Here is a 288,358-nt window from a genome sequence, read left to right on the forward strand (position 1 = left end):
AACAATGCCGATCAATTAAAAAGACTTTAAAATCCTGAAAACGTGTGTTAATCTCTAACATTTAGCAAGAAAATGTCTAATATGTCAATATTTAAGGAGTCTAGTGTATTTAGTTCAGTGGCTGTGTCAGACATACCGGTCATGCAGGAAGTACTGAACCATTCTCTGAACAAATCTTTTTAATCACCTAATTCTAATGATTCAGTTACACCGAAAACAACTGCTTTACAAGTCACTAGTTTGTGTCGCAGTTTAAAACGAAGTCATATATATATATATATATATACACATATGACTTTACACATATTTGCATGTGTGCTTTAATGTTTTTCTTTTTTACATTTAAAGTGATTTTGTTTAAATGTAGGAGCCCCTCTAGTTCCCTTTTGCCCGCGAGCCCCAAACATCCTTGAAACACCCCTGTCTGTTCCCTGCAGGTATGGTATCGACCTAAACGCACGTCCACACTCGAGCATACATGTTGCACGTGTGTGCGCGCGCGCGCGCTACAGGTGCATGATTGAAGCGTGATGCACGGATCATACGTGTTTATCGTTTTCAGGCGATGACGTCATGTCTGTCAGACACGCAGCCGCCGGGCTCACAGAAGGAGGAGCGCCTTTGTCAGAAGGAGACATCATGAATACATTACGGCGGCTCGTTGTGCAATGACGGAGGAGGTGCCAGGTTATTACAGACCTGCAACAATTAACCTGCTGCACGTTCGTGCTTCATGTCAGAGTTAGCCGTACGTAGTGATGTTTGTGATACATTTAAGTCCCTAAAAGTACGTACGGGCTGCACTCGCTGATATAACATGTGAGAAGAACATGTCATGTTAAAATGACAGCCCGGACTCGGCTCCACAAACATCCATAAACTCGTCTTCCCATTAGCCAAACTGCGACACTAGCTTTAGCTGATGTCGCCTCGCTAGCTCACCGAACCGTCTAGAATCAGAACCGAGCGGCTTCTCGGCGTTTGGCAGCAGCTGTAGCACCGGGCTAAGGTAAGCGTGACAAGCAGCTTTTTAGTTCAGCTGTCTTCAGTTAGCGTTTTCCGTTCACGCCGCGACGAGCCGCGACGAGCCGCTACTCGGCTAATGTCATGTAACGCGAGCTAATATTGCTCAAAGTTAACGGGAGCTAGTAGCTGTGTGTGGCTAACGGTGCCAGCAGCAGCAGCGCGCGCGCGCGCACACACACACACACACACACACACACACACACAGAGAGCCCTGTTTCCAGTTACAGCTCCAGTGAGACAGTGATAGATAATACAAACTTAGCGCTGTCAGTGCTACGACAGATCCACACCAGAGCCTTTTTTTCTCTCTCATTTTACTACTTTGTTTTTTTATTCTCGCTTTTTAACCGGGGACTCGAACCTTTATTGCATTTCTGCGCTTATCAACCAGCTGACTCAGGTAGGTAAAACAAAACAGCCGCTATTTGATTTTTTTCTCGCTCACGCACGCACGCACGCACGCACGCACTCACTCACTCACATGTTAGTACAGCTATTCTCTTTAGGACATTCTTCTTATTCTTTTTCTATTCATTTGCCCTGACCCAAATTATATCCCTAGCCTCCTTAGCAGCAATTCTCAAATAATTCTTTAAAGGTCCAAAGGTCACGTGGTGTTTTGTGTTTTATGTAGGAGTAGCTGCTATCTTTGCGTCAGTTAATGGGGATCCAAACACAAACAATTAACAAAGTCTAACCTTAAGCTGACCACAATTCACATTTTACTCAGTTCCTCAGCCACATTATGACCAGGTTTTGTCTCCATTAGTTCACTCTGCTGGTTCTGACAAGGACAGTGTTTATGCCAGAAAACGTCCTAAAGAGGCAACAAAAACATATACACACACACACTCATACCAGGAGATAGAGAAAGAGAGACTGGCAGTCCAGTGTGCTCTAATGCTTTGTTCTGCTGCAAATGTGAGCAGTGTGTTGTATTGCTCTGTTGTTGCAGGAGGAGGTGCAGGTTCAGCTGAGCTCTCTCTCTCCCCCTCTCTGGCCATTTACATTGATCTGACTGTCTGATCAATAATCACATACTGTGGGGGGGAAAAACCCCCACACATTTATCACATTTAGCACACTGCATGCTTCATAACGGTTCATTCTCCATGCATGCGGAGGTGTTGTTGTTATTGTTTAGGTGGCCCGTTCCTGTCCCAGTGGACCCTGACTTCCTGAATATATCACGGGTACAGCAGCAGCAGCATGTTGTCCTGGCCTGGAGCCAGACTCGGTCAGTCTGGGTCAGTGTTGACATGAGCAGACACATCGGTTTGGGATATTGAGCGTGTGTGTTGATAAGTGCAGAGTGAAGTGAGGGGTTTATGTTCCTGCTGCTGCTGCCGCTGCTGCTGCTGCTACTGCTGCTGCTACTGCTGCTGCTGCTGTTGGAAGCCTCCAGATGTTTTCACTGGTTTTGTGGTGTTTGTTTGGGCCGGAACATGTGTTCTGTTCTGTGTGCTTATGCAATACTTCAGTATCAGTGGTTGAGGTCTTGGCATTATATGGATATTTTGTCAAAATTGTGACATGAGACAAGATATGGTGTTATATTTTGGATATCATCACATCGTGATAAGGCATCTGTGAGGACTTTTCCTTGTTTTAAAGGTTGTTGCATTGATAATCATCATGTTTATTGTATTGAGTAAATATGTGATCGTATCACTTTGGGACTATATTTAGAGGTCATTTTCAATGTTTCTACACGTTTATTACAATTAATATCATTTGCTTAACATTAGAAAGCCAAATAAATAAACCAGGCATTATCTGAAATGAAAGGTAATAATTAAGATCCTAATTAAGATAATTAAGATGTAATACAGTTCATAAACAGGAGATACTTCATTTTATTTTAGTGTGTATTTACAGTGTGTTGTCACTCTCCTTTGAGAAGCGCAAATATTTCAAAAGCAAACTTTTCTTTCTCTATCTATCCATCCATCTTCTACCACTTCCATATATATGTTATATTGAGATAAGATGTAAAAAGTATATTGTGATAATATTTGTTTCTAATATTACCCAGCCCTAAGTGTAATAGATATATTTATGCATTGAACAAACTGGGGTCTGACCAATATTGTTATTTCAGGACTTATATTAATGCCGATCATGCCTACTTATTGAGGTCGATAATATTTGGAACATTACAGTTCAAGTGAAAATCTACGTCAGAGTTTTGAATTTGACAAACTCCAACACAAAACCTTATTTTAATGACTTTAATGTTTAACTTTTTACATGAATTTTAAATGATAGAAAAAATAATGAACAAACTCTACTCCAATCCAACTTTGAATCCCTTTATAAACCACTCACTCTCCCATACCAAAGTCCATAGAAAGTTAGAGTTGTTGATCATTATCATTATTATCATCACTTAACGACTGATGATGATATTTGTAACATATGCATTTACAGTGAAAATCTTTAAATGTAACAGTTGGACACAGACTTCCAGCAAACATGCCAGAAACTGGGCCTTGTCTAAGAACCCATAAAACCATAATGGAATTTGAGTTGCTGTTACTTAAAAGTTGAACTTTGCTTGACTTGTGACATGAGCAAGAGCAAGCAAAGAGCAACAGATCAATAATACAGGTCATTAACACGTGATGTTACCCCTTTCAAAGAAGGAGAGCATTGAGGTCTTCACTCCATACACAATGAGTTATTTTCATTGACAGTCTGTGTAGTTTGGGAATGTCACTCGGCAACACAAAATCTAAACACTACTATACTGAGAAGTACGGACAGAGTCGTGTGGAGCTGATAGACTTAGGGGCTGTCCACATGAAAACGAGTCTTAGTGAATTGCAGATGAGCTGCGATACTCGATAATCTATAGCAGTGGTTGGTGCACTGCTACTAAATGAATGGCGGGGAAAGCACTGTATGTGAGATGTCATTTATCCATCAGTGGCCCTCATTTATCAAACTTGCCTAGAAACTGGTCCAGATTCAGATATCACCGCACACTAAGTCTCACGTGTGATTCATGAGACGTGTGTATGCCACCCATTCTGTGATTCTGTGTCAATGCCCTTACACTCTGGCTACAAGCAACAGTTATTTTCATTTGTTGTTTTTCTTCAAAAACGTAATTACTGCCTTGTTTTGCCCAGGAAAATGTTGAAAATGGTGATTTGGTTTTTTGCAAACCTGGAAATGTTGATGTTCTCAAATGTCTTGCTTTGACCACAACCCAAAATTATTAAGTTTTAATTATTTATTATTTATATGGAGCAAAGAAACCGGTATTTTCACTTTTAGGAAGCTGAAAAATCTGAAAACTTGTTTTGATAATTGAAAGAAAACACTCAAACTGATTGAGTAACAAAATAGTTGATAATTAATTTAGTAATCAATCGATTAATCGAATAATCATCAAACAAGAGCATATTCATATATAAGTTTATTTCATTTAAATTTGTGATTAATGGCGTAGTTAATTACCCTTGACCTCGTTTCAGTAATGTGTGGTGTGATATTTAATAGTAAATATTAAGGCTGTAACTGTTTATTATTTTCACTTTCATTTCATGTGTCACTTATAACTTAATTGTTTTGTCCTATGAAGTAGTATAAACATTTATTTGTTTGGAATTACGACTTCAATGACACTTTAATGTCCAAATTAATATCACAGAGGATTTAGAAAAGCAGCTGAAAAGCAGATTTCAAAAATAGTGGCTCAATTGTGCTTCTAAATGAGAGCCTTTGCTTGTAAGTGATGTGGTTAGCATTTGTTGCTATTTCCTGACACTTGAGATACAATCAGTTATGATAAAAAAATATATATAATCATTTAGAATGGAAATAATCAAATCAATAATTAAATCATGTTCAGTTTTATGTCATTGTAAACAGAATATTTCCAGTGTGGATTCACACTTATTTGTGCTTTTGCTTGGTATTTTATTAAAGGTTGACTGTTTGACAGGCAGTCTAGTGTTCATGAATGAAAATAATCATTAGCTCTGCTTCACATTGACTTTGAATTTCAGCTTGGCTCCATAGTTGACGTATGGCAGAGTTGTCAAAAGCTTTCCTTGAGGTTTGTTTTATAATATACAAAGACACATTTCTGTTGATCATTATTGTGTTGTATTGTACACTAGCTCATGGTCCTGTTTGTGATGAGACAGGCTGAGCATCCATAGGTGTCTAAATTAATCCACACTACACTTGGCTCAAATCTCGCTCTTGTCTTGACTTACGTTTTGTTATAACCTATGCTAATATCTATTAGCATTCTATATATGCTAATAATAGATTAACAATGAATTGATTATTATTAATTTATCAAATTAATCATGAACTAATTTTCTAAACAATGAATGGGTTTGTTTTGGGTTTTTTTTATAATTAAAAGTTAAAACAAGGTTTCAGATTTTTTTTCAGCTTTGTAAGAGTGAACATATTCTGGTTTCTTTACTTCATACTACCAAAGAAATCATTAAGACATTTTTGTTTTTGGACTAAACAAGACATTTGAAAAATCTTCATTTTGAGGTTTGAAAAACATTTTTCAACATTTCCTGGACCATTATGAAAATAATCCTTAGTTGGAACTGTATTGTGTATGCTAGTAGAATATGTAAGCAAATATTTGTTGGCTACATAATTCAAAATGGCATCATTTATTTGCAGTTTAATAATTTGGCCTAAAGGAAAAAAGTCACAAATTTTACCAATGAAAACATTTTTCATTCTCCAAACCTAAACAGTCGAGCTGTCAGTGAGGGTTTGTCTTTTTTCCCCTTGACACAAAACAGTGTTTGCTGATTCATTTTCTGTCTGATGATTTCCTTTCATCACTTCATTACTTCATTATTAATCATGCCACAAATGAGATGTGGAGTATTGATTAGAGGCTGTCGGAGCAAAAGAGGCACTCGGGTATAAAAACGTTGACGGCTTTTGTGACGGCTCATGTCGGGAAACAAAGAACCAACATTTAATAAATCATTTAAAAGGGTGTTTGCTTATTATTGGACGCAGTAAGTGGCAGAGGGAGTGTTTAATCATGTTGATCACTGATAGCTGTTACCCTGGGTTTAATTGTAGCTTTTGTGGCTCCAGATTTAATAGCTTTTTTTAAGTAAATATGTTTGGATTAGTATGAATAGGGGATTTTTTAATTTTTCTATTTTTATTTCAAATAGCTTTGTCTTTTATTTTTAATTTTTTTTAAATAAATTAAATATCTACATCTGTTTTTAAAACTGAATAATCGATGATCAGACAAGTTGACAATTCATTTAGTATCAGTAATCGATAAATGGAATAATCGCTGCAGCTGTAGACTTCAACCACTTCACTGTGCACAAATTCAAAAGCATTTCACCCGGTTTTGTGACAGTGAGGGAACAAGTGGCACATTAGTGTAAAGAATTGTTCTTTGCATGATCACTCCATCTTGATAAATAACTCAAAGTCTTGTTTTCCGTTCAGGCCGCTGTTTTACATGAGACTGGAGTGAGTTGTAACAAAACAAGGCAGTCACTGTGGGAGCAGAGGGTCAGTGGAGGGCTGATTGAACGCCTGCAGTGTTTTGGCTGTCACCTCAATGGCGGTGGAAAAGAGAGGAAAAGGGAAAAAGAGGGAAAAATGAAGAACGTGCAGCACAAGGAGTCGTGGTCCTGAAAACTGAGGTCAAGACACAGAGAGAAAGAACAGAGTGTCTCAGTGTTTTTGCTCTGCAGGTACAAACTGTGCTGCAGCATCTGATAAAAACAGACAAATTACACTCCACCCACCCGGGCTGCTGTGTGGTTAAAGCTGTATTGCGTAACTTTTAAATATGAACAAATGCATTCAAATATCTGACAAATGAGTTCATTTGTTTTATTTTATTCAATGGAGAGGGGAGAAAAGAACATGGGCCAAACATGTGTCCCCTCAAAAAAAATTTTTTTTATTTTTTTTTAAATTGGCCATTGGTTGTCCATCTGAGCAGTTTTATGTCATTCTGGATCTTGAGAATTTTTACTGTTCTGAACCACAGATCTAGGGAGAACTGTGTAATTGTATCTACTATATTGTGTTGGATTTGGATTTGTGTGTATATATGTATGTGTATATATATATATATATATATACATATATACGTATATAGTATATAAGTATATATGTACATATGTGTATGTATGTGTATATATATATACATATATACATTTATGTATATATGTGTATATATATATCCATATATAATAATTCTACATATATCTTAATTCTGGGCCTCTTCAGAGTCAAAATAAATCTTGATATCGTCCTGTACCGTGTGGTAAACTGTGTGTGTGGAGGAAGTGACTCATTTCATGTCGGTACAGATGAGGCAGCATTAGCGGCAACATTGTGCTACTAAAGTGATAGTTTGACTGAGAACTTCTACTGCTCAAAAGAAACCGTGTGGTTCAGCAGTATGACGGGATACATGCTTGTTGCTGCTGCTGCTGTTGCTGCTGCTGCTGCTGCTGTATGAACTGCCCATAGATGTGTGTGTGAGTGAACGGGTGAATGGCAGACATTGTAGTGTGAAGCAGGTTTGAGTGGTCATTGAGACTTGTAAAGTGTGATACAAATACAGACCATTTACCATTGAGCCAGAATAATACAACAAGCTATAATGTACTCCACTGTGATGTCACAAGGTGCTGTTTGGAGACAATGCCTCTTGACAGGTGGTTTGATAGGTGATCTGAATGGCAACCCCCCCATACCTCCTCCTCTCCACCTCCTGCACAAGATGTGGGGTGTCTGACCCAAATCTCCCAAGTGAGAAAAGGGAAATCTGAGAGAAGAAGAACTGAGGGGGAGGGGAAGGCTGTGATGTTGGATAATTAGCATGTCAGTTGGTAGCCGTCATATAAAATCATTAGTGGGAGGTAGGAGGAGGGAAGCAGTGGCAGCTGTGGAGTGGCGATGAGAAATGTGAAGGAAATAAAGACAACATCTCGTATTAAAGGAAGGGTAAAGTGGCGGATAAACACAAAAAGGGCTGTTCATAAAGGAACCAAATCGACGAGCGAGAAGAACAAGAGTGATGAATTGTACATCGGTGTTGGCGGGCGGGGGCGGAGTGTCTCTTGCCTCCTCACATCTCTGTTCTCCTGAATTCCTTTTGAAATCAGCACGCTAAATTTAGCACTCAGCATCCCTCCCCCTTTCCTCTGAGAGGTATCAGAGCTACAGCAGTCAGTGATAGGCTAATGTTTTTTGTTTTTTTTGATGTGCACCGTCCCCACACACACACACTGAGACAGATTCAAGTTAGTGGGAGGGCTCCGTGTCTCTGTGCACACACGCACGTACCGTGGGCCGCTGCCATGATGAATTGTTGCCGTGCAGCGAACAAGCTTTGAGTAACTGTTCTTCTCATGTGTGTTTGTGTCTTTCTCTTTTGCTCTCAGGGGCTGCCACTTGAGGACAGTGGGGGCTCTCTGATGATCCCCCGGTACATCCAATGAACCCCCACAACTCCATGAAACCCTTCCTACCTCCCACTCCACAGAGGTACACACACGTCAAGCACACGGTGGTGACATTAAAGTTTATCGATTAATCGCTTGGTCCATAGAATATCAGAAAACCTTTAAAAATGTGGATCGGTGTTCGTCAAACCCGGAAAGGATGATGTTCTCAAATGTCTTGTTTTTTCCAAAAAAACAAAATGATTAACTGTTAATTATTTCTTTGTTATCCAGAACAAAGAAATGAAGAAAATACTCACATTTAAGAAGCTTAAACAATCGGAAATCTTGTTTTAATCATGAAAAAAGCTTCAAACCGATTAATTGATTATCAAAATAGTTTAGTAATCGATTAATAATTGATTAATCGATTAAATGTTTCAGCTGTAGTTTATAATACTTTTTTTTTGGTTGGTGATCCTTTAAAAATGGCATTTAGCTGAGTAATCGTTTGTCAATCAGCCGCCGTAATGCATATTGTAGTTGTGGGTCGTGAAAATCGATTTATCCCCGCCTCTGCAGTCCTTTGCTCAGTTTTAGAGAGCATTACTCATGGATTGTTGACCGACATTGAGCTGAAACTGAAAGTTGCATGTTAAAGGTCACAAGCGGCTGTCTGTGTTTCTCTAAAACACTGGGGTAGTGTTGATTGACGGGCGTATTAAGACCGGCTTTTAAGCGTTTTCAAAAGATGGGTCCAGTGGCGTGGAAGGGGGTGTTCCCCCCGGCATAGTGTGCAGCATTTGAAAATTTGTATTTGCCTTAAAAGTGAGAGAGTAAGTTTTAAAAGCAAAGAACCCAACGTTTAAGTTTCTTTGATGAAATAATGCATATCTGCAGATCATGTAACATTTATGCGCAGTAGAACAATTATGAACAGTTTAGGCCTGTTATTTCTTAAACACATGTTTACCATCGTATCTTGCTGTTTGACGGCCTTTTCTGATTGGAAACCAACATTTGTAAACTGCTCACTGTCCTGCACCTCAGTCCATAGAGGAAACTGACATTTTAAACTTACGAGGACACACAGTTTCTTGTCTACTGCTTCAACGTTGACTAAAATGACTAAAATGTGTCATCTCGAATGACCACATTTGATCAGATCTGGATTTCCCCGCTTTTTAAAAAAAAATCCAGCCTGATGTCACGACTGTTTTCATGAACACAATTATATTTGAAATGAGTCTGATTGAACAGTTGTGAATAAATATTATCAGTATGAGGCAGAATAAGGTGGACACATACAGTATAATTCAGTGTTTTTCCCTCCATGTCTCTGCGCTGTCATTACCTCATACAATCACACCTGAAAAAACCCAAGTATCCCATTGAGCTGAGTGTCCTCAGGTGAACCATGTGATACCTCACCTGCCCTGCTCAGTACTGGATTTGTTCTGTTGTGGACTCCAGGGGCCCCATGTGTTGAAGCCAAGCTCAGCTCAGACCCCCGCTCTCTCTCTTTGTGTTACATGCTTTTCACTGTGTCTAAGTGGTAATGCAGAGCAATGCAGGTGGCGGCACTGGTGTGTGTGTGTGTGTGTGTGTGTGACCTGACGCTTTAGGTATCAATCAGCAACACCTGAAACATGATCCAGGAAGTCCAGTTCGAGTGGCAGGTTCTCTGTTCAAATCAGTCTTCATGTCATGTGAGGTTAAAAAAACATGTCGCAATGATTTGCAACTCTAGAACATGGCAGCTATTTTCCCTTTTGTTGCAAATGATGGGAAATTGAACAGTAGTAACATGTGAGGAATGTGTGTTTGCAGGTTGATCAACATACCATCTGATAAATGATGTCAGATTCTCTCTTAAGCTATTTTAAATACTGTACACCCAAGCAAGCAGAAAGTTAAAGCGAGGTTTACACTCACCGCAGAACATCCGGTGTGAGGGTGGGCACGTGAGAAATGACGTCGGTTCTGCCGCGGCTGTTCGATGGGTCAAAACATATTGTCTCCATGTCACAGGGAGAGGCCAGCACCACCAAATAGTCCGATTAATTTTCAATTCAGTCGATATTAACTATTGATTATCGATTAATCATTAATATTTTTATATTGTAAATCACTATTTATAGGCTAAAAAAAATCAGTTTATAGCTCTATTAGAAATGCAATGAAAACCCGCCCCCCACTTGATCATCATTCATTGTAGTCGCAGTCTGGAATGTATCAGTTGCATTTTGTCCACACATATAAACCTGAGCTTTCAATGCAAGTGGCAAACGTAATCATCATTGATTAAAAGGATAATATGAAATTTCCTTTTACGTCACTTCTCATTTAACCTGTGAATGAATGCACACTGACTTCATGAACAAAGCCTTTGTCAATGAACAGTGCTGTGAACTCAGTAGTGCAGGCATGGCTGCCCCTGCTGACTGATCTACACACAAATGAGGATAAATGAAAATCATTGACTTTAGATCTTTATTCACACTCTGTGAAGACAAATCTGTTGCCGGCAATTTTTTTTTACTCAGCCTATTTGAAAGAATACTGATTTGTTAGGTTTCCTCAAACCAAAGCAGCATCAAAAAGCAGCCAAATAAGCAAAATCTTTTGTAAAATCGTTAAAAGTCAGTTATGATTGTGGTAAAGCTCTTAACATCTGTAACCTGATTTTTACAGTAAGGCTAGCTTCCTGTTGAGGAAGTGGTTTGTTACCTCAACTGTTGGATGAAGAAACCATGCTCAAGTTCTGTTTAACACAGCAGAGTAAATGATGAATTGACAACCTTGTGCTCAACACTGTTTTCTGCTGTGAGCCCGAAGAAGAGGAATTCATTTTTAACATGTGAATAATAACATAACATACAGTGATATTGAATGTTTGTATCTGTGAATGAACACTGGCTCCTTCACCTTGGCTTTGTGTCCTTCCACAGCAGTGACAGCCCCTTCCTAAATGACCCAGTCTCCTGGCAACCAGGCACCAATCAGCACGCAGGATCTCTCTCTGTAGTAACCACAGTGTTGGGCGTCACCAATCCCACACACAGCCAGGTAACACGTGACTCAGTACTCTGGGATATTTTCTTTGGTGTATTTCAGATAATAAACAAACTCAGAAACAACAGAAGGAGATGAAACGCTAAAGTAAGCCCTGACTCTTGTTTGAAATTAAAATAAATATGGATTTTGATCTAATACAGCTAAGATATTGTTAATTTAAGAGTTTTGCAGAGTCAATATCAACAGATACTGCAGCAGAATATTAATAACAATGTGGATAGTAACATTAATAAGAAACAACAAATAAGGGACCAAAATTACCAGAAAATTCAATCATTTTTTTCATATATGGGTTAATAATCATAGTAGAAACTAAACCAAAACCACAAAACTAAATTATAATTACATTAAAAAGCCTCTTTAGATACATCAAAGCATCCCCTCCCCAAATACCACTGGGATTTTTTAGGGTCCATCCACATGGAAACAAGTTTAGGTGAATATGCATACTTTTCTGTCCGTGAGGCGTTTTAGGTCCTAAACCGCCGTCTCCGTGTGGACGAAATCGTCATCTTTTGAAAACGCCTCCCAGAGTGGGAAAATCTCAAAACGCTGGCCTCACAATTCTGTGTAGACGGTGAATACGCTACTACCCCAGCTCCCTCTTGCGCTGTCATTCATTGTTTTGTGTTTGGAGATTGTTTGACACTTTTACCTTTTAACTACTGTCAATGAAACGTTGCTAAAGTCAGCCTCAAAAGACACAGGATTTCATACACGAGGTGAAAAAAGTGTTGAATCGTAAAATAAAGAAAGGAGAAAAGAAAAGAAAACAACAAAATAGATGAGTGATTGTTCCACACACAGTCTGCTGCTCCTGCACTCACACAGCACAAAATCATTAAGTAGCTTCATGTTACAGTGTTGTAACGTCTCTCCCTCCCTCTGTATATAGGGCTTCGGTGCACCCATGGGTCCAGGTGAGAGCTCTGGAAGTCACATGATGCCCGGTGGCAGCCCTGGAATGGCCTCTGGCATGGCCTCCCAGTTTATGGGACAACAGTCCTATGGAGAAGCTGTATCTAAAGGCTACGGCCATCCTGTCATGTACGGACGTCCCAGCAATGCTTACAACCCTTCCTCAGCCTATGGTGGAAGGTACGTTTATTTATACAGTTGCTACAGTGAGATGAATAAGTGCTTGAATTTTGGGCTGAAGTTGATATTTAGGTAAATGTCTGATGCACTTTCAATTCAGTTTTATTTGTATAGTGCCAAATTATAACATACATTATCTCAAGGCTCTGTACATAGACAACATCATGGAGCAGAGCAGAGAAACCAAACAGTTCAAACAATGAACAAACACTAGGCATCAGTGGAGAGAAAACTCTATTCCAACAGAAGAAGAAATCTGACAGAACCAGACTCAGATGTGCAGCATCTGCCTCGACCGGTTGGGGTGAAAGGAAAAATGGGGCACAGAGGAGAGGTGGGGTAGAGAAAGGGAGGAGAGAAAGGACAAGAGGGAGATGAGGTAGAGACAGAAGAAAGAGACCAGGACCAATTGTATCAAGTTATAAGTTTATACAGGACTGTTAGAGTCAGTGATGACATGTTTATAGAACTATGATGTCATTTATATAAGCAGCAGCAGAGATTGTTGATAAAAATGATACCGATATCGACTTTAATTTTAATTATAGCATAATAATAATGGTGATGATATGTATGATAATAATAATAATAATAGTAATAATAGTAGTAACCTTGAAACTGGATCCTGCAACCTGCAAGATGAGGACACGGAGAGAGAGAGGGAAGGAAGGAAAGACACAAACTAGGGAGAGCGAGAACAAGGTTAGTGACATAATAATAAAGTCATATTCATACCCTGAGTGTGAGAGAGTGAGTGTGCGTGCACCACAGGAAATTCCCCCAGCAGTCTGGGTCTAAAGCAGCATAACTAAGAGATGGTCCAGGTTTCCCTGAGCCAGCTCTAACTATAAGCTTTATCAAAAAGCTACAGAGAGAGGCTCCGCCTCCTGAACTGTCACTGGGAGCTGGTTCCACAGGAGAGGAGGAGCCTGGTAACTTTCTTGCTTGATGTACATAGACTAGGCCTATGCAGAACAAACATCAAGTGGTGTTGTGGACACTGTAACCTGCATTCATAAACACCTCATTAGATGTGATAATTGAATCGTCTTGTATTTTTCAGTGCAACACTGTGACATTTATGATCACCGTGGGATTCTTTCATTAACATAAGTCCGTGTGTCTGACTCACTGCCTACTCATCAAGTCCTCGTTCGTCTTCTCCCTTCTTCCCTGCAGTTACTCCAGTAACAGTGGGGGCGCTGGTCTGGGCGCTCGGCCTCCCTCAGACTTCACCCAGGCCGCCGCCGCTGCTGTTGCCGCTGCCGCCGCCACGGCAACTGCCACTGCCACGGCAACTGTCGCAGCAATACAGGAGAAACAGAACCAGGAGTTGAGCTACGCACAGGTAAATACATTTGTTTTAGTGAGTTTAGGCTAAATTATAATATTATATAGCAAGTATTGATTTCTATGCTGGATTTAAACATCTAATGTGTAGTTTATGTTCACGTGTGTGCTTGCTGTGTCTCAGATACAGTATGACTGCACTCTGTTTCTGCTTCTTTCAAGGAAAAAGTGCCTGATTTGAAACAGGCAGAATAAATTCAGTAAATGTCACGTACACTGCAGAAGGCATTCTGCCAAAACACTGACGAGTTGAAATAAATGATTTGCTCCGGAGACATGAACATGAAGCTTTCCCAGCTCAGGTTTAAGTATAGACTCAGATGACGTTAAGCCTGGGTCACTTGTCCACTCATTTTAAAGTTTCTTTCTTGCAGATACACTTTTTACAGCACAATGAGTTATTAGAAAACACATTTGGGCTGTTGGAACACATTTTTGGGAGTGGATTATAATTTGAATATTAAAAAAATCTGATGAATCGATAACATCCTTGATGGATGTGTGTCTGCTCTGAGCAGCAGCAGAGTCACAACAGTGGAGGATTATCTTATGGTAAAAAAGGAGACAGCGAGGCGATTTTAAGGGACTGTAAAACCTTTATGTATATCCAACAACATGTATGAGAGATAAAGAGTGGCTTAGCTAACCTTGACAGAAATTCAAACCTGCCCCACACCAGAGGATGATTGTAGGCTGATTTAAACAGATTTTAGGCTGATTTAAACAGATTCCATTCCAAATGTGTGGTCCTGTGTCTTTACTGGATCATCTAGTTTGTGCTTTCTCAGGTTTAAAACATTGAAAATTGTGTTTTTTTGTTGTGTGTTTTTTTTGTGGTCTCCCATGTTTTTAAAATCAAGTCAGATTTGAAAATCCTCTCACTGTAGCTCCTTGTGTTTGACAAGCAACCGGGGAGTCAAAGTGCTGCAGGCAGTGTTACTGGGTGTGTGGTGCAACAGACCAAAACAGATAAATATTGTTTGTGAATAAACTGGCTCGTACCATTGTTTTCAGTGAAGCCATTATTTCTTCTTCATCTATGATGACACATCATGGTCATTTTAGGACTTCATCCAAAACACCTTTTTCCATCTTGTCATTGTTTTGTTTAAATGTGAACAGTCTGCATCATTTACTCAAATCCATGTATTAATCGTATCATTATAACAGGAAATCTGAGCTGGTCCTCATGCACTGCAACACTGAGGAGTCGCTTGCTTGTAGTGTTTTGCACACAGCGGCCCTGGTTTGGAGTACTGATGTTGGGTTGGGTTGGGGCGGCTGCGCTGCTTGCACACATTCACTCACGACACATGTTTCTCATTAAGAGCAGAGACATCTCATAACTTGACACTGCTCTGCCGTTCCAGACTATTTACTCTGTAGACTTTGTATTTACAGAGTGGGAGTGAGCGCAGCAGCTCAGCATACAGTGTCATCGTTTCTGTTTGTTCTTATGAAAAGTGGATATGGGCTGAGCAACATCACACCTCTCGATGTGCATTTGTTCTACATGCAATGATTCATTGATTACTACATTTTCACAAGTCTGTTAGAACCCTTCAGTTCATTCAAAATGCTGCAGCACGACTTCTGACAGGAGCTAGAAAGAGAGACTATATCACTCCACTACACTGGCTCCCCGTACAGTTTAGAATTCTATTTAAAATCAAAGCACTTAATGATCAGGTCCCTTCATACCTGAAACAACTAGTTTTACCTTATCATCCTAACGGATCACTTAGGTCCCAAAACACAGGCTTACTTGTGGTTCCCAGAGTCTGTAAGAACTCTGGGAACAGAGCCTTTAGTTACCAGACTCCTCTCCTGTGTCAGAACTGTCCTGTGGTTCTTCTGTCTCTACCTCACCTCCCTCTTGTTCTTTCTCTCCCCCCTCTCTGCCCCACACCTCTCCTCTGTCCCCCATTGTTCCTTTCCTTTAGTTACTTCTTCAGCTAAGCCCTTGGCTTGTGTGCTGTGCCACATTCTTTTTTCCATATACTCTCTCTGTGATGTAGTCGAGGAACAAGATTGTTTTTAACCATGGCTAATCATAAACTAACACCATTTCAAAAGCCATGTAAAGTATACTTTATTAAGTTTCCCTCTCGGTATGAACCACCACAGAACTACAGGTGAACGGCTATTTGTCCTCTCACTGTTGAAGTGTCTGTTGTCGAAAACACTAATAACCTCACACTATGTTTCCCTGTTCCCTCTCAGATGGGTGGAGCACCCACGTACAGCACCCAGTTCCTGTCACATTCAGGCCCCCGTGGCCCTGTAGGGATGAACCCCAGTGGGATGGTGCCTTCCAGGCCGGGACCTCCGCCCTCCGCAGTGGGCATGTATCCCTCTCACCCCTCACAGGCTCAGAAGATGGCCCAGCACGGAGGCTATCTCAGCGGACAGCAGGGGCTCAAACGGCATTTCCACTCAGAGGTCAGTGAGGAGAGTGTTTGCAGTTTGCAGTTGGATTATACAGTTTTACATATTACTGGAGGATTATCACACTATGCAAGGGTTTCCTTAAGCCAACAGCAAAGACACTGCTCATATTTATGTTATTAAAGCTCAGTTTGTAAGATGTACTTAAAACAACGCAGTCCTTTCACACCAGTATTAGCGTTAGTTTACTCTGGATTATGAATCGATTACGAAATGAATCGACAACTATTTTGATAATCTGAAATCTGAAAGCTTTTTTCATGATTAAAAAATTCATCGTCATCATCATTTCCAGGTTTGATGAACACCGCTCAACACTTTTTAAGGTTTTCTCATATTTTATGGACCAAATGATTAATCGATTAATTGAGAAAATAATCCACAGATTCATAGATTATGAAAATAATCGTTAGCAGCAGCTCTACAATTAACATCATTTTCTTTGCCAGTGGTTTGCGGCCTTTTTTTCATCACTGCCACCGGTATGTGACATGTGATGTCACAAATGTGGTAGAAACAAAATGAGTCAGAGGAAGAAGAAAACAAACAACAGCAACACCACAGCCCAGTAGCACTTGACACTTGAAACAAGCAAACAACTCTGTAAAAGAAAGTAAACCTTGTGTCCCTGGCACATGATGCAGAGTCTTTGTGATACAGAGCTGAGACATAATGTCTGGTCAAATCACAGTGTATCAGAAACTGCTCCTGTCTGTGTTTTTCTAGGGTTTTCCAGTACAGCACTATGGTTCCGGTGGGATGTCGGGTTACCCTAACCAGCCTCTGCAGTACCCTACTGGCCCTCAGCAGAGATGTGCCCCCTCTCCCTCTTACCCCTCCAGCCGGATGCCGTTAATGGGACAGTACACATCTGGATCACACAACCCCGCACAGTTCCCCCCCGGAGCAGGCCAGCCCAACCCTCCACAGTATTACAAAGTAATCCTTTCCAAACAGTCCTCAGTTTTTGCTGAAGCATTTTGAAGTTTTGAAGGCACACAGATCTCATTTCTGCATCACTGTATTATTTGAGGTCCAGATAAACGGATCATTGGTTTGAGTGTCGTGTTTCTGTTTTTGTGTTCTCCAGTCAGAGCCTTTCAATGGTCAGGGCAGCCTGCCAGCAGGAGGAGCAGGGGGATACAATGCCTTCACACAGGCTGCAGTAAACGGGGTAAGTCTTGTCTGAACTTACCACAAACCCTTTCTATTGCAGTTTGGAAAGACGGCGAGATTTGTCGTTCTAAACACTCGTCCTTATCATATCTCAGCCAGGTCGAGGTGGAGTAATGCCAGGGTATCCCACCTCACCCATGGGAGGGAACCCCACCCCTCCAATCACACCCGGCACCACCATACCTCCTTACCTCTCCCCAGGCCAGGACACAAAACCTCCCTACCTTTCACCCGAAATCAAACCCAACATCAGCGCTCAGCAGCCCTCTTCAGGTGAGACCCAACACACACACATTCACACATTCACATACTTTCACATATTCACACACATAAACTGAAACTGCAGTGACAGCCTCTGCTTCCCACTCAAGGAAACCCTAGTGACAACCTGCGGCTGACTTTCCCAGTACGGGACGGTGTCGTGTTAGAGCCGTTCAGGCTGGAGCACAACCTGGCCGTCAGTAACCACGCCTTCCAACTCAGAGACTCTGTCTTCAAAACACTCATGCTGAGGTAGGACGACACTCACATTAGACTCAGTACATTATCTGTCTGTCTGTCTGATAAACTAAATCCTTCCTCTAATTATTATTCACTGAAATGATTTTTATTTTAGCTGACTTCCATTTACAATTTTTATAATTATTGTTATAAAAAACATATAATACAACCTTGAAAATCTGTCATTATTGTAAATTGAATATTGATTGAAAGTAAAGGTCAACAATAACAAGAAAGGTGGAATCGAGGATTTAACCACGCCCCCAGTTTGACGTCCTGCAGGCGTGTCAGAGGGGAAAAAACAGTGTTTTGGTTGTAGCCATTGTAGCAAGACTAAACATTACCTCCTCCTGCTAACCTGAAGCTGCTGCCAACTAATAGTAACCACGGGTTAGGGTTAGATTTGGGTGACACTGACCAAACTCGAACCCCCTCAGTGTCTCTGAAATCACCGGTGTTGAAAGATGTTTGCGTTGCACGAGTCGCCAAAACTTGTTGAAGAAAAGTGTGTAAGCTACGTTTTGCACGTGTAGCATAGCACAGGACATCGCTGCATGTATCATAAAGACGTAGACACAACATGCAAAAACACCTCCGTGAACACAGGCAGCTCTTCTGTCCTCTGGGGTGAAACTTCCTCAAAATTCAACTTGAATGAAGCAATAACCATTGTAGCATCAGACATGTGACATTATTTAGTGGTGGAAAACTCTTGATTTAAGCATTTAGTTAGTGTACTGGAAACAATGTCAGGGAAAAAGCTATTGGAGGTCAGTGCAGATTTAGTGGCCTTAACAGAGCATCACGGAGCGACATGACTCTATGACTTCTCTTCTTTTTACACTTCGTTTACAGTTGACTGGTTAATGTTACATTCATATTGTTAATAAATGATTTACATTTGACAATGAGGCCATTGCAAACAAATGATGGCCATTATATCACTTATGACTTATCACCATGTAGACGAGTAAAATTGGACTAAAATAATGACTTAAAACCAATGATCCTAGATGAAGTCTAAAAATGGCAGACTCATCTGCGCTAAAAGACGGGGAAAAAGTACCAAAAAATAATCTAATTGAATCGAGGTTTTGGAGAATCATGACACCCCCAGTCATTGTACAACATGAAAACTATGACTTGCGACTCCCTGTGCTGGGAACCAGCTTCCATGGCTTCCAGCAGGGACACAATATGTTCACCTAATACAATATTTATCTTATATGAGCCTATTCCAACATTTCTATCCATAAGATCCAGCAGTATATCTGTAGCCCCTGTGTCCATGCAGGCTAAAAATACTGATTTTCTTTATGGTGTGGGACAGTAAGATATTGTATAATATAACTTATATTATATAATATAACAATAATCTAGTGGTTGTAAATAGGAATTTACATTCATATTATATAAATATGAAGGCCAGGCTTTAGCTGTGAGCTTCTGTAACACAGTGTATTCTCGTAGCTGTTCACCTCTATCTTGTTTCTCCTCCTGAGTAATGTAAAAAAACACCAGAGGAGGAAAAAACAGATGAGGAATGTTTGATAACCCCACCCAGTCTCTTCCTGATTAGCTGCGCTGTGTCTCCCCCTGCAGACCAGACCTGGAACTGCAGTTTAAGTGTTACCACCACGAGGACAGGCAAATGAACACGAACTGGCCGGCCTCTGTGCAAGTAAGTACCAGCACCTTTTCTCTGGTTGGGACTGTGTGGGCCATGTGATGCACTGGAGAACTTATGTCAGCTGACATTGGCACAACCTTCATGTGTCAAACCTGATTTCCATCATAAACAACCTTTTTAATCTACAAATGAGAATTAATCTATGAAACCGTTTTTTTCTATCACTCAGCCCTAATAGTTTACATCATTATTGGTCTGATTAAGAAGAGCTGAGTTTTTGTTTGTAGCACAAATGGTCACATGACATAGTGCATTTTCAGGTGTGTGAGTGTGGATGCAGATGCCTTCTGAGAAAAAGCTGAAACATTTGAAAAATGAAAACAGTCGTGTGGATGTTGGCTGAGTTCAGTGCTCAAATTATTATTATATTTTTCCTTCTGTATCAGGTTAGTGTCAACGCAACCCCTCTGTCCATTGAAAGAGGGGACAATAAAACCTCCCACAAGCCTCTGTACCTGAAGCAAGTGTGTCAGCCTGAACGTAACACTGTGCAGATCACTGTAACAGCCTGCTGTTGTGTAAGTAGCCTTCCTGTCTCACACTTGCGCTACAGCGCTACAACAGTGCTATATTTAATTGATTAAAAAAACACCCCCTCCTTTTGCCCCAGTCCCACCTGTTTGTGTTACAGCTGGTGCACCGGCCGTCTGTCAGGTCTGTCCTTCAGGGTTTGATGAAGAAGAGACTGCTGCCTGCTGAACACTGCATCACAAAGAGTGAGTCCTAATCCAACAAAAGCAACAGATCCCTCACAAGAGCTTTCAGTGCTTCTGTGAAGGGTCGACATGATCTGAGCAACACGTTTACAACATCACAGAAACACACCAGGGACACGATGGTTCTGCTTCTACATCAGCACAGCAGAGACGGTGAAGTTAGCCAAGCACATCACAACATGGACAGACAGGAGACAAATGTGTCCTTAGAGGAACTCTGACGTCACCACCATCACTGTTAGAGGATGACAGATTTCTCACACACAGTCTGGTTTCCATGATTTCAGAGGACAGCACACTGACTCTTACCTTAACCATAACTACTATTAGGGATGGTTGACATTGGCATAAAATAATATCGCCATTTTTTTTATTCATTTTTTGACGATATCGATATTTAGCCGATATCCTTTAATAATTAGATTTTAATTGTAATTCTAACCCCATTACCCTGAAACCAAGTATTAAAGTTGTGAGGACCTCTCTGTAGAGAACTACACATGTACACACAAAAACCCAAACAATTATTGTGTTATAGTTGTGTTATAATGAGAATATACATCCATCATGATTTGTAAATGATCCCATCACATGTGGATGATTCAAGTCTTTAATGCATCTTCAGACTCTCACATGGTTTGGGAAAGTGGTCAAGTTCCAGTTTTCTCCTGAAGCCAACCAGGTCCAAACAATGTGTTGAATAGCCACTAGGGGGAGACTCTGCTGGTTGCAAAAAAACCCCTCTGTTTGAATCTTAGTGTAAGGGAAAAAATGTACTTTCATCTCACTTGATTTATAGCACCAGCAAACCTTTTCTTGAGGAGTTAATGGTCTCGTTCACTAGTTTCATCTCTTCCTCAATAGAACATGATGTCAGTTTTTTTAGTTCTGTTCCCATTTTGAGAAAAATGTATGGTATATAATAAAGTATGGCACGTATGAGTGGACACCAGCTGGTATTTGCCTCTGAAACTCTTCAACATGGCGCTGGGCAAATTGCAATTCTGGAGGCTTCAAATGTTTAGATTCTCATGGGTGACATCATGAAAAGTTCCCACTCGCTTTAAACTGTCAAAGTATCCTTTTTTCCACATTATACAGACGCATCTTCATGTAAAGATGTCAAAGGAAGACCAAATATATAAAGTCTGGGAGGCACTACTTTGAAAAGACTGGTCATTTAAGTAAAACTTTATCTAAAGTGATATTAATATGAAGTCAGTACTGCTCATCGGCTCTGACGTAGATCAGTGTTATCAGTGTTATCATGGCATCGCTGTCTTGTTGTCTTGTTGTTTCAGTTAAGAGAAATTTCAGTAGTGGTACGATTCCCGGGACCCCGGGGCTCAATGGTGAGGACGGCGTGGAACAGACAGCGATCAAAGTTTCTCTGAAGTGCCCGATCACGTTCAGACGGATCCAGCTGCCAGCCAGAGGTCATGACTGCCGACACATACAGGTGAGGTCACACACACACACACACACACACACATTATGTCTGGACATAAATCAACAACAAAGTCTACAGTGTATTAGGAACATGTTTACTTCTTTCTCCCTCCATTAGACAGCGTTGTGAACTGCGCACAAAACCCTATTAGACAATCTCCATAGTATATTTAAACACTAGCAGCTTTTTTGATAAACCTCTGCTCTGCGCACCTTCAGTTGTTTCATGTGTCATTTTTTTTATTTCATAGTGCTTTGACCTGGAGTCCTATTTGCAACTTAACTGTGAAAGAGGGACCTGGAGATGTCCTGTGTGCAAGTATGTACTGAAAATAGACCAGTTAGAATCAGATCTAATCGTCTGAGCTTAAACTTAACCACCCGTCTGTTCTTGTCATCCACAGTAAAACAGCTTTGCTAGAGGGACTCGAGGTGGACCAGTATATGCTCGGTATACTCGTATATATCCAGAAGTAAGTGTTTGTATGATTTTCATGTGAATGAAACGAGTAGGATATTTATATTTTTCTCTTTGTGATATTTCATACCCATTAGCATTGTTATCAAACTAACTCTCTTCCTTTGTCAGCTCTGACTACGAGGAGATCACCATAGACCCGGTGTGCGGTTGGAGGCCAGTGCCAGTCAAACCAGACCTACACATAAAGGAGGAACCTGACGGTCCGGTCCTGAAACGCTGTCGCACTGTGAGCCCCAGTCACATGGTTCTGCCCAATGTAATGGAAATGATAGCATCTCTGGGCCCGGCGTCCTCTCCTTACCAGAGTCTAGCAGCAGGAGGCAGGAACACGCCGGACTACAACAGACCAGGTGAGATTAGAAACTGTGAGTGGTCTATGGACTCAAAAAATAAAGACTCAGCTGATTAAATGAACCCTGATAAATGATATAACATTGTTTGCATGCTGCGTCCTTCATCTTTTCAAATTTAATTTAAAACTTAAAACCGCACCAATTGCATCTAATCTCTTTTGTTTACAGTCAGTGAGGCAAATAATGGTGTTATTACAGGAAATACTCACACGGTAACTCACTATATGATACAGTACAAGGTCCACAGCACCAATAATATCATGATACAACAATTCTGTGATCATCAGTATATTGAACATTCATATAGCCATACATCACAACATTACATTACATGTCATAAAGCGACTTACAAAGGAATTGAATACAACCTGCCAGGGGTGGAGTTGAACTTGCAACCATGAAGTCTTTGCACACAGTCTTAACCACTGAGCCACTCCACAACATCTGTTTCACTGAAGTAAACAGAACTCCATCATCTCACTGTGAACCCCCTCTTTCTTCAGCCAAGTTTCCCTCATTCATTTCAGAGGAGACGCCAAGTAGCGACGCCCAGCGAGTGAAACTGACTGTTTACGTTAGATCACTTTCATTTGTTAATTAAAATATCAATATTTACACTGGTGTCTGGATTATTGCATTGCAGGAGGAAGGACAACAATATATTACCAAATTGCTGTTTTGACCCACCAGAAAATGGTGTTATCGGTGCATCGGTACAGTACACGTTGGGAGTTTGACTGAAAACACACAGAAGCCCCAACAAGTGAACTGTCGTTGAGCAGTTTGATGAGTTTGATAAGGTCAATGCTTCCAATCAGCTATCCTGATGGAAATATGAAGCAGCCTTGGTTTTAAGTTTGAGTCTTCTCTCTAGTTCAGGGTAAACGCAGGAATCCAGAAATACATTTCAATACCTTTTAAGACTTTTTCCAAGACCTTCTCAAAATATTTTAAGACTGCAACACATACTTTACTCACAAAACTCTTTTAGTTTGCAATTAAATCTATAGAGCACAATACAAAGGAACTCATTAGCTAGAGAGGAACAAACGCAGGGAGGAAAATAAACACATTGATGCAGACGTTTTGCAGTCAACTATATGGACAAAATGTAATACCTCATGATTAAGACTTTTTAATCATTTTTATGGGCCTTCATTTTCCCAAAATTAATTTATTAACTTTTAATATATTTTAAGAGCCCGCAGACACCCTGTAGCTTAATATAATGCTGTAGATTTGACCATATTTCTGGTGGCTTTAACATGTAGGAGCTCAAGCTTCTCTGAGTCTGTGATCCACACATGTACATGTTGTACACGGTCATGCTTTTAGATGTGAAATGACACAGAATGGTATTGAGCGACATCTCACACACTGTTTATCCTCCTCTACTCAACAGCTGGAGGCACTTCATTCTTTGTGTCTTTTTCTCCCAAGATGCACCACTCACACAGACAAAACTGTGTGTGTGTGTGTGCACTGACCTGTGTTGTGTTGTTTTTGCTTCTCCAGGGAGTCAGGGATTCTCCAGCCAATCAGGCTTTCAAGATTTCCCCAACACTCCCAGCACACCGACACTAGGAGAGTACACCTCTGCCTCTGGACCACCACCTCCACTCCCCTACCAGTCTGAGCAGGTTACACACACACACACACTACATTACATTACATAACACATGTTTGAGTCAATGCACAGAGACAGATTTTTATTCTTGTCGTGTCGTAGCCTCTGGCCGCTGTGACGAGAATCACGCTCTGTGTCTTTTCTGCTCATTCCACTCAGGACCTTTTCCTTAACAGATGAGTTGTTCATGTGAATAGACGACGACCTCTATGCGCTCACTTTACAAACTGCCTGTTATGTCATTCAAACTGACTGAGATAGTAAGGATCAGTAAATCCTCTGAAGAAGAGCAACATTCTGTCAGTGGTTCTCGACTCATTTCTCAGTCTGTGGATTAATCCAGTGCTGAAAAATGAATGAATTTCATTTTGTTGGATTTCACAGGGAGAACGACTCAAAAAAGACTTTAAAAGCTCACATATGATCCCAATGATCACTGTGGCCCTGTTCCGACCTGCTATTAATCTGAGCAGGTCTAACAACTAACAATTATTTTCATAATTGATTCATCTGATTAGTTGTTTGCTCCACAACATTTCAGAAAATGTTGATCAGTGTTTCCCAAACCTCAATATGATGATGTTTGAAACATGTAGAATAATCAGTTTGAATGATTTCTTTGTTCTATGGAGCAATGGCAATAAATAACCATCAAACACTCTATTCTCCGTTCTATTCATGCATTCATAACTACATCAGAATTAAAGCAAACAGCCAACAACTGATATGTCGAACTTTTACATAGTTCATAGTTCTTTACATAGAACTTTTGTTTTTGTGAATTTCTCTGTGAGATGAATAAAGTATCTATCTATCTATCTATCTATCTATCTATCTATACTTCCCAGTTCCAGTTGTATTTGAAAGTTTGGACATATTTCTTCATGTTTGAAGTGAAAAACAACCGCTGCAGTTAAATGTATAAAAACAGCAACCATCTCGAGCTGCAGCTCAGGATTTTTTCATTATTATTGAATGAATCTGTTGATTCTTTTCTTTGCAAACATGTTTATCTACTGAATGTTTCTAAAACAAATGTAACAACACTCAAACCAATGAATTGATTAAATGCCAACCAAAATAGTTGCAGACTAAGTTCGTAATCGATCAGTCGTTGCAGCCCTAGACGTAGAACCAGGACATTTTACAATGAATAAGCTGAAATAATTCAGATGCACAAACTGATGAGTTTTTTTATCAAAACAGGTGGTGATTTATTTTAAAGTCATTTTTTGATGGATTCATGTTTTAAGCCCTACTAATATCCACCTGTAACTTGCTGTTGTGTCGAGCAGCACTGACTGTCTGTTCCTGCTGGTTGTGTGACTTGTGTTGAGAGTCTTTAACTAACGCTGAAGTGGAAAACACTGACAGAGAACGTGTTTGCTCACACACAAGGTTTGGAGCCACTAAACCACGTTAGCACCTGTCGCACACAGCTGCTCGGCCGCATCCTCCGCTGTCACACACTTCTGGTGCTCGGCCTCGAGGAGTCCTGCACAGTGTTCCCTGTGGTCAACGCACCGTTATCTTCAAATAAACATTCCTTTAGAAAAAGAGCCAAAAAAAGCCTTTTTAACTTATTTTAAAACAGAGTTGAGCCTGTGTACAATTCCATGTTGTCTTGTCTCCTCTTCTTTGTGTCTCATGCTCCTCCATCACCTTCCAGGCGCCTCATTCTGGACGAATCGAACATCCCCAGAACATCCTGCAGCAGCAGCAGCAGCAGCAGCAGCAGCACAGCTCGGGTGGCCATGGCAACCAGGGCCTCAGTGACGCCGGTAGTCCACTGCCACAGCGGAACACTAACACTCAGAACTCCTTCGGTCTGGGAGGCCCAGGGGCACCTGGAGGAGAGGGAGCTGATCATGCACTAGATGTGAGTGAAAACCTGAAGTGAAAAGATTGAACAGAACATTTCACACATTTCACCTTTACTCACAAGAATTAAAGTCGCTTAATGGAACAATTCTTCTGCTTCTTTCGGCTTCTCCCTTCAGTGGATGGCCTGCCTCCATCTAAGTTAATAGAACAATGAACAACTTTTAAATGAGTTACTGACACAAAGTCACAGCATGAAACTCAGAGTCTCACTCTCAGTATTTTAACCACCTGACACCTCCTGAAGTCTAAAGCCTTCTTTTGTCTTTGGTGTCACTTGCTCATAAAAATTCCTGGCTCAGTGGCAGGTCGAGGAGAAATCCTTGCTTTACATTTATCATGTGATTGTTGAGAGCTTCTTTCTGTGTTTTTTTATATATATTTATATAGATTTACACCAGCACAGCATTTTGACACCGGTCACAGGTGTGAATAATCAAACTAAAACAAAACTTTGCAAGTCTTTTCTCAACGCAGCTCCCCCTACAGTTTTGGAGTACGTAAACATCCGTCCATCAATCGTCGATCTATTTATCGTCACTGTTGTTAAAAAGTCACCACTGATGCTCCTCCCTTCTCCATTGTTGTTAATGGAGCTGGTGAACGTGAGCCGTGGAGCCACGTCCATGTCAGTCAGCGTCCGTTTTTCATGCTTGGTGCGACGTTTACTCGTGTGTGTGTTCCCTCGCTCGGGTCAGACAGTCGTTTCCTCTTCTTCGCGTTCTCCGACAATGTTTTTCTCTGCTTGTTTTTCGACGGCTTTACCGTGATGAACGTCTAAAAAAATAACGCTATCACTGCCTTGATCTTATAGCCGGTACCTGGCTATGGGGTGTCTGTGTTTCTCGTGAGATGCGAGACTTTGTGAGACCTCCTGATTCTGAGGACTGTTGAGGATCTTGTGGAGACAGTGCCCCAATCTCCCTGAGTTCCATTTAGCTCCCTCAGTTCTTGGGCACAAGCTGGTTAATTGTCCTGAATGACGTGAACTGGAAAGAGCTATCATGACTGCTTTTTCTGCTCAAACATGGGCCCATGGAAATGAAACAGTTTGAATGTAAGAGATGTTTGTTCATATTTCAAAGTTCTGCTGTTTATTTATTTACTTTATGGTTGTTGTTGTTTTTTCTTTTGTTGTTGTCCTGAAGCTTCTTCCTGAGCTGACCAACCCGGACGAGCTGCTGTCGTACCTCGGTCCGCCCGACCTGCCGAGCAACAGCAGCGACGACCTGCTGTCTCTGTTTGAGAACAACTGATGAGACCTTCATCGCCACATCACGTCCAGACTGCGCCGTCTCTGTTGGGACACAGTTGTCGTGTCCTGCTGTACGTAGATGTCCACACAGGTGTAGAGGTATGGGAAGGACAACGACCAGCATGTTCAACTATAGCACAAATCCCAGGCTGAAGGATCTGCGTGTGTTACACTGAAAAAAGGGTGGCATGTGTTCATAAGCAGTGATAACATGGCGTCGGTCCCTCGTCTAGAACCTTTTCATTTTTCCACGTAAACACATCTGCATCCTCAGAACTGCTGTGCCAAACATAGGAACCACTGAAGCTGACGATCATCAGAGGAGCTGCCACGAGAAAGGTCTGAGATCTTAAAAGACAATTATCAGAAATAAACAACAAACAAATCAGTTGCACTGAGTCTGCAGAGATTAACCAAACGTCCTCTACATTCACCTTCTTCCTCTTCATCTGTTGGGGTCTGTTGGTGGTTGAGGATTTATTGACTGTATATTATTTCATGTTTGTTTCCACAGTCAATGCTGATGCCACGCTTTATAAATCAGCACAACCAATTCTTTTTTTTTTACTTATATGTTTGGCAGATTTGCATTTATTCTCCTCCAGCTGATAAAATAGTAATAAATAATATAGGAAAAGAACTGACATAAAACAAATGTATTGACCAGCACTTTCCTCTCCAGTCTTGTGTACGCATCATTATATTTTAGATAAAAATGATTTATGAACTAAATATTGCAGACATGAAACGAGTCATTTTGATAAATGCTGGTAGTCTGTCCCACACGAGACGCTTTTCTAATCTGACTGGACTTTAAAAACGTGGTCGACCACAGACACATTAAACTTTGTAATCCTGAGAAAGCACAGACGAGAGAAGCAGCACACACTGGGCGTCTAATCAAACCATTTCAGGGAGGAGGTTCCAGGAGATTTCACAGAAACTCATGTAGATTAATGGGATTTCAGGATATAAACAGACATGTTTGTGTGTGGATAAAGTCACGGCCGAGAAGACGGAATCAACGGCTTGTTCAAGTTACCGCTCTAAACAAAAGTATGCAACATCTGTTTCCCGGTCAACTCACTCTCATTGGCTGTCATTTAATACTTACTATATTAATACTGATGACGTTAAAAACGTGTCTGTTAATCCCTCACACTGCAGATAATCTGTTCAAATCTGACTCAAATCTGAAGACACCCACAATTGTCAGAAGGACCAGATCGATACTGAAATCTGGGCCCGTTATTTTACACTTTCTGAGGGAAAAAATATGTGTAAATTTCTAATACACACACACACACACACACACACACATAGAGTTTACGTGACAAAACACAACAGAATGTGTTCTCTGAACTGCCCCTTTAACTGGATCTGCACTTGCACTGAACGAGCTCCTCTCTGCCTCCTCCTCAGTTCCTGGCATACAAATAAACAAGTAAACATGAGTGAATTTAAAGAGGATATATGCAAAACAGTGACCTCTAGTGTTTAAAACAGTTACTGCAATCCAAAAATAAAGGTCACGTCGCACGGAAACATGTTTAATTTTTATAAACACTGAACCTAAGAGAGTAAGTAGTAGAAAGTAAGAGTAAGAATGATCGTATAATCTGAGGAAACGACGAGGTGAAAACTGAAAGCATGTTAGCTAACATTTTGTCCCCGCTAGTCGAGACGTTTGTTGTTTCTTAGAGAGGGTGCTGAGGTTTTCTTGTTTGCGTAACTAAGACGTGCGTCATCGACCAAAACAATAAACCAAACTATTTATTTCAATTGTGAATAAAGTGACTGCACAATTGCTATCAGTGAAACCGCTAATTTAATTTCACATTTCCCTAATCTCTGGTGATGCATCATGGTTATTTAATGAGCTAATAAAATACATGTTACATAAAGCTCCTTTTAAAGGTCCGACTTTTATGTACAATAGACTCTTTTATGTTGAAGTTGGGACAACACTGAGATTTATTTGATCTCTGAAATCCTTCAGCACTGTGAGCTAAACCTTCCTTCTTTCCCTCAACTTATTTCTACGTCGCCCAGGAGGTGACGTACTGAAGAAATATGACGTGGCCGTGCATTTAACCCTCCTGTGACCGTCCTGTCGTTGCAGACAGGATTTGGCACGCGTGCTTCTCATTACTGTAAGAGAGCGTTTGTGATATCTAGAACCTTCTGCCCCGTGTCTTTGGCACAGCACCGCACGACCCTCATGTGGAGGATGGATGGATGGTTGGATACCCGGAGAGCAGAGAAATAGAGCTTTGCACTCCTATACTTGTCATTACGGTAGCCCCGACCGTCCGATCACAGACGAGATTCACCAGCGCGTCACACGTTTAATTAACGGTGAACGGTTGAATAACTGCCGGATATGGAAAGTGAGAGTTATCTTGGAAAAAGACGGCAGAACATTTTTGACAATTCTACAGCAAATAAAATCAAAATAAATCCAGGGCGGCCTGATTATCATGATGTCATAAAAGGGTTAATAACATGTGTTATTGTTATTCAGGGTTCCTATGGGTCCCTGAAATCCTTGAACGTTTGTGAATTTGACAAAAGAAACGTTTTCATCTAAACGAGTCGCCCCATGATACGAATGTGCAGGGACCGTCTCCAAAATACAAACACTTACATCTATAGTGATTTGATAGACACTACATTGTATTATGGCCCTGATATTACCTTTTATTCTGCATAAAAATGTATGTTTTCTCCAAGTGTTGAAGTATAATCTACAGTAGACATTTTAGAGACAACACACTGTGTTATGGTGAATTTATTGAACATACATTTGTTTTGTCGGTGTTGTAATTTGTAGACGGTCCCTGCGTCAGCTGTTCATAGGGGGCGGCTGGTTTAGATGAAAACCAGGTTGTAGCTTAAAAACTTACATATTTATTTTCATAGGGACGGATACGAAAACACAGACAGTGACACCAATGAATGCGTCTTCGTGTTTGTAGCAGATGCTCATTTTCAACACTTAGTAAACCGGACATTTTCAAATTTGAAGTTTGGGAACTTAAATGTATTTGGTAAATAATATATTGTAGCATTTAGCTCTCGGCTAAAACAGTGAGATTTCATGCAAATACTGTTGAATGTCAACAAGGGCAGAGGTTTGCACGTGGACGCTCCCCAACGATATTTGGAGATCACTACCAGATTTAACGAGCGTCCGTGAAGGCATCGCAGCTGAGCAGAAATATCAGAGCTGTCAGTCCAGACAAATCTCTGTGGCCACGCCTTCTTTTTTTCAGTTTGTACGTCGTGGGTTTTTTTTAAACCACCCAGACCATAAGTGATCAAATCATCGTTTCAATCAGCAAACTAAACGAAACCTGTTACTACTTAAAGCACGGCTATTCAGGCCACGCCCCCTACTCTGTCACATGACCTCTCACATGATTTCTAGAACCCTGAACTATTGAAGCGACACATTTGAGGTCAAGGACTAAATAAAGTGAAGTACGTTTCGTTTAGATGATATTATGGGATGGATATTGATCTATGGTGTTGCGCTGCCTGTTTACCACGCACTGTCCACACACACACACACACACACGTCATTATCCTGAGAATCTCCTTATCGACTGTTCATCGAACAATTCTTTTTCTTTCCCCTGTTAATTCTCATTAATTCCCATGGAAAGTTTCCAATTTGGAATATTTCCAAAATCCCCAAGCTATAGTTCCCATGGAAAGTTTCTGGAAGTTAACAGAGAATTGTCCACCCATTAAAAAAATAACATAACGAAAAATAATAACATAAATGCGTAGTCACCCCCCCCCCCCCCCACACACACACACACACACACACTTCCGGGCCTCGGTAGATTTCCGCTGGTGTTCGGGTGTGAGACGTCGTCAGTGTGAGTGTCGGTGGTTGTATGAAGCATGAATGCTCTGTGTCGTGGCATTTTCTGCTCTTTGAAAGCTCGTTTTTAAAATAGTTTCCACTGTATAAGAAGTTGATGTACTGTGTATAATCGGCTGTTTTCATTCGAGAACGTGTGTGTGTGTGTTTATCAAATGAATTGTTCCTCATCACTGTTGGCTCTGTACACATGCTGTAAAATTCTATTTAAAACCACCACAACAACACAAGGTCGTATATTCATATACTGTATATATATATATATACACATACATGATGCATGTATGACATGAAGTAATGCAGTTTAAAAAAAACACCACTTTTTTCTATAAATGTAACATTAACTCAACAACAACAGCAGCAGCAGCAGCAGAGACGACGTTACCTGCTACACAATAATGTTATTTTGGAAATGACGGACTATTTAACTGCAAATTTCTAAAGGGAAAAAAAAAACATTTTTTAATTTGTAAAGTATTACATATTTTTTGTAATTATTGCCATCATTTTCTATTTATTTTCTAATCATAATTGATGTTGTGCCTACAGTTCTGTTGTCATTTCTCTCCTGAAAGTCAAAATCACAATAAAAAGAATGACTTTATTTGACATGAGTTTGTTTTTAAGGCTCTGATGTCAAGTATTGTTGGTATTTTAACCAGATGTGTTGTGTTGTCTTGTCAGCTCATTGTGTGTTATGCTGCAGGTGCTCAGTGTTGCCAGGCAACCAGTAGTCATTTATCAATGTGTAATGTTATCATTGTAAACGTAAGTTATTTTTATTGATATTTACAATGTGTGAACGTGTTATTTATGAATATTTATAATATAGTGTGCTGTGCAGTAAATATATAAATATGAGGTTTTTAAACAAGACTTTTATAAATATTTGAGCAAAAACATTGTTCAATATTTTAGTAAAGATGATAATAATGATAAAGTATTATCATTATTAGGCCCCGAGCTCTCACACAGTGGTGCGAGGATTTATTGTTATTCTAGGAATTATTGTTTTTCTCTCCACAGAATCTCTAATTTGACCCCGAAACATGCGTAAAAACGTCAACGGAGACTGCAGAGAAATTAGATACATAATGGAAATAATGGAAATGTGAAAAACCAATGCAAAATGGCTCAGTAGCGCCCCCTCAGGTCAAAGCCTATGGAGTGGCTGAAATTTAGTTGCGCCGAATTTGACAAAATTTGGCGGGAACATCGTTCGGCCCAAGACGAACAAAAAATCCCATTGGGACCACGACCTCAACGCAACAGGAAGTCGGCCATTTCGATTCATAACTGAACGAAAAACGCGTCATATTGTACTAGCCACATCCAAGTTCAGAAGTTATTGAAAAGTTTCACAGATTCAAAAAGGCGTGGCCACGGCAGCCGTCTGAATTTTGGCGAATTTCGACGACTCGCAGCGAAACAGGAAGTGCGCTATAACTTTGTCATACATTGGCTTAAAAGCATGAAACTTCGTACGTGACTTGAGACACCGCCCCTGAACACGTCTACGAATATAACTCACCGATATATTGATCGATTGGCTCGAAACTTGATATGTGAGATTAATTATTGTTATTGTTATCAAGTAATTGAATTCTGATTCTAAAGCAACAGTTTCACTGTTGTTCAAAGTTGTCACATTTGGAGCTAAAATAAGCTCAGACTCAGAACTCTTGACAAAAGCCACTGCCTTTCTTCTTGGTCCTTTATTGATCCTTCAAAGCCGTCGGGGGCTGTGATTGGCTGTGATGGCTGTGATGGGCTGTGATTGGCTGAGCGCGTCCTCTACGTCACAGTGTCCTCACAGTCTTGTGTATATGTGTGTGTGCGCAGTGATGCACAGACGCAGTGAGAGTGACGCAGTGACCGTGAAGTAGCAGCGGCTTTTCTCTCCAGCACAAACAGCGCGGAGGTGCGTTTGTGACCATGGGAAACCCCAGAGTTTTCTTCGACATCACTGTTGACGGCGCCAGCATCGGCAGGATTATCATGGAGGTGAGAAGGAAACAAACGCACACACTTTATTTTGATATTTTATTTACGAAATGCGCCAATTTAAAGCGGAACTTCAGACTGAACCTCTCTGTTGTCAGCTGCGGCTTCTGTGCTTCCACATCTACACGCTACGTGTTTGTCTACATGTTTTCTGTAAATGTGGAAAAAAACAAAAACCTGGTCCTGGTTCACGGAAACGCCCATCTGCATCAGCAGCATCATTTCTTTTTATCCATGACAGACAGACAGACAGACAGACTGTCTGTCTGTCTGTGCAGTCACATCTGTGCTCACATGAAACCATGAAGTGAATGAAAGGATTAGTCCACCAACAAATAAGTGCTTATAATAAGTGACTAATAATAATAATAACAATAATAGTAATAATCAATCAAAACATTGAATATATTCTTTTTATTTGTGGATGGTGTTAAAAATTAAATCCTTTCCTTTTTCTTTTTTTAAACATCATTTTTTCTGTTTGATGCTTAGAATATTCAATTTGCTCGTTTTTTTTTAGATATTTAAAAATGTGACTTCTTATAACATCTCTCGTATTCGCTGTCTAAAAAAGTGGTTACATTTGTTGCCTTAAGGACAAAAATGTCTTGAATCCCATTAAGAACTCATTCTTCACCTCCATTTGTCATTAGAACAGACAAATCATGCTGAGGGGGGAGTTCTTTTTTAAAAAAGGGAGACATGACACAACATAACATAGAAAAAAGTGTAATTGCAATATAAGGGTTCAAATACTAAGGCTCTGGCATCTTTGGCTGATTGAGCCCATGATTGTTTATGATGATATTTCCTTATATTATATATACTTTATATATATATATATATATATATAAATATACTAGTGTACATCATAATTAATGCAGACTTCATAAAACATGTGAGTTTGTTCCCTGGGATTTGTTGGTATAAAATGAAAATGTCCAATTTAGAAATAGAACATACAATAACAACTATAGTAAAACTATAGTATATGGAAACATATAAATGGGAAGGAGCATTCATAAGTGGTATATACTGTATTATATATATTTGAGCATCATGATTAATGTTGTGCTGTGTTCATTCACTCATTTGTCTTGTTTCCTTGTTTTGTTTCTCAGCTGCGGGCTGATGTTGTCCCAAAGACGGCAGGTGGGTACGCGACGTCAGCAGTAACACACAGAGACACACATGTTTAATTCATGTAGGTCGACACAGCTGAAGATTTGGTCCTTGAGTTGAAAGTGAGGCTGAAACAAGGACAGAAGGAAACAGAGGAAGATAGAATCAGCCTCTGCTTTAGTGATTCTGACCCACATAGACCATTGTTACAGTCACTCGGCCTCATTTATACGCAGTGTGCACAGAAAACAAGGAGAGTCCAAAGTAATAAGGTTGCCTGCGTCAGTCTCATTTTCACCAGATTAGACTTTCATTTATTTTAGGTTTCTGGAACTAACTGTTCTGTTTCAGGTGTAAACCAGTGTATGTGTATGTGGTTGTTATTTGTTGATCCAGGTGCAAATGTTCACAGTTTAGTATTGAAATGATACATGAATCTACTGCCCTCTCTGGTCAAATATCAGCTACTACATCCAAACACTTTGCCGTCTCTGACTGTTTTTAAAGTCTTTGAAACTTTATTTCATGAAAGGATCTAAAAACTTTTACTCATGAACAAATGTTAAGTGCTGTCAATTGAGTTTACACAATGCTGCATCTCTTAGTATTGCAGTGTTTAGATCTCGTGTCTTCAAACTAAAATAATTCACAATAAAAATTATAAATAAAAACAAGAATCATTTTCTAGCTTTCCGATCGTATTATCATATATACATCAACTGTTCAAAGAAATCAGGAAATAAATACAAGATTTAAAGAGAACTGATCCACACACTGTTTTTGAACGTATTGATAGAGAATGTTCTACACTTTGAATACTGTGACTGTTTTACACTAATTACTCATTTTTGATCAATAAAGCCAAAAATGGAGCAACTGAGAACTGGTATTTACTGCAGGGTTACTGACGCCGGACTGCTTCACCAGAAATATGAATTTAATAATGAAAGAAAATCAATTATTCACGATGAACGTCACAGACTGAGCAGCTGCAGCTGCTGAAGCTATAAATAAATAATGCTTATCGTCGAAGCTGTGAAACCTTTATTTGTCCTCGTCGGTCCGAGTTCACTTGACGAGTAACGCTTGGTCTTCTCTGACAGAAAACTTCCGTGCTCTGTGCACCGGAGAGAAAGGCTTTGGCTACAAGGGCTCCACGTTTCACCGCATCATCCCCAAGTTCATGTGCCAGGTACAGACACACGGACTGAACGTCATGCCTGTGTTAGCACTTTGACACGTGTGCTCAGTCCTCTTTGTTCCTCAGGGCGGAGACTTTACCAACCATAACGGCACCGGGGGCAAATCCATCTACGGGGAGAAGTTTGCCGACGAGAACTTCCAGCTGAAACACGTGGGCTCCGGGATTCTGTCCATGGCTAACGCTGGGCCCAACACCAACGGCTCACAGTTCTTCATCTGCACAGATACCACTGACTGGTGAGCAGTGTTTTTGTCAGAGGGCACCGTCCACACCAAAATGACACGACTGAACCATAAAGACAAAGAGAACACAGATAAGATGCCACCAAAAAGAAAAAGCTATACTGCAGAATTATAAAGTAAGCAGCCGAAAACGGTAATCGAGCAGCAGAAAGAAAGTTTGGAGTGAGTGAAAAACTCGTCAGGAACTGGTGAAAAACAAAGGTAACGGGCTGAACGCGCGATGGCCAGAGCTGGAGGAACGAGCGGCTCATCAGCGCTGCAGTTACATCTCCATGCACATGTAGATGCCAACGAGATGAAAGTTAATGCTTTTGCTGGCGGGCCTTCTTGGAGCTATCGCTTCATGCAACGCAACCACCTGTCAATCACAGCACGCAGCACAATGTGTCAGAAACCGCCGCTGGACTTTCAAGCCAAGGTCGACAGTTTCCCTGCATTCATTGAAAAACAGGCAACATGTCATTAATATGGACGATCACAAAAATACATGCCACTTATAGACCGATGCCACTTATATATGTTTCTTTCCTCTTCATGACGCGACTTATACTCCGGAAAATACTCCTAATTCTCCTATTCTCATATGATTAAGATTAATAGCACCAGAGTAAAGATTTGGGTTGTCATGTGTCATGTTCACAGCAAAATGTAGGTGGGGGTCAAACAGACACAGCACTTCCTGTTCCTGTTTCAAAATAAAAGCTCTCCGGCATTTCAGTTCCCTAATTCCAATCTTTGTTTTTCAAACAGACACAGCACTTCCTGTTCCTGTTTCAAAATAAAAGCTCTCCGGCATTTCAGTTCCCTAATTCCAATCTTTGTTTTTCAAACAGACACAGCACTTCCTGTTCCTGTTTCAAAATAAAAGCTCTCCGGCATTTCAGTTCCCTAATTCCAATCTTTGTTTTTCAAACAGACACAGCACTTCCTGTTCCTGTTTCAAGATAAAAGCTCTCAGGATTTGCGGCTTCATACTGAAGAGTTCTACGTATTGCATTTACCACACTAGAGTTCAGTCCCTGAATGACAGTTTAAAGAATCTGACTCAGAGTTACAAGGACATGTGTGGTGTTGAGCTCCACTTTTCTGCATTCATGTGAAAGGCGGCAGCTTGTCCTTGTTTTCCTCGGTAGTTTGCATGTGTGGGTCCTGCATACTAATCATCTCCTGTCTGTCCTCAGGCTAAACGGGAAGCATGTGGTGTTTGGCAGCGTGGTGGAGGGCAGTGATGTTGTCAAGGCGATGGAGAAGCAAGGCACAAAGAACGGAACTCCTAAAGTCAAGGTTGTCATTGCAGACAGCGGTGAACTCAAATAGATGAATCCTTACATCTTCCCACTTTATCTCTGACTCAGTCCATATCTGTGTTATCAGTAGAAAACAAAGTCTTACTCCTCGGATTTTTGCCTACAGTTCATTCAGTGTCATATTTTGTATAAACAGAATTTAACTTAACTTAATAATAAAGAAGATTCATCTCTGTTCTCTTGTTCTCTTGTTTGTATTTACACTATGTATTTATTCAGCAACTTTAGCAACAACAACATTTATTTTGGAGGTTTTTTTTTAAAATACACTTACCACTGGAGGTCAATATAGGCACCCAAAAGCTATGTGTGTGTGTGTGTGTGTGTGTAATTTAGATTAATTCATCTTTCAAACCATCGCTGTTAGGATATTTTGTTTATTCTCACTAATTCTAAAGACTGATGTCTGAGGGCCTGATTGAATGATTAGCACATGTTTTAGCACTGTAATAATCATACAGCCTACAACATTATTAAAAACATAAACATCCACTAAACAGTATCTCAGCAATTTTACAAAAACTATGACACCAAGACATAAATAGCCTATTAAAATAACTCTGACTACAAGTAAGGAAGCCACAGGAAAACTATTACATGCTGTAATAAGCAATTATTTAACTGGTAATGTTTTAACTCAACGTGTAAAAATGTCATTATTACTTCACTTCAACAGCAGCAACAGATGAAAATCATGATGAGAGTCACAGACAGATGGTAAATTGGCGCTTTATATACTGTGCTACCAATTAACTATGATTGGACTCTTCCACTAATGAGGTCAACTTCAAATATTATCAAATGGTTATTTTGATTTAAGTGACAATTTTTCCCTTTTACCTTTAACACCTAATCTTCATCACTCTTCTGTTACTGATATGCCGCTGTGTATGTGTAGTGGAAAAGTTAAATAAAGCTTTATTAAAAAACAAAACATAAACTCTGCACACTGTTATCATTTCAATCACACATGCGGTCACATGGTCTAATCAATAACTCAATAAGTATTCAATAAATAGAGTAATGTAAATATCTGTACGAACTATGGCAAATAAAGTGCTGTTATTAATGTACTTTCCAGTTATTGTGCAAAAGAACATGATTACCCACATAAACAAAACACACATTAAAAGTTTTCTTTTGATTTATTTGTGACGAAGTTATCAAAAACAAAGTATCAGTGCTCAGTGTTGGTCACAGTAAAAACATAAAAACACAAGTCTACAAAGCAACTTGCAGTATTACACAGATTAAGGCATCGACATCTCCCTTCAAAGAGAGAATCGTAGTAAATAAATAAATGAATACACATTTAAAAAAGTCAAGTTTCCCTACAGGCAGGTCACTGTAAGAAAAACAAAGCTGTCATCAGGATGTAACAATAGAAACGCTGAGGGACTCACAACCAATCACAGCACAGTAAAACCACAAATACAAAACACACACACATCCAGTACAGCAAAGGTCCACAGTTACATCATGTGACCATTTAGAAAGTGATCTGATGGAAACACACAGATTCAATTTAGAGAGGGTCCAATAACCTCTGTGGACAAAACCCACTCACACACGGGGACAACATGCTAACTCACAGGCCGGGAATCCAAGATCTAATCGGAATTCAAATTGGTTACCTTCTGGCTGTGAGGCAACAGTGCTAGCCACCTATCCACCGTGAGGACCCCAGGAAAGCACAGACTAATAAAAAATGTCAAACTGCACCTTTAAAGCTCCTGCAGCACATTCAGGACAAATCCACACGTCGTTTCCCGGCATGTTGAAACATGTGTGTTTCAGACGGACACTTGAGGTAATCGCTAAAAACACGCCGTGTACATTTTAGCATTGGTGCATCTGGGGTTTTTTTTTGGGGGGGGGGGGGCATGAGAACACGAGCAGCCTCACTAACATTGGGGGTGTTTGTCCAAGTCAAGGATCCTTCCTTGAATCCTTGACTTGGACACTGCGCTCTCCTGTCGTCCAGGCAGTTGGTAGCTTTTACAATGTCTCCAACTGTCTCAGTGTTCTAAATACTTACACCAGCATCAATTCATAAAGTTGACAATTATCCAACTACCACTTCTACTCTGGACAGCTGACAATCACTGTACGGTTGAAGCTTTGTCCACAATCTAATGTTGGCTTTAATGCTCCATTTGGACTCAATTTAAAGGACCAGTGCGTAAGATTTAGTGGTAACTAGAGATTGTGAATAACGCTAAACTCAGCTGTTCACACCTAGCATTAAAATATGTCCTGGATGTGTCGCCTGTGACCACATGACCTGTCTTTCCCCGCCCCTTTGTTCAAATACACACTCAGTATGTTTCAATGCAAAGTTAAGTCAAGCTACAGTGTAACTACTGCAGACAGTAGCTTGAACTGTAGCTTCAGTTATAGCTACAGTTGTAACTACTAAAGACAGTAGCTACAATTTTAGCTTCAGTTATAGCCACTACAGACAGTAGCTACAACTGTAGCTTCAGTTATAGCTACAGTTGTAGCTATAACTTAGAGCCTTCCCTTAAAATGTCATATATGTTAAGCTGAAAAAATGAAATGGCGAGTGAACGTTAGTAAACAAATGAAGAACAAATCCTTTGTGGTATGTGAAGGCCACCGTAGTTTCTGACGTGCTTGGGAAATTCCATGTCACTGAGTCTTACACACTGGACCTTTAAATCACAGATGAGCGCGTTTATCTTTTATTATATAGATTATTTCAGTCTAATGAAAAAAAACCAGAGTGACTGTACTGGATTGAAAAAATACACTGGGCTTACGTGACACCTTATTGAATAGTGTAGACGTTATGTTACTATGCACAGAGTGTACAGATTGTGACAATACTGCGAGAATAAGACCGATAGGCTACTTAGCTGCACTGGTTTGAGATCTGGGCTACAACTAGAGAGTGAGCAGATCAGGGCACTTCATGACAACACTCTGAATCTACCACGGTCGAGTGGAAGGAAGATTTCCAGAGACTGAAAGTGTCGTTTGCCCTCTGCGCTGATTACAAAACACAGCAGAGGTGACTGTGTCCAGGGCTGCATGTGGATATTTCAGGGCCCTACATAAACAAAAGCATAGGGCCCTCTGAATCCCAACTCCTTGTAACAAAGCTGTTGTTTAATTGATTAAAAGAAAGTAAATGTCAAATTTGATATATTTATTGATCATAAAAATGTCTAATGTTCAGTGGCTCCAACTTTTAAATGGTGTTTTGCATTTTCTGATGCTACAGAAGTGTAGCACTGGCACAGGAAAGAAAAATATGATATAAATATACGAGTTTCTTGTTGAAAGAGACAGTTTTCTTGTTATAATGACATCTAATAATGGGATAGTTTCTCATCATAACAACATAGTTTCTCGTTTTACCAAGATCATATGATAGATATGTTATAACAACATAGTTTCTTGTTTAATAAGGTTGTTTATGATGAGATACTTTTTCCATTATTCTTATTTTAGCGAGAAAGTTCAGTTTTCTCCTTATTAAGTGATAGTTTCTTGTTTTAACCATTAACTTTCTATGCTTCCATATGATACAATTAACGTAAGCTAATTTAAGTTTGTGTTGCCTTCTCTGAATAATCATGAACCCAGAACCTAGAACCCAGATGACCCAGATTACAATTTCAAAGTGCCCAACTCTAAACACTAAATATATGTAATAGAAAGTGAATTTTCCCACTGGACTTTGAACCTCTAAGGCTGTCTCATGTAAGATAAAGCAGCAGAATACGTCTTGTACTTCAACAGCCTGAGCCTTTAGTTCAGTGGGTAAATATGCTTCCATTATCCCCCCCCCCCACTACCCATGAATTGGCATTTTATTTTTTTTAATACCATTTTTTTTAGATTTTGAGGCTAAACAATGAATCAAAGAATCAAAGAAATCACCAGCCATAATATTCAAATGGCCAGTCTTGAATACATGACGGCCTTATGTAACACTGACAAGACTTTATGGCGACACCAGGTGGCAGTGTTTGTACTGTTCTTCATACTAGAGCAGTGACAGTGTAGACTGTAAATTCCTGAAACAACAACTGAGATGACATCACCTTTTAACAGTGCATCATCATCATCATCATCAATTACTGATTATGTTAAAAGTTGTGAAGAAAAATGTCTACACTTGTTAAAATGAGACTTCACATCTTAATAAGTTTCAGTGGAATGGTCTGAAGTTTGATTAACAAGAAATCCGGGATTGTTGATCATCAAGAGTCTTCTTGTGAACCAGTGGTCAGGGCTTTGGGTCCCATGACGTACCACATTTATTTCAACGGCTTTTTAAATTGAAATAAATTGAACGTTATTTTTCATAGCAAAAATATACTTATTCTGGTTTCCTCACTAAATGAATAATTTTGTGACCTTTTCAGATTCAACTTTTCTCTACTGTTAATAAACAATGTTAAACATACTGTAATACATTCATTTATATCTTTTACATTTAGCAGCCCCCTCTGGCTTCTAAATGTGATTATGACACGCAGCTAAGTACGGAGACCATCCTCCAATTTGGGTTCTGTCAAATGTTACGTTGCCTTCAAATGAGGTCTTATTTATGAGATGAATCCATTTGAACCCCTTATTTCATATTCATGACGTGAATTGTGATATTTTTGCTCACCTTTTCTGGTGGAGTCAAGTGAAGTTCACTTTTCAGTGGATAAAAAGTTCAAACGAGTCATTTTAGTCATATTTTGGTTATTTTTGTTAAACCTGTGCACCAAACATATAGATTTCTATTTGTTTAAACCGATAAGTTGAGTGTTAGTTTGAAATGACTTAGTTCATTCCAGGAAAAATGTCCTTATTTTTTCCAGTGTCTATTTTTTTGCCATGTCGTGAACATGAGTTCACACAGGTGTGTCACACCTGTGTGAACTCATGTCGTGAAGATGAGTTCACACAGGTGTGTGTCACACCTTGAACACACCTTGAGCTACATCAACATGGCTCGTTCGAAATTGTACAGTGGGCTACGGTTTACTGTTTGGTATTTAAATGTACATATGCTACTCTCCTGGTGATTTACTACCAAGTGCTACTGTTGTTTTAGTGACTCAAGGTAATAAGTATGAAGATAGTGATATGAGTCCTATGAATCCTTCCATCACCTGCTGCTCGTGACTTGGTCCCATTGTTTCCCTGGTTTAAAGCAGATGAGCTCCGACTTGAGCCTGCACGGCGGCTCACGCTGTCTTCAGCTCTGCGGCGATGTCTTGCGGCTCTCTCTCAGGATGCCGTCCAGGCCGTTGAGCTGGCGGAGGAAGCCTCTGTTCGGGGTGACGCCTCTGTGGTCTTTCACCGTCTTGATGGCCTCCACCAGGGTCAGGTTTTGGCGGATCATCAGGTAGGCCAACACCAGTGTGGCTGAGCGGCTCACACCCACGGTGCAGTGGACCAGCACCTTACCTACACATGAATAATGACATGAACTGAACTATGTTCGGTTCCACATGTTTGACACATGTGTGCAATTCTGTTATGTCTTGTTTCCTTCTCTTGCTCTACTAGTGGTGTTCAAAATAAGGAGTTCACAATGCAGACGTGGACAATTCTGTGCAAATAACATGCAGATTAGTTTTTTCAGTTTCAGTCTCAAGATCATATTTGTCTGACTGTTTATCTCGATTGATGAAAAAGTTAAATGTTTTTAAAAATGATTCCATCAAAAGACATCGATCACACTAAAACTCTGTCATATCACAACTTTTGCAGGTCCTGATGTGTGAAGTTTGGTGAATGCATGACAAGACCCTCAAAATAAACCCAAAGAGTAAGAGCTCTGGCCCTTATAATGATAAGGCTGTATTTTTAACCACCTGATTATTAGCTTGGTTAAAGTGGTTAATTACAACTATTTTTTCAAAGTCTCTTTATCGATTAAAATCTTCATCATTAAGCAACAATGTTCCAAACTCATCAGTAAAAACAGAGTTGTGATGCTTTGATAAACGTCTACAAACAGTTTGTAGCCAGAAAGGTGAGATGAAGCAGCATGTTTTTAAGATTTCATAGACTTAAAGGTGCAGTGTGTAAAATGAAGGTGAGAAAACCTTCATTGATAAAATAATCATACTTAATTTTTTTCTAAGTGTACAATTCCCTGATTGTATGAATTGTTTTGAATTAATGTTATTATTCATTAATGAGGCCTTTATATTTATGATTTTACAATTGCCCACAACTGATGAATCAAACATCTTTTTACTTTTGATGCTAACTGAATAGATTCACTAACACATTTGTAAAGGAATGATAAGGTGAGGGTTATTCAGCTGCAGCATTCAACATTTCACACACTGTACCTTTTAAGTAAGTGTAGATTTTATTTTGTAAAACTTTTGTTTAGTGGGTTAAATCACATTTTCAGCACCGTAAAATCAGCACTGACTACATATTAGTACTTCCCACAAGCACACTTTAAAAAACCCTGAACAAACAATTGAAGTGCTGTCCACGTTCACAGACTAACCTCCGCTCGTCAGAGCTTTGTGAATGAACTCTGCTGCCGGATAGAAGTTAACACTCATGTCAAAGGTGGGGGAGTCGTGGGCCTCGATGCCATGGTAGGTGATGTTCATCCCAGCGTAATACTCCGCCCCTCCGCGCCACTTACTCTGCGCACAGTTGAGGATGTGTGTGATGCCCAGTTTGGCCAGTTCACGCCGATCTGATGCGATGTCTCTGCAGGGAGAGGAGAGGAGAGGAGAGGAGAGGTGAGGTGAGGAGAGGAGAGGAGAGGAGAGGAGAGGAGAGGAGAGGTGAGGAGAGGAGAGGAGAGGTGAGGTGAGGAGAGGAGAGGAGAGGAGAGGTGAGGTGAGGAGAGGAGAGGTGAGGTGAGGTGAGGAGAGGAGAGGAGAGGAGAGGTGAGGTGAGGAGAGGAGAGGAGAGGAGAGGAGAGGAGAGGAGAGGAGAGGTGAGGTGAGGAGAGGAGAGGAGAGGAGAGGTGAGGTGAGGAGAGGAGAGGAGAGGAGAGGAGAGGTGAGGTGAGGAGAGGTGAGGTGAGGAGAGGAGAGGAGAGGAGAGGAGAGGAGAGGAGAGGTGAGGTGAGGAGAGGAGAGGAGAGGAGAGGTGAGGTGAGGAGAGGAGAGGTGAGGTGAGGTGAGGAGAGGAGAGGTGAGGTGAGGTGAGGTGAGGAGAGGAGAGGAGAGGAGAGGTGAGGTGAGGAGAGGAGAGGTGAGGTGAGGTGAGGAGAGGAGAGGAGAGGAGAGGAGAGGAGAGGAGAGGAGAGGAGAGGAGAGGAGAGGAGAGGAGAGGAGAGGAGAGGAGAGGAGAGGTGAGGAGAGGAGAGGAGAGGAGAGGAGAGGAGAGGTGAGGAGAGGAGAGGAGAGGAGAGGAGAGGTGAGGAGAGGAGAGGTGAGGAGAGGTGAGGAGAGGAGAGGAGAGGTGAGGAGAGGTGAGGAGAGGAGAGGAGAGGAGAGGAGAGGAGAGGAGAGGAGAGGAGAGGAGAGGAGAGGTGAGGAGAGGAGAGGAGAGGAGAGGAGAGGAGAGGAGAGGTGAGGAGAGGAGAGGAGAGGAGAGGAGAGGTGAGGAGAGGAGAGGTGAGGAGAGGTGAGGAGAGGAGAGGAGAGGTGAGGAGAGGTGAGGAGAGGAGAGGAGAGGAGAGGAGAGGAGAGGAGAGGAGAGGAGAGGAGAGGAGAGGAGAGGAGAGGAGAGTTTTTTACACTTCAGCAAAAGTCAGACAAACTAGTTCTCACTTGTATCACTAGGTTTCATTATTATATACACAGTATATTATATATATTCTTATACCTATAGAAGGTGTAGAATGTAAAGGTGTAAGGATGTAAAGATATAAGGTATAAGGATGAGAGTGAATGGTGTGAATGGACTTGCACCTTTGGTCCTAGCCAGTGAATGAATGTATGAATAAATGTGTTGTCATGTCCTAAACTCACTGGTCTCCTATGTAAAGTCTGGGCCACACTTGGTCGGCATGGTTACAGGCAGTCTTGCCCGTGCAGAGCAGCCTCTCCAGCTCGGACACACTCAGGATCGGGGAGACGCGCTCCGAGTCTTTCCGGTTGGGAGACCTGGAGCTGCTCCGAGAGCGAGAGAACCGTGACATGAACGCCATCGAGTCTGAGTGAGGAGGAAAATAACCAGGATTAAATAATGTTGATTTTCACACCATCAACCCCCAATTCACCCACCGTGTCTGCACAGTTAGCATACATATTTTTTTAATTTTAATAGGATCATAATAAATCTTGAGCTTCATGATGATTGTAAGAGATGATTCATTAACTTATTGTAAATATGATCCCATCACTAGTTAGAAGATGGTGAAAAATATTATATACACCTTTTTTTAAAAGCACGTTTATATTAGCAGTGGCTGATTATTACCTTTGTGCATTCAATCTTTATAATTTTATCCCAAAGTTGAATAAGTTTAGTTTTTTTAACATTGGCTTTAAACATTATTCCTCATTAAATATAAAAGTAACAAAATGCAGATTGCAGAGACAAGTGTTGTTTTTCATCATTTATTCATCAATCTGTTGTTTGGTCCATGAAACCTCAAACTGATGCTGTTCTCAGACTCCACAAACCAACATTAGTCAGTTTGGTTTTTTATATGTTAAAAAAACACTCAAACTGATTCATTGGTTATCAAAACAGATGCTGATTAATGAAGTATCAATTGATAGTCAATTACCTGTTGTAGCCTCAGTGTATTTATTTATTTTGTTATTAATCTGTTACATTTAATCAGATAAAGGGAAGAAAAGGTCAAATCAGCCACACACACACACACACACATATGTATATATAATATAAATGTATGTATAAATACCCATATATAAGAACATTAGATTACATAAGAAACATTTTACCTGTAGCTTTGTTGCGGGGAACACTGCGGGCTCATCCAGAACAATGTAAATAACATCAGACTGAAGGACCTCTGTTTGTTTATTTGTTTCCGTGTGTGAGCAGCGCTACAGGGTGATGTGCTCCGCCGCCATGTTGACTCATGTATTAGCTGTGAGAAGATGAGGAGGAGGAGGATGAATGGATGAGCTGCCGCCGCTCCTCCTGCTGCTGCTGCTCCTGCTGCTGCTGCTTCAGCTTCACCACCTGCTCCACAGCTCCAGTGCAGGAGTCATATTATGCAGAATGTCCCTTTAAAAGGCTCCACAGGTTCACTGTTTGTCCAGCTCACAAGATGCTGCTTGTTTTCAGATGTGCGAACGCGCACGAGCGCGCTCTGGCCGGGGTTTTGTCGCCATCTGCTGGTCAAACGCAGCATTATAAATAAATATCGCAGGGTGGACCGTGGAGGTATTTTTAATATTTGCAGTTTTCTAACTTTCAAACTAAATCTTTGAAAAATAATGTTTCATTTAGTTTCATTCTCATTCTCTATGTTTATTGTGTGATTTAAGGTTTCATTGATGAGAAATTTGAAATAGTTTGTTTCTGACGGAGAATATCTGTTTGATTGTTTGTTTTTTGGCGGTTAGCATAATCAGATTTTAGATGAAGAGGAGGATGAAGATGAAGATGAAGAGGAGGATGTGGGGTTTGGTGGCTGGACCAGTTCCTAGCAGGAAGACGCGCGGGCACAGGGGCAAAACAAACGGGAGGAGGTAAATCAAGGCAACACCATTTTCTGGTAACATACTTGTACTAAGTTACTTACTTAACTACTCACTCAATCCCTTATCCCTTTAAGGTACTTTATACAAGGCGGTAAAGGGTAATATTGCTGACATTGCACTTGTTTTTCCTCAGGATATTTGAGGTTTGTTCATCATTTGTTTTGTAAACAGAAACTTCATTACAGTTATCATGCTATTATTTTACCGATCCGGTAACTTGAGATCAAAGTGTGCCGTTTGTGGCCCCCGGATTAACAAGAGTTTGACGCCCCCGAGTTAGATTAACAATCCATACCAGATGGTGGCGGTAATGCACCAAACCGTTGTTTGCCAACCGCCCGTAACCTCAAAAAAAAAAAAAAACAAAGAAGAAGAAGGAGAAGAAGAAGGAAATGACGTAGAAAGCCTGCGACGCACGTGTGTGTGTGTGTGTGTGGTGCTCAGAGGAACCATGGCTGCTGAGAGGCTACAGTTTGATGAAATGGGTTTAGACGACCGTCTGTTAAAGGTAATAAAACTCTGGGACTGTGGGACAAAGTCTGTGTTTAACTAAACTAACGGAGGGAATAAATGTTGATGTTGAAGAGCGTCAGTGGTAAGAGCTGCGGAAACACGTCACAGGTGTTTGCTAAACTACGACACGCGTTACAACACAATGGTTTTAGTTTGTGTTCCAGTCCTTAGTTCACAGAACAGTGTCTGCATGTTCAACGACTAACTCACAATAGAAATGACACACAGACAATAAATAAAACACAGAAACTGTGTTAGCAAATAGTTAAAAGGATCAGAGATGTAAACATGACAATTAATACATACAAAAATACAAACCAGAGCAAAATAAATGTGTAAAGTATGTATATCTGATATTAAACAGTTGGAATTGAACTGCTAAAACAGTTATTTGTAAATGCAATTGTTGTTTTCACGAATACTTTGAGTATATTAATGGTTATAAACTGGCAGCTATGTTGATTCATTATCAATCAGTTTTTTCCAGTTGTTTGAAAGCAGCTGTGTCACATTTTTTCTGGTTATGTTGACCTAATTGTCAAGTACCACAAATATATCACAATGGCATACAAGCAAATTTAGCTGTGTCACTATTTTCTTTACACATTTATAGACATGCAGAAGTCCATTTTTAATTGATCCACCATTACTCAGTGTGTCTCTGCAACAGACAATCAAATATGACATTTACCAAATCTAAGTGTTTTGCTTGCTTTACAAGGCTGTCTTCTGCTACTACACCAAATATCACTTTTGTATGATGTGACCCTGATTTGCCTTAATTAAGTTTATGACATATTAGGAACAATGGCCACAAAGTAATGATCTCAGAGAAAAAATTTGCTTTGTGCTGTGACTTTGTTGAGTGTTTTTAATAATTAAAGCAAGCTCTCAGATGTTTCAGCTTCTTAAATGTTGTTTCCTGTTGTTGTCACGATTCAGGCGGTTGCAGACCTGGGTTGGTCCCAACCCACACTGATCCAGGAGAAGGCCATTCCCTTGGCTCTGGAGGGGAAAGACCTTCTGGCCAGAGCTCGAACGGGATCTGGAAAAACTGCTGCTTATGCCGTACCTGTCATTCAACGCATCCTGAACTCCAAACAGGTGAGTGCATCTCAAGTTAGTGTTTCATGGCATGGCACGGCACGGTGCGACTCTATACGGTTTGGTATGGTTTTCCATCACTATAGTACCTCCTCAAATTGAGTGGTGTCATCATAGCCTGGCTCTATGAAACTGTTGTCTTTGTTTTACATGTACTAGTTTGTACACACACACACAAACTGGTGACTTGTAGAGCAGTTGTTTTCAGTGCACTGAATCATTAGACTCAGATAATTAAAAAGATTTGTTCACAGAATCGTTTGGTACTTCTGCATGACTGGAGAACAGATGTCTGTCTGACAGTCACTGAACTGAACTGAGTGATGACAGCTCTGAAAGTGTTTTGCATCTTGTGCATCTGTGCAATATCATAGCGCATGATTTCCGAAAATATACTATGCTACGTTGATATCAGCGCGATATCAACTGTTGAGGAATATTTAGATGATTTGTCTCTGTGCACAGCAAAAAGTCGACTTATCAGAATTTGAGTTGAACCAGAACGTATCAACTGATTAATCGACTAGTCGCCCGGGACTTTACAGCCCTAGTCTCTGCTGCAATTCACTTTGGCTTTATTTGAACAAAGAACAAAGTGTTATGCTGAGAAATAATCTTTAAAAGCTTTTAGTATATGACCTGTTGAGGCATCTCTTTTGCACTTTTTGCTTACAAAGGTCGTAACTGACAGCTTTGCCTGTTAATGAATGCAATTTTGTTTACATCCATTTTATTTATTGTTTTGATTGTGTTTGGTTTTTATTCAAGTGCATTTTATGTTAACAGAGACTGAGAGTCCATTTTATTAATTGTTTTTGGTTGTTTTGTTCATTTATTGTGGATCTGTAAAATGTCTTCCACATCCAGTGTTAAATATTCTTAGAAATAAAGGTTTATTGATCTTGGAAATGGTGTACCTGCATTATTATGCCGTTGTCATTGTAGATGAAAGATGTCGGGCTGTCTCATGGAAAAGCGAAAAAGTTGTTGAAGTTGTTGATAGTGACGGTTTTCAGAGTGTGTCTCTGTGCTGTTCATTCTTCATCCTTGTGTTGTTGTTGTTGTTGTCATGTTCAGAGTGTCCGTGAGCAGGACGTCAGGGCTCTGATCCTGGTTCCAACCAAAGAGCTGGGTCGCCAGGTCCAGACCATGATAAAGCAGCTGACGGCGTACTGCTCAAGGGACGTGCGAGTGACTGACATTTCAGGAAAGGCCGATCTGTCAGCACAGAGGTCAGTCTGCTCAAACACTTCTTATCTTTAATATGTAAATATGTCATTATGTCACAGTCACACACAGTCTGGAGCCCTGTTGATTGTTATTTATGTATGAGGGCTGTCACTTTTTCTAAAAACCTCACCACCATGTTTGTGTTCACCCCTAATTTTGGTGCTAATCAATTTGACATTTGTCAAATCAAAAATGAACCTGTACTATTCTGTAGAAATATAAAGGAGGTTTCATGTTGCCTCTCTTGACAGACCTATCTTAATGGAGAAGCCTGATGTCGTTGTGGGAACACCATCGCGCGTGTTGGCTCACCTCACCGCCCAGAACCTGGTCCTGCATTCATCGCTGGAGACACTGGTGGTGGATGAGGCTGACCTGCTTTTCTCTTTTGGGTTTGAGGCGGACCTGAAGAACCTGTTGTGGTGAGAGTTGCATTAATATTGGTATTTAATCGACTCTCGATGTTGTTCCCATACCTCGTCTTGGTGTTTTAAGCTATAATGCTGCTGTGTGAAATGTTTTTCGCTTTACTTTCTTTGTCTCCACCTGTCGCCTGTACTGAGACATAAATGCACACAATCACATTGACAAAAGTAACTTTGTCTAGAAGTTGAACTGTTTATATTTTATATTTTCTCCTCTATTATCTATTATTATCTTTTTTAATAAAAAAAATGGGTGTTTCTTTTCAAATCAACATGCTGTGTTTGTTTTGTCATAGTCATCTGCCTAAGATCTACCAGTCGTTCCTGATGTCGGCCACTTTCACTGAAGATGTTCAGGCCTTGAAGGAGCTGCTGCTTCACAACCCAGTAATGTCATTGCTACAGCCTCAGAGAGGTTTCCTGTACATTGCCATATAGTGTGTTCTTGGTCCATGACGTTGGTCTGAATCCCTGTGATGTGTGCTTGTTCTCAGGTGATTCTGAAACTGCAGGGCTCTCAGCTTCCAGACAGCAGCCAGCTCCAGCAGTACAGCATCAAGTGCGAGGAGGAGGACAAGTTTCTGCTCATCTACACGCTGCTGAAGCTGCGACTGGTGCAGGGAAAGACGCTGGTTTTTGTGGGGACCGTGGAGAGATGCTACAGACTGAAGCTGTTCCTGGAACAGTTTGCCATTCCTGCCTGCGTGCTCAACTCTGAGCTGCCTGTTCAGTCCAGGTAAGAGGAGAGTGCAGGTGATGCTGGTGTCGAAATGTTTATGTGAATCAATCACACACACACACACACACACACACTGAATTTTCAGCTTCTTAAAAGTTAGTTTTTTCTTCTTTCTTTACTCCGTAAAACAAAGAAATTATTAAAACTGAATAATTTTGATTTGTGGACAAAACAAGTTGTTTGAGAAGATGATCGCTAGCAATAAGCACTTGCTAGGGAGCTAATGCCTACATAAGCTGTTATCTCTGGCAAATATGACTGGATTTAAGTGTAGTCAGTGTTAGTGCTTATTATGTAGTGCAAACATTAGCTAGCGATGCATAGGGCATTGAACCTTACATGGGTAAGAAGACTGACAGTGTCTATATAACATAGTTTACATCTTTATCTGATGATAATGGAAATTGTGTTTGCAATAACTCATAGAAGGTAAGAAAGATAAATGCTTCCTTCTCCCTATTTTTTCCAAGACACACAAACACACACACACACACACACACACACACAGAGGACACAAAGACATGAAAGGCATTAAAGGACGTGTGGGAGGGGCCTTCATGACATCGCATGATGTCATTTTTTCCAACACACACACATGCATCAAAGACATTAAAGGCATTAAAGGACGTGTGGGAGGGTCATAAAGGACTCTTGGAGCATTCTAAACATTTCAATGTTCTTCAACGTTGGACCACAGTTGCACCTTCAGAACTGGCAGATCTTCTCAGCACCATGCCTGTTTTGAGCTCTCAGCAGCAGCAGCAGGAGGAGGCCCAGCTTGACACAGCCTTCAACTTTAACTCAACTGTCCACGGTGGAGGTTTGCTCGTCTCTGAATCCTGCAGCTACCGGGTGCAGTCTTTCCTGGGGCAGGGCACCTTTGGTACTGTTGCAAAGTATGTGAGGATCAATGACATGAAGTCTGTGGCCATCAAGATGATGATGAACACTGATCACAACTATATGCAGGCTAAGCTGGAGGTGGCTGCCTTGAAGAGACTGCAATCACTCAACCCAGACCGGTGCAACATTGTTCGTTGGTACGAGGATTTTGTCGACCAAGGACACATTTGTCTCGTGTTTGAGCACCTGGACAGAAGTCTCTTTGACTATATGAAGGAGAGACAATTCCATCCTCTGCCTTTGAAGCATATCAGACCAATTGTCCATCAGCTTGCCAATGCTCTTCACCACTTGAAGGCTGCTAAAATAATACACGCAGACCTCAAGTTGGAGAATGTGATGTTGGTGAACCAACAACAAGAGCCCTTTAGAGTCAAGGTTATTGACTTTGGCCTTTCGGCTCCTGAGTCTGGTCATGCCGTTGGCTCATACGTCCAGAGCCGTCCTTACCGCTCTCCAGAGGTCATTTTGGGACTAACTCTCTCATGGACCATAGACATGTGGTCTCTTGGATGCATAGCAGCTTTCCTGTATCTCGGTCACTTGCTTTACTTCGGTAACAGTGAGTATGACGTGATCAGGAACATAACGCAGGTTCAAGGTCAGCCTCCTGACAGACTGCTCTCCGCTGGCTGCAAAACTGACTGCTTTTTCCAAAGAAACGGCAACTATCTTTGGAAACTCAAGACACCAGAGCAGTTCCAACGAGAAACGGGGATGACGGCGACAAAGCAGATGTCATACTTGTCCTCACTGAATGACCTCCTTCACATCAGACCCCTCAGCAGCTACAGAGGAACAGATCGCTACACAGAGAAGAAAGATGTGTGCATGTTTGTAGACGTGCTAAAAGAAATGTTGCAGCTGGACGTAGCAAAAAGGATCACACCTCTACAGCTGATGCAGCATCAGTTCACCAGCTTGGGCCACATTACCCACCTGTATCCCTACAGTCACTATGTCAGGTCTAGTGTTCAAGTGATGAACGCCTGCCAGATGCGTGGAAAAGCTGTGCGTGCATCACGACGGCAGGGCACGGCCCTCAAGAGCCAACAACACTTGTAAGCTCCACTGTGTCAACCAGATTTATGAAGGGTCACATCACAGATCCTGCCACAGCTGCAAAAATGCATTCTATTGTAAATAAATATGTAAAAATGTAACATTCACTATGAAAATAAATGTCTTTTTTTTTATATTATTTGTATTCTTGAAAAAAGTGCAGAAATCCTGTCAAACATCTCAAAATGCATCCAGATTATTTACACGTTTACAGATGTGATTATACACACACACACGTAGAGATATTTAACGCGTCTGAATTAAAGCTCAAGGAATGTTTTCTTGGTGACAGAGGCCGGCTGATACGGCCCAAAAACCTTTCCCTGGTACTACTTGAAACTTTTCTAAATGTTATTACCCAGATATAAATATAATTACACAGATGCAGGTGGAACTGCTATAATATTGGCTCCATACTAACGTACTTTATGTGGATAAACTGACCACTTATTACTTTCTTATCAAAACAAAACTGTATATGTAATATGGAGCAAAATTACATCAGCATTCCTGTCAAATGTCTCCATTTTGCCAAATTAGGAAGATGACCTACTCAATTAAAATGTGATTGACAGCTGGTTCACGTGGTGTATTGGTCAAGTTACTTTTTATTGTCTTACTCTGTGATTAGAATCCTCTTATAGGCTAATTTGCTACTTGGCTCAAGAGTAAAGTCAGGGTCAGGATTTATACTCAAGTTTGGTAGCAGTAACTACAACTATGTATTTCTACAGCTACATATATACAAAAATATTTGAGATCTTTCTCTTTACGTGCACACAAACTGTTGGTTTGGCTGAGTTTGTCTACAGGTTGAAGCAGAGCGGTGATTTCTGTCTGGTCCATCTCCCTCGTCTTCTCATTGATGGACCAGTGGAAATGTGTCTTTGATTATTTCACACTTAGTGAGTGTATTATTAGCAGTGACTGTGGATCAAGAGGCAGTTATGGATGATTGGCTGTGACTTTCAAATCTCAGCAACCAAATGATCAGCCTGATAATCTTGTAGGCTGAACTGAAATCAGAATCTGGTCGTACTGCTTAGAGTCTTCTCTCATTGAACTAACATTCCAAATTAAGCAGCAGAAAATCTTCCCCTGTACTCTAAAGTAAACACTCATTAGCTTTTTATTTTTTTTCTCCCTGCAGGTGTCACATCATCACCCAGTTTAACCAGGGATTTTACAACTACATCATTGCCACAGATGAACAGAGTCTGGCTGATCCCACTGCAGCTCCACAGACGACCGCAGGCAAAGGGAAGAAGAAGAAGAACACAGAGAAAGGAGGAAAGTGAGTCTCCCGAGTTCAACTTATTATATTATTATTATTCAGCACTATTGTCATCAATGTTTGTTGTATAATGTGTGAATAGGCCTAGTCATTGTTATTAAGTAATTATGCAGCCATAAACATAGAGTAATAAAGCAGCAAAGTAAAATAAAATCAAAGTATCTCCACGTGTTGCTGCACTTTTACACAAGTGATTTAAAGTCTCCTGTTGACGTGACTGTGTTTTTGTTATGTTGTTGTTTTTAAGAGCTAAGGACAATGAGTATGGAGTCTCCAGAGGTGTCGATTTCCAAAATGTTGCCAGTGTCATCAACTTTGATTTCCCCACCACTGTGGAGTCGTACATTCACAGAGTTGGAAGGTGAGCGGTGTTTGCACTTCAGTCGCACTTGCTGCAGCTTCTGGTTCCTCGTCGCTCATGGTCAGTATTTGTTTGATGTTGCAGAACGGCGAGAGCAGACAACCCAGGCACTGCTCTATCGTTCATCTCCCACACTGAGCTGGCTTTACTGTCTGAAGTGGATGAGGCTCTCACAGGAGGTAACGGAGGAGGATTCTATTTTTGTTTTTACTTTAAACATATAATGGGCAACATTTCTGTCTGTATTACGTCTTTATTTCTGCTCAAGGTAATTCCTGTTGTCATCCACTTTACTCATCTCTGCTTTAACCACACAAGTCACAGTCATAGATTTTCTTCAGCAGTGCTGGTAACAATTCCCTCGATCCTAAGCTGCTTCTGATGTCGTCATGTCAGGTTGTTTGTCATTGTTTTGATTAAGAGAAGCAGAATTTACATACTGTGCTTTTAAGTGATGCGAGTTATCACACATGAGTGAACACTGGAGGAAACAAACCCCAGGGTGGGCGTGACGACTGACCTGAGAATGCTTGGTGTGTTTACTTCATTCCCCACTGCCTTATTTTTAAAGAAGCATTGACAGGTGAATATCACGTCTGTCCCACAGGTCAGTTTTTAAAACACACACCTGCTCATACTCGGGATTCTCCGTAACTGAACCGAAAACACAAAATTCAATTAGCCGACAATAAAAAGAAAAATATTTACTCCATGTGTGCTCACAAAATATATCAAAGCCTCTAAGAGATCAAAAGATATATAATGAAAATGAAGGCTTTTTTCTTTGATTAGTAATGCTGACATGGCTCTGACCAAAGGTTTTAAAAGAGAAAAAGCTTCACCAGTGACTTTCCTGCTGCTCTGTAAGCAAACAGTGATAATCAGGAGATGTTTCTGTTCATCTGTTTTTTATTTAGATAATGCTGATTCTGTCCTGAAACCTTACGAGTTTAAAATGGAGGAGATCGAAGGCTTCAGGTACAGGTGCAGGGTAAGTGTCCTCACACACACACACACACACACGTCATCATTTCATTATTAGTCGTATGTTATGATCAAAGTTTAATTTGAGCTTTTCGGGACTGTTAACTTTGTTTTACTTTGTTTTACTTTGTTTTGTCGTAGGACGCCATGCGTTCAGTGACGAAGCAGGCGGTGAGGGAGGCCAGGCTGAAGGAGATTAAACAGGAGCTGCTTAATTCTGAAAAACTCAAGGTGAGTGGCGGTGACTAATCTGACTTTATGCAGTATAATCTGTGTAGGGATGCACGATAAATCGTTCCAAAATCACAATCTCGATTCACAACTACACGTGACCTCATTTCTAAATGACAACGATTCTTGTGCATTTAATTCAGTAATGGAGTAACTGTTTCAGTGCAGTATGAGTTTGTAACTGATGGCATGTTTCTGCTCAGACATATTTCGAGGATAATCCCAGAGATCTGCAGCTGCTCAGACACGACAAAGACCTCCATCCTGCTGTCGTCAAACCTCACCTGAGGAACGTCCCCGAGTACCTCAGTGAGACACACACACACACACACACACACTACACTGCACAGTATCATTGCTGCAAAGTTGTCTGAGTGACTTATCATCACTTACTCCTCCAGTTCCTGAGTCGCTGAGGGGCGTGGTCAATCCAATGTCCAGCAGGAGGAGGAGGAAGAGGAAGGAAACGCCAAAACCTGAAGGGGTCGTTAAGACCAGTTTTAAGGTGAGACTCAAATTGACATGTGTGTCATAGACTGAGGGTTGTACTTTTTGCAATGAGCTTTAATTTATTTCACAACACTATGAATGTGTAAAATCATTAATTGTTAAATCAAGTAATCGTGACATCTGTTGTTGCTCTAGTACTTAAAATGTCATCATTTGTGTTTTAAAATAAAATGTGATGTACTGTGTAGGGCTGAAAAAAGTACAAACAAACACAAACACAAACCACAAACAAACAAAGTTTTTCACAAATGCTGCATTAGTAGTTTGACTGAAGCAATCCAATAATCGATTTTCTCTCTGTAGAAGAACATCAAGGGGGCAAACCCACTGAAGAGCTTCAGATACAGCGGAGGCAGAGGCAGGAAAGGCAACACCAGCAAGTCATAGCTGCTGCAGCACTGTCTCTCTCAGCTGTGCAGAGGACAGAGCGTGGTCTCCGTGTTGTCCCCCAGGTGAGACGAATATCAGCTGTGTGGACTTTGCTCCACATGCTCAACAGGACACTGACTAAATGGACTTATACTGACTTGTGTGGACGGAGTAGGAAATATAAGGAATATCAAGTTTGAACAAGGATTTCTGTCAAATCCTTACGTGTTGATGTGAAACGTGAGCGGAGACTGAGAATTACAGTAATAATACCTACTGTCTCACCAGCAGTACAATTTATGTCTGTGTAATATTTGTATTAAAACAAAGTAAAGAAAATGAAGAGAGTCTTGAGTGTTTGGATCAGAGTTGCAGGCTGTCATTCATCTCTGAATGACCGTAATATAATCCGATTATCAGGCAGAATTTAATCCTTCATCAGGAACATTAAATCACATAAAAGGACAGATATTTTAGAAAATAACTATTTTAATAAAATGCATTCAACACTACATTGATTCAGTTTAACTGTGACCAGCCATCACATCATGAAGCTATTAAAGAAAGATGCCATGTACATGGATTTCTTATGGAAGAGTGTCATGTTTGTATTGTTGTCATATTTAGTTTGTTTGACTGAACAGAAACCCAAATAAACATGAGCCTTCTAGTCTCTGCTCAACAGAGGCTTTCTGCTCCACATCTGTTCTAAAAATCAAAAATGTCTTCTAGACTTTTGAGGTGGTTCTAAGTGAGGCACTGACACACAGAAGGTTATCTGATGAAGACACAAAGCAGCAGACACGTCCGTTAGATTAGGGATTAACTGATACTGGTCATATTGGAATACTGGAAAAATGAAAAGTCCTAAACAATCTATAAACCCTACATTTTACAATTAATGATGTGAAGAGAGACCACCACCATGTGACCAGGATGATAGAGAGGGTTGCATGTGTCTGCTCTCATTGAGTTTTTATAACTAGGTGGTTAATGCATCACTACAAATGTGTTATTAACAACTAGATTGATGTAAATCACTGTATCTGACTGTAATATATCGCTAGTGTCGCTTTTATATGGTGAGTCTTTTGTTACTGACGTCTGTGCTCGTGCTGCTGCTCTGTGCGTAACTGTCAGTTCCACAGACTGTGTATAAAATGTCAACGTAGTCGATCGCGTGCAAAGCTGACGCCGCTTTGAAAGGGAAGGGTGTACCGTACTGTACCAAACCAAACTGAACCGTTCCAATTGGTGGAAACATGGCTGTAGACTTTCCCTCAGACTTCCTTTCAAGCATTATATTTGCAACAATAAGCTGCTTCATCCTTTCTAACCTCACACTGCAAAACAGAAGACTACGTGCACTTTTTATATCCGGTCTGCGGTCAGTATCGTGTTTCTACTCTGCTCAAATGTGAACCCAAAGCGTTATAAAGCTGTGATGTTGTTGCAGCATCACATAGTGGCGAGTAAGGTCTTTGTGTGTCACATGACTCGTACAGTGCAGCGATCAATCGATGGTGAATTCAAAGGGATAGTCCTGCGTGGGCACGGAGTCAAAGATGATGCTGTCAAACGGGTTCTCGGTCGACCAGTCGTCCACGGGAAACCACGAGTCGTACCAGGACGTTGTTTTCTCTGTTTCTGGTGGCAGAGTTGTGGTGGTGGTTGTCGTCGTAGTGGTGGTGGTGGTGGTCGTAGTAGGAGTAGTAGTCGTACTCGAGCGGCCTCTTAATCTCTGCTGACGCAGTCTGCGGAGACGCATGAGCTTGAGCCGCCTCAGTCGCTCTGCATTCTGGGAGCTGGCGTGACTCTCTGTCCCGGGATCAGTGGTGCCCACTCCCACGGCGCTGGCCACGGTTGTTTTCACGACATTCGCTTTGGGGACCAGTCGAATGGGCCTGTTGCCATTCAGCGCCATGATCTGTTTGATGCGGTCCCAGTTGGATCTGGCCAAAGCGAATCCACATGGAGTCGCTCCGGCGTCATAACCCACCATGCAGAGTCTGGTCTGAGGCGTGTAGCCCTCAGCTTTGGCCGTCACCTTGTACTCCCCTGGATTCAGGAGTCGCCAATAATCACCACCTGCAGCTAAAATGACATTTGTAGGGAGCTCACGGGCGAGGATCTGGATTTTCATTCAAATACAAAAACCTTTTAAATGAAGCATTTCTGGACATACCAGTTGTGACATCATGGCGTATTCCCTCCACAGATATTGTGACGTTGGGCAGCGGATTTCCCTCCACGTCTCTCACTACTCCCTTTATCCCTCGATGTACCTGCAAAGTCATGTAAAAGAATTCCTCAGGTGGTGACAGACAGATGTTATGCACTGGATCTTTAATGTTTGAATTTATGTTTGAGTGTCACTTTTTGATTCATACACGTCTTGTAATGCAACTTGGTGAATTTGTCGCTAAATCTGGCAACTTTCCAACTCCTAACGACTTTTTTTGTCAAAAGCGACTAGCGACAAATCTAGCGACTTTTTTTGTCAAAAGCAACTAGCGACAAATCTAGCGACTTTTTTTGTCAAAAGCGACTAGCGACAAATCTAGCGACTTTTTTTTGTCAAAAGCGACTAGCGACAAATTTAGCGACTTTTTTTGTCAAAAGCAACTAGTGACAAATCTAGCGACTTTTTTTGTCAAAAGCGACTAGCGACAAATCTAGCGACTTTTTTTGTCAAAAGCAACTAGTGACAAATCTAGTGACTTTTTGTCAAAAGCGACTAGCGACAAATCTAGCGTCTTTTTTTGTCAAAAGCAACAAATCCAGCGACTTTTTTTGTCAAAAGCGACTGGCGACAAATTTAGCGACTTTTTTTGTCAAAAGCGACTAGCGACTTTTTTTGTCAAAAGCGACTAGTGACAAATCTAGCGACTTTTTTTGTCAAAAGCAACAAATCCAGCGACTTTTTTTGTCAAAAGCGACTAGCGACAAATCTAGCGTCTTTTTTTGTCAAAAGCGACTGGCGACAAATTTAGCGACTTTTTTTGTCAAAAGCGACTAGCGACTTTTTTTGTCAAAAGCGACTAGTGACAAATCTAGCGACTTTTTTTGTCAAAAGCAACAAATCCAGCGACTTTTTTTGTCAAAAGCGACTAGCGACAAATCTAGCGTCTTTTTTTGTCAAAAGCGACTGGCGACAAATTTAGCGACTTTTTTTGTCAAAAGCGACTAGCGACAAATCTAGCGACTTTTTTTGTCAAAAGCGACTAGCGACAAATCTAGCGACTTTTTCTGGTGTTATATTGGAGACTTTTGTCGTGTTTGGAGACTCTTGCACAATATTTGCAATCCTAAATATTAGGTCATAAGTTTCAGTTGCCTCACTTTCTTCATCACAGTACTAAAATCAAGACTAAATATTTGGCGATGATATTACAGAGTAACGTATGTAAATCAACATTAAATGTATTCTGACCACAGTAACGTGAACCTGCTGGAAGGGAAACATTCAATTATCTCCTCCCATTCTCACTTGTTCAATAAAGGACAGCAGAGCCTCGCGGTTGTTCTCCCACTCCAGGGGAAGTTCACTCTCATGGGGAAACTTGTCACAGCCCAAAAATACGGAAAGCTCAAAGCAGTTGGTGTGCAGGTAGCTGAAATCATTCATACCTGAGAGACAGTGGGACACAGAGTTTAACAAAAGGATTGAAGTGACACAAACGGGTTCGGAGTCGATTGCTCACTAACGAGAAACATCAATGTGGAAAATTGCTCATTTACAGATCCAGTCCTTTCATATGGCTCAGCTGTTAAGAACCTTATGAATGTAGCCTGTGTTTCAACACTTACTGCCGACCATCGGCTTCCAGGAGGCTCTGTTGACGATTCCCTGCCCCCCCGTGACATCATCGCCGTGGCAGGAGCCTCGGTAGGTCTCAGTCATGGTCAGGTGGCTGTGGGCGTACGACATGGCCAACCATCGGAACATGGTGTCGTCCGGCGTCTCCCTCGGCGCTCCCTCATTCTGCCGCTGAATGCGAGCCCACGTCTCCTCGTTCATGTCGCCGTTGCTCCTCCATCGCCTGTTGTCGTTTAACTTAATCAGGGCAATGCGGCGTTATTATACACGTGCTCGGTTCCTGGTACATTTAAAGATTATGATGACATGGTCTTACTGAAACTGGCGGGCGCTGCATGTCGAAAGGGTATGCGACCAGTTTTTCTCCTCCTTGTAAATTAGCTCCAAGCACAAATGGGTTGCGCTGCATCCAAGAAATGATGGCTTTGGTCTCAGTGGCCATCTGTGAGACCAGACCAGACCAGAACAGAACAGAACAGAACTGAATGAATACATGAATGTTAAAACATTGCTGGGGATTCTTTGACAACAAACTCACAGAGGAGTTAAGATGGTTTTCTGGGAGGGGAATGTGATGGTTGGGCACGATACGAGGAACCCAGCCTCTGTCCTCCGCGCCCCACAGGATGCTGTTGAGGTCTGGGAAATTCTGGAAAATGTCGTAACCCTCTTCGGTCCAGTGGCCCAGTGCCCAGTTCCCCATCTCTGAGCCCTGATTGGACAGAAACGGGGACTTGAATCAGGTCTATCCTGACATTTTAGGCCAGTAACTCATTTACTGAATATGTATTCTAAAACTCAAACTCTCAGACTTTCAACGTTTCCTCTACAGAGCTGCTCTTAGAGTTGCATATTTTTAGGACACCACCGTAAACATCCGTACATTCTCTACCACTTTTACCTCACTGTTGTAAAAAAAAAAAGCTTCTGTTTGAAAACTGAACTCCAGAGGTCGTGGAACCCAACGTGACCATTACACTGAATAAGTGACGTCAATTTTCATATAATAATTCATATTTTTAAACATTGATGTCATGTAAATGTAAAAGCCGTTGGTCACATGTAACCATGCGGCGGCACCAGGCTCATCTCACCATTTCAAAGGCCAGCTCGTAAGCGTCGGGGTTGAGTGAGGGCACCAGGTGTATTCTCACGCCGTCCACCAGGCGGCGCACTCTGGGGTTGTCGTCGTTGTACTCTTTGCACAGAAACTGCATCAGCAGGAGGAGAAGCTCTCGGCCCAGTGCCTCGTTACCATGGAGACCAGCGGTGTATCGGAACTCCGGTTCACCTGGTGACGACGCAACGGGACAGAAACCTTTACTGGCACTAAAAAGGACGATGTATTGTATTCAGTTATAAGATAATGTTTTACTTTAAGGAAAGATGATGAATTGAAAAATTTACTTTACTGAACAATATTACAGTTTATTCATACACTTCAGTATGAATAAACTGTAAATTCAGGTCCTACAACGGCTGAGACGGTGACTGGGAACATTATTAGAAAGCACAACATACACTTTCATTGTTATGCAGATGACACACAGCTATATTTATCAATGAATATTATTAGAGTCCGAGCGCACAAGGTGCGGAGGACTGAAATGTAAGGAGTTATTAGTATTATTATTATTATAATAGAACATCAGCTGTCTGTCACTCACCTGTCTCATGTTCTCCTGGGTTGTCAGAGATCTCCATAGCATACATCTTCAGGCCCTGAGAGCTTTTGCCGATGTTGTAAATCCTGGTGATGTTGGGACACTCTTCATTTATCGTCTTCATCATCTGGAGGAGACGAAGGAGACGAGAACAGATGGGTCACATTGTTGTTCAGGACAATAACTGGTGTATTTATCACCTGTATACCGACCTGTCTCATCTCCTTATAATTGTGGTGTCTGAAGTCCAGGTCGTCTGTTGAGTTCACTTCATTTTCACTTTGATAAATGGCTGAAAGAAGCAACACACTCACTCAAGTTATTATGATGACATCAATACAGAGTTTGATGAGAAATGACTGTGGATGCTAAAATATGATTGAATTTTAGTCATTAAATATCAATAAATGTAGAGAATATTGAGAGTTATGTATTTTAACCTTTAACCGTAGTGCAACTCCTTATATGGACGTCCTGGTGTGTGTGTGTTTAAAGGTCATATTAACATATTCAGGCTTTAAACAATGCAGTTTTTTTTTGTTGGTGAGTCAAACTCATCACTACATTTTTAGTAGTGATGTAAAGTAGCAATAATTCACAAAATGGAGCGTTTTTCTTTCCTTTTTGAACTGTGACGTGTTCACAAATCTCACAAATTCAATCTGATTTGAAACATTTTGAGGACTTTTTGCTCATGTGTGTTTCTATAGTTATTATAAAGTAAAAATTATGATTTTTTTTCATCAGATTGCCTATAGGCTGTGCTGAAATAAAGGATCTAAGACACTCTATGTTGCACATTTGAAAGAAACCTGTGTTGGAGTGTGCTGTGATACTCACTGGGGAACTGACAGGCCAGGATCTCAGCTCTGAGACACAGGCTGCCGTTCCAGCTCTGAGGCAGGATGCGGATGTAACGCGCCACCACAGGGATGGTAAACAGGTTCATCACCGGCGTGTCCTTGTCCACGTTTCCATAGAAAAGCTGTGGGAGTCGTTCACAGTCGTTAAACAGCAGAATCTTTATTTTCCTCTTTTCCTCAAACGTCCACTCACCCATTCAGCGTAACCGTCGTGAAGTACAGTCCAGTCATGGCTGTCGTTACTGAAGGACACGTAGTACGACGACACAAAATCCTCACTGGGAAGAAAATGACACAACTTTTCAAAGTTTTTATTGACTTGTATAAAAGCTCACTCTACAAATAACTGCACACTTTTCTTTATTCAATTGTAGACTTGAAATAATAAATAAAACTCTTTATCTATTTGTTAGACGGCCTGAAAACTAATGTTCTGCAGCAGAGTCCACAGAGGAGGACAGCACTCGTTGAGCCACTGCTACTCCCATCAATCATTTTAAATGTGTTCATTTTGTGACTTTGGTGCGGGAGAGTGAGTGGTTTACTAACTGAACAGTTTCCAGTCAGAAAAGTCTAAACATGAGATGAAGCAGTGAACATATTCTTAAGCTGGCATAGATTTTCTTAGGTGAGCTTTAGTGTTGGTGAAGTTACAGAGCGACTCACTGTTGCTCTGAGTTTCTTCCCTGACTGATGACCCCGGTGAACTCCACCTCTCGCCGCGCATCCACCTCAAACCAATGGTTACGCTCCTCCGTTTCTGCACACCACGCGCCGCCGAACAGATCGTCGTCATCGTCCGTACCCTGCGTGTGAGCGCACACACACACACACACACACACACGGCCTTTAACTCACACACACAAAACCTGTTGGATGGGCGTAGTAGAGCTTTAATGCCCAGAGCTTTTACCTGCATGTTGAGTCGTCCTCTCTGAGCTGTGAAGCCATAGTGAGACTGAGAGGAGGCTCGCAGCTGGTCGTCCTCCACGCGGTGAGATTCCAAACCCAGTGGGGGACACTCTGAGGAGTCACATGAACACACTGCGTCACACAGAGTTTTGAAAACACTTGATCATAGCGCTGACAACCACATTCTTTCCTCAGGTGAAATGATTCATTTCTTAAACACACGACACGTATTGTCTATTTCTCAGTTTTCATGTGGACGTGGCAAAAATCTTATCCTTTAAAAATACATCCCCGACTTGCTTTGGTATTTAATATTGGGAATTAAAAACACGTCTTACTCTTTGGTTCCACAGGCACAGACATGAGCCTCAGCCTCTCCTCCTCCTCTTCCTCCCACTGCTTCCTCAGTCGCTCGGCTTTCGGTGAATGGATGGAAAAACAACGTGCGTCAGTTAGTGTTTTTACGTTATCCTTGTTCTCCACACGGACACCACGACCATCGCCACACAAAACATTTCCATACTGTGCACCTCGCGTCTACAGCCTGTCTGAGAGGATTTTTCCTGCTGTTGTGTTTGATTTGAACTGAAAATACAAGATAATGAAAGCAGAATGTTGCACAACAGTGAATTCTTCTGTCTTCTGATATCATTATGACATCGCACAGCTGCTGTCCCAAACTTTATACAACAACTGCAGCAGGACGTTGAAGAGACATGTTTTTACCTCCTATAACATCCGTCTATTTCATTTCTATCCTACTTATTAATGACGACATTAAATAAACACATTCCAGTGTAGATCTGCATTTCCTAATTTTAAATAAATGTATCCAAAAGACCAAAACCAAGTAAAACTAAACTTTAGGAAGTCACAATCACTTTTCAAAAAACTGACTGGGGACAAATATAGAGCCTTTTTCTGGTGTCATGAGAGACACTGACGTGAAAGCATGTGTTGTTCTGAAGGTCTTTGCACACTGGACCAAACCCAAGTGCAAATAATGTGGATGCAAAACCCTCCCATGCTTATCAAGCGCAATGCAAAGAAACTAATGAGGGGAAACAGTCAAAACATTTCACACGGCAGCACCATTTCATTTTAATAAACAAGAAAAGTCAACAACACTCTGAATGTGTGACATTAAAAAAGGCCCAGAACTTTAAAGTGAGCAGGAATTCTTCTGTCCAGGTAAATAAGTACGAGTGCACATGAGTAAAGTGAGGCGTTAAGTGAGTAGACCTTCAATGACAACACCTGAGGCTAACTCCAAACAGGAGGTTCCTGAAGTGAAACACAGCTTTAGAAGACTGTTGGTGTTGGTCTCCTTGTGGCTGTTCCATGAACACCCAAACAAACCTTTTTCTGCCTTTTCCTTTCGAGCTCTCTCCTCCTCTTCTTCTTGTTTCTTGGCGGCCACTGTGGAGAGACAATCAGACACGTGTCATATCTCTGCATATACTGGACTATGGAAAATAAATACAACAGTAGATATAAAGCTTATCCAATAAGAGCGGATCACAGTGGCACACTTACAGTCATTGTAATCATACTCTTCATACCAGGGGTATTGATATGGAACAGTGGCGGTCTCCTCTGAAACAGAAGAAGCATATGCACTTTTAAACGTTTGATTATGCTCTCATTGATGTAAAGAAACCTTATTTCTCTTAAATGTGGTCGACTCATTTCTTAAATGATTGATTGGTGAGCACGACATGGTTACTAAAGTTACTAAAGTTACTAAAGTTACTAAAGTAATCCACCAATGCTGAACAAGGACCATGTCCATGGCACCATTAGAAATGCCCCTCTATCATGTGCAGTTTTACCTGCATACAGAGAACAACCATCCACTAAACCACCACACAAACATGCCCTCAATCAAATCTGGATTCAAACTGGTTCTTGCAGTGAGGCAGAATGTCTAGCCACTGCACCTCTCTACCCAATCATATCTGAAAGGTGCCTAAAAAGGACTTTTTTCAAGCAGCCACCACCCAACCCCCCCCCCCCCCCCCCCCCCCAAAAATAACCATGTACACAATCTTAAATAGCTTACTTTTAGCTTCCTAGCTTGTCAAATAAAATCATGGACTGCCACAGTTTTGTATAACAGGGTGTACCTGGTATGTACATGATGACCTCGGTGGTTGTGGTGTGTTTCCTGTCAGGGTGACGACCAGGGAGAACTGTGAGAATGAAAGCGTATGACCATGAGTTCGTTGTGAGGGAAAAACACTCACGACAAGAAAGAAAGAAAGAAAGAAAAATCTCCATATTCTTCTGTTTATTGTCATATTTGAGTCTTTATTCATCCAGTAATCTCTTCATCTGCTTGTTGAAACATTACAATGATTAATCTAATGAAGAACGGCAATTGCTCTGATTGTTGGAGATTTCAACTGCATCAAAGAGACAAGAGGGACCAATTTAGCAGAACAGCAGTGGTGAAGGTCAATGTTAAACTCTAGTACTTGTGGTACTTTGAGCATTTGAAGGCAGCAAGACAAGGTGTAGTAAATAAAAAGTTGGTATTTAAGCAAAAACAACTCAAAAGAAGTAGCTCACAGGCTTTGATCACTAAGTATTCTCAAAGGTCAGTGTTCAGTGTTCCAACGTAAGGGTCGTCGGTCTCCTTTTTGCTCCTTTTTGCTAGTTTTGGTCTCCACCCCCTCCTGTAGGATATAATCTGACTCTTTATTTTGCAAACGTTAACCTAGTTAATAATAACCACCAAAATGAGTGTTTAATGAATGACTTGCTTATAAATGATTGATCATATATGCAAGAAGAAAGTGAAATATCCCACTTTATATAAAACGTCAGTTTCCAGGAACAAAATGGTGACTAATGCTGAGTGGAAAATGATATTCATGAGATATCTTAAACTTAAGCAGGTATAGGTTTTTGTCACTTTAAGAGCGTAGTCATGGAAACCAGTTCACTCTTACCCAAGTCTGGTTCAACAGGCTCTTCCCATCCGGGCCCCACTGGGGTCACAGGTCGAAAGACTGTGGGGATGAAGTGACACAGTTAATGTGCAGGAATTCATCTCTCAAACCAACATGGACAGAGACTGTGTAAGATCAACATTTATATTCTTGTGATTTATGAATCTTTATCATGTCATTAAAGTAAAACTATATTATTTCCCTCTGAAGAAACATTTAACCTTTCTCCAGTGTTCAGTCAGATTTGACCCATTTTACACATTTCCTAAAACAGAAATATTATGTTTTTTAATTGCATCAAGATCTCGTGATATCCTCTATAATCTTCATCCAACATCCAACATCAAGGTTTCATGAAATGCAGTCTTTTTACTTTAAGTCACTTATAAAATAATGATCTCTTTGCTAAACCAGTGAATGGAGAGTGTACATACGAGTGTCCCAGTCCAGTTCAAGCGGCAGTTTCTCCTCTTCCTTCTCCAGAGGAGGAGATTTGGTCTGTGGCAGCACTGTCGTCGTTGGATTTGGTTTCTTGGTAGGTTTGGGCACCTTTGGCTTCTTGCTGGGTTTTGGTGGTTTGGGTTTCTTAGTGGGTTTGGGGGGCTTGGGCTTTTTGGTAGGCTTTGGAGCTTTCTGCTTCTTAGCTTTGGCCTCCTTCTCTGCGACTTTCTTTGCTCTGGCTGGAGGTGAAAAGAGGAAAACATGGCAGTTATTTGAAAGCAGTATAGTGCCGTCATACATCTTTGAAAGAGTTAGTGTGCACATTAAAGCGACTTAAAGGCTTTTATCCTAAACATTTTATCATTTAGAGTTCTATGCTCTTTTATTGTGAAATGTTTATCTGCAGTTTTTTACGTTAAAACTTGCCAGTGAAAACTGAAACTCATGTAAGGTCAACAGGACCTGATGCAGGACTATAACGGTCTGACTAAGTTCTGGGTGCCATTGAAGCCAGAGCCTAACAATATGTTAGAGTGATCCAACATGTAACTTTAATCTCCCGCCACGATGCCACACACAATAAGGACCAACCAAAAAAGCAAATATGTACTCGGTAAACAATCAATGCAGCAATCCAAACAAATACATAGAAAAAGAACAAGGCAACTCAAAATATCACAATCATCAGCCGGATGTTCCTCCCACAACACTCTGCAGCGAACATGACAGAATGATTATATAAGAAATAAGAGTGTATATGCCCTTCCAGACTATATAATGTTTTCTTGAGTTTAAAGGGACGAAACAAACAAGCAAACAGGCCGTTAAGTGTTTCCAGACGTGCAGAGATGCAGAGGCGTTTGCCATTACACCTTCTTATGAACTTGAAAGTAGGAGGTAGGTGGGTTCACATTAAAACTATGCAGAATATTACAGACAGTTGACAGTTTGTTTGGTGTTTTTGATCTTTCCTTGTTCCAGAACCATCATCAGACTCCAACACAGTCACAGAGGGCGGCTTGTTTGCCTCTGCTGGACATACTTCCTGATGTTCCACTGGTGCTTAAACACAACAATCCATTACTCATCCAGGGTGTACTGTGTGGCTATGATTCACTGGCCTCAGTCACCTTTTCTTGGCATAACACACAAGTATTTGACATGTTTAATGCCCCACATCCAAAACTCTCACTTTCAATGACTTTCAGTTTTTTCCTCCGTCACAGTTATGGTTCCAACACAATTGTTTTATTTTTTGGCCAAATAGAGTGTGATGTTAACATGCAGTCATAGTTGGACACAGCCTGTCCCCAAGGACTCAAATGTTCTCAAAGTCTCATTACTCTGCAAAATAAGGGTTTTCAAGAAAGTTAAAAAGCCTTGTTCCTGGGACATTGTTCAAGCTTTTTTTGCCTAAAAAGAAAAGTTTTGCACGGGAAAAATAATCTAATTCCGTAAAAAATATGAGTAACTTTGTCTCGTTAAGATATAACACAAAACAAAAACTTCAAACAAGCTAAAACAATCTTGTTCAAGGAAGGCAAATCTGAGCGTGACTTTTTCCCCCTCACTAATTATTATCCTTAGATTTAAGGTATAAATTGTTAAAGTCATCTTACCTCATCGTTCCTTTTTTAAATTTAGCTGACTTGAACAATTTACACCGTAACTAAGAATGATAAGAAAGAATGATTTGTGACAGGAAAAAATTAATGCTAAGAATTAATTTGCCGTTGTTTTACCTTGTTACTAGAAACTAAACATAGCTCATATATCTTAATGAGACAGAGTTAGATTTTTTTCTTTCATAAAGTTTGATCACTTTTCTAGTGCAAAACTTGCTAGCTAAGATTTGTATTTTATTTTTCTGAATCAAATATGAACAATTTTCAACAACTCAGAAAATCAGCTTTTGCAGTGCAAGTCCCTTTGGTGGAAAATGCGCAACTCCAGCATCACCAGGACTGCCTATGCTGCAAAGAAACCTAAACAAATATTAACAATATTAATTAATATATAGAGAGAATATATATATATATATATATATATAAAAGAGTTGTATGGCAATGCAACTAGTCACATATCAATATTAACATGAGAGTTTTAGAGATTGGAGAGAGTCAACTGTTGCATTTGAAATACATGTGGTTGCATTCATACTCTAACAAGGGTCCACACATGTGTACTTGGTCTTCTTAGAGACTTTCCACTCTTCTGTATTACACAGTATTCCTTGAGCGCTGAATTGTCCATGTGTGCGTACCAGCGGGATTCCTCACATAATCTAAAGTTTCCAGGGTGACAATCTTATTATTTGTCGCTCAACCAAAATAAAAGTGCACCACCAACTCCATCCACACGTACCACCACGGTTCTTGGTGGATAATATAATTTACATGACAAAAACTCAACAAATGTTCTCTTTAAGACCAGAGAAGGTAAAAATATGACAGTACAAAAAAGATGCACACTCAGCAAAGCCTTCCTTGACTAAACAAAGAGATGAAAAATTGTTTCTGGTTTCAAGTTTACCTAATTATGGCCTTTTATGTAACACAAATCCGCCACACATGAAAACCTCTGGCTACTAAGCTTGTGGTTTTGCTTCATGCAGTGGAAAGTTAACATTGAGAACATCACTATGACTGAGAGTGGGCCTCTCGTAAATCCCGTGTGCTTACTTATGGGAAATTGTAGTGGAAATATTTCTGCTGTTGCTCAGACTTTTCTTCACAGAAATAATTGAGGCACAGACGCCACTCTCACATTAAAAGTTTATTTATTTGATCACTTTTTCCAGAGAATGTTTAACAGGTTGTGAGTACAACTTCTCGTGCAAAGTATCGGCATCTGCCAAGAAAATGTCAGCCCACTGACTGAATCATCTGTCCCGTAGATATGAATCACTGAGGTATTTTTAAAAAAAAACCAGAGCCCAGACCCAGCTGCTCTTCTGCTTCTTCAAATACAGAGACTTTATGCAGCTAAAGAGACTTCTGAGAGGGAAGGAAATCTCTGCACGACTGAGTAAAGACTGATTGTAGCCTTTCCTGTCTGTGTATACTCAGCGTCCTGGCTTCAGCGCAGATGAGCTGAAGCCAGCAAAGGTCAAGAGAAATCACATTCATACTTGTTCAGTCATAGCCATAAATAGTTCAAATTAAAGACAGAGCAGCATTGTTCAAACTGAAGACTGAGGATTCATCACACCTGACAGCGTTTCTTGAAGCTCCTTCTTACCTGCTTCTATCTCCTCGGGGGTTTTCTTCTTCTTTGGCTTTGTCTTGTCTGCTTCTGCCACTTCAGCAGGCTCATCTGACATCCGAACATCACCTCCATCCTCCTCTGGTCTCCGGTGTTTGACCCGTCCTCTGGTTTCTCTCACCTGAACCTGATCACTGGAGAGTCTGTGTCCATCGAGCTCTTCTCCTGCACAGACCAGTGTGCAGCACAGGGTCAAACTGACCCAGATGATCAGCACATCAGCCCTCATCTGATCCACGCCAACACTAGACTGAGACTCCAGGAAGAGCTTTGATTCTCAAACTGTCGTCGTAAAAGTAACTGTGGACTCCAACATCTGACCTGCACATGCACAGCGTCAACTGTCCCACGTCTCAGAGGACATGAGAGGGATGTGTTGTGGAAGAGAACAAAAGGATGAGTTTGTGCTGAGGAGGTCTGGAAAGCTTCTTCCTCTCAGATGGAGGCTGGAAGTTTTTAAAGTGGAGTCCTGGCAGAGCCGCAGCAGAGGAAATGCATCTGTCTGGTGTGGATTTTCAACAACAGCAGACACACCTCCCTGCTCCCTGCTCCCTCCTCCTCCCCTTGAAGAGAAACTCTCCTTCATGGCCCTTCACCCCCTTTTCCCCTCACCCGTCTCTGAGTGAAGGGGAGGAGCATCTGCCACATGTGACATTCCTACTTGTGAAGGAGGAGAGACATGAAGAAAGGAAGGAGGAACATTTTAGGACGTTTCACTGTCGTTAGTAGTTGTTTGCACGAGGACTAGAGCAGAGAGGAGCTGAGTGATTGTTCAGCCACAGAGAGGTTTGTGTTCAGACACATTTGGAAAGATAAAGACATGAGAAACAATTTCTCCTTCACAACAAAAACATGAGGACTGCTGCATGCCTTTGGACATAAGTGAGAATAACAAACGATTGTTATAAATAGCCCCCTTTCCACTGCAGGAACTTTTCTTTTTTTGAAAAACCTCAGCACGTTTCCACCAAAATGATGTGGGGAAAAACTTCCCCCGACCCCAAAATTTCCCCAAAAGATAGAAGACATTTTGCAGCTGTTAAATACTCACTATATTTAGAGAGATTACCAGGAATTCTTTCTCCCAGGTAAATAAGTTCCTGGTAATAAAAATTCTTGCAAATGGACTAATAAAGGGGGGGAAAAATCAGTGGATAAAAGCTACTGCTTACTACCCTTGATCTGCTTTGCAAAGATTTAGTTGTGTAAAAGTCCAGTGTGTAACATTTAGAAAAATGATTGTATGAGTGTAAAATTAAATATAAAAAGCCTTCGAATAAACCTTTTATATACACTTCATGCAGGGGTCTTGCTTTATGGAGGCCACCACTCCAACAGTTCCTGTCCACTGATATTAGCACTTTTCCACTACACAGTCCCAGCACAGTGCGACTCAGCACAGTTTTTTTGCTTTTTTCATTATAAGTACTTTTTTTGTACCTGCGTCAGACTGCCGGCCTCTGATTGGTCTGAGTGTCGTCACTGGAAGACGCAAGAATCAAACCAAACAGTGCACAACTGTAGGTCAGTTAAAAAGACTTAAAAATCCTGGAAACGTGTGTTAATCTCCAAGGAAATGTCTAAAATCTTAATATTTAACAGAGGGTGCACATAAGTGATCCTTTTGTGGGAACTCCCCTTTAAATAAAATGCTAAATAAACAGCTAGTTTGTCAATAGGCTAACTTCTCTGTAAGCTATAAATACATGAACAACAAGTTTATGGACTATTCTGCGCTAATTTTTGGGATGACATGAGGGTTTGGCCCACGTGGATTTCGGGCCCCTATCCTACCCATTTGTTTGGGGCCCCCAAAATTTCCTTGACCTGCTTCTGTGTTTCTTTAAGATGGTCTCACTCTTAGAACTCTGGTATTCCTGCAGATACATGTTTGCATGTTTCTCCCGGGTAGATCATCAAGTGCTTTATCAAGCACCATTGAAACAAAGCTCTTTGTTTCTAGTAGATTATGACTCATTCCTCAGTTTTGGCCTAAGCGTGTGTGTGTGTGTGTGTGTGTGTGTGTGTGTGTGTGTGAGAGTGTCCTCTATCTTCCATTTTGTCCAATCATTTCCTGTGTTTTCTTTTTGCCACCATCTGTTTCCAGTACCTCTCTAATGAACTGTCCACCTGGTTATTCATTAGTGTTTTAATGTGGCTGCTACATTTCTATTTTTACAAATCTTAGTACAAAAACTCAATATTATTCCTTTCAGTGACGCTTGGATATTTAGCAAGAATTTAAACCCCCCTGACATCTGAGGATAAGACTGAGGATGGACTAAATTACATACAGATGTGCTCTGGAGTGTGTGTGTGTGTGTGTGTGTGTGTGTGTGTGTGTGTAACACTGACCTTGTTAGGACCAGTAGTCTGAGGAACTGGTTAATGCAGAGAGTATTGACCCTAAGGCTTCATTTATAAAAGTTACACACTAGACCTTTAATAAAAGGCTCATCTAATCTACATCTACCTAAAACTGAATTATCTTAAAAATATTTGTGCTGCTTTATTTTGCCATTGGACATGTGGGTTCGATACCCAGCTGCACTAGTACCAATGTGTCCTTGGGCAAGACCCAGTGTTTGATGCTCCAGATGACTTATAGCTGTGTGCATGGATTTGGTGGAATTTCATTGCAGCATTTTAGCTCGAGTTCTGAGAAATTGAACCACGGTGTCTGGAAATGTTGGAAAAACTCGAATCATTATCACTTAAATATTTAAATATTTTTACTATTAGAGTTTTATTAATCTTTTACCCTGTTTTCTCTTGTAAGGGTCAAACTTGAGCCACAGAAAGAACCAGGGAGACGAGCATCAATATAAAAATGTTTAGCAAAATAAGTTATAGTTTAATTACAGTAGAAAATATTTGACTTTTCTTAATTATTGTCATTTTACAAACGCAGTCACCACACAGTTTTCCAAACACTGTGGAGATGCTTGTGCACTCAGTCCAGAATTACGCGCCATGATGACGCGTCACTGCATGTAATAAAGGCGACGCGGCAGCAGCTGCAGCGGCGTGGAGAGCTGGAGCAGCGCACCCTGGTGGCAGAGCAGCGGACTGCAGCTGGGACATGGACAGAGAGCTGGATGTGAGGAGGTGAAGGGAGCCATGTAGCCATGCTCTTCCTCCGTGTCAGTGCCAGTGTGCACACGCTCCTTCTTCCACTTGGTACGGCGGTTCTGAAACCAGATCTTCACCTGGGTCTCCGAGAGGTGAAGGGCGGCGGCGATGGTGTGTCGCTCCAGCACTGACAGGTAGTGGCACCTGTGGAAGCTGCACTCCAGGATGTGCAGCTGCCCCACGGTGAAGGCGGTGCGCACGCGTCGACTCTTTTTCGCCTCCGGAGACGGAAGTGCCTCCTCCTCCGGGCTGCAGCATTCTCCTGCCGGGGGAAGCTGCTTCTCTCTGGGTTCATCACGTCTGATAGAAGAATCTAAAATCACACACATGCATGATAAAGAAAATGAATTTAAAACAGTCTTGTAAGTTATTTGTTCTCTCTGTCTAAGTGTAATCACATGCTTCAGTAAGTTTGATGCTGTGTTCAATTTGTAGTCATAATGTTTATCAAATGCTGTTGCTAACAATAGCTTCCGACTTCCAAGTTCCGATGTAAATGGAACACAGCAAGATTGTAGGATAAAGAAAGCTTTACACATGAAGAAAGTTTTCCTGCACGGTCAAAATTAAGAATATAGCCTTATAAGTAACCTTAAGTAGGTATGCACGTATAAATTAAGTTTATTTCAAATATGTTAAAGAATAAAAAACTAAAACTAAAAACAAAGCAATTGTTATAATTATTATTAATTATAATAATTATTATAATAATAATAACAATAAAGAAAATTGTCATCTCTTTCCATCAAATCAGTGTTATAAATCTTGTCATGCTATACACAACACATGTGCACCCTCATAATCCATGTTAATGCAAGTTTACAATAACTATTTACAGAACTATTTACGTTCCATCAGAAGACCCTAAATTAAGTACACGCTGTAAACATCTGTACTGCAGCAGAATATTACTGTTGGACTATGTTTTGACTAAATGGCAAATTAATCAGTATTTTCTGGACAAGACAAAAATGCCTGACACAGGAAACACTTCCTCTTTCTTAACAAGTGTCGAATGTTTTTTTATTCACCCTATTTTCCTTTTACATTCATTTTTGTTATTAGTAATTGATTTAATTATGATTTATCTTCATTTATGCAAAGCACCTGCCTTTTTGCCATCTGACTATTAATTCATTCATTTTTCAAACACTCATATTTAATTTTTTATTTTCATTTATAAGTACATAATAAGGCTGTAAAACTGGATTTAAGTTAGGCCTATGGTTATTAGAATGAATAATTACTAATGATTATGGGGGTGACCTGTTCCCCCCCCCAATTTGAGCCTCTTAATTATCTGCGCACGGCCCTGGGTGCTGCAGCTGTTTGTAAATTGTGAGTAAAGAAATGTTTGAAACATGTGATAAAGTTTCATCCTCACCGTTTGCTGCTGCATCTTCCTCACTCAGTGTTCGCCTTGTGAATTTTGTGGGGTCTAAAATGTCCTCCACAGAAAACGGCGTCCTGTGGATGTGTTGCAGTTTGGCGGTGGAGTGTCTCTGACTGTCCATGTCTGTCTCTGTCTCTGTCTCTGTGACTCTGACTCTCTGGTTTTTATATATCCACACACGCCGCGTGCCAAATTTACATTTCACTTGAAAACTATTACCCACAATGAAACTGTGCTGCGTGGTCCGCGGGACACGCTCGGGGCCCCCGGGGCTGCTGCAGCACTTCCAAATGTAAATGTGTGCGCTCAGCGGGAGCGAGCAGAGGGAGACAGTGAGCAGGTTATTTATTGCTGTGCATCTGGTTAAAATGTGCCCCTCCGTGTTCTTCATTGTGCTTCAGCTTGTCATGATTTGTGAATGGGCGATGTCACGGTGGTGGGACACGTGAACGCGGCTTGTAGATGCAAATTGATGGACTCATCAAAGGGAAAAGTTGCTGTGTTTCCTTCCTTCAGTCCTGGTGAGCGGCGACACCACAAAGCACTTAGGTTTAATTAAAAGCCCACTTACAACTTTACCAGAACCACTGAGCATGTGATCTCTGCAGCCACTCCACACACAGTAAAGACATTTATCCTTCAGCTTAATGTTTCACTTACAGAATATAGATGTTGGATGTTAGCGCTGTCTTTGCATGTAAAGTAAAAAAAAAAAAAAGAATTTGAATTATTCAAAGTTTTATTGATTCGTTGTCACTGTTTTCCCAGTTTTGTATAAAGTACCTAAAAGTGATACTTGAAGTATGTTACCAGAAAATCACTTGGGTAGAAGTTGAAGTCACTTTATTACAATATTGCTTAAATTATATGACATTTACTGTACTTTACTGTAAGCATCAAACGTATTTTTATTGTACTTAAGATTTTAGAAGTAAAAGTATTAAATAAGTGTGGAGTAATGTAGAGCCATGTGGTCGGGCGAGTACACAATTTATTTAGGAAATGTAGTGGAGTAAAAGTACAAGTTGCTAGAAATATAAATAACAAAGTAAAGCACAGATAATTTGAATTTTGTACTTAAGTACCATAATAAAGTATCGTTAAATTAGAACACTGCTGTTTTCTCCAAAGACAGGATTTACTGCCTGTTTGTGTTCATGTACATGTTATCTCTGCAACGCAATTCTTCTTACTGTGATCACTAACAGTTAAAAAAAAAGAAATGGTCTCACAAATGAAAAAAGATAAAGAGAATATGAATAAGATAAAGAAAAGCAGAATAAAAAGAATTATGAATATACACAACTAACAGAAGGAAATGAAATACTATACGACATGTACAGTAGTACAGCAGTAATCGCTTGGTCCCTAAAATATTAGAAAACATCGTACTGTTTGATTTTTATCAGTGCACATGTTGCTGTGCTGTTTTTCTGTGTCAAATAAAACACAGAGGTTGTTTTCGACTGCTATTGCCATGTTTTTCTCTGACTTCTGGCGACCTACCTCTCCGCCATCGTCATTTCTGCTGAAGGACAAACACATGCAGAATAATAACATCGACAACAACAAACATTACATACTACTGCAATTTTGAAGTATTTCTTTTTTTAAAAGCATGTCCCCATACCTCAACACAGTATTACATATATGGTAATATATATGGTAATATGGTATAAACTACACGGTGAGTGTTTACTCTTCAAATGGTTTATGCTCCACAGTCGTTTCTGTTTCTCCAGTGGCTTCATTATCCCCGTAATACAGAAAACAGTCCCATCTTTAAATCCACATCATGGATATAGTTTGCCAATACACACAATCAGTGTTCCTTGTTGAGTAAAGGGTGATCCACGGGGGGTGGAGTTGGGGGGTTAATGGTCTTATGGAGGTGAGTTCTAAAGGTGGCATCTGCCCGTGTGCCTCCAGCTCCAGACACCTACAGAGAAACCGGCATTGAAAGGATGAGGGAGGCCGGCCCATCAGGACAATTAGCAGATGTCACCAGTGAGCCTGACCCTCTCTGACCCCACGCTTTGTTCAGCAGGACATGGGGAGATGGACAGAATGGAGGATGAGTGGAGGGGGAAAGTAAGACACTGATGAAGAAACAATATAGTGTGAACATGTCCTGTGGCCTCATTTCATGCCACTGGAATCAAACAGAGTGTTCAAATCCACTGGCCTATATATGGAGGAATGTATGTGTGAATGTATGTATCTTACTGTCAAAAATGAAATGATCAGCGTCAAAGTTTATTTTTTCCACACTTTACTATGTGTTTGAATGTGACAGGCTGAAGAAAAAGAAACTTGTTGTATTATCAGACATTTATTTATTGGGCTGTCAGTTCCCCATATTATGTAATATGCTCACAAAATAAAGCACATGGCTACACTGCCTTCTATCATTGTTGTACAGTAATGGCTGGCTCTTCTATGCTCATGGTAATGTTGTAAAACTGACACTGACACGCCCCCTATAGGTCATTCATACACCAAAGACTCGCAGTAAAATATCGTAACAAATAATGTTAGTAACGAAAGTATCAGGAGACACATTTGAAACTCAAATATTTTGTTTGATATATAAATGTAAACAGTTTTCTATGGTTTGCAGGAAAGTGAAATAACAATTCTTTTTCTGGTAGACCAGAATGACACTATAGCATCAAAGAGCTTTAAATGTGTTCCATTGTGACATAAGACAAACAATGTGACAGGAGAACCGTACAAGCCCTCACAACAGTCATATCAAACACACCAAGGAAGATAAAGGCTGTGGGATCGGTTGATTTTGTGTTATCGTCAACAGATTGTAAAGACAAAGTGAGTTCCGTGAAGCCACACACACTCACACAGGCTCCCACTATCACAGATGTGTCTCCATTGCAAGAGGGAAAGGGGAGGAGAAAACACAGCTATTATCTCCCTAACAATGTCCTGGAGGCTTTTACTGCAGTACCCAGTGGTGTTTTTAACATTCCCTGTGCTCTTTTGTGAGAAGTGCTCTGGCACACTTGTCTTTATGTTCAACTCATCTTTACCGGGGCTGGAACGCCCCCCACAAACAACTAAATAACGTTTGGCTTTCACAAAGTACGTGGGGTGGTCTCCCGTCCTCGCAAAGCTTTTCTTTTTTTCTTTTTTTCTTTTCTTATTTTACGGTGCATTGGCCCTTTAACTGTTTGAAAAGGAGAGAAGACGTCAGGTGCTGGATGCAAATGTCAGGACAACAGTGCACACACACTGGATCTGTTATTCAAAAAGACTACAGTTCAATTAATAAGATATTTATATACTATAGTAGATTTAGGCTGACGAATATTATTGTGTTAGAAAGAAGTTTTTGATGTTGAAAAATAGCTTTGATGTAGTTAAGCTACTTTGGTCATTTAATTCTAGCTTGGCTACACAGTGGCTACACAGTGGCTCACACACTCTGGTCCAACATTATTAGCTGGACACAATATTCCCCAACATCAGCTGTCATTATTTTTGTATTATTATTTTTACTGCACATACAATGACAATAAAGTCTATTCTATTGAAAACCTGTTAGCATTTAAACATTTGCTGTAAATAAGCAATGTTTTTATTTGCTAAATGAAAATGGTCAGTGAATGCATTGTGCAGTCTTGTTTCACTATGTTAAGAGTTTTGGGAATGACTTCAGTTTTGACCAATGCATGTTAGCACTGAAAGGCAGCAAACAGTCACATTAGAAAGTGGGAAAAAAAAGAAAATGTTAGCTAACGATAATTGATATTCAGAATCAGAATCAGAATCAGAATGCTTTATTGATCCCCGAGGGGAAATTCTTGTGTTATATATTGAGCAGTGATTTATGATAAGAAGAATATCTTTAACTCTTTACTAGTTCAACTTGTATAAACTACCAGCTTGCACATACTGCTATGTTTTTACTGAATTGTCTTTTAGACTTAGACTTAGACTTAGACTTCCTTTTATTGTCATTGCACAGAAAACACAGCAGTGAAAACTGGCAACGAAATTTCCTGGCTTGGCAGCAGATAAGAAACCAACACATAGCATTGAATTTTGTCACTTATGAGTTTTGATGAGAAATGTCTTTTATCTTACTGTAAATGTCTATACATGTATCCAACTCTTCATCCTTACTATGATTAACAAAAAATAAATAAGTAAGTAAGTGTTTTTATGTAATAAATATATATAAAAGTAGTGCAAAAGAAAAACAGGAATGAATACTGTAGCAGCAATATGAAAAGAAAAAAACTGTTAAATATTGCACAGATAGTGTGTGTGGGGGGGGGGGGGGGACTGCTAAATTGTTATTTGGAATTTGTCTCGTTTGTTATATTTTTCTATCTGTGTTAGCATAAAAAGTACTAGTATTACTACACAGTATTAGGGCCAAACTGAGGACATTTTCTTTCTTTTCTTTTTTTTTAAATCTTCCAAGAATAAAGTTGTAATATTAGGAGAATAGAATTATTATTCTATTATTATTATTATTATTATTATTATTATGTATATGTTATATTTTTGTCACATGGCCACCACATTATCTTTAGCACCAGGACTTTGAAAAGATTGTGCAAGAAACTGAGTCTGTTTGGAAGAAAGAATCACACAGACTTGGAGAAAATCATCTCTTTTATGGACTGGAGGAGGAAATGGCTGATTGTGGTGCAGGCTATCACTGGTTACATCTGCATTCTGTTGCTATTTAATAATAATACTACATTAGATAATGATGAAAAATATTATCAACAAATTCATTTATTCTCGTATTCACGACTTTATTCTTGTAATATTATGACTTTTTAATATTATGACATTATTCTCGTAAAATAACAACTTTATTCTCTTAAATTATGACTTTTTTAAAATTACGATTTTATTCTCATAATGTTAAGACTTTATTCTCCAAAGAATACATTTGTTATCTCTTCAGTTTGGCCCTCATACTGCGTATTAAAAAAACATTCTCCACTACAGCACTGTTATTAATGAATAACTCCAGTTTATCATTCAGCCTGTGGTGTCGCTGCTGAGCCGAACCGCGACCGGAAGCCGTTGTCTCAGCACCTCTCGCACGGTATCGCGATGTTTCTTTGTTTTCATTGATTTGAAACATGGCGTCTGAGACGGAGGCGGGTAACCCGACTGCAACTGAACCGGAGGCCGGAGAGGGGTATGTGTGGTTCAGGCTAAAGTGTTTTGTTTTCAGAAATGTGTTGTGGCGTTATTCTTATTATATGTGAAGATAACAACTACAGACTCGCTGTTTTTGAAGCTATACGAGCTGATAAACGCAGACGTACAAGCTAGCCAGCTAGCGTTAACGATGCACAGATGGCCCGTTGAAGCTCTGCAGCGCATCATTATTATCATTAATATCATTAATATCATTATTATCATTAATATCATTAACAGAAAACGTCTCTTCATCGACTAATCGAGCCTGTCAGCAAACTTAACAAGTCACCGTATAGTGTCACACTCATGCCCAGCCGACAATTAAAGTCCCTCACACCACTTTGCTCCTCTTGAATAACGTCAGCGTTAGTCAACGTTATATTAAAATGACCAAGTGAAACGATAACGGAAAGACGTTGACATTTGATACCGGGTTAAAGTTGGGCCTTTTAAGTTTATATAAAAAAAAAGACAAACAATAGTCTTCATAAAAATCAAGTCATAGTCACAGCTGTACATTTTATGTTTCACATTTTCTGTTAAAGAGTGCATATTACTTTATAAGTGAATTTCCAATGGGATATGACATTGGATGCTTGTTATTCAATCACTACTGTGTTGTTGAATTTACACTTTGTAAGAAAATGTTTTCACAATTTGTTTTGAACTTACTGTCTGTATGTAGTTGTTTCATAATTTAGTTTATGACTAGTCACTCTACTGTCTTTCAGGGATGCTTCATTTGGGGAACTGCCCATCAGCATGGACACTGAATCTTCAAATGGCAAAGAGACAATGGTAATATTATTGAATGTTATTGTAATGATTTACATGCATCATATACTCTTTATTTGTTGCTTTATTTCTAGACAGTGGGTACAACTTATTTGTCTGCAACATGTGCAAATCCCTTCATCCAGTTCTTCCCCACAGCCCCAACATTCAAGATTTATAACTATAAAGGAAAGAAACATTAGTGAACAAATCATTAAATCATCTAAATTAGGAATTTAGACACCTAGAGAAATAATCAATATTACTAATTATCAACCACAATTCTAAACAAAAATAGTGAAATTAATAAAAAAAAAAAGAGTAATTATTAAAAGAGTAATCAAAGCGATTACTACATTAGTGTTTTTTTCCTCAAGTATATTGAGATTGGGCTCAGGGAATATATAAGGTAGAACAATTATTATTTTAGAAATAGATGCTTTCAATGCTATTAGCAAATTGGCAAACCCATCTATTTTGTTTTGGCTATTCTATGTTTTGTGCCATTTAAAAATACATGTTGGAAACACTTCATTTCAAGGTTCTCATTATTCAGTGAGAACATAAGTTGACATTAGTTAGTTAACATTCATTGTCATTTGCTAATACTCATCACCTTTTTGATCTATTACAGACCACAGCTGAGCTACCACTCATATGCAGAGTGTTGTGTTTGTTTGTCATCAGGACGCAGCTGGTGAAGGTTCCGAGGCGGCTGATACTCTTACTGGATCAGGGGACGAAGACAGTGGGAGGCAGCTGGGAGAGGTGGAGCTGCAGTGTGCCTTGTGCATGAAGTGGTTCACTGCAGACACATTTGGCATTGACACTGCGTATGTATAATCCATTAATTTATGTGTTATTCAGATGATGGTCAGTGTTGCAGTGGTGTGTTCCAACCTTTCTCTTCTCCTCCACAGGACCTGTCTTCCATTTATGACCAATTATGTGTTTCACTGCAACGTGTGCCATCACAGTGGTAACACATACTTCCTCAGGAAACAAGCAAGTAGGTGTTTTTCAACTGTCTGAGTTATAACTCATTAATTGTTGCTTATAGATTATATGAATGGGCTCAACACATTTTCTTTTAACTTTAGCATTCAAGTAAAATTTCAAAGTTTTAACTGAACTGCAGTGTAGAAACATTGAACTCTGGGAAAACACCAAGATTCTCTACTGTAAGGTAAATTGTTCAGCAACAAGTACAAAGTAATAAAACGGTGCAAAACATGGTGTCTCCATGTTATCTCCCAATAAGCATAACCGTGTGGGCTTACCTGTTTGGCAGGGAGGATGGATGCTGATTTTCTATATTAATCGAGTACTTGTTTGGTCCACAAAATGTCAGAAAATGATGATGATGTTTCCCAAACCTCGAAGTGATGATGTTATACCAAGCAAATAAACTACATAATATTCACATTTAAGAAACTGAAAACATTTAGAGAACTAGTTTAAGTTTTATGTTAAAAATCAAAACAAAACTCAAAGCGATTGATTGAATATCAAAATAGTTGACGATTCATTTAGTAATTGATTGATATCGATTAATCAACTTGTTGCAGCCATATACTCGTATGCTGCATATTTGCACCAAATTAATTTCACATATCAATGGTCTACTTGTGACTGCAGCTTGTACAACTCTGCAAATGTGCACTTTTTGTATTGCTTTTATATTTATTAACTTACTTCTTAATCAGTGTAGTATCACCACATTCATTTCACACAACACTTCTGGTCGCACAGCAGCGATTCATTAAAATGTACGTTTGTTTAGTTTGACTATATCTTTTATTAACCCATTTTCATATTATTGGCTAGTACTGTATTCTACTTACATCTGTACTTACCTGATATACAGTGTAGGTCATGACATTTTACATTCATGGTCTGCCCTTGGTCACACTACAGCACCTAGATAACAAAGATTTGATTTTGTTTTTTATTTTTATTTTTTCAAGAATAATAAATAAGTCAAACATATTTTTAGTACTGAAATATTGAAACGTTGTTTTTGTTTGTTTTATATTAAAGAAGGCATGAAGAGGAGTTGAACAATATGAAGTGATGAAGGTTGTGGTGGTAGTGCTGGCAAATTCTTTGACTCATTCACAAACAGATGTTGCTTTTTTTGTGTTCAGACCTGAAGGAGATGTGTCTCACAGCTTTGGCAAACCTCACATGGAGGTCCAGAACACAAGAGGAGCACCCAAAGACCATGTTCTCCAAAGACAAGGTGGGTGTGCCTAAAAAGTCTGCTCAGTTAAACTACACACTGCTGCTCCAACACAAAGGATATCAGTCTTCCAGTAGCATTTGCAATCACTACAGAATACTGAACACATGTATTTGTAATGTAATGTAATGTATTTTGTAATCTACCCAAGTCACTTATTCTGAGTCACTAAACTATTTTAAGTCTATCTTAAATTTAGACAAGTGTGATGGAGCACAGGTGTTTATCAGTGGTGTGGTGTAATCTACTGTAGTCAATATACTGCCCACCCAATTATATACAGCCAGTTGACACCCCGTGGCACGCACGTGCGAGAATGCTTTGCTGGTTTGATCATCAACAGATATTCTGCCTTTACATATTGATAAAGGCTGCATGCACCGTGCGTGTAGAAGAGTGATACAAAGGCCTTGATTCCAAGTGGCATCATGCCCTCAGCTGCTTCCCAGGAGGAGCTGTATGTTTTAACACCCTTGGGCAGATGTACCCATAACTTGGCTGGGTATGGAGTTTGAAACCAAATGTTTTTCCTCTCGTAAATGTTTTTTAATGTCTGCATACTGACGGGCGACGGTAGCTCAGTGGTAGAATGAGTCGTCTTTCAACTCGAAGGTTGTGGTTTGATGAGTGATAGAAAAATGTGCTGCACATAGATGCACTATATGAAAGTGTGAGTGAATTGGTGAATGGCAAAACTGTTGTGTACAGCAGCATGAGTGGTGATCAAGACATTACCATTTACCACACTTGCGTCTTTTATTTTGTAGTGCTGGTGAATCGTCATGATCCATGTAAATCCATACATTTCTTATGGTAATATTTCTCTTTTCTTTTTTTCCCCAATTTGTTGCAGGACATCATACCATTCATTGACAAGTACTGGGAGTGCATGACAACTCGTCAGAGACCGGGGAAGCTCACCTGGCCCAACAACATAGTGAAAACGATGGTAATGTTGTGGTGAACAGTGGATGAATCACAATCAAATCAAATCATTTTTTATTTGTGACTAATTTTTTTGTAATATATAGGTTTATGGTCGTCTTGTTTATTTTTCAGAGTAAAGAGCGAGATGTTTTTCTAGTTAAGGAACACCCAGACCCAGGCAGTAAAGATCCAGAGGAGGACTACCCCAAGTTTGGCTTGTTGGACCAGGTATATACACCAGTTTTACAAACAGCTCAATGAGCATCATGCTAGAAGATTTTCCTACTCTTTCTTACTAAATTTCTTTTAATACCTTTTTTCCCACACAATGGATTTGAATCATCATGATTTAAAAAAAAAAAAAAAAACACTTCTAACTTCAGGAAAGTGTGCAAGCACATAAACATGGTAAATGCCACTGTGTTCATCCATGTAAATGATGAAAACTAGAAAATGTTCTCATTTAAGATGCTGAGAAATCAGAGAATGTGTTTTCTTTATTTAAAAAAACCCTCAAAGCAATTCAATTCAATTCAATTCAATTATCAAAGTAGTTGGAAATTAATTTAGTAATCGATTAATCATTGCAGACCTAATGTGACTTCTACCAAATCATGAGTGACTTTTCTTTTTACCTTTTTTTGTAGGACCTGGGAACCATCGGACCCTCATATGACACACAGAAACAGACGACTGCTACTCCTACAGCTGGTGGGCTCAACGGTAAGAACATGACAATGAAAATAGTAAAGTAGGAAGAAATAGCCATTGTACGTGTAACTGTGATTGCAGTGTGCAGAGACCAACTGACACCAACTTTATTTCTTTATTTATGCAAGAAACTAGATCTGATTCTGTGAGAATTCCAACCAGAGACCATGATGAAGTGACAGTAGCTTAAACCTGACTAGGAAAACAACAATGGTTATTGAGAGAGAAGAAGAGGGAGAATTTAAAAGAGAAACACCATTTTACTGTAAAAAGAAATGTGACACATCACAGACAGCACTGCAACAATAAAGAGCTAGACACACTGCACACTGCTGATGGGTCGAGAGAGAATCGTGACTTCTGTGACAGCAGGAGAAAAACAGACGTGACACAGCCTTTTCTCAAACACAGCCCTTCTCTAGAATGCAAAATGCTTCATGTTATGTACCAGTTCACTCTGAAAGTCATGTGGTGTGAACCAAACAGATTATGTCTGAAAGTACTTTTCAGACATAAGTTTCTTCACAAGTATAAAGTCCCCAAACTGAGGCGACATTCATACTACTATATTTTCATTTAAAAAAGGTGACAGTCAGCTGATAGTCAAGTTGTAGCCAATAAGAACCATTAGGAAATGAAGTGCAGTTATCTGTGTCATTGTTTCTATAGTTCTGTCTTTTGTTTGTTTTCTCCAAAACCTCAACCGATAAAATGTGGACAGCAGGTGTATTTGGAGTAGGGATGGGCATGAGTCATCAATTATTATTTATTTTTTTGGATTATAAGAAGTCGATAAGTTACTGACTGATTCGATTAAATAAAATCTATTATCTCAAACTTCATGTGTGTTTACAGAAATAATGAAAGTTTTCTTGAATGCATCTTGAAGCTGCTCCTCTAAGCTCAACATGCTGCAGGTCCTGCTGAAGTGAAGGAATTTCCCAGGGTCTTAAATTCATCCTGCATTAGTTCCTCTAGCGTTCATGGGCTCAAATGGCCTTTTGGCTGTGAAGGCCCATCCCTAATTTGGAGCATCATTTTTGCACCTTTAAATGTAAATGGAGTGGTATGGATGTAGCCTGTGAGTCCGAGCTTGTTACATGTGATGACCGTGGTGATTCTGTGCATTGTGTTCCAGGTGGATCTTCTTTCTCAGGTGACTATGTGGTATTTTGACATCTGGAACTGACCAGTGCGTTTTTGTGTCTTGTAACCCTCTGGATAGAAGTTGGCCCTAAGGTTCCAATTATTTCTTCCTTTCAATTCCAAACCAAATTCGATCCTCAACAAGCATCTTGTGGGCAACTTCATCCATGTCCAGTTGTAACTCCTCCGTCTGCTCTCTGCATCTGTTTGGTGCCCGTCCCCCTTCCCTTCTAAAAGCTTTGTCCCCTGATTGGTGTATATTTATACTTTGTCTTTTCCAGCTTGCTGCTTCTGGGCGCTGATATCCCTATAAAACAAACAAAACAAAAACCTCCTCCTCACTGAAATGACACTCTGTCCTCCATAACACATATGAGAGCAGAGTGACATATTACATTGTCTTTCATCCAGTCAACCTCGCCCTCTTCCTCCAATTCAACGAATTGACGTAATTTAAAAAGAAATAGAGGAGAAAATGGCAATTAGCCAAGAAACAGAAGCCTCAACTTAAAAATGTTTTCCCTCTTAAGTCTAGGACATATTAAGTATATACGGTATCTGTTGCTTTATTTCACAGTTAGCGTTCCTTTTTATAAATGGAAACTGATGTTTTCGTTGCTTTGGGAACCAATCAATCCACCGCTCCAACGTCCTCAGAGAAAATGATTCTCCTGGTAGAACAGAGTGGCAGGGGTGTATTGAAGAGGGATAATGAGAGGCTGATAGTGTTTGAAAGATGCCCTGTAAACTAATTCCTGCCTTTTTGTGCCTGCTGTCTCCCCGTGTTAATAAAATGCCTAATAACCTGCTTTCACTGGGTGATTAAGGCTGCGTGTGTGTGCATGTGTGTGAGCTCATTGCTCTTTGTTTAGCCGTGTAATCTTTGGTGTTTGCAGGTGCTCTGGCTCCTGGTCCAGGAAAAGGAAGAGGAGCCAAGCGTAAACAGCAGCAGCAACAGGAGGGCACAGCTGCAGGCGCGACGAAGAGAACCCGCAGGTAAGAGCTAGGGCTGGGCACCATATGTTGACCCACAAGATATAGTCTTAGATTTTGGATTTTGGAAGGTATCTGTGATGACTGTTCCTGGCTTTTGCATTGATAATCATCAGATTTATTATGTTGTATATCTTTGTCACTAAATATTATAAATTAAATATTATGCTGTATATTTTGATTAAATAATACATCAAATCAACACAATTATATTCTTTAAAAAAGTCACTTCTTTAATTGTAAGCCTAATTATTTGTTTTATAGCAGAATATGACCATATTTAGAGTTAATTTAATTGTTTCTAACCCACGTAAATGTAATACAGATTATCAACAGAATATATTTTATTGTATGTATTTATATAATGTATTTTCCTTCTTTGAGAAGCACACACACATTTCAAAGGAAATCATTTCATGAGTCCAGGGAAACAACCTGTGTGCAGCTTTATATCCACGTATCTCTTGTATTGTCGTGTGTAGCCTAAAAAACATGATTGATATGAAATGATATAAAAATAGTTATCGTGATACGTTTTTCCCCAACATCGCTCAGCCTCGGTAAGAGTTGAAAATGTTTGGTAAGTTGTTCCTTATTTACACCAGGGTAGGCATTTAAGCAACAATGCTAATCTAATATTCAACAGAATTGTTTGTGAATATTTGAAAAATCTAAACTCCAGCGTATGAGATTCAGTGAAAGTAATATATAATCTGAACTGAACTGAAGAGGTTTTAGTGGACTCTGAAGCATTTTTCAAGCAAGTTTCTAAAATTCATTCTTCCTCGTGCAATGAGATAATTGATTAGCCAGGGCAGATATCGATATTTTAATTAAGGTGCTCTAAAGGCACTCTGCCAGTTTGACTTAACTACTTGATGAATGAGGGAAATGAATGAGGAAAACTTGGGTGGAAGTTACCTTCCCAAAGAAGAGGGCATCGCACCCCTCCGCCTGGTCTTCTGCGGGGTGGATGCATAGCTATCCCTTGGAGTGGTGGCTGCAGGTCCCAGGGCCCCCACTCACATCCCAACAGCTAATGACAATCCCTGCACATATACACACATACACACACATCCCACTACATTATAAGATACATTTAAACTCAGAAACCTTCTCTTAATGTAGTTGTTAACATTACTAAAGAAACTGTACCTAACATACTAATGAATGTCAGTCTAATGTTGTTTATGTTCTGTCTGTTTTATATCAGATTAAATGTTGCTAATCTATATTGTTGTCCACGCCTCTCTCTCTCTCGCACTCTCTCTCTCTCTCTCTCTCTCTCTCTCTCTCTCTCTCTCTCTCTCTCTCTTTCTCTCCTCCCCCCCTCCCTCATTGCAGTGACCCTCTGTTCTCGGCGCAGCGCCTGCCTCCTCATGGTTACCCCCTGGAGCATCCCTTCAATAAAGATGGCTACCGTTACATCCTGGCAGAACCGGACCCTCACGCCCCGGACCCAGAGAAGCTTGAGTTGGACTGTTGGGCCGGCAAACCCATCCCTGGTGATCTGTATAGAGCCTGTCTGTATGAGAGGGTACTGCTGGCATTACATGACCGAGGTATTCACAAGTCAACCACGCATTTCTAGTCTACACGCGTATAATAGTCAGCTGTAACCCTCAGGACCTCCTTCGGTCCTTGATCTCGGTGGATGCAGCAGTAGGACGCACGGTCTCACACGTTATCTGTAACAATGTTCATATAACTGCTGGCACAGATTTAATGTGTCAACACCTTCTTCCAATTATGATCATTGTTAAGAATTGTGGAATAAATGTTGGTATTTTAGTTACGGTTATACTGACTAGATAGTTGCAGAGGAAAATCGAAATGGCTACAGTCCATACGGCATGATTCAACTGGAAAACACAAAATTTTGTCAACTCCATCAGGCATCGACTCTGAGCTGACGGAGTTAAAAAGTGTTCTCAAATTCTGAAAATATATAAGCGTAAAATTAATTATCAGCTAAAACATGTACCGTAAATGCTGGTAGGGGGTTGAGACAGCCCCCGGTCTCCCCACAGATGTCTACCTCTTTTAAACTCTTGTGTGTTGGACGTTGCAGCGCCTCAGCTGAAGATCTCTGACGACCGCCTGACAGTGACCGGAGAGAAAGGCTACTCTATGGTGCGAGCGTCACACGGCGTACGGAAAGGCTCCTGGTACTTTGAGGTCACTGTGGATGAAATGCCCACAGAGACGGCAGCCAGGCTCGGCTGGTCTCAACCACTTGGTCAGTATTTCTTGGTGCTCTCATAAAACCTCTTTCCATTTGTGGATAATAAGACTGACTGTGGACGGAGTAGAAATCCATAAAATTGACATTTTCTAACTAAGTGAATTCAGTTTGTCTCTTCTGTGGTTTTTTCAGTAATTTAGAATTTAGACATTTTACCACTTTACCACTGTGTTAGGCTGCAACCATTATTCCATTCATCGATTATTCATCTACAAAATGTGTCAACTATTTTGATGATTCGAGTCTTTTTTTCAGTAATTCAGTAACAAACTTTCAGAATTTTCATCTCCTTAAATGTGAATATTGTCTGGTTTCTTTGCTCTGTATAAAAAAAGAAATCATTATAACTGAATCATTTGGTTTGAGGACAAAACAAGACACAAATAGGACTTATAACAAAGTGCAAAAACACACAAATGCATAGAAAACAGAGAGTTTATTTCAAAGATGCAAGTACAACAGCAAGAACGCCAGGTCAGCATCCTGTTTTCAATGCTTCTGTGTTTTCAAATTCTGCTTCTCTTTCACTCTGCCGTGGTGCACGTGCTGAGCATCATCTGAGCATGTTACTGTCACCGTGTTAATCCTCGTTATGTTTTTTTATCACAGGTAACCTGCAGGCTCCGCTGGGTTACGACAAGTTCAGCTACTCATGGCGCAGTAAAAAGGGCACACGCTTTCACCAGTCCATAGGCAAGCATTACTCCTCAGCCTACGGTCAGGGAGACACGCTGGGCTTCTTCATAGAGCTGCCAGACGGAACCGAGACGGCCAAGGCTCTGCCCGACACGTACAAGGACAAGGTAACAGCTGAGTGGCGTTGCCACCGCTCACATTGCACACGGTGCTGACATGTGACACCTTCTCTTCTGTCTGCAGGCGCTGATTAAGTTCAAGAGCTACCTGTACTTTGAGGAGAAGGACTATGTGGACAAAGCAGAGAAAAGCCTCAAAACTGTGACCCCCAGCAGGGTTAGAACTCTCCTCCAAATATAAATCCACCCAGACACACTGCCAGTGTTGGCTCCGGTTAACTTTTATACGCATTTTTCAGATGATATTCTATAAAAATGGAGTGAACCAAGGCGTCGCCTATGAAAACCTGTTTGAAGGCCTCTATTTTCCTGCGATCTCGCTGTACAAGGGCTGCACGGTCGGTACACATGATCTGCTGAACACTCATGTGCTCTCTGATTGTTTGACTTGTTTAAGTTTTATGTTTTTTATTTCACTTTATTTAAAATCCACCTCTGTCTCTTTGTATCAGGTTTCAGTGAATTTTGGACCACATTTCAAACACCCTCCGAAGGACATCAAGTACCAGCCAGTGAGTGCTTTCCCTCCTTCCTTTATCCTTGTTTTAACAAAAACAATAATATAACGCGTTACAAATCATTTACGATACGTGGCTATTATGGGCTACCGTAAATTCACGTCACCTCACATCCACCCGTCCAACTCAAATGGATTTTCTTGGTACTATTATTGTCAGAGAATTAATTACAATATTACTATTATTATGCGTTCATTGATTTTGAAAAACTATTAATGTGTAAAATCACATGAACACTGCTTATACGTCTTAAAGTTTCATTCATTTATTTATATCTTTTAAAGCCAACATAACAAAATAATTTAGCAAATACACTCAACTATTATATAGTAACAATTATTCATTGGGGGAAATGTTTAAATGATTTAAGTCAACAATTGTCATCTATACCAAATGTTTAAGTTTATTATAATCGTTTTATCTATATCTATTATCTATTTGTATGTGGCCAGATATAAAACCTGTCTATTATTGTGGTTTGTTTATTTCATGTTTAAATTACAATGACACAAATAAATGAAACGGACGTCACATGACGTATAACGTAACGTTAAGTGAGCACCGTCTAACGCGTCACGTTTCACTGAAAGCCGAACACGTGTCACACAATTCACCACAAACACAGCGCTTACATTTCATTAACTACAGATTGACGCGGTTACTGTGCGTTAACCTTTACTCTGGCTTATCCCACACGTGGTCAAACATATTAGTCATTTGTGTGTGGTCATTTTTTATAAGCCAAAAAACTCCCACACGACTGATTTGATGCGCTTTGTTGGGAGGAATAACTCTGCCATACTTTAACAATCGGGAACGGCTCTAATCTGCGACTCGGCACGAAACAAAAACAAAGCAACACAAGCGGAACACGCGGGTATTGTGTAACTTTGCTTTCGTTCCGTTTGAGTTGCGCTGAACTACCTTTATGGATGCTCCTGTTGTCGTCCCCCTCAGATGAGCGACATGGGCTGGGGAGCCGTGATCGAGCACACGCTGGCTGACATGCTCTACCACGTGGAGACTGACGTCGACGGACGCCGCAGCCCGCCGTGGGAGAGCTGAGCGCTGCGTGATTTCAGCACGCACAACACTGTTCCACCTTCAGGCAGGAACATGCCAGCTCCACACGCTCATGATTCCTGAAAGCAAGTGAACCGGATGATTTTAATTATAAAGTGAAGCAAAGTTTCTGATTGATGGCTGCATATCTTCACCTGTGTGTGTGTGTGTCATCAGCAGACATTCAACCATGAACATTTAACAAGTAAAAAATCTGTATATTTTGTAGTTTTTGATCATCTGCTCTAATCTGAGAGACTTATCTTAGTTATCACGTTAATATGTGGCCACACAGTCCCACAGTCCTTGTGTGGATGGGTTAATCCTGCAGTCTTTAGTGTGTTCTGTCTTATTATGTTTTTTTTCACTGTGTGTGTGTGTGTGTCAAATATTCACTCTTTTATATTCTGGGTTAAATAAAAAAAAAATTACACTGAAAAGTTGAACTCCATATTAATGATGTCTGCCAACAAACTTCAGAGGTCGGCTAGTTTCTTCTTCTGTGCTGAAATCAATATAATATTGTTGCTATAGATCGTCTTTATTGTGCAAAATGAATAAATAAAAGAATTATAGCTGTGATGATTAGTGGGGTGAGCTACCATTATCTTGTCTCTTATGCCTGTCACTACATCAAATGACTGGCTCTTACATTGTGACCATTGGAACAGACCAAAAAGATGGTGTAGTGCAGGGTTGGGCAGCATGTTTTGGCAGATGACCACACTGACATGAATCAAGCATGTAAAGGGCCACAAATAAAAGGTTTAAAGAAAGACAGAACAATAGAAAAAACATTTACATTTTAAAAGTAAAAATGCTGTAGAAATACAAGCGTTTTTAGCTGTGACATAACCTGACTGATACATTTCCTGTCCTGTGAATAATTCAAAATAAAAGTCTAGCTGTGTTTCACTAGTTAAATGTTGCAAAACTGAAATGTTTGGTCTGTATTTGCAGTAACTTTGTAAAGTGCTCCACAGATCCTGACAGAACCTTTGAATTGACAATTTTAGTTAAAAACATGACATTCTGAGACAACTTCTCTGTTTCTGAGGTTGTTTTTCATCTTTGTCATCACAACTTTGATCTGTCATTTGAGCTCAAGAGTCAACTGGAGCTAACCTGCGCTGGTTTGTGGACCAGCAGTAACAGCAGCAGCAGTAGCAGCAGCAGTAACAGCAGCAGCAGCAGCAGTAACAGCAGCAGTACTCGTGTGTGGTGTAGTGTGACCTCAGTGAGATGTTGCACAGTCTTCATCACCAGGTGGCGCTGCAGCCCTCACAGGAATAAGAATAGTACTCAAGGTTCTTACATTTACATTACACTTACATTTTGAAACGATGCAATCAGCGTATCGCAGTGGCTGCAATTAACATCTATTTGTTGATTGCCCTTATAAATAAATGTACTGCATAGATATAAGAAAAAAAAATATGGTAGAACTGAAGTCCCTCCAACCACTGTTGCTCATGGAAGGTGAAAAAGAAAAAGGAAATGGCATAATGTTTGCAGCCCTGTAAATTAAAGACCTTTCTTTTTTCCCCAAACCATATTGAGGGCCTGTCACATATTGGAAGTAATTCATATCCTTAAGTTTAAATTTAACTCTACAGCTATAATCTCATGAGAGGAGAGGACTGTCTCTTTGTGGAAATCTGGAAATCTATCTTCTACATATCAATATCACCACAGTCCTGACCCTCAAAAACCCAGTTCAGCTCAGTGTGAGCTGTCAAAATATGGAGACACATTAACACATTTGAACTAAAGGATTTCATTAACAGCAGCTTTACTGTTTTGTTTTTTTTATTATTTAAAAACAACAAACACTGGCAGTGACACTGGCTGGTTAACATGTTTATAATTATATGAAGTAGCTTCATATTATACAGTTATTTTCATATCACAATGTTCTTTACAAAAAAAAAGATTTGTCAAATGTATAGAAATAAAGTGTATGTAACAGACAGAACAGTGAAATATACATTAGATAAAAAAAACAAACCCAACAAGTGCTAATGTAGAGTAGCTGTAAAGAAATGATTCGTTACAAAGAGAGGAACAGGATTTGTGCTCCCTTTGTCTTCTGCTGCTACAGTGGAACGGTGATGGTGCTGATGCAGGTTTTTAGCGGCTGTGTCTCAATTCAGGGTCTGTATCCTTCATCAGCTGCATTGATGGCCAGAAGATGTTAAAATGGTCATCCCATGGTCAAGAGGAAGGGAAATTGGCTTTTAACTGGAAGGGTGCTGAGCAGTAAGGATGGATGTCATTTTGGCCAACTACAAAATCTCCCAAAAAAAATAGATAACCAATCACAAACCCTGGCACTCTAGAGGTGGGCTTAACACGATGATTACAACCACCAAAGAGCAGCTGTCTTTTGATTTGAGCTTCATTACGAGATCCTCGTCATCCTCCTGGACAACTACAACGAGCACGTTTTTTGGCACGTTCTTGTCACTCATTGGTGTGATTGGTTCTAGGTCTATCCGATTGCGTACAGAGGCATTTTCATCGACTATTTTCAGCAGACAACTTGGCATTTTCGTTACACGTGACACATTTTCCATAACATCAGTGAAGTTCCATGATGTTTGCACACGTAAAACTAATGAGCGTGGACAAATAAAATGACAACGTGGAAAAAAGGGATGTGTCTGCAGAGTGCAGAGGCGTAACTTTTAAGTAAGGCGGAGCTACAGGTGATTTAGGCAACTTGAAGTTACCCTGCTATAAGTTCCGCCACCCCTTACAGTTGCCTAACTGTGACCTAACCCTTATCATGTGATACTGATCACTGTTTTTATTTTATTTCGCTGCTTAGGCCCTGTGATGGACTGGCGACCTGTCCGGGGTAGACCCTGCCGAGTTTTCACTTGCCAGACTCTGTCTTGGCCAACTTCCTGGCGCACTAGAGGCGGGCTTAATGCAATGATGACAGAGAAGCGACGTCTAGCTGCTTTGGCAGTCACTGAAGGACAGCCATCTTTGGATTCCTGGCTTGTTGCTTCCATTTTAAGCGACTTTCTCTACGAAGCTCGCCCAGGCAAAAGTGGTTAAGTGCCATTACTAGATATCTAGATAACCATCACTCTTACAAAACTAAATGAAGCACGTTTTGTTGACACATTTTCCGACATGCTGCACGTGTCATCCGGATCATTGGTGTGCTTGGTTTCAGGTCTATCCAATTACGTACAGAGGCATTTGATCTCATGATCTATCTCCACTGGTGACGCCTCTTGGAAGCAGGAGGTGACTCTGGCATTAGCCAAGCTAGGTGTGTGTGTGTGTGTGAGGATAAGAAATTGTACTTCTAAAAGTTCCTTATTTGCTGGCTTCTTCCAAATGAGGCAAATGTGACCTAGGTCACACATATCCCACATATCCCACGGGTGTTTTCATGCCAGAAATGGAGCTTTGTGAGTTATAGCCCATTTTATAACATGACGTCTGGTTGGCTGTGGCCAGAGACGGCAGCCTCCTTATACCGCAAAGTGTGCAGACCTTGAATTGAGACACAGCTAGTGCCATTGATGACTCTGTCTGCTGTGACAGTCTTCAGAGGGTAGTACTGACGAGTCCTGACTTAATGTAGCTTTCACTGGGCAACAAGCTCTGTCTGCTCTCCTCTGATGAGTCTGAATTCTGCTGTTGGAGGAGAGGTGGAGGAGAAACATTCAGCTTTCACTCAACAGCCGTGTCTGTTCACACATTTTTGAGAAGAACTTCTTACATGTTTGCGGCGGAATCGGTCCAGCAGACTGCGTTTGGGGCTCTCGGGGGTCTGTGTCCAGTCCAGATCTGGAGTTCGAGACCCAGAAGGACCAAAAACATTCAGCTCCCGGAAACATCCTGTCTCTATCATCTACGGGGGAGATAGCAAGACCACTTAGCTCTTTTACTTCTGGTTAGACAGATAATATGATGTTTCCTTGGAGGTGAACCCACCTCATTCTGCCAGGTTATAGGGACACTGCCTGTGTTAAACTTGGAGTAGAAGCTGTTGTCCATTTGGTCCAGAGTGACTCCTTTCACTGAGGAAAACTCTTCAATGTCTTGTACATCACTGCAATACACCTGTCGGGGCTACAGGAGTAAAAACATACAGTCAACACACGTCTGTAATTAGTTTTTTCCAACTTCTCTTCTACAGTTCATCACCCAAATCTAAACATGTGTATATGTGTGTAATCACTGTAGCATACATAATTCACAATTATCTACAAGTTTGGTTCTACACATGCTGAGTATTAATGCAGGGTTTTGTTTAGTGTGGTTCTTTATATAGTCAGATTATCATCTCAGAGCGGTGTAGTCAATCTGCAGTACTATGACTGTACAGTCGTAACGTAGATATGGTTGCCTAGCAATCACGTCTCTTTAAATGCCTTTTTTGTTGTGATGGGCAGCACCATCTTGTTGTCTGCTGTGGTTTCTTACAATTTCCACTTAAAAAATCTTTGGAACAAACCAGTGGAGAGTTGTGAAATGTGAAAAGTTGTGTTTACTCCAGTCTGGTATGTAAAGGTGAATTTCACTGACATGCATGAGAGGGGGAGGAGTCATCCATTTGTTGCATTCTGCAGTCTTACCATTAGATGCCACTAATTCTCACACACTTGATTGGACAAACAGCCAGATTTGGTAGTTGTTTTTGCAACCAGCGTTGTGTGGGCCCTCGGAGCCGCAGCCCCACCAGCAGGCCGGGTACGCGCTGGGGTTCTGGCTGGGTCACTTATCTCGCATGTGAAGTTTAGTGCAGATTTAAATTTAATAGTTACAATGCACTTCCTGTTATGGGTGGCCGACTTCCTGTGTGCAGGTCATGCTTTACAGATGTGTTCAGGGAGGGTCTCACATCTGAAGTTTTGATCAGATTGGTGATTGGTCAGTGTATGCCAATGTTACGGGTTACTTCCTGTCTGGGAATAACTACTTCCTGTGTGCAGGTCATGGTCAAAACATTTCAACTTTTCATCTTGGATTTCATTCATTCATTAGTCTCAAGACATATTACGATGGGGGGGAATTGTCAGGGTACTTGCATCAGGTTTGAAGGGCGGATTGACAAGTCCCGCCTCCAGCATTCTGAAGTTGATTTTTTTGAAGAAAGGATGAAACTGTACATCTTTCCCCTTTGAACCATGGCAGCCCAACCTCTGCTTTGGATCCTTGGTCAGCAGCTACAACAGAAGGAGAAAGAAAAATTACATTTTATTTATTTGTTTATTTTTACAGGATGTATTTGTACAAGAGCTGGGTTTAGAGATTACAATTATTATTGTAGCCGATGGAAATTCATTCAGAAAATAAAATGATATAAATTGGAATGAATCATTGAATTGCCTGATATACATCATTTTAGGTTAGAAAGAGTTTAAGTTCATCATCAATACATGTTAAAAATGAAGTTAAAACAATTGTCCAGCAATGAAGTCATGATATTACTCTATTACTTAATATTGGGTAATGTTTATTGAAACGTTGCATTTGATATGTTAATTTATTGATTACGAATGTTTAACATGTTAAACTATGTGAGAAGAGGAAGAAATAGCCACATGAATGGGACGTGATTTGATTTTATTTTGAAAGGGAGAGAGAGAGACGCTGCCAGGTGAAACTAACTGTTTAATTAAAGTCTGTCACCAGTTTCTGTTCGAGTGTTCGACCAGGACTCTTTGCTTTGAGAGATTTGATGGTGACTTTTCTGTGAGTTTGTGTGGAATACTCAAGAGAGAAGAAGAACGAAGTTAAGCTAACTGCTAACTGCTAACCTAGTAGCGAGTGATGCTGCGCAAAACCTTGCTAACGAGCTAACGAGCTAACGACCAGTGACAGCAAAGTCTGTGTGGAGCCGAGATCGTCAGCTACGTGAGTCTCTTCCTCTGCGTAGATCGTCTCCTCCTCATCATCATCTTTCCTCCTGCTTCTGTGTACCGACATCCTGCGTGTTCATGGCGACCACACCTGGGATTAAGGTACCGTTTCTCTGTTTTGGCTCTTGTGGTAAAGCGGCCATTGTGTGTTTGGCTACAGCGCACCTGAGCTACACTTGAACTGGGTATTTAACTACATTTTCTTTTCTTTGGGCCCATAAAGTTGAATGTTCAGGTGAAAAACTCTGTGAAGAAGATGTGTAACTGCTGAACTGAATTTGTTGAGTAAATACTTCACTATTTTTCATATATATGACAACAGTTGTGGTTACTAAGAATTGGAGAAATAAAAACAAAAACAATTGAATAAAGCAATTTAGAAATAAAAATAAAAAGAATTGAACAAACAATTTAGAAATAAAAATAAAAACAATTGTATAAAACAAATATACTAATACTAGAGAAAATAGCACAGGTTAGCCACCTCTAATCATAGTAAAACACACTAGAGAGGCGCTCAAGGTGGCTCTTTCAATGTAGGCCTTTTGTTTAACCTTGTTAAAATCACAAGAACAAGAGCTCTTCCTCTGAAGGCCTCCATTTTGGACTAATGCTGTGTTCCATTTATATCAGAACTTGGAACTAAAAGTGACATCATCGCCAAGTTCATAGTGTTGGAAAAAAACATCTCTTGGGCTAGCCATTGTTAGCAACACCAGTCAATAATGACGCTTTACACAAACAGGCTTGTTTAAAGTTAAGCAGTACTATGTGTACGACTAATTTAATGTTCTTTAATCTATAGACGTGCTATTAACGGTGAAAGTAGCAGTGTTTTGTCTGGTGACAGCCGTCTTGTAATTCCATGTCAGGATTGGTGAGGTTGCTCTAAGTCAGAAATCCAAGTTCCTGTGTAAGGACGCCCCATGACCTCGGAAATTTGAGTTCTGACTACAAATGGAATGCAATTAAACGGCAAAGAAAGAATCCCATACACTGTTTTGGTCCTAGACCTTCATTAGGCAAATTTGCCTGATTAAAAAAAGAAAAAGTAAGTAAGACAGCAAACTCCCAATGTGAAGCCTTGAGACTGGCGATTTGTGCCAGGACTCAAACAGAAAACCAAAAATACCACAAACTCACTGTATTTTCTATTTTCTATTTTTTATCAAGCAAATTCCAAATCTTGAGGCTTCAAAACAGCAATTTGTTTTTCAACTGGAAGACTAAATCCACTCTCTATACGTTGTACGTGATTACATGGAACAGGTGTTTAGGAAAGCAGTAATCAGCTAACCTTACTTTATCATTATCATCAAGTCATTCTTGGATCCAAACTCTCACTTTATCTTACTTAAAAAGTATATGCACAGATGTACAATTTGACAAGGTACAAGCTGTCAATCACACCAGCGTCCACTCTCTCACACTCTGCTTTTTCTTGTATTTTCCTCAGAATGGGTGCGTCATTATTGAAGGAGACCCCATTGAGACCATTATACAGTAAGTGGAAGCTAAGTTTCTCATAGACCTTCATTCAAACTTCCTGCAGTGTATGTGTGATATGCAAAGTCAATTTTTGGAGGAGTTGAATCAAAGCTTTTAGCTCTCTGGAATCTCATATCCAAGCAAAACAGGAAGTGGAACTGAGATAACCTGCAATGATTGGATGAAATCAAATTATAAATGTAATCAAAAAGAAGGAGATCTTGCATATCAGTTGATGATATCCAGCCCCACTTTGTGCTTGCATGAAATATGTCGCGTATAAGCAATCATTTGAGCACTCACCAAAGAGCAGAGGTCTTTTACGTCAGGGCTGAATTTGTTATTATATTCTTCCTGTTGCTTTTTTATCCTTCGCTCCATCTCCGAGGTATTTGGATGCTCTCCTCGGGCCCTGAGCGGCGGCTGTCCTGCAGTCATTTCATAAATCAGACAGCCAAGGCCCCACCAGTCTGCACTCATGCCGTAGTGATCGTGGCTGATCACCTCTGGAGCTGAAATGAATGTTCAGATCAATAAAAACAGTGTCTGCTCTGCTGCAGAGTGCATGGCACATTGTGATGAGGTGAATTTTCATTGTTGTGATCATCGTAATGCAAAGAACTATTAATATAATATAAGTAAGAGAAATGCTGTCTAGTTTGCTAACATATGTTAGCCTACATCTTTTAGTCTTACAAGGTCATCATCATTTATAATGATCTAATTTAAAGGACCATTGAGTAAGAAATAGTAACATCTAAAGGTGAGACTGCAGATTGAGGACTCCACTCATCCCCTCCCTTTCCCAAGTGTGTCAGGGAACTACAGTGGCCTTTTCATACTGGAAAGGATGCTGTTCTTCTTTGTTTGCATCGTAAACCTCCACTTCAAAGTGTGAAATGCACTTTCCTCAATTCAGCCTGCTGTAGAAATATGGTGAGGAGTGAGCTTGATCTCGTGTTCCATTCTAGTAGCTGGGATTTCTCACCTGGAGTTCATCGCCCGTTGGTTTGTCCTTGTATGAGATACCAGCGGACATCCTCGCATAACGCCAAGGAAGTGTCCACAGTTACCCTTTTCTTTATTGTTTAATTCATTCATTGTCTACTGCTTTATCCTCTGCATGAAAGTCTCTTGGTACAGCCTGGACACAACCATTCACACTGGACTGTGAGAGGAAACCGGGCCTCGGTCGGTCCGGGTTGCAAACCCTGGTCGTTTTGCTTAATTGTTTATTTTTTCCAAAACAAGAGCGTGCTACCAAGTGGAACATGTTGTGCTACAGGGAGAATGTGCAGTCAGCAAATAAGATCTGCATAGACTCGAGGGTAGGGGTGCTCACCTATCCACAGAACGGGTGAGAGGGTGAATGAGTCGTGTCTGCCAAGAAGCAAACGTCAGTTGTGGCGTTACAGGAATATTCCAGGGTGTTTTTATGGAGAGGTTATTGACATTCTGAGGACAAGCTGTGATGTAACCAGGTGCCTACACCTAAACACATGTTACTCACTGTGTTGCACAATGTTTGAAGTGGGAAAAAAAGTGCCAAGTTCTCCCCTTATCCATATGAAGCATGTATGTCTGTATTATGAAATCTTTAAACACAAAATTATGAAAATCTCCAGTAAATTAAAAATACCAGAAGATCTATTTATTTATGTATTTAAATATTGTGTCTATATCAAAACAACTAAAAACTGGACCTACAACTTGTATATTCAGATTATCCTTAACATATCCAACAGTTATTTAAGTGTCAAGCACACAGTCCATATTATTTGGTGTATCATCTGCCTGATAGATATTGTTCTTCTTTAACAATAAATAATTATAATTAGACACTAGATACAAACGCTAGACTCTTGTGAGAATGAGTGAACATCAAGTAGTGCACCCTGAAAAACTATTATTCTGGGCCATAATAATGAATTGGACGGAGAAATAACGGCATCTTGTGAGGAGTACACAAATAAAAGTGTCAGTACTGTGTACCAGACAGTACCAGCACTAGTGCTGCTTTAGACTCATGGTTCTCTTTCGACTTTGGCTGGACATTCATGTGATGTGTCATTAGTGTGGTACGTACCCATATATCCCAGTGTGCCCACCCTGCCTCGCACCAGTCTCCCCTCAGACAGCCTCACAGCCAGGCCCAGGTCAGAGATGCGAATGTGTCCTTTGTGGAGAAACAAGCAGGAAAGAATCCACTGAATTGGTTTCATAGTTGACATATTTGCCTTTATGACTCTCTTTAGCCTGATGGACTGTACATCCCTTCCCTCAGGCTTCTCTGGTGGTAAAATAGTTTGCTTAGTTAATACAAAACGTGTGCACAGCGTTCCCTGAGCTCTTTGGATTTGTAAACACAAAGAGGAAAAAAAGTAAAACAAGGCGGCTCCTGTGAAGGAACAGGTTTCTTAAAATAGATACCACACCTGATGCACTCAGCCTTTCACTTCCTCAAGCTGCCTTTGTTTGCACTCATGTCAAAATACCAGCAACTGTTTCCTTCTTGGTAGACATGTCTGATTGGCCACGTTTGGCAGAACTTGAACTGTTATCGTGCATCTCATTCCAACTACTTTAAGGGGTAAAAATAGCCGCATCAGAAAGTGCTGTGAAAATATTTGATCATGTTCCTTCTGCACAGCATGGAATGTGTGATCTGATTCAAGGTTATTATGGGGCATTTATCTCTTATTGTACACTAAGCTAAGAACAAACCAAGGGTGTTAAGTGTGGCTGTACGTACCATTGTCATCCAGTAGAATGTTTTCTGGTTTCAGATCTCTGTAAAACAACAGTTTATTCAGTGACCATTAAAATGTCAAAGTGATCATTCGGTTTTTTTCACTGACACTGACCATCATACAGTTCCAGCACGACTCGGCTCGACTCTGTTTGGTTTGCTATCAGTTATGTCGTTTTCCATTACTTTATAATAACTCGACAACGTGGGCGGAGTCGCCATAGCGCGGCTGCACGGAACTGCAGTGATGTTGGTTTATACGCGGCACAAAAACAAACTAGTGACGGGCAAAGCAGTTGTTTACGGTGTAACTGAATCATTAGAATCACATGATTTAAAAAGTTTTGTTCACAGAGTCGTTCAGTACTTCCTGCATGACCGGAGCACAGACTCCGTCCGACACAGTCACTGAACTGAAATACACCTGAACGTGCTTGTGACTGGGGCTCACGATCGCCGCCTTTCGACAGTGCTGTCACTAAATACACCAGACTCCTCTGTTAAATATGAAGATTTTAGACATTTCCTTTGCTAAATGTTGGCGATTAACACAATTTTAGTATTTTGAAGTATTTTTAACTGATCTAAAGTTCAGCATTGATCAGTTGGATTCTTGTGTAGAACGACACGCTTGACTCTTCCATTGACAACACTCTCTGACCAATCAGTGGCTGGCAGTCTGTTGACATCACATTTTAGTATCCGCTCAGCTCGCTTGGAGCCTTGCCAGAGCAGGTATCAGTACTATCTCCAATGGGAAAGCAAAAAAAACCGAGTAGTGTCGAGCCGAGTCGTGCTAGAACTGTATAATGGAAATGTGTCATTAGATGCATTGTTTGTGAAAAAACTGATTTGAGCCACTTAACAAAAGGCTAACATGATAAAATCAACAGCTGGTTAAGTCTATAACATCGTAAATATCTTCTACATCTTATCTTTCTGTTAGACAGACTTTTTCAGTTATCTCATACTACCACACAACCCCCCCCTCCCTTCTATCACCTTGTGTCATAATGCATTACCAATGTGAAAATACACTGACCTGTATACTATTGACTTCTGGTGGAGGTGAAGTATACCACAACAGACCTCTGCAGCATAGAAACATACTCTGGCTCTCTCCAGGCCCGGCTCGCCGATGTTATAAATGTGAAATTTCAAGTCCCCGCCGCTCATCATGGTCAGAACCATGCAGAGGAAGTGCTTGGTCTCATATGCATATGCCAGATTCACCTAAGTGGAGAGCCAGGGAGTGCATGTACAGCATGGATCAGTGATGATTAAAAAGCATTGAGCCTTAAGTGTCACCCAGTCACATAAAAAGACCAATACGAACACACACACACACACACACACACACACACACCTGCTTATCTTTCTATAATAAGAACACCCACTGAAACTACCCAAACTTTACAACATCCAACATTTTGCCTTAAAAGATGTCATGGAATTGTTAAGTATTGATGTCTTGAGCTGAAGCATTAAATGAAGATGAACATGAAGAAGCTTTGGACTGGCGGTCTCAACTCAATTACAGTTACTTAAAAACTGTGTCCAAGTAAGTGGCCAGATGAGGTCAAATAACATGAAATTCAGTACAAAACAAGCTTATAGATTAAATTAAGAAACAAATCCGAGATCAAATTTGGAATTAAAGATGTGTCATGCTAAGGTATGTTAGTGAATGATACTTTTTTATTAAAATAAAATAAAATAAAATAAAATGAGTTTACCCAATGGAACAGCCTCAGAATGTAAAGGAGAGGTAAATAATTTATGAATGATTTTCCATTTAAATCACTATACTATACTATACTATAATGTAACCTGATTTCCTCTTAGTCACATGAATCTTAGCCAATAATTACCCTGTTGAGACCCATATTGTCAGCTCAAATATAAGCCTGGAAATAGGAAAAACATAAACTTCAGAGTAAATAATTGTGAAGTTAATACTTTAAACTGTTTCTCTCAAATGCTGTAATGATGTAAAATCTCGGTGCACAAACACATGGGAAATTTATTTTTTTTCAATTCCAAAATATGAGGAAATGAAGTAGAGAAGAACAAAAACAGAAAGAAGAGCAGACTGCTGAGAGATCAAGGAAGACAGCGACAGACTGCAGCTAAACCAGCTCTGTGACCACAACGGTGACAAATTGGGAAAAATGTTGTTCAAACTGACAAATCCTGTGCGCCATCACACAGAGGAGACATCAGTCCAAGAATCTCAATGTTGATTGGTTTTCATGGCATTGTATAAGATAAGAGAAGTCTCTGCATTGACTTTGTATGTAAACTCGCCGCTCAAGAAATTCACACTGCGTTTATTGTGAGCGCAGCATTAGAACAAGACACAAACGCTGAATTATCCCTTTAACCAGCAGAACAACATTCTACCCTGATGAATAATCAAAATGAAAGTGAAAGAGTCTGCACTAACTCAATGGCAGGAAAAACATTACACATGAAAAATGCAACAGTTAGTGATGTCAATGTGTGTTTCCATAAACCTGTTTATTTTGAAGATATTTTAGATTTATGCATAAATAAACATCTTTTAAAAAAAATTAAAGTAATTGTAAGAAGCAAATATTACTGTAATAATATAAATGCATTTTAATGGAAGCCAGAAAACCAACCAAGGATTTTTCATTGAAATATTAAATTGTAGTGACTTCACTGCAAAAGAGGATTTTCAGTAAAGTTAAAAAAAAATGACTTGTTCCTCGGAAATTGTTCTTATTTTTAAGCCTTCTGTGGTGAAGACACAAAATATTTGCCATTTTATCAAAAGTTGAACGGAAACCAGTTACAGCAAGGACACAAAGAGCCAGAGGTCAAAGGTTGTCATCTCACCACAAATCGACTGTCCAGCCCTTCCAATATCTCTTTCTCGTTCAGAGCCATAGATTCTCCTCGTCGCTTCTTCACGTGGGTTTTCTCCAGTTTCTTGCAGGCGTACATCATTCCTGTGGCCCGCACCTGACACGCCCACACCTGAGCCGCAAAGACGGGAAAAATGGACACATCTGTCCTCAGAATCAAAAGCAAATGATGTTTGAATTATGGCAGCTTACTGGTGAAACCATTATTGATACAAATGAGGGAAATGAAATCACAAAAGTGGCCTCTTATTAAGTTGCACTTTGATATTCAAAGTGAAACACTGAGTTTAGAGATACTGAACTTGAATTAAACAAGTAAACAGAAGCGATGTGCAAATGAGCAATCTTAAACTCCAAAAATGTCGTTTTCCATGACCACCGTACATAGTTCCTCCTCAACTTGGGCGGGATTGTCATAGCACTGCTGCAACGTTGTTTTTGGTGTAAATGAATCATTAGAATCAGTTAATTAAAAAGCTTTGTTCACAGAATCGTTCAGTACTTCCTGCATGACCGAAGCACAACAGAATCCGTCTGAGCGGGTTGTGAATCGGCGACAGCACAGTTTTCAGTGCTCAATACACCAGAATCCTCTGTTCGGTATTGAGATTTGAGAAATGTTCTTTGTTTAATTAAGTTGGAGATTAACGCATGTTTGGGGATTTGAACTGATCTACATTGTTCGCTTTGATTCTGAAGGTTAAAGGGAAGTGACTGTGACCTCTTACCTCTCCAAAGCCTCCTTTCCCCAGTAGTCTGTACTGTCTGAATTGCTTCTTGCTGATGGGCTGCCTTGAAGAAAAAGAAAACTTGTTTTCATTCTCAGTCAATTATGCATACTCAAGGAAAGTCTAAATGTGGAAAAGGGCTAAATGTGGCACTGAGTCAACAGTAATTGCAGTGAAGTACAAGAAGATAAACCAGCTCCACAACTAACTGCTTGTCTATCATATTCCATGTTTGTGTGTGTGTATGGTGCACACACACACACACCATCTTGTGCTGTCACAATTTATTCAAAATTCAATATTAATTCAAACTTGGGGTGCAACTTTAGAGTTTGGAGCTGTAATGACCTGCTTGAAGTGCATGCTCCAGTCCTATAAGCACCTAAGACTGTTTAAAGTAGTAGCTGTTAGGATCCAGCAGATGGCGCTTGTAGAGTCACCTACTATAGAGCATGTGTATTCGACCCCAGACTGTTGGGACCTCTCGGTTCGAACAAAAATCCAGAAGCGATTATCAAGCTTGGGGCGGGTTCGGTCAAGTGAATTGACATGGTCGAGTTATTTTAGTTAAAAGTAGAATATTATAATAATAATAATAATAATAATAATGGTGAATTAAAATGGCATTTTTTAATTGCTTCATTGAAATTATGATGTAAACATTTAATGAATGAATAAATAAATAAATGTATGTATATTTATATTAGTAAAAATAAGTGGTGGTAATAATAATAATAATGAGTAGAAACTGAAAAGTAACTTGCCTCTTCAGAACTGGAGGTTACTAGAGGTTACTACTAGTTACAAGTGTTAATTAAGAAGTGAATGAAATTTGCTGTTCAATTCTGCAAAAGAACAGCTAGAACAAGGAAACGTGATAATTATGTCAAACTGAAATGTTATAGTCGTGTTTTAATTTACAGTGTATATGTACAAGTGAAAATGGGATATATTGGCAAACAAATAACACACATTTATTTCACACTATTTCTCTGCAGACTTCATCGCAAAATCCACACAGGACTGAGGCAGAAAAGGCTCCAATGTCTTGTATGTTCTTGCAACGCTGTCAATCAAAAACTGGTTCCACCTTTCAGAAAGTTCTCCAATCATCATGCAGAAGCCCAGTGTACGTGCCCGCCCACTGCTTCATTGACCCCCAGAGAAGCTGAGCTTCCCTGGATGTGATGATTTTGTTGCATTTGTCCAAACGGTGAGAAAAACCCATAGAGAACAACTAAAGCTGAGCTTCCAGTGGTTTTAATGTGGAGGCTGCTACAGGAATACGAAAATCATGTAAGATGATCCGTCGTCCGTGATAAACAGCTGATTCTAAATGAACTAGTGACGCGTTCTAATCACGTTCTATGTAAATACAGTGCACATGACGACATTTTAGCGGAAGCTGAGCTTCGTTTATTGTTTTAGAGCAATCGCCGCTGGTCAGATGGGATTGGCTCCAGCACCCATGTAGAGATAATGAATTACGGCTCATTATACATTTGTCTAAAATGAATTGACAGGCCTAACACACACTGACCTCTCCAACATCTTCCACTGCAGGAAACGGTCAAAGAACATGCTGTCCTGGTACTGGAAGAAGGGCTCTCCACTCAGGTGTTTGTGCAGGTCTCTAATCCAGTGAACATAGAATGTCATCATTGTTCTCTCACACACACATGCACAGGTACACACAGCGTTAGTAGCAGCTTGTAGCTGGACTCACTTGGAGCATTCGTGAAAGACATCCACACACGGATCCGCCTCCATACTCTGAATACAGCTTTCTCCATGTTTCAGCAGGATAGGGATGCACTGACTGGACTGAGGACACATGGAGGATTAATGACTCTTTGGATAATTTATATTCAGATTATTGACACTTTATGTCATTATTATAGATTATTGACACTTTGATATTGATCATTCATTATTCAGATTATTGACACTTTGATATTGATCATTCATTATTCAGATTATTGATACTTTGATATTGATCATTCATTATTCAGATTATTGACACTCTGGTAATCTACTACAGTTTGGTGAATTGTTGTCCAGATTATTGACATTAATATAAATGAAACTCCAGGTCAACACTTTACTTGTATTACTGACACTTTAGTAGTGTCAGTTATTACATATATTTCTCTGCAGACTTCATGGCAAAATCCACACAGGACTGAGGCAGAAAAGGCTCCAATGTCTTGTATGTTCTTGCAACGCTGTCAATCAAAAACTGTTTCCACCTTTCAGAAAGTTCCTCCAATCATCATGCAGAAGCCCAGTGTATGTGCCCGCCCACTGCTTCATTGACCCCCAGAGAAGCTGAGCTTCCCTGGGTGTGATGATTTTGTTGCATTTGTCCAAACGGTGAGAAAAACCCATAGAGAACAACTAAAGCTGAGCTTCCAGTGGTTTTAATGCAGAGGCTGCTACAGGAATACGAAAATCACGTAAGATGATCCGACATTAATATAAATGAAACTCCAGGTCAAAACTTTACTTGTATTACTGACACTTTAGTAGTGTCAGTTATTACATATTCTCATATGCATTCAATAAGAAACAGTCTAATAAACATGATTCAGTGTAAGCAATGGAAATAGTTTTTTCATGCATTTTTCAGACCTGACTCGTTAGGAATCTCTGAATGATGTTGATGCCAAAGTCTTTCCTGTCCTCGTCCGCCTTGGTCTCAAACGTGTCCTAAAAAGAGACCAAAAAGAAATGTAACAAAACAGAGTGTGTCCCACAGACCACAACCACAGATAAACCTGCTTCAGACCCATATTGTCAGACCTAATATAACCCTTATGGGTCCCACATGGACTGGGTATCACAGTATGATGTGACACTAACCTCCAGAGTTTATTCTAGTTCTCCCCTAGATTACACTGTTGTGCTATCAAACACAGAACATAATTCAGCTGTTCAACTCCTGGTCTCCTGTTGCCCCTCGTGATCTCTCCCCCCTTTTTTGTCCCCTCTCCTTGTTCCCTCTGTCCTTCATTTTTTTTCCTTTTACCCCAACCGTTCAAGGCAGATGTTTTGGAGTTTTTTGAAAATCACCCTGAAAATCTAATTTTGTGCAAGAAAGAGGTTATGTCAAGTCATAATTGCTGGTGGTGTTGTGGCCACTGTACATTGTCTCTCTCCGCTGTTGATGTGAGATTCATGCAGAACGATGAGCGAGTAACATTCAGTGTTCAGGCTCACCAAAGAAAATGACGAGGACTGGCTTTGCCCAAGATGTAGAGCGTGCTGCAAATCAATAAAAGTGGCCGCCATGGGCGAAGCGGCTCTTAAAAGCTGTGTCACCACATTCGGTCCTTGAATTTGAGGGAATTGGTCCTGGAAAGTCCTTGAGAAGTACTTGAACTTGATGTCAACCAAGGTGTAGGAACTCTACTTATTGTGTTAACGGAGCCCATTTTCACATAAATAATGTTACATCTGTTGTGTTTGCAAAGACCAAACTCAAACAGAGGCAGAATAATAATGTAAAATGACACAGCTTTAAATCCACAGATGTGACGGCTATTGACCAGTCAATATGTCTCAAAATCACTGTCTTTGACAAACATTTAGAGAAGTGATGGAGTACCAAGGCATCCCGGAGGGACATGTAGTTCTGCAGATCAGTACGACTGCGACAGAAGAGCTGAAAGAGTCTTCTGCCGATAGGCTGCCTCACACACACACTGTAGTAATCTCGTTCTGTGGAAGAAAAGAAGAAAACTTGGTTTGAAATCACGCATCGACACAGATCATGTAATCATTCAGTCACTAATCTTATCCTTTTACTAACTTTTGACTTTCTGCTATTTGAATTTGCCGTCCTCCTTCCTGTCATGAACCTGTTCGGTGAGCTGATAATTCACTGCCGTCTAACAGAGGACCGCCTCTTTGTGGAGTTCTGGCATCCCGACTGGATGACGTTCTGTACAGTACTAGAACAGTTTCTCCTAGATTTACTGTAAGAGTCTGAGACTAGTACTGCGTTCCATTTACATCGGAACTGGGAAGTCGGACCTGGGGGGGATGCTCCCCTAGAGATTGCTCTGTGTTAAGGCCTTGACAGACTCCACAAGAACAGAGAACAAAAATGTGTTCTTGTGGAGTCTGTCAAGGCCTTAAGACCTTGGAAATTCCAGGTTCCAACTACAAATGGAACGTAGCATAAATTCACAAAAACTGGTGAAAGAAAAGGCAAAATTCTTTGTTCTTCCATCCACTGCTGTTAAGCAACTACTGGCTGTAGGTTCACTAAGAGGAGCAAAGTGGGTCTTTGCAGAAAAAAAACTATGAATTCAGAACCTGATGAGGTCATTTTGTGTTGTATTGTTTTAATATTTGCTTCTTGGGTTAGGAGTGATGTGGTTTCAGTCCACACATTGTGATTATGATAATGTGGAAGCTCGAGTGACACTTTGGTCACATGATTACATGATTTGCTAAATCTGTTGTCAACACTGCACTTATTTTTGCCTGCTTTTTGTCAATAAGCCAACTTTTACATGGGTATGAAAAAAACGTTTTTGTGGTTTTTCAAATTTTTTTGTTGAAATTCTGCTTCTGTATTTAGTGTTTTTTCAAACACAAATTAAAAATTGGAAGAAAATGTTCACTTACAGCAGCTTAATACCCCCCCCCCCCCACCCACCCAAAACAAAACAAAGCAAAATAAATGCACTCATACACACACACACACCAATGTTCATAGCCAGGTCCGTACAGTGACTGATGTGAGGAAAGCGAAGCATCTCCTTCCATTTCCAGCTTCTGCCTTTACCCCCTCCACCTGCAGACAGACAGACAATAAAAAAAACTTCTTATGTTGTGATATTTTATGATGAAAGCCCAAGTGATGACAAAGTTCCTCAGCCTGACACATCCGTCAGCAGAGTGTCATAAACATGCATGTGTGCAAGCGTGTGCCCGGCCCTTCAGGTTTCAAACAATGCACTCTCGTCTACAGTGCATAAACTATTAATAGCTCCAGGAACAGGAATGCAAAGCTTGTGGGACCACATTACCCCACAGCCTAACTTTCATACTGCCTCTTAAAGATAAGATCTAAACAGGTAACAGCACATTTAAGTCTGGTTTTCCTTTCATTTTGTCAGACAGCAGATAACGTGACTTTACCACACATGACAAAATAAACCGAGAAATGCTAAAACTAAGAGAGAAATGACACCAGTATGGATTCATCTAAAAAAATGTATGTTCCAGTGGTCCTGGAATGGGAGGCCTGAGGGTCTGTGGCTCACTGCGAGGGGTTCCATGAAAGATTTTCCAGATTTATCCATGAAAATAATGATGATATACACTCAGAGAACACTGGATATACAGAAAACACTTGAGAGAGAGCAGAGCAGCAGATAAATGACTGAAGGGACATTTGAATTAAAGCTGTTTTCAGTTGAAGGTCTGAATAAAATGAAATGAATAAAAAAAATATGCTGGAGGTAAGAGCTGATTATTCCAAAACGCTGTGGCAAACAAAACAACTTGTAAGACCTGATTTAAAGAGTTTAAGGAGTTTAGTTTTAGACTTCTGACGACAACCAACAGAAGAGTCAATTTAGTCCGTATTTGTTTTTCTCTTGAAGGCTTTCCTAATTAGCTCAGGAAAAACTTGACAAAACTTGGTCTACTTGACAAATCTGTGGCCAGTTTCAGCTTCATCAGCCCTCGTCTTTCAGATTTTCGCAGTTTTGTCCTCACATCACCCAACCAAAACATGACCGGCGCTGCAGTGCACCTGCGCTCCTTACAAACAAATGATGTAAGCTCAGTGACCACCTGTCACATGTGACATCCCACCACACTTGTTGTCTTCAACGTCTCATCGAGTCCTTAAAGAGTGAGACGTTGAAGTTTTTACACGTGATTCTGTAAAGAAAACCATAAAAATAATCCATCTCTTACCTTCCCTGGCTTTAATAAGAGCACTGTTTGCCACCATGTTTTCAATCTCCATGGAGAAGCGTGTGTTTGTCCTAAAGTTTGTCTACTTGTCTTTAAACAGCAGCACATGCACTGTGGGAGAAAATCAGAGCTCATCAGCAGCAGCCACAGTAAACGGCAGCAGTCCAGTCGGTTGAGTCGCAGCGATGAGGTGTGTCTAACCTGTGTCACTGTGACTCACTAATGAATGGAGATGCAGGTCTTTTTCATGACAGCACACACCAACCACAGGACGCTCCCATGTCATAGAGGCGGGACAATTATCTACACGCAACATGTCTCCAGTGTGAGGACGTATTACAGAGGCTGACGTGTGCTTTATCCTTCCATCACTCGCTCAAAGGCCTTTCGTTACATTGAGAGCTAAAATGACTTAAAGCTGCAGTTTGTAACCTCTTTTTGTCATAGATGTGATTTTTCTTTGTGAACAGAAACAATGTAACATTTGTTTGTTTGAAAACAGGCTCCGTCAAGCAAGATGATCACACCTGACTGACGGAGCCATCTTTTGTTTTGATGCAAACTTCGCACACTCTTGGCGTTCTCTCGATCACTTTGATGAGGAGGAATCCAGAAGGATTAAGGAATGAGGATTAGAATGAAGGAGAACTTTGAACTGTGATAAAGAAACCGAGGAGACGACAAAGCAAATGGTTGGGGAACTTTGAGCTCTGCTGAAGAACATTAGATAAAAGGAAGATGAGACTGAGGAGATGAGAGGATGAGAAGAACTGTGATGAAGAACTAAATCATGGTGGTGGAGGTGTGATGGTGTGGGGCTGTTGGGTTATTCAAGGCACACTTGTGGCCTTGAATAGTGATGGTTTGCACTCAGTGGGACAATCGTTTGTTTTCCACTGATCATTTAACAAAAAGAGGGTGGGTGCTGACACCTGGTGGACAGATAAAGTCAATACAATTTGTCTACTGCGGTGAGACTGCAGTGCTGAAAGTAAAATACACACACACACAAATGGGAAAATGCAGAATGGATCCAGCCCAGAGTGAGGTTATGAAGTTAAGCCAAAGTTTAGACAGTTTAAGTCTAAATCACAAGCCCAGTCCAGTGATGTCTCAGCTGCACAGGCTCATTCTCATTTTCCAGCAGAGCTTTATCATCTATTTTTATCTATTTTTGTAGAAAAAAACCAAAATAGAAATCCTGCTATATTGAAGAAGACCTGACATTAGTAATGGAGACCAAAACCTCCTCAAGAAAACTTGATTTACTGACGTTATAAATGAAGAATGAAAGTTTATCATGAAGTTTAAGATGTTGGAATTAACTTCTATGATTAATTACATTAATATCATGACACCCCTGTTAACGTCCTGCTAAAAGCTTAATAATTGCTTTCTCGAATTTCAAAATAAAACCGTGGAGAGTTCGTTTTTCTAGACTGTAAATGGTTAAGGGCCCTATATTGTGATCATTACATTACATTACATTACATTACATTAAATGTCATTTAGCAGACGCTTTTATCCAAATAAGTGCATTTCAACATTTGGGTACAAACAAGAGCTACAAGTAAGTAAGTGCTTCAAGTAAGCCAAACTATAAAGTGCTCGTCATAAGTGCGATGTAAAAGTAAAAGCTTTTTTTTTTTTCTCATCGTCGTTTTAGTCGAGTCGAAAGAGATGTGGAGTCTTGCTGCTGTCCGGATGTCGATGGGGAGCTTGTTCCACCAGCCAGGAGCCACGACAGTGAACAGCGTGAGTTTGACGCAGACGACACTTCTCTCCAGAAGGGTGAGTTGGACCTCTCTTTCTTTCTTTGAAAGTTTGTGTATACTAATCACAAAACAACAACAACAACCTTTAACATAATATCTTAAATCCTTAGATGTCTTTTACTCTCCCAAAATAATATGTCCCCTACCATATTTCCCATGAGTCAATGTGATTCTTGGAGCTTTGTCGAAGAACAATTTCTCTCACTTCTGGGTACAGACATCTTATCTTATCTTATCTTATCTTATCTTATCTTATCTCATGTACCTGAGGCTCATTCCTGTCACTCACAGGTCAGTCTGGGACATGGTTCACGTTCATCAGTGTGTTTTGAGCGGTGAGACCTTTTCTCAGCTCACCAGTCATAAGGGGCCCCATTAAAGGGGTTTTGATGTAGCAGTGGTGAGCTGCATGTTAGTGTGGTTTTTTGCAATTCAGTTCCTTTAAGCCTTTGCTTCAGAGATTAAGAAAATGTATTGATTTCTAAAAATAATAATTTTAGGGGTTAGTGCTAACAGCCATGCATACTGGAAGTGAGGAAGATGAAGGGGGGCCAGTGTCATGGCAATGGTGGAAAAAGTGATTTTCATTAGAAAAGAATTGCATGACTGATCGTGTGCAGGAAGATGGCTGCGTTGATGCTGCGAGCGGTATTTGCCTTTGACAAATAGCTGCTTTATAAACACGCTTGTCTTTTCCTTGAGTGAATGGAGGCACTAATCAAGATTTGGAAACGCTGTCAAACTGATTATTCACCATATTACAGCCTCTGGTTTCCTCACAGGATAAAAAACCAGAGTGTTGTGTCTGTACAAGCTCACATCAGGGTCAGTAAGATGTTGGGCCTGCAGTAAACTGGTAATGCAAAGGTTTGTTCTTATAAATCTCCTGCTGTTAACCTGTCAATGAGGCTGTTTTCACACATATTTACTTCATAATGTAGATATCCTGTATATGATAAAAAAAAAAACAGCTGCAACTTTCTCACAGATGCTTTCAACTTCCATTAAAATGCATTAATATGGAATTTATTACAATGTACGTGAATGAACAGCACAGAATTGTGATTATTATGGAGTAGAACTTCTGATCAATTGTAGAGCCCAGAAAGAGAATTGCATCATGGGAAGTCATTTTACTGGATAAAAAGAAAAAAAAGCAATAGAAATAACTAGACCTAAATAATAAGACCTGTTTTTCTCAAAGGAAAATTAAGGCAAGTGTCAGAATGTCAGATGTGTGTTTCTGTGTCAGAGTAAATTCATGTGGAACACAGTAGTACAGGCCTGGCCAACCCGTGGCTCCCGAGCCTCATGTGGCTCTTACGCTCATATCAAATGATGTGTTTGTGCTTCTTTTTTTTCACCTATATGTGTACACATGTTCGCCGAAGTTCAATATCAAACGTGCACATGCACGAGGGAAATCTGATTGTTGAATAAGACGAACACAGGTGTGTGGGACATTTACACTAGAGGTCTGTGTGTGTGTGTGTGTGAGTGTGGCTCTTTGCAGTAACACTGTAAAAAATGTGACTCTTTGTCTCTGAGTGGTTGGCCACCCCTGCAGTAGAAAATCTTCATTTTATTGAATAAAGGTTTAGCTCAGTGATAGATCGAGTCGTCTTTCAACTCAAAGGTTGTGGGTTCATTCGATGCTAGTCTACATGCCGATGTGTCCATGGACTGTCATGTAAAGCAGCTGTGAGTGGTCATCAAGACTAGAGAAGTGCTAAATAACTACACACCATTTACCAGTTTATAGGTCATCCTGCAATTGGAATTGGGTCGTTTGTTTGGGAGCCCGTAGACAAGGGAACGAGGCTTGTAACCGGAGGATTGCCAGTTCAAATCCCCCTCAATTAGGCTGGGGTACCCTAAGCAAAACACCCACTGCTCATAGAAATTTCCCTACAGGAATTAAAAAGTATAAATTCTAATAATTTTTTTCAAATAAAAAATACCAACGTTAAACTGGCATTTGTGCGACATTAACATATAAAACATAAAAACAAAGATGCCACTTGTCATATGGTCGTGTTTATGGCAGATCAGTGAGTAATATGAGAAGCCCGTGCTTCACCTGGACGACCAATGATAGTGAGACAAGACATCATTTTCACAAATACACATCGTATCACACTGGAAACACATGACTCTGAACACTGAGGGAAAGGTTGCAGCGGCTTAAGGGCCTTCATGGCTCATACTTCTGTTTTTATTTAATGCCCCCATCAGCATTTAGGAAGGAAGACATGTGAGGAAAGTGTCGTTTTAGTGTTTGTGGAAAGGAGCACAAGTCTTGCATGAAAAGCCTCAGAATGATCAGAGGACGGGAGATTTCACAGCACAGTCAGATGAGGGGCTGTGGTTGGCATCATATGCTTTAATATGTGTGAAGGGATCATGTGCGTGTTCAGTAAGAGAGGACCTCTTCATCCACCAAATTCACCAAATCCATGAATAAAGATGTCTGAGGTAACCAAGATCATCAGTGGTCCAATGGTTTCTTTCTATCGTGAGCTTCATTCAATCAGCTGAATCATGTCACACAGGCATCTTTACAGCGAGAGGGGAAGTCGTGGTCACGACTGGACTTATTTAGTATCTAATTATGTTCAATGTGATCACCGCCTGAAGGCAAACGTATACACAGATGCACAGACTCCACACGAGTACTGAATACTTCACACTGTATCTCTCCATCGATCATATGGAACAACATTCATGGTCCAGATAATGCGCCTCAACAACCGTGATGACCCCCCCGGTAAATTTAGATGAGAGAATTCACCATGTATGAGACGGGGCAGCCCATGATGCCCAAGTGGAAGGAAATCTTGACTTGTAACTGAAGGGTTGATTCCTGACAAGTCAAGGGCTTTGAGCAAGGTTCCCATGCACATGGGCACATCCTCCTGATGCCAGTCCCAAGCCTGGATAAATGAGAGGTTTGCATCCAAAGTACTGTGGAGACCCCTAGAATGGGAGAAAAAGAAAATTTGACATCTATGACATGATAGTGATACTGATTTATCTTTTAGAAGAAGAGCTTTAGAAGAAGCAGGTGTACAGTTAGACAGTTTCTGGATCACATCCAAACCATCAACCTGTCAGCTAAACTGTTTAAAGATGTGTTTCCTTTCATTAACAGCTCTATCTTAAATCAAATTAATATAACCTTATTAACTGGATATGTGGCCCAAACTTTAAACCCCTTCTCAAAAAAACGACCCTCGACCCAGATGTTTTAGATAATTACCGACCAATATCAAATCTTCCCTATGTTTCTTAAATCTTTAGAAAATTCCAAATGAATGGAAACATCTATTAATATGTAATAATGATATTTACACATCTGTCAACTACATTACTGCAAATCTTAAAATGCTATTTTTGTCTTTTCGTTATATGTTTATTTCTACTATTTCAAGACAGTGAAATATTACACTTGGACTTATCCTATGTGTGTCAGTTGGCATTTTTATTTAAAATCCAAAATTAGCAGCATTGGCGGTTTGTTTTTATCTTGAACTACATTTTAAATTTAGTGACAGCACAACATTTCTGTCGCTTCAGGTCCGTTTGGGTTTTTGCCGTTGATTTTTTCTCCACATGGTTTTCTACGTCCTTGGTTGAAAAGGGACCGGACAAAAGCTTTGATTTACGGAGGCCGTCATCTTGCACTGCTATGTTTCTTCCTCCGTCTTATCTACATAGGAAAGGGATGTGTGAGCCAAGGGGTCTTAAGTTAAATTCCTTGAGCAAACACCCAGAACCCATACAGGAAGCACAAAGTTTAATTGTTTCTAAAATTTGTCAGGCATGAGAAGGATGAAAGTTGCTGCAAGAGGAGTTATTGACAGGATGTTGGCTAAAGCTGGGGACACACAAGATGTTTTGCCTGATTTACCCACGATTCACAGTTGGGCAGAGTCTGCACCTGCACCAGTCAGCACTAGTTAGGGACAGTTAGCATGGCTAATTGGCACAGAAATCCCAACCCGACCTCCGGTGCAGTCAAATATGTTTGAATTTTTCAAGGCCGACTCTGACACTGACCAAGCCGTAAACACATGCTGCCAACAGCCAATGAAAGAAAGTGGGTGGGACACAGGAAATAGTGTGAGAAGACAAGGACGACGGGAAGTAATGGGAATATCAAGACAACAAAAACAATGGGCAGCCGTTGGCCAAGTGGAAACGGAACTTTATTAATGCCTACACTTAATTGTCTATTTACTATTGTTTTTATATTCAGTCCTGTCCTTTGTTTTGTAAAATGTCTTTGATTGTCCAAAAAAGCACTATATAAGTACGATGTATTATTATTATTATTCTTCTTCTTATTATTATTATTATTAATAAAACTACAAAAGAAAAACATGATGGTGATGATGTTTACCCTTTCAACTAGCGTTTGAACAAGCGTTTCATGGCTTCATTTGACAAATCATGTGGTGTGTGATCCCTCATCAGGCGCTAAATGTTTGATCCCCAGTCTTTCAGTCTAAAATCTGCTGAAACCAGTCGTTAGTGTGAATTCTAAGTAAATTGGTAATAACTGTGAAAGGTGTGTGGTATGTGCCCAAAAATCTTAAATCTTGGGCAGATGGCTGAGGAAATAAAGGAAAGAAAAAAAAGTAGCAATTTCACCATTAGAGGCCACCAATTCTTACACAATAGACTTTTTAATAACAAAAATAACAGGGAGAAATATGGCCTGGGCACAAAGAAAGGAGCAAAATCACATTCATTGCCAGGGACAATTTTTTTTGCGTCACCAAATAAATATGGCAACATTTTTTTATTTATTTACAAAAGATTTATTGTAAATGTGCAAATCTTCCTCCCACCAATTTTTTAAAGAAATCATTTTGGTAATTTTTGCATAACCCTGCTGAAAGGCAGACACACTAACAGTCCACACTTAGTGGAGGTATGCGGGTGGGCTGTAATGTTCATAGGTTGACTAAGAAGGACTAATGCAAGAGAAATGAAACTTGCATTTACTGGCATGCATTTAATTCAACCTTTACAATGACACTAACTGCATTGAGGACTTTGAAAATGAATAGAAGGGTAGAAGACCTTTTATGAACATGAACAACATTTGGTACCATGGTGTTACCAAACATCTGCAGAAAAAGGGGTTAGAACTCAAAGACAGTCATGCCGACATGGTTGAAACGTTAGGACCTGATGCTCCGGCTTTATCCAAAAGTCTGGACGTCCTGCCACGGCCACCACCCAAGAAAGCCTTGATGGTGGATGACAGACATTCTGCACAACGAAGTTGGCATGTGGAAGGTCTCCACTCAGTAGGTGCCACAGCTTATGACCCCTGTTCTCCTGTTGCAGGAGAACTTCACACGTTTTGAAGCAAATCCAGTTGATTTTCTTGAACATTTTCTAAAAAGACCCGTGACTCACTTGCACGTCCTGACCCAGACTTTGGAAACCACTGATTTAGCCAACAGTTGCAGGTGCTGTTCTATGGTATGGAGAGCATGTGATAAAACCTCAAGTCCACGTTGCAGCTCACAAAAGAAAGTCTAGTGTTCATCATGACAGAGGCATAAATAATCATAAAGTGAAAATGGAGGTGCCAACTGACGACAGCATGACCTCACACGTATTTGTGTGAACTTAGGGCAAGGTAGTGGACAGGAAGTGCGTGTGTGCACACACACTCACCCCTCAGTGTGAGTGTGGGCGGAGTCAGCACAGTCTAAATACTGTGTTGGACCCCTCTCACTTCATCATCTGTAGGTTACAGTCACACTGTCATATTCCTGCACACTCAGTAGCTACTGGAAGATTTTTCTTTTCTTTTCCATCACTTCTGATCTTTATCAGCAAACATGCGCATCAATAAATCCAAAGTAGCTGTTGGATTTATAGTGATAGGGACTCTGACGGTGATTTTTGGTGTAGTTCTTCTCTTTGTGGGACCAGCGATAATGAAGGACCAAATCATTAAAGTAAGCCACCATTTTATTTCCATACTCTTATCATAGGTATTCATTTAAAAAAATATATATTTTTCCTCTTGCATAACTAATTGAATATAAAGGCTCGGACCTTTATCTGCCTCATAAACTTATGGTAAGTAAACTTTGTTTCTTTAGCAGTTGCAATGGAACATCAGTGACAGGGACGTGCACATATGTAGAATACTTAATGTAAAATGAATAAACAAAGTAATTATAAAAAGTAAACTATTTAGTTGTGTATCCCGTGTAGCTGTGAGTGTTATGTAACTGCCATTTCTTTTTTTTTGTCAACATGAGTTTATTCACATGATCATAATACTGAGGTTTGGAAGACATGCAATTCAGCTGCAGTTCTAAAAAGCAATAAAATGCTGGTTTATTATTAGGCTATTTATTGTTGAATATAAAGACTTTAACATTGAACATTCAAAAAAAAACAAAAATAAATAATGGAAAACCTTTTTAATGAATGTATTTATTCAATAAAAAACACACAAAAAGGGCAGGGGCTCAAGCCCCCCTTGGGCCTTACGTGTGCATGTGCCTGATCAGTGGTAGAGCGGGTCGTCTTTCAACTTGAAGGTTGTGGGTTTGATTCCTGGCTCTGCTAGTCTACATGCCAATGTGTCCTCCTTGGGCGAGACACTTAATCCCATGTTGCGTCTGACGCTGTGTCGGCAGCTTGTGAATGTGTATGAAAGATGAGTGATAAAAGCACTGCACATAGATGTGTGAGTGAATGGGTGAATGGCAAAGCTGTAGTTTAAAGCTGCATCAAGACTAGAAAAGCGTTATATAAATAAAGACCATTTACCATTGACCATGTCCATCACAACACAAGACACAAGAGTTGTTTGAAAGGATTCTGAGAGCCCCAGGTTAAATGTGAGGCTTTATCAATTGACTCATCCTGAGAATTTCCTTTTTGAATTATAATTAAGAGCTGCCCTCAGGTGCACTTGCCTACTCTAGTCTGTCCTGCTGCAATGGCCCAGTGCCATGCTGCTGACAACTCTGTCAGATGTCTTACACTATAGCATGACCTTCACCACCAACTTCTTAATATCTATCTTAAATAGAAACAATATTAACTGATTTAAAACTGTAGTACGACAAACAGCTGTTTTAGTGGATTCACCCAGACTCATTTATGTGTGGACAGAGTTTTTATTATTTATATTGATCTTTATATTAAGCCTTATTTAGCCTATGCACTAATTAAATACCTAGTTTGGTATATGCTGTTTATATTCTTAATTTAATTTGATTTTGTTGCCAATTCTATTTTGGTATTTTGTATTTTTTCATCAATCTTCTACCTCTTTATTGTCCACATGAGGGATCGTGGGGGGCACTGGTGTCATATGGCGAAAGGCGGGGTCACACCCTGCCTGGACAGGTCACTAGATTTTGTATTTTTATATTCTTAATTCCATTTTTATTTGAAATGCTAATTGATAATTCTCTTCCTGTTTTGGTATTTTATATTTTCCAATTTTTATTCTGTTTTATTGGATCACTATTTCTATGACTATTTTGGTATTTGCATTTTTTGACTTTAGTTTTTATTTAATTGCCAATGCTGTTACTTTTTGTATATTTTATGCATTAAACTAATCCTTTTGTATTTGTCACCTGTCGTCCTCTGACCCCTTTGCACATTGTGCTACATTGATAGCTGCTGTGCAATCAATGCTACTGTAATCTAATCAGATTAGATCTCAAATTTGATTTGCTGTAAATCCAGCAGTTCACGTGGGATGCACTCTTTTTCTTTCTATTCGCCAGTAGCACAATTTACCGAAAGAGACAGCGCTGTGTGGCGCTATATCACATTTGAACACTTTAACCGAAGCAGGACGATGTTTTAGGTCAACAAAAGTCAGACGTGTCTGAGAACTACATTTCCCAGGGTCCTCTGCGCGGCGAGGGCGGGACCGGCAGGGACTGAAGCTTTATAAACAACAGAAACAGGTCAGCAGCTGTGTGTGAATCAGAGATACTGACGAGACACCGGCGGACTCTTACAGGACGTTATCGAGTGAAAGCGAGACACTGTTGTGGTCACTAGCAGTGAGTGTGTGTGTGTGTGTGTGTGTTTGTGAGTGAGTGAGTGTGTGTGTGTGTGTGTGTGTGTGTGTGTGTGTGTGTGTACATAAACAAAGCCGCTGCAGGACTCTGACAGACTGACACTGTGCGCGCGCGCGTGCGCGTGTGTATGTGTCTGATTATTAGGAGCAGACAGAGTCAGAGTCATGGCAATTAATAAGTCCCGGGTGGCTATAGGGTTTATAGTTGCCGGTGTGTTGGCCGTGGTCTTCGGGACCGTCCTCACGTTCGTGGGACCGTTAATAATCGACGACCAAATAGTCAAGGTAAGCAACTCTGTGTGTGTGTGTGTGTGTGTGTGTGTACAGGCTGTGGGGACCACTCAGTCACATTATGGGGACTGTCTTCCTTATGGGGACAAAAAGCTAGTCCACATAATGTAAATGATTACATTTTAAGGGCAAAGACATGTTGTAGGTTGGGTTGGGGTTAGGGTTAGGTAAGTAGTAGTTAAGGTTAAGGTTAGAGTAAGTCTCCAGGAAATGAATGGAAGTCAATGTAATGTCCTCTGAAGTGATGGAAACCAGACTATGTGTGTTGTAAGGCTGAAGGAGGTGAGTATACTTGAGGACACTTTCTGTCACACAAGGACATTTTAGCTAGAGATGGAATACATTTAGGTTGAATTTATACAACCATCAAAATAATCATAGTACAATCATTTAGACGTATAATGAGATTGCTGGTTGTGTCACTGCTAAGTCCCAAAACTTAATGTGCTTCCGTGGGATTGAGCCCATTTGACCTGTTGAAGTACCTGTATCTGTAAGTCTGAATGGCCTACTTTATTTTATTTATTTATAAATGCAACCCTCTCAGTGAAACCAAATCTTTTTTTCAAGTAAAGAAACGCCCAAACTCTTCAGCTACAAGCTAAAGCAGCTACACATCACTTTTTGGCCTTAAGGATGATTGCAAATTTAAAACAGGGGTCTCACTCAAATGACCTGGGGGCCACTGATCATCTAGTGTGGTCAGTAAGGGGGCTGGTCACATGGAAATAAAAGGTCAAACTTTACGTGGTAAACAACTGATCACCACAGGGTGGGTCGAATTATATTAAGATGATATAATATTCCAGCGTAATATCGCAAGGATGTTTGTGATGATATTTACTGTATGTGTTATTGAAAAACATATATTTGCATGATGAAATTGTTTTTTATGATGCAAAATTGATCTTTTACCAAAAACTAAATGAATGAATAAGCTGATGTTAATTGGTGGCCGCATGAAATGGACTGGAGCTCTGCTGTAAATAATATTAATTACAGGACTTTACAATCATATAAACCAGCAACAAATAAACAAACAAGGATATCAGACATAACTATCACCTTATATTTGAATGTTAGCAGCTGTACGTGTAATCATATATTCATTCTGTGATATGTCTTAGTAGAAGTGGAACTAGTCGACAGGCTGCTTGGAATGTTTGTATACAATGAAAGGGTCTATATGGACCTGATGTTTTATTTTATTTGTATTTTCTGATCAGTTTGACAAAAGAACACAGTGAAATGTAAATGGCTGCGTCTGTTAAAGTTTGTTAAAACAATAAATTACTTTATAAAGCCACTTTTTGTTATATATCAATCTTTGGATCTCCCGTCATAATGAATTTCCATGAAAATACATCAAGTTAAGTTTCTCAGCAGTTTTTAGGTGAGATTAACTTGAAAATAAAGCTGTAGTCAGTAACTTTTAAATTGTCAAAAGAGTTCACACAAAGCTCATAAAGCTCATCAGTTCTACACGACTGACTTTGTTTTATAGTGGAGTAGTGTAGATCTCGTGTCACCCGGTGACATTCCCATGCCGCACACAGGAAGTGACACACATGCAGGCATCCGTAGCTTTGAGATGCAACAAACGGGTTGGAGTATTCTTGTCCCTGTCCATCTGTGTACTGCAGCAGCATTTCAAATGATGGACATTATTTCAAATAAAGCTGGTCAATAATAACGACATCAAAAATCACTGCAGCATCATGGGTTTTTTTTCTTCAGTGACAAAATGTTAAGCTTATTAATTATTAGCGTATTCTTCTCATCCCTCTTATTTCAGAACACGGTGATTGACCCAAATAATGACATGACCTACACCATGTGGAGGGACATCCCCGTGCCCTTCTTCATGTCGGTCTACTTTTTCAACATCCTCAACCCTCAGGAGTTTCTGAAAGGAGAAAAGCCAATGGTGGAGCAGCGAGGACCTTATGTGTACAGGTGCATGATTAACACACACACACACACACACACACTGTCAGACAGCACATGGAGCCGTCTACTGTGCACACTGGTTTTGCTGTATTGTACTTTACTATCAGTAAACTTTGTCCCGCAGCCATGTGTTGCAAGATGGTTTGACAGTTCATCTTCCTTGCTTTGTAAAAGAAAACCTGGAAACATTATTTGTATTTAATTATATAGTTTATTTGGCGGGGACAATGCAAATTACCATAGTTCAGTCTGCTATGCAAATTAGAGCTGAAACAATTAATTGATTATTAATCGATTTACTAAATTATTTCGACAACTATTTTGATAATCGATGAATCGGTTTGAAGCTTTTGTCATGATTAAAATAACATTTCCGATTGTTTAAGCTTCTTAAATGTGAATATTTTCTTGCTTTCTTTGCTCTGGACGACAAAGAACTCATTAAAAGTGAATCATTTGGTTTGTGGACAAAACAAGACATTTGAGAACATCATCATTTCCAGGTTTGAAAAACACTCATCAACGTTTTTGAAGGTTTTCCGATATTTGATAGACCAAAGGATTAATCAATTAATTTAAAATAATCATTAGTTGCAGCTCTAATGTAAATGCTGCAGTAACTGATGGTTTGCACATAGATATTATAGCTATTGCTAGTTTCCAACTCCTGTCTCTAGTTAGGCCTTCAAATGAAAAAAAAAAAAACAGACTACAAACAATAACAGGTCTGATTTAAAAAGAAAAAAAAGAAAGAAAAGTGAATAAAGGACAAGAATTTAAAATGTAAAATAACATTTAAGAACTGACCGGTGGAAGATATGCTCACATCTCTGATTTGGCTTCAGTATGTAATTTATGTTGTCTCCCAGTCAAAACCATAAGAAACGTAGAGGTCGACCAATATCTGTGAGCAGTGCAGTGATTTTAATTACCATTTTAGAGAAACAAATGTGCGGCCGATCAAATCAAATCAAATGAATCAAAATCAAAAGAGAGAGCAAATGACGTGATGCATGGGACATGCAAAGAACATGACAAAGGTGGTGCAGAGATGTAGAGCATGCTGCAAATCAATAAAAGTGGACGCCGTTTGCAAAGCGGCTCTTACAAGTTGCCCTCCCATCTTATGGGGACATTCAGTCCTTGAATTTGAGGGAATTGCGTGGGAACTCTGTTAAAACATCCATCCATCCATCCATCGTCGACCGCTTTATCCTCCACAGGAGGGACGCGGGGGGTTGCTGTGCCAATGTCAGCTGACATAGGGCGACAGTGATTGTGAGACCATTAATCATCATAAATGTGTGGTCGCTCACCCCGATGACTAAATCTACCTCCATCCTACCTTATTGGCCGCACTTTTCTTATCATTAAAGTTGCAACTGTAATGACAGATACTTGCTTAATCCTTACTTTGTCTTGTTTGATGTTATTACCAAGCTGTAACTTTGTTATTACTGTAGAAATAAAATGGTATTGCCAAAATACTTCCTCCCTATTACAAAATGAATAGACTATACACCTTATTGCTACTGTACTCCACTGTAAAGGCAATATAGTGACATCAAGTCAGTCTGATACAGTCATTTAACATCTTATTTACATATGTTACAAATTTGTGCTGATGCATTTACACACTACCTTAAAAACAGAACGCTCCAGCGCCAAAGAAGTCTTCAAGTCAAATTGTCTTCTTCTAATCTACAGTCAATCTTATCTGCCACCGTCTTCTTTATCACGTTACCTTTATATAAGGTCTTTGGACCTTGAACCTCAGGGTTTGCCTTCACGTCCTGCTGGACTATTAGAGACCAAGTTGTGCATCATATCAATGCATGTTTCTCTTTCATTTTCTTCAGAAAACGCATTCAGAAAGACAACATCACGTTTCATCCCAATGATACCGTGTCGTACCTAGAATACAGATCGTATTTCTTCGAGCCTTCCATGTCTGCAGGGAATGAGTCTGATGTTGTGACGATACCGAACATGTTGGTGCTGGTAAGGACGTGGTTTCCACTCACTCCCCACACATCTCACATTTGAATTGAGCCTCAAACTCTGCAGCCGGTCTGCTTTGTTACAATCTGCCCAATGTGTGTTCTGCAGGGTGCAGCGATAATGATGGAAAACCAGCCGTACCTCGTACGCTTAATGATCAGCGCCACGTTCAAAAAATTCAAGGAGGGGCCCTTATTGACCAAAACTGTTGGGGAGCTGATGTGGGGCTATGACAGTGAACTGGTGGAGTTCCTGAATAAATACTTTCCTGGCATGCTGCCCTCAACGGGAAAGTTTGGCCTTTTTGCTGAAGTGAGTGTTTGAACAGGTTTATTTTGTTTTATTATGTCTACGTAATTGCTGCAACAATTATTTAATTAATCTATTATTAATTGTCAACTATTTAGATAATCGATTAATTGGTTTGAGTGTTTGTTTTTTTTTCAAATTTAAAAAGCATCTTTCAGATTTTTCTTTCTGGTTACTTTGCTCCATATAACAAAGAAATCATTAAGACTGAATCATTTTGGTTTGTGGACAAAACAAGACTCTCAAGAACATCATCATTTCTAGATTTCGTAAACATTTTTCAACATTTTCTGATAATTTACCGACTAAACAAGTACTTGATTAATTGAGAAAAATAATTGACAGTTATTAGCATTTATTAGTTAATAAAGTTTATCTGTTCACCCTTTGGAAATGTATATTATATTATAATTTATATTTTCTTTCCGTACAGAAAGAACTGATGGAGCTTACCACAACTGTGTTTACCACAACTGCAATTGGCTGCTGCTTGTAAACGTGAACATGTCTCAAACCACAAAGCACGTGAAACTAAGCAATAGAGCCCTCGAAGTAACACAATTTGGCCAAAATCCAGTGTTGTAAGCAGGCTGAGCAAAGTCAGCTACAGAGTGGAGTGAGATGTATTCCCAATAAGATCATTTGCTCTGTCATCATAATCCTCTTCCTCACTTCTGACACTGGTATATCTAAATTAGATTAAGATGGAGGGAGCGATAATGTTACTCTAATTATTATTATTATTATTATTATTATTATTATTATTTATTTTTTTGTTATTCGTCTCATTTTCTTCGCACACTGGTCAAAGTTCACACAGTAATCCCCCCGGCAGTCTAGGTCTATAGCAGCATAACTAAGAGATGGTTCAGGTTTCAGATGTCAGCCATAATACAGATAACTCATATTCATCTGGTGAGTGAGACTACAGTACATATTCATGGAGATAAAATATGTTCATTTTTATCATCTAGTTCAACAACTCCAACACTGGTCTGTTCACCATCTTCACCGGGCAGAACGACATCAGGAAGGCTCATAAAGTAGATTCATGGAATGGCCTGACAGAGGTGAGATGTGATCACCGGCCCTGTGGGTTTTCTTTTATATCACTCCTGCTTCTTACTCACCCCCCACCACCCCCCCCCCACTGTCCTTTCCATTAACAGCTGAACTACTGGAGAACTCCCCAGTGTAACATGATCAATGGAACAGCTGGGCAATTGTGGCCTCCTTTTATGACAAAAGAATCAACTCTGCCTTTTTACAGCCCTGACGCATGCAGGTAAGTGATATCTTGTTGTCTTTCTCTAATAGTCTTTTTAATGGTTCCATCCCATTCCAGCGTCTGTCATATGGGTCCTGTTCTTGAAGCGGTGTCCCATTTTGAAGGGCTAGATTTCAACCGCTTCAAGAGACAAGGGGCCAAATATTAGAGTAATAGGACTGGTCTTTAGCCCTACCCCTCCATTCACGTGTAGGCATATGGTATACTGATTCTCAGTGAGTCTCAATTTTTGATGATGGGTATAACTACAGCCGTTAAATTGTTGTTTTTTTGGACAACTACATGTATCGCCAGCAATATGCTTACGTGATGACGTATCACATTCTTGTAGGGCTGTCTCATTCTGTAGGCCTAGATTTTATCCACTAGCCGGGATTGGCCATAGCCCTATCCATTCGTTCTTATGTAGACACATACCCCCCTCTGTAGGCACATACCCCCTAATGAAATATATCTTAGAATGAAAGAAACCAAAGAAACTGAAGCTACAGTCATTAGCCTGTTGTATGGCTACACTAACCACAACAAAGCGAGTCAAAGCATAGACTGTCCCTCCAGTATTTCCAGGTGCTGAAAATGTTTTCTGACTGCTATGCTGCAGACCGGGTCAAAAGAATGTCTCAAGCTCAACCCAGTGATAAAATAACAGCTGATGACGGCATCTGTTAAATCCATGTGGAAAAACTACTGAAATCATTGGAGTAGATTTCAAACACTTGCAATTCTGTATAATATTAATATTGATTACAAAATTAAAAAATCTCTCTCTCTCTCTCTCTCTCTCTCTATATATATATATTTTTTTTAATAATATTAATATTACAATATTAAATATGAATAATTGTATTATAATGATGATGATAATAATACTCATTTCAAGAGACAAGGGGTATAGGAACTAAAATGAGAATGAGTTTTCTATGTTTTTTGCAGATCTATGGAGCTTGTTTACCAGCGCCCTGGAGTGATGAAGGGTATTCCACTATATCGTTTTGTTGCACCTAAGACCTTGTTTGCCAATGGGACAGATTATGCCCCCAATGAAGGTTTCTGCCCCTGCAGACAGGCCGGTCTGCTGAATGTCAGCAGCTGTCGCTTCGGTGAGTTCTCATGAGAAATACACCATCTGATTAATGTCCGAGTCGCCCACTGCACATCATCCATTTGGTCTTGCTGTCAGTGTCTGTGTTAAATAGCCCTGTGTTGTTTTTCAGGCTCTCCAGTCTTTATCTCTCATCCTCATTTCTACAACGCTGATCCTGTGCTACTGGACTACGTGCAGGGCCTCAGTCCAAATGAGGATGAGCATGGCCTCTTCATCGACATTCACCCAGTGAGTACACGCACATGAACATGACACACGTCTTTGTGAGTTGGTGCTACATGTCTGACTATTGATGGCTGGGGTCGTACACACACCAATCAGAAGCTTATTTTTGGCAAGTTGTAAGAGTTTTTATTTGATTATTTAAGTATTTGCTTCATTGTGAAAAGTTGAAAAGACTGTTTTTAATCTATATAAACATACATCTTTCCTCTTCAGTGACGGCTAATTAGTTTGTGGACTTCGTACTGTATGTTTGCAGAAGTGATGCAATTTACAAGCTTTCTTGAATGCATCTTGAAGCTGCTCCACTAAGCTCAACACACCGTAGCTCTCCCAGGAGTTATCGTTAGCTGCTCCTGTTAGTTTAGCGTCCTCCTGAACTCCTTGTACTTTCACTTGTTCTCATGGGCTGAAGTTTCGAGTTTTTTAATATTTGACCCAGTGTAGCATGCATGCATGTGCACTTAATCTCACATTCCATTCCAATTGTGTTGATTTCCCGGCATGGGTTTGCCCTCCTTCGTATCTTCTTGTATTCTTCAAGCTTTGGGTTGTACATTTGTAGGTTGCATAACCTCATGAAAGCCTCCATGTTTACCGTAGCAAAGTTTTGGCCAAACTAAGAGCACACCATCAAGAACACCAAAGAGAGTTGTGCTACATGTGCTACATACTGACCCTATGTCCGCATAAAGTCCGTAGGTGATAACGAGGTCATTGGTGGACAGCGACATTTACGTCGTATTGACCACAGTGGACCTGTGTGGACTGATGGTTGCTGATAATATGATACAGACCTCAAGTTGCTAAACCCTGACCAAAGTCCACTTCAGCATTATGTATTTGTGCGAACAGGCCAGAATAGCCTCACAGCAATGGTTTTTAATAAAGTGCTCCTCAAAACTGACCCAAAAAGACAAAGGACACATTGTAATCCTCATATCTGACAGCTTTCATTAGATAAAGGGCAGTACTGGCCTATTGACCCTCACCTCCTTCACCTTTAAAAACCATTAAGACATACTTGTAGATGCCAAAAGCCCCATAAAAATGAATTTCTCTTTATCCTGTCACTTTAATTTGTGTCTTGAAAAAAAGAATTTAAAAGTTGATAAGTGCTTAAAAATTAGATTCCAAATCATCAAATTCAGCAACTTCTTCTGCTGTGAATCACTGACGGCATGTGCACTGGAGGATATGAACACATACACACACACACACGAGTCATGAGTGAATGGGTAAACCACTGAGAACATTTTAGATGAACTTTTTAGATGAACTTATCCTAACTATGGCCCTGGTGCGTCATCCAGCCACATTTTAAACGCGCCTAACGTCCTGAACAGAAGTCTGGGGTGAAAATGTTTCAGTGTTTACTGTTTATGATAGTTATAATTCTGCATTTGCTTTGCATGCACTCATAAAAATGGATCGCTCTGATCAGCGCGTGAGTGTCTCCACAGACACAAAAACAAAACACTGCCATAGACCTTATTTTTGAAATGGGGACGTAACTAGGAGTCTGATTCCCTACCTTTTTTTGGGTGTGTCGAATACTGCAGGATTTGACATCGATGCGATATCACAATAGTCCACTAATCAAATTATATTAATTATAGTTAAAATATTTAATTGCTGTGGTAAAAACTTGTCAAGAATTGACAAAGCTATTCTCTTAAGAAACTGAACACACTTCAAACACATACATGGAGTGCTGTTAGTTAAAGGCTTCAGACAAAACACTGACATATAACGAGCTTTGTACATGATATCTGGTGAAAGAAAAACAAACAGAAGGTGAGAACAGATTGCTGTAGTGGGGTCATTGAGGTCATCTGTACCGCAGTGATTATATATCATGGTTTGCAAACTTTGTATGGTATGGTGTAAATAGTTGATTGTTAGGTTTCATCACGTGTACTATTTTCATAAGCAACAGATGTTACACTGATATTGATGCATTTTCTCACTCTCCTTTAGGCCCTTTATCTTTTTTTAGTTATCTTTACAGTGTAGGCGGTTGTTGAGTAGTCATTCTTTTTTTTTTCAAAGTGAGAAAATAGTAAAAAAACAAAAGATAAAAATAAAAGTTATGAATCAATAATGTGAAAGAAAATCCTGCATACTGTACCTTTTTTAAAGCTGTTTGAAAATGATGTGTGTATTTGTAAAACAGTTACTCATGTAGAAACCCCTTAGTAGAATCTATATATATATATATATATATATATATATTTCTTTTTATCTTTAATGAATTTAATGGTTTCAGAATCAGAAAAAGCTTTATTGCCAAGTACGATTTTACACATACAAGGAATTTGTTCTGGTGTCGTTGGTGCACAACAAACATTCTCTAAATATAAACTATTAAAAATATAACAATATAAGTATATATACACAGTATGTTTTTTTAAAAGAAGTAAAAGAGCAGTACAGCTGTACAGTTTGTGGAATTGTTCGTTCATACATTTTATTTCCTTTTATACTATGAGCAGTGCACGGAACAGAGGTCCGAGGTCATCAAAGAGCGGAACTGATAATCACTATCATGGTGTTTGTTAGTCCGTTCTGATCTGCTGCTGATAATGAAGTAAACGTAGAGGTGCTGGACTGAACCTTCATGCTTGTTTCCTTATTGTTAAGTCACAGCTTTCGCTGATAACGATAACGATAACGATTATATTGCCATGCGATAGCGCAGTAAAAGTGGACCGATGATTACATTACATTGGCTTGTCAATAAATTACAAACACTAAGGATAACTGAGGTTGATGTAACCTGATGAGCCATGATTCAGCACTTTAACCTTTAGTGTGTGATAAGGTAATTGGAAATTGGGCAGTTTATCTATAATTACAGTTGTTATGAGACGAGGGTTGTTAGAAAACCCTATAAAAATAATCCTTGACTGTGCAAATGCCAATCCACATAAAACCATATTTAATCACCAGGTTTAATGATGAGTAACGTTTAGACAAGAGAATCTAGCACATTGTTATCACGTTAATAGTGAACCAAAATCACTTGGTGTAGGATTTGTCTCAAATTTAGTCTTATTTGCCACTTTATTAGGTACACCTGGTTAACTACTTAACACATAACTAATCAGCCAGTTACATTCAAGTGGGCAAACACAGGTGGGGCCACCACAGAAACCACAAACAAACTATCTTGGGACCCATCAGATTGAATATAAACCTTGGGGCTCACATGGACATGCTGGGTGGGATTGTACATGGCATGGCTTGTGGTCTGAGTATTTTAGAAACTGCTGAAGAATCCTGGAAAAAATGCCATGTTTGAAAGCAGAGGTCAGAGATTTGAACTGAAAAGTAAAGATCAGGAAGAGACTGAACAATGTTTCTTCATTTATCAGAACTAAAAAAAACAAACCTGTGCTATAAACTAATTCTCCTCAACTCTTGAACAGTTGACTCTTGCCACTTATATGATCTATTCAAGGACCAAAACCCCCAAAAAGAATAAGAAAAAGACAAAGTAATAGTAGAAATTGTACATTTTTAAGAGGGCATTCAAAGTGGACCCCAGCCCAAGCTGCACCCAGAGCGCCCTCTGCTGGACCACGTGGTTACAATTACTTCAGACAGTCTGATCTACTAAGCTTTATATTTTCACCCTGTCAGCTGGGATTGGCTCCAGCAGCCCCGCGGCTCTCATGTGGAGGATAAAATGGTAGACAATGAATGAATGAATGACTTTCACTTTTTTCCATTTAATTGAAAATATAAAGCCTAGAAGCAGATCACATCGTCTGAAGTAATTACCACATGGTCCAGCAGAGGACACCTATGGTCAATGTAGAGTGTCCAGGTAACATTTACATGTTTTTGGACTGTGGGAGGAAGCTACGTACACACAAGGAAAACATGAAAACTCACAAAAAGCCCCGAACTGGCAACCTTCTTGCTGTGAGGCAACAGTGCTAACCATGTGCACCACCATGTGCACCACCATGTGCACCACATATGCACCACCATGAAACTTAACAAATACAATACTCTATCCTGTACTCTCTAAACCCTCACAGTTGTGTCTGGAATATACAGATGACAATCTTTCTATAGCAATTCCGAATTATATATATATATATATATATATATATATATATACAGTATATATATATATATATATATATATATATATATATCTCACTTTCCATTCACTGTCAATCTGATGTTCCTTTTTTCTCACACTGTAAACCTGCTTCTGAGGTTAAATGATGCTGATGTTGTTATGACTGGGTTACCCATAAAATCTCTTAAAGGATTCTGAATGGCCGTCTGTCTTCCTTCCCCTTTTCTACCATCAAAATATGGCTGCAAAAGGAATCACTTTACATGAGGATTTCCTTCTTTTGTTTACTCTCTCTGGTCACGTGAGATAATGTTTTTCTCAAGTTGGACGGAAATGTAAACAAACAAAACTGTCATCAATTTTTTTTTATTATTCCCCATGTAAGAAAGGTATTTTTCTCTATTTTCTTGCCAGCAAACGGGTGTCCCTCTCAACGTGTCCATCCGTCTGCAGCTCAACCTCTACATGAAGAAAGTGTCCGGAATTACGTAAGGAAGCTAATCCCTAAGCTATCATCATGCCATTAATATTTGTCACGTATTGTGTGTTGATCTATTCGTCGGTCAGTATAAAGGGCTTTGTAGGCATTTCCTGCTTTTCTTGTCACTCGCTGTGTGTAACCTTGGAGTTTGAAGTTGGGTGTTCTGTCCTTGTAGAGAAACTGGCAAGATTTCTGAGGTGGTGATGCCCATGATCTGGTTTGAAGAGGTAAGTTTCTACATGTGTGTTAATACGTACGTACATATCAGATTTAGTGGTAATGTGGACCTTTGCTTGTTCTGGCCCCTAGACAGATGATAGATGACTGAAGTTGCTATAGCCTCTTAAAGCATTAGACTTAACAAAAAATCTAAACAAAGACAAGAGATTCAAGTGCCACTTTGCCCTTTTTTGTCACAACTGTCCTCGCTGTCAATGGCCTCACTGTGACCAGTGATATGTGATTAATGAAATGGTCGTAGTCAAATAACGTTCAATAAAACGGCCAGCAGGGGTCATTTCCTTCTGTTATACAAGGACTGACAACAGGAAAATGTGCATTTAAATGCCCAAGCAAGGATTTTGGATTATATGAAAATTAAATGGTTTTTCATGTCTCATTACTCACTGAATACTTGCTGGTTCTGCAGCGACTTGTATGGAAGCTAATGCTAGAGCCATGTTGAATAATTTGATAATAAAGTATGAAGAAGTCTTCAGATGACACGGATATGTTTTCAGGACTTGGGTAGTTCAACTTTCAATCAGATTTTCTGTCAAGCCGTCTTCATCCAGTCTCTTCACTATTGGTGCACGTATACGGCGACAGTGATCAATCTCTGATACATTTAGATGTTGGAAGAATCTCTACTTCATCTAGCGTCCACTGCGCCATGTTGTGTGGTGAAGTTTGAAAATACTCCAATTTGAGCAAACAAAGCGAATAATTGAATTTAGTCTCTTGGATTTTGTGGTTAGCTCTTGGTAAATCATGGACTTGGATTAGATTTACCAAGACCTAGTCTGCACAGCAACATTGCACTGCCTGTTGCTAACGCTAACATTATGCTACATTGTCCTCATTCAACAGTGACAACAACGCTACCTTTAGCCAGTAGACTGTTTTGTTTTCTTCAGTTAGACAGCTGTTTGATTGTCTTGCAATATATTAATTATCACAGGTTCAATCATTTGCTCTTGATTTGAAGCTAATAATTATACAAGTTAGTGTGTGTCTTTGCATTAAGAGTTTTGCACATCAAATCTTTATTGTGTAATCTGTGAAACAAAGTGTTCTATGTATTCTTTTTCAGAGTGGTTATATAGACGGACCTATCCTCACTACATTCCACACAAACCTGGTTATTCTGCCTGCTGTGATGGAGTACATGCAGTACGGGTTCATAGCGCTTGGTCTGGTGACGATAATAATTGCCTTCCTTGTGCACCATCGAGCCAGGGTAAAGCTCCCTCACAGCATGATGTGACATTGTTTTTGTTGTCGTTTAACTGCATGCAGCATGTTGTCACACACACTTCTGCATGGTCTCCCAGAAAGCATAGGAAAAAAGGTGCAGGACAGACTGAAGATACTGACAGATCAATTATTTGAAGAAAACAAAAGAGTAACCATTATCCATTAATAATGATTCCTTGCAATGCCAAGCCACAAATTAGTATTTCTTTCCCATGTTATGTCTGGAGCTCTGTAGAATATACTTCAATAAAGTGTGTTTTGCTACAATTTCTGTATTATTTAATTACATTTAAATTGTAATTATAAATAAAAGGATAGTAACTTTAAAGGAAAATATAAATAATAAAAAAAGAAATTATATTGTGAACATCGACCTACACTGTGAAAACAAATTAAAGTAAAACCCTAACCCCATATCTGGGAAATATTTATATTTTTTATATATATATATATATATATACAAAAATTAAACTTGGCATGCAAGTTTTTCACTAGAGAAAAAACAACTTTAAGAAGAAATATTGAACTTTATGTTAATAAGATGGTACAGCTTAATTTTGCCAGTAACAAACTAAAACAATCCCAAATTTTAGTTGTGTGTTCACTGCTGGTGAGAGTATTAATCTTTACTCTTTACTGACATGAAAATGATGTGTTTTTTGTAGTCTAAAATAAGACTTTAAGTAAGACTATAAGTCATTTGGGCTATAGGGTCATGCTTTAACAAATTCTGCCATCTTGCACCGCCATGTTTCTACCTTTTTAATTTTTATATGTTGATGTTTATTTGGTTCCCATGGATATTTGGCTGGCTAGGACTTGACAGGATAAAATGTTCCATTCCCAAATAATGTCAGTGTGCAGACAGTCTCTCCTTTTCCTAGTCGTAACACTCAAAGAGTGTTGTCTATATTCTTTCAAACTTTGCCTGCTATAGTATTTCTTCAAACTAATCGCTTATGCTGCCAGAGAAACGGTGTCTGTGTGTTAATGACAGTTGAGCTCTGGTGTCAGATAGTTATATAACACGTCACGTTTTGCAAAAGGTTTTTAGTCCTGACCACTTTCAGATCTGAATGTCTCAATGTAAAGCTTGTGATGTTGTGGTTTTTTTCCCACAGAGGTCGAGGAACACTGCGGTGTCCTCCATTGTGTTTGAGAACCCCGGGGTTTGTAAAATTAAAACACTTGATTTGAATCAACGTCATCCAAATTGAATTGATCCCCCTATCAACTTAACGATCAACTTAAATTGAAGCAAGAATATTTGCTTTGTTTCTTCTTAATTGGAAGAACTGGTGTTTACTTTTGAAACATGGAATTTTGCTGCCTTAATTTTTTTTTTTTTTTTACCAATTGTTTCCCATTTCTTGCTTGTCGTTGTTTTGTGATTTGATGTCCACTGCTAAAGCTAACATAATCAATTGATTGACAAAAAAATATACTTTTCATATGTGTGGACAATACACCAAAAAACTGTTGTCAGCTAAGGCTTAAAGACATTTTCAAGAAAAAAAATGCCATAGTTAAATAAATGTAATTAATTAAAGTAGATCAATTCAAAGATATTGATAAACCTTTCACAGGCTGGTAAAGTAATTTTTGTGCAGTGTAATGTATACAGGTAAATGCAGTATTTATACATGATAACAGTGTATAATTACAGTAATATACTAGTAATGTTCATATTGGAAAATACTACTAAATCACAGTATAATGGTGAACTGAAGTTACAGTAAAAAAAGAAGCATCATAGTAATATACTGTACATATGATATTATTCAATAAAATATTGGATTGAATAACTAAAGTTACAATAAACAGATTTAAGTTACAGTAACTGACTATAAAAGTATTTAGTAATTACAATGAAGGCACAAAACGTACAACCAGTTATTTAGTGTGAAATTTACAGTCAAATGTTTTGCAGTGTATATTGTCTAATGACACTTTTATTACGTACTACAGGCATTTCTGTTCCCATATTAGAGCCTGTTGTATTTAGTGCAGAGGCAGGAGAAAAAGATTCTGTGTCCATGATGGATCAGAGATGCTGGATTGTGTTGATTCTGTTCTAGATTTCAGGAAATACTCTAGTGTTTCTCTAATTGTGATGCTTGTCTCCTGACCTCTGCTGCATGATAATCAGTCCCCTGTAAAGAGCTGTTGGCACAAACCAATGAAGAGCGTCCATTTTTAATTACACATGATGATGATGATGATTTTAATGACGCTGGCAAATGAACCCATCGCACGTCTCACATGATTAACTGCATGTTTGAATGTGATTACCTACAGAGGAGGCGCTCTGTTGGAATCCTCTCAGTCAAAAACAAAAACTTGCTGCTGCTGCTGCTGCTGCTGGTTTCCCCCAAATAACCAATCGACTTGTACCAGCTGCTTGTCATCATTTGTGTTTTTTCTGTTCAGCTGATGAGTAAAGCGGTTGTTGTTTTTAGGCCTCCATCAAAGAGCCAGTAAAAGGCTCCTATGGCACTGAGACAGCAAAGAAAAGTAACATAAACAATTAAGGTGGGTGCACGCATGAAGGCTGACATGTTCAACCTCCAGAGGAAAATTAAATTGATCTTGTTGTTGTTGTAAATAAATGTATCACGTATTTGAAATTCCGACAGGTTGCGTTTCCACTGACGAAAAACATTACAGTTCATATCATTTGAAACATCATTTGTGGGTTATGATAGGTAATACATCTGTTTTTGTTTTTGATTTACACACAGATACTGTAAGTAAGTAAGCCCCCAATACTGCTGACGTTGATGTGAAATGTTTTTTAAAGATTTCACATTTTCAAGAAAGACGATCAATCCTGTTTCTTGTATAACTTCTCATCCCTGCACGTCTGAGTGAAAGCTAGAAATGTGTGTCACATATGACCAACAATTAACACAGAATGTAAATAAAAACACATCAGTGTCACATTATATAACATAAGTTCTCACCTGTCCAGGGTGTGTCTGCTGAGATTGTCACAGCTCCCCCCGCGACCCTCATGTGGAGGATAAAGTGCTAGAAAATGTGATGGATGGACACATCTCACATTAGAATGTGATGATTGTTGTAAGAACGTGATAGAAACAACAAAATGTGAAACCTGTTTTGTTTAAACAAACCATCACATCACATGTTGCTGCTGTGACAGTGATACGCTTCCATACACATGTAACTATGTCCATCATTCTCTGGGACACTGGGTTGAGTGTGATGTGTTCAGTTAGCTCTGGAGCTTTGACCAACGTCACGCTGAGTTGAATACGTTTTGAAAATTGTTCCTTGTTCATTTAAGCAGAATTAACAAGAATGAAATAACACGATTCTCACATCATTTGTGTGGTAAGGTAAGTAAACACATGACGTATCCTGTGAGAAAGGAGAACACAAGTCTGCCTCATATTTGATGTTTGGTCATGTCTTTCTTTCTAATGATCTTTTCTGTTGAAAAGTGCTCAGCTGCATCAGTTTGACCTGATGACTGTCAGGACCATCATACCAGCTGGGATCATTGTTGCCCAGATGATAACTTGAAGGCTCCTTTGAACCCTTCCTAACAGCCTCTCTCTTTTCTGATCCCACCACAGAGAAGTAAACATGGAGCTGCATCAACGAGCACTACAACAGAAGAGAGAGACCCTCTACTACAAGAAGAACTTGATTGACACTCCTGCACGAGTGAACGTGCAAACATACATAAACCTGATACTGTGAAGGCAATCATCATCATTCCAGCTTGTTGAAGTGATTCTCCGTGGCAGGGTGCCCCATATGCTCTATATGCTAATGAGAATATTGCATAGATGAACGTGTGTTGTCTTCTTTTTTTATACTTGACTAATGTTGATGAAACTCAGCCGGAGACTGAGGTTGAGAAGTTCACACAGAAGATGCTTCTGCTACTGACTAAGCCAAAAAAACACTTTATTTCCAACGACATGTTATAGTTTGTTCACGTCATCAGGAGCAATAATAGACATCACTGATTCTTTTTGTTTTTGTACCTCGCCATGTTAAAGAGATGTTTCTGTGTTAAAAGCACAAACCGACAAAGTAATGATGGAATGATGGCGGTAAATGACAATGTGCTACTGTCCTCTGTAAAGGTGTGAATGTTATTTCATGACGATGTGAATAATGCCATTAATGTGACTGAGAATCAACGTGCCTTTGTAAAAAATGATCTAATGTATGTATTAAATAACTGATGTTCAAAAAATGCCAAATTATACATTTTGAAATTAAACATTGACCGATAAATTGTTAAAAAGTTGAGAAGTTTGTGAATCTAAATTACATTTATTCACATGTCAACTTGATAGTATTCTTATTGCTCGTTTATTTAATTAACAGTTTCATGCATATGAAACCTACTTATGTAGGCTCGTACACGTAGGTACCTACGAGCCCATGTTCATACCTATGTATCAACCTACTGTCTGACATACTGTAGGTATCATCATACCTGGATATAGAGCTGCAACTAACCATTATTTTCATTATCGATTAATCTGTCGATTATTTTCTCGATTAATCAATTAATCCTTTGGTCCATAAAATATTAGAAAACCTTAAAAAGTGTTGTTTGTTGTTCATCAAAGCTTTAAATGATGATGTTCTCTAATGTCTTGTTTTGTCCACAAACCAAAATGATTCACTTTTGATGATTTCTTTGTTCTCCAGAGCAAAGAAATGAAGAAAATACTCACATTCAAGAAGCTTAAACAATCAGAAATCTTGTTTTAATCATGAAAAAAGCTTCAAAATAGTTGTCTATTCATTTAGTAATCAATTAATTGATCTATTGTTTCAGCTCTACCTTGATACATAGTCAAGAAGTCCAGCCACACAAACACAGTTTCCCTCAAAGGGCTTTGAGTTTGTACAGCAAGTGACGCCCTGTGTCCTTCTGTGACCCTCTGTGGTGGAACATGAGCTTCCTCTGGTGGAACATGGAGGAAAATCAGAAACACTGTTGTGCTGTATGAACCACGGTGTGTGAGCAGAGCTGAGGAGTGTGTAGAAAATGAAACAAATTAAAAACATGAATTAAATAATAATTAGAGTCACCTTATCTCCCGCTCCATCTTAATCTAATCTCACTATACCAGAAGTATATGTGAGGAAGAGGAGGATGATGAGAGAATAAATCTGCCTCTGTGAAGAGTCTATTTACACCACTTTATTTTAACGTTGATGATAATGGTGGTCATTTTCCCAGGTGTTATTTACCACTGTTCTAGAGTATGGGTGTAAAATAATATAACATTCAACAAACCAAACTTATAGATTTAATAAAGAAACAAATCAGAGATCAAATTTAATTTAAAGAAGTGTCATGTTAAGATATAATCGATATTTGTTTCCACGATATAAAATTAATTGTTTCACCCAAGAAATACACAAAAGGAGTGGTAAATATTTAAAGTTATCAAGGATTTTCCATTGAAATCAGCAGTATAGTTATACAGTCTGTCGTTACCTCACTTCCTCTACACACACAGGTCTGTCGTCACGTAACAGCCAATAAATTGCTGTACTCATTTTACTGAATGTATAAATCTAAACGAGAAACAGCGAAATACAAATGAGAGGCAGAGCCTCCTTATAAACCCCGTCTGGTTCCAGCTCTTTGTTTTCGAAGTCAATGGAGGAGCAGGAGAGACGTCACATATTAGCTCGTGGGCCATGATTGCATGGCGGGCCGGACGTGGCCCACGAACCTTGAGTTTGACAGCTTGTGCGCCAGAGACTGTTCATGAAGTGAACTAATAAACGATGAGACGTCCCCTAACATGAGAATGGTCCCCATACATTCTTGCATGTATGATTAGAGAGAGTCTAATACGCGGACATTCTTGGTGCAGCTGTTGTCTCTGAACTGAAATAGCATCACTGCTCACATTCCCAAGGTCTTCAGTCGGGAAAGAGGTTTTACTTTTAAGCACAAAGGTGGTTTGTTGTGATCCATCCTTCCACACGTAACTCACCGTCTCCCCCTCACATCTCCTATATTTAATCTGCCCTGTGACCAGGCTGCTGTGGAATCAACTCTTCTCCACACATTGTCAAAACAAGGGGCTAATCCTGCCCAACAGGTGCTAGACCCCCCCCCCCCACACACACACACACACAAATACACACACCCTATTTCTACACAACACACACATGGCATCACAAGCTCCTCTTAATGTGGCACTGTTGCCATGGGAGCCTGAGAGTCACGCTGTCCAAAAGCAGTGGAGAATGCAGGCGGGGGCGGAGCATGGGCGGAGCATGGGCGGAGCTCTCCTGCTGAATGGACCAGAGTTTCAGCTGTTTGTGCCTCTGCAGCGTCACATCTGTGGTGACCAACAACACGACGTCCGTCAGGTGTTAAACAGAATATCTCAGGTCAACAATGGACCTGGACACGATGTGAGCACAACTGTCCCTCATAACGCCAGCTTTCAGCCACATACTGGCACATTGTCTCCACACAGTAGCCGGCCACTCTGACTCTACTGTGAGGGGCTACGGGGACGGTTGGAGCTGTTGGATGGGACCTCCAGGTGGCTCGGGGTGGGAGGGGCACAGGACGGCAGCTCCACCCTCTTTTGCTCTGCTGAGGGAGGGTGGGCGGCGGCAGAGACGACCGTCTCCATCCGGCTGGCTCGATATATGCTCCCCTGCAACAGGAAAGAACAAGTTACATAAAGCAATCTTTTTATTTCAAATAAATTCCCGCTTTTGTTTGTTTGTCTGAGCGTTTTCTTGGAAATACAATACGAGAAATGTTGATTTGCAGGGTTCCCACACCTTGGCTGAAGTCGAATTTAAGAACATTAAGGACTTTCCAGGACCGATTCCCTCAAATTCAAGGACCGAATGTGTTGACACAGCTTAAGATGGGAGGGAGGACAAGTTGTAAGAGACAACTTTATTTATTGTTAAACCTTTTCTGTCCTTCTTTTTTTAAAGTGGAGCTGCAACCTAATCGTGATGTGCCGCGTCGAGGCGAGGCGAGGCGAGGCGAGTAGAGCCGGTGTAAATACGCCGTAGCTCTCTGCTGCTGTAATACTGGGAATTTCCCCCTTGTGGGACAATAAAGGTAAATCGTGTCATGCTTTCAAGATTCAAGATGTTTCTTCACCGTTTGTGCATGAACATGAACAGCGGGACCGTCCGGGGACACAGGATTTCTTGGTTGTGAGTGGGTCATTTGAAGGCAGAGAAAGAAAACAACAAGATGCAGAGAAATAGAAAAATAAAGTAAACGTACAAAACTATTCAAGGCAACAAAATCGCCTGGAGCTATTATGCTTTTATTGTTAAGAAGCCACAAGAAATGTCATATTCAAAATTGTAATTGCTCACTTTGTTTAAATACTTTTACTTTTACTTCTAATACTTAAGTACATTTTATATCCGAAAATTACTTTTGATACTTAAGAACAATAAATGTCAGGTACTTTACGACTTTTACTCAATTAATATTGTAAAAGGTGACTTTAACTTCTACCAAAGTCATTTTCTGGTAAGATACTTTCAAGTACTTTATACAAGACTGCCCAAAACTACAATACAAACTGAACCGTGGGCTTGTTGAATGAGTAAACACACACACACACACACACACACACACACACAGACACAGACACACACACACCTGTGTGTGCAGGTAATGTGGTGATTTGAGCTCCAGCTGCTCCTTGACGTTTGTGGGGACACAGCAGCAAAACGCCTGCTGGAAACCTGCTCTGAACCTGGAAGACAAGCGTTTGATAAAAGTCTGGATTAAACAGGCGGACGGGATTACACATTCAAACACAGATTTGGGTCCGTCACGCTCTCGACAGCTGCAGCCATTTTTGACAACACACTGTGGAAAGTACCTGCTGTTGAGGCAGTAGTAGATGATGGGGTTGTACATGGTGGAGCTCATGGCCAACCACATGACGGCCAGGTACACCTGCTGGATGTAGCGCTGTTCAAACAGATCGGGGAAGAACTGGTGCAAGAGGAAGTAGATGTGATAGGGCAGCCAGCAGACGGCGAAGGTACACACCACCACGATCATCATCTTCACCACCTGTCACAGGCAAACATGCAGGAGATTGAGATGAATTTGAAATAATCTGTTTTGTTTTTGTGGGGATTAAAAAGCCATTCAATTACATGACTGGGTAGTGACAGATAATGAGGCTAAGGGACACAAGTACAGAAGCATGAGTAGCTGTGTATGTGTGTGTGTGTGTTCTTGTGGGGGTATCTTTGTGAGGACCAGTGCCATCAGCTCCGTCCCCTGGGACTTTTCCACCATTTGTCACGTTTCAACCACACATTTGAATGAATTGTTGATTTTTCATGATTTTCAAATATAAATCTGAAAGTGTTGAATGTAAACTTCCCCCCGAGTCACTACGTTGTACAACCACCTTTTGCTGCAATTACAGCTGCAAGTCTTTTGGTGCCCATTCTTCTTTACAAATGTAGCTCCAACTCAGTCAGATTAGATGAAGACAGCTTTTCTGTCCCAGAGTCTCTATTGGATTATGGTCTGGGCCATTCTAATGCATTAATAAGCCTGGATCTAAACCATTTCATTGTAGCGTTGGCTGTGCATTTAGGAAGATAAACCTCCGCCCAGCTCTCAAGGCTTTTGCAGACTCAAACAGGTTTTCTTCAGGAGGAGTCGCTCCATCCGTCTTTCCATCATCTCTGAACCATCTTTCCTGACCCTGCTGAAGAGAAGCATCCCCACAGCATGAAGCTGCCTCCACCATGTTTCACAGTCAGGATGGTTTGCATTTAGATGTGTTATATAAGTTATATCATTTCTTAAGGCAATTGGTTTCGACTAGATTTTACGTAGAGGTTTCACAGTAAAGGGGGATTAATACTTTGTGAGGTCCAAAGGGTTTGGGGTTTTAGGATTTAGGTTAGAATTGGTTTGTGTTAGCGTTAGGATTAGGCACTTAGTTGTGATGGGTATAGATGGTAAGGGTGTTAAGAAAGGCATTATGTCTATGATGTGTCCTCACTGAGAGATACAAACAAGTGTGTGTGTGTGTGTGTGTGTGTGTGTGTGCCTCAGCATCACCTTGCGTTTGGCATACAGCTGTTCTTTGTAGTGTTCAGATGAGTCTCCAGGAATCTCGCTCGCCCAGAGGGTGATACCCACAACCGTGTATGCACATCCCATGATGCAAAGGGGAAGGAAGTAGATGAGCAGTGTCACACACACGTAGTAGCTACGGATAAATGCAAACAATTAGACATGACAACGGGAAAGGAGAACCATAACATACATTATCTCAAGGCACTGTACACAGACAACATCATGGAGAGCAGACAAACCCAACAATTCACACAATGAGCAAACACTAGGCATCAGTGGAGAGAAGAAGAAATCTCTGACAGAACCAGACTCAAACATGTGCAGCATCTGCCTCGACCGGTTGAGGTGAAAGGAAAAATGGAGGACAGAGGAGAGGTTAGATATAACAAAAGCATGAACTAGATTTTGTGACCATTTGCCACACTCTCCTTGTTGTTTGTGTCCTGGTACATACAGCATATTGTGTCATAGAGCTCTGGGTGCCCACCAGTGATGGGAATAACGGCGTTAAAATAAACTGTGTTATTTTTTTTATCTTACTAATTACCATTTCACCCCTGGTGGTGCACACCTTGCATGTTGCTGCTCGTATATTCACTCTCTGCACGTCTGTTACATCCAAACATTATCACATAATTATCAAATTCTGTGCAATAATTAGCAGCATAAGCCCCTTTGGAAAATATAATCCATATTTTCTTTAGAGTATTCAGTTCCTCTACACATTTAAAGACATAGTGTTGATGTAAATTGCATATCTCATTTAATTTTATATTATTTATTTTATCTTTTTTAATATTTGTTTCTTTAGGTAATCTAAGCCATTCTGTCCTTTGTACCATGTATGCTACTGCACAGGTGAATTTCCCCGTTGTGGGATCAATAAAGTACAATCCAATCCATAAGGTACGGCACCTGTCGCCATGGCCAATGCACACGGCACACGCACACACTCACGCGCCAAGAAGCACAACGCAACTCAAATCTAGAGTCCAAGTATTTTGAGTTTGAGTCGCAAGTCGACTCAAACGTCACTGTTTGTGCGACTTAAGTGCAACTCGAGTCCAAGTCTCGGCAGAATGTGATGGCTGTTGTTTGCTCTTGTTAGCTTTTCCTCCGAAGGTGCCAGCCCTAGCATAACTCTAGAGTGGTGATGGTTCTCTCACGACAAAGATATCAAATAACAAATCTTTTAGCAGCATAGCATTAAGAGGACCTGGGTCTGCTAGTTCAGGTTCACAGAGGCCATGTGGTACCCGTACTCACATCTTCTTGAAGTCTACGGTGGTGTATTCAGGCCAGTCTATGTAGCAGACTGTGCGTCCAGGCAACAGGGTCATAGATGAGTAGTAGTACTGAGGGAAGGCCAGAAGCAGAGCCAGCATCCAGATCACACCAATCACCACACGCGTCTTCATGGAAGATAACCTCTGCCGCAGGGGGTGGATGATGGCCATGTATCTGTCCAACGTTGGACAGTATAGCATGTCACAGTTTATAGATTATTTGGTGATAAAAATGTCTATCTTTTGGAAATGACACAAATTATTATATGATTTTTTTAGGGACACGTGGCTGTTGTATTGTATCGTCTATTGACATTAGGATGTTCTGATAATAAAGTCATTTTGAACCATATTTCTTTTTGAATATTGGGTTCAGACAGAAGTCTGTATGGCTACATTGTGGCGTTTGCACTTTTACTGAGCTAGAAAAGATTTTTGTGATATTTAAGAATGTTTTTTCAAAAATCTGTAAAGATTGTAATTCAATACCATTTCCTCTACCGTATATTGCAACAACAATGCAATGGATTATGTGCCTACACAACCTTAAGCTGCTCCCTTTCAATTAAACGTCAGTGCTGTGGTGGAGCGTTTGGAAGATGTTTTGTTGAAAATATAACACATACCTGTCTAGAGCGATGGCTGTCATGGAGTAAATGCTGGCAAATATGGCCGCAATGGGGAAGAAGTTGTGGAAACTGCAGTAAACCAAACCAAAGTACCACTCGTTATGGACAGCGTAGGCGAAGTTGATCACTGTGTTGAATGCAGACATGGCAGCTTCTGCAAAGGCCAGGTTCACCTTTAAGAGAGTTACACGAGGACATAATTAACTGTGCCACTCTTTAATACACACATTTACACAGAGGGATTAAGAGTCAATCGTTAAAGCACGAGATTTAAATGTCTCTGCCCACTGAAGGCTACGGCAGCTCCACACCAGCCCCACCCCCCTTCCATTTGCTCTCCTGTCAAATGTACGCCCCAAAACATTGGGGGTCATTGACTGAAATTTTAAGATAAGTGAACAAAGTTCTAGCATCATACATCATCAACACTGCTGCTGCTGATTACCCAATACACAACATACATCATAACTGGAAGTTAACATAATGGGGAGTGACATCAGGAGCTACGGACAGTAAGTTAGTCAAAAGACACTGACAACAGCTTTTAAGATCAACATCAGACAACGCATGGCCAAGTGGGAAGAGAACTTGGATTATAGCTAGGGGGTTGAAGGTTCAAATCCACACCATATTAAGGGCTAGGGTACCCCTGAGGGCACTGCTCAGTGGCTACCCACTCCTCATAATTCAAGGAAGGTTCAAATACAGAGAGGAATTTGGATTGTTTTTCAAAACAGTATTAATAGTTGTACAGTCATGTGGTTGTTATAGCAGGAGTGGAAAGGTTAATGCCATAAGTCTGAAAAATTATCACACTCATTCACGGACAGTATCGCCAAGTAGGATCTTGTTGCTCTACAGGCCAAAAATGCCATGACGGTAAAATAATAATGAACAAAACATGTCAAATATCGGTCGATATCAAAATGTTTCTCGATAAATGACAGTTTAAAATTAAGTTTTGTTATTGATCGAAGGTTGAGGAAGTTATATTTGATATTTGTGACAGATGTGTTCTTCAAGTCAAATCAGTGTATCTCCTCACACATGACATGTGCATGAGGAGCTTTTCATTTCTCAAACATCCAAACAGTTGTTTTATAATCCATGTGACAGTGTATTCATGTTGGTCTTCCAGCAGTAATAGCCTCCACAGTTTCATACCATAACACTGAAAAAGAAGCTGAAACAACACTCATCTACGCACAGAACACACACAGTGAAGACGCGGTGAGATGAGTGGCTCATTTACCAGAAAGTAATTGGTGACGGTCCTCATGCGCTTGTGCGCCAGAATAATCCAGATCACCACCGTGTTCCCGACCACGGAAACCGCCACTATGCTGCAGTAAACCACAGCCCACAGTGTGATCTGCCACACCGGCTGCACGAACTGGTTGAAGTCGTCGCTGCAGTTGTTAACGGGGACGGTGGTGGTGGTGGTCCCGTTACAGTCGCTGGAGTTGTAGAGAGGGTCCATATCTTCCGGGCATCGAGGTGTTATGGTGGGGTGGGTGTTTAAAAATAGATTCTGTCTCTCAGCGAGATTCTTTCCACAGATAAATGGAGCAGCAGCGCCTGTGGGCACGTGAAAGGGGGCAGTGTGCACATTTTGTGGCTAAACTGTCTTTACGCACCGACCTCGCGCTCTGCGCTCTGGAGAACAACAGCGCACCAAACACTGACAGTCGGGCTGTTTACACACCGACCCCTCCCTTTCTCTCTTCCTCCCTGTGGTGTGTACACCTCCCTCCCTCACTATAAACGCACCATGTGACCCACCTGATATCAGGTGGAAATCATCCCATATGACCCTGAAAGTGCAACACAAATGATTATAACCATCTAATACGCGCTCAGGAAGATTAATCCTCAGCCTCTGTGATGATATTGGCTTATATAATGTGATGAGTTTTAATGCTCCCAAGTGGATTCACTGAATAAATAGCATTATATTAATATTTGATAAATTGTTAATATCAGTTGTGTTAATTGGAATACTTTTATTCTATCCTATATTGTTTATTCGCTGTTCATGTGTTTTTGGCCTGTGAAGAATTTTAAAATACAGCCTATTACATGAAAACTAACGGGAAGGATCACCCGCCTTAAAGTTCCCTTTCAAAGTGTTTTTTATTATTATTGTTGCTAGTGACATTTGCATATATTTTCATGGTGACTTCAGTATGGTTGCTGGCGTTTTGGGACTTGCTGGTGTTTTGGGACTTGCTGGTGTTTTGGGACTTGCTGGTGTTTTGGGACTTGCTGGTTTTGGGACTTGCTGGTGTTTTGGGACTGGCATTTTGGGACTTGCTGGTGTTACGGGACTTGCTGGTGTTTTGGGACTTGCTGGTGTTTTGGGACTTGCTGGTTTTGGGACTTGCTGGCATTTTGGGACTTGCTGGTGTTTTGGGACTTGCTGGTTTTGGGACTTGCTGGTGTTTTGGGACTTGCTGGTGTTTTGGGAATCCACAGCGTTTGTGAATATGCAGCTCATTTTGGGTCGTTGCAGTGCGTTTGCCCCTGTCGGCCACCGTACTTCAGTCATACATACATACATACATACATATAACAATAATAATTATGATATATCAATAATAATAATGATGAAATAACAATAATAATGATGTATAATAATAATAATAATAATATAATAATAATAATGATAATAATTTTTACATTGCTGTGTTCAAAGTGATCAGTCAGCATGATGTGTTTAATAATGGGAGTATTTAGACTAATATAGTAAAATAGTAAAATAGTAATATTTGGAAGGACTTGACCTATAAAACTTTAAGTATTTAGACCATTAGTATTTTTGTGAAGTCAACCTCAAGTTTAAGTACTTATAAGCAGTGGTGTTCACAGGTAGACACTAGGTGGTGCTATAGCACCTACCCTTTGCCCTCTGGACCAAGCAAGTGCACTTTTGAAAGTTCGTTTTTTTTTTTGCTCTGGCTGGTTTTACATTTTAATATTTGGGCTGCTGGACAAACATGGTGGCACAAGATTTATCTTTTGAAGCAATTAAACACTCAGAAAACATACTTATAGGGAGTAAATAATTGTTTTGCTAATTAACCCTCCAAAATGTTACACGCTTTACCTTAAAAACTGTGTACAAATGTCTAAAAGAGGGATTATGAGTAGTGTAGAGGGCGTAACGAGTGTATACAATTTGAACACTAATTTCCCACCAGTCAATTTATCATTTTGGATATTGCTTCATGGATTCACACACTGGTTTTATGCCTCAACATCACATCCATTCTCAGAAAAGTATGACCATTTAAATTCAAATGGGCAACATAAATCCCATTTTCGTTTGCATGTTTTCGCTTGCTGCGAATCACGTGCTTTATGGGTTCCAGTTATAGAGTGACTTGATTGTGGCCCTCCTGGCCAGATTGCACGTCAGCTCACCACAGTGTAATGGAAAAACAGATATGTGGCACACATTGGAGAGTGCTTGTCTCTCAGCACCTCTACATCTCACTGTCTGCCTGCTGCATCACATCAGAGCTATTAGAATCCACTGCAGGGAAGACAGGAATTCAATCTCATTTGTCACCTGCTCTCCTCACAGCACAGGATGTGAAAGCTCACGCCTGAACAAGTGATGAGGGAAAGGATGTGACACAGAGAGAGAGGCGGAGAGCTTCCTTCATTTATAGGTTTGTCTGCAACATCTGCTTTCATTAGAAATCTTCAATTAAAATGTGAAATTGGAACATGTTGATGCACGAGGGGCTATGCCTTAGAAAGCAGAAAAGAAAGTGACAAGACAATTAGTGGAGGTGAGAAACGGAATGAGGGTCTGAGCACATGTTCAACTTACGCACAGAGAATAGCAGCAAAGAGTTATTGAGAGGATTCAAATGACAGTCGCTCGTATGAAGACCCGTCTGTTTCAGCGTGAGCCGGTGATCTCTGGTTCTCCCACGGTTGGTAAACGAATCATTTGTTACAACTGTCGTGAAATACATGTCACGCTAACGTGCATTTGTATGATACCGATGAACTCTGAAGCAGCACTTCATGTACAAACAAGCATTTCTTCAGACCACGTACAGGAGTTATAGCATTTTTCAAGATATTAGAAAACATAAAATAAGAAACTAAGAAAATAATCTTTAGTTTACGTAGCTTGTATTTTCAACCTATTGCTGATAAATCACTTGATTTATGAACTTCAACAGCACAACGTTCCTACTTCCACTTCATCAATTAACTTGGTTTGTACAAGTTATGGTTCTAATGGGACATCTGTTTCCAGATAACTCACTCTTATTGGTTATTGTAGGATTTGCTGTTCTTTATCAAGGATGTTTAATACCGATGATGTTGACGTTGCATCTGTTAACCCCTCATACTACAGGATCATTTTCCCACCTAATCTGTTCAAATCAGCCTAAAAGGCACCCATGATTGTCGGAAGGTCTGGATGGAGACTGAAATCTGGCCAGATATGCTCTAGTGTGGGGCAGGCTGCCAAAGCAGATCTGCCTCAATCTTAAAAAACCTAAAAAAAAAACTAAAATCATATTTTAAGTCAGTGAGTGTAGCACTGTGCACTTTTTTACTTAGTTTTATTGTTTTTATTTCACATTTTATTGTCTGTCATGTGCCGTGGAAAATAGAAATAAATAAAACAGATTATTACACATTCTGTCCTCTAAAAACTAGCAAACAGTAATGTGTCCCTGAGGGCAAACAGGTTCAAACAGAGGATGGGCAATGAGAGATGAGTCCTTCAGAACACTTGATGTTTTCTTGATGCTTCAGGAGATGAGAATGTCTTCCAGGACACGCTGCTTTTATGACTCTCTGCACAGGCTTCGCGGTTTATTGATGTTTGTCCTTTATCACTGGTATAAAATATTCTCTGTGGTATTTTATCCCATATGGGGATGAAAAAAAGAATCTTGACTATTTATTTATTTTTCTTGACAGACAACATTATTATTTTCTTTCTGGATCAAAATAATTATATCTTGAAGATAATGTCTCTGTCATTGGTGTGTTTGCTCTAGGTGTTGATGAGGAAGACTTGTATTGTAAATTGAACTGACCTGATTGACAGTTATTACAATGTAATGACAGTAAGCTTATTGACAGTGAAAACCCCCCACACTGGGTTAGGTATTTTTTAAACCAATGCTTGCACAGCACAATGGATTATTAGTCCATTCCATAGCCTAGACCTCTAATCCACCTCATACTGTTTTTCATAGAATTCAAAGGAAAAAACTGCTGTACGTTGTTGGAGCACAGTTTTTTTTGATTCTATTCAATATTGGAGAAAATTGGCAAATTTATGAGATGTGTTGGTTTAAAAAAACTATGACATTTTTGTCAATTTTTTGACGACATACTAAACTATGACATTTTTGTCAAATTTATGAACGACATACTAAACTATAAATTTTGGTCAAATTTATGAACGACATACTTAAGTATGACTTTTTGTTTCTTTTTGAAGGACATACTATACTATGACTTTTTTTTGTATCATTTTAGACAACATACTATACTATGACTTTTTTTGTCTCATTTTGGACGAGATACTATACTATGACTTTTTTTGTCTCATTTTGGACGAGATACTATACTATGACTTTTTTGAGCGATTTTGGACGACATACTATACTATGACTTTTTTGTCTCATTTTGGACGACATACTATACTATGACTTTTTTGAGCGATTTTGGACGACATACTTTACTATGACTTTTTTGACTGATTTTGGACGACATATTATACTATGACTTTTTTGACTGATTTTGGACGACATACTATACTATGACCTTTTTTTTTACTGATTTTGGACGACGTACTAACCTATGATTTTTTTGTCACATTTTGAACAACATACTAAAGTATGAGTTTATTGACCGATTTTGGACAACAAACTAAAGTATGACTTTTTTGACTGATTTTGGACAACATACTATACTATGACTTTTTTGACTGATTTTGGACGACATACTATACTTTGACTTTTTTTGTATCATTTTAGACAACATACTATACTATGACTTTTTTGAGGGATTTTGGACAACATACTATACTATGACTTTTTTGACTGATTTTGGACGACATACTATACTATGACTTTTTTGAGCGATTTTGGACGACAAACTATACTATGACTTTTTTGACTGATTTTGGACGACATACTATACTATGACTTTTTTGACTGATTTTGGACGACATACTAACCTATGACTTTTTTGAGCGATTTTGGACGACATACTAACCTATGACTTTTTTGAGCGATTTTGAACGACATACTAACCTATGACTTTTTTGAGCGATTTTGGACGACATACTAACCTATGACTTTTTTGTCACATTTTGGACGACATACCAAAGTATGACTTTTTTGACTGATTTTGGACGACATACTATACTATGAATTTTTTGAGTGATTTTGGACAACATACTATACTATGACTTTTTTGGCTCATTTTGGACGACATACTATACTATGACTTTTTTTTACTGATTTTGGACGACGTAGTAACCTATGACTTTTTTGTCACATTTTGGACGACATACCAAAGTATGACTTTTTTGTCACATTTTGGACGACATACTAACCTATGACTTTTTTGAGTGATTTTGGACGACATACTAACCTATGACTTTTTTGACTATGACTATGACTTTTTTGAGTGATTTTGGACGACATACTAACCTATGACTTTTTTGACCGATTTTGGACGACATACTAACCTATGACTTTTTTGACTATGACTATGACTTTTTTGAGTGATTTTGGACGACATACTAACCTATGACTTTTTTGACCGATTTTGGACGACATACTATACTATGACATTTTTGAGCGATTTTGGAAGACATACAATACTATGACTTTTTTGACTCATTCTGGACGACATACTATACTATGACATTTTTGAGTGATTTTGGACGACATACTATACTATGATTTTTTTGAGCGATTTTGAACGACATACTAACCTATGACTTTTTTGAGTGATTTTGGACGACATACTAACCTATGACTTTTTTGACTGATTTTGGACGACATACTATACTATGACTTTTTTGGATGATTTTGGACGACATACTTTACTATGACTTTTTTGACTGATTTTGGACGACATACTAACCTATGACTTTTTTGTCACATTTTGGACGACAATACTAACCTATGACTTTTTTGACTGATTTTGGACGACATACTATACTATGACTTTTTTGGATGATTTTGGACGACATACTATACTATGACTTTTTTGGGTGATTTTGGACGACATACTAACCTATGACTTTTTTGTCACATTTTGGACGACATACTAACCTATGACTTTTTTGAGAGATTTTGGACGACATACTATACTATGACTTTTTTGGGTGATTTTGGACGACATACTAACCTATGACTTTTTTGAGTGATTTTGGACGACATACAAACCTATGACGTTTTTGTCACATTTTGGACGACATACTAACCTATGACTTTTTTGACTGATTTTGGACGACATACTATCCTATGACTTTTTTGACTGATTTTGGACGACATACTAACCTATGACTTTTTTGTCACATTTTGGACAACATACTAACCTACGACATTTTTGAGTGATTTTGGACGACATACTATACTATGACTTTTTTGTCACATTTTGGACGACATACTAACCTATGACTTTTTTGAGTGATTTTGGACGACATACTGACTAACCTATGACTTTTTTGAGTGATTTTGGACGACACACTAACCTATGACTTTTTTGTCACATTTTGGACGACATACTAACCTACGACTTTTTTGAGCGATTTTGGACGACATACTAACCTATGACTTTTTTGACTGATTTTGGACGAAATACTAACCTATGACTTTTTTGTCACATTTTGGACGACATACTAACCTATGACTTTTTTGAGCGATTTTGGACGACATACTAACCTATGACTTTTTTGAGCGATTTTGGACGACATACTAACCTATGACTTTTTTGAGCGATTTTGGACGACATACTAACCTATGACTTTTTTGACTGATTTTGGACGACATACTAACCTATGACTTTTTTGACTGATTTTGGACGACATACTATACTATGACTTTTTTGGATGATTTTGGACGACATACTATACTATGACTTTTTTGACCGATTTTGGATGACATACTAACCTATGACTTTTTTGTCACATTTTGGACGACATACTAACCTATGACTTTTTTGTCAAATTTTGGACGACATACTAACCTATGACTTTTTTGAGTGATTTTGGACGACATACTATACTATGACTTTTTTGGGTGATTTTGGACGACATACTAACCTATGACTTTTTTGTCACATTTTGGACGACATACTAACCTATGACTTTTTTGAGCGATTTTGGACGACATACTATACTATGACTTTTTTGGGTGATTTTGGACGACATACAAACCTATGAGTTTTTTGTCACATTTTGGACGACATACTAACCTATGACTTTTTTGTCACATTTTGGACCACATACTAACCTATGACTTTTTTGAGCGATTTTGGACGAAATACTAACCTATGACTTTTTTGACTGATTTTGGACGACATACTAACCTATGACTTTTTTGTCACATTTTGGACGACATACTAACCTATGACTTTTTTGAGCGATTTTGGACGACATACTAACCTATGACTTTTTTGACTGATTTTGGACGACATACTATAATATGACTTTTTTGGGTGATTTTGGACGACATACTATACTATGACTTTTTTGACTGATTTTGGACGACATACTAACCTATGACTTTTTTGACTGATTTTGGACGACATACTATACTATGACTTTTTTTGACTGATTTTGGACGACATACTAACCTATGACTTTTTTGTCACATTTTGGACGACATACTTACCTATGACTTTTTTGAGCGATTTTGGACGACATACTAACCTATGACTTTTTTTACTGATTTTGGACGACATTCTAACCTTTGACTTTTTTGACTGATTTTGGACGACATACTATACTATGACTTTTTTGGATGATTTTGGACGACATACTATACTATGACTTTTTTGACTGATTTTGGACGACATACTAACCTATGACTTTTTTGTCACATTTTGGACGACATACTAACCTATGACTTTTTTGAGCGATTTTGGACGACATACTAACCTATGACTTTTTTGACTGATTTTGGACGACATACTATACTATGACTTTTTTGGGTGATTTTGGACGACATACTATACTATGACTTTTTTGACTGATTTTGGACGACATACTAACCTATGACTTTTTTGACTGATTTTGGACGACATACTATACTATGACTTTTTTGACTGATTTTGGACGACATACTAACCTATGACTTTTTTGTCACATTTTGGACGACATACTTACCTATGACTTTTTTGAGCGATTTTGGACGACATACTAACCTATGACTTTTTTGACTGATTTTGGACGACATACTAACCTTTGACTTTTTTGACTGATTTTGGACGACATACTATACTATGACTTTTTTGGATGATTTTGGACGACATACTATACTATGACTTTTTTGACTGATTTTGGACGACATACTAACCTATGACTTTTTTGTCACATTTTGGACGACATACTAACCTATGACTTTTTTGTCACATTTTGGACGACATACTAACCTATGACTTTTTTGTCACATTTTGGACGACATACTAACCTATGACTTTTTTGTCACATTTTGGACGACATACTAACCTATGACTTTTTTGGGTGATTTTGGACGACATACTATACTATGACTTTTTTGAGTGATTTTGGACGACATACTAACCTATGACTTTTTTGAGTGATTTTGGACGACATACTATACTATGACTTTTTTGGGTGATTTTGGACGACATACTATACTATGACTTTTTTGAGTGATTTTGGAAGACATACTAACCTATGACTTTTTTGAGCGATTTTGGACGACATACTATACTATGACTTTTTTGACTGATTTTGGACGACATACTAACCTATGACTTTTTTGACTGATTTTGGACGACATACTATACTATGACTTTTTTGGATGATTTTGGACGACATACTAACCTATGACTTTTTTGTCACATTTTGGACGACATACTAACCTATGACTTTTTTGTCCCATTTTGGACGACATACTAACCTATGACGTTTTTGTCACATTTTGGACGACATACTAAGCTATGACTTTTTTGACTGATTTTGGACGACATACTAACCTATGACTTTTTTGTCACATTTTGGACAACATACTAACCTACGACATTTTTGAGTGATTTTGGACGACATACTATACTATGACTTTTTTGTCACATTTTGGACGACATACTAACCTATGACTTTTTTGTCACATTTTGGACGACATACTAACCTATGACTTTTTTGAGTGATTTTGGACGACATACTACACTATGACTTTCTTGGGTGATTTTGGACGACATACTATACTATGACTTTTTTGACTGATTTTGGACGACATACTATACTATGACTTTTTTGACTGATTTTGGACGACATACTAACCTATGACTTTTTTGTCACATTTTGGACGACATACTAACCTATGACTTTTTTGTCACATTTTGGACGACATACTAACCTATGACTTTTTTGTCACATTTTGGACGACATACTAACCTATGACTTTTTTGTCACATTTTGGACGACATACTATACTATGACTTTTTTGACTGATTTTGGACGACAAACTATACTATGACTTTTTTGACTGATTTTGGACGACATACTAACCTATGACTTTTTTGTCAAATTTTGGACAACATACTAACCTATGACTTTTTTGAGTGATTTTGGACGATATACTATACTTTGACTTTTTTGGGTGATTTTGGACGACATAATATACTATGACTTTTTTGAGTGATTTTGGACGACATACTAACCTATGACTTTTTTGAGCGATTTTGGACGACATACTTTACTATGACTTTTTTGACTGATTTTGGACGACATACTATACTATGACTTTTTTGACTGATTTTGGACGACATACTATACTATGACTTTTTTGACTGATTTTGGACGACATACTAACCTATGACTTTTTTGTCAAATTTTGGACAACATACTAACCTATGACTTTTTTGAGTGATTTTGGACGATATACTATACTTTGACTTTTTTGGGTGATTTTGGACGACATAATATACTATGACTTTTTTGAGTGATTTTGGACGACATACTAACCTATGACTTTTTTGAGCGATTTTGGACGACATACTTTACTATGACTTTTTTGACTGATTTTGGACGACATACTATACTATGACTTTTTTGACTGATTTTGGACGACATACTATACTATGACTTTTTTGGGTGATTTTGGACGACATACTATACTATGACTTTTTTGTCACATTTTGGACGACATACTAACCTATGACTTTTTTGACTGATTTTGGACGACATACTATACTATGACTTTTTGACTGATTTTGGACGACATACTAACCTATGACTTTTTTGTCACATTTTGGACGACATACTAACCTGTGACTTTTTTGAGCGATTTTGGACGACATACTAACCTATGACTTTTTTGACTGATTTTAGACGACATACTAACCTATGTCTTTTTTGAGCGATTTTGGACGACATACTAACCTATGACTTTTTTGAGTGATTTGGGACGACATACTAAACTATGACTTTTTTGACTGACATACCAAAGTATGACTTCTTTGAGTGATTTTGGACTACATACCTATGACTTTTTTGACCGGGAAACAACATGCAGGAAAGGGTGGTTGATACAGGATTCGAACCAAAGATGCAATGAGGTATTTGAACATGGGGCAGCAGCTTTACCATGCGAGCCAAACGCTTGCCCCGAAGTTGTACACTATGACATGTATGTCTCGTCTTAGACAACATACTAAACTATGACTTTTTTGAGTGATTTTGGACGACATACTATACTATGACTTTTTGGAGCGATTTTGGACGACATACTAACCTATGACTTTTTTGAGCGATTTTGGACGACATACTAACCTATGACTTTTTTGAGTGATTTTGGACGACATACTAACCTATGACTTTTTTCACTGATTTTGGACAACATACTATACTATGACTTTTTTGTCGCATTTTGGACGACATACTAACCTATGACTTTTTGAGTGATTTTGGACGACATACTAACCTATGACTTTTTTGAGCGATTTTGGACGACATACTATACTATGACTTTTTTGAGCGACATACTATACTATGACTTTTTTGGAGGACATACTATACTATGACTTTTTTGAGCACATACTATACGATGACTTTTTTGAGTGATTCGGGACAACATACTATGACTTTTTTTTAAGTGTATTTTTTGGGCTTTTCGTTGCCTTTAATTGATGGCAGAGTGGAGAGAGAGACAAGAAATGGGGAGGTAGAGAGGGGAAACAACATGCAGGAAAGGGTGGCTGATACAGGATTCGAACCAGGGATGCAATGAGGTACTTGAACATGGGGTGCAGCTTTACCATGCGAGCTAACGCTTGCCGCAATATTGTACACTATGACATGTGTGTCTCGTCTTGGACAACATACTAACCTATGACTTTTTGACTGATTTTGGACGACATACTATACTATGACTTTTTGACTGATTTTGGACGACATACTATACTATGACTTTTTGACTGATTTTGGACGACATACTAACCTATGACTTTTTTGAGCGATTTTGGACGACATACTAACCTATGACTTTTTTGAGTGATTTGGGACGACATACTAAACTATGACTTTTTTGACTGATTTTGGACGACATACCAAAGTATGACTTCTTTGAGTGATTTTGGACTACATACTAACCTATGACTTTTTTGACCGGGAAACAACATGCAGATAAGGGTGGGTGATACAGGATTCGAACCAATGAGGTATTTGAACATGGGGCAGCAGCTTTACCATGCGAGCCAAACGCTTGCCCCAAAGTTGTACACTATGACATGTATGTCTCGTCTTAGACAACATACTATACTATGACTTTTTTGAGCGATTTTGGACGACATACTAACCTATGACTTTTTTGAGCGATTTTGGACGACATACTAACCTATGACTTTTTTGAGCGATTTTGGACGACATACTAACCTATGACTTTTTGAGTGATTTTGGACGACATACCAAAGTATGACTTTTTTGAGTGATTTTGGGCGACATACTAACCTATGACTTTTTGAGTGATTTTGGACGACATACTATACTATGACTTTTTGAGTGATTTTGGACGACATACTATACTATGACTTTTTTGAGCGATTTTGGACGAAATACTAACCTATGACTTTTTGAGTGATTTTGGAGGACATACTATACTATGACTTTTTTGAGCGATTTTGGACGACATACTAACCTATGACTTTTTTGAGCGATTTTGGACGACATACTAACCTATGACTTTTTGAGTGATTTTGGACAACATACCAAAGTATGACTTTTTTGAGTGATTTTGGGTGACATACTAACCTATGACTATTTTGAGCGATTTGGGACAACATACTATGACTTTTTTTTAAGTGTTTTTTTTGGGCTTTTCGTTGCCTTTAATTGATAGCAGAATGGAGAGAGAGACAAGAAATGGGGAGGTAGAGAGGGGAAACAACATGCAGGAAAGGGTGGTTGATACAGGATTCGAACCAACGATGCAATGAGGTATTTGAACATGGGGCAGCAGCTTTACCATGCGAGCCAAACGCTTGCCCCAAAGTTGTACACTATGACATGTATGTCTCGTCTTAGACAACATACTAAACTATGACTTTTTTGAGTGATTTTGGACGACATACTATACTATGACTTTTTTGACTGATTTTGGACGACATACTAACCTATGACTTTTTTGAGCGATTTTGGACGAAATACTAACCTATGACTTTTTTGAGCGATTTTGGACGACATACTAACCTATGACTTTTTTCACTGATTTTGGACGACATACTATACTATGACTTTTTTGTCGCATTTTGGACGACATACTAACCTATGACTTTTTTGGGTGATTTTGGACGACATACTATACTATGACTTTTTTTGTATCATTTTAGACAACATACTATACTATGACTTTTTTGACCGATTTTGGAGGACATACTATACTATGACTTTTCTGAGCGATTTTGGACGACATACTATACTATGACTTTTTTGGACGACATACTAACCTATGACTTTTTGAGTGATTTTGGACGACATACTAACCTATGACTTTTTTGTCACATTTTGGACGACATACTAACCTATGACTTTTTGTCACATTTTGGACGACATACTAACCTATGACTTTTTTGAGCGATTTTGGACGACATACTATGACTTTTTTTTAAGTGTATTTTTTGGGCTTTTCGTTGCCTTTAATTGATGGCAGAGTGGAGAGAGAGACAAGAAATGGGGAGGTAGAGAGGGGAAACAACATGCAGGAAAGGGTGGCTGATACAGGATTCGAACCAGGGATGCAATGAGGTACTTGAACATGGGGTGCAGCTTCACCATGCGAGCTAAACGCTTGCCACAATATTGTACACTATGACATGTGTGTCTCGTCTTGGACAACATACTAAACTATGACTTTTTTGAGCGCTTTTGGATGACATACTATACTATGACTTTTTTTAGTGATTTTGGACGGCATACTATACTATGACTTTTTTGGATGATTTTGGACGACATACTATACTATGACTTTTTTGAGCGATTTTGGATGACATACTATACTATGACTTTTTTGACCGATTTTGGATGACATACTATACTATGACTTTTTTTAGTGATTTTGGACGGCATACTATACTATGACTTTTTTGGATGATTTTGGACGACATACTATACTATGACTTTTTTGACTGATTTTGGACGACATACTAACCTATGACTTTTTTGAGCGATTTTGGACGACATACTAACCTATGACTTTTTTGAGCGATTTTGGACGACATACTATACTATGACTTTTTTGACTGATTTTGGACGACATACTAACCTATGACTTTTTTGACTGATTTTGGACGACATACTAACCTATGACTTTTTTGACTGATTTTGGATGGCATAATATACTATGACTTTTTTGGATGATTTTGGACGACATACTATACTATGACTTTTTTGAGCGATTTCGCACAACATACTATACTATGACTTTTTTGACTGATTTTGGATGACATACTATACTATGACTTTTTTTAGTGATTTTGGACGGCATACTATACTATGACATTTTTTTGGATGATTTTGGACGACATACTATACTATGACTTTTTTGACTGATTTTGGACGACATACTAACCTATGACTTTTTTGAGCGATTTTGGACGACATACTAACCTATGACTTTTTTGAACGATTTTGGACGACATACTATACTATGACTTTTTTGACTGATTTTGGACGACATACTAACCTATGACTTTTTTGACTGATTTTGGACGACATACTAACCTATGACTTTTTTGACTGATTTTGGACGACATACTATACTATGACTTTTTTGACTGATTTTGGACGACATACTAACCTATGACTTTTTTGTCACATTTTGGAAGACATACTAACCTATGACTTTTTCTACTGATTTTAGACGACATACTATACTATGACTTTTTTGGGTGATTTTGGACGACATACTAACCTATGACTTTTTTGAGTGATTTTGGACAACATACTAACCTATGACTTTTTGAGTGATTTTGGACGACATACTAACCCACATATGTCAGAGTCAAGGCCCGCGGGCCGGATCCGGCCCGTGAATGAGTTGTCTCTGGCCCGCGGGATGATATTTAATTACTATTAAAACTGGCCCGCAGTATTATGTGCCCGCAGCACCATAATACTACAAATCCCAAGATGCATTGCGAGTGCATTGGCGTGTACCGAGTGCCCGCAAGCGAGCGCGATCCCGCGTCTTCTCTTCATGAGCAGCAGCACAGTCACAGTGGAGGACTAAACATCGCCGTCAATTTTCATCTCCCTCTCCCCCAAAACGGCAAGGTAGAAGGTAGACGCTGAACACAGGGGGTTTCAAGACAGGTGGGAGACAGAATACATGTTCACCGAAGTAAAATGAAAGCCTGTGTGTCTTGTGTGTGGAGACAGCGTGTCTGTTATGAAAGAATATAACTTAAGAAGGCACTATGAAACAACGAAACACACAGACGCACAGAAAGACAAATCTTGCCTAAGAAATGAATGCAACTGTTTTGCACTTTTTCCAAGTTTGCACTAACTTTTCTAATTTTATTATAAAAGACAGTCATTGGTGAGGATCAGAGCAGCACACTGATTTGTTTTTAATGCATGCTGTTTCATTTTTGCATTTATCTCGCCATTGAGCTTTGAAGGACAATTACATTTTGCTGTTTACCTGTTAAAAAGAAGAAGAAGAAAAAACGTTTTCAATTTGTTACTGAAAGAGCCTTGAGAAAATATTGCAACTGATTTTATTTATGTTTTGCTTAATTTAATTTAATTTAATTTAATTTAATTTAATTTAATTTAATTTAATTTAATTTAATTTAATTTAATTTAATTTAATGATTAATGTTAAGTGCAATATAGGCTGTGTTATTGGTATTGGTTCAATATGTGCAATAATTGCGAGTTTTAATAAACATTGAACCAGCCCGGCCCTCCACTTGTACCATTTTTTTTTATTTTGGCCCCCCGTGTATTTGACTTTGACATGACTGTACTAACCTATGACTTTTTTGTCACATTTTGGACGACATACCAAAGTAAGACTTCTTTGAGTGATTTTGGACGACATACTAACCTATGACTTTTTTGAGTGATTTTGAACGACATACTATACTATGACTTTTTGAGTGATTTTGGACGACATACTAACCTATGACTTTTTGAGTGATTTTGGACGACATACTAACCTATGACTTTTTTGTCACATTTTGGACGACATACTAACCTATGACTTTTTTGAGCGATTTTGGACGACATACTATACTATGACTTCTTTGAGCGACATACTATACTATGACTTTTTTGACTAATTTTGGAGGACATACTATACTATGACTTTTTTGACTAACATACTATACTATACTATGACTTTTTTGACTAACATACTATACTATGACTTTTTTGAGTGATTCGGGACAACATACTATGACTTTTTTTTAAGTGTATTTTTTGGGCTTTTCGTTGCCTTTAATTGATGGCAGAGTGGAGAGAGAGAGAGACACGAAATGGGGAGGTAGAGAGGGGAAACAACATGCAGGTAAGGGTGGCTGATACAGGATTCGAACCAGGGATGCTACTTGAGCACCAACCAGGGATGGGTACTTGAACATGGGGTGCGGCTTTACCATGCGAGCTAAACGCTTGCCACAATATTGTACACTATGACATGTGTGTCTCGTCTTGGACAACATACTAAACTATGACTTTTTTGAGCGCTTTTGGACGACATACTATACTATGACTTTTTTGAGCGATTTTGCACGACATACTATACTATGACTTTTTTGACCGATTTTGGACGACATACTATACTATGACTTTTTTGAGTGATTTTGGACGGCATACTATACCAGACTTTTTTGAGTGATTTTGGACGACATACTATACTATGACTTTTTTGAGTGATTTTGGACGGCATACTATACTATGACTTTTTTGAGTGATTTTGGACGGCATACTATACTATGACTTTTTTGATCGATTTTGGACGACATACTATACTATGACTTTTTTGAGTGATTTTGGACGGCATACTATACTATGACTTTTTTGAGTGATTTTGGACAACATACTAACCTATGACTTTTTTGAGCGATTTTGGACGACATACTATACTATGACTTTTTTGAGGGATTTTGGACAACATACTATACTATGACTTTTTTGACCAATTTTGGATGACATACTATACTGTGACTTTTTTGTCACATTTTGGACAACATACTAACCTATGACTTTTTTGACCGATTTTGGACGACATACTATAGTATGACTTTTTTGAGCGATTTTGGGCAACATACTGAACTATGACTTTTTTGAGCGATTTTGGACGACATACTAACCTATGACTTTTTTGAACGATTTTGGGCGACATACTGAACTATGACTTTTTTGAGCAATTTTGGACGACATACTATACTATTACTTTTTTGAGCGATTTTGGATGACATACTATACTATGACTTTTTTGAGCGATTTTGGACGACATACTTACCTATGACTTTTTTGTCACATTTTGAACGACATATTATACTATGACGTTTTTGAGTGATTTTGGACAACAAACTAACCTATGACTTTTTTGAGCAAATTTGGACGACATACTATTTAGTATGTTGTCCATACTATAGTATATAGACAATAGTATGTTGTCCATACTATTTGACCATTTTTGGACGACATACTATACTATGACTTTTTTGTCACATTTTGGAAAAGATACTAACCTATGACTTTTTTGACCGATTTTGGACAACATACTATACTATGACTTTTTTGACCGATTTTGGGCGACATACTAAAGTATGACTTTTTTGAGCGATTTTGAATGACATACTATACTATGACTTTTTTGAGCGATTTTGGACGACATACTATACTATTACTTTTTTGAGCGATTTTGGACGACATACTAACCTATGACTTTTTTGTCACATTTTGAACGACATACTATACTATGACTTTTTTGAGCGATTTTGGACGACATACTATACTATGACATACTTCAGTCATTTTCGACGACATACTATACTATGACTTTTTTGTTCATGAAAACTCACCCCATAAGAAACTGAAAAGTATTCCTGCAGACATTTTATCCAGTTTTATTTCATCAAGATTTATAAAAAAAACTTCCTTCCTGTCCCTATCCCCTGGGGCCATACATTCCTTCACATGTTGTCGGACACTATTTTGTAGACATAAGCGTGAAGGAGAGTCTTTGCGTTTGCTTGATTCGGTCTTAAAAATACGTACGTATGTACTTTCAATGCAGTAATTGGATACAGTCAAAATAGAAACCTGGGGATGTTGTGAATGAAACGGATCCAAATGATCACTGCGCATACTGTTATACGACACACACACACACACACACACACACACACACAGATAAACTCACTGGCAGCATCCAATACTCAATAATCTGATCATCCATGCAGTCAGTGACAGCGGTTGTTTGGTGTGTACTTTCAGAACAGAAACATCTGACTATCGTGAGCTTTACTTCAACATAAACTATCCCTCTGCAACTTCTTTATTTTGGTAGACTCGACTTCACACCAGGTAAGACATTACTCCTATTTTGGTTATTTTAACCGGAAAAGCATTTGGAGGAAAGTGAATGGATCCCAATACATTGTTTGGTATTTAGTTTTTTTCTAAATGGCTTGTTGTTGGGACCTACTTATATATTTGACTGTATGTGTTTTTGCAAGTGTTTTATCACACATTTCATAGGTGACAAAAGTTAGTCAAAAAAAAGTGGCTTTTTAATGTTTTTTTGGCACTAAAACTTCCTTAGTCATCTTCTCCAGTCTTCACAGAGAAGACTGTTTCCAATTTAAAAAGTCACACAGAGTTGCTGTTGTCATATTTTTATTCCAAAATGAGGAACTAATCGAGAATACATGCCTTTACCTTGTCCATAACCCACAGCTTGCAGCTAATTACCACTTAATTATTAAATTACACCTTATTGGGTAGGACAGTGGGAGAGGCTATGGAGCAGAAATTGCTCCATATTGTATGCTCACTTGAAATTGTTCACAAAAAATGACATATTTATCATTTCACAGACTATAACTGTGATAATCCGTGTTACACTGTGAAATTGCTATAGGTGTGGTAACTAAAGGAAAGTTTTTATCCAGGAAAATACTGCAAAGTGACAGTAAATGACAGGAAAATGTTGCATCGTCTACAAAGAAAATCACTGAATTTGAAATGAATGTAAACATGGCAGTTTTTACAAGTTAAAGAAAAATTCACAGAAATAAATGTATAAAAAATGACTGTGATGTTACAGGTAAATGCAGTAGACACTGCCGTATCATTATAGATGTTATCCTCTCTTGTATTAGGTTTTTGGTCTTAGTCTGAGGGGTACAAATAGTTACTGTTTATCAGTGTTAGGATTATGAGAAAATGTGAAAAATATGAAAATGTTCCCCACTATAAGGAGTCCCGAGCCCCAAAAAACCTTGCTATCGTTGGACTCAATGTCAAGTGGAAAACAATGTTGTGTTAAATCACCCTTGTTGAAATTCTAAGTAAACGCTACAGTGCCAAACATATGGCGATTTTTGTCGTTCATGTTATTCCTCTGCCTCTGAAACAGTGTAACATCTGAAAACAGGCTCTGTCAAGAATGACCAGGGGTTTTTTGAGCTGCAGAAATCACATGGGAACCTTTTTGTGGGTGCTGCTTTGTCTTTTCAGTCAAACTCCAATCTGTTTGCATCTGGTTTCCTCCCACAGTCCAAAAACATGCAGAGGTTAAATACACTAAATTAACCCTATAGGTGTGAATGTGAGAGTGAACGGTTATTGGTCTCTGTAAGTTTGCTCTGCGATGGACTGGTGACCTGTCCATGGTGTACCCCGCCTTTCGCCCTATGTCAGCTGGGATTGGCTGCGGCTCCCCACGACCCTGGTGTGGAGGATAAAGTTGAAAACAATGAATGAATGTTCTCCGTGTGTGTGTGTGTGTGTGTGTGTGTGTGTGTGTGCACGATTGAACTCATGTGACTGTCCTTCACAGTCACTGCATGGGCTTCGGGGAGTAGGAGGTGATCAGAAATGACATCTATTGATCAGCCTAGAAAACACCCCTGAATCAGCTTTAGACAGCAACACTCTGTGATCAGGTCACTACAACATCTGTGGGTGTTACTGACGAACAGAAATGGAAAACACTCGAGAAACAAAATTCATAGAAATACATGTTGTTGAAGTTGGATTGCTCACATTTATTCATAAATAATTCCTCCCTAAAAAAGCTGTGAGAGCATTTTGCTGTGATTAACTCAGTTCTAGAGCAAAGAGATCCCAGCCGTCATGTTCATGTGGGACCCATAAGGGTTATATTCAGACTGAAAATATGGGTTTTGTCTGGGGTTTCCATTGTGGTTCCACCTGTGTTTGCCCACATGGCCATATCTCATCAGCATTCATTTTCAGGGCAACAAGGTCTGCCTCACCTTGTGCCTTTTTCACTCTGGTTTTATGTCAGCAAGACTAAATATGTCACACACACATTCATTAAAGATAATAGCCTGACTGTGGAAAGTGTAAAATGAATGTGTCTGCAAACATTCTATTGGCGACTTACAAAGAGACAGCAACAGCATCGACCCAGTGTGTGAGGGATAGCACATTCTGAGGCTTGGCTCGGCTCGGCTCGGCTCGGCTCGCCACAGCCACACATTGCGTTTCTCCCACGTAGTTGAACAGGAAATGAACAAATACAGGGATTTGTAATATTAAAATGATCAAAGTTATTGGAATCATACAGAAAACTAATATATTGTACAACTGGACTAATTTATTTCATGTGGTAGTGGAAAGTAATGAATTACATTTACTAAAATGTTACTTAAGTATGTTTTTTGGAAGTACTGCACTGCACTGCGTTTTAAATCACATCCAGTACTGAGTAAAAACATGTGAGGTGTTACCTTATTATTAACGGCAGCAAAGCATGCCAGTGTTCACTCAACCGGAACCGGTTTCTGTTGTCCCCATGAGGACTACTGGTCCTGACAAGGATTTGATTGGATTGGATGTATATTGTGCGGGATATGACAAGTGACAAGTATTTTTAACAGTGTTATTGCTCCACAATGTGATGACAGCATTATACAGTGTGATGGCAGTGGGGATGACTGACCTGGGGAGGTGCTCTGTCACTACACTGTGTAGGCAGCCAGGTTTAGATGACCTACATATGTCTTCAAAGAGACACAGCTGGTGTCTATTAATGTCCATTAAATCCTTGATAGGTCAAGGGCTGGGGTACTCCTGTGTAAGGTACCCGATCCCCATGGCTCATTGCGTACTCTTTATCCCGGTTCCAAGCCCGGACAGATTGGGGGTTGCTATAGGGTAAAAATCTTAATATGATCATAATAATAAACACCAGGTGTCTGTACTATGACATCTTGGGTTATCAGATAAATTCCTTTTGTAAATCTGTGTTTGACAACATTTTATTAAGGTTTATAAATGTCATATAAAACATTAACCTTTCATATTAATTTTTTGTGAGTGTATAAAGAGGATAAATCAGTCGCACAACCACACGTGGCCATTTTGCACAACCTGGCAACCCCACACTTGTTCATATTGTTGACTAATTAAAAACAAACAAAGCCACCAGGTGATGATTGCACAGTGACAATAATCAGCAATACTGTGTGTAGTTTATCTGATGTTTTTGCTCTGTGCTTTAATCGAGGTCATAAAACTTCAAAAGGCCACATTTGAGGATTCATCTCGGACAGATTGCACTTTCTTGTGTACTTGTGAAAAGCTTTTTGTAAATAAAAGTTGTAGGAGATGATTTATTTTAAACTTCATTTTAGCCTTTATGGAGTGTTTGGCCAGGTATCTGCAGCTGTTTGAGTTCCAGCCTGGTCATAAAAGGCTGCTGGGGTTTTCCATTGAGTTTTCCCCTCGTCATCCTTCGATTTGTTGAGGTTGCAGCGGCACATGTGTTGCCATGTGGGCTGATTGAGCATGTGGGGCACTAGGAGTGACCAATGGTGTGTAACTGGACAGTAAAGTGCAATGTTTGACGTAGTGGCTCTGTGTGTCGGTCTGTTTGTGTTTCCGCACTTGCCAATATGACCAACAGAGGCCGACAGAGGCGTGTTGCGTGAATGGGGTGCAGTCGGCCGTCTCTGATCGCCTTGTTTGGTAATGGTTTGGTCATTTTCTCACATTCCTCCAGTAAACCTGCTCCTCCTCGTGTGTGCTTGCTATTTCAGAATGGATCATCATGACTGGCAGAGAGGAAGGAGCAGAGGTCACCGTCACTATGAGGATGATGATGGTAAGATGACAGTATGATAAGTATAGTCCATAGTGTTAGCTGTAAGTGTAGCAACTCCTTTAATGAAGGCTGATGTTTTTTTAATTGTATGTAACGGTACATGTTGTGTACCGTGTGGACATTGTAAAGGGCTTTACAAATAAACTTTGGTTGATTCATTGATTGAAATGTGTTTGGGGAAACTCTAAAACACACAATGTGTTCTGTTTAAAACCCCTTTTTGTGAACTATGAAAAACAGGATTTATCAGGCTTACATATTTATTTATAATATAGTTCTTAATAAACAGATATTTGTTGACACTATAATGTCTCTGCAGATTGATCATCACTATACATCTTATACTGTAACTTATAATGATAAATAATTATGTTCCTCTGAGATCTGTTTTATAATGCCTAATTATTTTACATCTTGTAAACATGTAAACATACAGAGAACAATAAGGAAACTCGTCTTGAATCAGTTGCTTTGTTTATATGGACATAAGTAATCATAAAAGCCTGATTGGATTAAGAATAATGTCATGTAAACAGAGCTTATGAATTTGAAGCATTTTTTTTAAAGATGCTTCATGTTGCTGAAAATCATTGATGAATTTACTGCTGTTTATGTAAATATAATATGATATAACACATCATATGTATGTGGATGAGGAAAACATAAACATTTATTTATACATTGACAAACAAAAATGGTTGACAATCATGAATATATTACTTCAGTTGGTAACACCTTCATTAATTCAGTTCAGTCAAACTCAATTAAGAAAGCTGTCTTCCTATAAATTACGTTATGTTTTTAAGTTTGTCAACCATTTTTTTAGAGTAGAAAAAGCTTGTGTACACATGTACACAGTGTTGTTGGACTTATCGCTCACGCTTCTTTCACCTGTCCTCTCTCTCTCTCTCTCTGTCTCTTAGATTCCCAGCAGCTTTCCATCGGTGTTCCAGTCTCTCAAAGACGCAAAAGGCGCCGACACCACTCCCACGCCAGTGACACTGACCGCAGTGCGCGACACATGCACTACGACCACCACACGCATCGTGAACCCACTCATCCAGGGTATTACCACGACAGAGAGGAGGAGGAGCACTATGAAGACTACGAGGGCAGTACGGAGCGTCACGGGCATACTGACCCCTCAGGTTAGGAACTCCATCTGAGTTAGTCTGCGGGCAAAGAGACAGCACACTGTCACTCTGGTCCAGACTAAAATAATGAAATGTTTCAATTCATGATCCTCCTCTTACACCACGAGACTGAGCTGATGAACAGCTGATCTTTCAGTGTACAGCCCAGGGAAATTGCCACAAACAGCAACAAGCAAATACACTTCAACTAATAAAGCATTCAAAAGACTTGAATCAACTTACACTAGAGCTTCGTGAGGCCATTTAAAAAAGTTCAGACTCACTTGGGCTCATACATTGATGTGTTGGACTGTTGTTTTAAACACTTTCCCCTCGGGATGAATAAAGTATTTCTATTCTATTCTATTCTATTCTATTCTATTCTATTCTATACAAGTTAATGGTACAAGTGTGTTTTCTGACCCCAAACTGCGCACGCACATTTCTGTGACGTAGCTCTCGAAAGGCTCTATAAAGATTTATAACATTTAACAAATATTCTACTTAGCTCAGTTGGTGCTCGCACAGCACGATACATGCACACGCACATATGACTCTGCTGGGCTCACATCAGCCAAAGCTCTGTCTGCGTTAAGAGTGACGAGGTTGAAAGTGCCGGTGCAGGCATGTATGTGATGTGGTTTTTTGCAGCATGGTCTCATGGTTCCCATGAAGGGGCCATGAAGTCTGAAGCCTGTATAAGCTGATTAGAGCTGAGCAACTCAAGCTTTATGTGCGTGTCAGAGTGCAAGTGTGTGTAAGTGTGTGTGTGTGAGTGTGAGTGTGTTATTTGGGCTGATTATTTAGTGTTTGGAATGTTTTGTATTCTTACATGGATTTATATTGAATGTGTAGAGCAAACATAAGGTCTGATGTGGCTGTTAAAGGGCAGTTCTGTAGGTGAGGTCATCCTCACTGGACTTTTGCATGTGTGTGTGTGTGTGTGCATGACTGTGTGTGTGTGTAAGTGTGTGTACTTCTGGTAGGAGAGTGCTCAAGGGCCCCGTGGTGTGTGTCAACTCTCTTAAAGCCTCTGGCTATTTGCTGCTTTCGAGATTTCAGTTGATTTCTTAGAGTCGAAACGAGCGCAGGTTTCTCTTAGAAACGCCACACACACCAAAGCAGAAGTGACTGTGGAATAAAATCAGTTGAAGTCGGTGCAGGAGGAGCCGAGTGAAGGACCAACCAGAAAAGACGTGTGCCACTCTCTTGGAGAGCAAGGAGAGCTAAGCTAAGAACTCTCAACTGCTATAAGAGGATAGAACGCGAGACACCATTTTTTTCCTGGTTGGAGGATCAGTGTCGAGCTACTCGTGGGTTTTATTCTCGTGGTCAGTTGGTCCAGTGAACATGCAGCACACCGGGCCCTCTGTAACATCAGTCATGGCCTCCCGCTGGACCCTGCCCAGCTCTCAAACAGGTAAAAATGACACAAGGGACGAGTCAGGGATCTGAAGATGAGTGTTTAGAGTATTTAAATGTGTATCAGAACAAAAGGACCCACATGTTTGCATGAAGCACTTGCTACTTAACTCAAATGATGGTAAAAATGTCACATCATTTGAGTTAAGTGGCAAGTGCAAAATGTAAAATCAGATCCGACCTTAATGAACAAATGTAATTATGTACGTTTGTGTTTTAGCCACTGATCCACAAACACAGAGAGATTACCCTCTGAAGTATTACATCAGCAGGTCAGAGACCAGTTCTGGGTCTAAGACAAACAAAGAACATAAGCAGCATTAACTCTTATTAAAGTTTTAGTTATGGAAACAGCAGCTGATTGGTCACTTTGTGGAATCATTGACATCTATGAGTTTGTGTGTTATTGACTTAAGCCTGGGTTAGCTTTAGCAGGAAACTGACAATCACACACACACACACACACACACACACACAGTGCTGGGATGCGAGCGCCTCCAGGCTCAGATGTTAATAGAGATTGATTTTCTCTGAGTAAAATTAGAAAATCTGCTCGGTGCTAGATTGCATATCGATGGGGCTCAGTGGCAGAGGGAGGTGTCTTTCAACTTGATGGTTGTTGGTTAAATTCTCAGCTCCGCATGTCTACATCTTTGGGCAAGACACTTAACCCTATGTTGCTGTGCCGGCAGCGTGTGACTGTGTATGAAAGTGTGAGTGAATGGGAGAATGGAAAAACTAGTGTAAAGTTCACACACTTCCATGTGTGTGAATGTGGTTTTTTTTGTGTTTTGCTACAAGATTAGATATAATAATATCTCTATAATATTGTAAAGGTTTCAGGCTACAATTATATATACAATTAAATAATTATACAATTATATTCATTTGTTTAGAAATGACACTGGTTTTAATGTGTGGCTTTACTTTTGATTCAGTGTTTTAAGGCACATTCTATCAAATTCGTAAAGTCTTGATTTTCATTTGGACCTCACTCCCATTAGTGTAAAATATAAAATCAATATCACATAAGAATAATAGCAAAGGGTCACACAGTGGTGAAGTGGCTCAGCATTGTTGCCTTGCTGCAAGAAGGTCACCGGTTTGGATGGGTTACACACAGGAGCTTTAATGGAATCAGAATCTGACTGTGTCTCTTGTTTGGCCGTTGTTCTGTAGTGTCTCCTGCAGCAGAGAGGCTGCGCAACATACTGGGTGAAGATGACAGCACCCCGACGCCCACCATTTTCACTGAGATGGACACGCTCCAGCAAGACGGCGGTGAATTAGAGTGGAAAGAGTCTGCGAGGTAAACACTCACAGTGTATGTGTGGGACAGTGGGCAGAGCCTTCATTCATTTAGGATGTGGAGTCTCATTTGGATGGTATTTAGGGGTTGCATTTCAAACATGATGGTAGACTTGTTATTTAAGCTACAGTTCAAATTGGCATTCCTTAACATAGACACGTTTCCTCCCCTTCATGCCCTCTTTGTAGGTGGGTGAAGTTTGAGGAGAAGGTGGAGGAGGGAGGAGAAAGATGGAGCAAGCCTCATGTTTCCACACTGACACTCCACAGCCTGTTTGAGCTCAGGACGTGTCTGCAGACGGGGAGCATTCTGCTCGACCTGGAAGGCTACTCACTGCCACAGATAGTGGGTGAGTCACACAGCATTTATCCACGGCTGGGTGTGGACATCGGCACCAGAAACAAGAAAAAATAACATGAATGACACATTTCATAGATCAGTAGAGTGCATCATTCACTTTAATCACGTTCAAGATTCAACATTATTTATGATTGTGCAGTTTTTTCTCTCCACTGATGCCTAGTGTTTGCTCATTGTTGGGTTTCTCTGCACTCTATAATAGTGTAAAGGTTTTTGACTACTATGTACAGTGCCTTGTGATGATGAACCCCTGAGGACAAAAGTACATCCTAGTTTTATTTTGGATGCTTCCATTATTTGACTTAGCACACAGAAATTTAATTATTCCACAAAAAACAAAAACTACCAGGGTCAAAATGATTAGCTAATAGTCGGTTGTGTATCCTTTTCTGCTGCCTAACAGTCTGCTGTCGTCTGTTGTAGTCTCAGACACGTCTCCTGAGGAATCCCAGTCCATTCTTCTTTGGCAATTCTCTCAGGCTCCTCCAGATTTGATGGCCTTCTGACATGGACCTTCATCTTCAGTTCACGTCTAAGATTTTCAATGGGATTTAAGTCCGGACTGTGTGCCGGCCAGTCAATAACGTTCACTTTGGTCTTCTGGAGGTGGTTCTTCACCAGGAGCGACCTATGTTTTGCGTCATTGTCGTGCTGGAAGACGAAGCGACGACCCAGACCCAGTTTTGCTGCAGACTGATTCAGGTTTTCTTTCAAAATCTTCACATATCCTTCTTTCTTCATGATTCCTTCCACCTTGACGAGATTCCCAGTTCCAGACGCACAAAAAAATCCCCACAGCAGTTTCACTCTGGAGACCGTGTTCTTTGGTTTTACGCCTCTCCAAACATAAGCAATGTGTCTATGGCCAAAGAGCTCCAGCTTTGTCTCATCAGACCAAAGGACATGCTTCCAGTATGCTAAATCTTTCTCCAGGTGGTGCTTAGCATACTTCAGTCTGGCTTGAAGGTGTCTCTTGTGCAGAAGTGGAGTTCTTCTTGGTCTGTAACCCCACAGTCCATTTCTGTGCAGAGCTACAGTTCCTGACTTGGCTCAGTCATTCACTAGCGTCTTGGCAGTTATTCTAGGCTCTTTGGACACATCTCTCTACAGTTTTCTTTCCAGAGTCTTTCAAATGTTCCGCTTCCTACGTCTGCCAGGCTTGTTCTGTATCGTGTGGCTCTCCTTGAATTTCTTGATGATGCTTCTCTTTCCAGTTCTTGACACTTGGAAACGCTGTGATAACTTCCTTCTCCTGCTGTGTGAGCATCAACAATACTCTTTCTCAAGTCTAAACTGATATCTTTTTTACTTTTGGAATGATGTTTTCTCAAGTGACAACTCAAACCCTTACTGAACATTTTATACTGTGTGTAAATTGGGAGATAACTCTCAGTTTTAACTTGATTTTAAAAGTTTTAAGCACGTCATTGCACAACAGTGGTTTGTCCTGTGGTTAAATAAAAAGTTCAGTTCTTTATAATTTTGACCCTGGTAGTTTTTGTTTTTTGTGGAATAATTTCATTTCTGTGTGCAAAGTCAAATAATGGAAGCATCCAAAAAATACAAGTAGGATGTTTGAAAAGGCTGTGGTAAAAAAAATACTTGATGATGATGAAGCAGAATACAAATGATCAGACTGAAAGCTATAGATAAAAGTATTGTACTTCATGAGGTAGGAATGTTGTAATAATAGTGCACATCAAGAATAATACAGTAATATTGCACATCAAGGAAGCCTTGTTCTGCTGTACAGGGTTCTGACTGCCCATGGGAAGAAACTATTAACCTATTAACTGAGCCTTTGTTCAGCTCCTAATAGTCCTGTACCGCCAGTGCGCCACACAGAAATGGCTACATACAAATGAGAATAAATAAACTTGAGCCCAAAAATTTGAAGGATCAAGATTAGGCAAGAACTGGTGGATTTGAGTGTAATACCTTTGTACTAAGTGGTTGTAAACATATGAAATCACATATGTTTATGCAAATGTAACTGTGTTGTCACCTTCAGATGAGATAGTGGAGCGGCAGATCACTGATGGCCTCATTCCTCCTGACCTGAAGGAAAAGATCAGTTTCGTGCTCCTGAGGAAACATCGTCACCAGACCAAGAAACCCATCCATCGTTCACTGGCAGACATCGGGAAGTCCTCCAACTCTACTACCAGTAAGTCTGAGTGTGTCTTTCTCAACTACCAATCAGCAATCACCAAACGACCACACTAACTAATGCTTCCTTTGCTTTCTGCCCTCTCGATCACCACCCGTTTAACCTCTTCCTCGGTGTAATTGCTCCTTGCTCATCCTTTTCATGTGCTCTGCTGCTGCTGCTGCTGCTGCTGCTGCTCTGTCAGTTCGTAGTCCTCAGGTTAATCTGAGTCGTAGCACTAGTTCAGCCTCTGGGATCCATCGCTCCACAGAAGACCTACGCTCTCGGCAGGCAAGCAGCCTTGGCCGCCTTTGTGAGTCTAACCACACAAAATCTCCGACACGCACATGCTTACAAGCTCCCACCAAGTGTCATTAACCACAGAAGCTGTGCTTCCATCATGGTATGGTTCAGTTTGGTACAGTACAGTGCGCTTTGGAATGGTAAAGCCCTGGGTCAGGCTTGCATTTCAACTGACAGCAGTACCTTGGTTGGTGGGATGTGGGCTGTGCATCAGACAGAGACGTAGCATGACATTGTACCAAGTCATTGAAACATAATCCTCTACAGAAACATTGTGAAACACTGTGAACTTGCCTTAGTGCCCTCCGTGTTGCTTTTGCAACCCTTTAATGTAATAATAAAATTAAAATACAATTTATTTTTCCATATTTGTAAAAAGTACTGTTGAATGCAATATGATAGAAATGGCAACTGAACAAATCTATGGCATGTTTTGTGTTTAAATGTGTGGTTTGTTTACAGATAACGCCCAGAGTCGAAGCATGAACGATATTTCTGATACACCAAGCACAGATCAGGTAAATGTTGTGTTCAGTATTTCATGTTTCGTTTATGTGTTCATGAGAATCCATTAGATTAGATTAGATTAGAGTGAATTCAGGTAAAAAATAAAAATAAAAACAGGACACAAAATCAAAAAGACAAACAAGCGGAGAAGAAAACCAGCCACTATGAATCAGTATCTACATTTAAACAATAGCAGAGATACCTTAACTTTAGAAGACTGTAATTGGTGGCTTTCACCTTTCACTCCAACAGTGTGTTACACATTCGATTGAGCTTTAGCTGAATAAAATGTGCCATGTTGAGTGAACAGCAGGTACATTTACAGTATGTGTATTATTTGTAGGATTCACATTCCAGTATCTCTATATCCTACACTTGTTATTGCATTGACTTATACACAGTAGCTGCCTGAGTCATTATTGATTTGCAGTCAGCTAATATCCTGTTGCCTGTGGGGTGGAATGCTTCAGATGTGTGCACATACAGTGCCATGTTCATCTTTTGATGTCAAACCCAAATGTTTTCTATGTCTATGGCAAAAATAAAGGAATTGGCCTCATTGTTCCAATACTATAGGAGGTAAACACACATGCCCCAACTGTGCACTGAAACTTTGTTTTCTGAAACTCTGAGTCTTGCTTTATGAGGACTAATGAATGCGTCTAATCCACATGGCTTGGCAGCAGAAGTGGGAATTTCTCATAACATGGACCTGTGTGTGTGCATGTGTGTGTGTGTGCGTGCGTGTGTGTGTGTTATTGTGTGTGTGTTATTGTGTGCATATTCTTAAGCTCTGCTTTGCTTGAATAAAAGCTCATAATATTATTATATTTCCTTTCTGTTTGTGCCAAAGAATGCAATAACTTGAGATCCTGTGTCACTACACTCATTGTTAACCAGTAGCAGTAATTTGGTGTGTGTGTGTGTGTGTGTGCACATGTCATTCTGAAAAATAATATGTAGTCATGTGCATGAGCCCAGAATCAGAAGGTGATGTGGCTTTGATCTGACACCATGGTTTCACAGTCAGGGGCACAATATGAGGGGTTAGAGCAATGCTCTAAATTGGTGGCCAACTGATAAATACTGTAATTCCCCAAACACATGAGTGAGTTCTTGGTAAAAGTTAAAGCTGCTGTCAGTGATATTGTGTTCTAGCTAACTTCCTGTCCACTGCTGGACCGCCTCCTTGTAGAGTTCTGGCTCCTGATTGGAGAGATTTGAGATTTTATACTATGAACAGCTTGAGAAAGTTAAACTAAAAGCTTAAATCTAGCATTTTCTCTAGTTTTCTTATCCAAATTGTTACCGTAACTGGAATAGTTTTGTTTCACCAGATCACATGACAAATGGGCCTCAGCTGCAATACAGGCAGCTAGGAAAGATCAGCTAAAGAGCATCATGCCTCGGTTTATAAGACCTTTTTTTTTTTCTCCTCCAGATGAAGAACAAGTTCATGAAGAAGATTCCTCGTGATGCTGAAGCATCCAATGTCCTGATAGGCGAGGTGGATTTTCTCGACAAGCCCTTTGTCTCCTTTGTACGTTTGGCTCAAGCCACAACACTGGGAGGCCTCACTGAAGTCCCCGTACCAACCAGGTGGGTGTCTTTGAAGTCTTTATATCTTTGTGTGTCCTCATATGTATTAGCACTCACGTTTTCTGTTCTGTTGTAGGTTTCTCTTCATCCTCCTGGGTCCTCCTGGTAAGACCAAGTCCTACAATGAGATTGGGAGGGCTATTGCTACGCTCATGGTGGACGAAGTAAGTGCCCAATTTACAGACAACACTCTTGGGGAACTGTGGTCAGGGCCGTTGCAGCTGAGTGGGTAAAGCAAGCATCTATCTGTGCTACCCAACTGAGAGCTAGTAAGCTACCATGCCTATTCTAGCTGCTCCCCAATGAAAACAGACATGTGTCTCTGTGTCCCTGTTTGCGTTGGCCATGAATATGCTTGTGAAATCAGTGGAAGTGAAGTGCAGAGGTCCATTGTCCAGATCTGGCACCCGACAACCTCCGATTAGAGCATTTATGGACGATCTCACTGTAACAGCAACACCAGTGCCCGGATGCAGGTGGCTTCTCCAAGGTCTTTACATGGGCATGAATGAGCTCCAAGCCTGCAAACTTCAGGTCCTTAGTCATGAGGAAAGGAAAAGTGACTGACCGGTTCCGCTTCACCCTGGGAGAAAAGCCAGTGAATACTGCATCTTACTTTGATATTTTTCTCTCTACCTCTTTCATTCCAGCTGTTCAGTGACGTTGCTTACAAAGCACGCGACCGCGACGACTTGATTGCGGGCGTTGATGAGTTTCTGGATGAGGTGATCGTCCTCCCTCCAGGAGAATGGGACCCAAAAATACGCATTGAACCTCCAAAGAAGGTCCCGTCGGCTGAAATGAGGCATGTAAATTAACAAAGCATCCTTATTCCCATCTTGTTTGCAGATTAACAAAACTTTCAAAACTTTCCGGTCACATAAACCAACTGTTATAGCAACCCCTGACTGCATACACAATAGGATCCATGTAAATGTATTGTCTTTATCTCAGGAAGTCCGTGCTGAACCTGAATGAGCTGGGTCAGATGAACGGCTCAGCCGGAGGAGCAGCTGGAGGTGAAGACGAAGCGTTTCCTTTGCCACACGAGCTCGGAGAAGAGTTGAAATTTACTGGGAGGTGAGAGAGAACTGAATAGAATTAAATCAAACAACAGTTATATCCATGTTCTTAACAGTGTCCTCCATCTTGATTGAATAGGTTTGGTGGAGGATTATGGCTAGACATTAAAAGGAAGATCCCATGGTATTGCAGTGATATCTACGATGGCTTCCATATTCAGTCCATCTCCACTGTGCTCTTCATCTACCTGGGCTGTATCACAAATGCCATCACCTTTGGAGGACTGCTAGGAGATGCTACTGACAATTACCAGGTCCTCATAATCCAGCCTCTCCAGATTGTTGCAGCCTAAATGCCCTATTGCCCTACATGACTTCTTAAGAAAAATTTGAAAAATTGAAATACTCCAGTCCGAGTTAACATTTAGTACATGACAGATGTGTGATAGTGTCTCTGTCCCCTCTTGTTCTCTCAGGGTGTGATGGAGAGTTTCCTTGGTACTGCTTTAGCAGGGACTGTCTTTTGTTTGTTTGGTGGACAACCTCTCATCATCCTCAGCTCCACTGGACCTATTCTCATCTTTGAAAAACTGCTTTATGAATTCAGCAAGTAAGACACCAAGATACACAGTGTATACAGATAGAGTAAGGTTAAATCCCATTTCACCCCCTTTCACTTTTATGCTATGAGTTCTGAGTTCTGATGTAAATGGAACACAGTGGTAGAAATGGGATCAAGAGTAGATCTCTCTCTTTGACACACCTCATTTTAACAGGAGTAATGGTATTGACTACATGGAGCTGCGCCTGTGGATTGGCCTGCACTCGTGTCTGCAGTGTTTCGTGCTTGTCCTCTCCGACGCCAGCTACATCATCAAGTACATGACTCGCTTCACAGAGGAGGGTTTCTCCAGCCTCATCTCCTTCATCTTCATCTCTGACGCCATTAAGAAGATGGTGGGTGATGAGCTCTGCCAGTGCATGCAGCAAAAAGAACAAATACATTACCAGTACCATGGATTTATCATGTTCTTCTCCACAGGTCGGAGCTTTTAAGTACTACCCCATTAACCGTGGTTTTAAGCCTGACTATGTAACAGCCTACAAATGTGAATGCCTCCCTCCAGACCAGGGTGAGTCTACAAAGTCTATTGTTGCGCCTGAATGTCATTCATATTTAATAACACATAACATCTCACATAACATATTCAAAAATGTACCTGAATATTTAGTGATGCAATCTGAGCTGCTATACTTCAGTAAGTCCGGGGAGAGTTCTAAAAGAAGATCAAGGATGTGGTAGAGAGAAAGAGTCTACTGACAGTCACTTGTCATTTATCAGTTGAATTATCTGTTGACATGATGCTGAATACCTAATACTTAAAAGAGAAATATCACAGACAATTAAATTCCATTCAATTGTATTTGTATAGCACCGAATCACAACATGCATTATCTCAAGGCACTGCACATAGACAACATCATGGAGAGCAGAGAAACCTAAGAACAAATCTCTGACAGAACCACACTCAAAGATGTGCAGCATCTGCCTCGACCGGTTGGGGTGAAAGGAAAAAAAGGGGGACAGAAAGGGGGGAGAGAAAGGACAAGAGGGAGGTCAAGTTATAAGTGAGAGGAAAGGAAGGAATGACTAGGGAGACAAAGAACAAGGTTAATGACATATAATGAAGTCATATTCATACCCTGAGTGTGAGAGAGTGAGTGTGAGTGCACCTCATGTCACCACAGTCTATAGCAGCAGAAGTCTATATATAAGTCTATATATATATATACTATACACAAATATCACCTGGTGAACAAAATGGGGCTTTTCATAAATGGACAGACTTGTAAAGCAGAACATTTACATTTCTCCCGCTTAACAAATCACACCCAACCAGTTAATAAATAGATACATTAATAGAATGAGACTCTATTGCTTATATGTGCTCTCTTAGCATTTAGTAGTTGTTATAAAATTCCCACAAAGTGAAAAAGAAAAAACTGTATCTGCCCTCTTAATCTGATCCTGTTCCTTGGGTTATGCCCCGGTCTCCGACTTAGTTGCGTGGATATTGCTTTATTGTTTTTGCAGCTGCTTACAGTTCTGACACAGACGCAGGGTTCTGAAAACATAATACTGCACTCTAATGATTAATAATATTTGTTGGGATCAACATCTTTAGGAAATGATCTGACAGGAAAACAGCGTAACAATTCATCAACTTGTGACTTTTGTGTCTTTTCTTTTGTGTCTTCTTCCCTTCTTCTTCTGTCTTTTGCTTCTTTGCGTCTCGCTTTGGGACGCTGCCTAAAAACGTGAGTATGAGTGTGTGGATCGTGCTCCTGCTCCTGTACGTGCTGAGATCACACTGTACTTTACTGCAGCCTGTAAATGATCATTGTTACAGAGAAGGAATGTTGACGTGACTCATCGTTCTTTTCTTTTTGTTTCTTTCTATGTTTAGCACCTGCACTGGGCTTCAATACTTCAGCTCCTCTTGGAGACGACAACATGACACTGCTGGTAAGTGTCTCTGATTCATAACAATTAAAGGTACAGAAGCGTACTGCATTCACAGGCGACTATTTAAAGAGATATGTTGTCCAACAACAGCAATAATAGTAATGAATTGAAAAATTCTGAATAAAAAAAAAAATGTTTTCCTAAAAAGAAAAAAATGGGTCTGATTTACATTTTTTACAACATTTTAGTTTAGTTTTACTAAATTAAAATCTTTTTGAACAAACAAGATGATTTTACTCCCAAAAAATGAATACATTAATTATTTTTAAAAATCAGCTTTTGCCTGAAGTCTTTTTTCCTAGAAATCTATTTTTGCTCAGGTTTCCTGAATCACAAGATGTTTTTTAAGTTTCTATTATTTTTCTACTTTTTTACATTCTGCTCTGAATTATGTCTCTTGTTCTTTTTTATTCTGTATTCTCTCTTCTCTTCTTGTCACCTTCGTCTCCACTCATCCCTCTTCCCCCTCCCACCCTTCCTTGTCTCCTCCTCCCTCCCACCGCTCATGTTTGAAGTTCAACTTGACTGACCTGGACTGGAGTCAGATGAGTAAGAAGGATTGCGTGAAGTACGGTGGCTCTCTGGTGGGGAACTCCTGTAAGTATGTTCCTGACCTGGCCCTCATGTCCTTCATCCTCTTCTTCGGCACTTACTCCATGACCGTCTCTTTGAAGAAATTCAAGTTCAGCCGCTACTTCCCGACAAAGGTAAGAGAGCCAGACACTCACCTGCAGCAGGAGATTTTCCCAAACACTGTTCCAGATGATTTATCCCTGAATGTAAACAGTGACCTTCACAGAAAAGAAAAGACGATTGTTGCTGCATGTTCATCAGTTGCTATGAATTTACAATTCCATTGTTTACATGGATGCAAATGATCTGATTGTGATGGTGTGCGTACACATGCATCGTTTAGTCAGAATGAACTATTTTGACGTAAAATCAGAAGAAGACAAACGTGTCTGCTTGTGTGAGGTGACGTTTGTAAAGTGGCTCAAGCTGAAAATAACATCAACATTTTGCCACATTTAGCTTCAAACTATGTTTAAGAAAGTTGTCACTGTATATATATTCATATATATACATATATACATTAAATAAATGTATATATATATACATACATTAAATTAAATAAATGTATCACAAATATTGTCCATGTAAACATAGCGATTGACTTGTCCCCCCCACACGATCCAAACCACCACTCTGTCCTCCTGTCCCTGAATGTCGTCCAGCTGCGCTCCCTGATCAGTGATTTTGCCATCATCATCTCCATCCTGCTCTTCTGTGGGCTGGACTGTCTGCTGGAGCTGAACACCCCCAAACTGCACGTGCCCACTGAGATCAAGGTCCACTCCTCCTCCTCCCTAACTCCTCTCTCACTTTCCCCACTGCTCATATGCTTCTTTTTCCTTTCGGGATGTAGTTTCTGACTTCAAATACATTTTAAAGGAATACCTCACACATTTGCATGTGGCTTTGTATTGTTAGAATAGCATCAGGATCAGTTTTTCCCTTTCCAATTTTGCCCTACGCTGGATCGCGTCATTTGACTCAGCGTAGGGCAAACGTCAGTTCAAGGTTTGAAACTACAACGCCAGTTCTGCACTTTTTAGACTCACCCATAGGGGGACAAGACTTCATTCCCAGAATGTAAACATGGTGTCCACCATCTTATATATATACATATTATATTTTTTTTAATTCCTCACTCTCGCGAGGCAGCGAGTGCAGTGCATGCTGGGAGTTGTTGTCCTTTGTCTACATGAGCCAAAATTATATTTTTCTGTCTTTCTCGGCCAAGAAGGCACTATTATATTATAATATTATGTCACATTTCTACGACATAAATGACCCAGTTTGTGAAATATTCCTTTAAATGTGTACTTCCTGTGGATTTATCAGTGTGATGATCCTCCTCTCTTGTCTCTCGTCTTCATTTACCGCACATAAACAATCTCTTCTGTGTGTGTCTTTCCTTTTCACGGCAAATGTTTGTTTTTCTTGGTGTGTTTGCATTTTGACGGACGCACAGCTGAGGAAGCTGATCAGTGATTTTGCCATCTTCATGTCAATCATGTCCTTTGTGGGTCTGGATATGTTGATCGGGTTAGACACGCCCAAACTAATCGTTCCAACTGAGTTCAAGGTATTTTGATTTCATACTAAATCATGTGTGTGTGTCTGTGTGTGTGTGTGTTAATACCATGCTGGTGTGTATGTAAGCAGTGGTGGAAAGTAATTAGATTACTAATTTAGAATATGTGGAGATAACATAAAAGACAAAAACAACATATTTGTATATCATGAGCTGGGTCACCATTTTGAACCACCCTGTCTTTACAGTAGCCTGTGATGGACAAACTAAACATCTTTTTAGTTTTGATGCTAACTTCTGTTGATGTTTGTTGACATTATTATTCTGCCTTTGTTTGGTCTTTGTGAACAGAAAGTGACGTAACGTCATTTGTTCGCTGAAAACAGGCTCTGTCAAGCAAAACTATCAGGCACGTTTGTGAGAATTCAGCAGCAGTGTAGGGGCGGGTGGGGACAAGAAACGTTTACCTGTCAAACTTCGGATCTTTTCACGGATGCGTCTTACTCTTCCCTCACTTCCTGTGTGCAGCGTGGGAATGTCACCAGGTGACACAAGATCTAAACACAACAAACAAAGACACAGTCATGTGAAGCTGATCGGCTAGTAAACGATATTTACACAATGTTATATTTAAAAAGTCACTTTTTTTACATTAAAAATAAAATAAACAGTAAAAAAAAAAAATAATAATAGTTTTTTAAAAAGTCATAAATTATTTGTCATGAAACCAAATGGTTGGTCTTAATGTTTTTAACCTAAACATGGAAATGTATGTAATTTTCACTATAAATTATAAAATAGAGAAGCAAATCTAACGACTTCTTCCACCACTGCAGGCTTGTGCATGCACACAGTTTAACACTGTGACCATTGCTCTACATTAATTGTTGCCGTTGTGCGTTTACGCTGCAGCCCACACGTCCTGAGCGTGGCTGGCTGGTGATGCCGTTTGGTAAGAACCCCTGGTGGTGGTACCTGGCCAGCTCTGTCCCCGCCCTCCTCGTCACCATCCTCATCTTCATGGACCAGCAGATCAGCGCCGTCATCGTCAACCGCAAGGAAAACAAACTGAAGGTCAGTGAGCAAAAAGAAATCGACTCAACCAATTTAAATTCAGCACCAGACCAACAAGAGAGTGCTTTTGACAGATTGGATTAGATGTTCCATAAACCTGATGTAGCCATAAATCCTGCTCAAGAAAGGATTTTTTAATAATTAGTTTTTTTTTTAAATAACAATAATTTGTTAAATAAATCACAGATGTGTATTTATATAGCACTTTGATTCATAAAGTATGTTTACAGTGCATTTTCTATCACAAATCTTTTATAATAACTAGTGGAGGTAGGAATCAAACTCAAAACCTTCCAGTTGAAAGACAGCTCCCTGTCCCACTGAGGCACCGTCACATACAGCGCCCTGTTGTTCCTCTGAGTGTTTGTTGTTGTTTGTTTCACTGCAGAAAGGTTGTGGCTACCACCTGGACTTGTTCTGGGTCGGCGTGCTCATGGCCGCCTGCTCCTTCATGGGTCTGCCATGGTACGTAGCAGCTACAGTCATCTCCATCGCCCACATTGACTCCCTGAAGATGGAGAGCGAAAGCAGCGCCCCCGGAGAGCAGCCGCAGTTCCTGGGAGTCAGGTGCGACAATCGTGATGCTGGAGGTTTCACTTCCTGCGGAGCATCTGATGCCATCTTCCTTTAATAAGTGGACTTTGACTTTACATGTGCATGTGTGACTCTGTGTGTGACTGGGATATTTACATACAGTCTGTATTGTTGGTTTTCTAGGGAGCAGAGATTGACGGGCATCCTGGTGTTTGTTCTGACTGGACTTTCCGTCTTTCTTGCTCCAGTTCTCCAGGTTCTCAGTCTTTAAATCCATGTATATCATCGTTGAGCGTTGTTAATTAAAAGAGTTATTATTCATTTAGTTTGACACTTAAAGTTTAACATTGTAACATTGTTTTGCTTTGCTGCAGTACATCCCCATGCCAGTCCTGTATGGAGTCTTCCTCTACATGGGAGTGGCTTCACTGAGTGGCATCCAGGTACTCACACTCCTGCTGGTTAATTTCTTGATTGAAGCTGCTGTCAGTGTCATGTCTTTTGACTAGTGGTGCATTCTGGATAAAGTCGGAAGTTGGAAATTTAAGTCAAGTTGGTTTTTCCTACCAAGTTGGAACAACCTCATATAACATATGACGACACAGGATTCCAGGTCGTGAAAGCACTCTTTTACAGTTAGTCACAGTCGCATCTGTCTTATTTTTCTTATCATTTTTCAGTCAGTCGTACACAAAGTACTGATCAGGTTTGCTTTCTTTTCATCGCGACGCCATGTCGTCATCTCATGTTGCCTCACGGTGTCCAGTTCTTCTCATGTCCTGCCACTCTCTTTCGGCCGCTAAGGAATAATCCATATGTTTGTTGTACATAAGCTCTGGGGAACGTTTGCGGCTCCATGTTGCGACTTCTTCTTCCGTAGCATAGTTTTTCACTTGGCATGATGTAGCACGTTGGGATAGTAATTTGGTCCAAGTCATATTTGACCATCTGACAACATCTGTTTCAGTTCTGGGAGCGTATCAAACTGTACCTCATGCCGGCCAAACACCAACCAGACTTCTCCTTCCTGCGCCACGTCCCTCTGAGACGCGTCCATCTTTTCACCCTCGTCCAGATCGTGTGTCTGGCTGTTTTGTGGATCCTCAAGTCCACATTCCTGGCTATCATCTTCCCGGTCATGGTAAGCGTGTTAGTGTGTGAGAGCAGTTTGTGTATGTTGAGAAGTCAGAATAAAATAACCTGCATTGTTTAACTTAATGACTCTCTACAGACGAGACAGTTATTCAGTCTACAGAGGCTAAATACCTTGGATTAGAGATTAAACATCTTCAGCTTAAGTAAAGTATGTCCATTGACCTGTGGCTAACTACTGAGGATATGTAGCACCTACTGTCCCATTTTCCCTTTCCAGCAACTCATTGATGTGTCAGATGGACACATGGACAGATGTTGGCATTATTACTTATTATCTCACAGGATGAGTAACATTCAGAGCAGATGGGACAAATGCCAACAAAATATGATCAGAAAAACCTATTTTCTCATAAATAAATATATCTCTGTAAATATTGACAGATCTGTTAAAACGTGAAGTTACACAGAAAACTATAAAAACCATAGTGTGTGCTATATAAACCACAGAGTAAACAGGGCAATCACATCTAGCGCTTTTATTTAAATTTTCCATGTTTTTATAAATTATTATAGATGATTCCTATCTTCTTCTTCCTTTTTGAGACTGGTGGGGTGGCGCCCTAGCGCCCTCTATGGACGGGCCACCACTGCAGCTTGGGCTGAAGCCAGGTTATAAAAAACATTCACAGAATTTTCCCAAATCTTTAGTTAATGTTGATGCATACGTTAATAAATATAATTTACATAAAATGAAAGTGTTATCCATTCACCAAACATCCCTTGCACATTATTATTAATATTAGGTGTTACAGATTTACTGTATATTGTGATTTGGGTTCTGATTTAGGTTAATCAACTTTAAGTCTGAGAATTTTAAACTCAGGCTCCGACAAATACAAGGAAAGGAAGCCTGTACAAAGTGAACACTGTGTTTTTATCTCTGCACTGTGTGTAGATTCTGGGTCTGATGGTCGTACGTAAGCTGCTGGATCTGATGTTCTCGCAGCACGACCTGGCCTGGCTGGACGACATCCTGCCCGACAAAGACAAGAAGAAGAAGGAGGACGAGAAGAAGAGTAAGAAAGAGAAGAAGGCAGCAGAACCAGAGAGTGACGAGGAGGTGAGGGAACACAGATGTTGTGACTCTTCTGTTCTGTAACGTGTGTCTTTCCTGGGTTTGTTCTCTGACTAATACTCTATGTTTCTCCTCTCTGTCCCACAGTGTTGCTGAAAAGGCACTGTATAACACTTACTACAGTCTTTATGTCCGTCCATGTTCCTCCCGTCACCTCCCTCTGTGTCTCTGTGTCCATCCCTGTCCTTGTTTCAGTCTCTGCTCTCTGGCAGCAGTGTGATGACAGTGATTCTGGTGCTTTTTGATTCTACAGTATGTTTTTGTTAGTGTCAATGAAAAGTCCATGTGTCACACAGCAGAGTTCAAATAGAACTACTAATATACTCACTGATGTGTTTAATGTATTGGATATACTGACAGCTAGTGGTCAGATAACAAATTGCATATAACATGGATCTAGTCGAGTAGAAGGAACTGCAGTGACCTTCAGAGAAAGCAAAATTGCAAATGTCCTTCTTGGGCTACTGTATAAATATGTTAAATACACTGTTAAAAAGGAACCATTCCTGATTATAAAGTATTTATTATGTTGTAATAAAACATTATTACTCTTAGTTTCAGGTTTTTGTAGCATAATAATTTATTTATTAATTTAATTTAATTTAATTTAATTTAATTTAATTTAATTTAATTTAATTTAATTTAATTTAATTTAATTTAATTATAATAATTTTAATAACTCCTGCACACTGTACTACCTTTAATGCATTTTGGGCAATAGAACAAGAGGAATAGTATGTGTTTGTTAAAATAAATAATAATAAAGAATACATCTGTCCTCGTCCTTTAACATCCCAGTTAGTCCTGCATGCTGACTCTTTCTGACCCTCAGCCCAACAGCTCTGTTCCCTCACCAGTGAAGATTCCCATGGAGGCCATAGAGCCCCATAAAGAGTCTGACCCAAACCATGTCCAACCCCAACCTGACCCCAAAGCAGACTTGTGATAGTGAGTACACTGTCCCTTCCCCTCCACCTCTCACTCTCTCTGTGGAGCTGTAAGTGTTTGAAGTGAAAACATCTGTGCACAGTGACCCCGTTCCGATTTGATATTCATTCTGAGTTCCATTTGTAGTGGAAGCTGGAAATTTTCTGAGGTCATGGGTCATTCCTTACACAGGAAGTAGCTTAATTACACGAAAAAGTGGTATTGTGCCATCACCAGTTCCAGTAACATCCATCCTGAGTGATCCGACCACATGTGCAAACTTCAGGTCCTCAGATCTGATCACAAAAACCACAATCAGGAGTGGCATGTGTCCTCAGCTCCTGAGCTGCATGAACACCATCTGTCTTCAGACTCATTCAAAACATCATTTTGTCTCACATGACATGACATGAGGAAGAGAGACCTGATCTCATGTGGTCACAGCAGACGCATCAGGGAGGACACATGTTTATACCAGATCTGAATGGGGTCTTAGAGATGGTTAGCAATAGAAATATGATTCATATAAATTTGAAGAAACAGTTTTCTGATGGCTTTGTTCTTATTGATCTCTATGTGTATGTGTTTGTTGTGTTAAACTGTATTTGTGTCCTTTGTTTTGTGCATGTTCTATTTGTATTTGTGTGTGTGTGTGTGTGTGTGTGTGTGTTTCATTACAGGAGGCGAACCCCTACTCGACAGTCACATCCGATCAAAATGAACTAGACCACAGGTACTGTGTGCTGAAACTGCACGTGCCCCACAGTGATCTGTGTCACCCTCCCTGACTCGTAGTCCAATGTAGTCACAACACAGGAACTAGTGCAGTACAGTTTATGACAGAATGATATTTAGTTCTAGTTCTAGTTCAAATCTGCTGCATCAGCGATTGGCCAGGGCATTGTAACAGACCTGGGGAAGCTAAGAGGGGCTCCTGTATTATTATTGTTATTATCATCATTATTATTATTATATAATTGGACACTCAGCCATGGGGGACATGTTTGGTGGACTCCTAGTCACATCCTTTAAACCCAACACAAATGTGGTGCTTTGTCTGGATGTTCAAAGATGTGATTTAGCTCTGGGCCTATTTTTTTTTAATTTAATGCCACTAACTGAAGTCTCCTGCTGCTCATGTATCTGGATTCATAAAGATCCAAGCATATGTAGACAGATGAATGTAATCAGATTGTGTCACTGACATGAACAGCGTGTTCCACTTTGACTTTTATTCAGTTTGTCTTTGCTGTTCGCATAAATTATACTGGTGTGATTCGATCGGCTGTGAGAGGATGAAACCTCACACTAGCAGTTTTATGCTGCGTTCCATTCACATTGGAACTTGGAAGTGGTCGTGACGTCACCCTCGAATTCACAGTGTTGAGAAGTCGGAAATGCAAACGTATTTCGGGTTAGCCATTGTTAGAAACACCAGTGGATAACAATGCTTTACATTAGGGGTCTAAAACTTTGATATGGAATGATATATAGTTCACCATAAAATGTATTTATGATGCAAAACAAAAATTAACTCACGATAACTTGATGTTAAGTCGTGGGCAGCGAGTTTGAGAACACTGCTCTACACAAACAATATAGCAAATAAAAATTGAACAGCACTATGTTTACCATCTTGGAATCCTAACTCGGGCTACGTAAGGTCACACCAAGTTTCTGAGTTACGGTTAGGGTCTGTGTGTGTTTTCTGTCCTGCGTGTTTTAGGGTTTGTGTGTGTTTTCTGTCCTGCGTGTTTTAGGGTCTGTGTGTGTTTTCTGTCCTGCGTGTTTTAGGGTCTGTGTGTGTTTTCTGTCCTGCGTGTTTTGGAGTTTGTGTTTGTTTTCTGTCCTGCGTGTTTTAGGGTCTGTGTGTGTTTTCTGTCCTGCGTGTTTTAGGGTTTGTGTGTGTTTTCTGTCCTGCGTGTTTTGGAGTTTGTGTTTGTTTTCTGTCCTGCGTGTTTTTGGGTTTGTGTGTGTTTTCTGTCCTGCGTGTTTTAGGGTTTGTGTGTGTTTTCTGTCCTGCGTGTTTTAGGGTCTGTGTGTGTTTTCTGTCCTGCGTGTTTTAGGGTCTGTGTGTGTTTTCTGTCCTGCGTGTTTTGGAGTTTGTGTTTGTTTTCTGTCCTGCGTGTTTTAGGGTCTGTGTGTGTTTTCTGTCCTGCGTGTTTTAGGGTTTGTGTGTGTTTTCTGTCCTGCGTGTTTTGGAGTTTGTGTTTGTTTTCTGTCCTGCGTGTTTTTGGGTCTGTGTGTGTTTTCTGTCCTGCGTGTTTTAGGGTTTGTGTGTGTTTTCACTTATGCAAGTATTTTCGTTTGTGTTTGTGAATATGCAGCTTGTTTCTCCTCCTGCATGTGTTTTGGGTCGTTGCAGTGCGTTGGCCCTTGTCGGCCACCGTACAAATCTTGGTCATTGGTGACAATGGTGAAAAAAAGAAGCAAACCCAATTTTAAGATATACTGACTATGTGTCAATACCTCATACAACCACACTTTCAAAAACCTGAACTATTCCTTTAAAGTGTAACCTGGCCGGTTCCCACCACTGTTCCTCAGCATCACCCTGCACCTGAAGATCTCCTGCCCCCCATCGCCTGTCCACTCCCACACGGGCCTCACCACCGACGCCAGCAGCAGCGCCGCTGTGTCACAGCTGCCCCGCCCACCCGTGCCTCAGATCAGCGTCCAGGTGGAGTCAGACAGTGACGTGTCTGGCCTCGACTCCACACAACAGGACAGGCGTTACCTTTCGAATGACCCAGCAGACTTTTACAGACGCCCGCATGCTCACTTTGAAGACTCCTGTGCGGAGACCATTCTGTAAATGAGACAGACACACAGACAGAAGGTGCCGCGTATCATCTCCATCTCTGTGTCTGGTTTTTTAAAAACAATAATTAACTGCTCTTTCGCATTTCATGTTTTATCAGATGTGTCTGTCAGTGTATTGCACAGCAACCTAGATTTTCACATACCATCTTATCCCATAGAGACACAAATGTGTTAATTATAAACGCATCAATCCACTGTGTTAGACATCAGTATTGCTGATTGTTTTTCCCCATGTACATTCAAGAGTGATAGAAATGCTTTTTTTAAGTTGAGCCCTGAAAATGTAATTAAACCAAATTTAAGATCCCTTTGTGTTGATTCTTGTTTGAGTTTGTTTAATTGAAATAAGAGGTAAGGTCATGATTGATCTGCAACTGCCTTTTTTAAAAGATGTTAGAAACTAAGGGAAGATTGGATATCGGTCAGTATATTATATTTTATATTGGCTAAATCATCTGGGTCGAGAAGGGATTTAATAACTGCTACTTTAAAAGCACATATCCAGTTAATAAGGATAGATCCATTTGATTTGATATACAGCTGTTAGTTAAAGGAAAAACATCTTTAAACAGTTTAGTGGGGATGGGGACTAACTGACAGGTTGATGGTTTGGGATGATACAAATGATGTTAAGAGATTTATAGGGGACTATAGAACAAGTGCTGACCAGTATTTCTGGAACCATCTTAACTAAAGCTGCCTGAATGTAAAATAACTCATTTATTAAAGATCTTTTTAACCCCTCTCTCTCCCACATGCACCAAAGTCATCATTCTTAGCTGGTGTGGACACAGCAGTTTCTGGTCTACGGATTCCTCATTTGCTGTTTGTGAGACAAGGATTTCAAACATCAAAGTTAAGAAACCGCACGTTTGAACTCACTGATAGATGAAGCAGTGCATCGGCAAATGCTGTGTGCCCAAATGTAAAATTGCCGATTTAACGGACTTTGGTGTGAGGAGTGAGTGGTTTACAAAGCCACGTAACCATTCAGTTTTCTAACGATGGAACTGAGTAGAGAAAACATATTTATATAAGCTGGTGTTAATACAGGCTTTTCTTTTTTCCCTCTTAGCAGCCATGGTTTGAGCAACTCTGCCTGTATAATGGTAGCTCCAGCCTTCCTTTAAACTACATGTACTGTTTGTTGTTCAGACAGAAACGATCTCTGAGCAAAATGCTTTTAAAACTCGACGCGTCCGTTGAGTCAAATTTTTTTATTGTACTACAAGAATTTCCAATACAAATATGCTTTTCTGCACAGTTTACACATATTTTAAGACGTATCCATAGTCTGTACAGATTCATCCATCACCTCCAGGTTCAGTGGGGTCACCACCTTTGTCAGCACACTGGTGGTCCCTCTTTTATACTTGTAGTCACCAGTTCTGTATGAGAGAAAAGAAGACGCATGGAACGTGTTTCAAAATGTTACAACAGAAGATCATTGGAAACATTCAGAGGTTTGTTTGGAGCTTGTTAAACATGTTTCCACACATCAGAGATTGGTCATCACCAGCACAACATGTCTGTCTAGTAAACAGCCTTTTCAAACCACACATTAGTTCTACACGCCAGTTCAAGAAGGTCCTCATGTGAAAAAGAGAAAGGTGAACGCCAAGTGAAAAGGTTCCAGACTAAAAACAGGACGTCGGCAAGTCTGCACTGTCAACCGGTGAACTCACAACTAACTCACTCACTCTTTTAACAGAACAAGCAAGTACAGTTAGATTCTTGTGCCAGACACTGTGCTCATGACTCTTCCAGTGATGACACATCATGTATAGTATCGGCTCGGCAAACATGGAACCTCGCCAGAGCAGGTACTTAAAAAGATACCAGGTACCAGATACTATCACTAATGGAAAATCAAAAAAAAAAAAAACAGTGTGGTGGACTAGCACCATTAGTGTGCATGCAGGTGGACGGACAGATGATGTTGCCCTCACCTGACCCCCTTCTTGTTGGCCTCGTCGTGGGGCCGGATGTAGTCCACATTGCCCTTGGTAATGACACACAGGTCGATGTTACTTCCAGAGCCCAGGTCATTGAAGATACCTGCGGCGATGGCGTCACGCACCAGCAGCTTGGCATCCGCTTCCTTTAATGTCAAATATTATATTATATTATACACGTGCATCACCTCCACTTGTACGTACTGTTGTATTTCTGCGACTCATTTACAAAGTTGTAGACTCACCTCCATGTCCGGTTTAAAGCGGTCCTCAAATACTGCCATGGCAGCCAGAGAGCCAGAACCTTTGAAATAACAGAATAGGAGGATCAGTGGAATCTGACACTATCCGTGTTTTCAGATCAGTCAGAAACTTTGTGGTTAGTGTCCAAAACACCTGACCTTTAAGTTATGTGATTAGTAATAAGTCATTGGATTAAGAAGCTCCCACTAAACCATGTTTCCATCATGGTACAGTACAGTCTGTACAGCAAGCAACACCTTCTGTCACTCAACAAAAAACCTTTTTTCATGAGGAGAGATGGTCCTGCAAATTATATATTTCTTAAATGTGAACAAAACAAAACATTCGACAACATCATCATTTCCAGGTTTCTTAAACTCTGGCATTTTACAAACCAAACTAGTATTCAATGAATCCAGAAAATAATCAAAAGGTTAATCAATGGAAATAATTAGTTATTTCCCTAAAACCGATTACTCGATTATCAAAATATTAGCCAATGAATCCAGTAATAGTTGATGCAGCACTAACTGGCATCCAATTGTACCCATTTTCCAAGTCTTACTCTATTTTAATAACAAAAATTAAGCTTTTCCCCGTCACTCACTGTTGTCAAGTCAGTTATAGAGCTGTGCCGAAAAGAAAAAAAATACATTTAATGTGTGTATAGATTCAGATGTTACTAAATCAAGCTGAAGCTTGAAGGTGTGATGGCAGTCTTATTATCATACAGGGTGCAGTGCACAATAAAGCCAGTAAGTGGCAGCAGAGGGCAGCTGACATGATGCAGCTTGTCCACAGCGAAAGAGCCGTATAGAAAAGCGTTAAAGTTAGAGACTGACCCATGGTGACGTAGGGCAGCTTATCAGTGGAACCATGAGGGTAGATGCTGTAAAGGTGAGGACCATTACAGTCTACTCCACCCAAAACCAGAGCAGCCCCAATGTAGCCCTGATACCTGGGAAAACAGACACAACAGCACTGTTCACTCACATGCTATGTACATTTCTGAAATTCACTTTATGTCTAAATACATTGACTTATTTCACTTAAATGATGCTATATAAATACAGACCACTAACAAAAAATGCATTTTTTTAAAGAACTTGTAACTGTAATGTTTATTTTGAAGTTCTTGTTTTACTGTGCTTTTACTGAAAGTGTTTAACCGTCATCGGCTGGGTTTAGAAATGCGACAGAAGCTCAGAATAAGACTGGAGTCAGGAAAACAATGACAAACTGTTAGTGGAAACATTACCAAACATGGACAGCACCTACAGTGACAGAATCACAAATAGGACCAGGTCTATCATGGTTGATGAGAGGCATCCCCTCTTTTCCTTATTCCAAATTTCCCCTTTATTCACTAAGAACAAGTCTAAAATGTCCTTCATAGCACAGGCCATTAAGGCCGTAAAGACCCTGGAGCCAAACTTACACTACAAATATGGGGTTCAGCTGGAACACTGGACAATGAATATTTTCATATTCATGAAAATTGAGTGTTATGATGTGATGATACTTAATGTGACTGTGTAGAAATATATCATCTATCAAGTAAAGGTGTGACCAAAGCTGTGTGTTTTATATCTAAATGGCATACCTGAAAAGCATTTGTTTGAGCATGCGGTTAGCGGTGGCCACGCGTGGCAGCCTGCCCGTGGAGAGGGCGTGCAGCTCCAGGTTTGAGGAGATTATCTGAGTGGTCATCTCTGTGTCTGCAGCTGTTCCTGCTCCACAACAGCTAGACAATGACACAATAACATAATAACACAGCACGCTGTTAGTTAGAGAACACAACTCTCAAAACATGAAAATGTGATTGTAGGGCCACTTCTGCAGTCTTACATGCAGGGTGATGACAGTCACACTCCCATAAAACTTGTTCCATGTCCCTTGTGTATTTATAACCCAAAAATGTGACACTTACTAAATGTTGGGGGAGATGTAGTGGATCTTGGAGCAGTTCTTGTCTGCAACTATCATGCCCTCTGTGGCTCTGGTGTCTGCTCCCAATACGACGCCATCCTTCACATGGAAACACAAGACATTCAGTAAACTGATGTTCAGCAATGGTGCTTTGGTGCCATGTCAATGTGAATGTTTTGTTACAATAACAATAATCATCAAGAGGTGAAGTAGTAGTAGTAAGAGAAGGACGCTGGCAGCTCCTCCTCTTCATGTTCACACACGTGTCAACACCTTTACACCTGACTTTTTCACTCATTTCAAGTGACTTGGATTCTCTCACTAACCTTGAAGACAATGCCACAGATGGTAGTTCCGGTTTTCCGCGCAGCAGGTAAACTGCATCCCAACTTTGTGACCTCACCTTCCAAAACGGCATTCCTGGAAAAAAAATAAAAATAGAACATAACATTATAGTTAATTTCACAATATCATACGAACAAAAATGTCTCTAGAACATTGTGGACATGTGCAGGAAATCTAACAATTAAAAAACTTTATTTTTCGTTTCCCGACAGGCTTAAATACTCTGAAGGAAATGTTTATGACTAGACCCATAACATCTATTAGTGAATATATAGCCAAAGACCTATGGACATTTTCTTTGTTGGACAACAAAGGTTAGTAATGACGCTGGAGCTAAACTGTAAATCCTGTCATGGACATACTTTAGACGAATAGTATTTTGAAATTAAACGAAAACTGTTAGGGTTGCAACAAATATTCGATTACTAAATTACTTGTTGATAATCAATTAATCAGTTTGATTGTTTGACGTTTTTTTTATAACTGAAACAACTTAGACCAAATGGTGTTGGTGGTTTGTTGTGTCGGGGTTTCCGTTAATGTGTACGAACGAATGGTCGCTTAAAAACACGACAAAAGCCGCTCAGATGCGACATTTTATCTGTAAAGTAATTCTGGAAAAAAAGGTTTTAGAAGTATTCTATAACAAATGCAGCGAAACTAGCAAAATAAAGGAATCGTTCATCCTAACGACGGGAAACGCCTGAGTCATTGTACGGGACACAAGTTAACGTAAGCTAGCATCGCTAGAAAAACCCGTAATAAACACAGGCCAAGAGTCCAGAAAAAGATCAAACCGATAAAGGGAAGCAGCATAATCATTTTGGTCGGATAATCGACTAACCCAAAGCGCGTACCTTTTGCAGTTTTCAAAATTGAAACCGCCGAGTGGTGGCCGGGAGACTGTCAGTGTCGCCATCTTGGAGAATGAAAGTAAGTGTTTCCGGGAAGTAGAGGAAGTGCCGGCTTCTTCTTCCTCTGGTGCAATTTGTGGATGAAGCGATGCGGGGCACCCACAAATGCTGCCCCCCTCAGGTCAATTATATGCTTGTAGAGGTATTTCTACACTCCATTAAAATTAATCTGTGGAAAAAGCCGTCAAAAGCAAGTCTTTGGATAACTTCTCCACATGTCTAAAGACAGGTAATGAGTCAGTTGAAGCATAGTATAACTGTCATGCTACTAGAGCTCTATTGCCATGCACATGTATGCTGAGTCAGCTGAAGCTTGAGATGAAGGTACTGCACTAGTTCAACTTAATTTACCACCTGCTCCAATACAGCCTGGGTGTTTGGCACCTCCACTTTTTTGGGTTGTTTTATTTGTTAAATCACTGGCACCAGGAATGCTATGATCATCTACCTCAGCGATGTTCTGAGTGCAGCTGTGGAACTCTGTACAACCTGCATCCACCTCTGATGGAATACGTAGCACTCACACTTTGGTTGAAGCTTTGAACCTGAAAATAAAAACACCCAAGCCTCCTTTTGCATGTTCTCTCTTATGAAGCTTCTGTGAAGAAGAATGACACACTGACATGCTTGGAGTCCTTCATTTATTATAATCTGCAGTCTCACCATTAGATGTCACAATGTCTCACACATTGGACCTTTAAAATGGCCAATCCCAGCTTGTACAGGTGGGATTGGCACCAGTGCAACAATACAAAGCAACAGAGGAGGCTTTGCTTTCCATGGCCTGGTTTGATCCCATTACACAGGAACCCCTGTTTTTTAATGCGTCAGGAAGTGAACCTTGAAATTGCAGAGTTTTTGCCAGGCCTGGTAAACAAGGGAGTATTTCAAGTACAGTTTTTGTTTTTATCTGTAACTTTGCTAAATACATACAATGTAATGAAAGATTGGATGAACTGTTGTAGCTGTACTTTTATTACGGTATATTGCACTTTACAATACCTGCACTGTAATCAAAGTGCTTCACATAAAAATAAATCATAAAAACACACAATAATATAGAATAGGAAACCGAATTCTATGAAACAAGAAAATAACAATCAGTGAAATTAGAAAATGTACAATTTAGAACAGAGGGAAAGTGTCACTGTGCTACTGAATATTAAATAAATAGGTTTAAGTAAAGAATCAGTCAATCTCAGGGGGAGAATTCTCACCTTTATTGGTTGTCCATCACCAATCATGGAATCATGCAGCGAAGCAACAACACTTACAAGCATACACATAATCTTAAACACCAAAATCATAATTTATTTAATGAAAAAATTAACTGTAGTATAAATACCTTTCACTGTCCCTAACTCAGTGTCTGCCTTTTCTACTTGTGCCATGAAACAGTGCATTTATTTAATCACACTGCCATATTTTGTCCTTGAACAGGAAAGTTGCCAACTCGGTGCCAGCTGGATGTCAAGGTCGGGTAGGAAATGGGCTCCAGTCAGGTGGACAAGATCAGATAGTGCACCTCCACACAACAAGGTGAGTGCATTATGTTGATTAAGCCTTTTATTAAAGCAGAGTGGGCAAAACAGGTGGTTGAAGGTGTAATCACTGGGATCTCATTGACTCATAACAAAGGTTTAGTGCAACTGCTCTGACTTTATCCAGCAGGAAGCAGCGCGTCGTCTCTCCCATCATCCACTTTCTTCATGTCTTATTTTGGACAAACTATTATTTTACATGTATATTCCTAAAACCTGTGGGATGAAGATTTGCTAAGTAAAACACAGACTATACTTTACTATACTGTCATTTATAACAATGTGCTGTGCTACACTGTACTGTTCCATACTAAACTATACCTTACCATACTGTACTACGTTACTATACTCTACTATGACAATTTACTGTGCTGTACTATATTACAATTTGCTATAATGTACAATACAATACTATATTGAACTGTACTATAATGTAATTGGTCATTATGTACTATTCCATACTAAACTATACTGTTTTTTGCAATACTCTCCTGCACTGCACTGCACTAAAATTCACTATAATGTGCAATACTTCACTTTACTATACTGAACTATACTATACTGTAATTTATCATAATGTACTATACAGCACTATTCCATACTGTATAATATATACCATATTATAATGTAATATCATTCTATACCATATTATAATGTACTAAAATATGATTCACTATAATGTAGAATAGTATATTACACAATAATGTACTACAAGAAACTATACTATGCTATGCTGTACTGTACTGGACTATACTACTATAGGGCATTGCATTGGCACACAGGAGCTGCTGGTCTAGTTCTGCCTTGTTTGTTGTTAATCAGAACCAAGGTTTTTAAAAAAGTCATAAAATAACACGTGAATGTATAGACGGAGTCATTGAGTGTGCAGTTATATATATATATATATATATATATAAATATATATATACTGTATAAATATATATATATAAATATATAAAAATATATATATATATATATAAAAATATATATATATATATATATATATATATACATATATATATATATATATATATATATGACACAAACTTCACTTTCTAGTTTGAAAAAGATGTCTGATGGTGAGAAAAATCCGCAGACATATTTTAAAATATGGATATAGATTTTACTAGGTAAGCCCTTTGTTCCTGTACCTCATACAACTGCACTCCAAAAAACCTAGACAATCTTTTTAAGACATTGCTGATTAAGGCGACCCACTATTATTTATTGTGCCGCGGATGGATTAAAAAAAAAAAAAAAAAGGATCATTCAGACATCAGCACGTGTCAACAGTGTCTTCATTGTCAGCTGTTCTTAGCCTGCAGCATCTCAGTGAGCAGGTTGTTGCAGGGCACGTCGCCGCTCAGGTGTCTGCAGTACATGTAGTTCTCAGCAAGAGTGCTGAGTGAGCGTAACTCAGTGAGACACAGCAGCAGGTTAGTGAAGCGTCCGAGGTACGGAGAAGATGTGCAGAGTGTATATTCCCGAAGAGCTCCTTCAGCCTGTTCCTGCACACTCTCTATGAGCTGATGTTCCTCCAGGTCTTTCACATCTGGTGAGTGCAGAAGAGGAAACAACAGCCCGTGAATGTACACCACACACAGCACAACTCCTAAAACCTTTTCATACCCTGATGGGAGGAACTAGAGAATTGTTGACCCCGCCTCCTTAGTAATGTCATAATTTGTACATGAATGCAAAAACGATTAGTTATTCACATGTGTACAAATGTGTCTGAAGATATTTGCATGCTTTCCAAATGGACTTTTATCACGGATGCCTTTGTCACTAACCTGGGTTAAAAAGTATGAGGAACTTTATACAGGCAAACTCCTGGCGGTCCACTTTTTGGACATGAAGTTTCCCAATGAGGTCTAGTCCTCTCTGGATCAGACTGGACAAGGAGGGACCAATGTTAGAAGCTATGAGTGACAGTGGCACCTGAAACAGAAAAGAAATACAATCAAGTGCGTTAAAAACTAATTGCAGTCATGTTTCTTTACTTTCTGTGTCTGACGCAAATTGGTCACTATGCCTATTTATTTCTTACACGTGAGATGATTATGGTGCTGTTTTAATGTTATTGTTAGTGTCTGTGACTTGAAAATTGTGCTTGCTGCATTTCTTGGCCAGGACACTCCTGTAAAGAGATTTTATCCTGGTTAAATAAAGGTTTTTACTAACAATAATAATAATAATAATAATAATGATGATAATAATAATAATAAAAGAAAATAACTGAGAACTGGTGGGTTGAAGATTCAAAGCAAACATGTCTTTGTTTACAAGGCAATATCCTCCGTGGCATGAACTCAAAAGCATTCATTTTGACACCACATAAGCCTCGAGGCGGCATGTGAAACTAACTTATGCTCACATGAGAATGTCTTGTTTTTTTTGTCTATTTACGGGGTCTGTAGTTTACTACACAGTGAACTAGATTGTGTTTGCATTTATTGGTGTAATCCGTCTGTGTATTTTGTTTCACTTTTTGACACTGCTACTAACCAAAGAAAAAAACCTCTCACCTCCTGCCCAGTGACTAGGAGCAGACTGCCTTCTTTGCCGGAGAGGACCTGTCTGGAGACAATGTCCAGAATCAACAGTTCACTCCAGCAGCTGTGCAGTAACTTCATCTGATCACTCACCTTGAAAGAGAAAACAGGTAGAGATTGAAAACAGCTTTTTTCATGTCGGAGATCAGTGAGAAGGACTGGAACAGGAGACTGATATTCTTGGAGTGTCATGTTCCAGGAATCCAAAGATTCACTCATTTTAGAACGAGTTTCCGTCCTCTTTCCCCTGCATTTGCATGAAGTTGAAGCCTCGGCTGCTTAATGCCAATAAGAAACTGCTGTTTTTTGACATAAAACAAAGGCAGCAACAGCAACTGCATGACTTATTTCTCATCAACATGGGTTAGGGGTTAGTACCTGGAGAGAACCCAGGATTTCAAGGGCAGAACATGCTAAATCCACACAGAAAGGCCCTCGGTGGAACCAGGATTTGGACTTTCTTGCCACGAGGCAACAGTGCTAGCCACAGCTCCGCAGTGTAACCCATGTACAGTATGCAATAACAGAAAATCAACATCATCAGATGGGACTTCACCTTCAGTTGTTTGAAGAAGATGGCTGTGCGAGCCCATTCCACAAGAGTGAACAGTGTCTGATCAGCCATCAGGCACATCCGACTGAAAGTGCTGGGGTTGACATGTTTCCTCAGCTCCTGCTGGACGTGTGTGCTGATCCTTCTCTGGAGCTGAAGGTCATCTTGATCACAGAGTAAGAACTCAATCACCAGCTGAGGCATCATTGGACCCTGTGAGTGAAGTTTGTCCAGGTTGTTGGAGGTCCCTGCTGAACTTGCACAGATGTTGTCGTGCTCTGTCTTGATTGTGGAGTTTGAGAAGGTGACGCGCTGGTAGAAGGTGGCACCAGGTGAGCTTAGGGCATTCTGAGTTGTGGGTAGTGAGGTGCTCTGAAGGACAGAATCTGGGGACAGGCCACGAGCAAAGGTGAGGACATTCAGGGGCGTTGAGGAGACCACAGGTGCTCGACTCTCAGGTCTGAATCCACAAGCTTGAATCAGAGCTTCCCTCTGCTGCTTGAGGGCCCGATCTTGCTTGTACATGGGCCCAAACTTGTTTCTGCCACCTCGCATTCGATCAGCACGAACAGCTGATGAGAAAAGTGGATTTGTTTTGAGCAGTTTGTCAAGCTGATCTTTACAGTCTTTGGAAAGGAGTCTCATTTAGGAGATAAGTCAATACATTTGTCTGTGAATCGTAATGGCTTAATACAGAGGTGTCAAACTGGCAGCCCGTGGGCCACATGTGGCCTCCCAATCTATAACATGCGCCCCACCACTTAATATCTTGTTCTAATGACCTCCTGTTCCTTTAAACACAGTAAGGTGATAGAATATAGACAGAATATCATACTAAATAAATTGGCTATAATATATTTTATATAACCGTAATAGTTAATTGTCACATTATTAAATGTACTGCATTCAGCATTAAATTATACATAACAGCTTGTTTGGCGTTTTGTTTACAATTGTCCGCATTATTATTTACTTAGTTTTCAATTTATTTCTCTGTTTTTGATACTACCAGATATAACAGATTCATTATGTGTCATAAATATGTAATAACTACAAAATATACATCATTCAATAACAAAACAAAAACTTTTACTTTGAAATTCAATGAACTATCATCATAAATATCTATTGCGTTATAATTTTAAGGTCATATTGCCCACCTGGTTAATTTTTTTCCACATCTTTTTCTCTATGCCAGCCTCCTCTTGACCAGACTAGATGCTCATAGGTCATTTGAGTTTGACACCCCTGACTTAATACATCATTTATACACTTCTGTTGAAAATAATATTTCTCAAATATTGTAATAATAATAATAATAATAATATTTCTCAAACAAACAAAAATTCATTTTGTTTGTTGTTTTTTTTTTTTTTTACCAATGTTATCTCTTATTATTATTATTATTATTAATGCAACACATGAACGCCATTGGGATAAGTTTAGATATAGTTCGGTTTGTTTAAGTGTGGTGATATAAGATACTAAGGCACGCCCCCAGTGTGTTACCATCGCTGGAATACTTGTGGGGACACAAGGAAAGCAGATTTTAGCCACCGAACAAAGCACAAGTTTTCAAATATTAAGAATATGTTTGCATCTTTATCTTGCCAAAGAAAACGTTTAAATACTATATACAACAGGAACTATAGATTTATGAATAGATGTGACCCTTACCTTCCAGTCTCATGCCAACATGAAGACACTTTTGGAATCTGCAGAATGGACACCGTTTCCTCTGAATCTTATCAATGCTGCACTCCTGGTTCACCGCACACACATACTTCTTGTTGTTTCGAACTGTTCTTTTGAAAAAACCCTGCGAGTGTTCAACAGAAGATGGACTTATATATATATATACATACATATATACATATATATATATATACATATATATATATATATATATATATATGTATATATATATATATATAAATAAAAAAAAAGAGAAACTAAAAGTACCTTGCAGCTCTCGCAGGTCAGCAGGCCGTAGTGGTATCCAGAGACTTTGTCTCCACAGACAGGACAAGGATCCTGGAACTCCATTCTGTAAAACTGACCTGACAAAGAATCAAAGCAACGTGAGACAAGTGATACAAAGGAGGTAATAATCTTTATTTAAATTAGAGGAAGACAAATGTAAAGGATATAGAATAACCAGTATTAAATCAGACGACTATAAAGTAAAAAATAATACAATTTAAAACATAGAAATATAATAAGCAAACACACTCACTGAAATTAATTTCTCTTAATTAAGAGAGAACAGGAAAAAAAGACACAAACAAAACAATATGAATAAAGACAAAACACATCAGAGAGTTCACTTTATATTATTGAACATATCGTGGGCTGTTCTACAACAATGACGACTTTTTATCCTACCTTGTAATTAGAATTTCCACCTGGCAAACCTGACAGTCAATTAATGGCAAAGATACGTTCCCCAAATCTGCAAAAATATTTGAAATCACACAAATGTCTAATTAAAGATTCTGCTTCCTGAGGAAACATCTATAATTCAGATTACACTACAGCACACATAAATGACACAAGATGTGACCTTTTACTTATTTTCAGAGACTAAAATCCTTTTCTTAACCGTTTAATTCTACATTCCCCCTTTTTTCCCCTCTTTCAGCGTCAGAAACAACTGAGTTTGTGTTCTATGTGATGAGAAGCTTCTTACCTGAGAAGTGTGTGGTCAGTAAACTGTGAAGCAGCAGAGTCACACTGGACTCATGTCATGAACTATGATGAGGAGGAGGAGCAGGAGGAGGAGGAGGAAGGTTGATCTCCATGGTCAATCTGAATATTGAATTGTCTGATTACAGCATGGGTGTCAAACTCTGGCCCGCGGGCCAAATTTGGCCCGCCGTGTAATTTCATTTGGCCCTTGAGGCAATATCAAATTAACATTAAAGCTGGCCCGCCGGTATTATACAGCGGCAACGCCTCCCCGTGCCTCTCTCCCAGACGTGCTGCGGCCTCATACTACAACTGTCAGTGTCACTGTGTTACCCCTACCAAAAATGGCGAAAAGGAAGGGAGAAAACAGAACTTTTTCGTTTGTTTTTTGAAAGTTGATTTTGCACTATTAAGTTATATAAGCGTTGCTTGTTCCATATTCAGTGTTAAAACAAATCAGTGTAGCAAACTGAGCAATAATTGTTGTTGTATTCATGCACTTTCTCTTGCTACTTCAAGGCTTGAATGTTTGATTTATTCATTATTGTTATTTTATTTTCAAATTTATTATTAGCCTGTGGAAAAAGTTTATTTTGATATTTACCTCAGAAGGCTGCAAATAGAAAAGAGGCATTACATTTTTATCCATCCATTATCTACCGCTTATCCTGTATTTAGGGTGCATTCAATTTTTATTTAAATTTTATTTGATATGCCATTGTGTTTTTTAATTATTATTATTATTTGAAACTCGATTTTGCATGTCACTATAAAGTTATATAAGCCTTGCTTGTTCAATATTCAATGCAAAACTTGTTTGGGTCCCTATTAAAAGGTTAATTTGTTCAACCTTGGCCCGCGGCTTTGTTCAGTTTTAAATTTTGGCCCACTCTGTATTTGAGTTTGACACCCCTGGATTACAGCATCATTTTGGGTAATGTTTTAACATTGTGATATCTTGTTATTAGGGTATGAGCACAAGGTGCGTAGAACCCTATTGAAACTCAAGGAGTTCTTCTTATTCCTTGGTGAAAACACTCAAGACGATGAATGATGGCAAATCCTTTAAAAGGTGTTGCCATGGCAATGATGCAAAGTTGGATTTTTGCAACAAAAAAAAACAAACTGTCACAACTTCGCAAATCCTGGTCCAGTTTGGACCAAACTTGTAAAGATTGATGATATTCCGGCCCTTAAGACGTCTGTATGAAAATATTCAATTTCAGTGCCCCCTGGTGACGGCAGACAATATGACGTTTGGTATTTGAACTAACAACATCTACAGCTTTTGGTCGATCACCTTCAAACCTGGTGAGGTCACTGTGGACAAGTTGACAAGATTAAGTTGCTGAAAATGTATTCAAATGTCGCATGAAGTACTAGATAGGGGGCGCCAAATTTGGCACAAATTCTGATTTTACGCAACAGACAACTAAACTCTTATAACTTCGCAATGGAAGGTCCAATCCCAACCAAACTTGCTATGATTTAAACAGGAAGTACCCTCTAACATTGCGCAGGGACGCCGCTGAAAATAATTAGCAGCTTGCAACAAGCCACTGACTTCTTTGTCTACCGCTCAGTTGTCCCAAGTCTGATCTTTACTTTGGGAAACATCTTGTACATCTGTGCCTCACACTTTGGTGTTTTAACTGCTGAATATTTTCCTGCACTAATGTGTGGAGCGTTATCTGGCTGTGATTCATCACATCACCTACCTGAGGCTGAGACAGTCAGAAATATTAGCATTGCATGTGTGGCTGCTCATATTGCTGCTGGTGTTAATGGTACTGCAACACTGTTCAAATAACTATTTGAATAGCACTTTTCAAAACAACTCCACAAAGTGCTTTCCATAGTAGACAAACAAAACTGTTAAGCGTAAAATGGTAAAGACAGAATTAAAAGATAAAATGAAAAGCCAGATGAAATAAAATAGTAAAAATACATCTGTAGTTAAAAGAAGGCATTTTAAAGCAAAGTAGTCTAATATTCAGTGGCATATTTTTATGCATTAGCCATATTTAGTGTTAGTGGCTAGAAGTAAGGAAGTTGTGAGATGGGGGCAAGTAGCAGCATCACCATCCATTGTAGCATTCCCTGCTTTAGAGTCCAATGTATTAAATTCCCTTTAAAACTTTGTACAAATCCATATAGGGTTTGAGTTTTCTGCTTAAGATCAACCGAACACTTGGAGCAGTGTCAAAAGGTGCCAAGTCTACAGTAACAGATCAGTGCAATTTGTTTTTAAAGAATTCCAAATCTTTAAGTTCAAAGCACGAACTTGTCAAAATAACACTCATCACAGAATCACTGAAAAAATACAAGTCAACCATAAAGTTAAGAACAAAAGTTTTACTTGATATAAAGAAGGCAATAAATACAAGTTTTCAATGTCAAACATTACAGGCTGAAAGTAGCAGTGTCTGTGTTTTTAGTGTGGTGATGCATCACATGTACAGTGTTTTGTCATGTGTGGTTGTCGGTCAGTGGGGACGGGGGACGGGGGGACGGGGTTTAAAGTCCATTTAAAAAAATTATTTAAAAAATCTCGGTGACCATGTCCTGCTGGGCAGAGTGATGTAGCAGGGTCCAACATCTAACAGAAAAAAATATAAAATAAGAGTCAGCACACTTTAGTATTACGTAAATATGGATTAAACATATTGAGTACCATTTGAAAGAACGTACCTGAAGACATCCCGTGGAAAAAAGGCGGAAAAGGTCGGACGTAGAAGGGATCATCTTGGGCTAGGTCATCACTGCAGCCATCCACGACTTTATCCAGGTCGTGGTGTCCAACATAGAATCCTCCGATCCAGGAATGTGCTGCAGCGTTCATCTCTTCAAAACAAGGAAGAATTTGATAAGTCACAAGAAAAAAAAAAAGAAAAAAAAGAAGTAAACAAATGAGAAATCTTCAGGGAGCTCACCTCGTCAAGTGTGACAGGTCCTCACATCCAGTCAGAGCTCACCGATGGATGCCCTCCCTAACTTAAACCTGCCTTTCCTGTCCTACACTGACACTTGAGATGATGCTAACCCCAATGTCTTGGTTTGCTGCATGAAAAACTAAATCTCCCAGTTGCCCAGACAAACGTTTCTTCTGATTCTGTAGCCTCGCCACAAAAATGTCCTCTGCTGAAACCCTCATTTTGCTAAGCATGAAATCAATTCCACTTTCCTGTCCTCAGATCTCCTTTTCTCTCCCTGCAGCCTTTCAGCAGCCATTGCTGTTGTAACATCTGCAAAAGGCAGCAGTTTCACAATTCAGAGCTTCTCGTGTGTTTAGCAAGACGTGGCACCAGAGTATTGACAAAGCAGACGCCTGAAAATGCTTGACTCCAATTTAAACAAATGCTTCACCATCTACATGTGATGTGATTTACACTACAAACCTGTCCATTCCAATCCTTTGTTTTGGAGGAAGATTAATGCATATCATGACAAGCTGAGTCACAAAATCAGATGGATCCTTGTCTGATTTTGGAAACTGCAGTCATGGTATGCCACTCAGTCAGGATCCGTGGCCAGATTTCCTCACACACAGAGAAGAAGGGGAAGGACGAAATGCCTTACCATGTTACGAGTCGACTCAATTTACCTTGTTCTCTGTTGTGTGAAGAAGACCCAGCTCATAAAATCTTGACTGATTTAAAAATTGAGCAATTAAATAACTCAAACATGGATGCTGTTGGGTCATGCAGAGAGCTTGCGATCTTTTGCATGGTTTCCCAAACCTTTAGAGGTCAGATTACTGACCCCAACAATGTCAAATTCAATGATTGTCTCTCCTAAGCTGATGAACCATTTGGGTAAATTAGATCAAGCATTTAAAAGGTGTTTACATTGTTAGTAGTCTAATGACACTTCTTACCCAACACATGAAGACGCAGTGAATCAGGATACGGCTACCTTTAGCAGAGGCAACAGCAGCAGTGGGTGGTGGAAATCTGCAGGGAGAAAACAAGTGATATGGAGACAAGTTGGAGGAATCATTTAATGCAAAGCTCAACAAGAGTTAAAGCGGAGAGAAACTTTAGGACAAGTCTACAAAAATCAGAGGAGGAACTTCGCCAACACATCTAAGAGATAGAAGTTTCTCATGCAACCAACCAAGACATTGGGATTAAGCATCTTCCTAATGACTCTACAAGCTGCCTAAATTGTGAAATTTGAAAGAAAGTCATGGGTAATAACGGACTACAGACACTTGCTGAAATAGCTAGTGTATGGTGAGGTGTTAACCCTATGCTCTATCAAAAATCCCACTTTGTGCAAACCATAAAGTCCTATCAATTCAACCAGCTGCCAGCTTCGCAAATAAGAGGCAAAAGACACTTGTGTTTACACGTTTACATGATCACTGTTAACCACAGAGCTCCAGCCACCAAGTCAATCCAAGAAACAAATCAAATAACGAAAAATAAATGAAAAAGCTGCAGCTGCTCACTCCTGCTACAAGAGTCTTTAACATGAAGCCAAATTCTGTCTGATTTCTGTCTGAATTCAGCCCACAGAATAAAGGTTTTATTTCAAGTCATCGTATTGAAAGATAAAAAGTTTGAATATTTGGTGTAACTTTCACTTAAATAATCCGAGTTGTCTCTCTGCCAGGTTTGTGTCCTCCTAAAGAAAAGAAACGCGCTCTAATCCTCAAACCTACAATCTAATTTTTGAAAGAAAGTATGCAGGATAGCCCTGCATCCCTAAGACGAGTAACGCATAGTTGTGCAGGGGAAGATAAAGATCCCCTGCTGGGAGGCCTCCCAACATGACGCGCAACAAGACTATGAACACAAAAAGGTTCAACTCCTTTAGAGGGAAATAAACTTGGCAGAGTGAGACAAGTCAGCATTAACATTGAATTTGATTTCAGTTAGCGACTACAAAGGCTGATGGCAGTGCGTAAAGTCTAAGACTTAAAGGGATAACAAAAGTGTGCCAACAAATGCCAGATTTAAAGTATATCATAACATTATCCATGGGCTGAATAACACCTATAATCTAATGTGACTACACTTAGATATAAATCAAACGTTTAGCTTCATAATCAAATCAGGAACCAGTTATCTTATCAAAGCAATTACCAGTTGAGAATAAAGGAAGACCTGGTCTAGCTCATCTTAATCAATTACTACATTTTTACAGCACTTCAGACAAGCTACAGTAAACGTTGATGCATTTACTACATGATTCATCAGCTTCCACATTTGTCAACAGTCCAAGTTGCAACTATAATATCTGAGATTCAAGACCTAAATGACATTTTTAAATTAAAGCCATTTCAAAACAAGGTTCCAGAACTTCCTGCAGAAATCAGACGCCTCAAACTAATCAACTTTAAATCATCCATTTAAGTTGAGACTAAAAAAATGACTAAATCCAATACACAAGACAGACAGAGACCAGACACACAGGACAGACAGACAGCAAGAGAGACAGACAGAGAGAGACACATAGAAAGACAGAGACACCAGACAGACAGAAAGACACACAGGACAGACAGACCAGAGAGAGAGAGAGAGAGAGAGAGAGAGAGAGAGAGAGAGAGAGACAGACAGACCAGTGAGAGAGAGAGAGAGAGAGAGAAAGACCAGTGAGAGAGAGAGAGAGAGACAGACAGACAGAACAGCGAGAGAGAGACACTGACACATGCCAAGACTGCCGTCATGGCATGTGTCAGTGTGTAAATAAAGGCCTTTGCAGTCAATAACGCAAAACAAAAAAATGTGATTATTGTAATGCCATTGTGTCAGGCATTGTAAATGTTTAGATGCAAATTAACTTTATGGATTAAGTGGACACAATTTACCCACAAAGATCATGTGGCAAAGGCCTTTAATACTTACCTAAGAATGGTAAACATGTTACCTGTTTTGAAAGAATTTGCATTTGCTTGTCGTCTAATAGGTGTGCATCTTGTCAGTCTTGCAGCATAAATTTTGTTCATCTTTCTGATGCAGTAAAGTCTACTGGAGTGTTAGTCTTGGTCCAAAAGGTCAGATTAACGTCAGTCCAAGTCAGTCAGCTCTCTCACACTCTCTCTCTCTCTCTCTCTCTCACACTCTCTCGCTCACACACTCTCTCTCTCTCTCTCACACTCTCTCGCTCACACACTCTCTCTCTCTCTCACACTCTCTCGCTCACACACTCTCTCTCTCTCTCTCTCTCTCACACTCTCTCGCTCACACTCGCTCTCGCTCACACTCTCTCTCTCTCTCTCACACTCTCTCGCTCACACTCTCTCGCTCACACTCTCTCTCTCTCTCTCTCACACTCTCTCTCTCTCTCTCTCACACTCTCTCTCGCTCACACTCTCTCTCTCTCTCTCTCTCTCGCTCACACTCTCTCGCTCACACTCTCTCGCTCACACTCTCTCTCTCGCTCACACTCTCTCTCTCGCTCACACTCTCTCTCTCTCACACACACTCTCTCTCTCTCACACACACTCTCTCTCTCTCACTCTCTCTCTCACACACACACACACACACACACACACACACACACGCACACACACACACAGTAGGAAAAACAGATCAGAAATGATAGACTGGCATAAACACCAAGACCAAGTAGAGTCATGACACAGTGGCCATGAAGAATGAAGACTCAGGTCAGAGCAGGTATAGTAATATAGATAGATATAGTAATGGCACGGCGGCCAAGCAAGAAAGAAAGAAAGATAAACTGCCCTTACCATTTGAAATTTTATTGTAACTAAAACGCAATCTAATTAAGATGGACATGCAGGGATGTCGGTGCTCCTCTTGACTGATGCTAGAAGAAAAGTACAGGTTAGTTGACTTACTGTGCATGGACGCGGAAGGCACCCATGTTTGTCTATGTAAGATGACTATACGCGCAAGGCCACACGTACAAGAACACAAGTAGATCACGAAGGCGCGGGCACAGTTAGCGATCATGGCATACTTGCATTAAAGGACGTAATGGCCATACTAAGGCTATGGCACAGCTGCCATCTAAAGCCAGGTACTATATTTGTAGATCACCAGGATCTACTTTAACGTTCTAGGGCTAACGGTAGATTAATGGCCACGATGGAGAAGAGAAAAAGAAAAAAAAAAAAAGGCACAGCGGCCAAGAAGTCTAAACCTTGTGACAGAGCGTACAAGGCACAACATTAACTGTATTCCTACCATCTAGCTTTAACTGTACACCAACATCTATTTAAACCTCATTTAAGATCTGGTCCTCCAACATAACTATATTTTAGTTGATTTTTTTTTCTTTAAGAAGTGAGGAAAGGCACGAGGAGGGCCAGGACAGATCGACACGGCGGCCGGAAGAGCGATGGCCCGCGGCCTGTGTGTCACTTACCGTCCTAAGAAACAGGTGGAAAGAAAAAGGGGTTAAAGGGCAAGAAAACACCTCCATAGAGAGGCGTGTTCTTACCTTTGCATGTAAATTGTCAGTTTGATTCAGTAGTTAGCTGTGAGCAGCCAGACTAGATTCTTTTTGTTCTTTTGTTTATTCCCCTACTCTGCAAACCCTAGCACACATGGAGGGCAAGAAGGTAGCCCCCCCCCAGAGAAGACATAAAAAAATATGGACTCACCCTTTGTAGACGGACCTAAAAAGGAAATGTTAGTGCATTATAACTTATCAAGCATCTAAGCCCTTCAAGACACCAGATCTACTTTAATGTGAACTGCTGAACATAATCATATTCTCACACCATCTTAACTATTCAATCCAGGCATCTCAGTCACACACAACACAGTCATTCAGAGAGAGAATCTCAAACACTCCATCAGTCACCTCATTCTTTCAAATCACTCACTCAGCAGTTCCACAAAAATATAACCAACAAGGACCAGATTTACAGACCACACAACAAAGTGGACCGAAACATACAAAACCAACCTGTGGCAAATGCTCCATGTACAACCCTCAGCTATTTGACAGATGGAAAGCAGGAGAAGAGAAAGAACGTGGCCATGTTGGACAATGCAGAGAGAGAGATGTAGGCACAGCGGCCAAGAAAGAGTGGGGACACAGCGGCCACCCAGAATTTAATCATCACACCTTACTATTTGACGATCTTCATGAAGATCAATCTGTGGGGAAAACAACAGACAAACAAAAACATTTTCAGTCTCCAGCCTTGACCATGTTCAAGTTCATACAGTTACAGGTGTAAAATAACTAGGTAATGTGTTTGTATGAGGTACAGACATGGTTCACACAGCCTGAGATATAAACACTCACTTATAGTGAAAATACTGCTGCCAGCACAAATTCTATTCTAACAGTGAAACAAAGAAATTAACATGATCACAAGTGATGTAGAATAAAGTTGATTAAGATTTAAGGAATGCCTTTTAAGAACAAGTATAGAAATGTCAGTAGCTACACTCTTTAACAACACAAACAACTTATATTATACATGTGTGATTAAATTAATATGATATGTTGCCATCAGTTAAATACATTATGAAAATTAGCCATAATGAGGTAGTAAATTATCTCAAAAGGTGTCACTCACCTTTTTTTTGACAGCCTCAGGCATGTGTATATGACGGGTCAGACCAGGTCTCTGTGAGCAGGAAGCAGGTTGTTCCTTTAAAACAAAGAAGAAAAAACGTTTACACACACACACACATATTGTATATTATGTGTGTTCTTAATATCCTCAATAAAGAAATGACTACAAAAAAGTTTGTATTTTAATGACTACATTAAAAGTTTAGAATTATAAAAGACATGTATAACCCTGAATCTGCTTTTAAACATAAAAAAGTGAAAAACTCAATAGTAATGACCATGAGTGGAACAGTGAGTTAACATAGCACAGCAGCCATTTAAACTTGTTTTTAGTCTTGTTTTGTCTATTTTGATAATGGATTGGTTTAAGTGTTTGAGTTTTATTTTTTTTATTATGTTAAATGTGAATATTTCCTAATTTCTTTGCTCTATTTAAGCAATCACTGAATCCAAATAATTTAAGAATATAACTTAATTTAGAAACAGTGAACAACATTTAAAATTTTACGGACCAAACATGAATGAAAATAGAAATCAGTTTCTATTCCATTCCCATTCAAACCAATGATTTAACTGCTGTAACCAGACACAACAGCTGCCAGTTCAGATAACTGTCTGACAATGAGGCACAGCTTGAATTTTGAGCTAATTATGATCAAATAATTCAGCAAACACAGAGTCACCATTAAGATAACTTGACAAAAGTTACTCACCATTCTGGACGGGTCACCAATCTGGACCAGGCCGAACACGCCATCCTGGAGCGCCTTGCTGCCACGCGGTCACCTTTTCGGCGTCTGACGTCACGCGGCGGGAGTTTTCTCTTATTTTTCTCTTATTTTTCTAAAGTTCCCTCGTTCTTTTTTGATGTTTTATGGCGGTTGGTGCATTACCGCCACAAGTTCCCTCCTCCCGGAACACTTTCAGTAGTTAAGCAGCGACACTTTTTTCGTGTCTTTTTTTTTTTCGTTCCACGGCTCGTGCAGCTTCTCTTCAAAGTAACATCACGGACCTACTTGGAACTGTTGGCTGGATGAAGATTAAATAAGAAGAGGAAGAGGAGGAGGAAGAGGAGGAGGAAGAGGAAGCAATCAGCGGTCATCAGCTGATTGAAAAACACCTGATTGTGTGTCACCAATCATCGGTCTCCGCTTTATGCTTCTTCTTCTTCTTCTTCTTTTCCGAGGTTTTATGTCGGTTGGCAAACAACGATTTGGTGCATTACCGCCACCATGTGGTATGGAGTGTGGATCGAAATGTTGATCGAACTGAACTATTACTTAAAGGTAAAAAATAATAAAATAAATAATAATTATATATATTAAATCCGTGTATCATTCGTTCATTCGTTTTTCAAAATAAAACCAGAAATAAAAAAAAAAATTAAAAAACGACTTGTTTTTTTTCTCAGAAAAAGGCCAAAAACTCTATTTTTACTGTACAATAACAACACATTGGCCTAAAGTTCTGACAATGGTTGGTACAGCTGCATTAAAAATTGTGATCTTGTGTTTGATTGTTAAACTGAGGTAATGCTGAGTGGCATATTGAATGTACGTTGGGCTTTTTATGGAGTTATGTCTGCATTGGATCAAATTTCCGACCTGTCGCGTGTTCTTAAAGTTATAGCCAATTAAACCGGAAAGGCTCTGACGCTGCTGTCGAGTGAAGTCGCTGTGCAAGGTCACAAAAAACAAAACAACTGCACTCCAGCTCAGCGTGAAACAGCAGAAGTCTCACAGTTGAGCCATTTCTCATCCTCTCTCTTTCTTACACACACACCACAGACACCACAGTGATTATGTATATATAGATATACATATATATGTATATATATATAGATACATATATATGTATATATATACACATGTATATATATATATATATGTATATATATATATACATATAGATAGATAGATATACAGATTAAATATAAAATATAATGGGAGACTATGTTTCTTTGTGTTGTTTACCATTATTTACATGAAACGAGGCAAATACCACATTTCTGCCTCATTGTGTATTTTGTCCACCAGAGGTCACTGTAACTCCACTGTCTGTAACCCGGCCTTTACATCCTGTCTGCACTTGCACTGGGTTTGAGACCCATCCACTGTAAAATGTCACTAAAAAGCCATAAAACATACTGTTACTGTAAAACGTATACAGCACAAGCAAACAACAAAACAACAGCAGGATGTAAGTGAACAAAATGAACAGACAAAGACACTGGGGAGCACACAGATAATAAAACACAGGTGAAACACCAGAGGGAAGACAGGACAGGAAGTATAACTTAACAAGGTATGCACAAGGAAAAAACTACAAAGTAAAACAGAAAACAAGACACAAAGAACTCAAACACAGGGTAAAGAAAACAGAGAGAACGACAGTCAGGTGTCAGGACACTTTCTCCTCTGAAGTCTTTCACTTAATAATAAACCAACTAATACATAAAGCTTCCAGTCATGCCTTCAGACCATTTTATTGGTCCAGGACCTGGATCCAGTTCCTGCTGACAGAGGGCAGGTTTCACCCTGGACACAGAGACCACTAACAACCATTCACACGTTCACATTCACACCGATGGTCAGTTCAGCATGTCCAGTTAACCTCCGCATGTTTTTACAATGTTTCAGGGGAAGCGATGAAGAGGAAAAGTCTGTCTGAGTGAGTGAGGGAGGGAGGGGCCACACATGAGCAAACACCAGACACACCGGAGAGGAGAAGAGAACGGAGCATCAGTGGTGGATGATGGATGGTTACATTTTATAAAGGCTTTATTACACATGAATCCCAGGTACTTACCATGGATCCACTCACACGTAAGAAAGTAACAATTATGATGGGATGACCTCACTTGTGAGCCAGAGTATGAAGACATACGTCACTGTGAGACTTTTTCTCTTCTTTCAACTAAATAACATCTGACAACTGAACTGGAATTGACCTACAAACACCAGCTCAGCTCACATACATCTGTCTAAAGTTATTAATTATGTATACACCTCGTCGTTATTATAGGCCCTCTTATATTTCAGCATTAGCTTGTGCTTGAAGTGTGTGCCTGGTTGCTTAGGGATACATGACTTTGGTTCACATGGTGTACAGCAGCCTTCTGCATCCCAGTGCCAGCCGGTGACAAACAGCTTTCAGACTCACCTGGAGCAGCAGGTCACAGAAGGACAAGCTCGGCGTACACGGTCGTGTGTGCCGAGCCACTAATGGAACTGCAGACAGGTGTCAGCCATCTTTACTGTTTACAGGCAGAGCTCTTTTCCCCGTGGTCTGCTGATGTCATCAGGAGCCTGTTGATATTCATGAATAACGTCTGGCAGCTGGAGTTTAAGTTTCACTGCAAGTTCAGAGCTAAAATGACTCCTTGGCTTCAAATGATCTCGGCAGCGGGAGCGAATGAGCGCTTTTGTAAAATAATAAACAAATCAGCGTTAAGTTAGGGAACGAACCCCAGTTACAGGCCACAGTAATGCCACAGGGGCCTCATGTACTGAAAGACTGCCGCAGTGGCCCTGGAGACGGAGCCTTCCATACTCAACTATTAGAACATAACAGTATCTGCTGTGTAAAACAACATCCTCGTACGCTTCAGACACAATATAAGTCATTTCTTGCTGATTTCTTCAGGGTGCTTTTGTATGACATGGTATGAAGTCAAACTGTGGAATTCTCAGTATAAAGAGTGTGTTTACATTATGTAAGCTACACTCAACTTAACCATAAACAAAACCAACTGTTGCTACATGATGACAAAGACTTCCTCCTAATGGGTTTGAAACTGTTTCCATTTCTCGAACGGGTTTTTGTGCCTAAACCAAACCAAACAGGTTACTCACTCTCTCACACTAAAGTCCATAGAGGAAATCAGCGATTTCAGGTCACAGGGACACAGGAGTCACTTATCTAAATCTGAACAAAAAAACTCCTCAACACCTCCTATGTTTTGTGATGCAAACTAGCTTTTAATAGATTTTCTCTATGGACTCTGGTGCAGTAAAGTGTGTCTAATGGTGATATAAAGTTGCGATCATGTAGCCTCCACCAAAGCAGGCCTAGATTTAATAAGCTGAGCCTTTTGTTAAGTGGTTAAAAATGTTTTTTTCCCTTCTGGCAGCCATGTTTTGACTGCCAGTCCCTGGCTGGTTATTGGCACAGCAGGTGGTATGCACAGCTCAATCAGTGCCATCAGTGCCCACATTTCAGAAAACCTGTATAATCACTTAAACCATAATGCTGTCACATGATGGAACCCACTCCAGGGGGATTTGAAACAGTCTTGGGAGGCAAAGAGGCCAGATGATTGGTGCATCCCATGAGAACAAATGCTTTTGTGAGTGTATTTACAAAATGAAAATGAAAGTTTGCTGTGATCGACTTTTCAGCTCAAACCAATCAGACAAAGAGACGAGACTCTTTGTTTTAAAAGTACTGTAAATGGATCCATTTTTCTTGAATGATTCTCATTGGCTCATTTACTTGCAGCACTTAAATTGAAAGTTTTTTTAGGTATTGAAAAGGATTACGGGAAAAGACCTGCACACCTGCATTTGAAGGATGTACAGTATGTTGCCAGTTCCTCAGTCTGAGAAAGAGCCTTTTGTGCTCCAAACATCACTGGCAGTAAAACTCCTTTACATGGAAGCTTTCAGGTATGCTGATCGTTTCCTTCCTTTTCACTGCTGTGAAGACTTTGATTGATCCAGCACCTGTTTTACTAGAGGTGCATGTCATTTCTTACCTTCACTTTTTAGAACATTTATTTAAGTAATGACATATTGCCAGTGCTGAGCACGCCGGCAGCACGCTGCTTCACCAAGAACCAGCCTGAGACACAGGCGCTGCCGGCACGGACACAGGGATTTTAACCACGTATACTAGACTCACCTAATAAAATTGCCAATGCACCTCCAACATCTGCAGGAAAAAGTATAGCTACAGACCAATACTGTGCACCAGTTGCCTCATTAACAACATCATACAAGGGTGACTTGTGGTTCCAGTTTCCACAGATGGGCACTAATTGGGTGATTTGGTGGCTAATGTTAGCATTATTGCTAGCTTTGCTTAAAAAAACAATAAAAACTCCTTGACAAACTAAAATAAGTATCACTCAGATGAAATAAGACCATTCAAACAACTCATTGGGTTATTTGTTAACATGAAGACAAGTTTAACTTGAAGAACATATTTCATTTAAGTTCATGAGACCAATGGTGCCTCGGTGTGTTGGTGCACTCATTAATATCCATTTTTATTGGACATTCTAGTGAAAGTTGCACTCACCTTTACCAACGCTGTGAGATGCCGCAGGAGAGGAGAATGGGCCGAGGATTATGCACCATGCTCACAGGTATGCAATAAAATGGACAAACTTCAGCTACTGATTGGAAGAAACAGAGATTTTTCTATATCTAAAAACATGACTGATGTGTGAATTGTTATTATGACAGAATGAGCCCTTTACCACTTACATCAGGAGCATCATGGAAAAACTGAAAACCTTTCTTTTAATGATAGCTAAAGGCTACCATAGGTTCTCCTTCATGCTTGGAAGCATGAATAAAATGAGGTGCAAGAGACATTTCAGCTGCAACACACAACTTCACCAATACATGTTGAAATCTCAGCTTTACTTTAGGGGGCATTCCAATTCAAACGTCTTACTTTAACAGGGACATTTTGATATTCAGCTTCAGTTGGAACACACTTCAAGAAGAGAGGGTGAAGAGGATTGTCACACAAACACGAAATGAGAGTGTGGATGACTGTGTAAACGAGTGACTCTGACCTTTGAGTTATCAATAAGACCAGAAAAGTGCAGTCCATTTATCATTAGAACTAGTATAATCAGTACGTGTCTATTAAAAGGCCATTGAGGAACTTTGTAAACATCTCTTCTCCTGAGTCCTCTGAGTCACCTGGGAAATGTTTGCCACGTTGTTGAGGCCAGAACGTCGTTGGGCGTGCAGAAAACTCCTGACATCTGTCTCACAGTGTATCTTCCACCTGAGTGAACTCAAACCATGCGCTGCCTTTGTGTGCTGCCGAGTGTTTACATCACCTTTTTTACGATCAACTGTTTAGCAAAAGAAGGCAGTTGTTTGTCTTTCAGCCAGCAGCTTTGATGGAGCGTGACAAATGAAGTTATTCCACTCATGTTCACTCACAGCTCGTACAAAGAAGAGGAAGGGCTTGGCTGCGTGGTGGGTAAATAATGTTGCCGTCTGTCAGTCTGGAAGCCAGGTTGAGAGATAGGTGAGCTACGTGTGGTGTTCAGTGACCCAAATACAGCACGCGTCATGTTTAAGCTCTAAAATCTAAATCACACTGTAAGGAAATTGAAATTAAATTTGAGGTGTTTGCGTAGCGTGTTTATAGCGGACTGTGCAGGTTTATGGTTGGAATTATGCTACGGTCAAAGTTAGGTTAAGGGCTAGTTTTAGGCTCATGTCAGGGTTAGGTTAAATCTAATGGTCTCAATATGTCTATAAGTGTCCTCACTACGACAGCTTTTCTGGCATAAATACTGACCGTGTCAGGACTAGTAGTCCTCATGGATACCAAAACCTGGACCTAATGAGGCAAAACCTTCTGAGGAACTGGTTAAGTATATGGCTGAGATTTGAAATGTGGTTAGGTTAAGGTTACTGTCAAGCAATAACTGGTTTTAGTTGAGGTTAGGGATGAAGTTTTGTTTAGGCTGTCAAAATGAATTAGTCTGAAAGTGTGTTTCTTGACTTAAATCAGATTTATGCAGCTTTTGATTATCTTTATCTATATCTATATATCTGTATATATATCAACATGTAAAGTTTACATGTATATATTGTTAATATGGGGGGAGGGGGAGGTACAAGTTTTGAGGTATATTCTGGAAATTTTTAACCTTGTAAATTTATTCTTATTTTATTCGTATTCTTTTAACTTTGTAATTTTATTCTTAGGTTTATTCTTACTTATTCTTATAGTTTTTAACTTTGTAATTTTCAAAAAAAATTCCTGCTATAAGATTCGTTTGCTGCTATAACATTTGTTACCTTTGTACACTGGAGCGCTGTGACGAAAGAATTTCCCGCAAGGGATTAATAAAGTATATTCTATTCTATTCTATTTACAATGAAATACCAATTCACGCACATTTACAGTATGTTTTAGGTAAAAGAGAAGAGCAGTCAGGTATAAAAGAAACAACAGCTTTTTGACGCCTCATCATGGGTTCGGGTTAAAGGAGGTGAAGCAGAAATGAGCTGCTGTCAGGATGATGGAGAGGCTAGGCTAACACACTTCAGGCAAAATTCGAACCTTCAGATTCCTGTGACTTCATCAAATCTTTTCCTCCTCTTTTCCACCCATCAACCCCTTTCTGCTTTGAATGTTATGACATCCAAGATTTTGGGAAACTTTAGTAATCACGTCTTATGTCAGTCAAAAGGACTGAACTGGTACTTTTTGGTATTTATCTGCTTATAGAATTTGAAGTCACACAACCAAGGTAACGCCCTCTGGCGAGAAACAACACTGTTGACCTCTACAGACGTACAGTAGATACTAAACAACACATAAACACGTGTCTCTTTGCCGGCTGCATTAAAGTCAAGATGGTGGATAGATTTGCCAAAACAGCTGGAGACAGATCAATGTGAACGAGGTGAATAGCTGCTATAAAACATGCTCCCAGTGAGCAGAGGAAGATGGAGTGATGGGAACCCTCAAGCTTCTGTGGGAACTCACCATGAGCGAGTCTTCACACCAATGTCAACAAAGCAACTGTTTACATTATTCCACTGCCCGTTACTAATGCTAATGCAACAGTGAAGCTCCTTGTATGGTGTGGTTTGGTATGGTGAAGCCCTGGGTCAGGCTTGAGAACAGTACCTTTACTTGGTCAGTGGGGTGTGGTCTGTGCCGCATCAAACATCGAACACAAGACAACGACAGAAACAAAAGACAACAACGGAGGACATCCAGCAGCTCTTTTTCCCTGCTTGGTTTGTGGCTGTTTGTCTCAACAAGATGTCAGGCCTTGTATGAGACTGCAGGTGTTTGCTTTGACTTTCATGGGATATTTACATCGATCGCAAGGGAGTGACGTTTTTCTTAAAAGCTGACTGTCATGGGTGGAGCCGGTCTAGCTCCGCCCATGACCATACCGTACCCAAACCCAAAAACTTAATATACTAAACCGAACTATTCCACACGGTGGAAACACAGCTTTGCCCTTCCTTGACAAGGGCATCATTAGCAGTGATGGATTTAACGGAGTTAAAACAAACAGTGTTACTAACAGTAACGGGGTGATCGAACTAATTACTGTTTCAATCGATACAATGTTGTTACTGATAATCAAATGTGGTGCATTACTAGAATTAAGCTCATTGTAGCTGTTTTTATTGGACCACATAAGTAACGATGATTGACTGGGGTAGAGTTAAATTCCTGGTTAGCCAATCAGAGGCAGAATTGGGCAGAAACCCACGCAACGATGGCCCAGTGAGTTCTAAGAGTTCTGTGTTTCATTCTTCTACGATTACAAACATAGTAATGATGATATCTACAATCTGTCAACTGTCCATTCCATTCATTGAACATATTTAATATTCAGTTTTATTATAAATAATTGAACATACAGTTATTCTTTGACATATGTGAACATTAAAAAAAGTAACACAATAGTTACTTTCCCTGGTGACGAGTTACTTTTACAATGCAGTAACGCAGTTACTAAACATTTTGGGAGGAGTAACTGGTAACTATAACTAATTACTTTTTAAATGTAATGTGCCCAACACATGTTTATCCGGTAGACTCCAGAATTGAACGTATGTCACAAAGCAAGATTGTGTAAGAGTAAGATGAAGGGAAGTTAATCAGGAAACTGCAGGTCTGGAATAATGTTCCAAGCAGTGGTAGAACTGTATGATCTGAACACTTCCTACATGATGGTAAGGTTGAAGTAATCTGAATACATTTACTTCAGTCTGTATCGAGAGCCTAGCAACTATAGTGTAGCATAATTATCTAGTGTTAGCTTTGTTATTCCCTTTGAAAAGAAGAAAATATTGTACCCAACATTAATAATTATGAGACTCCAACATTCTAAAGCCTTATCACCTTCACTTAAACAATAGCACCAACAAGGAGAGTGTTCAAATGTGCCTGTCTTGTGAAAATGGTAAACAATCTCATCTGAAGACAGAATATTTACAGAGTCTGATCTGCTGGACCCACAGAGGCTTGATGAGAACACATCACTTTCTGCTCATCACTACGCTGCTATGTATTTTTATAGGTAATATTTGTTTCCTTATACTTCATGTAGCAGAACGCCGCATACTGTACCTTTTATTTTCCTCTCTTCCCATCAGGATAAAGTGTAGCAACTAATGAGGTTAACCACACCATCTTTTCTTCTCAGATCATCATCATCATCATCATCATCATCATCATCATCATCATCATCATCCCAGCATTTTAATCGGGGTTTTTTTTTCTCAGTAAAATTCCACAGACCTGCCAGTGTAACATTAATATTAAATTTAGATAATGCACCCTACATCTCAATCTCAATCAAAAATAAATAAATAATAAAGTGATACCAGTGTAAACACTCATTAAAGTACTACAAATACTACAATATCAGAGATGACTGTGAATTAGAAGGTTTGGGGTCATATTGTCTTTTAAATAATAATAATTGTTTCATTTACTGCATATCAGGACAATGTTGGGGAATAAATAAATTGTTGCCGAAATGAATATGCAATACTAGATGTTTCTGAAGAACAACATTTACATACAGAACAGTATACTACAGGCTTCATGTTCACAGGCGGGCCGACAATCACAACAACATTAAGAGAAACCACAACAACATTAAGAGGTGGCATGTTGTTGTGATTTGCACTTCTCAGCCACCGTATGAATCAGTTGGCTTACAAATAAGAAAAGCTTGAGGTTGTTTAAAGGGATAGTTAAGTGTTGTTGATAATTATGCTGCCGTCACTGACTAACAGACGCGTGCCCTTGTTCTTACATTAAAAACATGGCGGTCGAATAAGCGCTGCTCAAAGCAACATGTCCTTGCTGCTGAATGTCAGTACGTCATACAACCAAACTTAAAAATCCTGACCAATCACTTTAGAAAAAAAAAATAGAAGATGAAAAATGTCTTTAAACGAAATGATCATCTACAAATGTCTTGACTGATGACTGATTGATTTAGAGCAGTGTTTCTCAAACCAAGAACAACTATAAAAACACACTCACGGACCAGCTAACTCAAAATCAGTGGTGTCACAAACCGGTTCACTGCACTGCTCAAGTCAGACAATGCCACAAAATGAATATTTTTGGGATTTAACACTGACATTTTAAATTTTAAAACATGATGTTACGTGCTTGTCACCTCACGGACCACCAGTGGTCCGCGGACCACACTTTGAGGTAACAAATCTGCGACTTGCACTTTAGTCTTACTTCCTAAAGCACTTTTGATCACAGACACTCTGAGATGAACGCTGTCTCTCCAGTACAGTCACGTCATAACAACATTGGGGCCATTTGACTCCAGTGTACTCTGTGGTCCCTCTTTACTGATTCATGTCAGGACACACACCACACACTGGACACATACCCGGTGTATGGTGTGAGTGCACTGCTGTGTCCTGGACGCTGGTGGAGTGGCCGAGGCGAGACAGACGACACTGCCAGCGTCTCAGGAGGCAAAGTAAGAGCTCTGCATTGAGTGCAGGCGATCGATGGGGTTTCCTGTGCGAGCCTGGAAGGATCCTACATCTGTAGTGGTCAGGAAACAGTCGCTTAGACTGGTCAGAGACGCTTCGCTGTCAATGTCGTGGATAAAGGAATCAGTACCTGGGAAAGACAAGAGGAAGTCAGACACAGGAGGATCAACACACGTGTCTATGTATTAAAGGCACAATATGCAATACAAAAAACTAAAGCAACAGTAACATTTTTTATTATTTCAAAGAGCTCTATAAATACTAATTATATTACGTCCTCAGTCCACATTAACATGGTGGACGCATGATGTTCTTCATGTTTAGCTGCAGCAGTTAGAGAGTGAGGCGCTCACCATAGGGGTTCATGTGGTCACCAGGCATTTGTGGCGGGGTGAGGCCCTGCTGGAACGCATCAGTGTTGTAACTGTTGTGCTCCCTGGTCTCCATGGTTACCAGGTGCTGCTGCTGGTTTGGAGGCAGAGGTCCTGAGTAGGAGTGGAGCAGGCCTTTCATACAGCCTGATGTTTCCTCTGGAACAGTCAGTGAGGAGAACAACAGCGTTACAGGGACGTCTATGAGCAATTCATCCATGAAGTCGTTTTACAGTTATCACTAAACAAAGGAAAACACGAGGAAATAGCTTTTTACTGTGGTGAACCACTTTGGGATACTAGGGTACTGCTTTTACAGTAAATGACTGTGTATAAATCAACTTTCACTGAAATTTACTGTATCAATTTATAGAAAATGACTGTTCATGTGCAGCTGTTTATTGTAACTTGAGCTATATTGTCCAGTATTGAGTAAGTACTGTATTTGACTGTAACCTTGTGTTATACAGTATATTACAGTGTATAAATATTGTGTCAAACTTATGTTGACACTTACACCTGCAGTGTAGCTGCAGTTATCAGTTAAAGACTCTTTCACAGTGTCCACTTATTATCCATATGTCCCTATGTGTCTGTTGGTATTACTAATCTTTAGATTCCAGAAGATGTTAGTGAAGTTCATAACATCTATTTATTTAAATAATAAGTCTATATTAAAATACGTACGTTACACTTCTTGCCAACTTGTATATTAAGATTATCTTTAACATTTCCAACAATGATTTAAACTTCATGCACACAGTCTGTTACTATGCTGTCCTCCAGGACACAAATATGGCAAAGAGTGAATATAACTAAACATTTTAAAGCAATTTTAATAAACATTGTTGTTCTTCTTCTCCCTCACAGCGGATCATCTGCCTGATAGATATTGTGATTGTTTAACAATAAAAATAAAAACCCTTGACAACTGCACCCTGTGAAATTATTATTATGGGCCATAATAATGAATTGGACAGTTAAAAGTATAAATTGTCAAATTAAGAAGTGCCAATGCTGCATTCTGGATCCAACCATCAGCTGTGAGCTTCCTCCGTCCCTGTATATAGTACTATAAATGCCAAATGTGGCAAAACACATAAGTTTGTGTTGTTTGTGATGTAATAAATTTCACCGTGGAAGCACAACCTCTTTTTCAAATTAAAATATAGGTATAATATTGTCCTATTTTCAGAGTATTGTATGTAAATATGGTGTCATAAGTGACTAACTGATTTTAAAGTGGCCTCACCAGTCATTTGAGCGGCTTTATCTCATCTTAACATCATCTCCAAACATCCTCCGTTTGTTAGTTTGCTTTGCTCATTTGATTTAACAGCAGCAGCAGCAGCAGCAGCTTCCACTATAATAAACCTGGCTGCTCTGCCAATATTGACACACTGGAAGTCCCTGAGCAGATCGAGGCAGTGTCTGCCAAAAGCCCTGAGACACTTATCTAAACTGTCTGCTCATATCAGCTGCGCAGAGAATCATGGCTAACACTTTATAGCCCCACTGTCTGAAAAAAAACCAAAAAGTCCTATTTCCCCGCAGCGATGTCACTGCGGCTCCAGAGTATGAGCCTCGTGCTAAAGCTCACAAAACTGGGAGTGTTTGTTGAGGGACTCTTTCAGCCTTTCAGTGTTTAAGACCTTTACAGTTATAACGTCAGATCCCATGTCTTTGTTTGGTGACGTTGAGATGATGGATCCTCACCTTGGCCTAGCCTTTGGCTGCTGTGTTGCTCCTGCTGTTGCTGCTGTCTGCGGGCTAACTTCTTCATCTGCAGATAAACACAGTATACAGCTTGGTAGCTGAACGACACAAGCAAAACAAACAGACAAACAAATGCAGGGGAAACAGCTCACGTTAACCTCCTCCAAATGACACACTTCCAAAGTGTAATGAGCAATTTTCCCGTGTTCTTACACGTGTGACTGCTGTGAAGGTATATTTCCACATACCTTCTTTTTCTCCAAAATATGAGCAAAAATGAATAAAGATTAAAGAATAAAACTAAAAAGGGTTTGAGGGAAGGGACAGATGGGCCTGTATTAAGTTCCACCAGTCACAGTGGAGAAGTGGTTTCCATCTTACACAGAGTAAATCCACACAAAAACTTTGGCCCGGACCCAGTGGTGGATCCAGAATGTGGTTAATGACTGGGCCTGGAAAATGTACATGGGTTTGTTTTAAGCTGCCATGTATAAATGTATAAAAGTGATATCAGGAGGAAAAAAGGGTGGGGAGGTCAAGAAGGTCATTTATTTAATTAGTACTTAATACTTATATGTATGATAATCATGTATAATCACATAAATATAGTTTAATTTCATAGCCTAATGGCGCTTTTCTATTATACAGTTCTCGCACTACTTGGCTTGACTCGACTGTTAGGGATGGTACCTGGTACCAGGTGCTTGTTTTGGTACCTGCATCACTGGAAGACTCATGACACGAAGAATCAAAGCGAACAATGCCCAACTGTAGATCAGTTAAAAAGACTTAACAATCCTAAAACATGTGTTAATCACCAACATTTAGCAAAGGACAGTTCTCAGATCTCAGTCAAGTCTTTAGAGACAGCAACGCGAGAGCCGACGATCAGCATTCAGCCATATTCTAGTCCAGTGACTGTGTCGGACCGGCTCTGTGCTCCGGTCATGCAGTTGGTACTGAACCATTCTGTCAACAAATCTTTTGAATTCATCCATTCTCATGCTTCAGTACACTGTCTGTCACGAGTTTGTGTCGTGTATTAATGACGTCACGGCAGTTTTGCACAGCTGTGCTATGACGACCCCGTCCACATTGAGGAGGTACCATGAAGTCATGGTCTGATACCAAACTGAGTCGTCGAGTAGTGCAAGAACTGTATAAAAGGAGCCTCAGAAAATCCCTGTGTTCTTGCAAAGATCACGTCCACAATGCAGAATGTAAAGATTATTATTATTATTATTGTTGTCTACTGCTGTACTGACCTTTGCTCTCTGATTCTGGAACCAGACCTGGACCACACGAACACTGAGTCCTGTCTCTGCAGCCAGAGTCTCTCTCACCTGCAGGTCACAACAGATTCAGAGTCAGAGTCACATGGTTACAGAGTCACGATACTATAGTTAGGATGTACCCAGACATTCATGGAGTGTTGTTGGGCGTCATGTCACACAGTACTGGTTTCAAGGTTTAAGAGTTCACTGCACACTTAAATCCATGGAGATCCAGCGATATATCACAAAACCACCAGACCTGCAGTATTACATCTTCAACTTGAATGAATTTTCACATTTTTCCTTTTCTTTTATCACACAATGGAAAAAATAGTGTCTAAAGTGCAACTCGTTAGGTCTTCAATTCATTTACACTGTTACACCCTAATTGATAATGACAAAATGACCATATACTGTACATAAGCTATAATAGATGTAATTAGTAATTGTCCTATTATTATAAAAGTATACATATATCTCATGCCATTCTAATCATGTATCCCACATATGGACTAATTATCATTATAGTCAAAATTCCAAAAAATATCAAGTTATTATTGGCCCATGGCCAAAGGGTTAGGGTTAAAGTCAAAATTAAATAAATAGTAAATCTATTTATTTATTTATTATTTGACTATTAAAAAAGTCAAAATTCCAAATGGAAAGGGAACTTGGCTTGTAACTGGTTGCCGGATGGAGTCCCCATCAGGTCAAGTTGCTCAGTGGCTGCCCGCTGCTCCTAAATCTAGGAAGGTTCCTCGTAGAGGATGCGTGAAATGCAGAGAAGGAATTCCCCCCTGGGACTGATAAAAAAGGACTCATTTATTTTTATTTTATCACGAACTCCTATATGAAGTCAAATATCTGAGCATACTCAGCCCTCACCTTTCTGCAGGGTTTGGAGGAAACCTCAAAGGAGGCTTTGAAGGCTCTCCTCTGCTGCGTGGAGAGGATGGTGCGTGGCCGTTTGGAACGACACGGGTCTTTGCTCTCGCTGCTACCTTTCCCTGCTGCGGGACACTTCTCTGATGCCACGTTCATGTCCTCATCATCACTGTTATCTGTCACAGACACAAAGAGACAATCACATGAGTCTGATGAAGCCACGTTCAGTGTAAAGACTTCTACACAAGGCAGGAACCTTCTCCAGGAACTAAGAACCTTTGCAGTGTTCCCAGGGCAGGGATTATAGACATCTACAGAAATGTCCAAAACATCTGCTCAGGGGTTTAAAGTCCCTGTAAGTCCCCTCACATGTGTAGAAGAGTCACCGGATGCTTTGAGTGGTTCTCCCCACCCAAATTGGATGGTTTTGGTTTATTTGAGTTCACATGGATGCCATTAGGTCTGAGTCATGCATAGATTGTGGGGGATCAGAGGTCTCAGTCTTTGCTTCTTTATCGTGATGATATTATTGTCTTTTTGTCATGACCTGGTGCTATCTCGTTTGGAATAGTTCAATCTCAAGGTCGAGTTGAGCAAATGCTTATTCTTCCAGTCTGAAGTCACATATTTGGGGCGTGTCATTTCTTCTGCTGGGGCCGTGGCACAGTGGTCAACACCTGAACATTTAAAATCATCTTGGGATTTTGTTTTAATTTTTTTATGGAGTTTTTTTAGGCAGTTTGTGAAGAACTTGCTGTGAAATGAAAAATATTGATTAAAGACATATATTTATATTTGCCTCTGTGACTTCCTTTTCTATGGGGCAACATAACCAGCAAAGCGAGTTTGAAGACACACTGAGGAAGTTAGAGCAGCGTCATTAAACTGACTCATGACTCATGATATTACCTGAGTTCAAGTTGTCTGAGCTGAGCAGCTCCCGCTCCCTCTCATAGTCGCCCTTGCAGAGCAACTGACCGGCTTTCAGGACAAACTGGTCTCCTTTGCAGAGCTGTCGCTCACAGATGCAGCAGCAGAAGCAGAGCAGGTGATAAACACTCTCCTGAACTCGCATTACCAACTCAGTGGGCGCTATCTTCCCCGCACAGCTGCTGCACTTAGACGCAAACAACCTGAGGAAAAACGGAGGAGAGACAAGTGTGAACATTGTGTCCTGAAAAAAGACCGAAGAGGTTCATTTATCAAATGTACACGTCTATAACTGTATAACAGTATGCCTCATGGAGTCTTAATCTTAATCTAAATGTCATAAATCTGCCCACGGTTGTCCATGTGGAACCTTTGTGAACAACAACAAGCACATCTCTAAATTGAGTCCATGCAATTGATGCTCGAGGTTATGTGAGAAAGGCCACTGGTCCACACACACACACACACACACACACATGCACATTCTACCGCTCAAAGAATATAAGAAACACACAAAGTCCTGGTGAGAAATGGCCGCTGCTGGAATGGAGTATACTCAAACCCTTTCCAGGCTACCTGGGTACCAAGTGGGTACTAAGTGAGCGTGGAGGTAAAGCTGTCAAATGATGTGGGTCCCACATGTGGGCAGACCCAGGAGACTTTGGTGTTTGAAATCATTTTGGTCAGTTACACAAATGAGGCAGCAGTAGGTCAGCAGTCCCCCTGTTCTCGCTGATGGATTCAGGAAAGTGACTGTTTTACCACCTGGGAAAGACTGCCTCATGGTGATGAGATCAAAATGATTTAGGTCTCTTGTTCCTCGAGTCCCTGCTGACAGCCATGTTTTCAGTTAGGTATTTTTGTTTATTTTGGTCAAATATACATAAATGTGTAAAAGATAAAAGATACCAATGACAGTGCAGGGACAGGGGAAAACCCTGAGGTTTTCTAATCACTCAAAGCTGCTTCACACTACAGTTTTTTGTCATTCACCCATTCACACCCATTCACTTCATTCATTTCTTTATCAACTTTCATACCCATTCACACGCTGCCAATGTGGGTTCAGGTGTCTTGCCCAAGGACACTTTGGCATGTGCGCTAGTGGAGTTGGGAATCATCCCACAACCTTGCAGTTGAAAGACGTCTCACTCTCCCACTGAGCTACCGTCAGCCCCAAGTACAGAACTATATCAAAAATAATCAAAGATTTGGCAAAGAAAAGGAATGATACGATAATATACAAAAATATCAATTAAAAGTGGAATATCTGACATAAAAGAATAACATATGTGTGTAAACAGTCCATGGTCAGAACTCTTTCCCACTACATGTCATTACTGTGTGCTGTAACGTCGAGAGCAGAACAGCAGCCAGATGTGTTCAGGCGAGATTAACGAGTCGTGTTCTTAACCCCTGAGAAAGGCTGTTCCACACGGGGTCTGTTCTAACCATTCACACGGAAAGAAAAGGGACCATTTTCCAACCGCTCCCCACAACCCACTAATGATCTACGTCTGCAGGACTTTGACAAATTCAAGACGCCTGATAGGTGTGTGTGCCATTGATCTTTCTTTGTCTGTTTGTTTTTCTAATTAACAATGACTAAAAAACACAAAACACCTAAAGATCAGTAGCTGTATATGTATATGTATGTATACAGTATACTGTATATACTGTACTCATGTATATATTGGCTCCTCCCTTTGGGGTGACCACAGTAGCCTAAATAGGTCGTAGTAATCATCACATGACTTTTTTGGTTATGAAAAACGTTCTCTTACCAGACCATTATCATTAAGTTTTAAAACATATTTTATCATCATTATAGCCCATATGGAAATATTTTATATCACAATTACATTCTTGTATTTTTCATGTTTTTGGAATATATTACTTTTTTTTTATTTTATATTTTAATTTATTGTTTTTTTTTTATATAATCTATAATTAAGTCTGTATTGAACTGCCATATTTGTCACCTATGTGGTAACTAATATATGGTTACTATCCCAAACAATAAATCCATCTTCTGGCTGTGTAAACATGAGCAGTATAGGTTTAAAAAAATATAAATATACTGTATATATATGTATATTATTATATCATTATATTATTATTATTATATATTATAAATATATACTTATGTGTTTTATACACATACAGTATGTAATTTGATGTATCCACATATTTCATATAAGGAAGTATATCTGTATCTGAGTGTAACTTGGCAGCTGCAGCTCTAATCCTTTCTTGTGTCACTCCACGACACATCTGGTCATTTACTGTAATGTGTCTGAAGTCTCTGTTTATTCCCAACACGTCAGTCATTGATCCTGAATGTGGAAACTACTGCACGTGCTGTGATGTCATCTTTGCACTCAGATGGTTGTCACTGTGTGTGTGTGTGTGTGTGTGTGTGCAGATATTACTCATGTTGTGGGGACCTAAATGTGTTTACAGTCACATTATGGGGACAAAAAGCAAGTTTATATAAATCCATTCTCACAATTCTCTCTTAAATGATTATGAATTGATTATAAATCGGATGTATTATTGTTATCGTTATTGTTATAGGAAAAACAAATGAAGAAACACTGTGCTCAGTGGAATCAACTGAATATTTAAGTATAAGTAAGATGCCACTGCATCATTACATGCAATACTGCCTTGACCAGTAAACTATGTGTGAATGTGTGCTTCACCTCATAAGCTTGAGCAGAGACGAGAGCGTTCACTAAAGAGTGAAAACATGAAGCTCATTACAAACTCAAAAGATTTAGATTTGTGTTTCTTCTCTTGGTTTCCAGTGAAAATATGAAAGGACGATCTTTAATAAACACACTGCTTTTTAGTAATGAATGCATTAAGATGTAATTATATAATCACTTTATAATCGTTTGAGAATCGTAATTGAATCACATCACGAGGTACCTAAAGATTTCCACCCCTTGTGTGTGTGTGTGTGTGAATATCTTTGAAGGGTTAGAATATGATATATTATATATTTCCTCATACTGGATCTTTAGAAAGAGCAACAGCCCTTCTCCACATACAGAATAATAATAATAATAATAATAATAATAATAATAACATACAGAATATACTGTACAATGAGCAGCCATCATATCAGTGATGTACATACTGATCACAGATTGTGCTGTTGGTTGTGTCTAACTGTGCGGTCTACGGGACACTGCGAGAGCCACTGGTGAGGCTGTAGACTTCAATACACTGCTCCTTGTGGGTCTGTGGACTTAAAGTCTAGTGTGTTTTAAGAAACCTTGTTTGGCGCGGCTTTCCGTGTAAGTCATCTTTTGTCCCGACCGCTGCTCAGCAGTTCATTTCATTGAGGACCTGGACCACCACTGCTGGGGGGGGGGGGGGGCAGCCTCTTTAGAAGAGCCTCCTTGACCCCCCTGGCCCTGCGCCCCATGCTTCCACACTGCTCCAATGGATTAGCGACCATAAAGAGGTACAGGATTACAGAGGATAAGAGGAGCAAAGAAAGGACCAAGCCATGAAAACAGACTGTGTGTGTTACTTCACTGTGCTCCTGTTTGCTCTCCCTCCTCGGGGAGCTGGGTGACCTAAAGGAAGACAATGGTTGTGTGGGGGGTGGCCTGGGACTGGCAGCTTGTTGGAGTTTTAATTAGTAGGTGTAATTAATAGATGGTTGTGAAGGAGGTAGAGGGACATAAAAGCAGGATTCAGGGAGTGGGGATGTGCTGTTTACTCAGCCAAAGCTCAAGAAGTCACAATAAAGCCTGCAGATTCTCTGGAGACTCACCTCTGTGTGTTGTTTGGAAGCAGAGAAACAACCACAGCAATCAATCACATGCTCCTTTGATTTCTTCTCCATTATTCTGGCATTATTGATCCATTATTGTAATGTAAATCAACATCTCTGCACCTCACAGGTGGATCTGCAACATCACAGGAGGCTTTGAAGGCTTCAGGAAGTGACAGTAGACGGTGACCTGTGATTGGTCTGCAGGTGCTGACGTCACATGACCAAGATAGTGTCCTCTGGTAAAGAACGACGCTGTTCACGGCTACAGACATAAAGACCTACAGTACAGTACAGACCAGTGGTCACCAACGTGGTGCTCGCGGGCTCATTTCACTTCACCTCACATGATCACTGAGTAAAATGTCCTTGATATTGTTGATAAAAACTGTGATAATCATTAGGAGTAAGCACTGGAATGCATGTGTATGCAATTGAACGCATAACATTCATCATTTAAATGGTAAATTGCATAAAATGTTAACATGGTAGCCCTCCATATTATTCTCTACCCTTCAGGTAGCTCTCGGTCTCAAAAAGGTTGGTGACCCCTGGTATAGACGTACAAGACAACACATACATCACCATAAAAGTAAAGAATGGGAAGTGTTTCAGTCGACGTGTGCGTTAGCTATAAACCCAACTGTTCCTGAGTCTCGTCTTGTCTTTGTTTGCTGTCGTCAAATTCTGCGATCTTTGGCATTTTGAATGGAATGATTGAAAAGTTTGTGTTTTACATTAAAACTTTTAAGCTTTCAGTGAGTTAAACTAATACGACCTGTATATAAAAGGCTCAAAGCGTGTTCTGACATCATAAAACAGAACTTTTCAACACAGGTGTCGTTAATGACATTAATTGGGGCTCGTTTCAAAGAGCCAGGCTACTGCTAAGTTAGGATGGAGGTCACACTACTGTAGAGGCCGCTTTCTTTCCTGAAAAACACCTATTATTTCAATACTGTAAGAGAGAGACTGAGAAATAGTCATATATGGTCCTTAGAATCTTTGGCACAGCTCAAACATGCTGAACACAGCAGCACAGGAAGAGAAGGACGTATTTCCACCGTCTCTGCAGAGCAGAGAGGGAGATGAAGGTGGAATTGTCTTCTCTTGGCAACAAGGCCGAAGCAAAGCAAATGCCAAGTAACACACACACACACACACACACACAGTGTGAGTCAGATAGACTATGAAAGAGAAAAAATGCAAATCACACGTGACTGACAGTTGTAAGGTTCTTTTTGAGTGACATTTTGGGAAATGTGCTTTGTTTTCTATCAAACAGAGGCCTTCAGTCTTTATTTGTGATCAAAACAAAGGAATATTTGCACATTTTCTGGACTTTGGTGTGTGAGACTGAGCTGTTATTAGCTTTACTGCCGTTTCCTTTGGTAAGTCTAAATCAAAATAACACATTTGAGCTCCTGTCAGTATGATTACTTGTTGATTTTCTGTACGGACTTTGGTGTATGCGAGTGAGGGCTTTACTGTTTTCTTTAATTTCCTGTTTTATTTTCCAGTCTGGTCAAAACTTTTACATTAAAAACTAAAGCACACGTCAACAACAATGACAGAGACGTCATCATTTCAACAGGACAGGCCGAGGTCACGCTGCCCGGCGCTGGACACTGAGCACCGAGCGTCCACAGAGGCGGAGCCAATCACAGCTCAGCATTTTAATGTATGCATAAGATGATATACAGACCGATGTTGAGACTCTTCTTTAAATAGGTGAGTTTTACCATAGAGTTCACGTATCCATGGACTTCACCTCATCCAGCCTCATGTCTGATGTTAGTCGGGGTCATTTATTGTCATTCCCTCCTGCTTTAGTTTGTTTTTGTCTCTTTTATTTGCATTTTCGGTCCTAATGTTGTGAATCCATTCTTTTTCTCGTCTTAATGAGCACACCACACCACACCACACCACACCACACGAGAGAGTTCTGCCGTTCACTCGTTCACAGCCACATTGCAGCACACACACCACTCTATATAATATATCATAACCACTCACTCACACACTGCTGGCACGACCTCCAGGAGCAATTTGTGGTTTAGTGTGTTGCCCAGGGACGCACCAGTGTGCACACAACTGCTGTGAAATACACACACAAAGCTGTTTTCCTTCCTTTTTAAAGTAAAAAGCAACATGAACGTCAGGCTTTCAATGATCAGATAAAGCACACATCGTATTCTCAGTAGGGTTCACACTATTTGACATAACATGACATGAGACTGAATCTGAATACATGAAAAACATAAATATTATACTTTTAAAACTATTTCAGCAGCTGTGTGTGGAGAAAGTAGAGGAAACCCTATGTAGGTTATACTTATATTAACCAGGGACCGTCTGCAAAGGTTTTGTATCGTATGGACATTTTAAAATGTAACGTTTGTCCTGCCTGTCTGTCTGTCTGTCTGTCTGTCTGCCTGTCTGCCTGCCTGTCTGTCTGTCTGTCTGTCTGTCTGTCTGTCTGTCTGTCCTGTCTCCTATGAACCACTGTTAGGACAGAGTCTGGTTCCCATTTTTCCTCTGGCTTGTCTCTGGTAATAAAAGTAATTAATTCAACAAACTCCTCTGACGTCCCGGTCTAAATCTAACGGTTATGGCCCTTGTGACAGAACCCTAATTCTGTGCCTGCCGCCCCAGTGGCTTGGCGGTTTGGCTCGGCTGCAGCGTCTCACTGTTTGATCCCGGGGCCCATTAAGAGGCTACGGCATAAAAGCCTTTGCGTCCGAGACGTTTTTACAGCGGCGGCTCTCAGTGCTCAGACGTGGACAAAGTGCAGAGGTGGCGTGGGCTGGGAAAGTGAAACCAATGTGCACACACAGACAAAAACGTGGTCGAAATATGACTTGGAATTGAGTTTTTGAACTGTGATATTGTCATGGTCTGCTCCCGGACACAGGGTTCATTAAAAGTGTTTCTGTTTCTACTATTTTGAGTTATTTTTGGACTTCTGTCTGTTTCCCGTTGTCCTGTGTTGTCCCTGCCAGTCTCCTGTGCTAGATTGGCTCTTTAATCATGTTTTCTGCTTGATTTTGGTTATTCATTTAATGTTCTGTTCTCCTCTGTCGCAGCATCTGTCTGTAAGGAGGTTGTTTCACATAAAACTGTTAAAGTTAAAACGTTGATTCACTGTTTGTTGTGGGGCAGGAAAAGGTCTAGCTGCAAGATAAAGTTCTAGTCGCCTTAAGCAGGTGTTTATTGGCCTTTTCTTTGTTTCTGTGAGCTACAAATGACGACTGTAATGTAAAGTAGTTTCCTGTTACAAAAGGCCGTCTAACAGCAAAGTAAAGTAATAATCTTAATATTTCACAGAGTTTTTTCTTTTGTTTCCACTGGTGTGCAGTGATAAGGTGTAAGATCTGCATCAGACTCATTATGTCTTTTTTATTTCATCATTATTTCACTCATACTGTCATATTTCTACATTTGTAACAGAAATATTTGAACTGCCTTGACACTGAAACACATTATTAACAAAAACTATGATGTAGACTATCACCAAAAATGTATTTAACCTCATTAATTATTCATTTAGTGCTATTTTGTGGTGGGTTCATTTGTTTAAACCTACATTCACAGTTTCTGTCCGTGCTCCTCTTGCACCATATTAACAACTCACTCAGCTTGTATTCTGCTGCTGCTGCTGCTGCTGCTGCTGTCTCTGCTGCTCTTGCTGCTGCTGTCTCTGAAGTCACCGCAGGGTCAGAAGGACCCGAGGCGTAAATCACTGCGGCCGGACGACGGCGTCACAGCGCGGCGATGAAACCTAAGCTGCATGTTTTTCCTTTGCTCTGCCTGGTCGTCGATCAGCTGAGGTATCAAAACAGACCAGGGCTTTAAGGAGCTCCTGCTGGTTTCTGTGTTGCTCCTTTGAGGAGGTTGACTTTGTTAACCACCTCCTTTTCTCTTTTCTTTGCCCCCACACACACACACACTCTCGGGGGGTGGAGTGGGTGGAGACCCTGCTGTGTCTGGGTCCAGGATTTACTCCTGGATCCTCACCTGCTGGGGTCTCTGCTTTGATTGATGCAGACATAAAACCTGCCCACTTTTACAATGACATTAGCCACACGGCTCTTTGTTTGATGATGAAGTGCAAAGACGCAGCACTATTGGATCTTTTCCATGATACAGTTCCAGCGTTACTCAGTTTGGTATCAGTCATTACTTCCTAGAACCTCCTCAACATGGGCGGAGTCATCAGAGTTACCCAGCTCCTCTGGTCATCTCCCAAACACTTCATTCCAAAGTGACCATGCAGACGTCCGGCGTGCAGCAGTAAACACTGGAGCCACTGCACACAGTGAGCGTTCAAAGCTCCAGGACTAAACAAAGGCCAAAGAAAAGAAAGACTCACAGAGATTATCTGACAGTTACACGGCCGGCTGTCAGCGCGCTGCCCACACTGTACGCAAGAAAACAAGAAAACAAGAAAACAAAAAAACAAAAAAACAAATCCTCAATAGAAGAGAGAAGACCACCCAGATGCAGGGAGGACCCCCAACAACACACACACACACACACACACACAGCTGGGTTAGGGTTTAACTAAGTTACACTAAGATTTAAATTCCAGGATTTCACTTTAACTGTCATTTTCACAGTAAACTACATTGTTATCATTTATCAGGTTCCACATCTGTGTGTTTTATTTTGTGTTTAAATGTATGTGTGTGTGTGTGTGTGTGTGTTACTATGACAGGAAACTCCTACAAAGTTTTTTAGTAAAATCGTTATAGTAATATATTTATATATATATATGTGATATATATATTTTATCACATGTTTACTTTGAAGTGGAAGTAAAACAAAAATGGAATTGAATAATGGTTACATATACGACAATAGCTGTGAAGTTACAGGAAACCGCTGTAAAATGAGAATATAGCACACAGTAATGTCCTGTAAATATGGAATATTTTACAGTGTACTCTTCCAATAAGAGCATATTAATATCATTTGTGTATGTAAGTGGCTTTGTGGTGCAGATAATACATACATCTATCATGAAATAATCACATTTCATTTTCTATAATTCAAGTGATCGTCTGAATTGTTGTGTTTCATTCGTCAAGAATGGCTCACGTCTACAGAGGCGGCCATTTTGGACCAGCGTGTTTGTGAAGTAGCAGTTGTGAGGTGAGGTGAAGGAAACTGAGCTGCAACAAGCAAATTCACTCAGAACTTTACACACAACATTTAAAACAAGCGCTCGGATTCTTCAGCTTCTTACATGTGAATGTTTTCTTGTTTCTTTGCTCCATATTAACCACAAAATCATTAAAACAAGACATTGGAGAACATTTACTCGTCCTGTGTTACATTATAACGCTGTCAAATGTCTCATGTGCCATCGTGGAAATATTAAATATTCTGGTTTCTTTCTATCTTTCTATATTCTACATTCAGAGATTATTATTATTATTATTTATTACTTTGACCTTGACTGTCTTAACGGCTCTGACACGTGGGACGAATAAAGGATTATTGTATCTTATCTCATTATTTCAGGTTTGAGAAACACTGATCAAATCATTTTTTCTGAATTTTCTTACATTTTATGGACCAAACATGCTTACGTCTGTTTATGCTGGTAATAAAAAAGGTTTAATGAAAACGACTGGTGTCGTTTATTAACTGGTACAAAATAAAGGTGAAAATAATAGTTTGTAATGAAATAAATGATCGTTTTGGTTTCCTTCATTTTTTTAATTCTGACATATTAGATATTTTTATTGATATTATATTATATTTATATTATTCACTCTTGTTTTTAACCTTAGAGGGCAGTGAGTCACAAGTGCCCTGGTATTCATCTGCACTAAGTGTGTTGAACTTGCATTAAACGTCAAAATTAAACCGGTTTTCTTTAAAGTATTAGAGCCAGAATTCTGACTTTAACCTCAGAAATCATGCTGTTTTAAATGTGGCCCTAATCCTCTTCCGTAGCTTAGTTCACTGATGATCTAAATGTGTTTCTGTCACTGTCAAAACAAAAGGATGGAAAACGTGAAAAGTGACGTCAGTGTCGTGGCACACAGATGATTGAAGCCCTGGTGTAATAATCTGGACTCTTACTGCTGGTAGTCTGTCTTGCAGTAGAGTTTGGTGTCTCGCGTGTAGCAGGTGGCGGTGAGCGGCCGCTGGCACGCGGCACACTGCAGACACTCCTCGTGCCAGGACGACTCGTTGACCCGCAGCAAGAATCGGTCCGAGATGATCCGCGTGCAGCCCTCACAGACGGCGCGAGGAGGAGGAGAGTCCGCACCTGCTGAGGAGGAAGTAGAGAGGAGGAAAGGGTAAGGAAGAAGAGGAGGAGGAAGGAGAAGAGGGGGAGGAAGTAGAGAAGAAACAGCATGAGAGGAAGGAAAGGGAAGGAGAAGAGGAGGAGAGGAGGAGAGGAGGGAGAGATATTTTGTAGCAGGATGTGGATCTGACTCATGATGTTCACTATCTATAATCATTATTACTATTACTATGTTGTATTATACTTAAACTATATGTGAACTATATATCTAAACTTGCAACAATGATTTTATATTTACAATAACACTGAAATAATTAGTAAGTAATAAAATAAGTTTATATACAGTGTGTGAGAGTCTCCTCGCTTTTCTTTTCTTTATACGGCTGTTTTAAGACAATGTGAGAAGTCATTTCTAGGAATTTTGGATAAAAAAAAGATCATATTGGCCTGTAATCAATAAAATAAACACAATTATTTAAAAAGAAATGAGCTTTTGTAAAAAAAAATTGAAAACAGGTCACCTTATCTCTCACTCCATCTTAATAATCATCTTAAGTTCACTATAGGAGGAGGAGCAGGATGATGAGAGAACACCACTGTGTTTTAACGTCGTTCAAATAGTAAAAATGTGAAATGGTTTTAGTATTTATGAGTCGTCATTTTTACATGTCATTTTCCATTTGTTTGAACGTCTGTATCCAGTCAGACGGCTGAAGACTCTTCCATAAAAAGACACAGCAGCAGCAGCAGCAGCAGCAGCAGCAGAATATTCAACACACACACAACCGATCATCTATTCACTTATTCATCAAAAAATGTTTTAAGATTTAATGTCACATGTTTGAAGTGTGTGCTCAGAGCAACAAAAATCAACGCACACTAAATAAGACGAATTGTCTTATTTATGAGGACATGAAAAATGTACTTTTGTATTTAAAACTGATCTGTAAAATAATTAAATGTAATTGTTTTCATATATTATTACAGGAATATGGGATAAATCACTGATAAATCATAAAGAATCAATCGTGTAGATAAATGCCTTCATTTTACAGATATGAATGTGATTAAGTGTAAAGTAGAACTGTTGACCACTATGATCCTTACAAATCTCTACATTTGTATTCATATACATTCTACCAAGAGCAAATAGTTAAACAATGAAATTGCTAAACTGAATTTCATTTCCTGAAATTAAACTACACGCTCTCCACTTTTACTGTCTAGTTTATTATTATTATTATTATTGTTATTATTATTATTATTATTATTGCTGTTGTTATTGTTGTTATTATTATTAGAAGAAACATTGTCCTATTTTGTATTTGTAATATATGTCTTGTTTACGGAGCAAATTACACATTGTTTTCACATTGTGCCAAACACACTGAAGCCTTTATCAATGTAATAAATTTACATAAGAAATTATTATCTAATTTAATTTGAAATATGAAAATGATAAAAACATTTTTTAAAGTATTTTTATTTAGGAACATGGTGAAATATTCAGGAACCATTTTGGTTGAATATAATTTTTTTTTTATCACGCAATTTTGTTTACTTAACAATTGAGTCTTTTATGTAAAGTCTGGCTAAATGTATTTTTTTTAATATGAGATATTTTTTGAAAAAACCTATAGATTACACAATTCTAACTTCAAAACAAAAAACAACATACGTTCACCAAATGAAAGCAAATCATCTTTTTAAATATAAAAAATGATCCTTTTCACAGAGCACCTGCAGTAACCACAGGTTTGTATTTTATTTCTCTTCTTTAGTTTTTGTTTAAATAAAAATGCTTTTATTTCATTTTTAACAGTGCAACAGAGTTGGAAGACAGTTTTTATCTTAACTTCATGTAATGAAAATCAAATAATCCAACTCCTTGAATATTTCACTCTGCGCTGTTGTTATACAGAATATTTTAATTGAGGACAATAAAACTGTTGAGATAATAATGTAGAAATCAGGCAGTGATGGTGTGTGTGTGTGTGTGTGTGTGTGAGTGTGAACACACTCACCGATCATACGGTCCACAGAGCTGACATCAGTCTGCACACGGTCCTCGATCTTTATGTCCCTGAGCATCTTCAGACACTTCCACAGGTGAGTCTCAGGTGACACCAGACCCAGTGCAGTTTGTGTGGAGTGGAGTGGAGTGATCCTCACACACACACACACACACACACACACACACACACACAAACACACAGGCAAAACAAAACTTGGTGGAAACAAATCAGTGTGTAAAATCCACAAAAGCTGAACCTTCAAGAGTGTTGAGTGTCCTACAGTGACAGTCCACACACACATACATACACACACACACGCACACTCCTCCCACCCTCTGTAGCCCTGGACCCGCCCACACACACACACACACACAAAAACACACCCAGAGTGCACTGCACTGACTTCCATTCAGACAGACCTAAAACCACACGTGTCAAACTCAAGGCCCTTGGCCCACATCTGGACCGCCATACAGTTGTTTTTGGCCCATGAGATAATATGTTTGGTCTTTATTCGCAGAAATAAACAATAACAGTTAATACATTTACTTTCAGGACACTCCAGGTCACTGTACAAAGTATAAAGACAAATAAAATGATCTGAATTTAAATGTAGAGAAGCAGAGAGTGTTATAACCGGGCTCAGCCCCACATTTTTATTTTGCTTTTTCTCTTTCAGCTTTAATTGTCTAGTAAAAAATAATTACACAGTACAGTTAAATTATTAGCTGAGATACATCATGTGACTACAGGCCTGTACTGTTTGTGCTCTCCTACAGAAATACAGTAGAGGAAACTGATGATTCGTTCATAATAATAATCGTCCAATGTTGATATTTATTACACGGGGAAGTCGGTGAATTTTATTTTATGAAAAATGCATCCATTGCATTCACTTACATATGTAAACATGACACGTCGTCAATGTCAAATGTATGTGGATTGTGTGTTATTATTAACCTCGTCTGGCCCTTGACTTGGACAGAATTTAATTTCGGACCCCTCTGTTCTCTCTGACACCCAAAGCATTATCCTTAACCTTAACCATAACTAGTTAGGGCCTAACCCTAACATTAACCTAAGCATCATTCAAATCTTAGCCCTAAACTTGAGAGGAATGAGGATGAGAATGAAGAACTTTGAAGTATACAGCCTGCTGGAACTAAGAAGAAGGACCAGTTCCTCAGAAATGAGGTTCTACCTCATTAGGACCAGGTTTTGATGACTTCAGAGGACATTACATTTCCCTGCATTCATTTCCTGGAGACTTAAGCCTGTCCCTCACTAGAGGATTATCAAATATGACTTAACTTTGTAACTGATTTCCAATGTTTTAATCCTGAGAAACCACAGACTAGACAATCCAGTCCACGTTTAATCAAGAGATTTTAGGGAGAAGGTTTGGTTTTACTCTAACCTGGGGGTGGGGGGTGGGGGGGGGGGGTGTTAGTCTACCATGTTTAGGGAAAACGTTTTCAAAAGAGCAAAGAAAAGACTTATAATTGGTTCCATTTCTGTGTGGGTGAGGACTTGGTCATGTCCTCAGTCCCAGAGAATCTATGAAGTCATGATACATCCTTTGATGTCGCCGTCCAGATCAAAGCCACAGAAAGAGGTGTTGCAGCTACTTGGAAACAGAAAAGAGAAAAGGACGACAGAAATGCAGCATCACGTGTGCCGGCTGCCATTTTGCAGAGCATCTAAAGAGCACATGAAGGTCAAAATGCATCCGTCTGCAGAGGAGTCAGAGAGGCAGGCCCATCTGTTTCTCGTCAGAGTGGTCATCCACGTCTTCCAGCAGACCGGCGCGGTGGACAAACTCTCCGACCAGGAGAAGGTCTTTCACATCTCCCGTCTGGTGACCCAGACCATCATAGGACTCATGGTCGTCGGGGGCCACGTTCCACACATCACCGAGGCCAAGTCGATGGCCATGAATGTCATTAAAGAGCTGCAGGAGAAGTTTGGCGACACGCTGAAGTACAAGCTGCTGGAGCAGAGTCCGGTGGAGTCCGTTATCGTTCCGTGCCTTCAGAGACACGCGGAGAAGATGTTCAAGAAGTCACGTGACCATCCTCAGGAGGTTCACTGCAGAGCCTTATACCTGGGTGTCCTTTTTGCCTTTGTCCTCTTGTCCTTCATAAGCATGGGTCTGTAGGCAAATATTGTCATCCATCATCCGTCCATTTTCATCCCCTCATCCTCCACTTGATGGCCATGGAGGAGCTGGAGCCAATCCCAGCTGACATTGAGTGAACGGCGGTGGAGACACCCTGGACAGGTCGCCAATCCACTGTTGTCCAACTACCCTTTTTAATGTACACTGTAAAACCTGGCAGCACATGTTAATAAAAGAGGTTTAAATGACTTAACTAAATGTAATGTTACTATCAACTTAACTAACTGTCAAATCCTGGCATTGTTCCACTCTTACTTTGAAAACCTGTGAAATATCATCATGAATATCCGTAGTGCCTTATCATTATAGTTATAGAGTGGCCCCCTCCCCTAATTTCAATGTGAGACCCCTGTAATACATGTAAGGGAGGTTGGAGAATCATTGGGAGGCCTTTTCAATTCAAAATGATTATTATTATTATCTTATAATAAATGATAGTGGGTGTATTTACAGGTATATAATCTATTTTTTGAGATGTGAAATCCTGACATCCTGTGGTGAAAAGCTGAAGTTCAGATTGATGCACTGAGGGTGTTTGATCAGACACCGCTCACACTGTAAATGGAACACGACACATGTCGACATGAGGATGAAAGCGTACAGTCCACGTGTCTGCCACACACACACACACACTGTCGCTCTAATTTCTTTTAATTTAATGAGCTTTTATTCAAACGAAAAAAGCTGTAAACCGTATTTGTTTTGCTTTTTGCCGGAAATGAGCAGCAGCCGTAGCATGTGTAAACACATGTTTATAACGTGGCCTCTGTGATGTGTCCAGGCCGTAACAGGGTTTGTGGAAAAACTCGGGCATCAGTTGTGGTCGCGACACAAAGATCTACGAGTAATTACGGTGCATGTGCGACATGCAGTCAACGAGATAACCGTGAAATGACGTCACGTGCTGCAGTGCGACAGCTGGTGGTCTGCAGAAGGCCATTAAAAACACAACATATAACATCTAACAAGCACGACGCTTAGATGTGTGCAGTAAGGATGAACATCAGTCAAGTGTTTCCACTCTTCCTTCCTCTGTGGTGTTGCAGCTGCAGACACAGTGACAGGAGAAGCATACATTCAATAAGTTCACATTAAAACTGAATGAAATAAATAAAATCATTTAAAGCTAGAGTGAAAATAATTGCATTTCAACTGACACCAGTTGCCATAATCTGGTAACTAGTGTATATGTCAACTTGAAACCAAGCCTACAATAAAACCTAAACAAAATATAGCATTACTTCATCCTCAGAGTTATTAATAACACAAATACAACATCTCACGACAGCAGTGGAACTCAGAGCTCGCCAATGTGACGTAACGATGCAATACACCCATCACCCGCCTACAAACACAGCGAGTAACACTTCAACACACGGGATGCTAGTGGAGTAAGCAGAGAGTAACTATCTGCTAAGTGTCGGAAGTAACAAACGATATTAATCCTCCAGTCTGAGTAACATTATGTACTAATAATAATGATAAAAACATTCTTGGAATATTGCATTTGTAAATCACTCACTCCCCACACCTAAGTCCACAGAGAGAATCTGTGATTTTAACATCATGGTACACAGGAGCTGTTGATCCACTGCTGCTTCCATCAGTGAGCTAAAATGCCTTCTTTGGAATGTCTGTGTTTGAAATTCAGATTCATTCAGATTAACTTAAGTAACAAATGTCAACAAAAACAATTCAGCAGTAAAATCACTGATTTTCTCTATGGACTTTGGTGTGGGAGAATGAGTGTCTTACATGAGTGAGTATGTATGAATGAGTGAGTGTCTTTATAAAGATAAAGCAGCATACATAACGTTAAGATATTATAGACTTGAGGTGAATATTTTATTGGGTGTTTTTTTTTCCCCGTTTGCCAATTTTTCAGTATTTTGTTATTATTTTTAAATGACCAACTCTTTAATCAAGTCGGCCTCAAATATCAAGATATGAAAATAAAAGTCAACTTTAAGTTCATCATATTTTAATAAAATGACCTGATGATACAAAATGAACAGATGTACTGATGACTGTCGATCGTTATGCTAGAAAAAGAACAACTGTCTAACTGGAACACCTCATGCACGCTAACTAACAGACATAAAAGCAGATATGAGATGTGCCGTCAGTGCAGACGTCATATTGGTTTGATGTTACAGTGTGTACGTTTCTGTAGAACTGTCTGTGTAGTTACACACACACACACACACACACACACATCACATGAGCTGTTTATCTTTTCACTCCAAACAACTGTATAGGTTACATTTAGGTCACTGTCACAATACTGTAATGACTAATACATTATTCAAACAAAAATATAAAGTAAAAGGAGGTTAATCCATGCATTTATGACTTGATAATATTGCAGAGACACTTCTGTAACAAGTGATGTGAACAAGGACAAATAAAACACGCTCACTGGAAATACTGGTGCTGCTGACTGACTTAAAGGGACAGAAACCTTTACTATCCCTTTAATATAAAATTGCAGTGAATATACAAAGTCAGCGCAATATCTCAGATTCCAAACAACTATTGTGCATATACATGGTGTTCAGTGCGGAGACGGGCATTTTAACGTGGATATGTAACAGTCAAATTATAGCTTTCACACGGATGACACGACGTCAGTGTTCAAAGAAACAACTGACAGTAAAAGTCTGGGAAATGATGATGCCCCTCAGTAACAAGTTGCCTGAAGGGGGCGCTGAGATTGACCTCACAGAGCATTAAAAATGGGAAAAGTACAGACATGAAGGTTTAATGTGTTGTTGTCAACAGTAGTATTGTTGGGACTGTAGCAGACAACAGTCAGGGGGGGGGCAGGATGCAGCAGAGAGAATTCACCAGCGTTATTGTGTTTGAACACTGTGAACAACTGGCAACTGGCAAACTCCCATATCATCGGAAGTGAACTGTAGTGGTTCTGAGTGGGAAGTGGCCTAAACGTGTAAGATGGATTTATAAAAACCAAACTTCTAAAATCATTTTCACTTATTCAAAATGTGTAAGTACAGAGGAAACACGCTGAACCATCAAACATCTGTCGTTGCGACAGGTTTGTGGCAAACATGCATGAAGTTTGCTTCAGTGTGGATGAAAAATAAAACACAGCTTGTCACATTTATGCTGCGGTCACATCAGACGCGCTGCGCCGTTTTCCAAGTTTACAAACAAAGAAGAGAGTATTAAATACAATAAAATCATAAAGTAACACATAAGCCAATCAACGTCGAGATTCTCCAAACTAACGGAGAACGGTGTGACGTCTCTTTGTCATTAGCTCTACGACACTAGAGGTTTAATCGATAAAGACGAGTCAGAGAGGAAGTCCATCTACCTTGTAGTACAAAAACAGTCTTGCAGCGCGTATGTGTTCAGTGTGACCGCAGCATTAAATGTTAAAGTTGCTGTCAGGATACATGTCGTTACATTTTCCATTTAAAACTGCTCTTTCTGATAAAAGTGTTCTGCATCCAGACAAACTTTTAGCTCCGATCAGAAATAAACTGAGTCTGTCACGTAACCGCTCAGGTATACTAGGCATATACTGTATGTGTAAACAGGAAGTTGATTCTCTGCTAAGCTTTCAGATTATTACAAACTAGAGACAGCATTTCCGAGTTCCGACCACAAATAGAACGCACTGTGATCTCGGACAGCATCATTTTAAACATCAGAAACAGTAAATGAAGTTGGTGTGTGGTGTGGTACACCTCACATGTCAACACACGTATGGGAATAAGAGGATTTGAGTAAGGTGAGATTTCAGTGAATGAATTGTTCAGCATTGCTTTGATCACGAGGGTTTGTTCCAACAGCAGCTGGGTCACAGTTGTAGCACTGTGTGAACATGCTTTTTCATTTCTTATGTGTAGTTAAGATGATTTTTTTAGTTCTTGTTAATATTCGTTGCTATTCAAAAAGGTATTAAGAATGTTTGTGTTACCATCTAATCACTACATTTGACAAAAAAATCATCACAGCTTAGTTCAAAACACTATGTATGTGTAAGCCCAGCAGTGTAAAGTGTACTGTGGTCTTTAAGGAGCTCGTCAAGTCTGTTTGCAGTGTGGCTGTATGACACCAAGTCAAGGCTGTCTTCACTGTGCACGCATCTGTTGCCGGGCGGATACCAACCTCAGACACGGACACTCAACGCAAGACAAACCATGGCTGCTTTTGGGGGACGCAAGCCAAAACTACCCTCACACCACAGTACATTAAGAAAGGTCACGGGGACACAGGAGCTGCTGCTCCACTGCTGCCTCGTGTGGTAAGTTTGTGTAAATCCGACCAAAGAATTTCAGAATAACACATTCAAACGTGGATCAACAACTGTGCTGCTGTGGTGTAGAAACAGTTGATTTTCTCTATGAACGAGGGCCGAGCAGTTTATGAAGCCAAACATCATCAGTTTACAGGCGGCCTGATGGCAAGAGAAGTGTTGAACTCGTTTTTTCACTATACAATATCTACAACAACCTACGAATGTCAACACCAACGTCTGCTAACATCAGACTTTTAAGTATTCATGTAAGCATGTTGCTGAAGTTGTCGTAGTTGAAGGGGAGTGTCCGCGTCTCTAGGCGGGCACTGAGTGGGCGGGCACTGCATACAACCACACTTCAAAGAGTTGAAGAACTACCACTAACACTAACAGTGGTTCTATATTCTCAGCTGCCGACAGTGAGGGAGTGGTTTTTATGTAATATCTGTGGCGTCGGGAAGCACACGGACATTTCCTAACACGAGTGCACTCACAGTCACACGAGTTTATCACAGTAACATAGAAAGAACGATGAGATCCTTACAGATGAAGAAGATCAGTATGAGGTTGAAAACAAAATCAAGATTCCTATCGTTTTTCCCAAAACATGAAGTGGGAGGTGCCGACCCGGGACGGCCGAAATACTCTCTGCTTTCACAGTCTGTCCATTCTCTGACAGCAAAGGACACTGACGGGCGCATCCATCACGACAAGAAGATCCCTTTATCTTGTTGCTAACAAGTCCTTCACAAGGGCTGTGGTACGACACAAAATGTTTTTAAAATCATATGATCGAGCACAAAAAAAAGGTCTGATGGGGGCGTTTCCATCTCATTTCCAAAAGATATTTAGTTCCTTTTGTACATAGTTGTCACTTCTGTTCTTACTCTGTATTTCAGTCTTTGTTTCCTTTCCTTTTTAAAAAAAAAGAATGCAGAAAACAACCACACGTCTTTTCATTTCATCACCATTGTTTAAGAGAGGCGGCGGCGGCGGCGGGAGTGAGGGAGGGGGTCACTGTTGGCTGTATGCAGGTCAGTAGTTCCTCAGGCCTCGGAGCTCATGGAGGTCCGTGTTGGACTGGGGGGCAGACGAGCGGCTGCGCTGTGCTCTGTGCGGAAACTGTAATCATACTGAAAGAGGGACAGCCACGTCATATTTGGGATCAAACTTTCTTCACATCATCTGCTCTGTGTCTCCAGCGATTTGGACAAACAGGATGGTGTCAGTTAAGGTAAATGTTTAAAGTTAAGGCAGTAATGTAACTGCCGTTAAACACCACTAAATAAGAACAACTCTGCCCTCTGGTGGACACTGTGTGTAACAGGAAATAGTTCAGTTTATGGTCGTGCTGCCACAGTCACCGTGAAGCAGCCTGAGACACAGGTGCCATTTTACTCACTTAAACCCGACGACATCTGTTTACTCACCTCTTTCTCAACCTCAGCCAGTGACTTAATTGTGATGCCCATCAGATCCACCTGCTGCAGCTGAACATAGAACAACAGTGATGGTTGGTTAGTGATGTAAATAGGTTCCTGATTATTTCCTTTAAATCTCATACTGCTAAACATGTTGTATCTGTGCTGCTCTTACAGAATATCAACCAGCAGCCAGGCAGTAAAACTGACTGACCGCTTTTTAACATTAAATTGAACAATATAGATTGTACCATGGAATACGTTGTGAAGATATAGTGCCAAATAAAAGTGCTGGCTTAGAGGGGGGATAATATGTTAAATAATGAAGAACAAATTCCACTAAACTAATTTTTGGCCCCAAATTGTCCCCTTAAACAGCACTGGTCATTGTCTGTCTCTGTGTGTGTGTGTGTGTGTGCGCAGTTTAGCTTATGAATGGTGTTGTGTGTTGTGTTTGTGGCAGATTTTGATGCTTTGAAAAGAAAAAACAAAAGCGTTTGTCGCTATTTCCACGCTTCGATACTGGTGTAACAGACTATTCTCTCATCTCTCTGAAATGACGTATTGTTGTTGGTGGTTGGAGAACTTCCGCTGTTCTTGTTCTGCGCTGAGTGGGAAGCGGTGGCTAACCTGTGTCTGGTCCCATTTATTGATGTTTGGTTATTGATTTTATGAACAGTACGCTTGGTTACACTGGTATGATTAGATCACAGTAGCCACGAACACCACATCTGCACGGTATTTGCACAGACGCGCAAGATAGAGGGCGTTACGCTGAAAAAAAGTTTAGTTTGCAACTAACAATCACCCTTTAACTTAATTTCCCAGAATTTCACACCTGACTACCCACAAGGTCACCTTCTTAAAGTGCCCTCTAGCACACATTTGTTCAGAAAGACCACATATAGTGTCGGAAAAGGATGATACTGTATATACTGGTTTTAGTGCTGTGCTGCAACTACTGATTTTTTCTTAATGTCAATCGTTTTCTCAATCAATTCATTACTTCACGAAGTGTTCGCAAATCTATACATGCAGGTATATGTTGAGTTATCATGGATTTCTTACTTGACTAGTCAATAATCGCTATATTGACTAGATATTTATTTAAAATCGTTCAGCCCCAATAAGAACCTGACTTGATAAGCACAATCAGTGTTAAAACTGGAAATGCAAATGAAACCTAACCCTGATACACTATAAATCACCTCCTGTCTCCAAGTCTTGCTCTCCTTGCAGCCAGACCTCTTAAAATGTGTGCATTATATCATAGGTCACGACCTCCCACACCTTGATTTCAAAAAACAAAGGCTTAAAAATGAAAAGACTTATACTGAGGAGCGTTAACTTACATCAGAGGCGCAGGCAAACTTCTCGGAGATCATGAAAGGCACGCCGTCCATTGCTAAAAGAGGACAGAAAAATAGTGTCTGTTACATGAATGTGTGGCAGAAAAACATTCATTTTAAAACTCAGCACTTATAGTGAAGTGACAACAGCATTTTCACCATGACACAAGACAGTGGTTCTGTTATATATTATGTATTTTCTGTCCTGGGGTCTTTATTGGCATGTTTGACAAGCTGTAGCAGGAATAGCATGTCACTCTTTCCAACTTTGGCTTCACACCATGGTCAAGCAAGTAGCTATCGCTGCTAAGATAACCCGCCAGGCTAGAATAATGACCATATGTGAATATAGACCGAGTGTTGGTCACAGACAGTGAGGTCTGTGATGAATTACACAAAACTAGTGTGTTTCTATCAGCAGAATCAGTGGCGTTGTGGTAGAGAACAAGGATTAGACACAGCACAACAGAACTCACAGTGGACGGAGGAGAGATTAAGAGAAAGACAGAAACAAAGTGATGCTGACCTGAGATAGCATACAAGTTGGAGTTCTGGTGCTCGTAGTCTGGTCTGGTGGTGTTTTTCCCTCTGAAACTGGCCGGGAGTGTCATGGAAATATGTCTTGGGAACAAAAGAACAAAACAATATCAAACATCTGCTTAATTCAACACAGTCTTTGATTGTACAAGTCCACACCGTGCTGAAATTCAGTGATGTGTGACTTCAAAAAACCCTGCTAGGATTAAATCTGATTATTGGAAGTGTGGTTGTAGGAGGTAGTGACACAGATAACTCTAAATTGCCCTAAAGCACCGTGACTCAAAACATAGCTGCCAGCCAGCTACCAGTGTTACTTTCTGCACCAAATTCTATTAGGACAATTAGTGATTTTACGTCACATCAATATTTGAATATTAAACTATTAATACTATGGACTATATGACTAGCTTAGGCTTCAGTGTTAAAACAACTTTGAATTTACCTCAATCTTACAAACAAGACAGCACTAGACCAGTAGTTCCTGTGTAATGCTTGAAAACGAGTGGCAACCATATTGATATCGCGAATCTTGTGTTATGTGGCTAAAATCTTTTTCTCTTTGCATCCCCACTGGTAGCATTTCTTAAGTGAGGGCAAGTGTCTGTGTCCCGAGTGGTTCCAGGTGACGGCGTAACATCTAATGTAAAATTTCAATCGACTGCTTGTCAGGTGCAGGACTCGAGCTGGTAATGGAGTGTCGGTGGAGTAACATTTGGGTGGACTGAACCTTTAAAACCCGACGTATTTGCACAAATTAGTGTTTTTGTGGAATCAACCTTTAAAACTTAAAAAGAGAGAGAGTGACTTTTGCAGCTGGTTGTAAGAATAATCGCAAACAACAAGACGCTTGTTTAGCAATGCAAATCAATGGAGTGCTCCACTGAGCAGGCACATTTTCTCTGTTGGCTGAGCAGCAGATAGCAGTAAACTTAAATGAGAGGAAGAGGAGCAGAGAGGAATGGACGATGGGGCAGGAAACAGCTGTGTCCTCCAGGGTGTTTTCTCTTTATCATACCTCTTCTGCTGTAACATTCACCCAAGCGAAACAGCTTTAAGAAATATGGTACAGTATCAACTATGCACTTCCTCTTATGTTAGATGAGAAAGTATATTAACACAGACACAGCACAATAACAGGACTCGATGTTCCTTTAACACTAAGTAAGAAGCAGTTCATTCTGTGAAATATGACATAAGACTATAACTAAATCAAAATTTGCTGTCACTGCTGAGAAGAGCCTGTACGGAGAACTGAGTGAGCTAGAGTTAATAACGGTTTCCTGAAATCTTTTAAGGCAGAATGTTGCATAATTGGACATTTAAAATTGATCTTATCCAAGGAAGAAGCATATGTCCAGACAAAATATAGCACATCAAAATCACCAAATCCTCGTGATTAATAAAGAAGTCCAAAAACGTATTCTTTCTGTCAATAGTGCAGCAAATGGATCTCTAATCCTTACAAACTTCACTGTGCTCTGAATATACACGCATTTCCATTATCTTGAGGAAACGATGATCAAGGACTGTGGACATCCGTTTTCCTTAATTCAGGACTGAGCAGAGTTGTAGCTCTGTGTCGGATAAATAAAGATAAACTTTTACACATGTACAGACAATCAACAAGAACATACTTGGGCATGGGAGCAGCTGGGACTGGGGCTGAGCTGGAGGACGAGTTCACATTCTGGATGTTGTTTGTGGTGGGTGTGTGCGTGGAATCCTGGGTCCGAGGAACGTTGCCCATGCGATACCAGATTCCCATGTTGTTGAGCTCCCTGTCATACAAGTTAAGAATCATTTAGAAGCAAGAGGACATGAAAAAAAGACATCAGACAATGAAGAATACTGGACAGTATTCAGCATCCACATGGGGCTGATCATGCAGAGATGTACTGGAGTTGGAGCAGTCCTCAGGAATGAAGGCTGGACATGCTTCTCTAGAGTTGCATGTGAACAATTACTTTCAGTGTACGTTCTGTTTAAAATTCTACATCTTGGCTGTACGGTGCATGGACACCAACATTTCTGCACAATGAGATAGCAGACAAAGTATATTTACCCTATAAAGGTGTACTGCGGAGGGGCCTGCTTGGAGCGCCCCATGATGCGAATGTCACAAATGGCTGCTTCTGTGGAGTCCCGTGGAATAAACTTGATGCAGAGTCGTCTCTTCCTGAAGGCCTGCTCCTCTGTGAGACACAAGACAGATCAGTCGGCTCTTTCACTACAATATTGCGAGTCATTCATGGCCTTTTCAGACCTCCTTCACCACACAAGTGATGCCATCAGTGCCATTATCTCGACTTGATAACTTACGAGTGTCAACAGTCTCCTGGATTGGGATGAAACCTACAGGCAGGGTGTCTTTTATGTCTATCAGCTTCATGTCCACCAGTACGTTGCCTAAATGGCTCTGGAGAGAAAGCAATAGAGGGTAAGGGGGCAAATGACAGAGTGAGTGCAGCAAGCTTAAAGATTTTTTGAAGTGTGGATATATGACACATCAACATATTCATCATTGAATTCACTGTGAGCACAACCTGTGGTCAGATACAGTGGCTCGCCCTCACCAAAAACATCGCTGTAAGTGGCTGTAAGTAGACTTGTCGAGTTTAGTTTAGGATCATTGGTTTTATGTCATGATAATTCCCATTTCTATTCTCTACATGGTGCCATGACTGATATAATGTACCACACTAAGGCCTTATTGTCAAATTTAAATAACTTCTCATCAATATGAGTGTAACGATAACCAGTCGATTGGAAAATAACTGTAAAAAGAAGAGAAGACATAGAGAGTCATGTAGCTCTCTGTTGTTAAGGTCACTAAATCTGCTCAGACCGCCAACGACATTATCAAACATGGAAGACAACACCTTTGTAGTAAGATGTGACCTGCTTGGCATTTCCTGACGTGGTTCCAGTACACTAATTAAATGCTTAAATCCAGGGTTTTCCACTACTAAATAAAGTCATATGTCTGGGGATTCTGGTGTTGTTTTGATCGATATTCGATTATTCGATATTTATCTAGATTGTGACGCCCCTAAAATATAATATTAATATCATAATAACAATAACTCTCTTTTGATAAGTGGTTAAAATCATTTTCTTTGTGTCCCCACTGGCAGCCATGTTTTCATTCAGGAAGTCAATGTTGACTGTGTTAGTATCTCATACAACCACAACACATGACAATCACTTTAAACTCTCTGCCAAAGCATCAATTAAAATGCTGTATGTTTATTAAAAAGAGCTGGTAGGTGAGGTGAGTTTACTTACATTTTCTTTAGAGAAGACCCGAGTGAAACAGAGGTAGCGGGTCACCTTGGATTTAAAAAGGCCATCTTTCCAAAGGTCAGCATCCAGGCCGTCTGTTGTTGTGGAGACCTAAAAACAGGCAGGAAATGAGAGGTTATCAAACTCTGACAATAATATGTCCCCACTAACTAAAAAACTACTAACGTCTTGTTGTGGGACATGACACACAGGACTAATATTTTGGTTGGTTTTGCCACCATCTTATCTACTAATCTTTTAATCTATCTATTTTGTTGTCGTCGTCACAACTTCATCACGTGATTAGCATAACCTGCAAGTAGCAGTTCTGCTGAAAAACACAAAGTAAGCGTAAGCACATACTATGTTATGTTTGAGGACAAGTTAAAGATTTTTTTGGAGAAAAATAATTGTCCAAAGCCCCAAATGGGACATTTATGATTATAGTACTCTATATGTTACGCTATGATATAGAAATTGCTAATTATTTGGTATTAAGTCCTCTGTTTTGTTTATTGACCTTACTCAACACTAGGGCTGATCAACAATTCAAGAACAATATATATCGTGATATAACTCCTCAGTATTAATATAAGAAAAGTTTAATACAATACATGTCAGGGATGGGCATGACTATTTGATTATTCACTTGAAAACAAATGTTTTATCAATGATTGCATTTCTAAAAACAAATCTTTCAACTACCTACTTTGTGGCACAACTACTATAACAAGGTGGCAGCAGGAGCAAACATTTAGTTAATGGACTTCATGTTTGTTTGCAGAAGCAATGAAGTTTACGAGGTTTCTTGAATGCATGATCTAAGCTCAAAATTGTAGATCCTGGTGGAGGTGATGCAAATTACCCTGCATTACTTTCACTAGCGCTCATGCACTGTAGTTTAGTTTTTAAAAATGCCCATTCCTAGTATATCTCAATATAATGTTTATGTTCTGTGCATAAACATTATATTGAGATAGTGTTGTTTTCTGTCCATACAGAAGTATAAAACCACAATAAACTGGTTTCTTCAACTTTCACTCAGACGCAAAACAATAATCATCAATATTTTTAAATTGGGATATTTGGCCATATCACCCAGTCCCACTTACCACATCATATCCTGTGGGTGCCCTGTTCCTGGAGGCTACTACGCCCACTCCAGTGATTGGATCCATGGGCATATCTGGCAAAGCTTCAGAAAGATCCCTGACCTCTGGCATCTTTACAGACATCTGCAACAAAAAGGTACAACGAGAGCTGGACTTCAGAAACTAGGCTAAACTGGGGAATGTTATGGTGTTATGGTTAGTGCTGGACAGTATACCAGTCCATACCGAGAACTGGTATTTATTTATTTTAATGATAATAACTTTTCGCGTACCGCAAGACCAATATATGAAAAACGGAAAGTGGCGCAGCAAAACACTGTTCGATTGGGGACCCTTTTTACTGCTGCACCACACATGCTAAGGGCTTGGCTGAAGGAGTGACTGTGGTAGTGATTGCAGGAATGATCAAATTACTCCACCACCAAGAATGTACACGTAAACAGACGCACACTCGGATGCACCGTGTGCGCACACACACACACACTAATGATAGTGTTGATAGTTGATAGTCAACTAATGACATGCTGACACAATCTACAGGGTACTCGTAAAATGATGGCTAATAACACTGTAAAAATACTATTTATAGTCAACAGACACCTCTGTTCAGGTTTAGAAAGACTTGAAGCATAACTTAGTATACTGGCAGTTAGTTAATTGTACGCCACTTACCAGTTGAATAAGTGTCAACTGATCATCTGTTCATCATGATACTGAATACCTGTTGATTACTAGAGATTCAACAATAAACTATCAAAATAATAATGATTCCCTTCTCTCTCCCTCTGACATTTTGGGGTGCACATGAGAGCAGAGTGCATTCATGTGCCAGGACTAGCAGCCTCCTGCGTAGCATCTCCTTGACGACCACAGTCCAGTGAAAGAGCCTTGACACAAAGAGAGGAAATAAAACTCCGTAGTAACAGACGGCTGAATCAACAGTTCTTTCTGTGTGTCTCAAGCTAATGAAAGATGAGAGCTGAGCTTTTGACCCAGGAGGCTGCAGACCGATGAGCTGATACTCTTGATATTATTTTTATATCCAGAGACACCATTAGAATACACTAACTAATTACAAGAATTTAACAGAGCAGATAATCCTAAAGTTTGTATTGAAGCAGTGAAGTGGTAGAATTTATTCTACTCTCTTCTTCAATGTTGGTTCAGGTTGTATCCAGGTTATTTTCTTTTTCTTTTAGTAAAATGACAGATTACTAGACACAGATTCTTCCCATAATTTCTTTTCTAATACTTACACTTCAATAAGAGGACCCAGGACACTGGTTTTGTCCTCTGCAATTGTTTTCTTAAAGAAAACACTAAATAATAACAACGGTGAAAAGTAAAAGCAAGCAATTTTTTCATGAACCCAAAGACAAAATGAAAAAAAGTGTTAACGGAAGTTTTCGTTGTGGCCATTATTTTATATCAAGCACCACCTGAGAATATATTGAACTCTCGAAGTAACACCATTATCACAAATGTTAAAATACAGTGGTGTAAATACGCAGAGCAAAGACAGCTATGGACTTTTCACAAGAGGCAGATTTATTCCCAATAATGTGTTCTCCAGAATAGAGAATACAAGTTCACTCATCTATTTTTAGTAGCAAATGCCAGTGAAATGCTTGCACTGTCAAAAACACAGCAGCCTTGTTAAGATAAAAGCCAACGAAAGATTCAAGGGGTTTCATTTACATCATAATCTTCAAATTTGCTAGTTTTCTGTAAACGTATAGCTTATCTGGTGGCACAGCAGAAACATGTCTTCTACAGTAAGTTTTCATGTCAGCATTATTATTTATAATTAATATTCATTGCCGGTGATGGACTGGCAAACTGTCCGCTTATCCCCCTATGTCTGATAAGATTGTCACAGCTCCCCCGTGACACTCCTGTGGAGGATAAAGCGTTAGAAGATGGATGGATGGATGACTATTCAGTTTCATCACAAGTTGAAAACACTGATTTTGTCTATGGACTTTGGCAACATGTTGGGTAGGCAGTGAGCTAGCAGGGTTTGGCCGACAGAAGTCAGAGAATGGAGCTTTCATTCATTTTATTAGTCACAGTGGAGCTACAGTTGTATATACAGGTCAATTAGACTACTACCCTTGTCTCAGTATAAAAGCACTACTGGGAAATTGATTTATATAATGTATTCACACCTCTTTTAAACGGAGTGGCGATACACCCAATTTCAACATATTAGCGCCATTCCGAATCTTCCTACAATCCCTTAACATTACATTACATGTCATGTCATTTAGCAGACGCTTTTATCTAAACGCGACTTACAGTGGAATTGAGTACAATCAGCCAGGGGTGGAGACGAACTTGCAAGCATTATGTCTTTGGCACACAGGGTACCGGTCTTAACCACTGAGCCTTAAGCTCATAGAGCATAAAGTTAGTCTCCTCATCAGTCCAAAAAAAATTCACCATGACTTCCGCTGTTGTCTTATTCGTCTGTTTATCAGTTTCTTCTATTATTTCCGGTTTAAAGCCGGGAGTGGGGTGTGCACATAGGATCCAAGCCAGCTTGAGTCTGACAAAAGGTATACAAGCAGTAGAAGTTTGACTCCCAATTGCATTAACTGGGTGTGTTAGTCTGACTTTGAGAAATTTGGCACAATTTTCAGTTAAACTAATGTATTTATATATATATATATATATATATATATATATATATATATATATAAATATTTATATATATATAAAACACAACAGTTAGTTTTTTCTAATGTCATGTAAACTTGCAGAATGATCTCTGAAAAATCAATTGGCAGATCAGCAAAATCGATCACTTGCCATTAACTTTGAATGGTGGACCATACAAAATACAAATATACAAAATAGCAGCAACTGTAACACTTTCACTGATCGTGGTGGTGTGGTTGTTGTGGTTGTTGTGGTCTTCCTCTCCCTTATGATTTGTTTTGTTTCTTGCACATTTGTAGCATCACATTTAACACACAGGTGATGCAGGGGTGAACAAATGCCACAGTCTAGTCAAATGGTTACTGTGTTAACCACATTTTTTTTGCAAATGGGTTGAATGGCAAGTATACTTGGTATTTAGATAGTGTGGCTCTCGGCTCAGGGGTGCAAACAGTCAGCACTACGTGTCAGTATTGAAAACCACTACCACTAATATTAAAAGCTCTCACTAGGTCTCTTTTGCCCTCGGACAATTTGAGTCATTAAAAAATAGCATCAGGTGCAGCAGGTCAATTTTCAGCATCACAGAAAGCATTGCGACATCGGCACCGTTATTTTGGCGGTTACTGGCTGAGGGATCAAACGTCTAATAATTTAGACCTTCAGTTTCCCTTTTGTTTGATACTAAGCGCTAGTCAAACTACCATACGCCGAATTCACCACCACCCATAAACTAAGACTTAAACAAAGGTCACATACGGCTTCACTGCGAAAACATCTGTAGGGAGGAAAATGTACATTAAATGTGACCAGTTTGTCGTGTTGGCTTTATAACAGGCAAAGCCATGAGCATAACACTGACAGAGATAACCCGACTAGTTAGCCTTATCCACGTCAAGTCATTATGCTATTTCTTAGTGTCGGTCACTTTTATTCTATTAATGTTTATTAGCTGTGGCTAACAGTGGCTGGTTGCAGTGGAGAACCTTGCTATGCGACACAGCTACCAACCTAGCCCGGTAACGTGCTAGCAAAGCCCACACATCAGCTGAGACGTACGGGTCATACTTGCTTGGCTGTTTCCGAACAGAATGGCTTACAAACATTATCCATCATGCCATTTGATGACCAAGTCATTATATTATCAAACTGTTCAAGACAACAGCACCATTGCGTGCCACATTGACGCTTAAAGAGGCGCAGATTCTGCAGTAGCCGCTAATGCTAACCAATATGCTAACCAGTTAAGTTGTCCTTACCTAGCGATGTTAACACTTGAATTGGACCAGTCTTCGTTTGTTTTGATGTTATCCTGTCTCGCTGCTCTTTAAAGCGTCAGGGAGAATCGCATTTTTTCGAGACTCCTACCAGTCCGAAACATGAGCCGACGGCTGAGTGTTGGCATAGTGCTCCGGCAGCCCGAATGTTGTTAATGGAGCAGTGGGACAGGAATAGGGGTGTGATCGGCTAACAACCAGAGGAGTCCCCACTCCTTAATAACCGTGACATAATGGCTACGTTCACATTCAGGGAAGTTGACTGATATCTGTTTTTCAGTTGATGTAACAGAGATCTGATTTTAGTCCTATGAGTCAATTCCAATTTTCATACCTAATACATTCATACCTTGAAACTTAAATCACTTCAGCTTTAGTTCAGATTCCAGCCACATCTGAGGCACTGTCCCCAAAAGTCTAGGTGAATCCACTCAAGTTTTTCTTTTTACTTTTTTTTTGAAGGAAAGAGCATTGACACATATAGTGTTTCATAGATCTTTTGTTATTGATTTGAGAAACACTTAGCAGAAGTCACATACTGTGCATTTACATTTTTTTCTCAAAGTGGAACGATGGATTGTTTTTTTCTTTCTCATGTATTTAAGATAACATTAAATAAGCAATATCCATGTTTTTACACTGTTTATTTTCTCCTAAAGGCAGGAAAAATAATCATTTAAAGGGTCAATGTAAAATGTAATTGTGAAGTTTAAAACTAAAAGCACAGCTTTAATTTGTATTATAAACTCACCTAGCTAGGGCATCTTGCTCAGGTGAGGGCTTACAATAATAAAGACTGAAACGTCCAACGACCATGGATTTAAAGTGATTTAAAACTGCCTCTTTATTTAACATTAAATCATGCAAACACACTGCAAACAACAGAAGAAATGATATCGCCTTAAAACAAAAATCTAACATTTAAAACATGTTTACATTTAGATATTCCAGTCAACACCCACGCCAGTAGGTGGCAGTAATGCACCTTAACATCGTTTGCCACACGCCACAGAACACCAAAAAGAAGAAGAGCCTGGGTTACTGCTAAAGCAAAGCACAGATGATTTAGCCCCACAGCGTTATTATTAATGAAAGTAATAGATGTCATTACTAGATATGTGCATAGGTAAAATGGGGAATTGTGGACATTTCCCCGTGTGGAACCTTTAAAGGTGAGACGCCGTCATGGATTTAATACTTTGTGAGGTTAGAATAGCTGCTAACTATGGCCAGCTAGTAGCCACAGAAGGCGTCAGATTGTAGTCTAAACATGCTAACGACAAACAACAAATGCAGTTTGTACAGATATTACTACTACGACTACTACTACTACTAATATTATTACTATTGCGACTTTGACCCGGTGAACGCGGACTAAGGTGAGAGGGTAGAGGGTTTTTAAATTAACCACTGACTAGCTTCAAAATTACAAGGAAACAATGGCTACCACAATTAATGTCAACTTAGCTACTGGGATTAATCACGACTTAATTAGTTTGCTGTGAGCGAGTGTCGTCGGCTTCTGTGTCAGTTATGAGCCACATTTTACTTTAGTGTCGTTGACCATGAAGCTGTCAACATGTGTATGTTTTGTCTTGAGTGGCAAAGCAAACTTGTCATCACATTGTAGCTTAGCATTAGCTGCTTGCGGAAGCAGTTATTACAGAGCTACGACAAGGATGTGTGCTTTCCCCAGATAATGCAAATTATAATACTAATAATGTTTTGATCCGTGCTCATTGTACCTTCTCCGAGTTTAATGTTACCCAAAATATTCCAAAAGGTCCTGAAATAAGAAAATGTGTAACGTTAGTGAGAATATTCACTCATACTCTTTGAGTGAATATTGATATAAGGCATTGTTATTTTAAAGTGTTAAAGCAAAGAAGGGTCAAGGGCATGTGGGTTTTCTCTGGATTCTCCGGTTTACTTCCATAGTATGTGGGTGTCTGGCTGTTTTGAAAAACCTGATGAAAGCAAATGTACTCATGGCTCTTTTCCACTATGGTCCCAGCATGCTTGTTTTCAGTGTTACTGAATCATTAGAATCAGTTAATTCAAAAATATTTGTTCAGTACTTCCTCCATGACCGGAGCAGATTTTAATAATTTCCCTGGTAATTGTTGGAGAGTAACACACGTTTTTAGGATTGTTAAGTCTTTTTAACTGATCTACAGTTAGACATTGTCCGGCTTGATTCTTGTGTTGGACGTCTCTTCCTGTGATGGCACTCTGACCAATCAGTGGCCGGCAGTCTGGCGACATCGGTACCAGGTACTATGCTAGTGGAAAGCAACTTGCCGTGCTGAGGCGAGGCTAGTCGAGCCAATAGTGTCTTATAGGGGTGGGTCAACATATGAATTTGGTGATATCGTCGTCCTTCCCGTGCAATTCAATAATCAATATGTACTGGCTAGCACTGTGTCTATATTTCCAACATCTCTGGTCTCTTCGACTGATATCATGATGTATCACTATTTTTAAAAAGTATTGAAATGTGATAAAAGGTGAAACTCGTAACAAATGTCCTTACGGGTTTGATGAACAAGAAATTGGCTGAGAAATCTATGAGTGCTCTCAGTATGTCTTTCTGTGTATGTCTCTGTGTTTTTGTTTTGTTGTATAAGGTTTCTGACTATGACAGTTTAAGTGAGAGCTTGTGTGACACAGTTTTAGACTTATCACTGCTAATTGTAGTTTTCACAGGACTAGGCAAGTTTGAGAGAGACGCTTCACATAATGGGAGGAAATTGGAACAGGTTTTACCTGGTGGTCAAGGTCTGGATACATGTTCCTCTCTGTGCTGTACCTGCTGTTCATAAATCACTCACCCACTTGCTGCTCTGAGGACCAGTAGAAGTTCCTGCTTCATTATATGCCGCTGCATGCTGAGGATCTGGCTTCCGCGACCACTGGAGTATTGCGGACTTGGACCTTTTTCTCTTTGGCATGGTCGTTAGATTTTGTTGCAGTGGGAATGAGCAGGGTAGAAAGGGGCCGCCTTTCTTAGGGTAACAGTATTGATGGATATAATATGATGGACGTAGGTAGTGAAGATTGCGATGCAAACTGCTGTTAAACCCCATAGAAGAAGCAGTAGCTCTTTTCTACCTCAAGAAAAGCTCTCTAAAAATAACAATGTTATGTGCATAACAATATACGTTGTTTTTTGTCTAGTGAGAGGAATAGGAGGGGAGAGAGTCAAATGGCTGAAATTCTAAAGTACAACACAAATCTCTACAAGAATATTTCCTCATTGATCCAGAACTAGAAAGAATAATACAGTATTATGCTTTTAGTGTATCGATATTTTACTACACCCATAATGTTGTCCTTTTATCTCTTTATCTGCAACCCCTTTTCTCTGTCTTTTACAATCCATGGCTATGTTGTCCTTTAATGTTCTTATCGCAAAACAGCATTCAGAGACCACAGTTAAACATTATTTTCATGTGGTAGAAAAGAAGAGAAAATAATTGATGATTAATAATTAAATCAATTTTCAGTTAATGAAAAACTGCTTAATTTAGTAATCGATGTAATATTTGGTTAATCAAATAATTGCACCTGAATGCGGCAAACATTCGTCTGAATGTTTGCCGCATTCACTGGCGACCTGTCCAGGGTGTACCCCACCTTTCGCCCTGTGTCAGCCAGTATTGGCTCCAGCACCTCCACGACCCCATTCACGCAACAAGCCTCTGTCGGCCCTTATGTGTAACAGACTCTGTGGCGCAACGTTACAGCATCTGTCTCCAGATCAGAAGGTTGTGTGTTCAAATTCTAACAGGCCTTTGTCGGTCTCTGTTGCTCATATTGCAAGCAAGTGTGGAAGCGCACACAGACGGAGCCACCAAAAACAACAATAATAATACCTGGAAACTATAAAATACAATGACGACGTGATACCCTTGGTCATTCATTTTGTTTTATGAGCTTAAAATGTTTTGCTATTGGCCTGGATTTGACATATTAACTTCCTTCCTTGTTTCAGACATGTTGTGATGGGCTTGTTGCTGGCAGCTGTCATCAGCTTGTTGAAACAGTCAACACCCTCGTGTTCACACAGTAAATATACAGCACAGTGAAACGTGACTTTCTGAGTTTAGAGCCAGTTGTTTATGGTTAAAGACAAGTATATCAGTGTTGTGACAAAGCAGTCACAGTTCATGAGTGAGAGCTGGTACAAATGAACTCGTATGACCCAGGCCAAAGACGTCATCAGACAATGTTTAATGTAAATTACGAGTATGAATAGAGACTATTATACTGTCATGCCTCTACTGTTTATTCAGACTGTTGTTAGGACTCAGTCATCAAGCTCTACTTGTGTTTTTGGGAGGTGTAATTCAGTTTACAGCCAGCAGTCATACATAAACAACATACAACAATAGAATAAAAATATAATTGCAGCAAAGAGTCATTTAAAAGGCTGATCGCAGCAGGAATTAGGAAGGAACTTTTTGAATGTGTTTCTTTTAGTGAAGGCACAACAATAGTTGAGTGGTAGAGCCAGTCGTCCTCAACTGGAAGGTTGTGGGTTTTATGCTAAAATGCTACATGTGATACCTATTGTGTTCGCTTGTGAGATTAGCAGCTCTAGCCAGATGCTAATCTGCAGAAATGCCAGTGGGTTTTTAATGTTTGGCTTTCGAATGACAATTATAAGACTGTGGCTCAGAACAGAGTCGACTGTTGATGTTGACTAAATATTCCATTGTTATATATTAATATATAATCTTATATATTCAATTCCATGTTACATTTTTGCTACAAAGCCCATGATAGGGTTACTATAGCTCATCAAGCAAGCGTCTCATTACTGAGTCCTGTGGTCACTATAGGGGTCTACCTTATAACAGGAATTGAAGCCTTGTGTAACAAAAATTCTTTTCTCAGACTTTGGGAACCAGTGGTTATTATATTGTGTATATATTACAGGTGTCATGGTTCTCCAAATCCTCCAACTTTTTTTTAAATTTTTTATCTCTTTTAGAGCAGATGTGTCTGCCTTTTTTATTCTTGTCTAGTTTAGTCTAGGATCCTTCATTTTATGTCATGAAATCCTCAATTCTACCTAAGCTTTCGAGGGTCAAAATCATGACGTCATTTAGATAAATATAAATTAATTTGCAATCGAGTAGTATAGTAATGAAACTGATACTGGTCTACTTTTAGATGCTTCAGTACATAAGTAACCAAGCTTTGATTATAATTTTGGAAATATTTATGCATTTACTTAGAGATTTCTTGAATACTCAGGCTCCAATCAGTCATATACTCACTGTTCACTCTCTCCACACAGGCACTGGCAGTTTCCCTACCTCAGAAGCAGAGAGATTAATCAGGAAAAGAAGATGGAAAAGATGACAATTCTCTACTTGTCATCAGCCTCTGCTTTAACAAAACCAGAGAGAGACTGAGAGGAAGTTGAACGGATCCTCTGGCGTAAAGGCACGGCACAGAGAAAACAGCCAGAGCTATAAGCCACACTCTATAAAGCAAGAAGGGAATGGCTTTTTTGGACAATCCAGCCATTATTCTGGCCCACATTAGACAGTCCCATGTGACCAGTGATGACACAGGAATGTGCGAGATGGTACTAATAGACCAGGATGTGGACCTGGAGAAGTGCCAGCTGGCACTGGTGCCCGGCAGCAGCGGTGGGTCAACAGGGTCCGGTTCCCTGAGTGAGGAGGGCGGCAGCGTGGTGGATAATCATGCCTGTGACCTCTCCCAGTCCATGGACATCACCTCCAGCTGGGACTTCGGCATCCGTCGGCGTTCCAACACAGGTAAGCATGTCTCTAGACCTCTGGGTGGTTTAATAGGGGTTCATTTGTTTGGGGGGTTGTGGGTCTAATCAGGACCAGTGGTTTAATTGTGTGCTATTGAAGGTTGTCATTGCACAGGTGACAGGAATGGGGTTGAATTTAAATGTGTGAATAAGTTAATTGTTTTTTGTATTATAGGAATGCATGTATTTTTTTAATTTGTGAACATTGCACATTAGTGGCACACAAGTTATATAAGCCTAATAAAACATGAGAAGGCTAATGCGAGCTAGCATGGTTTGTTGCCTGGTGAGTTAGCTAGCTGATGAGGCTGTTGCTTGAAAAAGCTGCTTGTGTTGTCTTATACTCAGGCAGCAGAGAAACGCTCTCTCTGATCACACAGATTCACTGTGACTAGTGCAGTTTTTTGTGTGTGTATGTTTGTCGCATTTCCTGTCCAAACAACGTCATAGTCGGTACTGCCCACACTGGTGCCTTGAGTAAGTCACCTGCCAAGTTTGAAGTCTTTCAAGTTGCACTTTGACAGAAGTTTAATGAATAAACAGATACATGTAATATCCGTTGTTGCTGCACTGAGTGTGTGTGTGTTTGACTGATTCTGCAGTTAATTATGTGCAATTCCTTTATTTTTTGCTTCACACTGAAAACATTTGGGTCAATAAGATGAATATAAGACAAGAGATCAGTTTTTCAGCTTTTATTTCCATGTATTTACATCAAGATATGTTAAACAACTTTGATGATGGCCATGTATGTGACGGAACACCATATTTGTAGATGTGTAAAAGTATAGGAACAGATGGACTTGAATTTGATTAAACCAAAATGGTTCAGTTTTAATGGGTAACTCGTGGCGCTTTTCCATTATACAGTTCTAGCACTACTCGGCTGTACTCTGACTGGCTTTGACTGCACTTGGTTTGTTATCAGGCAGGTTGTTTTCCATTACTTCCATTATTAGTACCTTTTTTATATTTGAAATGCACATTGAAATTTGTGTTCGATCAGATGATCTCATTATAAGCTGTAACGCAGGCATGTCACAGCCCTCGGTGACATTTTGTATGACCCCCAGCTTTGGTATTATAATGTATTATTCATGGCCAGGGATGTTAAAAGTTTCATGCCTGGCCCGCATTAGCTCAGCTGGTAAGGGGTTGTGCTTTGGAACCAGACTCTTGAGTTTGAAACCCACCTTTGGCAGTCAGATTTTTTTTTCTTTTATTTTTTCTCTGCTGCGTGGCCTAGATGTGGTTACATTTCCATTTGAGAATGATAATTGTGACAATGAAAATTAAATTTTAATTAAACAGTGCATTTGTATGTAAAAGTTACTGTTACCTTATAACTCTCAGGAAAATATCCTGTATTGTTTTTTTTTTTTTTTTTATGAAATTTACATTTCATTTTATTTTTCTCTGGGAACCCTCTGGGACTTTTTCATAGAACCTTGTGGTTCCTAGACCTGTTATTGATAACCCTTGTTCAAACTACTACAATAGTTTCTGCCCTGTGGGCTAACAGATATCACATGTCACTGACAGTTTAGACCAGGAAGGGGTTGGACTATGTAAATGTGATGATACTGTCACTTGGCTCCCAGAAGGTGTAAATCTGAGGCTAAATTTCTCCCTAAAGCAGGCTGAGGAGTGCCTAGTATTCAAAGGGCCACATCTTCTTCATCTTCAGATTTCCATGTGTTAGACATTGTTGGAAAGCTTAAAGCTTTCAGAATCTGTAAATAACTGAACTTGTGACACCTCCACTCCACTTGTTCCTGGTTTTCTCGTGGCTGGGCACATTTTCATTCACTGAATCGTTCAGTACTTCCTGTCTTGTTTTGTCCACAAACAAACGATATTTTGTTTCGTGCCATAGAGAAAAGAAACCACATAACCCTCACCCTAACATATCCACACTAATAGGGAACAAAAGGTATTTTTTTGTTTGAAATTTTTCTTACATTTTTTTAAGTGTGGTTGTATGAGGTACTGACACATAATCATCACTGACTGCTGAAGTCATGATGGCAATGATAAGCGTCACATGCTAACATTGTGCCTAGGTCTGGTTTAGACCTGGTATTATCGTTCTCCTTTTGTCACCTTATACGTATTGAGTTCTTTTCATCTTCAGTACCAGTTTTTGGCAAGATACAGATCTATAAACATTTGGCGTCTTAATCAGGATAAAATCATCAGTCATCAAATGAATATAACGTTTTAGTTTGGATTTTGGTGGGTGCTGTGCCATGATGTAAAAAACTTAGTGTAATTGGGTTTCAATCAAATTAAATTACTTTGAAAGTACTGTACAATCAGGCGTTTGTTTTATTTTGACAGTCAATGTGGGTTTGGTGATAGAGGGAGTCCAAAGGCAGCCATCTCGTTTCCTTTTGGCTCCCTTTGACTTTACTCAGTTTGGTGGCGTGCGGGTCATGGTTCTGTGTTGTGGGTCAAAACTTAAAACAAGCAACAAAAAGCTTTTCAGACTGACCTGTGGTGACTGTCTCATCAGGAATCCAACGAGACGATCGTGAGAAAACTGGGGCTGCTGGTAAGATGAGAGGGACCAACAAAAACGCAAAGTCTACTCGTTTTATTTAATGATGAAGTTGGTGTGGGCGTGTGTCTCAATTTCAGGAACCCGAAAAGACCTTTACTTTATTTTTATTTATTATCATGTTTTTTGTGTAATGTATTTCTCTCTTCCAGCAGGTATTTTAGCAACTTTGAATTGTTTGCGTGTAAGAGAAATGTGAAAATGTGTTTATTTGTTTCAGCCCAAAGACTTGAAAGGCTCAGGAAAGAACGACAGAACCAAATCAAATGTAAAAACGTTCAGTGGAAAGAGAGGTCATCATCTCAATCAGGTAAGGAGTCATACTTTGTTAATTGCATATTAAAATCGTATATTGTATATGTGGATTAAATAAAAAAATATTAGTGCCTAAAATAAACATGATTTTGTAGCAAACCCCTACATGTCCTTTGCACTATTGTTCTTTGATTTACCTCACGATAAAGGCATTTTGTTGCATCCTGCCAAAAAATCATTGTATATCTGTGTCATCAGTCTACTTAAATAATCTGAAATAATCCATGTTTTGCTGAATTGTGTTATGCCTTCTGTCCAGTTGATGATCTGGGTACACTGTTTGAAAAACGGGACTTTAAAGACCGGCCGAAGACAACGGGCACCAAATCCACACTTTCATTGCGACTGGAGCAGTGTCCCCAACAGCTCAACAACCCCTTTAATGAATACTCCAAGTTTGATGGCAAGGTGAATCATTTAATATTTAAGTCTGCTATATTTATATCTTCTTTTTCCAGAAAGATTTTTTTTTTTTTGCTCTGATTTCAGATAAAAACTGCATTTTCAAACTGTTTCAGCTGCATTGCAAAAACAATCCTGCTAGAAACGGGACATAAATGCTTAGATTGATTGAATCAAAACCTGAACTATCCCTTTAACTACTGAATCCCTCTCCTCAGAATAAAAGCTGTTTTTCCTCTTGCTTGCTTCAGGGTCACATCGGCACAACGGCTACAAAAAAGATCGACGTCTACCTTTCAATGCAAATGGCTCAAGACAAAATACATCCAATGACAGTGGTGACCATCGCCAACGCCCGCGTCCATGACCTCATTGGTCTCATATGTTGGCAATACACAGGCGAGGGACGAGAACCCAAACTGAAGTGAGTGCAAACATGTAGAACAGCATTTTGATACGGCTGAAAAGCATATCACGATATAACTAGTTCATATTGATCGATAATCATCACGTCCTTGGTTTTGTGATAGGCCACTGCCTCAGTGTTGTCTTTGTAACGTTTCGATTTTTTATCATACGACACTGTAACGTACCTCAACAGGGCCGTCTGCGCATCTCCCCATGTAACAACAGATGATGTTGATGGTCGTGCTGTACAACGTGTGTAATCCAAAGGCTGTGAGCGGCGAAGATGGTAGAATAAGTTTGTTGTATTTCCACTCTTGGTGGGTACGGCGGTCGTCCTGCATAATATGCAGACAACATTGGTCTGACCTCTTCGTCCCTGACCCTCTTTTTGCTAAACCGAGTATATCTCTGCAATTGTTATTTATTATGTGAGTTGTCTTGGTGTTAACACCTGTGAGATTCCACCAGAAGTGTAAGCCTCGCTGTAGATGCCACTGTATCAGAGTAAATGCAGATGGAACCCAGCATAAATGAAGGATTTTTTTCCCTTGCCTAAAAAAATATTGCATTTTAAAGTTAATACTACCTTTAAAAATATGCAGTAGAAGCTTAAAAACTCTTTTCAATGTTTACACTGTTATTGTATTTTCAGCTCCTGCTAGTTTTGATTGATTGGTGTTTAAACTGTGTTTGGTGAACATAAGAATGTTTTTTATGAGCTTTTAGTCGAGTTTCTGACCTTTCTGTGAGTATGCATCATATCTGTGTTTATTAAAGTTAGACATGGTTTTATGATGTGTTTGTTGCTGCGCGCAAACAGGCATTACGTCACCAACTCAACTTTTATTTTGTAGTAACAAAGTTACTAATTTTGGTTGAATATCACTGTGTTTGTTACTTATTCTTCCACTATTTCTCTCTATCTCTCTCTCTCTCTCCCCTCAGTGAGAATGTGACCGCCTACTGTCTCCACATCGCAGAGGACGACGGTGAGGTGGACACTGACTTTCCTCCGCTCGACTCCAACGAGCCCATTCACAAGTTTGGCTTCAGCACGCTGGCCTTGGTGGAGAAATACTCGTCCCCGGGCCTCACCTCCAGACAGTCATTGTTCGTCAGAATGTGAGTAAAGAAAAAATATTGCTGGAACTTCAAGGTTGGAGTTGGGAGTGACGTCACAGCCCAGAGAAGCTGAAAAAGCGTAGCCACCTGTCTACGGATAAAAAGTAAACGCTTCTGATTTACGGTGAAACGAATATGACACAAGTGCTATTAACAGTAAAAGTAGCACTGTTCCTGAATCCTAACTCTGCATATGTGAGGTTGCTCCGAATTTCCGAGTTGGAAATCTGAGTAATGGAAGGCAGCATATGTAAGCTTGTTTAGTGTTTACATTTTACAACATCTGGAACAGAAGGAAGGAGGGAAGATGGAGGAAGGGAATGTAAATAGATTGGCACATGAAGCAGGTGAGAGGAATGAATGAATGAATGAATGAATGAAGAGGGAAGCAAGGAGACAAGAACAGAACCAAAATGGATTTCCAGGAACATCAGTTCTCAAAGAATATTGATTAGCACTTTCACTTGAAATGCTAATCCCCAACTTTATTAATCCCAGGGGGGAATTGGCTGCATTATAGTTGCTTCATCAAGGATTTATAAATAACATGCAGAAAAAAAAAAGAATAAACTTATCTCAAAAAGGAATAAGATAAGAATGTAGAATATTAGCATAAAGTAAGTATCTTTTATCCTTTTCCGTTTTCTCCCTTTTTAGAAATGCTGCTCATGGTTTCTCTCTGATCCCTGTGGACAGTCTGAAAGTTACCATGAAGGAAATTCTCCAGAAAGCATTAAAGAAGAGGAAAGGTTCACAGAAAGGCTCAGGTAATTCTCTTCATCAAGTAAATATAAGGCTATTAACAGATACTGGGAAAAAGTGATTTTCTCACTGATTTGATTAAATTGTTCCCGGATCCCTGAGCTCACTGGTACTGTGCATTTAGACATAACCTTGTATTTTCAGTAAAAAATAACTTGTATTTTATGTGATGATCAACCAATGTTGCCTAAGGGCTTGAGTATGAGTTATGTTTATTTTATTTAAAACAATATAACATTTTAGAAATTCTGATTTGCTGACTTTAATCTGACCTTTAACCTCAGAATTATTCTCGTGGAATTCTGACTTTTAATTTAAAAAATCTGACTATAATCTCAAAATTCTGACTTTATTCTCAGTATTCTGACAAAATCAGGAAAAAATGCAGGCATTCTGAGATTAAAGGATCTGCTGGTGGACAATCCAACATCTAACATGGGCCATTTATTATACTTTTATAAGATTACAGTTATTAAAGGTAGATAAGAAATGCAGTGGGAGGCAGCTAGGAGGATCCTTTTGCCTTGTGATCACATCCGGTGACCCAGCAGGCCAGCTAGTTTGTTTAGGGTGTGTGTGTGTAATATTTATACCTATTGTACCGTTCTGTTTTTACTCTCGTGTCAGCAAAGCTGCAATAACAACAAGTGACCCTATTCCTCTAAACAAGAAAAGTTGACTTGTGTTGCTCTCGTCTAACTTCACTATCCTCCAACAGGACCCATGTATCGACTGGAGAAGCAGACAGAGCCCAACGTGGCAGTCGACCTGGACTCAACACTGGAGATCCAAAGCACACTCGAGTTTTGCCTGGTCAGAGAAAACAGTATGTAATCATTGAAGATCAGTCGGGTTCCACTATCCTCTCAGTCTGTCTGCTGTGCAAAAGCCTTAAAGGAATACTTCACCGATTTGCATGTGGCTTTGTATTGCTAGAATAGTAGTAGTATGTCGGTTCAAGGCCAGTTCTGCACTTTTTAGACTCACCCATAGGGGGACGAGACTTCATTCCCAGAATGTAAACACAGTCTCTTGCTCTGCAGAGTAAACTGAGAACAACAAAGATCGAATGTAGTTTTCAAACTGATATGGCTGCAAGAGAAAAGACCTGCATTTCGGTGATAACTAGAAGCCGGTGGGTGTCGAGTATTTTGTTTTGTATATTTATTATTTAATTCCTCACTTGGATATGCGTGTTTACACAACTAGCGCGGTCTGCTTCGAAAGCTTGAGACAGCGAGACTCTCGCGGGGCAGCGAGCGCATTGCATGCTGGGAGTCGTTTGTCTGCATGAGCCAAAATGACATTTTTCTGCCTTTCTCAGCCAAGAAGACACTTGCTTCAAACATTATTTCACATTTTTACTACATGAATGACCCAGTTTTAACAGACATTCATCTTTCACAGCCTTAACAGAACCTGCTTGTTGCTGTTTTTTAGTGTTTGATTTTCTTTTTTCTCCAGGCTCCAGAGGTGAGGAGAGTTCAGAGGAAGACCCTCCCATTGACATCACCACAGTCCAAGACATGCTGAGCAGTCACCACTATAAGTCCTTCAAGATCAGTATGATCCACAAGCTTCGCTTCACCACTGATGTCCAGCTAGGTACAAACTGTTGACTGCAAAAAAAACAGTTCACCTCTATGGGATTTTGCTATGACTATTTCTGATGTTTATAATTCAGGGCAGCATAAAAGATAGCTGTTTAATGATAGCAGATAGAATTAATGCATTGCTTAACGTCAGTAACCAGTCATTAAACAACACACATGGTCTGCCTCTCCAGTCCACATTACCGTATTTTCATTAAAAAATAATGCATACACCGAGGGCTGTAATGTGCAGTTACTCATTAAATACATGAAACAGGTTTTCCAAAAAGATTGATATTTTTAGGCTATAAAGCTGCACACACACAGGTTGTTTCTCTGCACTCATGAAAGGTTTTCATTTCAGATGTTTGTGCTTCTCAAAGGAGAGTTGACAGTACACTGTAAATACACTCTAAAATACAATATTAAATACACTTATTATTACCTATCATTTTAGATAATACCTGGTTTATTCGTTTGGCTTTTTAATGTTAAATGAAGTGTGTTGGAGACAATTACATTGCCTATAAATATGGCCAAATTCTGCTCTAACACAAATAATTAGGCTTCTTTTGAAATAAGTGTTATTAAGCAGTTATGGCGTTTGCTTTGGGTTGATCAATATATTATTTAGTATGTGTCACTCATTTATTCAGTATAATAAATGTGATTATCAATGCAACAGCCTTTAAAACCAGGAAAAGACGTTAGCTCGGATACCTGATCGTGATATGACGATATGCAAAATGGAAGACCATATCTCGTCTCATGTCACAATATCTATCTTTTAGTTAACACTTGCATACATCACTGTTTTTCAGGCATTTCAGGAGAGAAGGTGGAGATTGACCCTGTAACCAATCAGAAGGCCAGTACCAAGTTCTGGATTCGGCAGAAACCCATCTCTATTGACTCGGACCACCTCTGTGCCTGTGACCTCGTAGAGGAGAGAAGCCCCAGTGAGTGTCCCACCAGATTACATATTTAAATTCCCATTCTCCTTTGTGCGTCTCACCTCAAAGGAATACTCAAGTACTATTTTTTTGAACCGTTGTTTTACTGAGGTAATAACTAGAGTATAAGTTAAAAAGTCGATTAGTTACTGTGACTATTTGAAATATATAGAAAAGGCAATAATCAATTATTTTGTCAATGATTGCATTTATAAAAAGAAATCTGTCTACTACAGTGGTTTGTAGTGCATCTATTACCACAAGGTGGCAGCAGCTGCATTCAGTTATGAATGAATGAATGACTTTATTCCTCCCCCAGTGGGGGAAACACACAGTGGACTTAACTTCATGTCTGTTTGCAGAAGTGATGAAATTTATGAGGTTTCTTGAATGCATCTTGAAGTTTCTCCAGATACGGCCCTTTCTATTTGTCTGACGGCCCTACTGTCCATATGCAAACCTACGCCCTTACATCCAGGAACTTTCTTATAATGTCCAGCTACTATTAGCATCATTTCAACATAGTTAAGTGACGTCATGTCAATCACTGTGTTTGAATGCTTCTTGTCTGTTGGCGTGGGATTTAACTTCTGCATGTCTCTTGAATGACCATCTCTGTCCCACTTGTAAAGTGGACTGGCTGCTGTCTGGATTTGATTCTAATGTCAAATTAAAGTGAAACATACGGGTATTATGTTTGGCTATTTTTATTCCTTGCAGCAATGTATTTGCTATAATTGCTATGAACCTTTTATTTTAGCCAAATTATTATTATTAATGTTTATATTATATTTTTATTTTGTTAAAAAAACATATCTGCAGTTGAGTAGCCCTGCTGTAGATCCTGCAGAAGTGATGACGGTTCAACACGCAGTGAACCATGCATTACATTCCCCAGCTCTCATGCGCCCCAGTTTAGAATATTCCCATCCCATATAGAAATGTTAAAATATGGACTTCTCTGCGTGATACCCCAGTGGGCCAGCGTCACTGGGAGATACAGACACTGAAAACATGGCTGCAAGCCGAGAAACGAGGAAAAAAACCTAATAAAATCTCTAACTGGAAACTTTGTGTGACTTTGTAAAAGCGCTCACTGATTGATTTTACATCACAGCACACAGGAGTTGTTGATCCACTGCTGCATCCACCAGTAAGTGTGTCGTCTTGTTACTTTGGTGTTTGAAATCCTTCATTCAAATTGATCTCAGTGACACAAACGTACTGATGGAGGCAGCAGAGCACCAGCAGCTCCTGTGTCTTATTGGAAGGCAAAGGTTGAGTTGTGGGAAAGTCATGGTAAAGTTGTGATGATGAATTGGGGCTGTGATGTTTTCCCTCGGCTCACACACAGATGTAGAAACAGGGACAGAGGGGTTGATAGGTGCAGATGCTGCATCATTGCTGTTTAATGACATGTTTTTCCTTTTCTGTCTTCCAGCTCATGCAATATTTAAGATCACTTATCTCAGCAACCACGATTACAAGCCGCTCTACTTTGAGTCTGATGCTTCTACAGTCAATGAAATCGTGCTGAAGGTGAGTTGTGACCGGGTCCTGCTTCCCCGTTCTTCATGATTCTGCCTTTTATGAGCCTGTCCTGTTGTTCTGTGTCTGTGATGTGTAAAGAAGTAGCTTTTGCTAACATTTATCATTTAAACTTAAGTTTACATCACAAAGATGTTTGTGCAGCTCCAGGCTATGGTGATTTATTTTAGAAGAACTTGTTCGTTAAACCCGTTTTTTTAATTGGTTCACCCCGACTGTTTTTCATTTTCAGGTGAATTATATCCTTGAGTCGCGGGCGAGCACCTGCCGGGCTGAATACTTTGCCCAAAAGCAGCGTAAACTGAGCCGCCGGACCAGCTTTAGTTTCCAGAAGGAGAAGAAGACGTGTCCGTAGTGAGACTGAAGCTGCCGAGGCGTGACGCTCTCACGCAGCGCCAGAAGTAAACAAACAGAAATGGGAGATGGAGAAGACTGTCGAGTTGGAGAAGATTAGAGCAGGAAACGGACCACACAGAAACGTGTCCACGTCAGCTGAAAAGCTCACACACGAGCTAAGGGAGACAGAGGACATGTGGGACGTGTCGGCTGATGTTTTGACATCAGTTCTTTATTTTTATTCACTTCCGTCCTCAAGGATGGATCTGTACAGCTTCAACAGACAAATCAAAGCTCTACCTGCTATGTCTTTGCTTCTGTCCTCCATCTTTAGTAGTTTTAACACGTTTTTTTATGTACTGTACATAGACTTTTACATTTAGGACATGACATAGAAGTCTGGATTAAAAAAAGAAAGACACCCTTGACACTGCTTTGACTCCATGTTCCAATTTCTTTCAACCTTTATTAATGTGACGATGTTCGGTTTTACTTCCTGGGGCTCTTTAAAGTTACAGGACTGCTGGGAAATGTAGTGTCACAGTTCAACAACACTACAGACGTCTGTGAAACAGTAAGAATTTCAACATTTAAACCCAAAAACACTGTAGACACATTTACTGTGGTCGCAGGTGAACGTCCAGTTTGAAAACGGCAGAATTCGTGGTTGGCCACCAGGGGGAGACTTCACTGTTCATAAAGAGAAGTACAATTTTTAACTTGGTTTATAACGTCAGTAAACATTTTCTTGAGGAGTTAATTGTCTCAATCTACACTTTCAGCTGTTCTTTCATCGCTTTTGTCAATTAAGTTAAATCACAATCACAGGGCTTCAAAATATCTGTTCCTTTTGCATCAGGAAGACTTCAAGTCTCCACAGGGAAATGTTTGTTAAAAGCAGTTTTGTGTAAATAAAAAACTAAATGAAATGTTTTCAATTTGTTTTTGTTTTAATGTGAGACACAAGGCTATGCAAGTTAACTGGGCTGAGTTGGTTCATTAAAACACAAGGTTAGGTTCTAAAAACAAAACATTGAACATTCCTGACTTTCTTTTGTTTGTAAGAAAGTAAAACTAAACACATTGTGTTGCTTCGTCTTATTTCACCTTTGTTTATACAGGTTTTCCCATTGAGACTCGGGGTCTACACTCTCCTGCTTGTTCTCTGATCAGGACTAGGGGGCAGTATCGCACCAAAATCAACACTGCAGAGCTCATGTGAGAACTCAGAGCGGCCTGACCTTGACACCAAACACCAGTGACTGTATTTCTTCTTATTATATATTATTTTAGACATTTCCTTGGTAATTGTTGGAGATGAACCCACGATTGTTCAGTCTTTTTAACTCATCCACAGTTCGGCGTTGTTTGCTCTGGTTCTTGTGTCGGACGTCTTGCTCACGCCTCTTCCTGTGACAATCTCTGAAGACGTCACTGATGGAAAAGCAAAATCACTGTGCCGTGCCGTGCCGTGCTGTGCCGAGGCGAGTTGGGTAGCACTAGTGGGTAAGGGGTGATATACTGTAGGTTTTGTGGACTTTACCTCCTGATTTGATTTGCGAGATTTGCGTTTTTCTCCTGTTCTTCCTGTTGTGTTGGTCTCATTTTAAATGTGGCGTCCTGTTTTCTACTTTTACTTGAAATTCAAGTCCATTCAATCCGTGAAATGTTCTGGGAAGCATACGCAGTCCACTCTGACCGTGGCCACAGTGAGTGGACTGAAGGAGAGAGCTCAGCGAACACACTGAGGCCCCTCTGATTCTTTCACTGACATGGCCTACATTCTTTCAGAATCTACACACACACACACACACTGGTGGCTTTTCAGGCCACTTGGCTCCAGTTGAGGTGGTCTCTTGAATGAAGTGCAGGGCCCTAATGTGCTGCACTTATCTGTGAGACTCCCAGCAGCCACAAAAGATGCTGAGACGAGCGGCTTGATACTGAGCCAGAGCAATGAAGGCTGCTCTGTTTCCACTGCTGATGCTGCCTGGCTTACATTCACACACACACACACATGCACACACACGCACACACACGCACACACACGCACACACACCGGGGAGGTTCAATGAAATCGAAGGTGCTGTGTGCAGGGATGTAGGACTGATGGAGGTCAGTGCCCAGAATAATGACAGGGAAGTTTATCTCATCTTTGGCGGCTCCATCAGGTCCCACTGAGGTCCCTGCAGACAGACACGCACACAGACAGACAGACAGACCTGCCCAGCCTTTGCAGTGCTCTGTAGGTTATTACTACTTCTTTAACAAATCATTTAACTTACTTTATTTACTGTTAGTACCACGATACTGGTTGAATTCACTGTTGTGACCTTTAACCTCCCTACTCTCTGTTTCTGTGCTTTCTTTGTTTCTATTCTTTGTAAATGTGATGTTTCTGTACATGTGACACCGACTGCGGCTCCTCCTGAGGGTTCTGTCATTTTGTTCACTGTACAGACCTTTCAAGGCAATCTGTGTTTGTGATGTTGGGGTATATATGAAGATAAGTGATTTGACTTGACTTATTTCCTGGTTTTAAAAGTAATAGCGACTCATTATGTTGCTACATTACCTTTTAAACAGATTCTTTTAAAAGTGAATCCACTTCACTCTTAATGAGCATTTAAACTGCAGAGCTGTGTGAGCTTCTGTGAGCTGCCATGACGAGCCACATGTACACATCACAATAACATCATCAGCCTCTAATTCTAATAATGTAAGAACTTTAAAGCATTTTGTTTCTGTGGCAAAATATTACCTTTAAATATAAAAGTCATATTCACATATATTATTTTTATTCATATCAAACTAAATTTGAACATTGTATTTTATAGGCTTACACTTAACCATAATGATGAAGTTAATGATTAGTTAACCATATATATATATATGTATATATACATACATACATATATATACCATGTATATATATATATACATATATGTATGTATATATATATATACTGTATATGTATACATATATATATATACATATATATATACGTACACATGAGGGGAAACAGAATATATATGCTGTATATTACTATATTATATTATTCTAGTACCTTTCCCTCATCCCCTTGAAGACATGACAGATTGAGAGTGGCAGACAGCAGAACAGAGTTCTCATTCCATTTATTAGATATGGTTTATAAATAGACACACTCGGACACGTACGTTGAAAGTATAAAAAAATACAAGATTACAGGATTCTTCTCCACACGTGAGGTCTGGTCTTTGTTGCCGTTTTGACACAAGCTCTTTTTAACTTTTGAACAGTTGACCAAAAAAAACCTAAAATAAAAATAGGTATGTAAAATTCAGTGGCTTCTACTTACACAGCATAGTAGTTTTCACTTTCACGAGTCCATTCGTCGAGCAAGTCACGATCACCGGTTAAATGAGATCATAGAAAAAAAACAGAATCACATGCAGCCAGTGACGTTTCACTGGATCTGTACAGCACGGCCAAACAGATGCTCAAACACATACTGTGTGTGTGCTTCAAGTTTCATTATATGTTGCCTGGAAAACTCTGGAAAAGCTGAATGAATAAGGAATAAGTTTGATTTAAAGTGGGGAAAATAACATGGACGATGACTGCAGGGAAACAGCTTATTCAACTTTTGACAAACACTCCTTCATGTCTTTGTTTTAAATGGCGACAGTTTGGAGTCACTCGTACGTCCCAGTTAGCTTAGTTAAAGGTCCAGTGTCGTAAAAATGTCCATTTACCACAAAACGAGCCTTTTAATATTTATATCCAAGGATGGATTACCTGGGGCCCAAGGACTCAGGAGACCCTGAAGCCTCGGTGCTACTATCACGATATCTTCACGACTATGTTATTCATCTGGCCCTGAAGCCAAATAACACTGGTTATGTGATGTGACATCATATCATGATAGAGCCCCTCAATCATATACCACAGGATATGTTCTATTATTGTGGCCCCTCAGCCGAATACCACAGGTTATTATGTGACATCTGTTTAGGGCTATGTTATGTGATAGGTCTAATAAGGCCCCTCAATCACATTATTATTATTATTATTATTTTATTATTAGCCAGGTGTTGCCTGACAAATAGCACATGAATCTTTGAGATAAATGACAACCAAAATGTGTTTTACTTAATTTTTGTACTGCTGTACAGGGTAGGTAGGGTGGGGGCGGGGGGCCTTTTCCAGTCTGTGCCCAGGGGCCCACCGGTTTAACATCTTTCCCACTTTACATGAGGAGCAGGGTCAGCTCCATGGAGCAGCTCACGATGGACAAACGTTTGTCCATCACGCTTGAAAGGGAAAAATCAAGGACACTCATCTGCAACATGCAACTCACACGCTGTACCAGTCAGTTTCATCCGTTTCAAATCATCAGTGGCGTGTAGTCAGGAAATCGGGATTTAAATTGCTACCAAAATAAAACCCAAACTGCACTGTGTATCAAAACAAGAAAGAACAAAGAGGACGAGTGGCTGAGTCGATCAATGTTTCTGCGACCACTGAGCAAGGCAGCGGCGGTGGTGGTGGTGGTGTTGGTGGTGGTGAGTTGCTTAAACCAAAAAGGAGGTTGCAGGGCAGTTTAAATCACACGTAATAAAATCTAGTGCAGCACAAATACACAACAAATGCCACCTTCAAGCATTGAATGTACCATAATAGCTACTGCGCCACATCTGGCTCATTTTGTTCTAAGGACAATAACTCCTGCTGCTAATTCAGATCTTCTTCTTTTTTCTTTTTTTTTAATTTGCAAACATATTGCAAAAATACAACTTCAGTGTTATAAGAAATTGCATGTTTTTTTTTGGTATTACACCAAGTTTTCTTTTCGTAGTAGATAAGTTACTATTCACAGTGTTTAAAACTGAACAGTACATGCCGACACCTACTGTGTGGCTGGTAACTGGCACCATTTCAAAGAGGTAGTTCAGGCTTTGTGACGATGTGCGATCGCACGAGGTATCGACACTGTCACTGATCACATTAAGCCATTTCACAAAATGCTCTCATAACTCTATCTACATGTGTTTCTAGACATGTTTAAGCTCAGTTACCCACTTTTTTTCTCTAGAACCGCCCCCTCTTGACCAGACTTTGCTCATTTGCCCCCAAGTCGTTTGAGTTTGACACCTTGGTCGACAATATCTTATCATTTTTATTCTCTGACACCAAAGCTCATTGAGAAACTCTGTGTTTTTAGCACAGAACATATTCTTAAAGAACTGTAGACCGAAGCCGGTCTGGACTTGATCTGGTAAGTATTTTGTAAAGTGGCTGAAATCCATTTTCCCTTCTGTCCCTGCACGGCAGTCATGTCATCAGTGACAGCACTGAACACAGGCTGTGTCCATACAACAGCACTTCAAAGAAAACACTGAACTACCCCTTTAATATCCATTGTGGAGTTTGCATCAGCATCACTCCTAGTCCTGCTCTGCAGAATTAAAGAACTACTAAAGTTAGTCTCCAAAGCACATTAGACTCAGTAATGGAACAAAACATTTTTAAATTTCAATATAGTATTTCTACCTAAGTAACATTAAGACTTAATGTCTGTTTCTATATATGTTTACAGTAGCACGACTATCTCTTTCTTTCACTTTTATTTATTTATTTAGGATGAGGATTTCCGTTGCCAGTAAAAGTTTGTATGTATCAGAATAATATAATATAATATAATATAATATAATATAATATGAGTCATAATGTAACTTTGCATAGAAAGTACTTCTTACATAACTAAAAAAATAAACAATAATCACATTTTCTGAAAGGTATACCATTGAAGTATGTGTATGAAAAATAAGTCATTTTTCACCAGCGGACTCTGTCACTGTCAAGAGGCAGAGTTATGAAAAACATACACATAAAAACAATCAGTGTATGTAATGTGTTGTAACAGTACATGACCAGGATCTACAGTAGATGAACGACTTGTGGCGGATAAACGAAAATGTAATGTACTCATTCTCCACCTGACAGGAATTATTCTCATAAAGACTAATACTGACCAAGCAGGCATGAATATATATCATTTGGATAACAAAATACTTATCTGCAAATGTTTCTGATTGGACTGATATATAAATATGTGTAACAATATATATGTATTTCTATACATATATATATTTACAACAAAAGACGCACTTAAATAATGTCATCTAGGAGATGCGGGGTGCCTACCCAGTCCAAGGTCCTGGGCTCGGAGGCAGCCATAATCATGCACATGAACTGTTTACCGGTCCTTTTATCAATAGGGTAGATGGTTGTGGGTGTGAACCTTCTGTTACTTTCCACAAACTCACAGAGCTGCTGATACACTTGTGGATATTCGTGGCGTAGGAAAACCCCTCGGATTCTCAGCTCTCGCTGTATGTTGATGAAACAGATTTCCCTGGCCTTCCTGCCTTCCTCTCCCTCTTTGTCGATATCTGCCGTTCCAGGCGGTGGCGTGAGGATCAGCGTTTCCATGTCACTCTCTTTCTTCTGAACTTTCCGCTCGGGGCTGAAGGAGGCCAGGGCGACCTTTGCATATTTTCTCACAGTTGGAGCTTGGTTCCTTGGCGATGGCCCATCGGGCAGTTGCTCACCTACAGCAATGGATACATTCAGGATGAAGCATTCATTTGGGTCGTACTCTTTACCAGCTTGCTGCAGCTCTTTGCAGTACTCCCCCAGATTGTCCCTGAAGCTATCAAGCTCCCGAAGAGATAGGTAGGTAGGAGACATATGTAGACTATCCAAACCATACTGCAGAAAATTACTGGATGAGGCTGGATTTGGAAAACCAAGAAAGAGAACTCCTCTACCCCGAGAAAGGTAGCCGACTTTTGCTATACGTGAAAAGGCTTTGTGGACTTCTACAGTCTCCCGGCAGTGCTTGATGATGTGACGACATGTGCTGCCCATTCTTCCATACAAGCAACTTTCTTTATGAATGTCCCAGTCCTCTCTGCGACAGTTACGGGAACAGTAGTAGGTGTAGCAGCTGTGGCAGGATTTAAAATATAAGCAAGCGTTGAAAAGGGTCTCTGTCCTCCGACATTTGTTGTTGGAGCACATCATTGCATCGTCCTCGTCTGGGCTCTGATCTGGGGAACACTCATCTGCACTCTTCATAGCGTCACTAGCTGCATCCATATCTAGAAAAGCATCTGGATTCATTCGTATCGAGGTTGGCTGCTTGTCAAGAGGTGGCGGTTCCTCCGCACCTGCCTTTGAGCTCTTTCTGGACAGCGACGCTGCTTCCTCTTCGTCAATTAACTTCTTGAGTTGATCCAGAATGTCTTCACTGGCCCTTCTGCTCGGCGGCTTGTAGTCTGTCACAAGATCTGCAAGAAGCTCGTCAAGTTGTTCTAGGCTTTGCTGTAGTGAGGCATTGTCATGTGTCTTCTCTTTGGTTGCGCTTTCGAAGTCACACTGAGACAATTCTGGACCCTTGATATTTCTGGAGTCAAGAACATCCCAGCTGGCAGACCGCCCTTCAGCCTTATTAAGTTTCCCTGGTTGAATGTCATTGTCAGTGATTGTTATCTCTGGAGTGACAAACCAGAGTTTACTGGTGCTGCTCTTTACAGTCTCTGTTGGACTTTTGTCAATTAGTGAGTTATCAGACATTGATAAGGCTGCATAGCGTCTTGGGGAACTGGAGAGATTGACAACCACTGGTTCTGGCTTGTCAGCTGCGTCTGCCGCAGGCTTCCTGGAGTCAAGAAGATCATCATAGCTCTGACGCCGCTGCACAGGAGGAGGTTGCTCCTTCTCTCCATGATAGTTGAGAATATTGTCCCAGGACCTTGAGTAAGATTTGGAATCTGTGCTGATTCTTTGAGGTTCTACACACGGGTTAGTGTACCAATGTGCTAACACAGGCTCTTGCCGGACTCTGGTTGGAGTGACTTGAGATACGTAAGAGGCAGGATTAGTGGAATAACCAGAGGCTTCTGAGCCGTACCAGTCATCTGTTTGAGCCTGAATAACTCGAGCATGTCTTCGACCTTCTGTGTAATATGCCCTCGCTGGGACGTGATGCTCGGGTGGCATTGCATACACATCACTGGGATAGTAAAACCTTGGTGGAGCAGTCTGGATTTGATAAGACCTTGGATCGTCCCCATAAAACATTCTAGTTGGAGGTGTCTGTATAATGTATGGCCCTGGTTCATTTGCTGTGTAGGTTTTGGGATACCCTGTTTGCACAGAGTATGGATAGGACTCCATCTCAGGATAATAAGGTCTTGTAGTGACAGCATGCACCATTCGAGTCCTTGGATCTTGCACATATTGCACTTTGGGAGTATATGCTTGTCCCGGTGTGTAACGTTCATCGTGATAGTACGAGGTTGGTTGAACAGTTGTCACATATCGCCCTGGGTTGTCTGCATAAAAGAACTTTGTTGGCACACTGGGACTCGAGTGAGCTCTTCTTTCCCTTCCGTAGTAATCACCCGATGGAGGCATTCTTTGTGAGGGGATATCCATGGATTGTAAGAAAGTGTTTGGCATGCTGCGGGAATATTGATAAGCTTGCCTACTCTCTGGACCTAATGAGTCAGTGGGGGTTGGTGTTCTTGAGTAGGAGAAATGGCGTGGTACAGTCAGACTCCTACTCCCTGCACTGTGGTGCCTCTGCCACGGAATGTCCATTTGTGGTGTAGACTGTTTCTGTCCAGAATGATGTAAGGCTGCATCATCCGGTTTGATGTCCATCCGGCACCTGACATGAGGGCTAGTTGCTGGTTTATCCATCCCTCCATCCTCAGTCGTATCGGCAGCATAGTGAGGTGAATATCTACTGCTGTCGCCCATTTGCGGTTGCAACTTAATGGGATGTAGTTCGTGCTTTTGCGCCCTTGTTGCAGCGTACGATGATTCCCTGCGTGGTGATTCTTCTTGTCTCCAGTGAGAGTCTCTTGCAGCCCTTTGGTACTCCCTTCCCTTCCTCCCTGATGAAGAGCACCTTTCAAAAGACACAGGGGTGAGATTGGTCTGGACCCGAGGGGCACTTTTTGACCTGGTCCTTCTTTTTTGCTCAGGGACAACTACCTCACTTGCCATATCAGCGGCCATTGGTTGAGAAGTCAACCTATGGCTAAAAATGTCTGGAGCAGAAAAGCGATATCTCTGTTGGCGGCCCAAGGAATCCCAGGCAACATCTTGGTTGGCTGCGTGCCTTTCAGCTTTCCTGTATGGGGACTCCATTGAATATTGGTGTGAGCTCGGGTACTCCAATGACTTATAGTCAAAGGTATGGCAGTGCCTCTTATTGACTTTACTCTTACTGTCCTCCAGTGTGTTGTAATTTAGAGAATCACATTGTTTGGAGGGTTGAAGGGACTTGTAATGTGAAGAAATGGGAATCACTTTTATATCTCGATGCACAGTTGATAGCAGTAGGTCAGGCGGGTCTGTGCGTGTCATCTTAAAGGGAATCCTCTAGTTTTCTCCATCAAGTTGCTTTAATGTTGATGTTGCCTGGAAAGAGAGCAAAGACATTTAGTCAGTTACATTTGTGTGGGCAATAAAAAATGATTCTAGCAACTATACATGAAGAATAAATGTACATATTCATCTGCTTGGTCTCCATAAACACAACCGATAAAACATTATTTGTATGCTGCGTCCTTCTGCCCAAGCAAAACTACCAGACCGGACTGAAGGAGCGTTTGTGTGTATACAGCAGCAGAGCGGGCGGGGGCATGATGTGTTTATCCCATCAAACCACTTAACAACCAGGTTTTTGTGAGCATCAGAGTTCACTTCTGAAACCTTTTGTGGACGTTTCTTAGTGTTTTCACATGTCTCAACTTTCTCCATCTGTTGTGACATAAGACAAATCACTTCCTGCGTGCAGTGCAGGAATGTTGCTAGGAGACATGAGATCTAAACACTGCTATGATATGGCTGCGATGATTAATCAAATATTTGATTATTAGTCTATTACTAAATTAATTGTCAAATATTTGATTATCGATTAATTGGTTTGAGTGTTGTTTCTCTGACTTTTCAGCTTCTGAAATGTGAACATTTTCTGGTTTCTTTGCTCCATATGACAAAGAAATGAGTAAAGATACAAAACAAGACATCTAAGGACATCATCATTCCAACATTTTTAACATTTTATGGACCAAACTAGTCGATAAATGAAGTATCGACAGATTATTAAAATAAGCCTTAGACATAAAAAGTTTGAACTCCAATTTCACCTAAATCTCAAATACACTCAAATCACCCACAAGTTTAGAGGTTCTTCAGAGATGCTGACTATTCCTGTAGTTCCAAAGGTTAGAACGTCATTCATGGAATGGAACAAAACTATTCTGTTTTTTGTAGTATAAATAAATCCTCTTTTGATGAGTTTTGAATCCATGCTGTCTTCAATTATAGCAGCAGCATCAAACATATGCCCAATTATAAACACATGAGTCTAAATCTGTATGAAAGCATCCCACAATGGTTATTTAAAAGTGAGTCACACAGTGATTGGGCTGTGTAGCTTAAAAGTCACACTTTATTCCTCCCACATTATTCACACCAGTATCTAGAGGATTCCTACTTAAATGTAGATCTGTAAATTAAATCAAAATGTCTTATTGAAGACTAGAATAATTTAACCCAAATCAACTCAACAAAAGTAGTTAAGTTAAGCAATTAAGCCTCCTATCTTCTTATTGGGTAAATTTTCATTAACGTTGTTAATCTACGTTACGTTAGTGTTCATTCGAAGTCACATACAGGGATTAAAAAATATTTTTTCATGCTGTCTTTTAATAATCCACTGTGCATTTCAGAACGTTACGTGGCTACATTGTTATTAGCTAGCTCAGTATTGTGATTTTAAAATGCAAATGTTACGCACATCGAAACTTGTGTTGTATCAGATGATCGTATTATAAGCTGTAGCAATGTGTGAATAACGTGTGAATGACACACTCGTTCTTTGCGCCGCGGTTTTTGTCGGATGTCAACGGGGAAATCTTGGGGAACAAGTGCCGCACAGAAAGTGACTCTAAGCCTGTGATGACTTCCGGTCCATTGAGCTGTCACTCCAAAACTCAGTGGCCAATCACCAAGCAGCTTCCTAAGGCCCCGCCCATGGTCAGAATCCCAAACAAAAAACCACGGCGCAAAGAAAAAAATCAGGGAGCGCAAAGAACAAGTGAATTTTCAACATGTGGAGGATAAAGTGGTAGAAGATAAGTGAGTGGAGTTATTGTGCCTACCTTGTGGTGTTTGAAAACAGTATAAGTTAGGCCTGCAACTAACGACTCTGTCGATGACTTCCTCAATTCATTGACAAGTTAAGTCCAGAAAATGTCAGAAAATCAGTGTCACTAAGTTTAGTTGTTAACTAACCCTTTACTAACCGTGAAAAAAACAAAACAAATGACATAAATCTGTCAAATCAATCCAAGAAGTGAAAAAATGCTGAATAAGAAAGACTTGTTTACATAATAAGGAAAAGCCAAGCTGCTGCAGCCTGTGTGAGAAAAACAGCAGGACCCAGACTGAGCATCTGCTCGCACACGCACACGCACACGCACACACACACACACACACACAGACACACACACACGGACACACACAGACAGACACACACACACACACACAGAGAAGAAGAGCAGATGGAGAATGATTATGGTGTGACATGGCTAATGTTGTCCTCAAATCCTGCACCGACTGCATGTGCACATTTGTTCGTGTCCTGAGAAAAGACTGCAGCTGTCAGAGTGCAGCCGCAGCGACACGTTCACACTAAAACACCAGGAAAACTTCAGTTTCTGCTCTAATCCACACTATTATAAAATCGTCCAAATTATAAATCCACATTTCAAACCTTTTCACCAATCAAGTTAAATTGATCTGGTCATTTGTCTATGATTCCTACAACTGTTCCAAGTCTTCTTTTTTTTGTTAAGTTAGGTTTATATTACACAGTGTAAAAGTGCTGGTCTTCTTGCTGCAAAGGCAAGAGTGCTCACCACTAACACCAACCGTGTGGTATTTATATTCTTACTGAGTCTGTATACACAATATTATATATAATATAATATTCTGTCTTAACTGTTTGAGGGACATTTCATCCACAGGCACATGGAAACACACAAGTATAAAATGCTGATTAATGACATTGAACTGGCATCTAATATGAATTTCTTTTTTTTCTTTCTTTCTTTCCAATATCTGTATATATTTTCTTTTAGGTAATCAAATTTAATGTAATTATGCAAAAATAAACAAAAGTATACATTACCAGATGCAGTTGCAACAGTAACTGTATAACCAATGCACCAAAGGATAACCCTTTTAAATGTTCCATTAATACCACAGGCTGATTAGCTGTGTTCTTTACATGTATCCACTGCAAACATCCATAAGGTAATGTTTGACTCTTTAACACCAAATAAATGACATCAAGATAACGTGAGAATCCACTTGTTCACGGTAAGTTGTCCTGGTGTTTCCACCTCATAGCAATTCATGCTTTAGCAGCAGTCAGACCAGCAACAATGACACTTTTATGGTGCTTGTGAATCTGCAGATGACATCATTCATTCAGGTGGACACACACAACATCCTCCTTCCAAAATCAAGGCCGCTCCGGGACTCTGTCACTGATAATATTGTTTAATGGATGTTTCCTTAATGACTGATCCCAAGGAACCCCATAGGCCCCGAAGGCTTCCCCGAGTTGTAAATCAAAGAAACGGAACTAAAGCAGAGGATGAGACTGAAAGAGCATGAGGGCGCTTTCTTTTTCCCCTCCGCCTCTGCATTCTATTTTTCTATTGATTAGTGATGGCACTGTTTTTTTCACAGTGTTCTTAACTTAGCACTTTTGGTTGGAGGTTACCAGCAGTCCAGTTATCGGGCTTTGTTTACTTTGACCCGTTTACTTTGTCTACTTTGTTTTTGAATAATTAATTTTTTTTAATAAAATTCATGATATTTGGTTGCACTTGTATGTTCGCTCTCCTGTGGAGCCAATTCCAATTTGTCTCAAGGAGGCTGTAACATGTTTGGGACTCATCCAAACTTAATTTGCAGTAGGTTGGCTTTTGTGGGCAGAGCTTTCGATCATCCTCTGACTGTAGTGGGCCGGTGAATAAACCTGTGATGTCGCCTCCAAGGCCCAGCACTGATTCTGGGTCAAAAGAAAACGCTGCGGGTTTGTTTCTATTGTAAAAAAAACATGGTCATACTACAAACAACTGTTTTGCCCTGAATAAAAAAACACAACAAATCCCCTTAAGCAATTACCTAGTTAAAAACTGACAATCCAGATGAACTAAGTCAAAAGTATCCAGTCGTCTTTTAAGTTTTTATTGTCACTCATCCTATGATTTCACTGTCACTCATGTTTTCAAAGTTATAGTATGTAGTATGTCGTCCAAAATCAGTCAAAAAAGTCATAGTATTGCATGTCGTCCAAAATCAGTCAAAAAAGTCATTGTATAGTATGTCGTCCAAAATCAGTCAAAAAAGTCATAGTATAGTATGTCGTCCAAAATCACCCAAAAAAGTCATAGTATAGTATGTCGCCCAAAATCAGTCAAAAAAGTCATAGTATTGCATGTCGTCCAAAATCAGTCAAAAAGTCATTGTATAGTATGTCGTCCAAAATCAGTCAAAAAAGTCATAGTATAGTATGTCGTCCAAAATCACCCAAAAAAGTCATAGTATAGTATGTCGCCCAAAATCAGTCAAAAAAGTCATAGTATTGCATGTCGTCCAAAATCAGTCAAAAAAGTCATAGTATAGTATGTCGTCCAAAATCAGTCAAAAAAGTCATAGTATATATAGTATGTCATCCAAAATCAGTCAAAAAAGTCATAGTATAGTATGTTGTCCAAAATCACCCAAAAAGGTCATAGTATAGTATGTCGTCCAAAATCAGTCAAAAAAGTCATAGTATAGTATGTTGTCCAAAATCACCCAAAAAGGTCATAGTATAGTATGTCGTCCAAAATCAGTCAAAAAAGTCATAGTATAGTATGTCGCCCAAAATCACCCAAAAAAGTCATAGTATAGTATGTCGTCCAAATTTTGACAAAAATGTCATAGTATAGCATGTCGTCCAAAATAACCCAAAAAAGTCATAGTATAGTATGTCGTCCAAAATCAGTCAAAAAGTCATAGTATAGTATGTCGTCCAAAATAACCCAAAAAGGTCATAGTATAGTATGTCGTCCAAAATCAGTCAAAAAGTCATAGTGTAGTATGTCGTCCAAAATAACCCAAAAAAGTCATAGTATAGTATGTCGTCCAAAATCAGTCAAAAAGTCATAGTATAGTATGTCGTCCAAACTCAGTCAAAAAAGTCATAGTATAGTATGTCGTCCAAAATCAGTCAAAAAAGTCATAGTATAGTATGTCGTGCAAAATGAGACAAAAAAGTCATAGTATAGTATGTCGTCCAAAATAACCCAAAAAAGTCATAGTATAGTATGTCGTCCAAAATCAGTCAAAAAGTCATAGTATAGTATGTCGTCCAAAATCAGTCAAAAAGTCATAGTATTGCATGTCGTCCAAAATCAGTCAAAAAAGTCAAAGTATAGTATGTCGTCCAAAATCAGTCAAAAAAGTCATAGTATAGTATGTTGTCCAAAATCACCCAAAAAGGTCATA

The 288,358-nt window shown here is 39.8% G+C and overlaps 17 protein-coding genes and 3 long non-coding RNA genes across 34 annotated transcripts in view; 8 read left to right on the forward strand and 12 right to left on the reverse strand.

The window, feature by feature from the left end:
* The first annotated feature begins 492 nt into the window (after positions 1-492).
* Positions 493-32,108, forward strand: LOC131445913 (zinc finger MIZ domain-containing protein 2-like). Of its 3 annotated transcripts, none has more exons than XM_058616671.1 (20): positions 493-1,426; positions 8,451-8,553; positions 11,402-11,519; positions 12,424-12,626; positions 13,806-13,974; positions 16,200-16,418; positions 17,151-17,363; positions 17,515-17,598; positions 17,696-17,873; positions 17,972-18,113; positions 19,704-19,782; positions 20,178-20,309; positions 20,402-20,507; positions 21,809-21,966; positions 22,208-22,275; positions 22,361-22,429; positions 22,546-22,787; positions 24,306-24,430; positions 26,087-26,296; positions 27,447-32,108. In XM_058616671.1, exons 2-20 carry the CDS (start codon positions 8,504-8,506, stop codon positions 27,552-27,554), a joined length of 2,673 nt encoding a protein of 890 aa, XP_058472654.1. In that variant the 5' UTR covers positions 493-1,426; positions 8,451-8,503; the 3' UTR covers positions 27,555-32,108. The 3 variants fall into 3 exon arrangements, with proteins under 3 accessions (XP_058472654.1, XP_058472655.1, XP_058472656.1); XM_058616672.1 differs by having other exon boundaries at positions 493-1,009; XM_058616673.1 differs by lacking the exon at positions 8,451-8,553 and having other exon boundaries at positions 494-1,426.
* A 1,176-nt stretch (positions 32,109-33,284) lies between these two features.
* Positions 33,285-37,499, forward strand: LOC131445914 (peptidyl-prolyl cis-trans isomerase-like). Its single transcript, XM_058616674.1, has 5 exons — positions 33,285-33,449; positions 34,571-34,601; positions 35,675-35,763; positions 35,839-36,011; positions 37,199-37,499. The coding sequence occupies exons 1-5, from the start codon at positions 33,381-33,383 to the stop codon at positions 37,332-37,334; spliced, it is 498 nt and encodes a 165-aa protein (XP_058472657.1). The 5' UTR covers positions 33,285-33,380; the 3' UTR covers positions 37,335-37,499.
* Positions 37,500-39,196: 1,697 nt separating this feature from the next.
* On the reverse strand, positions 39,197-46,397 carry LOC131445921 (dual specificity protein phosphatase 26). 2 transcript variants are annotated; one of them, XR_009233867.1, is made up of 5 exons: positions 46,192-46,397; positions 45,250-45,433; positions 43,824-44,035; positions 42,271-42,760; positions 39,197-42,220 (listed from the first exon to the last, which is right to left on the reverse strand). XR_009233867.1 is itself a non-coding variant. In XM_058616684.1 (4 exons), exons 2-4 carry the CDS (start codon positions 45,426-45,428, stop codon positions 42,549-42,551), a joined length of 603 nt encoding a protein of 200 aa, XP_058472667.1. In that variant the 5' UTR covers positions 45,429-45,433; positions 46,192-46,397; the 3' UTR covers positions 39,197-42,548. The 2 variants fall into 2 exon arrangements, 1 of the variants encoding a protein (XP_058472667.1); XM_058616684.1 differs by having other exon boundaries at positions 39,197-42,760.
* A 926-nt stretch (positions 46,398-47,323) lies between these two features.
* On the forward strand, positions 47,324-57,023 carry ddx56 (DEAD (Asp-Glu-Ala-Asp) box helicase 56). 2 transcript variants are annotated; one of them, XM_058616683.1, is made up of 14 exons: positions 47,324-47,467; positions 48,415-48,576; positions 49,654-49,808; positions 50,058-50,228; positions 50,528-50,618; positions 50,726-50,967; positions 54,086-54,229; positions 54,477-54,590; positions 54,675-54,769; positions 55,508-55,581; positions 55,716-55,805; positions 56,009-56,114; positions 56,207-56,310; positions 56,619-57,023. In XM_058616683.1, exons 1-14 carry the CDS (start codon positions 47,411-47,413, stop codon positions 56,700-56,702), a joined length of 1,689 nt encoding a protein of 562 aa, XP_058472666.1. In that variant the 5' UTR covers positions 47,324-47,410; the 3' UTR covers positions 56,703-57,023. The 2 variants fall into 2 exon arrangements, with proteins under 2 accessions (XP_058472666.1, XP_058472665.1); XM_058616682.1 differs by lacking the exons at positions 47,324-47,467; positions 48,415-48,576; positions 49,654-49,808; positions 50,058-50,228; positions 50,528-50,618 and adding an exon at positions 51,668-52,934 and having other exon boundaries at positions 50,851-50,967.
* Positions 57,024-57,155: 132 nt separating this feature from the next.
* Positions 57,156-71,131, reverse strand: aebp1a (AE binding protein 1a). Its single transcript, XM_058616680.1, has 20 exons — positions 70,579-71,131; positions 67,332-67,577; positions 66,898-66,957; positions 66,070-66,135; positions 65,480-65,539; positions 65,303-65,362; positions 64,282-64,359; positions 63,945-64,054; positions 63,698-63,837; positions 63,225-63,309; positions 63,009-63,153; positions 62,381-62,460; positions 62,172-62,295; positions 61,599-61,795; positions 61,043-61,216; positions 60,821-60,946; positions 60,495-60,741; positions 60,175-60,314; positions 58,870-58,969; positions 57,156-58,778 (listed from the first exon to the last, which is right to left on the reverse strand). Exons 1-20 carry the CDS (start codon positions 70,829-70,831, stop codon positions 58,198-58,200), a joined length of 3,072 nt encoding a protein of 1,023 aa, XP_058472663.1. The 5' UTR covers positions 70,832-71,131; the 3' UTR covers positions 57,156-58,197.
* Positions 71,132-73,421: 2,290 nt separating this feature from the next.
* pnx (posterior neuron-specific homeobox) lies at positions 73,422-75,265 on the reverse strand. The gene is made up of 2 exons (XM_058617740.1): positions 75,119-75,265; positions 73,422-74,047 (listed from the first exon to the last, which is right to left on the reverse strand). Exons 1-2 carry the CDS (start codon positions 75,246-75,248, stop codon positions 73,587-73,589), a joined length of 591 nt encoding a protein of 196 aa, XP_058473723.1. The 5' UTR covers positions 75,249-75,265; the 3' UTR covers positions 73,422-73,586.
* A 4,894-nt stretch (positions 75,266-80,159) lies between these two features.
* Positions 80,160-92,665, forward strand: ash2l (ash2 like, histone lysine methyltransferase complex subunit). Of its 2 annotated transcripts, XM_058618126.1 has the most exons (17): positions 80,160-80,309; positions 81,046-81,112; positions 81,776-81,921; positions 82,009-82,097; positions 83,236-83,330; positions 84,184-84,279; positions 84,390-84,485; positions 84,905-84,980; positions 86,107-86,124; positions 87,011-87,110; positions 88,452-88,669; positions 89,179-89,346; positions 89,962-90,155; positions 90,232-90,324; positions 90,407-90,505; positions 90,620-90,679; positions 91,643-92,665. In XM_058618126.1, exons 1-17 carry the CDS (start codon positions 80,251-80,253, stop codon positions 91,748-91,750), a joined length of 1,782 nt encoding a protein of 593 aa, XP_058474109.1. In that variant the 5' UTR covers positions 80,160-80,250; the 3' UTR covers positions 91,751-92,665. The 2 variants fall into 2 exon arrangements, with proteins under 2 accessions (XP_058474109.1, XP_058474110.1); XM_058618127.1 differs by lacking the exon at positions 86,107-86,124.
* A 2,463-nt stretch (positions 92,666-95,128) lies between these two features.
* On the reverse strand, positions 95,129-111,595 carry grk5 (G protein-coupled receptor kinase 5). 2 transcript variants are annotated; one of them, XM_058618244.1, is made up of 16 exons: positions 111,429-111,595; positions 110,206-110,295; positions 109,099-109,211; positions 108,123-108,200; positions 107,218-107,315; positions 107,032-107,124; positions 105,492-105,555; positions 104,735-104,875; positions 102,915-103,105; positions 101,876-101,913; positions 101,210-101,299; positions 99,427-99,635; positions 96,802-96,939; positions 95,705-95,842; positions 95,490-95,621; positions 95,129-95,404 (listed from the first exon to the last, which is right to left on the reverse strand). In XM_058618244.1, exons 1-16 carry the CDS (start codon positions 111,478-111,480, stop codon positions 95,315-95,317), a joined length of 1,755 nt encoding a protein of 584 aa, XP_058474227.1. In that variant the 5' UTR covers positions 111,481-111,595; the 3' UTR covers positions 95,129-95,314. The 2 variants fall into 2 exon arrangements, with proteins under 2 accessions (XP_058474227.1, XP_058474228.1); XM_058618245.1 differs by lacking the exon at positions 111,429-111,595 and having other exon boundaries at positions 110,230-110,295.
* On the forward strand, positions 97,200-107,599 carry LOC131446794 (uncharacterized). Its single transcript, XR_009233962.1, has 4 exons — positions 97,200-97,737; positions 99,092-99,138; positions 106,490-106,704; positions 107,055-107,599. It is a non-coding gene; the product is annotated as an uncharacterized LOC131446794 (long non-coding RNA).
* A 7,380-nt stretch (positions 111,596-118,975) lies between the features above and the next one.
* On the forward strand, positions 118,976-138,509 carry scarb1 (scavenger receptor class B, member 1). Of its 4 annotated transcripts, none has more exons than XM_058617366.1 (14): positions 118,976-119,184; positions 123,373-123,533; positions 125,387-125,528; positions 125,637-125,840; positions 126,812-126,907; positions 127,007-127,122; positions 128,059-128,225; positions 128,340-128,458; positions 132,963-133,036; positions 133,205-133,256; positions 134,342-134,488; positions 135,627-135,674; positions 136,965-137,037; positions 138,105-138,509. In XM_058617366.1, the coding sequence occupies exons 1-13, from the start codon at positions 119,065-119,067 to the stop codon at positions 137,034-137,036; spliced, it is 1,518 nt and encodes a 505-aa protein (XP_058473349.1). In that variant the 5' UTR covers positions 118,976-119,064; the 3' UTR covers position 137,037; positions 138,105-138,509. The 4 variants fall into 4 exon arrangements, with proteins under 4 accessions (XP_058473349.1, XP_058473348.1, XP_058473352.1 ...); XM_058617365.1 differs by lacking the exon at positions 118,976-119,184 and adding an exon at positions 121,148-121,571; XM_058617369.1 differs by lacking the exons at positions 118,976-119,184; positions 135,627-135,674 and adding an exon at positions 121,148-121,571.
* Positions 138,510-139,824: 1,315 nt separating this feature from the next.
* Positions 139,825-147,211, reverse strand: LOC131446247 (substance-P receptor-like). Its single transcript, XM_058617370.1, has 7 exons — positions 146,785-147,211; positions 145,530-145,705; positions 144,884-145,078; positions 143,600-143,750; positions 142,392-142,588; positions 142,166-142,262; positions 139,825-141,185 (listed from the first exon to the last, which is right to left on the reverse strand). The coding sequence occupies exons 1-7, from the start codon at positions 147,010-147,012 to the stop codon at positions 141,018-141,020; spliced, it is 1,212 nt and encodes a 403-aa protein (XP_058473353.1). The 5' UTR covers positions 147,013-147,211; the 3' UTR covers positions 139,825-141,017.
* A 17,492-nt stretch (positions 147,212-164,703) lies between these two features.
* slc4a5b (solute carrier family 4 member 5b) lies at positions 164,704-190,904 on the forward strand. 4 transcript variants are annotated; one of them, XM_058617881.1, is made up of 29 exons: positions 164,704-164,817; positions 168,522-168,586; positions 169,510-169,734; positions 172,321-172,450; positions 172,639-172,799; positions 174,822-174,977; positions 175,165-175,272; positions 175,725-175,780; positions 177,211-177,368; positions 177,445-177,532; positions 178,019-178,177; positions 178,327-178,448; positions 178,530-178,704; positions 178,867-179,000; positions 179,167-179,347; positions 179,433-179,523; positions 180,859-180,917; positions 181,433-181,624; positions 182,153-182,266; positions 182,953-183,066; positions 183,928-184,089; positions 184,478-184,656; positions 184,807-184,879; positions 184,998-185,066; positions 185,591-185,764; positions 186,674-186,838; positions 187,686-187,801; positions 188,461-188,513; positions 190,294-190,904. In XM_058617881.1, exons 2-27 carry the CDS (start codon positions 168,523-168,525, stop codon positions 187,797-187,799), a joined length of 3,423 nt encoding a protein of 1,140 aa, XP_058473864.1. In that variant the 5' UTR covers positions 164,704-164,817; position 168,522; the 3' UTR covers positions 187,800-187,801; positions 188,461-188,513; positions 190,294-190,904. The 4 variants fall into 4 exon arrangements, with proteins under 4 accessions (XP_058473864.1, XP_058473867.1, XP_058473866.1 ...); XM_058617884.1 differs by lacking the exon at positions 182,953-183,066; XM_058617883.1 differs by lacking the exon at positions 182,153-182,266.
* An 877-nt stretch (positions 190,905-191,781) lies between these two features.
* On the reverse strand, positions 191,782-196,079 carry psmb7 (proteasome 20S subunit beta 7). Its single transcript, XM_058616524.1, has 8 exons — positions 195,933-196,079; positions 195,057-195,150; positions 194,732-194,829; positions 194,405-194,545; positions 193,644-193,759; positions 192,804-192,862; positions 192,553-192,704; positions 191,782-191,991 (listed from the first exon to the last, which is right to left on the reverse strand). Exons 1-8 carry the CDS (start codon positions 195,992-195,994, stop codon positions 191,880-191,882), a joined length of 834 nt encoding a protein of 277 aa, XP_058472507.1. The 5' UTR covers positions 195,995-196,079; the 3' UTR covers positions 191,782-191,879.
* Positions 196,080-198,796: 2,717 nt separating this feature from the next.
* LOC131446381 (nuclear receptor subfamily 5 group A member 2-like) lies at positions 198,797-202,684 on the reverse strand. Its single transcript, XM_058617567.1, has 6 exons — positions 202,601-202,684; positions 202,316-202,457; positions 200,642-201,210; positions 200,059-200,178; positions 199,324-199,471; positions 198,797-199,082 (listed from the first exon to the last, which is right to left on the reverse strand). The coding sequence occupies exons 1-6, from the start codon at positions 202,682-202,684 to the stop codon at positions 198,835-198,837; spliced, it is 1,311 nt and encodes a 436-aa protein (XP_058473550.1). The 3' UTR covers positions 198,797-198,834.
* Positions 202,685-205,824: 3,140 nt separating this feature from the next.
* LOC131446728 (uncharacterized) lies at positions 205,825-206,533 on the reverse strand. Its single transcript, XR_009233959.1, has 3 exons — positions 206,260-206,533; positions 206,018-206,170; positions 205,825-205,925 (listed from the first exon to the last, which is right to left on the reverse strand). It is a non-coding gene; the product is annotated as an uncharacterized LOC131446728 (long non-coding RNA).
* A 3,281-nt stretch (positions 206,534-209,814) lies between these two features.
* LOC131446496 (uncharacterized) lies at positions 209,815-212,883 on the reverse strand. Its single transcript, XR_009233929.1, has 3 exons — positions 212,548-212,883; positions 211,836-211,910; positions 209,815-211,407 (listed from the first exon to the last, which is right to left on the reverse strand). It is a non-coding gene; the product is annotated as an uncharacterized LOC131446496 (long non-coding RNA).
* Positions 212,884-221,743: 8,860 nt separating this feature from the next.
* On the reverse strand, positions 221,744-240,098 carry LOC131446407 (LIM homeobox transcription factor 1-beta-like). Its single transcript, XM_058617604.1, has 8 exons — positions 239,847-240,098; positions 237,654-237,843; positions 227,750-227,973; positions 226,841-227,016; positions 225,947-226,024; positions 224,682-224,748; positions 222,948-223,124; positions 221,744-222,724 (listed from the first exon to the last, which is right to left on the reverse strand). The coding sequence occupies exons 1-8, from the start codon at positions 239,911-239,913 to the stop codon at positions 222,567-222,569; spliced, it is 1,137 nt and encodes a 378-aa protein (XP_058473587.1). The 5' UTR covers positions 239,914-240,098; the 3' UTR covers positions 221,744-222,566.
* A 4,134-nt stretch (positions 240,099-244,232) lies between these two features.
* On the reverse strand, positions 244,233-261,176 carry mvb12ba (multivesicular body subunit 12Ba). 2 transcript variants are annotated; one of them, XM_058616905.1, is made up of 10 exons: positions 260,760-261,176; positions 253,991-254,113; positions 252,882-252,989; positions 251,916-252,012; positions 251,659-251,788; positions 251,231-251,374; positions 249,583-249,677; positions 249,060-249,112; positions 247,717-247,776; positions 244,233-247,419 (listed from the first exon to the last, which is right to left on the reverse strand). In XM_058616905.1, the coding sequence occupies exons 1-10, from the start codon at positions 261,012-261,014 to the stop codon at positions 247,333-247,335; spliced, it is 1,152 nt and encodes a 383-aa protein (XP_058472888.1). In that variant the 5' UTR covers positions 261,015-261,176; the 3' UTR covers positions 244,233-247,332. The 2 variants fall into 2 exon arrangements, with proteins under 2 accessions (XP_058472888.1, XP_058472889.1); XM_058616906.1 differs by lacking the exon at positions 260,760-261,176 and adding an exon at positions 257,911-258,130.
* mapkap1 (MAPK associated protein 1) lies at positions 258,938-274,656 on the forward strand. 2 transcript variants are annotated; one of them, XM_058616903.1, is made up of 12 exons: positions 258,938-259,100; positions 263,234-263,723; positions 266,506-266,595; positions 266,860-267,008; positions 267,254-267,426; positions 268,356-268,532; positions 269,190-269,299; positions 270,013-270,120; positions 270,759-270,899; positions 271,708-271,845; positions 273,281-273,378; positions 273,620-274,656. In XM_058616903.1, the coding sequence occupies exons 2-12, from the start codon at positions 263,441-263,443 to the stop codon at positions 273,740-273,742; spliced, it is 1,590 nt and encodes a 529-aa protein (XP_058472886.1). In that variant the 5' UTR covers positions 258,938-259,100; positions 263,234-263,440; the 3' UTR covers positions 273,743-274,656. The 2 variants fall into 2 exon arrangements, with proteins under 2 accessions (XP_058472886.1, XP_058472887.1); XM_058616904.1 differs by lacking the exon at positions 258,938-259,100 and adding an exon at positions 259,287-259,307.
* A 4,410-nt stretch (positions 274,657-279,066) lies between these two features.
* The window catches only part of ajm1 (apical junction component 1 homolog), a 28,867-nt gene continuing 19,575 nt past the window's right edge, over positions 279,067-288,358 (reverse strand). Inside the window, exon 2 of the mRNA XM_058618221.1 lies at positions 279,067-283,204. Within this exon, the coding sequence (XP_058474204.1) occupies positions 279,878-283,150 (3,273 nt within the window). The 5' untranslated portion in view covers positions 283,151-283,204 and the 3' untranslated portion in view covers positions 279,067-279,877. The remainder of the gene's footprint in view (positions 283,205-288,358) is intronic.

This window comes from Solea solea, chromosome 19 (assembly GCF_958295425.1).
Source record: "Solea solea chromosome 19, fSolSol10.1, whole genome shotgun sequence".
Lineage (NCBI taxonomy): Eukaryota > Metazoa > Chordata > Actinopteri > Pleuronectiformes > Soleidae > Solea > Solea solea.

Excerpts from the sequence above, each read along its gene's own strand:
- LOC131445913 (XM_058616671.1), top strand. The coding sequence starts at position 8,504 with ATGAACCCCCACAACTCCATGAAACCCTTCCTACCTCCCACTCCACAG. Across the intron at positions 20,508-21,808 it reads TGAACACTGCATCACAAAGA|TTAAGAGAAATTTCAGTAGT; the intron begins GTGAGTCCTAAT and ends TTGTTGTTTCAG. Across the intron at positions 26,297-27,446 it reads GAGCTGATCATGCACTAGAT|CTTCTTCCTGAGCTGACCAA; the intron begins GTGAGTGAAAAC and ends GTTGTCCTGAAG.
- LOC131445914 (XM_058616674.1), top strand. The coding sequence starts at position 33,381 with ATGGGAAACCCCAGAGTTTTCTTCGACATCACTGTTGACGGCGCCAGC. Across the intron at positions 34,602-35,674 it reads TGTTGTCCCAAAGACGGCAG|AAAACTTCCGTGCTCTGTGC; the intron begins GTGGGTACGCGA and ends CTTCTCTGACAG. Across the intron at positions 35,764-35,838 it reads TCCCCAAGTTCATGTGCCAG|GGCGGAGACTTTACCAACCA; the intron begins GTACAGACACAC and ends TTTGTTCCTCAG.
- LOC131445921 (XM_058616684.1), bottom strand. The coding sequence starts at position 45,428 with ATGGCGTTCATGTCACGGTTCTCTCGCTCTCGGAGCAGCTCCAGGTCT. Across the intron at positions 44,036-45,249 it reads AGACTTTACATAGGAGACCA|AGACATCGCATCAGATCGGC; the intron begins GTGAGTTTAGGA and ends CTCTCCCTGCAG. Across the intron at positions 42,761-43,823 it reads CAAAGCTCTGACGAGCGGAG|GTAAGGTGCTGGTCCACTGC; the intron begins GTTAGTCTGTGA and ends ATTCATGTGTAG.
- ddx56 (XM_058616682.1), top strand. The coding sequence starts at position 51,703 with ATGCCTGTTTTGAGCTCTCAGCAGCAGCAGCAGGAGGAGGCCCAGCTT. Across the intron at positions 54,230-54,476 it reads AACACAGAGAAAGGAGGAAA|AGCTAAGGACAATGAGTATG; the intron begins GTGAGTCTCCCG and ends GTTGTTTTTAAG. Across the intron at positions 55,582-55,715 it reads GCTTCAGGTACAGGTGCAGG|GACGCCATGCGTTCAGTGAC; the intron begins GTAAGTGTCCTC and ends GTTTTGTCGTAG.
- aebp1a (XM_058616680.1), bottom strand. The coding sequence starts at position 70,831 with ATGAGGGCTGATGTGCTGATCATCTGGGTCAGTTTGACCCTGTGCTGC. Across the intron at positions 63,310-63,697 it reads GGAAGAAACTCAGAGCAACA|TGAGGATTTTGTGTCGTCGT; the intron begins GTGAGTCGCTCT and ends TTTTCTTCCCAG. Across the intron at positions 58,779-58,869 it reads ACGCCATGATGTCACAACTG|CTGCAGGTGGTGATTATTGG; the intron begins GTATGTCCAGAA and ends ATGTCATTTTAG.
- pnx (XM_058617740.1), bottom strand. The coding sequence starts at position 75,248 with ATGGACAGTCAGAGACACTCCACCGCCAAACTGCAACACATCCACAGG. Across the intron at positions 74,048-75,118 it reads GGAAGATGCAGCAGCAAACG|ATTCTTCTATCAGACGTGAT; the intron begins GTGAGGATGAAA and ends GTGTGATTTTAG.
- ash2l (XM_058618126.1), top strand. The coding sequence starts at position 80,251 with ATGGCGTCTGAGACGGAGGCGGGTAACCCGACTGCAACTGAACCGGAG. Across the intron at positions 90,156-90,231 it reads CCGACACGTACAAGGACAAG|GCGCTGATTAAGTTCAAGAG; the intron begins GTAACAGCTGAG and ends TTCTGTCTGCAG. Across the intron at positions 90,680-91,642 it reads AGGACATCAAGTACCAGCCA|ATGAGCGACATGGGCTGGGG; the intron begins GTGAGTGCTTTC and ends CGTCCCCCTCAG.
- grk5 (XM_058618244.1), bottom strand. The coding sequence starts at position 111,480 with ATGGAGATTGAAAACATGGTGGCAAACAGTGCTCTTATTAAAGCCAGG. Across the intron at positions 104,876-105,491 it reads GGAAAGGAGGCTTTGGAGAG|GTGTGGGCGTGTCAGGTGCG; the intron begins GTAAGAGGTCAC and ends TTTGCGGCTCAG. Across the intron at positions 95,622-95,704 it reads CTATAACCTGGCAGAATGAG|ATGATAGAGACAGGATGTTT; the intron begins GTGGGTTCACCT and ends TCTCCCCCGTAG.
- scarb1 (XM_058617366.1), top strand. The coding sequence starts at position 119,065 with ATGCGCATCAATAAATCCAAAGTAGCTGTTGGATTTATAGTGATAGGG. Across the intron at positions 127,123-128,058 it reads TACAGCCCTGACGCATGCAG|ATCTATGGAGCTTGTTTACC; the intron begins GTAAGTGATATC and ends TGTTTTTTGCAG. Across the intron at positions 128,226-128,339 it reads TGTCAGCAGCTGTCGCTTCG|GCTCTCCAGTCTTTATCTCT; the intron begins GTGAGTTCTCAT and ends GTTGTTTTTCAG.
- LOC131446247 (XM_058617370.1), bottom strand. The coding sequence starts at position 147,012 with ATGGACCCTCTCTACAACTCCAGCGACTGTAACGGGACCACCACCACC. Across the intron at positions 145,706-146,784 it reads CCGTCACCAATTACTTTCTG|GTGAACCTGGCCTTTGCAGA; the intron begins GTAAATGAGCCA and ends ACTCTCTTAAAG. Across the intron at positions 141,186-142,165 it reads CACATTACCTGCACACACAG|GGGAGCATATATCGAGCCAG; the intron begins GTGTGTGTGTGT and ends TTCCTGTTGCAG.
- slc4a5b (XM_058617881.1), top strand. The coding sequence starts at position 168,523 with ATGGATCATCATGACTGGCAGAGAGGAAGGAGCAGAGGTCACCGTCAC. Across the intron at positions 178,178-178,326 it reads CGTCGGCTGAAATGAGGCAT|TCCGTGCTGAACCTGAATGA; the intron begins GTAAATTAACAA and ends TATCTCAGGAAG. Across the intron at positions 181,625-182,152 it reads GCCGCTACTTCCCGACAAAG|CTGCGCTCCCTGATCAGTGA; the intron begins GTAAGAGAGCCA and ends AATGTCGTCCAG.
- psmb7 (XM_058616524.1), bottom strand. The coding sequence starts at position 195,994 with ATGGCGACACTGACAGTCTCCCGGCCACCACTCGGCGGTTTCAATTTT. Across the intron at positions 194,546-194,731 it reads TACATCTCCCCCAACATTTA|CTGTTGTGGAGCAGGAACAG; the intron begins GTAAGTGTCACA and ends GTCATTGTCTAG. Across the intron at positions 193,760-194,404 it reads CTCAAACAAATGCTTTTCAG|GTATCAGGGCTACATTGGGG; the intron begins GTATGCCATTTA and ends CTGTTTTCCCAG.
- LOC131446381 (XM_058617567.1), bottom strand. The coding sequence starts at position 202,684 with ATGGAGTTCCAGGATCCTTGTCCTGTCTGTGGAGACAAAGTCTCTGGA. Across the intron at positions 201,211-202,315 it reads TGTTGGCATGAGACTGGAAG|CTGTTCGTGCTGATCGAATG; the intron begins GTAAGGGTCACA and ends TTTTCTCATCAG. Across the intron at positions 200,179-200,641 it reads TCTTCTTCAAACAACTGAAG|GTGAGTGATCAGATGAAGTT; the intron begins GTGAAGTCCCAT and ends TTCTCTTTCAAG.
- LOC131446407 (XM_058617604.1), bottom strand. The coding sequence starts at position 239,913 with ATGCTCAGGGACATAAAGATCGAGGACCGTGTGCAGACTGATGTCAGC. Across the intron at positions 227,017-227,749 it reads CTCAGACAACTTGAACTCAG|ATAACAGTGATGATGAGGAC; the intron begins GTAATATCATGA and ends TGTCTGTGACAG. Across the intron at positions 222,725-222,947 it reads TGACCACATGAACCCCTATG|GTACTGATTCCTTTATCCAC; the intron begins GTGAGCGCCTCA and ends TGTCTTTCCCAG.
- mvb12ba (XM_058616905.1), bottom strand. The coding sequence starts at position 261,014 with ATGGGGTTTAACAGCAGTTTGCATCGCAATCTTCACTACCTACGTCCA. Across the intron at positions 251,789-251,915 it reads CCAGGAGACTGTTGACACTC|AGGAGCAGGCCTTCAGGAAG; the intron begins GTAAGTTATCAA and ends TGTGTCTCACAG. Across the intron at positions 247,777-249,059 it reads AGTTTGCCTGCGCCTCTGAT|CTGCAGCAGGTGGATCTGAT; the intron begins GTAAGTTAACGC and ends TTCTATGTTCAG.
- mapkap1 (XM_058616903.1), top strand. The coding sequence starts at position 263,441 with ATGGCTTTTTTGGACAATCCAGCCATTATTCTGGCCCACATTAGACAG. Across the intron at positions 266,596-266,859 it reads GAGGTCATCATCTCAATCAG|TTGATGATCTGGGTACACTG; the intron begins GTAAGGAGTCAT and ends CCTTCTGTCCAG. Across the intron at positions 269,300-270,012 it reads AGGTTCACAGAAAGGCTCAG|GACCCATGTATCGACTGGAG; the intron begins GTAATTCTCTTC and ends ATCCTCCAACAG.